General features: G+C 42.7%; 2 protein-coding genes and 3 long non-coding RNA genes across 16 annotated transcripts; 1 reads left to right on the top strand and 4 right to left on the bottom strand.

Annotated features, from left to right (window-relative positions):
• Positions 1 to 23,330: 23,330 nt before the first annotated feature.
• On the bottom strand, positions 23,331 to 27,676 carry LOC135494762 (uncharacterized). Of its 3 annotated transcripts, XR_010448444.1 has the most exons (5): positions 26,989 to 27,240; positions 26,383 to 26,461; positions 26,016 to 26,113; positions 23,630 to 25,880; positions 23,348 to 23,401 (listed from the first exon to the last, which is right to left on the bottom strand). It is a non-coding gene; the product is annotated as an uncharacterized LOC135494762 (long non-coding RNA). The 3 variants fall into 3 exon arrangements; XR_010448445.1 differs by lacking the exon at positions 26,989 to 27,240 and adding an exon at positions 27,454 to 27,676 and having other exon boundaries at positions 23,331 to 25,880; XR_010448443.1 differs by having other exon boundaries at positions 23,331 to 25,880.
• Positions 27,677 to 27,718: 42 nt separating this feature from the next.
• Positions 27,719 to 63,189, top strand: LOC135494760 (uncharacterized). 8 transcript variants are annotated; one of them, XR_010448436.1, is made up of 11 exons: positions 28,085 to 28,151; positions 29,055 to 29,089; positions 31,214 to 31,344; positions 33,898 to 34,216; positions 47,952 to 48,027; positions 49,719 to 49,787; positions 50,675 to 51,354; positions 51,921 to 52,036; positions 52,749 to 52,864; positions 53,835 to 54,182; positions 55,886 to 57,870. XR_010448436.1 is itself a non-coding variant. In XM_064783030.1 (4 exons), exons 2-4 carry the CDS (start codon positions 31,309 to 31,311, stop codon positions 47,168 to 47,170), a joined length of 363 nt encoding a protein of 120 aa, XP_064639100.1. In that variant the 5' UTR covers positions 28,094 to 28,242; positions 31,214 to 31,308; the 3' UTR covers positions 47,171 to 47,313. The 8 variants fall into 8 exon arrangements, 1 of the variants encoding a protein (XP_064639100.1); XR_010448438.1 differs by lacking the exons at positions 29,055 to 29,089; positions 55,886 to 57,870 and adding exons at positions 61,432 to 61,604; positions 62,280 to 63,176 and having other exon boundaries at positions 28,094 to 28,242; XR_010448437.1 differs by lacking the exons at positions 28,085 to 28,151; positions 29,055 to 29,089 and adding an exon at positions 27,719 to 28,052.
• A 7,858-nt stretch (positions 63,190 to 71,047) lies between these two features.
• Positions 71,048 to 227,103, bottom strand: LOC135494766 (uncharacterized). Of its 3 annotated transcripts, none has more exons than XR_010448452.1 (4): positions 226,980 to 227,103; positions 72,001 to 72,136; positions 71,792 to 71,877; positions 71,048 to 71,567 (listed from the first exon to the last, which is right to left on the bottom strand). It is a non-coding gene; the product is annotated as an uncharacterized LOC135494766 (long non-coding RNA). The 3 variants fall into 3 exon arrangements; XR_010448451.1 differs by lacking the exon at positions 226,980 to 227,103 and adding an exon at positions 72,762 to 72,948; XR_010448450.1 differs by lacking the exon at positions 226,980 to 227,103 and having other exon boundaries at positions 72,001 to 72,535.
• Positions 227,104 to 230,493: 3,390 nt separating this feature from the next.
• Positions 230,494 to 259,316, bottom strand: LOC135494764 (uncharacterized). The gene is made up of 8 exons (XR_010448448.1): positions 259,233 to 259,316; positions 250,852 to 250,932; positions 250,239 to 250,307; positions 248,681 to 249,360; positions 235,566 to 235,711; positions 234,738 to 234,853; positions 233,043 to 233,390; positions 230,494 to 231,329 (listed from the first exon to the last, which is right to left on the bottom strand). It is a non-coding gene; the product is annotated as an uncharacterized LOC135494764 (long non-coding RNA).
• An 11,537-nt stretch (positions 259,317 to 270,853) lies between these two features.
• On the bottom strand, positions 270,854 to 272,419 carry LOC135494317 (uncharacterized protein K02A2.6-like). The gene has a single exon (XM_064782230.1). The coding sequence runs from the start codon at positions 272,417 to 272,419 to the stop codon at positions 270,854 to 270,856; it is 1,566 nt and encodes a 521-aa protein (XP_064638300.1).
• Between the last annotated feature and the right edge of the window lie 15,939 nt (positions 272,420 to 288,358).

Genomic DNA, 288,358 nt, shown 5'->3' with positions numbered 1-288,358 from the left:
ACAGCCTGATATTGACTATCATGAAACTTTCTCACCCACTGCTCGAATGACTTCTATCAGAACTTTGATGCAAATAGCAACAGAGTATGACATGACAGTACCAGAGCTGCCAACCCCTAAATACCCCTTTCAGTATTTTCCCCCTGAATTTGTCACTTTTTCAGTATTTTGGGGGGGTCTTTCAGTAACACATAAATGATTCATTATCACAAACTTTCAGTAGGTTTTTTGTTCCTTGAGAAGCACTAATAAAGTCCAATCTCCGTGCGAACATCAAATTCAAGCCGTCAAAATCGAAATCCGCCATATTGTAATCTGAGAGTGAGTCGTGCGCAACGCAGGAGAAACGCTGGCAGTATCATAATGCCAATGTATTTGAAAAAGTTAATGTGATTTGGGCGAGACTTGGCGGTGCACAGAAATCAACAAAACCAAATCAACGAAACGAAAAAAAATTGAACTTTTTTTTGAAAATCGTATTTTTGATAGCAATTCCGTAACGCCGTACTAAAATGTGTTTTTCGGCCAAAATCCGTACTAAATATGGAAAATCGTAACAGGTTGGCAGGTCTGCAGTACATCAAATGGATGTGAAGGCAGCATACTTGAATGTGCCTATTGATTGTGAGCTCTATGTTGACCAGCCAGAAGGTTTTCAGGTTACAAATCAAAATGGTGAAAGTTAAGTGTGTAAGCTCAAGAAATCTTTGTATGGGTTAAAGCAAAGTGGGTGAAATTGGAATGGTGTTTTACATTCTCATTTGCAAAGTCAAGGTTTTTCACAGTCACTTGTGGATCCATGTGTGTACACTAGACATTCAAAGACCGAAATGACCATTGTGGTTATTTGGGTAGACGATATAATCATAGCAACAAATCTGACATCCAAACTTGAAGAAGTGAAGAATAGTTTAAAAGAAAGATTCAGTATGACTGATAATGGTGAAATTTCATGGTTTCTGGGTATTGAGTTCAAGAAAGACAATGAATCAATCAGAATGAGTCAATCCAGGTACATTGGGAAGTTACTAGAGAAGTTTGGTATGCAACATTGCAAGTTTAAGTACACACCCTGTGATATGAATGTGAACAAGATTTGCCAAGACAATGCTGAGAAAACTGATGCGAAACTCTACAGAGAAATTGTAGGCAGTTTGATTTATGTGATGACAGCTACTAGACCTGATCTGTGTTACATTGTGACTAAACTCTCTGAAAACATGTCAAAACCTACATCAACTCACATGGTCATGGCAATTCATGTTCTCCGGTATCTGAGTGCTACTTCAGACCAAAGTTTTTTGTTCACAAAAGTTCCAGATCTGAACTTGATTGGTTTTTGTGACACCGATTGGGCGAACTCGGAAGATCGCAAAAGTATAACTGGCTATGGTTTCAAGTTGTCAAATAGTGGGCCACTGATTTCCTGGAAATCGAGGAAACAGCGAACAGTGGCATTGTCTACTTGTGAGGCTGAATACTGACAAATCAATGAACGTGACCCACATCATTACGGACAGACATTCTCAGATCAAGAAGTATCTTCGTGAAACATGGCCAGCTATTATCCATTGGTTTGATGTGTGGCATGTTGCTAAAGGTATGTCAAGGGAAATGAAATGATACATTCATTTTGGTTGTCACAACTAAGTGAAATATGCACATCATTGTTCCTGAATATCACGACCAAAAAGTTTGGTTTGGCACACTTGTTGTGACCTAATTTCTGAACTTTTGAGTAGCAACACAAGCTGCTCAAAATAAGTCTCATGTACAAGGAATTTCTGCACAAATTAGGATTCCCTCAATATTAGAGCCAAGTAAGATTGGGTCTTCAGGGATCATTCTTAAGTGTATTTAGTCCACCTTGTGATTTTGCAGGTTTCAGTACTGACCAAGCACATTCTCTACTTGTTGAACTACCCTCAATTGGTTGTTTTATTTGGCAAGAATCATTCATGCTCAGTACCCTCCCCTTCACATGCTTAATAGCCAAAAAACCTGCCTCAACTTCCTGGTGGACTAGTGTCCAATGCCCCACTGCCCCTGATACCCTAACGAAATAGTACCACTTTACTACATCTCATTTATGACATCCCCAAATATGTCAAAATGAGATATTCCAATTTTAAAATACAAGTGTAATCATGGCAACCAAATGTCACCGATGACATAAATACTGTACCAAATGATGAAATAAAATTTTTGCTGAAGTAATAAAGAGGCAACTGAAAGTGAAATATAATGAACACTGAATATGAGAGCTGAAAGAAAACATTCAAAACAGAGCCATCAACACAAAATTATTTCCCCAAAAATAGATCCATGTTCCACGTCTACCCAGTTTTTTCTCTTCATAATTGTTTGCCGGCAACTGTGAGAGCTTGATTAGCAATTACCGGCACATTTATGGTCAACATAGGTGCAAGATACGCATTGAGGGCCCAAATAGGACAAATTTAAATTCTGATGTCGAAATATTTACGGTGTATTCCTGTTTCGCCTATTCCTGTTTCGCCTAATTCCTTATTCGCCTATTCCTTATTCGTCTATTCCTGATTCGCCTACTTCCTGTTTCGCCTACTTCCCGTTTCGCCTATTCCTGTTTCGCCTAATTCCTGTTTCGCCTATTCCTGTTTCGCCTATTCCTGTTTCGCCTACTCAAATGTATTGCTAACCTCCCCACAGACGTAGGAATATGAACCGTCCCTTACTATAGTGTTAAAGGCTATCATTAAGAATAAAATCTGAAATAATGGATTTAGCGACATGTCAATTATTTCAGTATTATTCGGAATAACTTTGGAAAATTATACATAGCTTACATAGGCTTATGTTTTAGCTTATTTTAAAAGGCAAGAAATAAAATAGTAAGAAAGTTTTACCCTTTCATTAGATTTGAGAAAGGTACTGTTGAAACTTTGCATTAAAGGTTTCCAGTAGTCGAAGAGCAAGATTTATATGTGGTTCATATTGATAGTACGTGGATATGTACGGTCCTAAAGAATTCACTAATTCGAATGATAATCTTTAAGTTTTGTTCTATTTGTCATTGTACTCTGCCCTTTGGTGCGACAATAATTGGTCTGATGGATGACGATATCGTCATAAGCTGCACGTGAAATCATATATCATGATATGTATTTTCAACCTTGTTTGACTTGATATGAGCTGTACCTACATGTATATTATGACATGGGTTTTACAGCTGATTTTGATCAAATAATTATGAGAATGTACAGTATTATGTATTTTTATCAAAAACTCATGAATTCCTGTTTTTATAAAATAAACAACTGCTTTAACTTACTCTACTTAATCTATTAGTTTTTACTGTGTGTCAGTATGGTCCTATGGTCAAATGAGTCCCGGACTGTCCCCGTTTTCAAGGTGACTCTTTCAAAACGGTCATGGCATGGTTTGTTAACAAAGTTGATGGCATTTGATTAGTCAAATTGTCATCACATCATTAACATCATCCAATTGTCCCCTCACATTTTCCCCATAAAATGGACATGCATCCCTAAGGTTCCCCGTGGAAGAGTCGATTTATTGTAGGGGTACTGGAAAGTAGGCGAAACAGGAAGTAGGCGAAACAGGAAGTAGGTGAAACAGGAATAGGCCAAACAGGAAATAGGCCAAACAGGAATAGGCCAAACAGGAATAGGCCAAACAGGAATAGGCAAAACAGGAATTTTGTAGGCGAAACAGGAATAGGCCAAACAGGCATAAACCATATTTACACTACAGTCGCTTGCCCCCTGTTTTAGTATTCGTAGACGGCCCTACTTTGGAACTACATGTAGATACCAGATACTACAGGTTATAAATATGTAACAGATCAGGTCCAAACAGATAGCATTATTAGGGCCATTTAGACGGCAGGCGAAAAAACCACATTCGGATCGGATCCAGATGCGATCCGATTAAACCACATTCAGGTCTCGAAAATTGCGCGCATTTAGACGATCAGCGCAATCCTGGCTAATCTGGACGCATTTCTATAGCTTTGGAACTCTCCATTACCTGTTGGTTGTGGAGGTGTACAAAAATTGGTTTGGTACTTGCACCGCATTTCTTCACGGGAAATTTTGCGGGATCGAACACATCGCTATCCGTAAACCGATCCGCCTTAGCCATAGCTTGATTGAAAAAATCGCAAATTAGTCCATGAAAAAAACACTTCAACTCATAATCTCACTCTCCGCGCCAAAAACACAATTCTCGTGCAACGCAAAACGTTTCAAGTACCCACACACACGTTAGTGTGCACGCGCCCAGGTAGAATGAATCCGGATTGGGTATCCATTTGGGTTTAGACGACGCTATTGATCCTGATGTATCCAGATTAAAACTACCGCGATCGATAGTTTTCTTTTAATCCGGATCATTTTGCATTTAGACGACAAAAATTTAAACCGCAATCGGATTCAATCGGATTGCATGTGGTTTTTTTCATGTCGTCTAAATGGTCCGGCCCTATTGTCAGATAGCATCATTTTTTTCAAATGAGGCAAGGATTTTATGTTTTGAGCGCATGTTTGACCACAAGCTACCAACTAGATCAATTGCCTTCTATTGATGACCACATCGAGTCATTATTTGAGGGATGTAACCTGAACAAGTCTACTTGGGCCCAAAAGTATTCTCCGCTGGAAAGATTGTTGCGGTTAAATTCATATTCTGCAATTTCATTTCTGCAGGCTGATTGTGGCAAAATTATGGCTTGGTCAGATTTTTGCCCAAGTAGTGGATATCTAACCAAAGCAGAAGATGTGAACGATTTTCATGAATGCTGTGGCTTTCCTCAACAAAAGGGCCTGTGGAGAATAATCGAATAAGAAAAAGACAAACCGAACACCAATGAGATTCCTGCCCTGATGAGTTCCAATGAATCGAGTTTCCATAAAATTCCAGTGGGTCGCCAAGTGTTCTGAATAAGTGTCCATGTGGTCCTTAAAAGAATTCTTCAGGAAGTTCTTGGTCTTGGTATGTAACACTAAGGTTCCATTCATGATCTCTTTCACGACGTGGACGCCAGATTTGTTTGCCTCGGTTCACAGCTTGACACGGTTCGATAGGCTCATATCGAATGAAGACATCAGAATTTTTTCACAGCAAGCATCAAAGTGCTGTGGTTCTGAAACTGATAAACACAACATCAGAACAAAGTTCGGTAATTCTTGGGCAATGTTTTCTTCATGCTTGATTCTATCCAGCCTCCAATTACCATTCCTATTAGGAATTTTAGCGCACAAAGGCACAGTTGCAATTAAGTGCCAATGTAGTTGCATGGACCCTTTTACACCAGGCAGAGGAAGTCATTGCGGGCCCAAAAAAAACTTAATAAAGGCACAACGAACAAAAGATCATGTGGTGTGCGACCATGTGGTCTTTTGTTTGCTGCTTGTTTTTTTGTGGCCGACAGTGGCTTCCTCCGCCTACTGTGAGGGCCTCTATTGGAAAATGCTTTCCCCACAGACCTACAACAACAACTGAATCGAAACAATACCCGGATATTGTAACCAACAGCCTCCCTTGAAAAAACGCCCCCAGAAAATTATTTTATTTATTTTTTTCTCCATTAGAAGTGAACGATGTACTGATGAAACCTGATTCAAGCAAAGCAAGTGGTTCAGACAATTTGTCTCCTAGGGTTCTACAGGCCTGTTCCCGAGCAGGCTCTTGTAGTTTCATGTTTAATGTGTCAATGCAGAGTGGTCTATTGCCTTCTGACTGGAAGTTAAGTAATGTACAGTGGAACCTCCCTTAGCAGACAGGTTTGGTCCCAAATTGGTTGTTTCCATTCAATTTGACCTCTCTAATCAGGACACCTCTCTTTTAAGGACAGCATTGGTCAGTCCCAAGGGTGTCCTTGATAGAGAGGTTCTACTGTAGTTCCTGTTCACAAAAAAGGTGACAAGCAACATATAATGAATTATAGACCAATATCTCTCTTACCAATTGTATCAAAAGTAATGGAAAGATGTGTATATAAAAATATCTACGCAATATTACAGCCCTTGATTCATCAGTCACAGCACAGATTTCGTAAGAATCGCTTGACTGCCATAGAGCTAACCAGCGCGCAACAATTCATCGGTAAAATACTTGATGATGGTGGCCAGGTCAATTGCATTTATCTAGACTTTTCAAAGGCATTCGATTCTGTGCCTCATAGACTGTTATTACATAAACTCCAGATGTATGGTTTTCATGGAAGACTTTATCGTTGGTTATCATCTTATCTAAAAGGCCGAAAACAACATGTTGTACTCAATGGTTCTGTATCACCTTTGTTAGATGTAACCTCTGGGGTGCCTCAGGGGTCCATTTTAGGACCCCTTTTGTTCCTTTTATATGTTAATGACATACCTGATATTGTCAATGATAAATCATATGTCGATCTTTTTGAGGACGATTCAAAATTATACAGAGCTATCATGTCCAAAAGCGAGTGCTTTCAACTTTAGGATGACTTGGGATCTCTGTTTCATTGGGACGAACGAACATGGAATGCCAAGGCAAGGCTAGACCTTTTGCTTCGTAAACATAGTAGACTGTTTGAGGACAGTTATGATGGTATGAAGGGTCATGAAGCTCACATTAGGGTAAAACCCGATGCTGCACCTGTCTTCCATAAGCCGCGAAACTGTCCATACGCCACTCGCGATAGGGTTGAGTTGGAGCTGGATAAACTGGAAAAAAATGGCGTAATGAAGAAGATCGATAGATCTGATTGGGCAAGCCCAATTGTTGTAGTCCCAAAAGCGGACGGGTCCGTCCGAATCTGTGGGGATTACAAGGTCAGTGTCAATGGCGCAGTGGAAGACGAGCAAACCACCCTTCCTACCACCCAAGATTTGTACCAACAGTTGTCAGGCTCAAAGGTATTTTCAAAGCTGGACCTTTCGCATGCTTATGCGCAGCTTAATGTTGACCAACAGAGTAGGAAATATCTTACCACCCCCCCCCTTTGGACCTTCGGCTGCAATTGGTGGGTCGTTGGCGGGTTAAGTTTGCAAGTTCACCAGCACTGGAATTGTAAGTTGGATTTTAATTTTGTTGGGAGCTTTGGATTATTATTATCCGGGTTGTTAACTGTTGCTAATCACAAAAGTACAATGTAGGCCAAAATATTCCTGTGTTCTGAATGAAATAAATGTTTGCCTGGCCCGCCCGCCCGGCATCACGTCATTGGTGAGGACGCAGCCCGTCATCTTTTTCCCGGTTCACGTCGGTTCATATCATCCTCGGTTCATATCATCGCGTCGGGTGATCGGTCAATGATCATCGGTCAGTAATGACCTAGGTTTGAACGTAATTTATTTCGGTTTATTTGCTGCAAAACCTAGGTCATCAAGGCTATAGATTTGAGGTACGAACCACGCAATACACGAGGCGATTATCGGTTTCTGGCCGGTTCCTTATGGGTCCGTAAGCTGCCAAAACCGATACATACTGCTGGACCTGGCTGTATCTATGTACTCTTAACAATATCCTCGATTTTTCAATTAAATCTGACAAATATGGTCGCCATCTTAAAAATTCAACAAAGTCCTGTTACTCTTAAACTGTTGAACAGATATCACCCAATTTCCATGTAACAGGGTTCATACACATACCAAGATATTTTTAAAAAGTATATTTCAGGGGTATATGGGTATGTTTTTCAAGAGTTTTCAAGGGTAAATCTCACCTAAAATTACTATAATGTACTGGGGGTTGGGGATAGTTTTGAGTGTTGAGAGGTCCAGCGGGTAGGTTGTCCAGTCTCATGCAAAAAAGAAACTCCGAAAGGTTACCAGGACAGGTCCAGCAGGGACAAAACCATCACCAGAGACAATTTCCATTCATTTTATTAGTTCATACCTACCCAGGTCAGACTTTTGTATGTGTACTCTTATCAGACACACCGGAGGAAAAATTATTCAATTTATAATAGCAAAAAGATTAGCTAGTTAACGTAGCTACACCTAGGCGGCGCCCCAATACAGCCTCTGCCTCGTGTGAGCCGCCATAACTAGTACTTATTACTCGAGCGCATCGAGTAAGTCCCATTGCTGTGGGGACAGGCAGGGCGGGTAGTCTGACCTGGGTAGGTATGAACTAATAAAATGACATTTCAACAGGAAATGGATATTTTATGTCGTTCATACTCTACCCAGGTCAGACTTTTGCATCGAATACCAACAACCTAGGAAGGAGGGTAAACAGTGACTTACCCTGTTGCGAAGTGAACTGTCTCCAGAACCGCATAGCAGAACCCATCGGGTGAGACCAAGGGAACCCAGAAAAATAAGCATGGGGGCAACCCGGGCTAATGGCCAAAAGACCCTTTGAGAAAAACAAAGGAGAGCCTAACTGGGAAATCCACCCCTCCTAGAGTAGGGGAAAAAAAACACACATGGTAAACGTTCAGCACATTTGGTCAAGAGGCACACTGTGGAATTACAAGAAATGCTGCGATTCAAAATAGGGGGAACCCAAAAATGGGACCCACGGAATAACTCCCAAGACTGGCAAGAGTCCTAGGCGGGACAAGCATGACAGCCCGGACAAATGTCTCTGTCCTCCCCCTTTTTGGAAACTCAGGGGGGCGGAAGACACCCGGAGAGAGAGAGAAATTCGATGAGTGGACTAGGCAGGAAACACCTAGACCACGTGCTGAGCTGCGACAATTGGACCGAGAGACAGCATACCGTCTGTTAACGTGGAACAATCGCGCATATAATACTGGGAGAAAGTGGAGTGGGAACTCCACGTAGCCACATCTAACACCTCGTTTAGCACCACTCCCTTATACTCAGCCCAAGAAGTAGAGATGGCACTAATCTTGTTGGCCGTAACGGCGCCCAGGCGGCGAAGCTCTGGAGAAATGAGAGTCATAGAATAGGCCAGCCAGATGGTGGCCACTAACCACCTAGTGACCGTAGCAGCAGCTATCTCCCTAGTAAACCCCTCTCGATAAGACACAAAGAGGCGCTTGCTGCCGAGGCAAATGGCAGGCTCCTTGGTCTTATCAAAATAGAACTTCAAGGCCTGAATCGGGCAGAGACTTCAGTCCAGAAGATCCCTAGAGACCGTAGCAGACGTCAAAATTCTGTTTCCGACGTATACTGCAGCACTCCATGGCACGGCACCTGCATGGTGATCCCAGTTTTTCTCAACTCCATAGACATCCTATCAATAATCATCAAGGTTCATATAAAACAGAAGAATAAGGTATAAGCAAACAACAATTTGAATGATAGAATTTTACTTAAACTTTCAACTAACAAGTTGTTCTCCGAGCAACGGTTCGTAATAAGCTCGTAAGGTTGGAAGCACTTGTGTGTAAAAGGGATGCTCAGTCAGCATAAGCACGCTTTTGCAGTTAGGAAACTTCCCATAGTTACACTCCAAACAAATGAAATGGCCAGGGCCTTTGTGCTCACCTCATGTGGAGGAAAGATGGATAAAGAGCATGGTATTGTGTCATGTAGTGTTAGGTTTGATGTAGGTCCAAGCAATTACAATTTCCCCAAAATGGCCAATTTACAGTACATTCGACCTATGTGACCTTGAAAAGTAGGTCAAATCAAAGAAGACCCGGGTGACACATTGAATGGTTGTTAGAATTAGATGTACCTATGATATAAAATTGGTGCCAATCGGGCAAGTCATTACTAGAAATAATGGCATTTTGAAGAATTTAGGATTTGGCCCCCTCCCTGGAGGCCAAACGGCAAATCAGATCGCACCAAACTTCGATACCTGCGATCACCTGACCAAGGGGTACATGTGTACTTAATTTGTGATCAATAGTCATTGCAGTTAAGAAACGTGCCATAGTTACGGCCTGACGGCGAATTTACGCCATTTGACCTCTGTGACCTTGACAAGAAGGTCAAATTAAAAACCTGTGTGACATATACTGTTTGGTGGTTAGATGTACCCATGATATCAAATTGGTGGCAATCGGGCAAGAAGTTAAGGAATAATCACATTTTTAAGGTTTTTGGATTTTGCCACCTGGTGGTCAAGTGGTGAATCATATTGGACCAAACTTCGGTCCCTGAGATCACCTGACTAAGGGGTAAATGTGTATCAAATTTGGTATCAATAGTCATTGCAGTTTAGAAACGTGCCATCGTTACATCCTAATGGCCAATTTACACCATTTGACCTCTGTGACCTTGAAAAGGAGGTCAAATCAAAAACCCAGAGGATATATGATGCACCTTTGCTAGAAGTACCTACCATATTTTTTTCAAAATTCCCCGACTACTATTAAGGGAGATATTGCATATTTTCACTTTTAACGTTTGGCCCCCTGGTGGCCAAACCATGAAACGAATCGGACCGAAACTTGGTCTCCAAGGTGTCATTACATAAGGGTATATGTGTACCAAGTTTCAACTCAATAGCTCAAACAGTTACGAAACGTGCCCTGCTAACGGACGATGGACGACGCCGACGACGACGACGACGACGACGACGACGGACGACGGACGCCACGGTATGGGATAAGCTCACCTCTGCTAAGAGGTGAGCTAAAAAGGTTATGTGATGTATCCTTGCATGGAGTACCTACCATAAAAATATCATCGAAAGCATGTCACTAATAAGCTAGATATTGCACTTTTTACCTTTTTTAGTTTTGGCCCCTTGGTGGCCAAGTCAAGAATCACATCAGACCGAAATTCCATGTCAGAGGTTACATGACGTAGGGAGTCGTGTGTACCAAATTTCAACTTTCAGCTTTAGCAGTTAAGAAACGAGCCATATAGTTACACTCAAACGTACAATTAATACCATTTCACCTAAGTGACCTTGAAAATTAGGTCAAATAAATGAAAAGGCCAGGGGCCATTGTGCTCACCGGTATTTAGGTAACGACTTAATTGACAATGAATGTTTCTTGAGATATGACCGAAGAAGACTCTGAGGTACTACTAGTATCTGTATCCTAATCATAGGGCACTTCATCTGTCCATGTGGAAGTCCTTATCTTAGGCCAACCTTACCTTTGGGATAATGTGCAACAAATATGAACTTAATTGTCATTGCAGTTAAGAAAAATGCCATAGTTAAGCCGCCAAACAGCAAATTCACAGCATTTTACCTCTATGACCTTGAAAAGTTGGTCAAATCAAAAACCTGTATAAGATATAATGTATCCTTGCTGGGAGTAACAACCATAACAACTTTATTGAATATGAATCACTAATGAGTGAGATATCACAATTCCTATGTTTTCACTTTTTTGCCCCTGATGTCTAAGTCGAGAAACAGATCAGACCAAACATCAGTGTCAGAGGTTACCTGACCTAGGGGGTCTTGTGTACAAAGTTTCAAGCCCATATCCCTAGCAGTTATGAAACGTGCCACAGTTACGCTCAAAGGCCAATTTACACCATTTGACCTCTATGACCTTGAAAAATAGTTCAAATCGAAAACCTCTATCATATGTGATGCATCCTGGCTGGGAGTACCTACCATCAAAATCTCATCAAAAACAAATCACTAACTAGACATAACGCGATTCGAGTGAATCGCAATGTATGCCCCCGCTGAGTGGGCATATTTTTAATGTTGGGTAGGTTGAAGGAAATGAATTTAAGTGCTTATACTGGTAGTAATCTGCTTACTGTATTTAGGTGCATTTTAGCGCACTGCACGCGCTAATTGAGGGTGCAGTTAAATTCAATTATAAGCGCAGTTTAAGCGCAGTGCGCTAATAATTGAACAAAAATGTTCTTGATGTGCGTGTTGATTGGTGGCAGGAGAGGGGTCATTCCACCTGGAATGAACAGCAGTTGTGTGTTTTGCTGCTTAAAAGTGTCTTTCTCTTCGTCTTTCATGTGGCAGTGCGCGGTATTCAGAGTTAACATGCTAGAGTACTAGCGGGGTAAAACATGGAAGCATGCAGCACGGGACTGTGACAGTTTGTTCACGTATTCTTCCAGCATGTTATTAGAAGTCATGCAGCCTCCCTTCGATGCAGTGACGATGACGTCTCCGAAAAATATTAGCACATACGTTTATAATCGGGCAAAGTGAAGGCTGAAAATATACCCTAAAACAAGCGATTTTTGTTTATAAGCGCATGTGCTAAAATGCGCATAAATACGGTATGTAGTGTGACAAGTTTTCATCAACCAGTCATAAAACATTGAAAGGACTGATGATGGGCATCGTAAGTTGGGTTTGGAGAGTACCTTTGGAGACAGTGGTCATGGTGAAAACCGTGTCCTTGTTGCAGTAATCAGCCATGAAAGGACTGATTATGAGCACTGTAACTGGTGTTCTGAGAGCAGCTCTGGAGGTGGTTACAGTGGAAAGAAGTGTCCTTGGTGGAGTAATCAGCCTTAAAGCGGTGATTGGCATCGTAATCGGTGTTCGGAGAGCAGCTGTAGATCAAGGCAGTCGTCACAGTGGAAACGGTTTGCTTGTTACAACTCTTGGGCATTCGTCCGCCATTGCTTTATATGGAAGAAGCCGAATTTGTGGGTTGGTGTGTTGGGCTGAGGTGGGAGTTGAGGAACATCAATTGGATGGGTATCGTAGCTGGTGTTCTGGTAGCAGCTGTGGAGGCAATGGTCGAAGTGGAGGAGTTGCTTCCAAGGGATGCCGAGTGGCCACTCTATTACTGATTGAACATATAGTAGACTGGGTTGTGGTGGCTGTAGTATGTTCTGCACACTCCTGCATGTATTTCATCAAGATGCGACTTGATATAGATGTGATCTAACAGTGTGCAGTTGAGTGTTGTAGGTTCCTTGATGAGTTGTTGAAATGAATGGAGGGGGTGTTCCGGCACTTGAAGACGTTCTTTGAGTAGGTTGTAGTTGAAATCTCCGCCGATCACAGTATGCAATGGAGATGGAATGGTTCTCGGGTTAAACTGTTATAGGGCGGAATGCAAAAATCAAGTTTGTGGCCTGGCGGCCATCTTGGATTTTGGGTCGGGCCCAAAATCAATAGGGCACCTCCCCTTCACCAGAACATCACACCACAGAAGTTTCAGGTTTATCACTCACTCGGTTCTCAAGTTATGGGGCGGAATAAAAAAAACAAAGATGGCCGCCTGGCGGCCATGATGGATTTTAGGTCGGGTCCAAAATCAATAGCGCACCTCCCCTACACTAGAGCATCACACCACAGAAGTTTCAGGTTTATCACTCACTCGGTTCTTAAGTTATGGGGCAGAATGTGAAAAACAAAGATGGCCGCCTAGCGGCCATGATGGATTTTAGTTCGGGCCCAGAATCGATAGGGCACCTCCCCTACACTAGAGAATCACAACACAGAAGTTTTAGGTTTATCACTCACTCAGTTCTATCGTTAGGCGTCGGAATGCAAAAAACCAATATGGTGGCCTGGCGGCCATCTTGGATTTGGGCTTTGGCCCAAAATCAATAGGGAACCTTCGAGACCCTAGGCCTTCACACCATAAAAATTTCAAGTCTACCGGACAAGCGGTTCCTGAGTTATAGAGCGGAATAGAGTGCGGACGCGGACGCGGAAACCAGCCAAGAACATAATGCCCCCATCTCAACTTCGTTGAGCGGGGGCATAATAAGTGAGATATCACACTTTTTGTGTTTTCAGCTTTGCCCCCTGGTGGCCCAGTAAAGAATCAGATCAGACCAAAATTGGCTGTCAAAGGTCTGACCTAGGGGGTCATGCATAAAAACTTCCAAGCTCATAGTCATAGCCCTACCAGTTAAGAAACGTGTCACAGTTACACTCAAATGGCAAATTAATGCCATTTGACCTATGTGACCTTGAAAAGTATTATTATTTTATTATTAAAAACATTTTTATAGCGCTTAACGTTGTTAAAACTTCTAAGCGCTTTACAATTTATAATAAAACATAACATTAATACAAGATAGAATAAAAGTCATTACTAAAGAAAACGTGCAAAGGATTCAAAAGAATTTCTTAAAAATATGAGTTTTTAGTGCAGTTTTAAAACGACCCAGGGTACTCTGGCCACGAACACTATTTGGAAGCTCATTCCATAGCTTTGGTCCCGCCACTGCGAATGCAGAGGAGCCTATCACCCGGTTTGTGCGGATTTCCTTACACAGACCCATTGTACTTGACCGCAGGGAGCGTGAGGGTTTCTAAACTTCCAAGCAGTCTGCGAGATATTTTGGTGCGTAATCATGTAGACATTTGTAGACCATTAGATTAACCTTGTACTCGAGCCTTGCTTTCAAAGGAAGCCAGTGGAGTGCGCACAGAACCGGAGTGATATGATCCCCTCTGGACAGTAGGTGGTGGGGAGAGGGGGGATATAGTAATTATATAGTTAGGATGACGCCATCATGGCAGTTGACCCAATAGACGCTGACATAGTATAGAAAATAGGTGGGGAGAATGTGGGAAGGAAACTAAACACAACAAACAGGAGAAGGATAGGTATTTTGCCCGGAGATAAGCATAATGATCCCAATACCCAAGTGTAGGATTTGAATTCAAAAATACCTTCGCCAAACTTCGTCCTGAATAGTTTGAGGGTAGCGCATGCGTTTGAGTTAATGCGCATGCGCTTTCTACAGAAAATTGAAATGGCTTGTGATGTGTTGTGTTGTGGTTTCACGCTAGGATTTTGTCATGGAAACGGGGAAATAGATATTGAGACCAATGTACTTTCAAGATTATCGCATTATTAATGGGACCAGACCGTCTACATCCTCCCACACGCCACGACATTGACGGAATCGTTGTCGAAACAGGCAGCCCCGAACCGATCATGTTGGTGCGCATGCGTACTACGGAAAAGTTAGCACACTCGAAATCTTTTGCGGACTTTTGCCAGTTCAAAGCACGACTTCTTTGCGGAAAGAGAAAAATAATCTCTGGCAGCGATGCAGATTGTTGTTTAATGCATTTCGATTCGCCCCAGGGTATCGTCACACTTTGATTCGGCCCTGTTTTGACGAAATCTCCAACCGAACAGCGGCTACTCTGCGTAAAAATCATCAGTCCCCTGTATTGTTTTGGAAAAAGAAAATCTCTCCCCAGGTAAATTGCTGTGCATAGGCGTAGCCTATACGAATCCTCGCATGCAAAAATTTCACCTGGGCAAGGTGGTTTTCTGATTCCGGGTCAACTTTTTTCATTGACGGTATAAACATACTCTCTTACCATCTCCCTATCACTTGTAGTACTTCATTTCCAACTTTTTGCATATAGATCTCTTTTGCCCAAAGACAGTCTATAAATGCTTCCCAAAATTGGTGGCTTGCATTGGAACTATCTCTTTCCCCCTTGTCCGTCATTAAAGGCATTCAAGTGTGTTTGTCAACAATGACTATCTCCTTTGTCCCTCCACCATGAGGCCTAGTGTCCCCTATGACATCACTATTTCGGACACTCGGCGCCCCTGGAAAGGTGTAGGCCTACACTAGTGTCACTATAGGAATAGGCTACCTGGAAATCTTCAGGGAGATGCTGGAAAAAAATTTGTAGACCCCAGGGCCAGGAGCTAAAGGGTTAAAACTAGCCGGATGGTAGTTGCTAGTTACAAAGGTAGTCGCGCGGTGGCACGGCTTACTTTGGAATGAGTTTACAATCCCCGATCACACCCCAAAAAAAGGTCATCGGTTGACTAACGAGGCACCACTGTTCAATGGATTTATAGTTGAATGCGATCAAACTACGTCATTTCCGATCGGGATTGTAAATTTTAACCCTTACTTTTTTTTAAACATGGCGCAGGCACCTTAAATGGAGACAGTTCAGCTTTAATAACAGCCCAGACACATGGAAATAGCCAGGTTAAATATGAACAGCATCTTCTGCGAAATTTCCGGAATGTTGTACCGTATTTGACGGTGTATAAGTCGCATGGGTGTATAAGTCGCACCCCCGACTTTGGCGCAAAAAGTTGATGTAAAAAGTTTTTTAGCCCTCAGCACAACTATAACGATTTCCTCGGGCTTGTCGTCTGAAGAACATTTTTTTCATCGAATACAACAAGATTCAAGTAATCTTGGGCCTGCCTGATGATGATTTTTCATTGAATACAACAAGATGTGCGTCATCTTATCTTGTCTGGCGGCGGGAGTGGCCCGTACACCCGGCTAATGCACGCACTGCCGAGCCTAGGCAACTCGAGCGTCTCGCTGCATTCCAGGCATAAATCCTTTCCCAGTCATGACATGATAAATAAATCATTGGTAGAAGGCCAAAAAACGTTGAACGCCCTGGCTTAATATGTTAGTAGTGGAGAACAGCAGCCGAGAAACACAACGAAACCACGTTATTGCAGTGTCTGTTGGAGTGACAATCTTCGATCCGGCGCCATTTTCACCCTCGAGCAGACGATCATTGAAACAATGGTTCGCCGTCTGGCGTAGCAAAACTAACTAGAAAATAAATACTAACGGAGTCTGTGAGGTTTTGATTGGTGAAACGGTGGGAATTTTCAGGAATCGAGGTCAAATGAAAATTACCGGTAATTATGCTTGGGTACAGCTGTATGCGTGTACATGTAAGAGTGGTCAATGTTTTAGGTTTGGGTGTATTATCATTTTCGTCATTCATCTGGGGCTTTTTGTGTATAAGTCGCACTTCCATATATAAGTCGCACCCCCCACTTTTGTGGGATTTTTTTATGTAAATAGGCCTAGGTGCGACTTATACACCGTCAAATACGGTATATCATATGCTTACCATTTTGTTTATGTCTGAATGAATTCACTGCCACTTTTTTGTTCCAATGATGCAGATAAACGCCTCTTCAAATCAAACTCACAGACATGACATGGACGAGGACATTTTCAATCCCACCGCGGCTTGGGCCAAACTCGCACAGTACCGAAATTTGTAAGCAACGAAATCAGCGCCTCTAGAGTCAAGATTGGCCGGGAATTTGCCGAGGTCACATGACAGACAAAAATAGATTCAATTTCGAGAAACTTGCATCAACTATCAAACACCTCGTTGCTCGCCGAGTATTTTGCAAGCTTGCTCAGGATGTTTTTTGCTTCTTGTTAGTTTTAACTTAGTGTTTTAGCAACCTCATTCTGAGCGTACAGAAAGATGCTCTACATCTTTCCGTGCCGATCTGACACTCGAGGCGCGGATTTAGTTCGTCGGCGAGTAGGCCAACACATGGTACAGGCGGGAGGCCAGATGATCAACGATGCGAGTCGATGTATTGCGCATGTACTGAATTGAAATAATGTCATTGTTTACGATCGCCTGCACATGCGTTGAAATACCACGTGTCATTGCCTATTTCTCTATTCAGGCTGCGGTAACATAACCACGTGCTATTTCTTGGCAGATGCATTCATGACGGAGTGTCCAATCATTTTCATCCTATCAAATTACATTAGGGTCAAGTAAATGATGTCTGCTAGTATATCATAATCTGGGGGGAGGGTGGGAGGGTATGGCAAGCCAAAGCGGAATTTATTCAAGACTGTGGAATTATTCAAGAAGTTAAATATATGTTCAAGACCAAAATATGTTCAATCCTGAATCAAATATTGTCAACCTTGAATCAAATATTGTCAACCTTGAATCAAATATTGTCAATTACCTTGAATTAAATATGTCCAACCCTTGAACATTTTCAAAACATGAATACAAAAAGTTGTAAAATCTAGCTCATATATGAAAATAATATTATCAGTGCAGTGCCCTAGTAAGCGCGCAGCGCCTTTAGGTTGGGGGAAACCCCCCAAACCCCCTGGTTGGGACCCTGCTATAGTTCCTTCCGCCAATTTTTTGTTTTGATAGACAGTTTTCTCCGTGTATCGCATTAGCAGTAACTCAACTCCATCGTCATAATAGCCGGCAAAGAAATGGAAAATGTCCCCCCCCCCGAAAGGTGTCCAGACTATCGTAGTCTGGGACTCTGGCAGATTCTAATGTAAAGTGCAAGCTCTATTGAACTCGCGCAACTGTCGCCATGGAGAGCCCCCCCCCCAACCCCCGTCCTTCTGACATGTTTCAGCCAGTGCATTGGGGGGAAGGCCCCTCAAACCCCCTATTGGCCTCTCAATAAGTCCTTCTGAGCTGCTTACACTGGGGCGCTCGAGTAGAACCCCCAAATCTTCATGATGGTGCAGTCCTTTGACACGTTTAACCCAGAGCGAGGAAGAGGTACTCCTTTGATGGTACCCTAACTGCAACCCTCAACCATCATTACCCTTCCTTTTCACTGGCATGATATTGGCAAGACTCCCAAGTGGTCGTACTGGTGGCTTCCTTGAGACAATTGCTTGTGGTCGTACCTGGGCAACCAATTCAAGGGGTCAGGGATCTTGGGATCAGGTTTTTCCCCCACCAGCATATTGCCGAATGCATAAAAAATTGGTTGGAAAGGGTTTTTGCTGGCCAAGAGACTTGAAGACACTTGACTCTTGAGGAACACCAGACTGATGAACAAAGAACCTGAGGAACATAGAACCCTCTTCATACCTGGGAGCATAAAAAGCCTGCTAGCGAATATTGATTATTCTTTAGAAAAAAACGGAAGATCTGCAAAACCAATGGTACCCCATAAAAACATACATTTCTCCTTGAGGTGTCTTCGGATCCCACCACGGCCCGTGTGGAATTCGTTCAAAAGGTTTATTGAAATCTCAAAATAAAATTTTTTTCTCGAAACGCCTGCCCGTCTTTTGCTCATTATTTCGGGATTATATCCATTTTAAGCATCTTTTGGATATTATCACTAAAGTTTCAAAAATCAAAACACATATGTCGGGGGGGTAAACCCCCTGAAATTGAAGTTGGATTAAAAAACAGTGAGAATAATCGTGTGGTTCTCTCTCGGAGCTCAGAATAGTCGAGTTACTACTTTCGCGCGTTTATCTCTTCTGGCGGCCATTTTAAGTCAAATTTAAGCCATTTGAAACGAATCCATGGACTTGAGAAACATTGTTTACATTGGATGACGTCGTATGCACGTTAACCATAGTAGCGCTTCGCAGAAAAGCCTTCGGCTTTTCTGCTGCGCGCTTATAATGCATTCTTGAATACTTTTGTTCAACCTTGAATCAAATATTGTCAACCTTGAATGAAATATATTCAAGACGCACGTGACTATATCCAAGACGCACGTGACCACGAAATTGATGACGTAGAACCCATGGTACTTCTGATGCATTGCGGAGGTCGAATTCTTCGCACGAGGTTTAATGAGTTTTTTACAAAACTAAACAGACACACGACTGACAGTGACAGAAGAAGAATCCTTATAATGGACAAGGAGAAGCTAAATTTACTGGCTCATGCCAGTAATTTCGAAGATCTCTTGCGGGATCTTCAAAATTCTGCGACGGGTGCTCCCTCAGAAATTAGGGAGCTTGAGCAGTTGCCATTTGTATAGGATTGTATTTTGAGGGTTTATAATGTTTGCCATGCATGCTACTACCGGTAATTCAATCATGTCATGAAGCGCAACGCATCAGAAGTACAATGGGTTCTACGTCATCAATTTTGTGGTCACGTGCGTCTTGGATATGGTCACGTGCGCCTTGAATATATTTCATTCAAGGTTGACAATATGTGATTCAAGGTTGAACAAAAGTATTCAAGAATGCATTATATAGATTTTACAACTTATTCATGTTTGAAAATGTTCAACGGTTGGACATATTTGATTCAAGGTTGACAATATTTGATTCAGGATTGAACATATTTTGGTCTTGAACACATATTTAACTTCTTGAATAGTAATTCCACAGTCTTGAATAAATTCCGCTTTGGCTTGCCATAGGAGGGTAATTGAGTCCCACTGTACTCCCAGTGCCAGTCTAGTTGTATTCTCACGAAAACGTACATTTTGTCTTGGCTATATCTCGAAGGTTTACTTTCTTCCTAACTTCTGTCTGGATGTAACCCATCTGCAGATGGTAGAACTGCAACACCATTTATCTCTCAAGTTCTATGATCCTTGTCAACTTCTAGCTGGTTTTGTGTCAGTCCTGTTACAGCCACATGCCCTCAAATCCTTTATATACCCTTTGCGTACTCAACATACTTTGTGGTGGTATCTATCTCGTAGATTCTTATTATCTTATTCTCAACAGTCAATAAATCATTCACGATTAGGGAAAACCCACCATTCTTCTCTGACTTCGACAACTCGCACCATGTCGGTCGAGTTTACTTTATGTGACTAATACTACACGTGCTTCTAGAATTCCGCCATAACATCGACTCGGATCGTTGGTGATATGAGGTTTCTAATGCCTCCTTGAGTATCGGGGGGGGGGGGGGGTCAACCTAGCTGAAAAGTTAACCAATTTCTATGAGTGTCTCAGGCTCAATTAGGGTCACTATCAAAGGATATGAACGTCTTCCGCGCTCGTTGTGGTGGGTGTGGTAAGGAGGGGATAAATAAATGGACCCCTAAAGTAGGCTAGACTAGCTCATTTAGAAACCTGTTGCAAAATGTTTCAGCACTTTGCTTTCCTCGCTTTCGTTTTCTGAAGGAAAGTTTCGCACTTTTGTATGTTTCACTCTTTCCACTCTTTCCAGGCTCCCATTCAAATTCAATTGTGCAAAGTTTAGATAGAAAAGAGACTTACTCTGTGTACAATAAATTTCTCACTTGTCATCGTTCACGCAGGGTGGGGGGGGGGGGTTGGGGGATGATGATTATGTGCGTCTGGTAGGGGTAACCCACCACACAAAAGGTCTGGCATTGGTTTTTCTTGAAACGTGAGGATTATATGTTGAACATTTTGCAACAGGTTTCGTGCGATTGGCATGGTTAGTAAATGAGCTAGTCTAGCTTAGATCTGGAGTGGGGCGATTAGGGACGTTTGGTGGGGGTTACCCCACCCGCTCAAAATGATGACGATGATCAATCTTGATACATGTAAATATGCTGAACATTTTGCAACAGGTTTCGTGCGGTTAGTAAAGCCGAATCGGTAGATGTCGTCCTGGGTACCCCTAAACTAAAAGTAACCCAGTTTGAAATTTGCGCACTTTTGAAACCTGTCGATGAGGTTCTTGAAAACGGTACTTTAGCGTTTTGCAGGCAAAAATAGATTTCATGACTCGGGTGAGAGACCCGTTTTCCTTGGACATGTTGGAGTTAGCCCAGCTGTCAATACAAGTACATTGGTCGAAACACACAAAAGATAGGGCTCTTCCATCAGTGGGAGGTACGGTCCGCAACTGGCTTTTCTTTCAGAGGGAGATGGTGATATGAATTTATACAAGGCGTTTCGAAAAAAAATTGAGTTACTACTATTATAGTATATGTTTGTCATGATCATCATGGAAAAGGATCGCCTCCGCCCCCCCCCCCCCCCCTTAGCCCACAAGAAACCTTTTTATGCACATTAGTTTTTTTTACTCCCAGATCAAAAATTCGAAAAGATTAAAGGGACACTAAAGACTAGGGCGACAAGTGAAAGTTACAGAAAGTCCCCAATAGGGATCTCTCGCACCTCACGGTATGTCTAAACAATTCAAGCTTTTACAAGAAATATATTTAATGCTGAATCTAACCTGTCCCAGTGCCCTAATACTCTCTATGTTAGTCACCTGAAGATGGCCAATTTAACCCCCATGCTCCTGCCTATAGTCCCCCTTCAAAAGATTTTTCCCTGCTTAGGTACTCCAGAGCACGGGACTTTCCTCGACCCCTCACCCATGCATGTTTTTGATGACATAATGGACTACAAAGGATTCTACTGCTTGGGATGATATTACCTTTTCGAATTACATCTTTATCCCTCTACATGGATGTGATACAAATAAAGTGGAACTTCCCTTAGCTGAAACAACTCTACTTACGGACACACCCTCTATTAATGACACAGCATGTCATGATGTGGCCCCAAGTTGGTCCTTTCCAGCGAATTTTAACTGTTTAATTAGGACTTTCAATTAAGGACAGCATTTGCCAGTCCAAAGGTTGTCCTTTCTACTGTTAGTAGTGAATTACTTAATTGTCTTGATTAGTCTTATAGCAATAAGACAATTATTTTTCGACTAATGAATTTTTTTTTAAATCCCCTTATTACAATGATTTGTTGTTTTTTTTCAGAAATTAGGCTCTCTGCAAAGTTCTTAGCATTGGATGGTTGCTTTCTCAAGCAAATTTTACGTCTAAGCCAATTGGAACACTTTAAGGGGGGGGCTGTAGCAGGCAAGCAAATTTAAAGGCTAAGCCAATAGGTACACTTTAAGGGGGGGCTGTAGCAGGGGTGCAGAAAGTTTTTTGCATTCCTTTACAAGAGACTTTTCCTATATATTTTTACTTGTTCAGGAGTCTTAAAATCCTATCCTCAAGACAGAGCCAGTCACATGCTCCTCCCCTTGCAGAATCTTTTCAATTTCATTGTATGATGAATGCTTGCCTCTTCTGCAATGGAAGTGTCGACAGTGATAAAGAGGATAATATCACCACTCATGGTTATTCTTGTATGCCATAGCACTTGCAGCTGATCAGCAGACTATGAAATAAGAGTTTCGCGAATTTGTCTAAAGAAAGAGCATAAACGTCAAAATTCCCGCAGGAAGAAAGACGTCACATGACATACATGTGATCAAATAGTTGATACATACTAGATTTAGTGCAAATCGATGGCTGCGGCCAACTAAGAAATCCTGGGAAACGGGTCACTCACCCGAGTCATGAAATAACTTTTTGCGAAACTTAGCGATGGTGGCACTCTTTCGCGGTAGAGAATGGAACTGAAATATTCGTCCAAAACTTTCAGTTCCAGGTTTTACTGCGAGATCACGCTACCGTCGCCCAAGCCAATTTGCAATGCAATTGAGTATGTTTCGAAAGTTTATTGCCAATGTAAATTAGACATAAGGTGGGGGGGGGGGGGATTTGATAATTTTTTAATGGGTTTATTGCTCTTGAACAATGAAAAGAAGTCCATCTTATTACATGCAAATACATGCCAAAGTCAATGTTTCCTTACCGATTTTACAGTAATAGTACCAGCATGACTGTGCTGCCAGCTATTAATAGATAGGTAGTCTTCAGACAATAAGTTATCATCTATACTATAATGCGCGTTGTGGCCGCTAAATAGGAGGCGATTTTTGTTTCAAAATTGGGCCTCGAAAATGCGTCGAATTCTTGCAACTTTTGGTTTCGTAGGTGTGGATCATAAGTAAGAGTGTCACTGAGGGTGTCATACGTCGAATATCTTCGTGGTTTTAGAATAGATAACAACTTTTCAGAGAACACGTCGACTGGAGAGCTCCACTCATTCTCAAAAGCATGCACAAACTTCACGCATATTCTCCCTGCCACATCAGTATTAGCTTCCATCACGTATGTAGTGCTATACAACCTGGTCCATGGTGCAGGGTATTAGCAGGGAGATTAATGATTAGCCTGTTCTAATTTAGTTCTATTCGAGAAACACTGACCTGAGTGATAAGGCAAATTCTGCAGAGTGGCCTACCGGAACATGTAGTCAGGGTATCAATAAACAGTTATGCCAGGATGGACAAAATATGTACAGTGGCCAGCGCTTGCTGTTTGTTTTATTCTTTACTGACTGATGTTGTCAGTTTGAAATGCGTTCTGCATCTCTCCATGCGCCTGGCTTTGGTCCGACAGTGGCATTGGGTACGGGAGTGGGTAGGTGATATGCCTAATATGTGAGGGCCTTATTTGGAACAGGACCTGCTGTCACTGGTCTCAACGCATTGTGCAAAATAGCGTACTCCAATCAATCTATTGGGGGTTGCATGTAGATAGCAGCAATAAGTCCCTAAATGCAGTTAATTTCGTGTTTAACCTTTAATAAAACTTCAGTAACGTTAGAAATTTAATGTAGCTCAATCATCGTGCCCATTTAACTAATGTATATTACATTTCAACTTTGCCCGCTCCATTGGTATATGCTAGTCTATACTATAATGCGCGTTGTGGCCGCTAAATAGGAGGCGATTTTTGTTTCAAAATTGGGCCTCGAAAATGTGTCGAATTCTTGCAACTTTTGGTTTCGTAGGTGTGGATCATAAGTAAGAGTGTCACTGAGGGTGAATAAATAGCAACTTTTCAGAGAGCACGTCGACTGGAGAGATCCGCTCATTCTCAAAAGCATACACAAACTTCACGCATATTCTCCCTGCCACATCAGTATTAGCTTCCAGCACGTATGTAGTGCTATACAACCTGGTCCATGGTGCAGGGTATTAGCAGGGAGATTAATGATTAGCCTGTTCTATTTTAGTTCTATTCGAGAAACACTGACCTGAGTGATAAGGCAAATTCTGCAGAGTGGCTTACCGGAACATGCAGTCAGGGTATCAATAAACAGTTATGCCAGGATGGACAAAATATGTACAGTGGCCAGCGCTGCTCTTTGTTTTCTTCTTTACTGACTGATGTTGTCAGTTTGAATTGCGTTCTGCATCTCTCCATGCGCCTGGCTTTGGTCCGACAGTGGCATTGGGTACGGGAGTGGGTAGGTGATATGCCTAATATGTGAGGGCCTTATTTGGAACGGGACCTGCTGTCACTGGTCTCAATGCATTGTGCAAAATAGCATACTCCAATCAATCTATTGGGGGTTGCATGTAGATAGCAGCAATAAGTCCCTAAATGCAGTTAATTTCGTGTTTAACCTTTAATAAAACTTCAGTAACGTTAGAAATTTAATGTAGGTCAATCATCGTGCCCATTTAACTAATGTGTATATTACATTTCAACTTTGCCCGCTCTATGGGTATATGCTAGTTTGAATAATGGAAGGTGCTGTTTTGATGGGAAAAAATAGGGTTTTTAAAACCAAATAGCCAGGCACCGATCTTCCAAAATTAGCGAAGGTTTCAAAACAGTCTCCCAAGTATGGGGCAATCTCTTCATCCATGGAGGCCTGGTTACAGATTTTACAAGTTCGAGACCTGTACGTAGGACCTAAAACTCACATAGATCCCCATAGACATAGGTTTTTGGGGTCAAGCTATCCATTGCAGCCATCAGTTTCAATGTAAGATAGGCCAATGCAGTGAAATCCAAGATGGCCGCCAATACCTGTAGGGCTGCGTTCCTCTGCAACCAATTCAGCTAGGAGGTTGATGTTGGTGTCTAGACATAGGTTTTTGGGGTCAAGCTATCCATTGCAGCCATTTGTTTCAATGTCAGATGAGCCAATGCAGTGAAATCAAAGATGGCCGCCAATACCTGTAGGGGCTCTGTAACTCTGCAACCAATTCAGCTAGGAGGTTGATGTTGGTGTCTAGACATAGGTTTTTGGGGTCAAGCTATCCATTGCAGCCAGCAGTTTCAATGTAAAGATAGGCCAATGCAGTGAAATCCAAGATGGCCGCCAATACCTGTAGGACTCCGTACCTCTGCAACCATTTCAGCTAGGAGGTTGATGTTGGTGTCTAGACATAGGTTTTCGGGGTCAAGCTATCCATTGCAGCCATCAGTTTCAATGTGAGATAGGCCAATACAGTGAAATCCAAGATGGCCGCCAATACCTGTAGGGGCTCTGTAACTCTGCAACCAATTCAGCTAGGAGGTTGATGTTGGTGTCTAGACATAGGTTTTTGGGGTCAAGCTATCCATTGCAGCCATCAGTTTCAATGTGAGATAGGCCAATGCAGTGAAATCCAAGATGGCCGCCAATACTTGTAGGGCTCCGTACCTCTGCAACCAATTCAGCTAGGTGGTTAATGTTGGTGTCTAGAGATAGATTTTTTGGTTCAAGCTATCCATTGCAGCCATTTGTTTAAATGTAAGATGAGCCAATGCAGTGAAATCATCTGAGTAATTTTTACAGCCGCACCTGATTAGTTGAGAGCCATTCAGCGGGATGGGACGTAGCTGTACGAGTTACTGCGGCAGCCACGGACTTTGCACGGCTAGAAGGATGGGGCGGGCCTCCGGGATTGTTTCAAAGTATGTTTTGTGTTGCTTATATCTGGAAGAGAAGGTTACACTTCTGTCATTTTGTTAAAATTGGCATCCTGGACTTTTCGGGCTATCTGGGAGTGGCGCAGTAGATGAGACTGTAACGTCTGAGGTCACCAGTTTGATTCTAAGTCGGACTACAAACCTGTGAGTACAGAAGCATGGCATCTCTGGGCCAACCAGCTTGCAGTCGATACCAGTCGGTGGAGAATACCAGCTGACATACAGGCGGTTCTTTTGACGCTGAAATTATAACACCCAAATAAAAATATGTTGTGATATAGAATTTGACTTCGAGCAGATAAATTTTGCTTCCTTAAGGCCAGTGCTGAACTGGAACGAAAGGTTGGCAGTCCGACAGATTGACTGCTGTAAACTAAGAATCTGAGATACTGTTAACATAACTGGGTAATGTTCAAAACATTAAACTCGCTAATACATGTTTTTCTTTTTATTGTTTACATAGAGTTCTCAGATGAAATAAATGAAATCCAGCAGAGTTCTATGCCTACCATTGGCAGAACTCTTCTCTGGTAGTCTTCAAAGTCCTCAGGTGACATCATGACACCCCCATCATCATCGCCAACAATTCTGAAAAGATTCAAAACGTCTGATTGGGATGGTACGGAAGTTAAAAGAAAACATCCAGCAAACAAGTGATTTTTCATCGCTGTGACCTGTGATTTTAGTAAATCGTCACAATCTTGGACGAGTGTTTGTGTGTCTCACTTGGAGACAGTAGTCACAATCTGGATGAGTGTTTGTGTGTCTCACTTTGAGACAGTCCGAGTCTGGATGCGTGTTTGAGTGTCACACTTGGAGACAGTCACAATCTGGACCAGTGTCTGTGTGTTTCACTTGGAGACAGTCACAATCTGGACGAGGGCTTGCTGGTGTCTTTCTTGGACTGGAGACAATCTTGGATAAGTGTTTTGTTTGTTTCACTTGGAGACAGTCACAGTGTTGAACTCGCTCCTTTGAACATATAAGTTAGTGGCATTTTTGATGACACACCCTGTAGGCCTATTATCCACTCAGATCCAGATGATTTTTTGGAGCACACACTGTAGAAAAAACACATCATTTTGACAGCAGATTTCAAGTCAATTAAAACCTACCTTCTGTATTCCAGATAGGTATTAACGTGTGCCCCCGCATCGGGGCCAAACGTCTTTGTGACATCTTGGACGGATTGAATTACGCAAACTATATTATTTGCGGAAAATGTCACTTTGTTTACACAGCACCAAAGACAACCGGTGTCTCAGGTCACCGATGGGTGGCGCTGTTTATTTGTAAACAAAAGCACGTGACACAAATTTTAATTTACCACGTGCTAGCCAAATACCATTTGGCCCACCGTCGCCCAAGCCAATTTGCAATGCAATACTACAATCAAGATGTACAGACCGGGGGAGCTGGCGGTACGTACCCATAAGTATTTGCGGTAGTCTCGCGCGTACCGGATATAACCCATGAAGCTTTTCTCCTTCAGAGAAATACTGCGTTGCGCTCAAGTGCCTAGCCTTTTAAAAAAGGCTGTGGACTAAATTAACGTTCGACCAATGAGAAAGCCACATTACCCTGCATACGAGGTTGGACGCGTGATCACTTAGTGACAAGTAAAAATAGAATCAGACCACATGTTTCTATAGTCAGAATGCTGCCGTTTGCGCTGTAGTACACGTGTGTTGTCCAAATTTTCGATTTCAAGCAAGTTTAAGGCCAACCTCGTGTCCACCAGACTAATGCATAATTGGCAGTTGAGCGCAACGCAGTATTTCTCTGAAGGAGAAAAGCTTGATAGGTTATATCCGGTACGCGCGAGACTACCGCAAAGACTAATAATAATAATAATTTATTTGATTTAAAGTGCTAAAATAATGGTGCATACATTTTCTAAGCACTGTACATAATATTAAATGAGTACATTAAAAGTGGTGATTTCATGAGGATAAAAAACAGTTTAAAAACATCCGGAAAATATGAATATTTAAAACATGTATGGCCTACTCTGAATATGTTAGGATAAAAAGATGAGTTTTGAGTTTACTCTTAAAAGTGTTTAGCACAGTGACATCACGTAACCAGCTTGGAAGGGCGTTCCACAGCCCCGCGGCCCGGACACACAGAGATCGATCCCCGAAGACCCCATTTGAACGTGGGATGGCAAGACTTATGGGTACGTACCGCCAGCTCCCCCGGTCTGTACATCTTGATTGTAGTATAGAGTATGGACCGCCTAATGGACCGCTACGGCTAAATAACAATAGCCTTGGAGGTTGTTAATCTAAATTGAATATCAGTTGCCGCACCTATATTTCGATGAAAGGGTACAAGGACGGTCTCCCATATCAAGCCTCTGGGAATAGGTTTACAGTCAAATTTATAATTTTGATAATTTCTTTAATGAGTTTATTGCTCTTGAACAATGGAAAGAAGAACAGTCAATCTTATTACATGTAGATATTATGCCAAAGTCACGACAAAGTAATTCCGATCTTTAAGAAAGGGGACAAACATAGTCCATCAAACTACAGACCAGTCAGCCTAACATGCATCTGCTGCAAACTTATGGAGACGATCGTAAGAGATCACATTCTAGACCTTCTAAAGAGGAACAACTTGCTCTCTGAAGATCAACATGGGTTCACCCGCGGTAAGAGTTGCGTGACCAATCTTCTGGAAGCCTTAGAGGCATGGGTCAAAGCCCTAGACTCTGGGAGCAGCGTCGACATTGTCTTTCTGGATTATTCCAAAGCTTTCGACTCTGTACCGCATGCAAGACTAATCACGAAACTAAAGAGCTATGGTATAACCCAGCCGATTTTAGGCTGGATCAGAGATTTCCTGAGCGATCGTCTCCAGGCTGTACAGGTAAATAATGTCCTATCAGAACCCATGCAGGTAAAAAGCGGGGTGCCGCAAGGTAGTGTCCTCGGCCCGCTCTTATTTCTAATATACGTTGATGACTTGCTAGAACAAAATCTATCCCCGACTGAACTGTTTGCTGACGATACTATATCCTTTGAGTCAGTGAATAACCTTGAAGATTGCGAAAATTTCCAGGTGAGTCTTTCGAATATAGACAAATGGTCGGGTAAGTGGCAACTGGCCTTCAATTTACCAAAATGCAAACATATGAGGCTAGGTAGATTCGAAACCGCCTTCAATTACTCCTTAGAAACAAAAGACAGTGACCGGCATTACATCCAACAGGTAAGCTCAGAAAAAGACCTTGGGGTGACGGTGGACAACAAACTTAAATTCATCAACCATATTGACGATATAGTTAAAAAAGCTAACTCCATACTTGCAACTATCAAAAGAACATACACAAGTCTAAATTATAGCACGTTCAAACTACTCTACAAATCTCTGGTCAGACCTCATCTGGAGTACGCGCAGGAAGTATGGTCACCACACTACAGGCGCGATCAAGACAGCCTGCAAAAGGTACAAAGGCGAGCCACTAGGCTTCTAAAAAACATCAGACACTTGGAATACAAGCAGAGACTAGAAATACTCGAGTTACCAACTCTTAAACATAGACGCCTGAGGGGCGACCTAATAACAATGTACAAGATCGCCCATGGCCAGATGATAACCAAACTGGAAATTCCTTACTCGGAGAACGTCGGTCTAAGAGGCCACCAGCTCAAGTTAGCTCCCCTTAGAGCACGTTACCAGCATCGGGGCAATTTCTTTACCAACAGGATCGTGAAACCTTGGAATGAACTGCCCGAATCAGTAGTTATGGCTCCAAGTCTGAACACCTTTAAGTCAAGATTGGACAAATACTGGATACAAAAAGGGAAAAACATCTGTGAGTACTAATGAGGACCAATTTCTAAACGAGACCGTAAACATCACCGAAAATTATGACATAACCTTCTTTTCCCCATATATTAAGCAAGCTTTATTTCCAGATGGACACACAGCCCATTATGGACTCCAGCCTGGACTATTCAGATATGCCAGACGATGAATCTATTCCTGAAGGAACGACAGCTTCAGAGGACGAGGGAACGACAGCTGGAGAGAGCTCTGATGAGGGAGAAGACATAATAACGGGTACTACAGCTTCAGAGGACGAGGGAACGACTGCTGTAGAAAGCTCTGATGAGGACGAAAATCTACATACTGCTCCAGAACAAGGGGGGACTCCAGTGATAGAGGTTGCAGAGCAAGACCCAACAACTTACAATGCAGCAAATTCGCTTCCAGAAGAGGAGGAAGATGATGATAACGATTGCCCCGAAATAAGCCAAATGGGAGGAGACAGACGCTATGTAATCATGGGAGAAAACATAATATCGGGTGTCAACATAGACAGCCACGACCAAGGGGCAAGACTGGTTACCATGGGAAATTCTCTCGGAAGCTGCTGCCCAATCTGTCCTCATACCACCACCAGATTAAAAAGGCATGTCCTATGTATCCACCTTCCGTGGTTCATTAGGGGCCCGTCAGCATGTTTCCAGTGCAACGTTCAGTGTGGCACCATCATCGCAAGGAACATAAGGCATCCAAACTGCCCGGTGAGGGCGGACGACCCCTCCCGATGGGCCTCTCTGATTCACCAAATGCTAATGATTATATTCCTGGCACTGAGACTAGAAAACTCGAACGAGATACTGGACCTGGTCAGACGTCACCGCCTGCACCCTGAATCATCTCAGCAGAATACCTACAACTCTCCCTTCGATCCCTCAGAACAGGTTTTCATGAGTCGTTTCGAGAAAATGTTTAACCCTTTCCGTAATCAGGATTCATCCTTCACCCCATCGCCCCCAAATAGTCTTATTGCCGTAATACACTGGAGAACATTAACCAGACTACTTTCCTTGATCCCAGACGACGTACTTGAACAAATCTTCAACCTACATCTATAAAAACTTGACCATCTCTCTCTTCCCCTCTCAGTATCATTCTTATCTCATCTTCCTCTAGTATCACATGCCAGCGCTCGGCAACCTGCCTCGCTGCTTATACTAGTTCATCGTGTCTTACCATAAACCTGTATGCATAACTTGCTACATATCTAAAAGTAGTTCTTAGCCAACCCGATGGTTAACTCTTCATTTTTGCAGCGCCCGACAATAGTCTCGCTGTTTGTAACCTATAAATAATCTACTTAATATGCTGTACATAAGTCATCCTAACCAAATGACATCATCATGCCATGTATTATGTAACCCATTGCACTGTTAAACATATAAACGTTCCTTTTCACCAGGCCTGAAATCAGTATATTACCTTTCAGATCAGCCGGGACCTCTATACTCCACTCACTTGTCCTATATAGCACCCCAAACTAACATACTGTCCGTTCGTTAACAGAAATCCAGCATTGACATCCCCGTGACACCATTATATACCAGGACAAGTTTAGGCTATGTCACAGAAAGCAGGGAGTCCGCTGTAAACAAAGGAGTATGCTGAGTTACAGAGAAAACTATATCATCAAAGAGGTATGTCCTTCGGTAGTTCCAGCTTATTAGCGAACAACAATATAACTTCTCTGGCTAAACAATTATAAAATTATATAGTGCACTGTTCTTAACAAGAGTTCACGCCAAACTGTAAATATAAACATGTATGCTTTGTGGGGTCAACGTGGTCCTATCGATCGTATCTAGGACCATCTCTGTCATGACCACACAAACTATTAAGCTACTAGGCTTCTTGTAAAAAATTGTCATTACCAGCTATTGCGGGCCTAGCCAATTAAGCCAATTAGTGCACCTGCTTAATTGGTCCTGGCAAGCCTAATGGAAAATGCATAGGAAATATCAATAAAGTTGGCCTTTTGGGCGGGGTGTTAAAATAATCCCAACTCCCGACTTCTGACACAATTCTATATATGTCTAGGTATTTACTGGCAAAATTTGGAGTGATTTGGATGGAAATTCGATGGGTCCATCTATAGGCTGAAAATGTTGGTAAATCTGTGATGCTTCACTCGTAGCCCGTAGTGTAAATTACTGAGAAATTGGGTTTTGGGGGCTTTTCTAGCTGCGCTAGCTCCGAAACTATACATTTGATACAAACTCCCGACTTCAGACGTGATTGATATAACTCTTAGGATTATATTCCCAAGATTTCAGCTTTATTGGAGAAAAATTCATAGTGTCTATAGGGGGGCTGAAAATTGGAGGATTTTCAATTTTTTTCCCAACAAATATGCGAAAAATATTACTTTCCACCTAGAATTAATCAAAATTTCGCAAACTATCATAAAGTACTTCCTTGCAACAATCATTTGTGTAGCTTTCAAAACTTTTGGCTGATTTATTTGCCCCTTAATTAGCAAAAACCAAACATTTTAGTGTTTGCATGCAACAATGCACAGGAGGCTAATTGCAGGATTAATTCACACCTGTCCAATCTCAAACAATAGGAATGATGGAGTCTCCCTCTATTCAAAACAGAGTGTGCTAGGCCTGCCATAGCTGGTAATGTCTTTTTTTGTATAAGTGTCAAATGTTCTTTCTTTTTTTGTTTCTTCTCTATATGAAGAATATGTTGCACGACCCATGCGCCAATATAAATCGAAAGGCAAAGGCCCAATTCTGGACCAAAACGCCTATGATGATGATGATGATGATGATGACGACGTTTCCTTACCGATTTTACAGTAATAGTACCAGCAATAGGCAGCATGACTGTGCTGCCAGCTATTAATAGATAGGTAGTCTTGCTCTAACCACACTTCTCAATCAGTGCGTTGCGAATTCGAGCATTGTCCGAGACTAGCATCACTGCCACGTTTCGATATTCTTCAACTTTCTTGATGGATTGATTACACACCAAAGATATGGGATTGGGGTAGGAATATGTAGTTTTGTTTTGAGTATTTTATTCGGTAGGAATACCCCCTCGGTTTTGCTTAGTGTTGAAGTGTTTCTTTGTAATTCTCTGCCTGGTTATGTCCTTTGCCCCTTTTTTGAAGGTTTTCGAAGTAACCTTCGACTTTGTGGACGGGAAATGCGAGGTCTAGTGTCCAAATGTGGACTAATTATCAAAGAATTTGTTGAAACTGTGATATTTCTAACTAATCCAAATAATATTCTTTCACAAAAACTCCTTTTGGCTAAAATTTAGAATCCCCGATCGGAAATGACGTAGTTTGATCGCATTCAACTATAAATCCATTGAACAGTGGTGCTTCGTTAGTCAACCGATGACCTTTTTTTGGGGTGTGATCGGGGATTCTAAACTCGTTCCCTTTACGCACACGCTCGGGCGTTTCCGGGCATAGATCGGCAATATTCGTAACAGTAATTACCCATAAACCCTTGCGGTTTCCTGGTATCGTAGGTAAACATCATGGCGTCCGTTTCCATGGTTTCGGAAGCTGCAGATATATTTTTGTCAATCATCATCATCATCATCATTAATTTTCAGCTGTTTAACCAAAAGTTGATTTTTAGCCGTTGCTTTCCTATCTTACGTATATTCGTGCGTGCGGGCGCCATAATCTATTTAAAATATTTTTTTGTATTATTATTTTTTTACTGTGCGTTTGCCAAAAGTCTCATACATTACTGTATATCAATACGAAGTTCATTTTTTAACGACTAACTATGTACACACCAAAGATCTAACCGAACATCCCCTCTTCGTTTCTATTTCTCCAATGTTTGTCTAGGCGGGACTTGAACGCCTCCAAAGAGCAAGCACCCACAACGTTTTCTGGTAGGCTATTCCAGTCAGCCGCCACCCTCACAAAGAATGAGTACTTTCTTAGATTTGTATTGGCCCTTGTTCTTACTAGCCTCCTTGAGTGGCCTCTAGTCTGGTGGTGGCGATCAGCCTGGCACACATAACCCTCTAGTAATGGGGATTGTTTTTCAAAAAGGTTGTAAAGCACTATTAAGTCCCCCCTCCTCCTACGATGCGCAAGACTAAATAGGTCTAGCTCGAGCAACCTCTCCTTATATGTTTTTCCAGACCGACCCATGATCATTTTTGTGAAACGTCTCTGGACCTTCTCCAGGTTGTTGATATCCTTTACTTTATAGGGATTCCATACTGGTGATGCATACTCCAGCCCGGATCTCACCATCGCGGCAAAGCATATCTTAGCAGCATCACTTAAAAAAGCCGAAAACGCCGCAGATATCGACATGATCGACGAACTTGTTGAAAGTGATGAAGAGGAACCTTATTGCCTTTGTGGTGAACCGAATGATGATGCAATGATATTGTGTGATGTTCCTAAACATGCTAAATGTGAGATTGAGTGGCACCATTATACCTGTGTTGGGCCAAGTCCAGATTCACTGCCTGATGGAGATTGGATTTGTGATCAGTGCATTTTGTCATCAACAAAATCTAAAGGTACGTTGAATACATGAGTCTCAAATTAATAGCGAGGGTTGGTGCTCCTTCGACTGTGGCTCCATCAGGGTAGTTGTAAAACAAGAAACACAGAAACGAAACAGAAACACAGAAACGAAACGCAGAAACCAGTCTTGTGGCGAATTCTGGTCTGCAGACTCCATCTTGTTGCCATGGTTGTGGCCGCGAACGCGGGTGTAACTAAAACTGGTATTCAGTCGGAATGGAAGGAGGAATGCTCATTTCCCAATACCCCTTTTAGCCTCATCAACGTGTGCGCAGATTGGCAGCATCCGGCCTTGATCGTGCCCCTGACCAAAAACGGCCCCAAGTCGAAACGGCCCCACTTTATTTTCATGAGATCACTCCTGACAGTCTTATTTGCAGTTTCTCTTCAATATAATCATCTTGGTTAGTTAAAATTGAGTAAAATTGGTTGAATTCAGGAATTTTTAAAGAATAATTGACTCATTTAAGCAAGTTTGGAGACTTTTAAAAAATCCACTTGACAACTGAACATTCTACATTTTGACCCTGATTAATGCATCTAAAACACTAAAGGCATAACACCTGATTGATCAGTTAAACTCGTATTTCAATTTAAAACTTTAAATCAAGTAAGAACATGACTCGAGCTATTCGAAGGACTATTTTCTATTTACACTGACCTCCCCAATACACTACATGTTATGTACTACACGGCGTAAATAGAAAATAGTCCTTCGAATAGCGAGTCCTGTTCTTTTGTACATTCCATGGCCTGTGCACGACACTAGGCTGAACTTCCCTACTGCAACCTCATTAACATAAACAGATATTTAAAGGGACTATTTAAAGGCAGCAGCTGGGCAGGCAAGATTGAGTTACTCCAAGTCCAAGTCTTGTGCCCGCCCGCCCCCCCCCCCCACTTTACTCTATTCTAGTCGCCAAAATTGGTCTCTCACGTCTCACATAACGTCGAAATGATTCACCCATGTACTGGTACCGTACCTTGCATTTAGTGCTGCATCAGACGGGATTTGTAGGATGATCCTGGTACTTCATGTAAATTGAACACTACAAGGCAAGATGTTGCACTGCACCTTCATTTAAAATAACATGCTGTAGGAATCGAATCGAACCTACCAAAGTACTACACCACCACCTCAAAAGACTTCACCCATATCGTGCCGCCCCCTCCCCCCCCAAGTTGCTCCATGTATCCCCTCAACAACTCTATTGCATTCCGGCTGGCCGCAACCCACCAACCTCAGATTTTACTTTTAAACAACAATAACAACGGATTGGGCAAGGAAAGTATCGGCGTGCCGCTTGATTCCAACTTTTATGAAAACCCGTTTGATTTTCGTTTCTGCGTTTCGTTTCTGCGTTTCTGTGTTTCTGTTTCGTTTCTGTGTTTCTTATTTTACAACTACCCGCTCCATCAGGGCCCAGGCCCAGGGTCTCATGTTTGATGGTGGTGGGCCTTTCTTGGCTAGGCCTGGCCTGTGCCTATCACTATCAGTCATAATCATTCAATATCAAAATCAAATCAATTGAGAAAAGATGTTTTTTAACAGACAGTGACATTTATTGTTTCATAAAACCAGGTCAACTAACTTGGTAACATTCTATTCTTCTACAGGCAAAAAAGCAAAATCAAAAAGTACAGAAAAGTCGAAAATGAAGACGAGTGAACAAGTTTATTTCATCCTGCACGTCAAGTTGAAATGCTTTCCTCATCTCCTTTGCAAATTTGACGACTTTATACGGATTCCGGTCATTTTCATACACACAGTTCGCCTTTCCAAAAATTCGACAGAAGTACCGCAACTTCGAAATGTGGTGATCCATTATTCCAAAGCCTGAAAAATGAATTTGATTTTGAATTGGTTTAGAATTGAAGACTAAAAATGAAATATAATCATAAAAATAAAAGGAACATAATGCTGGTATAAGTAATAACACTAGGCGTTCCGGCCTAAAGTAAAGGACGAGGAAACTAAATTTGAAATTTTTCAAATTTTTCGAAAATCTATTATCATCATCATAATAGGTCGACTCGTATCTCAAAAAAATTTTATCAGAATCTTAGCCAAATTTCTAATTTCGTCCAATAAATTTATCCTCAATACACTTTTAAGTAAAAATATGTGATCTTAATGCAGTCCATGCACCTCCATATAATGCCTTTCCCTATAATATGTAAAGTCAAGAACTTAGTGAGCCCCCCTTTAGGTCGGGGGAGCTCCCCCGAACCCCCCTACGAGCATATGTTAAGTGCAAGCTCTAGTCTAACAACTACAGCTGTTACAATGGGGGGACACCCCCCAAACCCCCCTCCGTCGACATAGGTTTTTACCAGTGCGTTGGGGGGAAGCTCCCCCCAAACCCCCCCCCGGTGGACAGTCAACTAGCCCTTCTGTGTCATACTGCTGGAGGGGGGGGTGCGATGGGACCATCCATATAGTAATTATAGTTCCTTCCGACACATTTTTGTTTTGGTATGGTAATGTAATACATTGTGATTGTCCTTATTCACGGGAATCGGGCGTTTCCAGTGATATACGACACTTAAATGGATTGTCCTCATGCATTCACTTTGGAAACGCATTTTAAAATAGATGTTACGTCCTGTTAATGGGGCACGTCATCATCGCGTACATTTGGGAAAAACTCCCTAACGAGACCGGAGCAGCCGGCTGAAAGTAGTTTAATTATTGGCCGCTAGGGTGCAGAATGTACGCCGCTCACCCGAATTTTTCACGCAACTATAGCTGAATAGAGCTAGTTCTAGTTTGTGATTCAATTTGATACTTCAGATTTGGGCAGTAGACCAATATAACTTAGTCGTCAGTATGGTTTTAAGCAGGGAAAACGTATTTGTTTTTCTTAAAGTGCCTTTTTTGGACGGGTGTGTGCGATTGTTTTGTTTATGTCACGTGACCTCGACCATGTCGACACAAAATTGATATAAAACCACCTTTTCTGTCATTATTTATGACGGATATTTCTCTAATAAAAATATCAATATAATTGGCCAATTTCTTAGGCATATGTAGCGAATTCCCATGAAGATTTAAATTAGATGTTCTCGTAACCTGTTACAACTGGTCTGATTTATAATTCAGCGCTACAACTGGTCTGATTTATTTATTCAGCGCCATTTTGAAAAACCAAAAAAAATTGTTTGTTGGATATACAATAATTACTCTCTTTATTTCACTTCATTTACATTATATACTCCCGCACACCCGTGTATCTTAAGAGCCCCTCCTAAGAGGGGGGCTTAATATGTAAAGTCAAGGACTTAGTGAGCCCCCCTTTAGGTCGGGGGAGCTCCCCCGAACCCCCCTACGAGCATATGTTAAGTGCAAGCTCTAACAACTACAGCTGTTACAATGGGGGGACACCCCCCAAACCCCCCTCCGTCGACATAGGTTTTTACCAGTGCGTTGGGGGGAAGCTCCCCCCAAACCCCCCCGGGTGGACAGTCAACTAGCCCTTCTGTGTCATACTGCTGGAGGGGGGGTGCGATGGGACCATCCATATAGTTCCTTCCGACACATTTTTGTTTTGGTAATGTAATACATTGTGATTGTCCTTATTCACGGGAATCGGGCGTTTCCAGTAATATACGACACTGAAATGGATTGTCCTCATGCATTCACTTTGGAAACGCATTTTAAAATAGATGTCACGTCCTGTTAATGGGGCACGTCATCATCGCGTACATTTGGGAAAAACTCCCTAACGAGACCGGAGCAGACGGCTGAAAGTAGTTTATTTATTGGCCGCTAGGGTACAGAATGTACGTCGCTCACCCAACGCTCACCCGAAATTTTCACGCAACTATAGCTAAATAGAGCTAGTTCTAGTTTGTGATTCATTTTGATACTTCAGATTTGGGCAGTAGACCAATATAACTTAGTCGTCAGTGTGGTTTTAAGCTGGAAAAACGTATTTATTTTTCTTAAAGTGCCTTTTTTGGACGGGTGTGTGCGATTGTTTTGTTTTTATGTCACGTGACCTCGACCATGTCGACACAAAATTGAAATAAACCACCCTTTTCTGTCATTATTTATGACGGATATTTCTCTAATAAAAATATCAATATAATTGGCCAATTTCTTAGGCATATGTAGCGAATTCCCATGAAGATTTAAATTAGATGTTCTCGTAACCTGTTACAACTGGTCTGATTTATAATTCAGCGCTACAACTGGTCTGATTTATTTATTCAGCGCCATTTTGAAAAACCAAAAAAAATTGTTTGTTGGATATACAATAATTACTCTCTTTATTTCTCTTCATTTACATTATATACTCCCGCACACACGTGTATCTTAAGAGCCCCTCCTAAAGGGGGTCTTATCATGATATGCTGATTTTGCAAGAAAATCATAAAAATGACAGTTTCTAAAAGCATGCGGAGAGCACTGGACACATACTCAATGCACATGATTTGCGAGTTCACAACACTAACAAAACACGGTCAAATTTCTGTTTACCGGAACCCTCCGGAAATATCATCTATCGATCTTTTAAATCACTGATAATAAGAATATCAATGACAATACTTACAATTTTGAAAAAATGGTGTATAATCGTTAATTTCCGGTATTTTTTCATGAAATTTTCATATATTTGTCAAGAACGAATGGAGGAAACTCGGGAACTGCATGCGCATGCGTACAATGATTTTATAGCACGAAATAACAAACTGCGCATGTAGTAAACAGTTCGTTTCCAAGCTCGTTGCTAGGGTTAGTGGAGTCAATCGAGTAAATCATAATGGCGGCTGTCGGTACCTCTGATCGGACAAAAGGGCAACGAGGCGCGAGGTGTGAAGTGCGAGAACAATGACTAAACAATGCCTGATCATTGTAATAAGGGGATTATTTTTAAGGGTATTAGAAGTGCGTTCTCCATCTTATTTATGCCTCCATGCTCAGACCAACTTTCGTTGATCCAAGATGGCGGCACCACTCCCATCTCTCTCAGTCTCACCATTATGTTGACAACTTGGCAGAGCAGCCAGGACTGATGTGGCCTGGTTGTGACTGTCTCACTCTCATCTCTCTCATCATGTTGTCAACACGGTGGAGCAGCCAGGAGTGTTTGGGCCTGGCTGTGACCGTCTCATATCTCTCAGTCTCGCCATGTTGACAACTTGACAAAGCAGCCAAGACTGATGTGGCCTGACTGTCTCATCTCTCTCATCATGCTGTCAACACGGTGATGGAGCTGCCAGGACTGATTCAGCCTGGCTGTGACTGTCTCATCTCTCTCACCATGTTGACAACTTGGCAGAGCAGCCAACAAGACTGATGTGGCCTGGCTGTGACTGTCTCATCTCTCTCATCATGTTGCCAACACGGTGGAGCTTCAAAGACTGATTTGGATTGGCTGTGACCGTCTCATCTCTCTCACCATGTTGACAACTTAGCAAAGCAGCCAACAAGACTGATGTGGCCTGGCTGTGACTGTCTCATCTCTCTCATCATGTTGCCAACACGGTGAAGCTACAAAGACTGATTTGGACTGCCTGTAAATGTCTCATCTCTCTCACCATATTGTCAACACGGTGGAGCAGCTAGGGCTGATGTGGCCTGGTTGTGACTGTCTCACTCTCATCTCTCTCATCATATTGTCAACACAGTGGAGCAGCCAGGAGTGTTTGGGCCTGGCTGTGAGCGTCTCATATCTCTCAGTCTCACCATGTTGACAACTTGACAAAGCAGCCAAGACTGATGTGGCCTGACTGTCTCATCTCTCTCATCATGCTGTCAACACGGTGATGGAGCTGCCAGGACTGATTCAGCCTGGCTGTGACTGTCTCATCTCTCTCACCATGTTGACAACTTGGCAGAGCAGCAAACAAGACTGATGTGGCCTGGCTGTGACTGTCTCATCTCTCTCATCATGTTGCCAACACGGTGGAGCTGCAAAGACTGATTTGGATTGCCTGTGACTGTCTCATCTCTCTCATCATGTTGCCAACACGGTGAAGCTACAAAGACTGATTTGGACTGGCTGTAACTGTCTCATCTCTCTCACCATATTGTCATCACGGTGGAGCAGCCAGGACTGATTTGGCCTGGCTGTGACTGCCTCATCTCTCTCATTATGTTGTCAACACGATGGAGCAGCCAGGACTGATTCGGCCACGAGATTTATGAGCTCCGAATTGATTTAAACTTTTGTTCTTGTCATAGCACGGGTCACAAGTCTAAAAGCTGTCGTGACCTGCTACTCCTGTTGTAACATGGGTCAGCTTTGTCCCCAGGATATTCTTCATCCCAATAGTTCACCTGGCTAAGTTCCAATTCATCTTTTAGCATCAACATCTGCTATGACCCATCTCGCATGTAAAAAATGCTCCAGCATGATGCCTGAGCAGAAATCCCCCTACAAGCAGCCTAACATCAACTTCGGAGAACAAATTACACCCAAATGTCATGAAATTTTCAGAAAATGTGTTATTTACGTTGTACTTATTTCGTTTATGGCTACTAAATTTTATTTTGATGATTTTATACCTGACTTTAAACCTGGTGGACGCTGGTGGGCGCTAGTGGGACGTTGGTGGACACTGTTTAGGATGACCGCCCATTCTCAGTGATAAACCATTCAATGTGAACTCAAGTTAATGTGATCATCATGTGAGATAAGGATTCATACTGGTGATAAACAATTCAATGCAATGGGAACTCAAGTTAATATGGTCATCTGAGGGATGTGGATTCATACTGATTATGAACCATTCAATGGTAACTCAAGTTAATGTGGTCATCTGAGGGATGTGGATTCTTACTGGTGATGAACCATTCAATGGGAACTAAAGTTAATGTGGTCATCTGAGGGATGTGGATTCATACTGATGATGAACCATTCAATGGGAACTAAAGTTAATGTGGTCGTCTGAGGGATATGGATTCATACTGGTGATAAGTCATTCAATGGGAACTCAAGTTAATGTGGTTGTCTGAGGGATGTGGATTCATACTGGTGATGAACCATTCAATGGGAACTAAAGTTAATGTGGTCGTCTGAGGGATGTGGATTCATACTGATTATGAACCATTTAATAGGAACTCAAATTAATGTGGTCATCTGAGGGATGTGGATTCATACTGGTAATGAACCATTCAATGGGAACTAAAGTTAATGTGGTTGTCTGGGGGATGTGGATTCATACTGATGATGAACCATTCAATGGGAACTAAAGTTAATGTGGTCGTCTGAGGGATATGGATTCATACTGGTGATAAGTCATTCAATGGGAACTCAAGTTAATGTGGTCGTCTGAGGGATGTGGATTCATACTGATTATGAACCATTCAATGGGACCTCAAATTAATGTGGTCATCTGAGGGATGTGGATTCATACTGGTGATGAACCATTCAATGGGAACTAAAGTTAATGTGGTTGTCTGAGGGATGTGGATTCATACTGATGATGAACCATTCAATGGGAACTAAAGTTAATGTGGTCGTCTGAGGGATATGGATTCATACTGGAGATAAGTCATTCAATGGGAACTCAAGTTAATGTGGTTGTCTGAGGGATGTGGATTCATACTGGTGATGAACCATTCAATGGGAACTAAAGTTAATGTGGTCGTCTGAGGGATGTGGATTCATACTGATTATGAACCATTTAATAGGAACTCAAATTAATGTGGTCATCTGAGGGATGTGGATGAACCATTCAATGGGAACTAAAGTTAATGTGGTTGTCTGGGGGATGTGGATTCATACTGGTGATGAACCATTCAATGGGAACTAAAGTTAATGTGGTCGTCTGAGGGATGTGGATTCATACTGATTATGAACCATTTAATGGGACCTCAAATTAATGTGGTCATCTGAGGGATGTGGATTCATACTGTTGATGAACCATTCAATGGGAACTAAAGTTAATGTGGTTGTCTGAGGGATGTGGATTCATACTGGTGATGAACCATTCAATGGGAACTAAAGTTAATGTGGTTGTCTGAGGGATGTGGATTCATACTGGTGATGAACCATTCAATGGGAACTAAAGTTAATGTGGTCGTCTGAGGGATGTGGATTCATGCTGATTATGAACCATTCAATGGGAACTCAAATTAATGTGGTCATCTGAGGGATGTGGATTCATACTGGTGATAAGTCATTCAATGGGAACTCAAGTTATGTGGTCATCTGAGGGATGGATCTATGGATTCAAGCTGGAAATAAACCATTCAATGTGATCGCAAATTATTCCCGTAATCAGAGCAATGATGGATTCATGCTAGAGTTAAACTATTCAATGTGAACTCTGGTTTATCTCCAATATTAATTCATCCCTGAGATGATCACATTAACTTGAGATTTGACTGAAATAAATCCCATGTTGTCAATTATTTCTGTCTCGTTTTTAAGAACCATTGATTTTATCCCTGACCGGATATCATTTTGCATTGCCCCCCCCCTTCTGATTCATACTGGTGATAAGTCATTCAATGGGAACTCAAGTTATGTGGTCATCTGAGGGATGGATCTATGGATTCGAGCTGGAAATAAACCATTCAATGTGATCGCAAATTATTCCAGTAATCAGAGCAATGATGGATTCATGCTAGAGTTAAACTATTCAATGTGGACTCTGGTTTATCTCCAATATTAATTCATCCCTGAGATGATCACATTAACTTGAGATTTGACTGAAATAAATCCAATGTTGTCAATTATTTCTGTCTCGTTTTTAAGAACCATTGATTTTATCCCTGACCGGATATCATTTTGCATTGCCCCCCCCCCCCCACCCCCCGAATGTTCATAAATTTCTCATGGTCATAATTTTACCCCCAATTAAGAAAATCTAGTGAAAAGTCTGCAAACATGTATTCTATTTTTGTTTGGATTTGCTATTCTAAATTGTTCATGAAATCTTTTGATCCAAGATATTAATCCCAAAGAGAATCTTTAATGGAATAAAAGCTGTATCTTTTTGTATTAAACAAACAAATCAAACCAACCACATCGAGTACCGAGTAGTACTGCTAATTTTTCACTGAATTCTTTTTCAAAATTTTTCAATGAAAAGTGTGAATGAATGTCTAGTATCATTCAGGTTTGCACCATTTTTCCTTTTGGTTTTTATTGCAAGAAACTGTTTAAGCAAAAAAAAATTATATATGAAAAAATATTCAACAATACAACTAACGGCAACCTAGCCCTTTACTATTTCCAAATCAGTCCCACCCAAATATTTATTCCTTATGGCCAATCACATTACCAACTTGGATTAGCCTTGGCCATCTGACCCTTTTGTTTGATTGCTTGGAGCGACAAAAGACATAGCCAACCTCAAAAGAATGTGTGGGAGTGTTACATAAAACCACTACCTGTCACATTTTATGACTTCCAATGCTTGCTATGCTTCGCCTGTAGTGCAGGCTGAACATTCATTGCAGCAAGGTGTACATGGTTTTTGCTCGAATTTTGACTTATTGGCTCACCGTAGGGGAGTCTATGTAATACCGCAGTGTCCGTCGTCCGTCGTCGTATCCTATTTCAAAAACAGTGGCACGTTTCTTAACCGCTAGGGCTATGAACTTGAAACTTTGTACACAGCACCCCCTAGGTCAGGTGACCTCTGACACTGAATTTCGGTCCGATCTGATTCTCAACTTGGCCACCAGGGGGCCAAATGTCGATATCTAAAAAGTGTGATATCTCGCTTATTAGTGACTTGTTTTCGATGAAACTTGTGTTGTAGGTACTCATAGCAAATATACATCTTATATCATACGGGTTTTTTATTTGACCTACTTTTCAAGTTCACAGAGGTCATATGGTGTAAATTGGCTGTTAGAGTGTAAACTATGGCACGTTTCTTATACCACTAAAGCTATGAACTTGAAACTTAGTACATATAACCCCCTATATTACATAGCCTCTGGTGCTGAATTTCAGTTTGATCTGATCCTCAACTTTGCCACCAGGGGGCCAAAAGTGGAAATCTAAAAAGTGTGATTTCTCGCTTATAAGTGACTTGTTTTCGATAAAATTTTTATGGTAGGTACTCTTAGGAAGAATACATGACATATCGTACGGGTTTTCAATTTGACCTACTTTTCAAGGTCACAGAGGTCATATGGCGTAAATTGGCCGTTAGAGTGTAAACTATGGCACGTTTCTTAACCAGTAAAGCTATGAACTTGAAACTTGGTGCTTATAACCCCCTACATCTGATAACCTTTGATGCCGAATTTTGGCCTGATCTGATTCTTTATTCCGCCACCAGGGGGCCATAATGGAAAAAGGAAGAAGTGCAATATCTTGCTTATTTGAGTGAATTGTTTTCGATAAAATTTTTATGGCAGGGACTTCTAGCAAGGATACACCACATGTCCTACGATTTATGGATTTGACCTCCTTTTCTAGGTCACAGAGGTCAAATGGCGTAAATTGGCCATTAGAGTGTAACTATGGCACGTTTCTTAACTGCTGAAGCTATGAACTTGAAAGTTGGTACATGTAACCCCCTACATCAGATAATCTCTGACTCCGAATTTTGGCCTGATCTGATTCTTGATTTGGCCACCAGGGGGTCAAAACTGAAAAAGTAGGACGTGCAATATCTTGCTTATTAATGACTTTTTTTCGATGAATTTTTTATTGCAGGGACTCTTAGCAATCACACGATATTGATCTTGTTGATGTCATAGACAATTATTGGTTGGATCATAAACTTATATATACTGCCCTGTCTTATTACTTGACATCAATACACATCTAAAAAAAGTCTTCATGCCTGATTGTGTTCACCATATTCACCTCTAAACTAAGCATGATCCTGCCTACTAAAAGATGTATACGGTGAGCACAATGGCCCCTGGTTTCAAGACTGAAATAGCAAAATAACTTGTGTTTAGCACAAATCTTCTACAAGGTGGGTATCACATTCTGTCTAAAGGAATCTTGATGTTATTCATGTTTTATTTTTGTAGGCCCAATGGATTTTTGAAGAGGGCAACTTGTCTTTGTATTTTCCCCTTGTTGGCTCACCTGTGAGCCTTTACCATCACGCAGCGTCCGTCGTCCGTCGTCGTTAGACATGGGTGGCACGTTTTGTTACCGCTAAAGCCACTGAACTGAAACTTAGTACACATGTACCCCTTGGTGACCACTACTCAGAGACCAAAACGCGGTCTCATATGTTTCACGGTTTGGCCACCAGGGGGCCAAAGGTAAAAAATGAAGAAATGCGTTTTCTCCCTTATTACTGGTCCGAAAAATTTGAAAAAAATATGGTAGGTACTTCTCCTAATGGGACATCACATATCCTCCGGGTTTTTGATTTGACCTAATTTTCAAGGTAAGATAGGTCAAAGTTCGCCGACGGCACCGCTGTTAGTCAATGGTGGCACGTTTTGTAACCGCTGAGGCTATTGAACTCAAACTTGGTACATATATACCCTTGGGTGACCTTTACTCAAAGACTGAATCGTGGCGTCATACGATTTACGGTTTTGCCAATAGGGGGCCAAAGGTCAACACCAGATAACTGTGCAAACAAAAAATGTATACTTCTTGGTGCTTTCAATCAGTACCACACAGACAAAGACAGACACTATCATGATAATTCATCTCTGGAACTGCACATGGCCCAACAGTATCGCTGCCAACAGCTCATCACAGTTAACACAGCTAAAGTAATGGTACCTGTATGTCCTGACCCTACACCAAAAAAAGGAAAACGCCTGTCAAAGACAAAGAACACAACTACTGAACCAAAAAAGCAAATGGTATCAAAAGATCTGAAATTGGATTTAGTATTTGCTAATGAAACAGTCATCAGAAATATAGCTTATGCTCATGCAGGGCTGCGTACCTGTACGGAATGGCCGTATTTTGGTACGACTGAATTCCCGACTTTACGGAATACGGTTTTTACCGTTATGGTACGGCCTTTACAGTGCTGAAAATACGTTTTTTTTTCAACTTAAAAATACGTTGTAAAATGTTTGTATACGGTTTAATTCTTGAAATAAACATTCAAATTTCTAGTTTCATTTAGTTTCTTAGCCTTTAAACCCGATATCTGATCCTGGCGGGCCCGATATTAGAAGTTCCCACGCCCGTTGCCAAGGAGAGTTTTTCTTTATTCAGTACGCAATATACTGATTAGTCTCGCGCACCGCGACACCGATCGTAGTTATCACCCTATTTTGAGGATCTGGAAACTTGTATCACATGTGTACAGCTGCTGTGCGAGACTACCCTGCATAGAATAATGGCGGCGGCCAACAGCTTTGAAATTTACACTATGTCATGATACTACGGGAACTTATGGCAAAATACAGGAAAATTTCAGCAATATTACAGGAAAAATTATTAGAGGGTAAGCAGCCCTGCTCATGCCATTCAAAACTGGTGGTCTAATCATAAATTCTTGCATGTTGGTCTGACGTATCAGCCAAGATTGATAAAGATAGTATTCAACAATGCTAGATCAGTCAATGAAAACTTTAGAAATTTTCAAGCTGATCCAAATGTCATTGCAGCCTCCATTGTTGCATTTGCAGAATCACGATTAAACCAGTCCAATTCTGACACTAGTCTCTCGCTGCCTAATTTCCAGCATATTCGGCATGACCAACCCCAGGTCCAAGGCAACAATCGACCTCCACATGGTTTGATATTGTATGTAAAGGAAGAATTCAGAATTCTAGAAAAGACATTTTTCGGAAACCGCAACTTTGAAGCAATATATACATGTATCCACTCCCGAAATTCACCCGAAATATTCCACATATTAATTGTTTATGCATCACCCCAATGTTCATTTCAACATGTCACTGATAATCTCTCCACCTGCCTCCGATCATACCAGCCAACTGAAACATATGTCATTCTTGGTGACTTCAACATGAATTCAATAGTGGGAGGTGAAAATTTCAATACTAAACTTGAAAAATTCTTTCTTCAGGAATATAACATGAAGCAAACAGTCACTGAAGAAACAACTGATTACCACACCAAATTAGACCTTGTATTTACAAATGCACATCATGTGCACCATACAGGGATCATCGACAATTGCTGGTCTGACCATAAAATGATATATACAGCTTTACCAATGTCAGAATCACTGACTCCATAGCCTCCCCTTTGACACAGGTGAGCACATGGTCCCTGGACCATTTCATATTTTTCAATACAGAGAAAGAATCTACTTCCAAGAACCATTTTAAGAGTTGCCAAAAAGCACAATGGCACTAGGCCTATGACCCATCATACCACCAAAACATGAACTGCCCAGCATCAATTTGCTGTCAGTATCTGGAAGTGGAATTGAACAAACCTTCTTCGGTATATACAAAATATGAAATTTAAGTGATTACTGCCATATTTGAATTTTGATCTTGCCGAAATTTGGCGTACACATAGAGGGACTTAGATTCATCCTTCAACCAAATAAGAACCATCTCAATTGAACAATGACAAAACATAGGACCAATTGGTGAAATAATAAAATTTGAACCCTGTCGGCCTGTGACCTTGAGAGGTTGGTCAAGTCAACAACCCCGATCATAATAGAACCCAAGAAATATGTAAAAATGCTTGAAATGAAAAATAAATGAAGTTCACAAAATTTTAGTCAATTTGTGCCCCTTAGGACAGCTATTCTACTATAGGTCACTTGAGCCAAAAATGAAAAAATGCTCTCAACTTGAGGAATTTGAAACTATGAATTTGTGCCAATTTATCATTACAGATGATGCATACCTTGTCCGCAATTGCAACGAAAGATTCTCGCTGGTATGGTTTTCAAGGTGAAGGGTTACATGTAGGTATGTATAATATAGTATTAGATTTTTACTTTCCAATTCATGCTTTTGCGCAAAAGAACTGGATAGTACAATCGGGTCACTAAATCAGGAGGCCATATTTAGAGCGGTGATGCCATCTCATTGATTGCTAGTTAAGGGTTAATCACGAGTTTTGAGAAATGAACTAGCTCACATTGTTAGCTCACCTCTTAGCAGAGGTGAGCTTATCCCATACCGTGGCGTCCGTCGTCCGTCGTCGTCGTCGTCGTCGTCGTCGTCGTCGTCGTCGTCGTCGTCGTCCGTCGTCCGTTAGCAGGGCACGTTTCGTAACTGTTAGAGCTATTGAGTTGAAACTTGGTACACATGTACCCTTATGTAATGACACCTTGGAGACCAAGTTTCGGTCCGATTCGTTTCATGGTTTGGCCACCAGGGGGCCAAACGTTAAAAGTGAAAATATGCAATATCTCCCTTAATAGTAGTCGGGAAATTTTGAAAAAAATATGGTAGGTACTTCTAGCAAAGGTGCATCATATATCCTCCGGGTTTTTGATTTGACCTCCTTTTCAAGGTCACAGAGGTCAAATGGTGTAAATTGGCCGTTAGGATGTAACGATGGCACGTTTCTAAACTGCAATGACTATTGAGACCAAATTTGGTACACATTTACCCCTTAGTCAGGTGATCTCAGGGACCGAAGTTTGGTCCAATATGATTCACCACTTGACCACCAGGGGGCAAAATCCAAAAACCTTAAAAATGTGATTATTCCTTAACTTCTTGCCCGATTGCCACCAATTTGATATCATGGGTACATCTAACCACCATACAGTATATGTCACACAGGTTTTTAATTTGACCTTCTTGTCAAGGTCACAGAGGTCAAATGGCGTAAATTCGCCGTCAGGCCGTAACTATGGCACGTTTCTTAACTGCAATGACTATTGATCACAAATTAAGTACACATGTACCCCTTGGTCAGGTGATCTCAGGTACCGAAGTTTGGTGCGATCTGATTTGCTGTTCGGCCTCCAGGGAGGGGGCCAAATCCTAAATTCTTCAAAATGCCATTATTCCTAGTAATGACTTGCCCGATTGGCACCAATTTTATATCATAGGTACATCTAATTCTAACAACCATTCAATGTGTCACCCGGGTCTTCTTTGATTTGACCTACTTTTCAAGGTCACAGAGGTCGAATGTACTGTAAATTGGCCATTTTGGGGAAATTGTAATTGCTTGGACCTACATCAAACCTAACACTACATGACACAATACCATGCTCTTTATCCATCTTTCCTCCACATGAGGTGAGCACAATGGCCCTGGCCATTTCATTTTCATTTAAATAAGTACAAGGCCGCAGCTGTTGTTATGATGGTTCCATTGGATTTTACATACAATCTACTGGCTATTCTTACGACAGTCATATTCACTAAACCTAACCCAGACCCTAACCCTTCCCCAACACCAATCTCAACTCCCTAATTCCCAAAATTGCATAAATCCTTGTTATAACTAGTCGTAAGAATGGCAAACTTGTATGAAATAAAAGGAATAAAGTCTATCAATTTCATGAAGGAAACGTAATTCATGACAAAAAATGATGTATTTCAACATCATATTTAGGCAGTAATTTCATGACTGAAATTGAAAACACTAGAATTGCTGTAATCGTGCATTATGCATTTGTTCCAATTTATCATTACAGATGCCACAAACCTTGACCGCAATTGCAACCGAAGATTTTTGGATGAACCGCAAGACGATCAGATGAAGGGTATGCATCAAGTAACAATTTGCCCAAATTGTTGATTGGGTTGCCACTGTCAATTTTCTTTAACCGTTATTAGAATAAAATATTCAAACAGTGAAATAGTAAAACAAAGCTATTGAAGGCCTCAAGTGAAAAGTCAATCCCCAAATGTGTCACTCTAAGTCACAGCAATCTGCCAGCAAGCTAAAGCATTAACTGACAATGCTAATGGCAGATTTGCCTGCATCCAGTGCTTTGGTTTCAAAGCAATATCACGTGTTGAAAACTGATAGAAGCCATACACTGACAGTTGAATATTGTAAGTATGATCAGTGAAAGATATAACAAACCAATAAGCAAGTCAAACACTTGTCAAAGACCAAGCCTTGTCAATGAAGTATATGAACTAATACTGAAATTTAAAAAATATCGCAAATCACATACAACTTTTATCCCAATTGCAAGGACATTTTCATGTGCACTTTTCTGAGAGAACAAGGATTCAAAACTATATTTTTATAAAATGCACAAATAAAGCCACTGCTACAATTTACATGAAGTTTTGAACATTTTATATAGATTGACAGTGACGCCTCCATCAGCAATTCATGCCAGTGGATGTTCAAAAGTCGTATCCACAGTATATGATGTGTGTGTGTGTGTGTGTGTGTTTGAGACGGGATAGGAAAAGGGTGCGGGAGGTCATGTGGGGGGGGGGGGGGGGGCTATGGAGTATGGTGACCGTTGTGAGAGTTGGAAGTGTGTCTGGTCACTGTCTTGCTCATTTTGTAGATTTTGTTGCTATTCTAGTTGTTAGAGTAGTTATCGTAGTTATCTAGCTATCGTAGTTATCTAGCTATAATAGTTGTAATTCTTTTGGTTCCTGCTTATCATCTATTTAACCTATTCAGCTTTCAGTTGTCCAGGCCAGGCCAGGTGACCAATGACAATGATAGATCGGGTTCGATTCAAGCTATACGCTTGGTGTATTCGGTTATCGTGTCTGGCGACTGAGTCTAACTCACGTCCAAAGCACGGTGGCTGGGTCCCAGGCATGCTTGCCACTTTGTTCTGCGGTCCTCATCTAAGTTTCGACGGTGATGACATGGACTTAGGTTCAAAGTACGTGTTCCCCTTGAGTCATTGTGGTTGATTGATGGGGGAAATTAACGATTGCGTGTCGCTAGTCATTCACAATATCCCCTGTTGAAGAGTGTTGGCGGGATAAGTCTTACGACTGTTAACAATAGTAAGCAATAGCTGGCCAGCGATCCCCTACCTGATCTCGAGGGGGATGGAATGACTGGGGTTAGAGGCCTGTTGTTAACCTGCGGAATTTCGTCGGACGAAATGTCAGGCGTGTCCGTGTGGGACTTGTGCTAAACCAGTTTAGTACTAATGACGAAGACCTTGGGTCCTTTGAATAACAACAGTGTTCTCAACCTCCTTGTGCCTCTCAAAGCTAACGTATATACCCGCTGAAATCGACAAGACGGCAATGAAGAAGGAGTGCCGGCCTCCAGCTCGTGAGCCGAGAAGACACTGGATGGACCTGAAGAATATGTTGCTGCCAATGTTGGAGCCATACAGGGTAAGCATCACTTAGTCGTCAGTTACGTCTGGATTAAAAGAAACATTACAAAGATGTTAAAATGATGTTAAAAAGTATCAATCTGACGTGCAATTTAAATTTTTATACATATTGGGGTGCCACACTCAATTCTGTTCATACAGATTTGAAACCGCTTCAACCAATTTGGTTCCAGAATACAATTGAATGTGCTTTATTGAATTCGCATTAACTGATTCTCACTGAAACGTGTAGTGTTGGCGTTAATACGTATTAAAACAGTCTATTCATTGGCAGGGGGCTTGTAGGTCACTCGCTTGTTCCTGTCTTGATTATCTTCTAATTACCACAAAGGGCAGGGACAAGACATTCATAGGCGAAAGGCACGTTACTACAATACGCAGCAAGAGTTGCACTTTTCAAATCAAATTGCATGCTGATTAGACCAAGTGTGGTGTAGCCAATTCGTATTCCGGAGAGTGCTCTCTGGAAAACAGTTTTTATTTGGATCCAGTGTGAAAGTAGCATGCTGTAGAAACGCTCAGAAAAAAGATAAACCCCTTAACCAAAAGTTTGATTATTTTTAGGCAGCCCGAGCCAACATTGTACAAGAGCCACAAGGTCCAGGGCCTCAAGGACAAGGGACACAAGGACAAGGGACACAAGAACAAGGGACACAAAAGACGATGTTGTAATCTGCGGGGTGAGCATCACATACCTGGTTGATATTATATCTACTCATAAAACAAACTTCATAACTGTCCAACCAGGAGGGAAAAAAATCATATTTCATGTCTCCGAACCTGCACCCTGGTGGCCAAGTCATGAACTTTTATCCCCAAGTGAGACCACCTGACCGAGAGTGCTCAAGTTAACAGCCAAATGGACAACATGACCTCGATGATCTTGATTAGTTGGACAAATCATGAGTTACATTTTATATATGGTTATTAGTAATATCAGACGTAAGGATGGATATAAAAATCCAAGGCAATTTGGCCTGAGGAATAATGCCACTTGGGCAAGGATTGAAGCAGTGAATCGAGCAAAGAGTGTGGCCGATCAACATTTTTCCACAAGAAAATGCTGCCAACCAAAGACATCTTCACTTCACTTGATCCAGAAAATGGCCTGTGAGCATCTTTCCAACAGTGCCACTTTATAAAATGAAACAGCCAGGGCCATTGTGCTCGCCTGTCGACATGGGAAAAAAATGGACTTGGACATGATGGGTGCTTTTCACTACATTGATAATTTTTTAACCTTTGCCCCCTGGTGGCCACATTTGGAATCAAATTCTTAAAGCGAGAAACAACCATCTCACTCAAATGAAAACAAATTATCTTTTGGTTTCAATCTATTCATTTTGAGATAGGTCATTGAATGTATTTTTCCTGTTATCTTGCCCTCTGCAGATTGAGATGATGGCTGTCGAAAAGACCCAACCACTCAACCAAGATCTACAATTCGTCCTATGGTAGATGTGACTCTCAAAAGATTTTGGATGACGAAGGATTCCAATACATATATGGTAAATATAAACAGATGACAAGACAGTATATCATGAAATGGGTGAACACGCCATGGGCTGAGTTCATTTCATTTCCGGAGTAAAGTAGAGTCGCAAAATGGTGGATTTTATCCTCAAACTGTACAAGCAACCTCAGTTTGGAATTGAATTGCAGATCAAGTGTCAATTAGTAAAGCGTTGTGGTTGTCGGTATTAAGGCTTTTAGAAAATTAAGACAAGAACACATTTCTTAAATAACATCCAACCCCTTCCAGTAACTAGCGATGATTTTTGAAAAACCCACTTCAGCCGCCTTGTTTTGATCGACCCGATTATTCGGTCAGAGATGCGCTATGTTGACGATACCCCCATATATTGCTTGAAGACTTAAGCAACTTCAGGGAGATTTCGCACGTTGATTGGGAAACATTGGACCTGCATATGCCATACTCGTGAAACCGAATGAACTCATCCCTAAAGTGTATTTACAGGGTGTGCCAATAAATATTCCATATGTTCTGTGGCTGGACTGAAAATAGACAGGCTATTAGATTTTCCATCCATGGTTTTGTCACTGCATTGCTCCTTACTAAACACAAACTGTGTCAAAAATAAAAGTGAAAGAGCTGCAGTTGTGCAGTTGTTTGGGTCTCTGACAAGTGGTCATGAGCTCCCAGGCTCACCAGTTGAAAATGCTCAGGTTGTAGTACTGATTGAGCAGCTAATCTGAATTCAAGTTCCACTGAAAGCTCTCAGCATAGACTGGGGTAAGAGTTAAAAGTAGGGTGACAATTTCAACCGTTGTTGATGTCAAGACTAGAAACCCGAAACTTGCAAGTTATACTTTTGGGACAGACAAGATATCAAGATGATGTTAGTCCGTCGGCGATGGCGCTCGTTACGACCGATCGCGCTCATTTTAGTTATACAGAATCGAGATGACCGTAAGGACAAATTGAGACTGAGAGTAACCTTAAATTTTGTTTTCCAGTCGCTCACAGATACGGGCAGACGACCGAGAGTCGAGTGGATTCAGTGGATCGAATGGTTGTGCAGAGGGATAGCCATGTGCAGGAGTGACGAACCACAGCTCAGCAAACGATGCCTTGACAGAACAATTCAAGGAGAACTTTCGCTGAGATCAGAAAGGGAACTTGTTTGCTGTGGGGATGGATTGGACACCGAAATGTCTGTCATTCTAATAAACTATAATGACAATCCAACTCCAAAGGGACTCTCTGGATTTAGGGAAAGCTACGGACATAGAGCCCTGACATGATATCCTGCAGCCACCATGAGGACAGCCTATCTCATACCTTCGGAAGGGTGCCATCACACGGTAATGTAAACAAATCAATTTCAGTTTTTCAGATGTCCTTGATAAGGTGTTAGCCATTGGCCTGATTAAGAGATGGTGAGCTCTCTGTTGAGGAATAATTTTCCAACGTTGTTTTAGCGACACCAATTACAGTGCCATTTTCATCAAACCCACGGTGATGATGACCTCTAACGTTTGCCTCTTTAAATGCTCTATTGAACTTATTGATTCTGAATATGCCATCACAGAAAATCACTTCGTAACCCACTGATATCTCACTCTCATAAACAACTTGGTTATGCTGGTTGCATGAATATCAAAAGCAAAGCATTTTTATCAACTGGAGCTTTATGTAACACTAAGAAAGAATCCCGAACTGCTTAATGAGCAGTAGTTGAACATGGCCATTGCCAGTAATGTGATTTCATGAAGTCTGGCCAAACATACAGAGGCCTAACACAACCTTTAACGTGTCAAGCCTCAGGGGTTCCCTGATACCAGAGGTCTGGAAATGCTCAAAACACCGTAGGGTGCAGGTTTCAAATCAATATCTAGAAAGATAACCTACTTTTCCCCCTTCGGAATTTCAGACAGTACTGTGAAAAAGTTGTAGTTGAAAGTGGTACAGCATGATTGTTTTAGGTTTGAGATATCAGTGAGGTTGAGCTTTGAATGGTAACAAAAAACAACAACTTTATTGACATATGATTGCAGCCGCCTGGGTACACAAGATTCCTCAAAAGTCTTTCTGTCAGCACCCACCCGATTGAATGAAATTCAAATGAAAAACCATTACCCCGAGTTGAAAAATGTGACGTTAATTCACGTCGTTGTTCCTCGAAGCCCTAAGTGCGTTTGACGTTGATTAATGTGGGAGCTCCAGTAAAGTGTTAACAGCTGTAAAATAACTCTGTTGGTCAATGCTGGTGCATTTGCATGGAGTATCAGCTTTCCAGGACTGGCCATTTCAATGACATTGGGCCAAGAAGAGAAGAGATAAGCAAAGGAAAAAGGTTATTGGGTAGCAACTTGGGGGGGGGGGGGGATGATGTGATCACAGTAGAACTACTCTATTAAGGACATCCTCAAGACTGATAAGCGCTGTGCTTACAAGAGAGGTGTACTGATTAGAGAGTTCAAATTGAATGGAGACAATCAAAGTTAGTGTCCTAAAAGAGAGAAGGTCCTTTTAGAGAGGTGTATGCTAAGGGAGGTTCCACTGTATTCTAAAGTAGGGTCCTTGTGGCACTTGGTGACCTCACTGGTGATGCAAAATGACGCAATTGGACCCCCCTCCCCAACACTACAACCAACATCAATTAATTTAATGGCAACAACAACTTTACTAATGAAACCACGCAGGCGGCTGAGATGGCATAAACTGCCCCAATCCTCAAGTCCCTGCATAAGTTCTGTGTTGGCATTCTTGTAAGGTTAAATGTCAACACAAGAAAAGTAATTTCTAACAGTTATGATATTGACATTGATAGAGCTGTTCAGTTGTTGTTTCTTGTTTCTGATCAAATCTTAACCTCATTATTGCAGGAACTTAACATGTTCCATCTTGACTCTCATGTGTTTGCATCACCAACATCAAGCTTGTGAGTGATAGAGCGATCTCAAAACATTGCGGGTCAAGACGAACATGTTCCTGCACAATGAATATTTCACTGATGATATTTTGCACCAATAAACCTTACTGTATGTAATTTGTTTCTTTTCAGCATGGAGAAGCATGCGACAGGAGGAAGATGGATGTTGCTGACCAGCACATCCCAACGATGTATTTTTGTCACCGTAGACCTATTGTTTTTATTGAAATATCTGATTGAAAGGTGATTTTATTGATAAAATTCCTAAAATTTTCTGATGGGAGAAGGCATATATTTACCTTCTTAGGGCAATGACAATATGTTGTCATGGTTTAAAATAATGCACGTATAAAGAAGGAATAACGTTTTAGAGGAGGGTTCTTTTGTTACCAGGGGCACCATGATCCAAGAGATCAACAATTTTCTGGCAAAATCTTTTGAAAGAAAGCGAAATGTGGAGTGGGCGTTTATGGAGAGCCAATAGGGCTTGTCAGTACCCAAACAAATAAGTCTTAAGCATATTGATTTTTAGCTTATGAAGGCAGAAGCTAATAGCCTAGGGCACATCAGGACCCTACTGCTTGAAATGGTTTTCTCCTGAAATAATCACCAACTTGATCAGATATTTCATTATTATATCTCCATCACTTGAGACATGGGGTTCATATGATTTCTTTCTTGCTTAAACCCCAGGCAAAAAAGGAACATATGTGTCTGCGATGGAACGTAGGCCTTTTTGGCTCACCGTAGGGGAGTCTATACGATACCGCAGTGTCCGTCGTCCGTCGTCGTCCGTCGTCGTCGTCGTCGTCGTCGTCGTCGTCGTCGTCGTCGTCGTCGTCGTCCGTCGTATCCTAGTTCAAAAACAGTGGCACGTTTTTTAACCGCTAGGCCTATGAACTTAAAACTTTGTACACATGACCCCCTTGGTCAGATGACCCGTGACACTAAATTTCTGTCCGATCTGATTCTCTACTTGGCCACCAGGGGGCCAAATGTGGATATCTAAAAAGTGTGATATCTCGCTTATTAGTGACTTGTTTTCGATAAAACTTTTGTGGTAGGTACTCATAGCAAGGATACATCATATATCTTACGGGTTTTTAATTTGATGTACTTTTCAAGGTCGCAGAGGTCAAATGGCGTGAATTGGCCGTTTGAGTGTAACTATGGCACGTTTCTCAACCACCAAAGCTATGAGCTTGAAACTTGGTACATATAACCCCCTATATCAGATAACCTCTGGTGCTGAATTTCAGCCTGATCTGATTCTTGACTTTGCCACCAGGGGGCCAAAACAGAAAAAGTAAGAAGTGCAATAGCCTGCTTATTAGCAAATTGTTTTTGATGAAATTTTTATGGCAGGGACCCCTAGCAAGGTTACCTCAGATGTTGCACGATTTTTCGGATTTGACCTACTTTTTAAGGTCGCAGAGGTCAAATGGCGTAAATTTGCCGTTTGAGTGTAACTATGGCACGTTTCTCAACCGCAACAGTTATGAACTTGAAACTTTGAACAAATGACCCCCTAGGTCAGTTGACCTTTTACACTGAATTTTGGTTCGGTCTGATTATTGACTTGGCCACCAGGGGGCCCAAACTCAAAACTCAAAAAGTGTGATTTCTCGCTTATTACTGATTTGTTTTTGATAAAAGTTTCATGGTAGGTACTCCCAGCAAGGATACATCACATATCTTACGGGTTTTTGATTTGACCCACCTTTCAAGTTCACAGAGGTCAAAGTTGAAAACTTTACCGTTCTTGGTACGTTTTGTCGTTGTTCAATGTAAAGAGTTTTAATTTTGTGTAATGATGCATCTAAGAAGCCACTATTTGTATGCCAAGTTTCAGCCAGATCGGAATTCAAATATGGCCGAAATTGCATGTTTTGTGGGTTTTTCCTCGTATTGTGGCAATCCAAAGGTCGTGAGTTCAAACCCCGGTCAAGGACAGCCAGAAATATTTTTATTTTTCATCTTTTCCTTTTTTCTTTTCTGAGTTCTATCTTACATTTTCTTCATTTTTTTATTTATTTGGTGCCATAGATTTAATTAGGCGGCCATCTTAGAAATCGTTTTTTGCCGATTGCTGTTGTGTAACGAGTGATGAAATTGTTATGGTCAGGTGGATGTGTCTACATCACATATCACCCTGGTTTGTTATTTGACCTACCTGTCAGGGTCACTGAGGTCAAAGTTAAAAATATATTCACCATTGTCATGGAGTGGCACGTTTCTTCACTATCATTTTCACCTAGACTCAACAAGCTTGGATCCACAAGTCTCGGATTCACCACTTGGCCAGGGCCGGCTCTGAACTGGTCACAGATGCATGTATAAATTATGAGAGGCCTACATACTGTAGCACTTTCTGTAACTGTCTACTAAAAATACTTACGGTGAGCACAATGGCCCCTGGCCGTTTCATTTTACTGTTTCTCGATCTCCCCAGTACCATAGAATCCACGGGCATTGGTCAGAGCAGTTAAGCCGAGACCTTCTAACGTTGGCTGGCTCAGTTGCTTGGTATCATATAATACCAGAGACAACTGACCAACTACACAAAGAAGTTAAAGTTCCCTCAATCACTTTTACCAAATACCTGGGAACCAGGTATTGATGAAAAGACACATTCAATTCAACTTATATAGTTGAAAACACTCTCATTATTTTATTGATATTTGTGAGGATATCAAAAGATTTCCTGATGACAGAATCGACTGCTTCGAGATCTTGTGAGGGCATATTTATCATGCTCTGCAGATTATGAAGACGGTCTTTTGCCCCACTGAGAATTGGATTAGACATGGTACTGAATGGTTTGAGAAAAGTGTAATTAAAACGTCAACTTTGTAATACGTTTCATTTTGTCCTGCATGTAATAAATGTAGACCTTGTTAGTAAAATAAATAGATCTTAGACTCCAACTTGCCAAAAAACTGGCATACCCACTTCTGTGTAGTCTTGCCATGTCGAAAGCTACGTCTTTTGTCATGCAAATAACATGTCACCTCTGAACCTTTTGTGATGCAAAGCGGCAGCCTCAAGGTGGAGTGGCCATGAGAAATGTGGTCCTTTTGTTATTTAAATTGGGCCCTTAAGCTGTTTAGTCATGGTGTGATGACAGCCTTGACCTGACCTATTGTTAGCTGAAATGGCTTAACTGCAGTCATACTCCGGGTTGGATGGTGTAGTGGTTCACTTACACCAACAACCTGGCGACCTAAATGGGGAAATTATATATTGGTCATAATTTCTCTATACAGCAGGTCAGTACATGTAGGTGTAAACTGTGGACGAAAGTGCGGACAGCGGCCCTCTAAAGCTGAGCGCACACGGGCAACAAAATGACAGCGAAACTGAAAACATTTGTTTTCGGTTGTTTTCGAAATGTTTTGCGTCTTTGTCGTGTTTGTTTCAATCACCCGCACACGGGAGACAAAATGACACGGTCACGTCACAGGTCACGTCAAAAACAAAGGGTAACCATGGTTGCGCCATACGTCACACCCCCGGTCACACCCACGTATTCCAAGATGGCGGCCGCCATGCATAACGACCGCCTCACAATTTTAGCATTTCTGATCGTTCTTCGTTCTTATCGCTGTAGAGCGGCGAGGTCACCTCGAACAGGGCAGGCCTTTCCTGCCACAGCTCGACCAAACTGCCCTCGAGCTCAGTCGTCTATATTATTTCATGCAATTCTTCATCCACAATCAACTCCATTTCGTTTAAAATTGGCGCTGCCATTTTGACCTGGCTTGGTTGGTATCACATGACGCTGAACGTCATCGTGATTGGTTAATGATGATGATGACGCAAAAAATGTTTTACGTTTCGTTGCAGTCACCCGCAAACGGGCGACGTTTTGATGCAAAACATTTTGACTAGGTCAAAAATATATTGCATGTTTAATATTCGAAAATTGTTTCAAAAACAAATGTTTTCGAAAAACATCTGTTTTTGTCGCCCGCAGACGGGCAACAAATTGTGAAAAAATATTTGAAAACAAATGTTTTCAGGTTTTTTTGTCATTTTGTTGCCCTTGTGCGCTCAGCTTTAGTTTGGTGGGCTGGCATTTCTTAGTCTTTCAATATATTTAAAAGAAATTGCAGTATATTATGCATTAAAATCGTTTTAATGGGTCAGCGAAAGAAAAAAAGGAAAAAAATTATTTTGATCTGTTTTACAGTATGACTTGTCTCAGTGAAACTGACTAGTATAGCTCCTGACTGATTTACAGTAACCTTTCAACGGGGCCAAACTTAAAATGATTACTATCTCCTTGTGACATCTTGGACGGATTGAATTACGCAGAAAAACTAAATTATTTGCGGAAAATGTCACTTTGTTTACACACCACCAAAGACAACCGGTGTCTCAGGTCACCGGTAGGTGGCTTATTTGTAAACAAAAGCACCTGACACAAATTTTAATTTACCACGTGCCAGCCAAATACCATTTGGCCCACCGTCGCCCAAGTCAATTTGCAATGCAATAGAGTATGGACCGCTAAATAACAATAGCCTTGGAGGTTGTTAATCTAAATTGAATATCAGTTGCCGCACCTATATTTCGTTGAAGGGTACAAGGAAGGCCTCCTATATCAAGCCTCTGGGAATAAGTTTACAGTCAAATATATAATTTTTGATAATTTCTTTAATGGGTTTAACAATGGAAAGAAGAACAGTCAATCTTATTACATGTAGATACATGCCAAAGTCACGACGTTTCCTTACCGATTTTACAGTAATAGTACCAGCATGACTGTGCTGCCAGCTATTAATAGATAGGTAGTCTTGCTCTAACCACACTTCCCAATCAGTGCGTTGCGGATTCGAGCATTGTCCAAGACTAGCATCACTGCCATGTTTCGATATTCTTTAACTTTCTTGATGGATTGATTACACACCAAAGATATGGGATTGGGGTAGGAATATGTTGTTTTGTTTTGAGTATTTTATTCAGTAGGAATACCCCCTCAGTTTTGCTTAGTGTTGAAGTGTTTCTTTGTAATTCTCTGCCTGGTTATGTCCTTTGCCCCTTTTTTAAAGGTTTTCGAATTTGCATTTGACTTTGTGGACGGGGACTTAGTGTCCAAATGTGGACTAATTATCAAAGAATTTGTTGAAACTGTGATATTTCTAACTAGTGTTTCTTTGTAATTCTCTGCCTGGTTATGTCCTTGTCCAGCGGAGGCGCTGGGGTACATCACTTCCTATAAAAAAATTCCACTTTTCTCGTAAATAAATATTATCCGGATGCAATTTTGAGAAAAGTAAATGCATTAGAGGCATGAAAGTACTCATTGAGATACAGCATCTTTGAAAGGAATTAATTCTGATGTTGGATTATGAAGTTGAATGTTGAATGATTTCTGATTGCTGAGTGAAGTAGGTCAAACCATGAAACTAATGGGGGCAAATTTTGCACCACATATAAGGCAATTACGACCCTATTACTGTTGCCTGCACTGCCGACTTCCGTTGTGACAACTGATCATTGTCATTTCGGATTTCGGTGGTGCCTTGTGCCCGCTTGCGGGTGCTTGAGTGCCCAGGATTGTTGATTGTGGCCATAGGTGTTCAGGCCCCCAATTTTTCTGCCCGGGCTTCTATGGCCATGGTTAACAATGTGGCCTGTTTTACACTTTTAGACATATTCTTTTTTTTTTCAAGTCATCCATCCATCAGCCAAGACAACAGAATGTCCACAGCCAAAGAGTTGCGAAGACCTAATATGGGAGGACATATTGAGGACTGTCTCATTGAAGACAGTCAATCAGTCTTTCTGAAGGCACCTGTGTTGGGACATGGGCTTCTCTGTTTGTTGTCAGACAAGGGCTTGTGAGGTTAGTTCTTGATAATTTATAAACATGAAGAATAGCTTGTCAATTCGGGGTCTATTGATGTCATCCTCCAAAAGATTTCTTGCCCATTATATGTTAATCATACATGTCGGAGAGTGAATGCGAGTTTGGATATCGTTTTTTAAATTGAATATCTCGTGAGGGGGGGACATTAACATTAACATTAACCCCTGATTTTCTTAGGATGATAATATATATGTACAGGAAAACTAATTGTCTCATTAAATAATCCTGTTATATGCATAACAGGCAGAAACAGACCTTGATCCCTAATGAGCTTGGGTGTGATCATGTTAGACCCAAGCTCTGTAGGGATCAGGGTCTGTTTGTACCCCATGCATATAACCGGATTATTCAATCAGACAACTAGTTTTTCTGCACTTTTTTTACTCCTTACACCAGGAGACGCCTTTGAGAACGCAAGGCAAAATGTTGTGTGGACTGCAAAAAACACAAGAGTTTAAATCCACAGAACTTTTGAACATGCCACGTTATCGCCAGAACTAAAGGTTCGTAATTTGAGCCCAAATAAGCGTGTCCATTCGGGGGTCTAATCATGTCATCCAGGCTGCCATGAAAGGACGGTTCATAGTAGATTAAGAGAATAGGTGTAATAGGTCATAGGTGTAAACATATCTTAATTCCTTGTTCTTTCAGATGAATACGATTATTGCTGTTCCATCCTCTCCCTGACATCAGCCAATGTCCAAAGCCGGCAGTGAATGTCAATCCTAAAGTCTCCTCCTTATGGATATACGACAGTGGATCGGTATTTCAGTGTTTCAATGTGTCATCGGTCAGTGTCTCCCGTATTTCAGTGTTTCCCTATTGTTACTCTATTCGCGGATAAGCCAGTGGTGATCAGGTCGGCAGAAAAACTAGTTCTTCAATCCTTCAATCTCGAGTGATTACCATGGATACAGAATTCGTATGAATAAATTATGACACATGTGCCAAATATGGGAAACAAAATGGCGTTGCCTGGTGTGTAGAAAATAAATCACGTTCCTCAGTGGAAAAGGAAGATCACGTGGTATTGTTCGGTCACGTGAATGTTGCGAGATTTTATTCAAAATGTTGCCATGTTTTTTCCAAGGGTTGCCACATTATTTGAAAACAAGTTGACCTACATTTTCAGGAAATTTTGCATCATATTTTCAAGTTATTAAAGTTTTTGAAATATTGGCATGTTTTTTCAAGTGTTGCCTGTATATTTCAAAATGTTGTATTAAATTTTCAAGTCTTGCCTGTATATTTCAAAATGTTGTATTAAATTTTCAAGTCTTGCATTTATTCCACTTTGGCGTGCCATAATTAATGTTGGCGCATACTTCAGCGACTGATGGGCTTATTACATTTTTCACGATTAGATAGTGGCGCATCAAACATCATTACATAGAACTTTTGCTAGGAAGATGCTGGCAAATTAGACCGACATTAACATAAATACATCACATACATTTGATGATTTTTTTGGTATTGAAACAAGACAACTCCCCCCACCCCCCAAATTCAACAGTAAGTATTGAATTGGTTCCCATTTCTCATTGAATAAATCTACTTTGTTATTTTTACATGCTATTGTGAATTCTATATGTTTAAGAGAATTTTCTAATCTTCTGTTGTGAATATTGGCCGAAAAAATGACTGTGCACAATAGTTTATCCCTCACCCCCAAAAAAATATTTATTTTTGTAATTTGGTTTGATAATGGCTGAAGCCAGCCCTTAATATTTCCCCAAATACCCCGACAGTCCCAAAAAGAATGTATGATGTTATCTACCATTCGGTTGCTTTTAGTCCCAGTGATTCAAAAGGTATCACTGTTTTGTCTGGTCTTAGTAAATCTGAAATATAATTGATACCTACTTCCTTTCAATGTTTATAAAAGATCATTTTTTGATTAATTTTGATTAATTTATTGTTCCATAAATATGTTTTTTGAGAAGGATTATCTTTAAGTTTAAAACTAATTAAATCACATTTCGACTGTATCAAAATGTCTAAATCAATATTTTTTCCTGACCAGAGATAATCAAAAATTAGATTTTCTATTTCATGTATTTATCTGGTATTTCAATTGCTCCACAAGTATATAAGAATTGAGACAGAGTCAAATTTCTTTGCTTCCAATTAATCAATATTTTTTACACTTAAGAATGCGGTGTTCAAAAGTCATAACCAACATCCGTTATTCAACAACCTGTACCATGAATACATTATTGTTATCAGTGTTAAAATTATAACGCCAAATCTTATTTATAATAACATCCATTAATCCTCTCCATTTGAACCATTCGGTTGCTTTTAGTCCCAGTGATTCAAAAGGTATCACTGTTTTGTCTCGTCTTAGTAAATCTGAAATATAATTTATCCCTACTTCCTTCCAATGTTTATAAAAGATCATTCTTTGATTAAATTTGATTAATTTATTGTACCATAAATATGTTCTTTGAGAAGGTTTAAAACTAATTAAATCACAGTTCGAATGTATCAAAATGTCTAAATCAATATTTTTTCCCAACCAGAAATATCGAAAATTAGGTTTTCTATTTCATATATTTCTATTTGATGTATTTATCTGGTATTTCAATTGCTCCACAAGTGTATAAGAATTGAGACATGATGAACGATTTTATAATCATTGTCTTTCCAATGAGAGTCAAATTTCTTTGCTTCCAACTAATCAATATTTTTTTGCACTTAAGAATGTCGCGTTCGAAAGTCATAACCAACATCCGTTATTCAACATCCTGTACCATGAATAACGCCAAATCTTATTTATGATAACATTCATTGACCCTCTCCGTTTGAACCATTCGCTTGCTTTTAGTCCCAGTGATTCAAAAGGTATCACTGTTTTGTCTGGTCTTAGTAAATCTGAAATATAATTTATCCCTACTTCCTTCCAATGTTTATAAAAGATCATTCTTTGATTAATTTTGATTAATTTATTGTTCCATAAATATGTTTTTTGAGAAGGATTATCTTTAAGTTTAAAACTAATTAAATCACAGTTCGACTGTATCAAAATGTCTAAATCAATATTTTTTCCTGACCAGAGATAATCGAAAATTAGATTTTCTATTTCATGTATTTATCTGGTATTTCAATTGCTCCACAAGTGTATAAGAATTGAGACAGAGTCAAATTTCTTTGCTTCCAATTAATCAATATTTGTTTACACTTAAGAATGCGGTGTTCAAAAGTCATAACCAACATCCTGTACCATGAATACATTATTGTTATCAGTGTTAAAATTATAACGCCAAATCTTATTTATAATAACATCCATTAACCCTCTCCAATTAAACCATTCGGTTGCTTTTAGTCCCAGTGATTCAAAAGGTATCACTGTTTTGTCTGGTCGTAATAAATCTGAAATATAATTTATCCCTACTTCCTTCCAATGTTGATAAAATATCATTCTTTGATTAATTTTGATTAATTTATTGTTCCATAGATATGGTTTTTGAGAAGGATTATCTTTAAGTTTAAAACTGATTAAGTCACAGTTCGACTGTATCAAAATGTCTAAATCATATATTTCTATTTCATGTATTTATCTGGTATTTCAATTGCTCGACAAGTGTATAAGAATTGAGACATGATGAACGATTCTATAATTATTGTCTTTCCAATGAGAGTCAAATTTCTTTGCTTCCAATTAATCAATATTTTTTTACACTTTAAGAATGCGGTGTTCAAAAGTCATAACCAACATCCGTTATTCAACATCCTGTACCATGAATACATTATTGTTATCAGTGTTAAAATTATAACGCCAAATCTTATTTATAATAACATCCATTAACCCTCTCCATTTAAACCATTTGGTTGCTTTTAGTCCCAGTGATTCAAAAGGTATCACTGTTTTGTCTGGTCTTAGTAAATCTGAAATATTAATTGATCCCTCCTTCCTTCCAATGTTTATAAAAGATCATTCCTTGATTAATTTTGATTAATTCATTGTACCATAAATATGTTTTTTGAGAAGGATTATCTTTCAGTTTAAAACTAATTAAATCACAGTTCGAATGTATCAAAATGTCTAAATCAATATTTTTTCCTGACCAGAAATATCGAAAATTAGGTTTTCTATTTCATATATTTCTATTTGATTTATTTATCTGGTATTTCAATTGCTCCACAAGTGTATAAGAATTGAGACATGATGAACGATTTTATAATTATTGTCTTTCCAATGAGAGTCAAATTTCTTTGCCTCCAATTAATCAAATATTTTTTTACACTTAAGAATGCGGTGTTCAGAAGTCATAACCAACATTCTGTACCATGAATACATTATTGTTATCAGTGTTAAAATTATAACGCCAAATCCTATTTATAATAACATCCATTAACCCTCTCCATTTGAACCATTCGGTTGCTTTTAGTCCCAAGGTTACTTTTAGTCCCAAGGTATCACTGTTTTGTCTCGTCTTAGTAAATCTGAAATATAATTTATCCCTACTTCCTTCCAATGTTTATAAAAGATCATTCTTTGATTAATTTTGATTAATTTATTGTTCCATAAATATGTTTTTTGAGAAGGATTATCTTTCAGTTTAAAACTAATTAAATCACAGTTCTAATGTATCAAAATGTCTAAATCAATATTTTTTCCCAACCAGAAATATCGAAAATTAGGTTTTCTATTTCATGTATTTCTATTTCATGTATTTATCTGGTATTTCAATTGCTCCACAAGTGTATAAGAATTGAGACATGATGAACGATTTTATAATTATTGTCTTTCCAATGAGAGTCAAATTTCTTTGCTTCCAATTAATCAAAATATTTTTTACACTTAAGAATGCGGTGTTCCGAAGTCATAACCAACATCCTGTACCATGAATACATTATTGTTATCAGTGTTAAAATTATAACGCCAAATCTTATTTATAATAACATCCATTAACCCTCTCAATTTGAACCATTCGGTTGCTTTTAGTCCCAAGGTTACTTTTAGTCCCAAGGTATCACTGTTTTGTCTGGTCTTAGTAAATCTGAAATATAATTTATCCCTACTTCCTTCCAATGTTTATGAAAGATCATTCTTTGATTAATTTTGATTAATTTATTGTTCCATAAATATGTTTTATTGAGAATGATTATCTTTAAGTTTAAAACCAATTAAATCACAGTTCGACTGTGTCAATCAATATTTTTTCCTGACCAGAGATAATCGAAAATTAGATTTTCTATTTCATGTATTTCTATTTCATGTATTTATCTGGTATTTCAATTGCTCCACAAGTGTATAAGAATTGAGACATGATGAACGATTTTATAATTATTGTCTTTCCAATGAGAGTCAAATTTCTTTGCTTCCAATTAATCAATATTTTTTTACACTTAAGAATGCGGTGTTCAAAAGTCATAACCAACATCCTGTACCATGAATACATTATTGTTATCAGTGTTAAAATTAAAACGCCAAATCTTTTATTTATAATAACATCCATTAACCCTCTCCAATTAAACCATTCGGTTGCTTTTAGTCCCAGTGATTCAAAAGGTATCACTGTTTTGTCTGGTCGTAGTAAATCTGAAATATAATTTATCCCTACTTCCTTCCAATGTTTATAAAAGATCATTCTTTGATTAATTTTGATTAATTTATTGTTCCATAAATATGTTTTTTGAGAAGGATTATCTTTCAGTTTAAAACTAATTAAATCACAGTTCGAATGTATCAAAATGTCTAAATCAATATTTTTTCCCAACCAGAAATATCGAAAATTAGGTTTTCTATTTCATGTATTTCTATTTCATGTATTTATCTGGTATTTCAATTGCTCCACAAGTGTATAAGAATTGAGACATGATGAACGATTTTATAATTATTGTCTTTCCAATGAGAGTCAAATTTCTTTGCTTCCAATTAATCAAAATATTTTTTACACTTAAGAATGCGGTGTTCCGAAGTCATAACCAACATCCTGTACCATGAATACATTATTGTTATCAGTGTTAAAATTATAACGCCAAATCTTATTTATAATAACATCCATTAACCCTCTCAATTTGAACCATTCGGTTGCTTTTAGTCCCAAGGTTACTTTTAGTCCCAAGGTATCACTGTTTTGTCTGGTCTTAGTAAATCTGAAATATAATTTATCCCTACTTCCTTCCAATGTTTATGAAAGATCATTCTTTGATTAATTTTGATTAATTTATTGTTCCATAAATATGTTTTATTGAGAATGATTATCTTTTAAGTTTAAAACCAATTAAATCACAGTTCGACTGTGTCAATCAATATTTTTTCCTGACCAGAGATAATCGAAAATTAGATTTTCTATTTCATGTATTTCTATTTCATGTATTTATCTGGTATTTCAATTGCTCCACAAGTGTATAAGAATTGAGACATGATGAACGATTTTATAATTATTGTCTTTCCAATGAGAGTCAAATTTCTTTGCTTCCAATTAATCAAATATTTTTTTACACTTAAGAATGCGGTGTTCAAAAGTCATAACCAACATCCTGTACCATGAATACATTATTGTTATCAGTGTTAAAATTATAACGCCAAATCTTATTTATAATAACATCCATTAACCCTCTCCATTTGAACCATTCTGTTGCTTTTAGTCCCAAGGTATCACTGTTTTGTCTGGTCTTAGTAAATCTGAAATATAATTTATCCCTACTTCCTTCCAATGTTTATAAAAGATCATTCTTTGATTAATTTTGATTAATTTATTGTTCCATAAATATGTTTTATTGAGAATGATTATCTTTAAGTTTAAAACCAATTAAATCACAGTTCGACTGTGTCAATCAATATTTTTTCCTGACCAGAGATAATCGAAAATTAGATTTTCTATTTCATGTATTTCTATTTCATGTATTTATAGTCTCTTCTCAAGCCTATCGAATACCATAAGCTTCATTGCTGGTTGGCAGCATTTAAACAAACATTTTTCATAATGCTGTGTTGGACAGACTGTTTCTGAGCCAAAGCTGCTGTCAAATATGAACGCTGATTGTTTGCATCTTCCACGTTGAATATCTTCAATTTTGTTATTGGATAGTAGTCTGCAACCTCTCGTCAACAAAGGTTTTGTCAGATAACTGTCCCATCTCATCTCTGTCTAGCTGTCTAGCTTTGCTGTCTAGCTTTGCTGCCAAGGATTACACTACACTACCGTGCGCCGCGACAAAATCGGTTGTTTGTTGCAGGTCTTCTGTTCCCCATAGCTTAGTTTTCAGTGACAATGGCTCCGGTCAAAATTCCTGTCTTCTTTTGATCAAGGGACAGTCCTGCATATCAAAGTTGCTGCTGCTGCTGCTATCACAGTTTGCATTGCCCTGGGTACGGAGTCGATAGATGGAGACTTGGCCTTTTCTGTCAAGTTGGTGGATGCTGTCTTTCCATGGCTGATCCACATCAGTGTCGTCTCTCCATTGGTTTCGTCTTCGTCTTTGAGTAATGCTTTTGATTCCCGGTAGGTCATTTTGGTTTTTGTTTGGTGCTGCTTGCTAGCTTCCTTCGCCAATTGATCTGCTCGGGTACTCCTACGTGAGCTAGTATCCATTGGAGGACTGTCTCGAAGAAGACTACTTAGGTTCTTAGGTAGATTCTCCGTCAGTTTGTCTGATGTTGCAGCCATAAGGGCCTGTAATGCGGACAGATTATCGGTCAGCAAGACGAGATTGTCTCCTACATCTTCTTGGGTGGTGATCAGATTATCAGTGGATTAGGTTAGAGCTTGCATCTCAGCTGTGTAGCAGAGAATGCCGGATGGTACATTTAGAAATGAATATTCGTGCACTTTGATGTGGCTTGAATCGCGTTGAAAAGAAGAGTTTGACATCCGAACATGATACATTTTAGTTTAAACCAGTAATACAGGACATAACCTGGACGTGCGTCAAAGAGGTAACATTACGTTGAGCAACTTGAAATACAACAGTTTGCTTGATGAAAAATATAGTAAAAGATGCTTTCGCAGAGCCCATCTACTGCTTTCACCAGGCCGGTTGATCACCTAATGTCGCGATCGGTCACATGTAGGTGATGACAGCTAGGAATCAGTCATTTGAGGCTGATATATACCGTTGCCAAAGATTGTCTCATAGTTCAGCTTGGCAAGACTTTTACGGTTTCTGCAGTTCCTGTGTCACAATAAGAACGCCGCATCTCAGTCTTCATCTCTGATCCAAATTCTATCACCTTTCATGTCCACTCGATCTTCCAACTCATCAATACCAAATGTCACATTTTTTACACATCTGGATCGCTTCTATGCATGTTCTCCCTTTTTCAGTTCCTTATTGATGTCAGATTTGAGATTTTATATTCTGATGCTATTATGTATTTACTCAAAAATCACAGTTTGGCGTAACAAAAGTGATAATGACTGTTGAATCGCCATCAGCAGAGTCCGGAACCAACTATTCGATCAATGGATAGCTTGACCCCAAAAACCTGTGTCTATACACCAACATCAACCTCCTAGCTGCATTGGTTGCAGAGGAACGGAGCCCATTACACAGCTGTTTCAGCTAGAATAGAAACGCAAGTTTAATCAGACGGCACCAGATGCCGCTTTTTAGGGAGGTGCTGGCATGAAGGTGTTAATTGCTACCCCAATAAACAACCCAGTTCCTCACCCCAACCGCTTAAGGATTACATAAAAGGCCTGAATCCACCCATGTATGCCCCTTAATTGTGTTAGTAGTAATTAAGATTGCATGCGTTTATTAGAACCAACTTGACCTTGTGTATTATATTCCGGCTGCTATCTTGGATAGGCTTGGGCCTGCACTGTGTAGTGTATAACAGATGACTTTGATGGAGTTTTTCTGTAAAAATATTGATGATTGTTTGCACCTCTATTATGTTTCAGCCCAGATACCAATTCTTCTGCATATAACATAGCTTTGTATGGCTTGTGATTAGATTAGGTTTGCACTCAGGCAAAGACGAATAAAAGGCATTTTAAAAGGGCCTACTTCGTTATTCGTTGTGAAGAATGGTCGTCATTTGAAAATGCCATGCCCATTACTAATGTTGTGGTATGAAAGGTTGGTGCCCTGTTGTACACAAATGAGACAAATAGTCGCAAAGAACAGGTCTTAACCTATAGTATATATGGCAGGACAAATGTGTCCTATTGTAGGCCTACCCAGATGAGACAGTTAGTTGCAAAAATCGACAGGTCACAACCTATGATATCATAGGCAGGACAACGGGTGTCTCATCCAGCTTGGGGTCTTGTAATTCCGGGAGTGAAGTTGAGACAACAGTCACCAAGGACATGTCACAACCTTTATTATCATCATAGGCAAGGGATGTAGTTGTCTCCTCCAGCTTGAGGCCTTGTTATTCCGAGAGATGAGACAACAGTCACAGAGGACATTATGTCACAACCTATCTTTTATATGCAGGGGATGTAGGTGTCTCATCCAGCTTGGGGTCTTGTTATTCCGAGAAATGAGACAACAGTCACAGAGGACAACAGTACCAGTACACAAAATTAAAAGTCATGATTTCAATGTACACAATATTATTATTATATTATTCACAATATGCATTTAATTTACATTCAATATACTCATACATTCAAAAAATAATACAAAGTTCACATCTTCATATTCCTTGCTATATAGAAGTTTCAACTTTAACTTTCTTTTAATAAAAGTGACAGACAAATGAAGGTGTTCCTGTCTAGTCCTCAATTTGGAAATGATGTTCATCAACTTGACTAAGAACGGTTCCAAGATAAACTTTTGAGTCCAATGTGAACAAACACGTGTCGCCGACATTGAATATACGTTTTCCTGATTTGTCAGTGGATTTCTTGGACTTCTTGCGTTTACGACCGAAATATCGCTAATGACCGCCTGCACCAACTTTCGAATCCAACCGAGCTTTTTTCTGAGGAGGGAAGTCATTCCTAGCCAGGTCCATTTTGAAGACGAGTATACCTGGAATTGTAAAGGCGAGTGTAAACATAATGGCAGTGGCTAAATGGGGGAGGGGGTATAATTGGGGGTGGCTCCAACAGACAGAGCTTCTATTCTTATTCAATTCTGACACTGACCAGTGTTGAATATAGAGAAAGAAAGGAAGTATCCTACAGATGTCCACTTTTATTTCAATGTAGATTCAAATGATATTTAATTGCAATCAAAATAGCCTCGGAACTTACCATCAGTCCAAAAATCAGAGTAGTAATCACGCCTGTCTATAAATAATGTCGGTTGCATTTCTAGTGACACATCTTGGAGGCTGAACCTGAAATAAAGAGTAATTTATTAGAATAGAATACATGCATACAAAGCCTACGGGAATACAGTATAATGATTTCAATCATCTGTTTGTGAATACTTAGATGAAGGGAAACATCGCTTAACTTACCACTTATCTCGTTCACTGCCGGATCAATGATGTCGACGTACTTGGCCTATATACATGTAGCCTCTCGAATCAACTAAAGCATCACATCAGCCGGATTAAGTCGAGAAGTTATCTGCAGTACACACCATGCAACCAGCTGAAATTAAAGGAAAAAGGCATTTTAGTAACTGAAGGACTGTTTACCAGTCAACAAAAGGCACTGTTTTGGCATCACCCTGTACAAAAATACCACAACAAACTGGAATGTGGGTCAATGGGCGAGTTCATTTTGCTAACAAGAACTTTTCTATATTTGGCGAATTCTTAAGACTATATTTATCAATTACATCTGTAAAGATATTTTCAACATAAACTATGGTATATGTTAACTCATGGCTTGTTCATAAGCACGATCATGACTTATTATTGTACTATTACCCATGCTGTACCCCTTTCACCAAAATAGACCCGACCATCGAACTTCAAAACTCAACTATTTTTAGACATTTGTTTTTCAAATGCATTTTCTGCATGAATAGACAGCAAACTAACATAAAATAGAATACTGGAAGTAACTCGTTTTGCTAAATAACGATCAAGGGAATTCGATGTTGTACGATGAACTTGGCACCCCATCTCAATCTCCGTCTGCAAGTCGGCCATTTTGAAATTGAGCAGATCAAAGTTTGAGAAATTTCAGAATAAACGCACGATTCTGTACGAAACTGAAATGAGTTATGCAAAACAGCCGGGGTATTTATGATATATGATATTATGCCTACCCGGCTATCTAGCCTTGAAGAATTCCAAAACTGTAACTTGTCGAAAAATCGATAAAAAACATGGAAATCGCCACTGTTTCGTTAATTTTGGTCCAAATTTCATGAAATTTTCTTGCCGGGCGAATGGTCATGTGACACATCTTGTGACGTATCTAATTCGAGCACGTGTAGAGAAGCGCGCTGATGTTTGAACGATGCCAATAAATTAACCCTTTGGCTGAATGGGTATTGCGATAATGTGTGAGATGTGTATTAGCGACAATGTTTACATAGCAGTTAACAGGCTTTTCGCATGGACAAATCGTTGGGCAGCAGGCTAGTAGGCAGAATGGTTTATTTCGATGTCATGTTTAGGCTTAGCTGAAACAGCTGTGATCAGGTATAGGTCATCGTGGATTTCACTGCATTGGCCTATCTTTACATTGAAACTTGTGGCTGCAATAGATAGCTAGACCCCAAAAACCAATGTCTAGACAACCTCCTAGCTTGGTTGCAGAGTTACGGAGCAACATCAACTTCCTAGGTATTGGCCATCCTGCATTTCACTGCATTGGCCTATCTTTACATTGAAACTTGTGGCTGCAATAGATAGCTAGACCCCAAAAACCAATGTCTAGACAACCTCCTAGCTTGGTTGCAGAGTTACGGAGCAACATCAACTTCCTAGGTATTGGCCATCCTGCATTTCACTGCATTGGCCTATCTTTACATTGAAACTTGTGGCTGCAATAGATAGCTAGACCCCAAAAACCAATGTCTAGACAACCTCCTAGCTTGGTTGCAGAGTTACGGAGCAACATCAACTTCCTAGGTATTGGCCATCCTGCATTTCACTGCATTGGCCTATCTTTACATTGAAACTTGTGGCTGCAATAGATAGCTAGACCCCAAAAACCTGTGTCTATACACCAACATCAACCTCCTAGCTGAATTTGTTGCAGAGGAACGGAGCCCTTCAGGTATTGCATTATCGTGGATTTCTCTGCATTGGCCTATCTTTTACATTGAAACTGGTTGCTGCAATGGATAGCTTGACCCCAAAAACCTGTGTCTATACACCAACATCAACCTCCTAGGTGAAGTGGTTGCAGAGGAACAGAGCCCTTCAGGCATTGGCCATCGTGGATTTTACTGCATTGCCCTATCTTAATATAAAACTTGTGGCTGCAATGGATAGCTTGACCCCAAAAACCTGTGTTTAGACAGTAACATAAACCTTCTACCTGAATTGGTTGCAGAGGAACGAAGCCCTTCAGGTATTGACCATCTTGGATTTCACTGCTTTCGCCTATCTTACATTGAAACTGGTGACTGCAATAGATAGCTTGACCCCAAAAACCTGTGTCTATACACCAATATCGACCTCCTAGCTGAATTTGTTGCAGAGGAACGGAGCCCTTCAGGTATTGGCAATCTTAGATTCCACTGCATTGCCATCAATGAAAAGATTTTAGATTGATGGCTTGCAATGGATAGCTAGACCTATGTCTAGACAGGCTCCTAGCTGAATTGGTTGCAGAGGAACAGAGCCCTTCAGGTATTGGCCATCGTGGATTTCACTGCATTGCCCTATCTTTACATTGAACTGGTGGCTGCAATGGATAGCTTGACCCCAAAAACCTATGTCTATACACCAACATCAACCTCCTAGCTGAATTTGTTGCAGAGGAACGGAGCCCTTTAGGTATTGGCCATCGTGGATTTCACTGCATTGCCCTATCTTAACAGTGAAACTTGTGGCTGCAATGGATAGCTTGACCCCAAAAACCTGTGTCTAGACAGTAACATCAACCTCCTAGCCGAATTGGTTGCAGACGAACGAAGCCCTTCAGGTATTGGCCATCTTGGATTTCACTGCATTTGTCTATCTTTACATTGAAACTTGTGGCTGCAATGGATAGCTTGACCCCAAAACCTATGTTTAGATACCAAAATAAACCTCCTAGCTGCATTGGTTGCAGAGGAACGGAGCCTTATAGGTATTGACGGTCATCTTGGCGGCCATCTCTGATTTCACTGCAATGGCTCATCTTTTATATTGAAGCCAATGGCTGCAATGGATAGATTGACCCCAAAAACCTCTGTCTAGACCGTAACATCAACCTCCTAGCTGAATTGGTTGCAGAGGAACGAAGCCCTTCAGGTATTGGCCATTTTGGATTTCACTGCATTCGCCTATCTTTACATTGAAACTTGTGGCTGCAATGGATAGCTTGACCCCAAAAATCTATGTCTAGATACCAAAATAAACCACCTAGCTGAATTGGTTGCAGAGGTACGGAGCCCTACAAGGTATTGGCGGCCATCCTCGATTTCACTGCAATGGCCTATCTCATATTGAAACTGATGGCTGCAATGGATAGCTTGACCCCAAAAACCTATGTCTAGACACCAACACCAACCTCCTAGCTCAATTAGTTGCAGAGGAAGGTAGCCATCAGGTATTGGATTATCGTGGATTTCTTTGCATTGGCCTATCTTTACATTGAAACTGGTGACTGCAATGGATAGCTTGACCCCAAAAACATGTGTCTAGACAGTAACATCAACCTCCTAGCTGAATTGGTTGCAGAGGAACGAAGCCCTTCAGGTATTGGCCATCTTGGATTTCCCTGAATTCGCCTATTTTTACCTTGAAACTGGTGGCTGCAATGGATAGCTTTTTGCAGAGTATCAAAGATCCTATAGGTATTGGCGGCAATCTTGGCGGCCATCTCTGATTTCACTGCATTGGCTCATCTTACATTGAAACTGGTGACTGCAATGGATAGCTTGACCCCAAAAACCTGTGTCTATACACCAATATCAACATCCCAGCTGAATTTGTTGCAGAGGAACGGAGCCCATCAGGTATTGGCAATCTTAGAATTTACTGCATTGGCCATCAATGAAAAGATGTAACATTGATGGCTGCAATAGATAGCTAGACCTATGTCTAGACAACCTCCCAGCTGAATTGGTTGCAGAGGAACAGAGCCCTTCAGGTATTGGCCATCGTGGATTTCACTGCATTGCCCTATCTTTATATTGAAACTTGTGGCTGCAATGGATAGCTTTTCCCCAAAAACCTGTGTTTAGACAGTAACATCAACCTCCTAGCTGAATTGGTTGCAGAGGAACAGAGCCCTTCAGGTATTGGCCATCGTGGATTTCACTGCATTGCCCTATCTTTACATTGAACTGGTGGCTGCAATGGATAGCTTGACCCCAAAAACCTGTGTCTATACACCAACATCAACCTCCTAGCTGAATTTGTTGCAGAGGAACGGAGCCCTTCAGGTATTGGCCATCGTGGATTTCACTGCATTGCCCTATCTTTACAGTGAAACTTGTGGCTGCAATGGATAGCTTGACCCCAAAAACCTGTGTCTAGACAGTAACATCAACCTCATAGCCGAATTGGTTGCAGACGAACGAAGCCCTTCAGGTATTGGCCATCTTGGATTTCACTGCATTTGCCTATCTTTACATTGAAACTTGTGGCTGCAATGGATAGCTTGACCCCAAAACCTATGTTTAGATACCAAAATAAACCTCCTAGCTGAATTGGTTGCAGAGGAACGGAGCCTTATAGGTATTGACGGTCATCTTTACGGCCATCTCTGATTTTATTGCAATGGCTCATCTTTTATATTGAAGCCAATGGCTGCAATGGATAGATTGACCCCAAAAACCTGTGTCTAGACCGTAACAGCAACCTCCTAGCTGAATTGGTTGCAGAGGAACGAAGCCCTTCAAGTATTGGCCATCTTGGATTTCCCTGAATTCGCCTATTTTTACATTGAAACTGGTGGCTGCAATGGATAGCTTGACCCCAAAAACCTATCTCTAGACACCAACATCAACCACCTAGCTGAATTGGTTGCAGAGGTACGGAGCCCTACAGGTATTGGCGGCCATCCTCGATTTCACTGCAATGGCCTATCTCATATTGAAACTGATGGCTGCAATGGATAGCTTGACCCCAAAAACCTATGTCTAGACACCAACACCAACCTCCTAGCTCAATTGGTTGCAGAGGAAGGTAGCCATCAGGTATTGGATTATCGTGGATTTCTCTGCATTGGCCTATCTTTACATTGAAACTGGTGACTGCAATGGATAGCTTGACCCCAAAAACATGTGTCTAGACAGTAACATCAACCTCCTAGCCGAATTGGTTGCAGACGAACGAAGCCCTTCAGGTATTGGCCATCTTGGATTTCACTGCATTTGTCTATCTTTACATTGAAACTTGTGGCTGCAATGGATAGCTTGACCCCAAAACCTATGTTTAGATACCAAAATAAACCTCCTAGCTGCATTGGTTGCAGAGGAACGGAGCCTTATAGGTATTGACGGTCATCTTGGCGGCCATCTCTGATTTCACTGCAATGGCTCATCTTTTATATTGAAGCCAATGGCTGCAATGGATAGATTGACCCCAAAAACCTGTGTCTAGACCGTAACATCAACCTCCTAGCTGAATTGGTTGCAGAGGAACGAAGCCCTTCAGGTATTGGCCATTTTGGATTTCACTGCATTCGCCTATCTTTACATTGAAACTTGTGGCTGCAATGGATAGCTTGACCCCAAAAATCTATGTCTAGATACCAAAATAAACCACCTAGCTGAATTGGTTGCAGAGGTACGGAGCCCTACAAGGTATTGGCGGCCATCCTCGATTTCACTGCAATGGCCTATCTCATATTGAAACTGATGGCTGCAATGGATAGCTTGACCCCAAAAACCTATGTCTAGACACCAACACCAACCTCCTAGCTCAATTGGTTGCAGAGGAAGGTAGCCATCAGGTATTGGATTATCGTGGATTTCTCTGCATTGGCCTATCTTTACATTGAAACTGGTGGCTGCAATGGATAGCTTGACCCCAAAAACCTGTGTCTAGACAGTAACATCAACCTCCTAGCTGAATTGGTTGCAGAGGAAGGTAGCCATCAGGTATTGGATTATCGTGGATTTCTCTGCATTGGCCTATCTTTACATTGAAACTGGTGACTGCAATGGATAGCTTGACCCCAAAAACATGTGTCTAGACAGTAACATCAACCTCCTAGCTGAATTGGTTGCAGAGGAACGAAGCCCTTCAGGTATTGGCCATCTTGGATTTCCCTGAATTCGCCTATTTTTACCTTGAAACTGGTGGCTGCAATGGATAGCTTTTTGCAGAGTATCAAAGATCCTATAGGTATTGGCGGCAATCTTGGCGGCCATCTCTGATTTCACTGCATTGGCTCATCTTACATTGAAACTAATGGCTGCAATGGATAGCTTGACCCCAAAAACCTGTGTCTATACACCAATATCAACATCCCAGCTGAATTTGTTGCAGAGGAACGGAGCCCATCAGGTATTGGCAATCTTAGAATTTACTGCATTGGCCATCAATGAAAAGATGTAACATTGATGGCTGCAATAGATAGCTAGACCTATGTCTAGACAACCTCCCAGCTGAATTGGTTGCAGAGGAACAGAGCCCTTCAGGTATTGGCCATCGTGGATTTCACTGCATTGCCCTATCTTTATATTGAAACTTGTGGCTGCAATGGATAGCTTTTCCCCAAAAACCTGTGTTTAGACAGTAACATCAACCTCCTAGCTGAATTGGTTGCAGAGGAACAGAGCCCTTCAGGTATTGGCCATCGTGGATTTCACTGCATTGCCCTATCTTTACATTGAACTGGTGGCTGCAATGGATAGCTTGACCCCAAAAACCTGTGTCTATACACCAACATCAACCTCCTAGCTGAATTTGTTGCAGAGGAACGGAGCCCTTCAGGTATTGGCCATCGTGGATTTCACTGCATTGCCCTATCTTTACAGTGAAACTTGTGGCTGCAATGGATAGCTTGACCCCAAAAACCTGTGTCTAGACAGTAACATCAACCTCATAGCCGAATTGGTTGCAGACGAACGAAGCCCTTCAGGTATTGGCCATCTTGGATTTCACTGCATTTGCCTATCTTTACATTGAAACTTGTGGCTGCAATGGATAGCTTGACCCCAAAACCTATGTTTAGATACCAAAATAAACCTCCTAGCTGAATTGGTTGCAGAGGAACGGAGCCTTATAGGTATTGACGGTCATCTTTACGGCCATCTCTGATTTTACTGCAATGGCTCATCTTTTATATTGAAGCCAATGGCTGCAATGGATAGATTGACCCCAAAAACCTGTGTCTAGACCGTAACAGCAACCTCCTAGCTGAATTGGTTGCAGAGGAACGAAGCCCTTCAAGTATTGGCCATCTTGGATTTCCCTGAATTCGCCTATTTTTACATTGAAACTGGTGGCTGCAATGGATAGCTTGACCCCGAAAACCTATCTCTAGACACCAACATCAACCACCTAGCTGAATTGGTTGCAGAGGTACGGAGCCCTACAGGTATTGGCGGCCATCCTCGATTTCACTGCAATGGCCTATTTCATATTGAAACTGATGGCTGCAATGGATAGCTTGACCCCAAAAACCTATGTCTAGACACCAACACCAACCTCCTAGCTCAATTGGTTGCAGAGGAAGGTAGCCATCAGGTATTGGATTATCGTGGATTTCTCTGCATTGGCCTATCTTTACATTGAAACTGGTGACTGCAATGGATAGCTTGACCCCAAAAACATGTGTCTAGACAGTAACATCAACCTCCTAGCTGAATTGGTTGCAGAGGAACGAAGCCCTTCAGGTATTGGCCATCTTGGATTTCCCTGAATTCGCCTATTTTTACCTTGAAACTGGTGGCTGCAATGGATAGCTTTTTGCAGAGTATCAAAGATCCTATAGGTATTGGCGGCAATCTTGGCGGCCATCTCTGATTTCACTGCATTCGCTCATCTTACATTGAAACTAATGGCTGCAATGGATAGCTTGACCCCAAAAACCTGTGTCTAGACAGTAACATCAACCTCATAGCCGAATTGGTTGCAGACGAACGAAGCCCTTCAGGTATTGGCCATCTTGGATTTCACTGCATTTGCCTATCTTTACATTGAAACTTGTGGCTGCAATGGATAGCTTGACCCCAAAACCTATGTTTAGATACCAAAATAAACCTCCTAGCTGAATTGGTTGCAGAGGAACGGAGCCTTATAGGTATTGACGGTCATCTTTACGGCCATCTCTGATTTTACTGCAATGGCTCATCTTTTATATTGAAGCCAATGGCTGCAATGGATAGATTGACCCCAAAAACCTGTGTCTAGACCGTAACAGCAACCTCCTAGCTGAATTGGTTGCAGAGGAACGAAGCCCTTCAAGTATTGGCCATCTTGGATTTCCCTGAATTCGCCTATTTTTACATTGAAACTGGTGGCTGCAATGGATAGCTTGACCCCAAAAACCTATCTCTAGACACCAACATCAACCACCTAGCTGAATTGGTTGCAGAGGTACGGAGCCCTACAGGTATTGGCGGCCATCCTCGATTTCACTGCAATGGCCTATCTTACATTGAAACTGATGGCTGCAATGGATAGCTTGACCCCAAAAACCTATGTCTAGACACCAACACCAACCTCCTAGCTCAATTGGTTGCAGAGGAAGGTAGCCATCAGGTATTGGATTATCGTGGATTTCTCTGCATTGGCCTATCTTTACATTGAAACTGGTGACTGCAATGGATAGCTTGACCCCAAAAACATGTGTCTAGACAGTAACATCAACCTCCTAGCTGAATTGGTTGCAGAGGAACGAAGCCCTTCAGGTATTGGCCATCTTGGATTTCCCTGAATTCGCCTATTTTTACCTTGAAACTGGTGGCTGCAATGGATAGCTTTTTGCAGAGTATCAAAGATCCTATAGGTATTGGCGGCAATCTTGGCGGCCATCTCTGATTTCACTGCATTGGCTCATCTTACATTGAAACTAATGGCTGCAATGGATAGCTTGACCCCAAAAACCTATGTCTAGACACCAACATCAACCTCCTAGCTGAATTGGTTGCAGAGGAACGCAGCCCTACAGGTATTGGCGGCCATCTTTGATTTCACTGCATTGGCCTATCTTACATTGAAACTGATGGCTGCAATGGATAGCTTGACCCCAAAAACCTGTGTCTATACACCAATATCAACATCCCAGCTGAATTCGTTGCAGAGGAACGGAGCCCATCAGGTATTGGCAATCTTAGAATTTACTGCATTGGCCATCAATGAAAAGATGTAACATTGATGGCTGCAATAGATAGCTAGACCTATGTCTAGACAACCTCCCAGCTGAATTGGTTGCAGAGGAACAGAGCCCTTCAGGTATTGGCCATCGTGGATTTCACTGCATTGCCCTATCTTTATATTGAAGCCAATGGCTGCAATGGATAGATTGACCCCAAAAACCTGTGTCTAGACAGTAACATCAACCTCCTAGCTGAATTGGTTGCAGAGGAACGAAGCCCTTCAGGTATTGGCCATTTTGGATTTCACTGCATTCGCCTATCTTTACATTGAAACTTGTGGCTGCAATGGATAGCTTGACCCCAAAAATCTATGTCTAGATACCAAAATAAACCACCTAGCTGAATTGGTTGCAGAGGTACGGAGCCCTACAAGGTATTGGCGGCCATCCTCGATTTCACTGCAATGGCCTATCTCATATTGAAACTGATGGCTGCAATGGATAGCTTGACCCCAAAAACCTATGTCTAGACACCAACACCAACCTCCTAGCTCAATTGGTTGCAGAGGAAGGTAGCCATCAGGTATTGGATTATCGTGGATTTCTTTGCATTGGCCTATCTTTACATTGAAACTGGTGACTGCAATGGATAGCTTGACCCCAAAAACCTGTGTCTAGACAGTAACATCAACCTCCTAGCTGAATTGGTTGCAGAGGAAGGTAGCCATCAGGTATTGGATTATCGTGGATTTCTCTGCATTGGCCTATCTTTACATTGAAACTGGTGACTGCAATGGATAGCTTGACCCCAAAAACCTGTGTCTAGACAGTAACATCAACCTCCTAGCTGAATTGGTTGCAGAGGAACGAAGCCCTTCAGGTATTGGCCATCTTGGATTTCCCTGAATTCGCCTATTTTTACCTTGAAACTGGTGGCTGCAATGGATAGCTTTTTGCAGAGTATCAAAGATCCTATAGGTATTGGCGGCAATCTTGGCGGCCATCTCTGATTTCACTGCATTGGCTCATCTTACATTGAAACTAATGGCTGCAATGGATAGCTTGACCCCAAAAACCTGTGTCTATACACCAATATCAACATCCCAGCTGAATTTGTTGCAGAGGAACGGAGCCCATCAGGTATTGGCAATCTTAGAATTTACTGCATTGGCCATCAATGAAAAGATGTAACATTGATGGCTGCAATAGATAGCTAGACCTATGTCTAGACAACCTCCCAGCTGAATTGGTTGCAGAGGAACAGAGCCCTTCAGGTATTGGCCATCGTGGATTTCACTGCATTGCCCTATCTTTATATTGAAACTTGTGGCTGCAATGGATAGCTTTTCCCCAAAAACCTGTGTTTAGACAGTAACATCAACCTCCTAGCTGAATTGGTTGCAGAGGAACAGAGCCCTTCAGGTATTGGCCATCGTGGATTTCACTGCATTGCCCTATCTTTACATTGAACTGGTGGCTGCAATGGATAGCTTGACCCCAAAAACCTGTGTCTATACACCAACATCAACCTCCTAGCTGAATTTGTTGCAGAGGAACGGAGCCCTTCAGGTATTGGCCATCGTGGATTTCACTGCATTGCCCTATCTTTACAGTGAAACTTGTGGCTGCAATGGATAGCTTGACCCCAAAAACCTGTGTCTAGACAGTAACATCAACCTCATAGCCGAATTGGTTGCAGACGAACGAAGCCCTTCAGGTATTGGCCATCTTGGATTTCACTGCATTTGCCTATCTTTACATTGAAACTTGTGGCTGCAATGGATAGCTTGACCCCAAAACCTATGTTTAGATACCAAAATAAACCTCCTAGCTGAATTGGTTGCAGAGGAACGGAGCCTTATAGGTATTGACGGTCATCTTTACGGCCATCTCTGATTTTACTGCAATGGCTCATCTTTTATATTGAAGCCAATGGCTGCAATGGATAGATTGACCCCAAAAACCTGTGTCTAGACCGTAACAGCAACCTCCTAGCTGAATTGGTTGCAGAGGAACGAAGCCCTTCAAGTATTGGCCATCTTGGATTTCCCTGAATTCGCCTATTTTTACATTGAAACTGGTGGCTGCAATGGATAGCTTGACCCCGAAAACCTATCTCTAGACACCAACATCAACCACCTAGCTGAATTGGTTGCAGAGGTACGGAGCCCTACAGGTATTGGCGGCCATCCTCGATTTCACTGCAATGGCCTATTTCATATTGAAACTGATGGCTGCAATGGATAGCTTGACCCCAAAAACCTATGTCTAGACACCAACACCAACCTCCTAGCTCAATTGGTTGCAGAGGAAGGTAGCCATCAGGTATTGGATTATCGTGGATTTCTCTGCATTGGCCTATCTTTACATTGAAACTGGTGACTGCAATGGATAGCTTGACCCCAAAAACATGTGTCTAGACAGTAACATCAACCTCCTAGCTGAATTGGTTGCAGAGGAACGAAGCCCTTCAGGTATTGGCCATCTTGGATTTCCCTGAATTCGCCTATTTTTACCTTGAAACTGGTGGCTGCAATGGATAGCTTTTTGCAGAGTATCAAAGATCCTATAGGTATTGGCGGCAATCTTGGCGGCCATCTCTGATTTCACTGCATTGGCTCATCTTACATTGAAACTAATGGCTGCAATGGATAGCTTGACCCCAAAAACCTGTGTCTATACACCAATATCAACATCCCAGCTGAATTTGTTGCAGAGGAACGGAGCCCATCAGGTATTGGCAATCTTAGAATTTACTGCATTGGCCATCAATGAAAAGATGTAACATTGATGGCTGCAATAGATAGCTAGACCTATGTCTAGACAACCTCCCAGCTGAATTGGTTGCAGAGGAACAGAGCCCTTCAGGTATTGGCCATCGTGGATTTCACTGCATTGCCCTATCTTTATATTGAAACTTGTGGCTGCAATGGATAGCTTTTCCCCAAAAACCTGTGTTTAGACAGTAACATCAACCTCCTAGCTGAATTGGTTGCAGAGGAACAGAGCCCTTCAGGTATTGGCCATCGTGGATTTCACTGCATTGCCCTATCTTTACATTGAACTGGTGGCTGCAATGGATAGCTTGACCCCAAAACCTATGTTTAGATACCAAAATAAACCTCCTAGCTGAATTGGTTGCAGAGGAACGAAGCCCTTCAGGTATTGGCCATCGTGGATTTCACTGCATTGCCCTATCTTTACAGTGAAACTTGTGGCTGCAATGGATAGCTTGACCCCAAAAACCTGTGTCTAGACAGTAACATCAACCTCATAGCCGAATTGGTTGCAGACGAACGAAGCCCTTCAGGTATTGGCCATCTTGGATTTCACTGCATTTGCCTATCTTTACATTGAAACTTGTGGCTGCAATGGATAGCTTGACCCCAAAACCTATGTTTAGATACCAAAATAAACCTCCTAGCTGAATTGGTTGCAGAGGAACGGAGCCTTATAGGTATTGACGGTCATCTTTACGGCCATCTCTGATTTTACTGCAATGGCTCATCTTTTATATTGAAGCCAATGGCTGCAATGGATAGATTGACCCCAAAAACCTGTGTCTAGACCGTAACAGCAACCTCCTAGCTGAATTGGTTGCAGAGGAACGAAGCCCTTCAAGTATTGGCCATCTTGGATTTCCCTGAATTCGCCTATTTTTACATTGAAACTGGTGGCTGCAATGGATAGCTTGACCCCGAAAACCTATCTCTAGACACCAACATCAACCACCTAGCTGAATTGGTTGCAGAGGTACGGAGCCCTACAGGTATTGGCGGCCATCCTCGATTTCACTGCAATGGCCTATTTCATATTGAAACTGATGGCTGCAATGGATAGCTTGACCCCAAAAACCTATGTCTAGACACCAACACCAACCTCCTAGCTCAATTGGTTGCAGAGGAAGGTAGCCATCAGGTATTGGATTATCGTGGATTTCTCTGCATTGGCCTATCTTTACATTGAAACTGGTGACTGCAATGGATAGCTTGACCCCAAAAACATGTGTCTAGACAGTAACATCAACCTCCTAGCTGAATTGGTTGCAGAGGAACGAAGCCCTTCAGGTATTGGCCATCTTGGATTTCCCTGAATTCGCCTATTTTTACCTTGAAACTGGTGGCTGCAATGGATAGCTTTTTGCAGAGTATCAAAGATCCTATAGGTATTGGCGGCAATCTTGGCGGCCATCTCTGATTTCACTGCATTGGCTCATCTTACATTGAAACTAATGGCTGCAATGGATAGCTTGACCCCAAAAACCTGTGTCTAGACAGTAACATCAACCTCATAGCCGAATTGGTTGCAGACGAACGAAGCCCTTCAGGTATTGGCCATCTTGGATTTCACTGCATTTGCCTATCTTTACATTGAAACTTGTGGCTGCAATGGATAGCTTGACCCCAAAACCTATGTTTAGATACCAAAATAAACCTCCTAGCTGAATTGGTTGCAGAGGAACGGAGCCTTATAGGTATTGACGGTCATCTTTACGGCCATCTCTGATTTTACTGCAATGGCTCATCTTTTATATTGAAGCCAATGGCTGCAATGGATAGATTGACCCCAAAAACCTGTGTCTAGACCGTAACAGCAACCTCCTAGCTGAATTGGTTGCAGAGGAACGAAGCCCTTCAAGTATTGGCCATCTTGGATTTCCCTGAATTCGCCTATTTTTACATTGAAACTGGTGGCTGCAATGGATAGCTTGACCCCAAAAACCTATCTCTAGACACCAACATCAACCACCTAGCTGAATTGGTTGCAGAGGTACGGAGCCCTACAGGTATTGGCGGCCATCCTCGATTTCACTGCAATGGCCTATCTCATATTGAAACTGATGGCTGCAATGGATAGCTTGACCCCAAAAACCTATGTCTAGACACCAACACCAACCTCCTAGCTCAATTGGTTGCAGAGGAAGGTAGCCATCAGGTATTGGATTATCGTGGATTTCTCTGCATTGGCCTATCTTTACATTGAAACTGGTGACTGCAATGGATAGCTTGACCCCAAAAACATGTGTCTAGACAGTAACATCAACCTCCTAGCTGAATTGGTTGCAGAGGAACGAAGCCCTTCAGGTATTGGCCATCTTGGATTTCCCTGAATTCGCCTATTTTTACCTTGAAACTGGTGGCTGCAATGGATAGCTTTTTGCAGAGTATCAAAGATCCTATAGGTATTGGCGGCAATCTTGGCGGCCATCTCTGATTTCACTGCATTGGCTCATCTTACATTGAAACTAATGGCTGCAATGGATAGCTTGACCCCAAAAACCTATGTCTAGACACCAACATCAACCTCCTAGCTGAATTGGTTGCAGAGGAACGCAGCCCTACAGGTATTGGCGGCCATCTTTGATTTCACTGCATTGGCCTATCTTACATTGAAACTGATGGCTGCAATGGATAGCTTGACCCCAAAAACCTGTGTCTATACACCAATATCAACATCCCAGCTGAATTCGTTGCAGAGGAACGGAGCCCATCAGGTATTGGCAATCTTAGAATTTACTGCATTGGCCATCAATGAAAAGATGTAACATTGATGGCTGCAATAGATAGCTAGACCTATGTCTAGACAACCTCCCAGCTGAATTGGTTGCAGAGGAACAGAGCCCTTCAGGTATTGGCCATCGTGGATTTCACTGCATTGCCCTATCTTTATATTGAAGCCAATGGCTGCAATGGATAGATTGACCCCAAAAACCTGTGTCTAGACCGTAACAGCAACCTCCTAGCTGAATTGGTTGCAGAGGAACGAAGCCCTTCAGGTATTGGCCATTTTGGATTTCACTGCATTCGCCTATCTTTACATTGAAACTTGTGGCTGCAATGGATAGCTTGACCCCAAAAATCTATGTCTAGATACCAAAACAAACCACCTAGCTGAATTGGTTGCAGAGGTACGGAGCCCTACAAGGTATTGGCGGCCATCCTCGATTTCACTGCAATGGCCTATCTCATATTGAAACTGATGGCTGCAATGGATAGCTTGACCCCAAAAACCTATGTCTAGACACCAACACCAACCTCCTAGCTCAATTGGTTGCAGAGGAAGGTAGCCATCAGGTATTGGATTATCGTGGATTTCTCTGCATTGGCCTATCTATACATTGAAACTGGTGACTGCAATGGATAGCTTGACCCCAAAAACATGTGTCTAGACAGTAACATCAACCTCCTAGCTGAATTGGTTGCAGAGGAACGAAGCCCTTCAGGTATTGGCCATCTTGGATTTCCCTGAATTCGCCTATTTTTACCTTGAAACTGGTGGCTGCAATGGATAGCTTTTTGCAGAGTATCAAAGATCCTATAGGTATTGGCGGCAATCTTGGCGGCCATCTCTGATTTCACTGCATTGGCTCATCTTACATTGAAACTAATGGCTGCAATGGATAGCTTGACCCCAAAAACCTGTGTCTATACACCAATATCAACATCCCAGCTGAATTTGTTGCAGAGGAACGGAGCCCATCAGGTATTGGCAATCTTACAATTTACTGCATTGGCCATCAATGAAAAGATGTAACATTGATGGCTGCAATAGATAGCTAGACCTATGTCTAGACAACCTCCCAGCTGAATTGGTTGCAGAGGAACAGAGCCCTTCAGGTATTGGCCACCGTGGATTTCACTGCATTGCCCTATCTTTATATTGAAACTTGTGGCTGCAATGGATAGCTTTTCCCCAAAAACCTGTGTTTAGACAGTAACATCAACCTCCTAGCTGAATTGGTTGCAGAGGAACAGAGCCCTTCAGGTATTGGCCATCGTGGATTTCACTGCATTGCCCTATCTTTACATTGAACTGGTGGCTGCAATGGATAGCTTGACCCCAAAACCTATGTTTAGATACCAAAATAAACCTCCTAGCTGAATTGGTTGCAGAGGAACGGAGCCCTTCAGGTATTGGCCATCGTGGATTTCACTGCATTGCCCTATCTTTACATTGAACTGGTGGCTGCAATGGATAGCTTGACCCCAAAAACCTGTGTCTATACACCAACATCAACCTCCTAGCTGAATTGGTTGCAGAGGAACGGAGCCTTATAGGTATTGACGGTCATCTTTACGGCCATCTCTGATTTTACTGCAATGGCTCATCTTTTATATTGAAGCCAATGGCTGCAATGGATAGATTGACCCCAAAAACCTGTGTCTAGACCGTAACAGCAACCTCCTAGCTGAATTGGTTGCAGAGGAACGAAGCCCTTCAAGTATTGGCCATCTTGGATTTCCCTGAATTCGCCTATTTTTACATTGAAACTGGTGGCTGCAATGGATAGCTTGACCCCAAAAACCTATCTCTAGACACCAACATCAACCACCTAGCTGAATTGGTTGCAGAGGTACGGAGCCCTACAGGTATTGGCGGCCATCCTCGATTTCACTGCAATGGCCTATCTCATATTGAAACTGATGGCTGCAATGGATAGCTTGACCCCAAAAACCTATGTCTAGACACCAACACCAACCTCCTAGCTCAATTGGTTGCAGAGGAAGGTAGCCATCAGGTATTGGATTATCGTGGATTTCTCTGCATTGGCCTATCTTTACATTGAAACTGGTGACTGCAATGGATAGCTTGACCCCAAAAACATGTGTCTAGACAGTAACATCAACCTCCTAGCTGAATTGGTTGCAGAGGAACGAAGCCCTTCAGGTATTGGCCATCTTGGTTTTCCCTGAATTCGCCTATTTTTACCTTGAAACTGGTGGCTGCAATGGATAGCTTTTTGCAGAGTATCAAAGATCCTATAGGTATTGGCGGCAATCTTGGCGGCCATCTCTGATTTCACTGCATTGGCTCATCTTACATTGAAACTAATGGCTGCAATGGATAGCTTGACCCCAAAAACCTGTGTCTATACACCAATATCAACATCCCAGCTGAATTTGTTGCAGAGGAACGGAGCCCATCAGGTATTGGCAATCTTAGAATTTACTGCATTGGCCATCAATGAAAAGATGTAACATTGATGGCTACAATAGATAGCTAGACCTATGTCTAGACAACCTCCCAGCTGAATTGGTTGCAGAGGAACAGAGCCCTTCAGGTATTGGCCATCGTGGATTTCACTGCATTGCCCTATCTTTACATTGAAACTGGTGACTGCAATGGATAGCTTGACCCCAAAAACATGTGTCTAGACAGTAACATCAACCTCCTAGCTGAATTGGTTGCAGAGGAACGAAGCCCTTCAGGTATTGGCCATCTTGGATTTCCCTGAATTCGCCTATTTTTACCTTGAAACTGGTGGCTGCAATGGATAGCTTTTTGCAGAGTATCAAAGATCCTATAGGTATTGGCGGCAATCTTGGCGGCCATCTCTGATTTCACTGCATTGGCTCATCTTACATTGAAACTAATGGCTGCAATGGATAGCTTGACCCCAAAAACCTGTGTCTAGACAGTAACATCAACCTCATAGCCGAATTGGTTGCAGACGAACGAAGCCCTTCAGGTATTGGCCATCTTGGATTTCACTGCATTTGCCTATCTTTACATTGAAACTTGTGGCTGCAATGGATAGCTTGACCCCAAAACCTATGTTTAGATACCAAAATAAACCTCCTAGCTGAATTGGTTGCAGAGGAACGGAGCCTTATAGGTATTGACGGTCATCTTTACGGCCATCTCTGATTTTACTGCAATGGCTCATCTTTTATATTGAAGCCAATGGCTGCAATGGATAGATTGACCCCAAAAACCTGTGTCTAGACCGTAACAGCAACCTCCTAGCTGAATTGGTTGCAGAGGAACGAAGCCCTTCAAGTATTGGCCATCTTGGATTTCCCTGAATTCGCCTATTTTTACATTGAAACTGGTGGCTGCAATGGATAGCTTGACCCCAAAAACCTATCTCTAGACACCAACATCAACCACCTAGCTGAATTGGTTGCAGAGGTACGGAGCCCTACAGGTATTGGCGGCCATCCTCGATTTCACTGCAATGGCCTATCTCATATTGAAACTGATGGCTGCAATGGATAGCTTGACCCCAAAAACCTATGTCTAGACACCAACACCAACCTCCTAGCTCAATTGGTTGCAGAGGAAGGTAGCCATCAGGTATTGGATTATCGTGGATTTCTCTGCATTGGCCTATCTTTACATTGAAACTGGTGACTGCAATGGATAGCTTGACCCCAAAAACATGTGTCTAGACAGTAACATCAACCTCCTAGCTGAATTGGTTGCAGAGGAACGAAGCCCTTCAGGTATTGGCCATCTTGGATTTCCCTGAATTCGCCTATTTTTACCTTGAAACTGGTGGCTGCAATGGATAGCTTTTTGCAGAGTATCAAAGATCCTATAGGTATTGGCGGCAATCTTGGCGGCCATCTCTGATTTCACTGCATTGGCTCATCTTACATTGAAACTAATGGCTGCAATGGATAGCTTGACCCCAAAAACCTATGTCTAGACACCAACATCAACCTCCTAGCTGAATTGGTTGCAGAGGAACGCAGCCCTACAGGTATTGGCGGCCATCTTTGATTTCACTGCATTGGCCTATCTTACATTGAAACTGATGGCTGCAATGGATAGCTTGACCCCAAAAACCTGTGTCTATACACCAATATCAACATCCCAGCTGAATTCGTTGCAGAGGAACGGAGCCCATCAGGTATTGGCAATCTTAGAATTTACTGCATTGGCCATCAATGAAAAGATGTAACATTGATGGCTGCAATAGATAGCTAGACCTATGTCTAGACAACCTCCCAGCTGAATTGGTTGCAGAGGAACAGAGCCCTTCAGGTATTGGCCATCGTGGATTTCACTGCATTGCCCTATCTTTATATTGAAGCCAATGGCTGCAATGGATAGATTGACCCCAAAAACCTGTGTCTAGACCGTAACAGCAACCTCCTAGGTATTGGCGGCCATCCTCGATTTCACTGCAATGGCCTATCTCATATTGAAACTGATGGCTGCAATGGATAGCTTGACCCCAAAAACCTATGTCTAGACACCAACACCAACCTCCTAGCTCAATTGGTTGCAGAGGAAGGTAGCCATCAGGTATTGGATTATCGTGGATTTCTCTGCATTGGCCTATCTTTACATTGAAACTGGTGACTGCAATGGATAGCTTGACCCCAAAAACATGTGTCTAGACAGTAACATCAACCTCCTAGCTGAATTGGTTGCAGAGGAACGAAGCCCTTCAGGTATTGGCCATCTTGGATTTCCCTGAATTCGCCTATTTTTACCTTGAAACTGGTGGCTGCAATGGATAGCTTTTTGCAGAGTATCAAAGATCCTATAGGTATTGGCGGCAATCTTGGCGGCCATCTCTGATTTCACTGCATTGGCTCATCTTACATTGAAACTAATGGCTGCAATGGATAGCTTGACCCCAAAAACCTGTGTCTATACACCGATATCAACATCCCAGCTGAATTTGTTGCAGAGGAACGGAGCCCATCAGGTATTGGCAATCTTACAATTTACTGCATTGGCCATCAATGAAAAGATGTAACATTGATGGCTGCAATAGATAGCTAGACCTATGTCTAGACAACCTCCCAGCTGAATTGGTTGCAGAGGAACAGAGCCCTTCAGGTATTGGCCATCGTGGATTTCACTGCATTGCCCTATCTTTACATTGAACTGGTGGCTGCAATGGATAGCTTGACCCCAAAAACCTGTGTCTATACACCAACATCAACCTCCTAGCTGAATTTGTTGCAGAGGAACGGAGCCCTTCAGGTATTGGCCATCGTGGATTTCACTGCATTGCCCTATCTTTACAGTGAAACTTGTGGCTGCAATGGATAGCTTGACCCCAAAAACCTGTGTCTAGACAGTAACATCAACCTCATAGCCGAATTGGTTGCAGACGAACGAAGCCCTTCAGGTATTGGCCATCTTGGATTTCACTGCATTTGCCTATCTTTACATTGAAACTTGTGGCTGCAATGGATAGCTTGACCCCAAAACCTATGTTTAGATACCAAAATAAACCTCCTAGCTGAATTGGTTGCAGAGGAACGGAGCCTTATAGGTATTGACGGTCATCTTTACGGCCATCTCTGATTTTATTGCAATGGCTCATCTTTTATATTGAAGCCAATGGCTGCAATGGATAGATTGACCCCAAAAACCTGTGTCTAGACCGTAACAGCAACCTCCTAGCTGAATTGGTTGCAGAGGAACGAAGCCCTTCAAGTATTGGCCATCTTGGATTTCCCTGAATTCGCCTATTTTTACATTGAAACTGGTGGCTGCAATGGATAGCTTGACCCCAAAAACCTATCTCTAGACACCAACATCAACCACCTAGCTGAATTGGTTGCAGAGGTACGGAGCCCTACAGGTATTGGCGGCCATCCTCGATTTCACTGCAATGGCCTATCTCATATTGAAACTGATGGCTGCAATGGATAGCTTGACCCCAAAAACCTATGTCTAGACACCAACACCAACCTCCTAGCTCAATTGGTTGCAGAGGAAGGTAGCGATCAGGTATTGGATTATCGTGGATTTCTCTGCATTGGCCTATCTTTACATTGAAACTGGTGACTGCAATGGATAGCTTGACCCCAAAAACATGTGTCTAGACAGTAACATCAACCTCCTAGCTGAATTGGTTGCAGAGGAACGAAGCCCTTCAGGTATTGGCCATCTTGGATTTCCCTGAATTCGCCTATTTTTACCTTGAAACTGGTGGCTGCAATGGATAGCTTTTTGCAGAGTATCAAAGATCCTATAGGTATTGGCGGCAATCTTGGCGGCCATCTCTGATTTCACTGCATTGGCTCATCTTACATTGAAACTAATGGCTGCAATGGATAGCTTGACCCCAAAAACCTGTGTCTATACACCAATATCAACATCCCAGCTGAATTTGTTGCAGAGGAACGGAGCCCATCAGGTATTGGCAATCTTAGAATTTACTGCATTGGCCATCAATGAAAAGATGTAACATTGATGGCTGCAATAGATAGCTAGACCTATGTCTAGACAACCTCCCAGCTGAATTGGTTGCAGAGGAACAGAGCCCTTCAGGTATTGGCCATCGTGGATTTCACTGCATTGCCCTATCTTTATATTGAAACTTGTGGCTGCAATGGATAGCTTTTCCCCAAAAACCTGTGTTTAGACAGTAACATCAACCTCCTAGCTGAATTGGTTGCAGAGGAACAGAGCCCTTCAGGTATTGGCCATCGTGGATTTCACTGCATTGCCCTATCTTTACATTGAACTGGTGGCTGCAATGGATAGCTTGACCCCAAAAACCTGTGTCTATACACCAACATCAACCTCCTAGCTGAATTTGTTGCAGAGGAACGGAGCCCTTCAGGTATTGGCCATCGTGGATTTCACTGCATTGCCCTATCTTTACAGTGAAACTTGTGGCTGCAATGGATAGCTTGACCCCAAAAACCTGTGTCTAGACAGTAACATCAACCTCATAGCCGAATTGGTTGCAGACGAACGAAGCCCTTCAGGTATTGGCCATCTTGGATTTCACTGCATTTGCCTATCTTTACATTGAAACTTGTGGCTGCAATGGATAGCTTGACCCCAAAACCTATGTTTAGATACCAAAATAAACCTCCTAGCTGAATTGGTTGCAGAGGAACGGAGCCTTATAGGTATTGACGGTCATCTTTACGGCCATCTCTGATTTTACTGCAATGGCTCATCTTTTATATTGAAGCCAATGGCTGCAATGGATAGATTGACCCCAAAAACCTGTGTCTAGACCGTAACAGCAACCTCCTAGCTGAATTGGTTGCAGAGGAACGAAGCCCTTCAAGTATTGGCCATCTTGGATTTCCCTGAATTCGCCTATTTTTACATTGAAACTGGTGGCTGCAATGGATAGCTTGACCCCAAAAACCTATCTCTAGACACCAACATCAACCACCTAGCTGAATTGGTTGCAGAGGTACGGAGCCCTACAGGTATTGGCGGCCATCCTCGATTTCACTGCAATGGCCTATCTCATATTGAAACTGATGGCTGCAATGGATAGCTTGACCCCAAAAACCTATGTCTAGACACCAACACCAACCTCCTAGCTCAATTGGTTGCAGAGGAAGGTAGCCATCAGGTATTGGATTATCGTGGATTTCTCTGCATTGGCCTATCTTTACATTGAAACTGGTGACTGCAATGGATAGCTTGACCCCAAAAACATGTGTCTAGACAGTAACATCAACCTCCTAGCCGAATTGGTTGCAGACGAACGAAGCCCTTCAGGTATTGGCCATCTTGGATTTCACTGCATTTGTCTATCTTTACATTGAAACTTGTGGCTGCAATGGATAGCTTGACCCCAAAACCTATGTTTAGATACCAAAATAAACCTCCTAGCTGCATTGGTTGCAGAGGAACGGAGCCTTATAGGTATTGACGGTCATCTTGGCGGCCATCTCTGATTTCACTGCAATGGCTCATCTTTTATATTGAAGCCAATGGCTGCAATGGATAGATTGACCCCAAAAACCTGTGTCTAGACAGTAACATCAACCTCCTAGCTGAATTGGTTGCAGAGGAACGAAGCCCTTCAGGTATTGGCCATTTTGGATTTCACTGCATTCGCCTATCTTTACATTGAAACTTGTGGCTGCAATGGATAGCTTGACCCCAAAAATCTATGTCTAGATACCAAAATAAACCACCTAGCTGAATTGGTTGCAGAGGTACGGAGCCCTACAAGGTATTGGCGGCCATCCTCGATTTCACTGCAATGGCCTATCTCATATTGAAACTGATGGCTGCAATGGATAGCTTGACCCCAAAAACCTATGTCTAGACACCAACACCAACCTCCTAGCTCAATTGGTTGCAGAGGAAGGTAGCCATCAGGTATTGGATTATCGTGGATTTCTCTGCATTGGCCTATCTTTACATTGAAACTGGTGACTGCAATGGATAGCTTGACCCCAAAAACATGTGTCTAGACAGTAACATCAACCTCCTAGCTGAATTGGTTGCAGAGGAAGGTAGCCATCAGGTATTGGATTATCGTGGATTTCTCTGCATTGGCCTATCTTTACATTGAAACTGGTGACTGCAATGGATAGCTTGACCCCAAAAACATGTGTCTAGACAGTAACATCAACCTCCTAGCTGAATTGGTTGCAGAGGAACGAAGCCCTTCAGGTATTGGCCATCTTGGATTTCCCTGAATTCGCCTATTTTTACCTTGAAACTGGTGGCTGCAATGGATAGCTTTTTGCAGAGTATCAAAGATCCTATAGGTATTGGCGGCAATCTTGGCGGCCATCTCTGATTTCACTGCATTGGCTCATCTTACATTGAAACTAATGGCTGCAATGGATAGCTTGACCCCAAAAACCTGTGTCTATACACCAATATCAACATCCCAGCTGAATTTGTTGCAGAGGAACGGAGCCCATCAGGTATTGGCAATCTTAGAATTTACTGCATTGGCCATCAATGAAAAGATGTAACATTGATGGCTGCAATAGATAGCTAGACCTATGTCTAGACAACCTCCCAGCTGAATTGGTTGCAGAGGAACAGAGCCCTTCAGGTATTGGCCATCGTGGATTTCACTGCATTGCCCTATCTTTATATTGAAACTTGTGGCTGCAATGGATAGCTTTTCCCCAAAAACCTGTGTTTAGACAGTAACATCAACCTCCTAGCTGAATTGGTTGCAGAGGAACAGAGCCCTTCAGGTATTGGCCATCGTGGATTTCACTGCATTGCCCTATCTTTATATTGAACTGGTGGCTGCAATGGATAGCTTGACCCCAAAAACCTGTGTCTATACACCAACATCAACCTCCTAGCTGAATTTGTTGCAGAGGAACGGAGCCCTTCAGGTATTGGCCATCGTGGATTTCACTGCATTGCCCTATCTTTACAGTGAAACTTGTGGCTGCAATGGATAGCTTGACCCCAAAAACCTGTGTCTAGACAGTAACATCAACCTCATAGCCGAATTGGTTGCAGACGAACGAAGCCCTTCAGGTATTGGCCATCTTGGATTTCACTGCATTTGCCTATCTTTACATTGAAACTTGTGGCTGCAATGGATAGCTTGACCCCAAAACCTATGTTTAGATACCAAAATAAACCTCCTAGCTGAATTGGTTGCAGAGGAACGGAGCCTTATAGGTATTGACGGTCATCTTTACGGCCATCTCTGATTTTACTGCAATGGCTCATCTTTTATATTGAAGCCAATGGCTGCAATGGATAGATTGACCCCAAAAACCTGTGTCTAGACCGTAACAGCAACCTCCTAGCTGAATTGGTTGCAGAGGAACGAAGCCCTTCAAGTATTGGCCATCTTGGATTTCCCTGAATTCGCCTATTTTTACATTGAAACTGGTGGCTGCAATGGATAGCTTGACCCCGAAAACCTATCTCTAGACACCAACATCAACCACCTAGCTGAATTGGTTGCAGAGGTACGGAGCCCTACAGGTATTGGCGGCCATCCTCGATTTCACTGCAATGGCCTATTTCATATTGAAACTGATGGCTGCAATGGATAGCTTGACCCCAAAAACCTATGTCTAGACACCAACACCAACCTCCTAGCTCAATTGGTTGCAGAGGAAGGTAGCCATCAGGTATTGGATTATCGTGGATTTCTCTGCATTGGCCTATCTTTACATTGAAACTGGTGACTGCAATGGATAGCTTGACCCCAAAAACATGTGTCTAGACAGTAACATCAACCTCCTAGCTGAATTGGTTGCAGAGGAACGAAGCCCTTCAGGTATTGGCCATCTTGGATTTCCCTGAATTCGCCTATTTTTACCTTGAAACTGGTGGCTGCAATGGATAGCTTTTTGCAGAGTATCAAAGATCCTATAGGTATTGGCGGCAATCTTGGCGGCCATCTCTGATTTCACTGCATTCGCTCATCTTACATTGAAACTAATGGCTGCAATGGATAGCTTGACCCCAAAAACCTGTGTCTAGACAGTAACATCAACCTCATAGCCGAATTGGTTGCAGACGAACGAAGCCCTTCAGGTATTGGCCATCTTGGATTTCACTGCATTTGCCTATCTTTACATTGAAACTTGTGGCTGCAATGGATAGCTTGACCCCAAAACCTATGTTTAGATACCAAAATAAACCTCCTAGCTGAATTGGTTGCAGAGGAACGGAGCCTTATAGGTATTGACGGTCATCTTTACGGCCATCTCTGATTTTACTGCAATGGCTCATCTTTTATATTGAAGCCAATGGCTGCAATGGATAGATTGACCCCAAAAACCTGTGTCTAGACCGTAACAGCAACCTCCTAGCTGAATTGGTTGCAGAGGAACGAAGCCCTTCAAGTATTGGCCATCTTGGATTTCCCTGAATTCGCCTATTTTTACATTGAAACTGGTGGCTGCAATGGATAGCTTGACCCCAAAAACCTATCTCTAGACACCAACATCAACCACCTAGCTGAATTGGTTGCAGAGGTACGGAGCCCTACAGGTATTGGCGGCCATCCTCGATTTCACTGCAATGGCCTATCTCATATTGAAACTGATGGCTGCAATGGATAGCTTGACCCCAAAAACCTATGTCTAGACACCAACACCAACCTCCTAGCTCAATTGGTTGCAGAGGAAGGTAGCCATCAGGTATTGGATTATCGTGGATTTCTCTGCATTGGCCTATCTTTACATTGAAACTGGTGACTGCAATGGATAGCTTGACCCCAAAAACATGTGTCTAGACAGTAACATCAACCTCCTAGCTGAATTGGTTGCAGAGGAACGAAGCCCTTCAGGTATTGGCCATCTTGGATTTCCCTGAATTCGCCTATTTTTACCTTGAAACTGGTGGCTGCAATGGATAGCTTTTTGCAGAGTATCAAAGATCCTATAGGTATTGGCGGCAATCTTGGCGGCCATCTCTGATTTCACTGCATTGGCTCATCTTACATTGAAACTAATGGCTGCAATGGATAGCTTGACCCCAAAAACCTATGTCTAGACACCAACATCAACCTCCTAGCTGAATTGGTTGCAGAGGAACGCAGCCCTACAGGTATTGGCGGCCATCTTTGATTTCACTGCATTGGCCTATCTTACATTGAAACTGATGGCTGCAATGGATAGCTTGACCCCAAAAACCTGTGTCTATACACCAATATCAACATCCCAGCTGAATTCGTTGCAGAGGAACGGAGCCCATCAGGTATTGGCAATCTTAGAATTTACTGCATTGGCCATCAATGAAAAGATGTAACATTGATGGCTGCAATAGATAGCTAGACCTATGTCTAGACAACCTCCCAGCTGAATTGGTTGCAGAGGAACAGAGCCCTTCAGGTATTGGCCATCGTGGATTTCACTGCATTGCCCTATCTTTATATTGAAGCCAATGGCTGCAATGGATAGATTGACCCCAAAAACCTGTGTCTAGACCGTAACAGCAACCTCCTAGCTGAATTGGTTGCAGAGGAACGAAGCCCTTCAGGTATTGGCCATTTTGGATTTCACTGCATTCGCCTATCTTTACATTGAAACTTGTGGCTGCAATGGATAGCTTGACCCCAAAAATCTATGTCTAGATACCAAAATAAACCACCTAGCTGAATTGGTTGCAGAGGTACGGAGCCCTACAAGGTATTGGCGGCCATCCTCGATTTCACTGCAATGGCCTATCTCATATTGAAACTGATGGCTGCAATGGATAGCTTGACCCCAAAAACCTATGTCTAGACACCAACACCAACCTCCTAGCTCAATTGGTTGCAGAGGAAGGTAGCCATCAGGTATTGGATTATCGTGGATTTCTCTGCATTGGCCTATCTTTACATTGAAACTGGTGACTGCAATGGATAGCTTGACCCCAAAAACATGTGTCTAGACAGTAACATCAACCTCCTAGCTGAATTGGTTGCAGAGGAAGGTAGCCATCAGGTATTGGATTATCGTGGATTTCTCTGCATTGGCCTATCTTTACATTGAAACTGGTGACTGCAATGGATAGCTTGACCCCAAAAACATGTGTCTAGACAGTAACATCAACCTCCTAGCTGAATTTGTTGCAGAGGAACGAAGCCCTTCAGGTATTGGCCATCTTGGATTTCCCTGAATTCGCCTATTTTTACCTTGAAACTGGTGGCTGCAATGGATAGCTTTTTGCAGAGTATCAAAGATCCTATAGGTATTGGCGGCAATCTTGGCGGCCATCTCTGATTTCACTGCATTGGCTCATCTTACATTGAAACTAATGGCTGCAATGGATAGCTTGACCCCAAAAACCTGTGTCTATACACCAATATCAACATCCCAGCTGAATTTGTTGCAGAGGAACGGAGCCCATCAGGTATTGGCAATCTTAGAATTTACTGCATTGGCCATCAATGAAAAGATGTAACATTGATGGCTGCAATAGATAGCTAGACCTATGTCTAGACAACCTCCCAGCTGAATTGGTTGCAGAGGAACAGAGCCCTTCAGGTATTGGCCATCGTGGATTTCACTGCATTGCCCTATCTTTATATTGAAACTTGTGGCTGCAATGGATAGCTTTTCCCCAAAAACCTGTGTTTAGACAGTAACATCAACCTCCTAGCTGAATTGGTTGCAGAGGAACAGAGCCCTTCAGGTATTGGCCATCGTGGATTTCACTGCATTGCCCTATCTTTACATTGAACTGGTGGCTGCAATGGATAGCTTGACCCCAAAAACCTGTGTCTATACACCAACATCAACCTCCTAGCTGAATTTGTTGCAGAGGAACGGAGCCCTTCAGGTATTGGCCATCGTGGATTTCACTGCATTGCCCTATCTTTACAGTGAAACTTGTGGCTGCAATGGATAGCTTGACCCCAAAAACCTGTGTCTAGACAGTAACATCAACCTCATAGCCGAATTGGTTGCAGACGAACGAAGCCCTTCAGGTATTGGCCATCTTGGATTTCACTGCATTTGCCTATCTTTACATTGAAACTTGTGGCTGCAATGGATAGCTTGACCCCAAAACCTATGTTTAGATACCAAAATAAACCTCCTAGCTGAATTGGTTGCAGAGGAACGGAGCCTTATAGGTATTGACGGTCATCTTTACGGCCATCTCTGATTTTACTGCAATGGCTCATCTTTTATATTGAAGCCAATGGCTGCAATGGATAGATTGACCCCAAAAACCTGTGTCTAGACCGTAACAGCAACCTCCTAGCTGAATTGGTTGCAGAGGAACGAAGCCCTTCAAGTATTGGCCATCTTGGATTTCCCTGAATTCGCCTATTTTTACATTGAAACTGGTGGCTGCAATGGATAGCTTGACCCCGAAAACCTATCTCTAGACACCAACATCAACCACCTAGCTGAATTGGTTGCAGAGGTACGGAGCCCTACAGGTATTGGCGGCCATCCTCGATTTCACTGCAATGGCCTATTTCATATTGAAACTGATGGCTGCAATGGATAGCTTGACCCCAAAAACCTATGTCTAGACACCAACACCAACCTCCTAGCTCAATTGGTTGCAGAGGAAGGTAGCCATCAGGTATTGGATTATCGTGGATTTCTCTGCATTGGCCTATCTTTACATTGAAACTGGTGACTGCAATGGATAGCTTGACCCCAAAAACATGTGTCTAGACAGTAACATCAACCTCCTAGCTGAATTGGTTGCAGAGGAACGAAGCCCTTCAGGTATTGGCCATCTTGGATTTCCCTGAATTCGCCTATTTTTACCTTGAAACTGGTGGCTGCAATGGATAGCTTTTTGCAGAGTATCAAAGATCCTATAGGTATTGGCGGCAATCTTGGCGGCCATCTCTGATTTCACTGCATTGGCTCATCTTACATTGAAACTAATGGCTGCAATGGATAGCTTGACCCCAAAAACCTGTGTCTAGACAGTAACATCAACCTCATAGCCGAATTGGTTGCAGACGAACGAAGCCCTTCAGGTATTGGCCATCTTGGATTTCACTGCATTTGCCTATCTTTACATTGAAACTTGTGGCTGCAATGGATAGCTTGACCCCAAAACCTATGTTTAGATACCAAAATAAACCTCCTAGCTGAATTGGTTGCAGAGGAACGGAGCCTTATAGGTATTGACGGTCATCTTTACGGCCATCTCTGATTTCACTGCAATGGCTCATCTTTTATATTGAAGCCAATGGCTGCAATGGATAGATTGACCCCAAAAACCTGTGTCTAGACCGTAACAGCAACCTCCTAGCTGAATTGGTTGCAGAGGAACGAAGCCCTTCAAGTATTGGCCATCTTGGATTTCCCTGAATTCGCCTATTTTTACATTGAAACTGGTGGCTGCAATGGATAGCTTGACCCCAAAAACCTATCTCTAGACACCAACATCAACCACCTAGCTGAATTGGTTGCAGAGGTACGGAGCCCTACAGGTATTGGCGGCCATCCTCGATTTCACTGCAATGGCCTATCTCATATTGAAACTGATGGCTGCAATGGATAGCTTGACCCCAAAAACCTATGTCTAGACACCAACACCAACCTCCTAGCTCAATTGGTTGCAGAGGAAGGTAGCCATCAGGTATTGGATTATCGTGGATTTCTCTGCATTGGCCTATCTTTACATTGAAACTGGTGACTGCAATGGATAGCTTGACCCCAAAAACATGTGTCTAGACAGTAACATCAACCTCCTAGCTGAATTGGTTGCAGAGGAACGAAGCCCTTCAGGTATTGGCCATCTTGGATTTCCCTGAATTCGCCTATTTTTACCTTGAAACTGGTGGCTGCAATGGATAGCTTTTTGCAGAGTATCAAAGATCCTATAGGTATTGGCGGCAATCTTGGCGGCCATCTCTGATTTCACTGCATTGGCTCATCTTACATTGAAACTAATGGCTGCAATGGATAGCTTGACCCCAAAAACCTATGTCTAGACACCAACATCAACCTCCTAGCTGAATTGGTTGCAGAGGAACGCAGCCCTACAGGTATTGGCGGCCATCTTTGATTTCACTGCATTGGCCTATCTTACATTGAAACTGATGGCTGCAATGGATAGCTTGACCCCAAAAACCTGTGTCTATACACCAATATCAACATCCCAGCTGAATTCGTTGCAGAGGAACGGAGCCCATCAGGTATTGGCAATCTTAGAATTTACTGCATTGGCCATCAATGAAAAGATGTAACATTGATGGCTGCAATAGATAGCTAGACCTATGTCTAGACAACCTCCCAGCTGAATTGGTTGCAGAGGAACAGAGCCCTTCAGGTATTGGCCATCGTGGATTTCACTGCATTGGCTCATCTTTATATTGAAACCAATGGCTGCAATGGATAGCTTGACCCCAAAAACCTGTGTCTAGACCGTAACAGCAACCTCCTAGCTGAATTGGTTGCAGAGGAACGAAGCCCTTCAGGTATTGGCCATTTTGGATTTCACTGCATTCGCCTATCTTTACATTGAAACTTGTGGCTGCAATGGATAGCTTGACCCCAAAAATCTATGTCTAGATACCAAAATAAACCACCTAGCTGAATTGGTTGCAGAGGTACGGAGCCCTACAAGGTATTGGCGGCCATCCTCGATTTCACTGCAATGGCCTATCTCATATTGAAACTGATGGCTGCAATGGATAGCTTGACCCCAAAAACCTATGTCTAGACACCAACACCAACCTCCTAGCTCAATTGGTTGCAGAGGAAGGTAGCCATCAGGTATTGGATTATCGTGGATTTCTCTGCATTGGCCTATCTTTACATTGAAACTGGTGACTGCAATGGATAGCTTGACCCCAAAAACATGTGTCTAGACAGTAACATCAACCTCCTAGCTGAATTGGTTGCAGAGGAACGAAGCCCTTCAGGTATTGGCCATCTTGGATTTCCCTGAATTCGCCTATTTTTACCTTGAAACTGGTGGCTGCAATGGATAGCTTTTTGCAGAGTATCAAAGATCCTATAGGTATTGGCGGCAATCTTGGCGGCCATCTCTGATTTCACTGCATTGGCTCATCTTACATTGAAACTAATGGCTGCAATGGATAGCTTGACCCCAAAAACCTGTGTCTATACACCAATATCAACATCCCAGCTGAATTTGTTGCAGAGGAACGGAGCCCATCAGGTATTGGCAATCTTACAATTTACTGCATTGGCCATCAATGAAAAGATGTAACATTGATGGCTGCAATAGATAGCTAGACCTATGTCTAGACAACCTCCCAGCTGAATTGGTTGCAGAGGAACAGAGCCCTTCAGGTATTGGCCACCGTGGATTTCACTGCATTGCCCTATCTTTATATTGAAACTTGTGGCTGCAATGGATAGCTTTTCCCCAAAAACCTGTGTTTAGACAGTAACATCAACCTCCTAGCTGAATTGGTTGCAGAGGAACAGAGCCCTTCAGGTATTGGCCATCGTGGATTTCACTGCATTGCCCTATCTTTACATTGAACTGGTGGCTGCAATGGATAGCTTGACCCCAAAAACCTGTGTCTATACACCAACATCAACCTCCTAGCTGAATTTGTTGCAGAGGAACGGAGCCCTTCAGGTATTGGCCATCGTGGATTTCACTGCATTGCCCTATCTTTACATTGAACTGGTGGCTGCAATGGATAGCTTGACCCCAAAAACCTGTGTCTATACACCAACATCAACCTCCTAGCTGAATTGGTTGCAGAGGAACGGAGCCTTATAGGTATTGACGGTCATCTTTACGGCCATCTCTGATTTTACTGCAATGGCTCATCTTTTATATTGAAGCCAATGGCTGCAATGGATAGATTGACCCCAAAAACCTGTGTCTAGACCGTAACAGCAACCTCCTAGCTGAATTGGTTGCAGAGGAACGAAGCCCTTCAAGTATTGGCCATCTTGGATTTCCCTGAATTCGCCTATTTTTACATTGAAACTGGTGGCTGCAATGGATAGCTTGACCCCAAAAACCTATCTCTAGACACCAACATCAACCACCTAGCTGAATTGGTTGCAGAGGTACGGAGCCCTACAGGTATTGGCGGCCATCCTCGATTTCACTGCAATGGCCTATCTCATATTGAAACTGATGGCTGCAATGGATAGCTTGACCCCAAAAACCTATGTCTAGACACCAACACCAACCTCCTAGCTCAATTGGTTGCAGAGGAAGGTAGCCATCAGGTATTGGATTATCGTGGATTTCTCTGCATTGGCCTATCTTTACATTGAAACTGGTGACTGCAATGGATAGCTTGACCCCAAAAACATGTGTCTAGACAGTAACATCAACCTCCTAGCTGAATTGGTTGCAGAGGAACGAAGCCCTTCAGGTATTGGCCATCTTGGTTTTCCCTGAATTCGCCTATTTTTACCTTGAAACTGGTGGCTGCAATGGATAGCTTTTTGCAGAGTATCAAAGATCCTATAGGTATTGGCGGCAATCTTGGCGGCCATCTCTGATTTCACTGCATTGGCTCATCTTACATTGAAACTAATGGCTGCAATGGATAGCTTGACCCCAAAAACCTGTGTCTATACACCAATATCAACATCCCAGCTGAATTTGTTGCAGAGGAACGGAGCCCATCAGGTATTGGCAATCTTAGAATTTACTGCATTGGCCATCAATGAAAAGATGTAACATTGATGGCTACAATAGATAGCTAGACCTATGTCTAGACAACCTCCCAGCTGAATTGGTTGCAGAGGAACAGAGCCCTTCAGGTATTGGCCATCGTGGATTTCACTGCATTGCCCTATCTTTATATTGAAACTTGTGGCTGCAATGGATAGCTTTTCCCCAAAAACCTGTGTTTAGACAGTAACATCAACCTCCTAGCTGAATTGGTTGCAGAGGAACAGAGCCCTTCAGGTATTGGCCATCGTGGATTTCACTGCATTGCCCTATCTTTACATTGAACTGGTGGCTGCAATGGATAGCTTGACCCCAAAAACCTGTGTCTATACACCAACATCAACCTCCTAGCTGAATTTGTTGCAGAGGAACGGAGCCTTATAGGTATTGACGGTCATCTTTACGGCCATCTCTGATTTTACTGCAATGGCTCATCTTTTATATTGAAGCCAATGGCTGCAATGGATAGATTGACCCCAAAAACCTGTGTCTAGACCGTAACAGCAACCTCCTAGCTGAATTGGTTGCAGAGGAACGAAGCCCTTCAAGTATTGGCCATCTTGGATTTCCCTGAATTCGCCTATTTTTACATTGAAACTGGTGGCTGCAATGGATAGCTTGACCCCAAAAACCTATCTCTAGACACCAACATCAACCACCTAGCTGAATTGGTTGCAGAGGTACGGAGCCCTACAGGTATTGGCGGCCATCCTCGATTTCACTGCAATGGCCTATCTCATATTGAAACTGATGGCTGCAATGGATAGCTTGACCCCAAAAACCTATGTCTAGACACCAACACCAACCTCCTAGCTCAATTGGTTGCAGAGGAAGGTAGCCATCAGGTATTGGATTATCGTGGATTTCTCTGCATTGGCCTATCTTTACATTGAAACTGGTGACTGCAATGGATAGCTTGACCCCAAAAACATGTGTCTAGACAGTAACATCAACCTCCTAGCTGAATTGGTTGCAGAGGAACGAAGCCCTTCAGGTATTGGCCATCTTGGATTTCCCTGAATTCGCCTATTTTTACCTTGAAACTGGTGGCTGCAATGGATAGCTTTTTGCAGAGTATCAAAGATCCTATAGGTATTGGCGGCAATCTTGGCGGCCATCTCTGATTTCACTGCATTGGCTCATCTTACATTGAAACTAATGGCTGCAATGGATAGCTTGACCCCAAAAACCTGTGTCTATACACCAATATCAACATCCCAGCTGAATTTGTTGCAGAGGAACGGAGCCCATCAGGTATTGGCAATCTTAGAATTTACTGCATTGGCCATCAATGAAAAGATGTAACATTGATGGCTGCAATAGATAGCTAGACCTATGTCTAGACAACCTCCCAGCTGAATTGGTTGCAGAGGAACAGAGCCCTTCAGGTATTGGCCACCGTGGATTTCACTGCATTGCCCTATCTTTATATTGAAACTTGTGGCTGCAATGGATAGCTTTTCCCCAAAAACCTGTGTTTAGACAGTAACATCAACCTCCTAGCTGAATTGGTTGCAGAGGAACAGAGCCCTTCAGGTATTGGCCATCGTGGATTTCACTGCATTGCCCTATCTTTACATTGAACTGGTGGCTGCAATGGATAGCTTGACCCCAAAAACCTGTGTCTATACACCAACATCAACCTCCTAGCTGAATTTGTTGCAGAGGAACGGAGCCCTTCAGGTATTGGCCATCGTGGATTTCACTGCATTGCCCTATCTTTACATTGAAACTTGTGGCTGCAATGGATAGCTTGACCCCAAAAACCTGTGTCTAGACAGTAACATCAACCTCATAGCCGAATTGGTTGCAGACGAACGAAGCCCTTCAGGTATTGGCCATCTTGGATTTCACTGCATTTGCCTATCTTTACATTGAAACTTGTGGCTGCAATGGATAGCTTGACCCCAAAACCTATGTTTAGATACCAAAATAAACCTCCTAGCTGAATTGGTTGCAGAGGAACGGAGCCTTATAGGTATTGACGGTCATCTTTACGGCCATCTCTGATTTTACTGCAATGGCTCATCTTTTATATTGAAGCCAATGGCTGCAATGGATAGATTGACCCCAAAAACCTGTGTCTAGACCGTAACAGCAACCTCCTAGCTGAATTGGTTGCAGAGGAACGAAGCCCTTCAAGTATTGGCCATCTTGGATTTCCCTGAATTCGCCTATTTTTACATTGAAACTGGTGGCTGCAATGGATAGCTTGACCCCAAAAACCTATCTCTAGACACCGACATCAACCACCTAGCTGAATTGGTTGCAGAGGTACGGAGCCCTACAGGTATTGGCGGCCATCCTCGATTTCACTGCAATGGCCTATCTCATATTGAAACTGATGGCTGCAATGGATAGCTTGACCCCAAAAACCTATGTCTAGACACCAACACCAACCTCCTAGCTCAATTGGTTGCAGAGGAAGGTAGCCATCAGGTATTGGATTATCGTGGATTTCTCTGCATTGGCCTATCTTTACATTGAAACTGGTGACTGCAATGGATAGCTTGACCCCAAAAACATGTGTCTAGACAGTAACATCAACCTCCTAGCTGAATTGGTTGCAGAGGAACGAAGCCCTTCAGGTATTGGCCATCTTGGATTTCCCTGAATTCGCCTATTTTTACCTTGAAACTGGTGGCTGCAATGGATAGCTTTTTGCAGAGTATCAAAGATCCTATAGGTATTGGCGGCAATCTTGGCGGCCATCTCTGATTTCACTGCATTGGCTCATCTTACATTGAAACTAATGGCTGCAATGGATAGCTTGACCCCAAAAACCTATGTCTAGACACCAACATCAACCTCCTAGCTGAATTGGTTGCAGAGGAACGCAGCCCTACAGGTATTGGCGGCCATCTTGGATTTCACTGCATTGGCCTATCTTACATTGAAACTGATGGCTGCAATGGATAGCTTGACCCCAAAAACCTGTGTCTATACACCAATATCAACATCCCAGCTGAATTCGTTGCAGAGGAACGGAGCCCATCAGGTATTGGCAATCTTAGAATTTACTGCATTGGCCATCAATGAAAAGATGTAACATTGATGGCTGCAATAGATAGCTAGACCTATGTCTAGACAACCTCCCAGCTGAATTGGTTGCAGAGGAACAGAGCCCTTCAGGTATTGGCCATCGTGGATTTCACTGCATTGCCCTATCTTTATATTGAAGCCAATGGCTGCAATGGATAGATTGACCCCAAAAACCTGTGTCTAGACCGTAACAGCAACCTCCTAGCTGAATTGGTTGCAGAGGAACGAAGCCCTTCAGGTATTGGCCATTTTGGATTTCACTGCATTCGCCTATCTTTACATTGAAACTTGTGGCTGCAATGGATAGCTTGACCCCAAAAATCTATGTCTAGATACCAAAATAAACCACCTAGCTGAATTGGTTGCAGAGGTACGGAGCCCTACAAGGTATTGGCGGCCATCCTCGATTTCACTGCAATGGCCTATCTCATATTGAAACTGATGGCTGCAATGGATAGCTTGACCCCAAAAACCTATGTCTAGACACCAACACCAACCTCCTAGCTCAATTGGTTGCAGAGGAAGGTAGCCATCAGGTATTGGATTATCGTGGATTTCTCTGCATTGGCCTATCTTTACATTGAAACTGGTGACTGCAATGGATAGCTTGACCCCAAAAACATGTGTCTAGACAGTAACATCAACCTCCTAGCTGAATTGGTTGCAGAGGAACGAAGCCCTTCAGGTATTGGCCATCTTGGATTTCCCTGAATTCGCCTATTTTTACCTTGAAACTGGTGGCTGCAATGGATAGCTTTTTGCAGAGTATCAAAGATCCTATAGGTATTGGCGGCAATCTTGGCGGCCATCTCTGATTTCACTGCATTGGCTCATCTTACATTGAAACTAATGGCTGCAATGGATAGCTTGACCCCAAAAACCTGTGTCTATACACCAATATCAACATCCCAGCTGAATTTGTTGCAGAGGAACGGAGCCCATCAGGTATTGGCAATCTTAGAATTTACTGCAATGGATAGCTTGACCCCAAAACCTATGTTTAGATACCAAAATAAACCTCCTAGCTGAATTGGTTGCAGAGGAACGGAGCCTTATAGGTATTGACGGTCATCTTTACGGCCATCTCTGATTTTACTGCAATGGCTCATCTTTTATATTGAAGCCAATGGCTGCAATGGATAGATTGACCCCAAAAACCTGTGTCTAGACCGTAACAGCAACCTCCTAGCTGAATTGGTTGCAGAGGAACGAAGCCCTTCAAGTATTGGCCATCTTGGATTTCCCTGAATTCGCCTATTTTTACATTGAAACTGGTGGCTGCAATGGATAGCTTGACCCCAAAAACCTATCTCTAGACACCAACATCAACCACCTAGCTGAATTGGTTGCAGAGGTACGGAGCCCTACAGGTATTGGCGGCCATCCTCGATTTCACTGCAATGGCCTATCTCATATTGAAACTGATGGCTGCAATGGATAGCTTGACCCCAAAAACCTATGTCTAGACACCAACACCAACCTCCTAGCTCAATTGGTTGCAGAGGAAGGTAGCCATCAGGTATTGGATTATCGTGGATTTCTCTGCATTGGCCTATCTTTACATTGAAACTGGTGACTGCAATGGATAGCTTGACCCCAAAAACCTGTGTCTAGACAGTAACATCAACCTCCTAGCTGAATTGGTTGCAGAGGAACGAAGCCCTTCAGGTATTGGCCATCTTGGATTTCCCTGAATTCGCCTATTTTTACCTTGAAACTGGTGGCTGCAATGGATAGCTTTTTGCAGAGTATCAAAGATCCTATAGGTATTGGCGGCAATCTTGGCGGCCATCTCTGATTTCACTGCATTGGCTCATCTTACATTGAAACTAATGGCTGCAATGGATAGCTTGACCCCAAAAACCTATGTCTAGACACCAACATCAACCTCCTAGCTGAATTGGTTGCAGAGGAACGCAGCCCTACAGGTATTGGCGGCCATCTTTGATTTCACTGCATTGGCCTATCTTACATTGAAACTGATGGCTGCAATGGATAGCTTGACCCCAAAAACCTGTGTCTATACACCAATATCAACATCCCAGCTGAATTCGTTGCAGAGGAACGGAGCCCATCAGGTATTGGCAATCTTAGAATTTACTGCATTGGCCATCAATGAAAAGATGTAACATTGATGGCTGCAATAGATAGCTAGACCTATGTCTAGACAACCTCCCAGCTGAATTGGTTGCAGAGGAACAGAGCCCTTCAGGTATTGGCCATCGTGGATTTCACTGCATTGCCCTATCTTTATATTGAAGCCAATGGCTGCAATGGATAGATTGACCCCAAAAACCTGTGTCTAGACCGTAACAGCAACCTCCTAGCTGAATTGGTTGCAGAGGAACGAAGCCCTTCAGGTATTGGCCATTTTGGATTTCACTGCATTCGCCTATCTTTACATTGAAACTTGTGGCTGCAATGGATAGCTTGACCCCAAAAATCTATGTCTAGATACCAAAATAAACCACCTAGCTGAATTGGTTGCAGAGGTACGGAGCCCTACAAGGTATTGGCGGCCATCCTCGATTTCACTGCAATGGCCTATCTCATATTGAAACTGATGGCTGCAATGGATAGCTTGACCCCAAAAACCTATGTCTAGACACCAACACCAACCTCCTAGCTCAATTGGTTGCAGAGGAAGGTAGCCATCAGGTATTGGATTATCGTGGATTTCTCTGCATTGGCCTATCTTTACATTGAAACTGGTGACTGCAATGGATAGCTTGACCCCAAAAACATGTGTCTAGACAGTAACATCAACCTCCTAGCTGAATTGGTTGCAGAGGAACGAAGCCCTTCAGGTATTGGCCATCTTGGATTTCCCTGAATTCGCCTATTTTTACCTTGAAACTGGTGGCTGCAATGGATAGCTTTTTGCAGAGTATCAAAGATCCTATAGGTATTGGCGGCAATCTTGGCGGCCATCTCTGATTTCACTGCATTGGCTCATCTTACATTGAAACTAATGGCTGCAATGGATAGCTTGACCCCAAAAACCTGTGTCTATACACCAATATCAACATCCCAGCTGAATTTGTTGCAGAGGAACGGAGCCCATCAGGTATTGGCAATCTTACAATTTACTGCATTGGCCATCAATGAAAAGATGTAACATTGATGGCTGCAATAGATAGCTAGACCTATGTCTAGACAACCTCCCAGCTGAATTGGTTGCAGAGGAACAGAGCCCTTCAGGTATTGGCCACCGTGGATTTCACTGCATTGCCCTATCTTTATATTGAAACTTGTGGCTGCAATGGATAGCTTTTCCCCAAAAACCTGTGTTTAGACAGTAACATCAACCTCCTAGCTGAATTGGTTGCAGAGGAACAGAGCCCTTCAGGTATTGGCCATCGTGGATTTCACTGCATTGCCCTATCTTTACATTGAACTGGTGGCTGCAATGGATAGCTTGACCCCAAAAACCTGTGTCTATACACCAACATCAACCTCCTAGCTGAATTTGTTGCAGAGGAACGGAGCCCTTCAGGTATTGGCCATCGTGGATTTCACTGCATTGCCCTATCTTTACATTGAACTGGTGGCTGCAATGGATAGCTTGACCCCAAAAACCTGTGTCTATACACCAACATCAACCTCCTAGCTGAATTGGTTGCAGAGGAACGGAGCCTTATAGGTATTGACGGTCATCTTTACGGCCATCTCTGATTTTACTGCAATGGCTCATCTTTTATATTGAAGCCAATGGCTGCAATGGATAGATTGACCCCAAAAACCTGTGTCTAGACCGTAACAGCAACCTCCTAGCTGAATTGGTTGCAGAGGAACGAAGCCCTTCAAGTATTGGCCATCTTGGATTTCCCTGAATTCGCCTATTTTTACATTGAAACTGGTGGCTGCAATGGATAGCTTGACCCCAAAAACATGTGTCTAGACACCAACATCAACCTCCTAGCTGAATTGGTTGCAGAGGAACGGAGCCCTACAGGTATTGGCGGCCATCCTCGATTTCACTGCAATGGCCTATCTCATATTGAAACTGATGGCTGCAATGGATAGCTTGACCCCAAAAACCTATGTCTAGACACCAACACCAACCTCCTAGCTCAATTGGTTGCAGAGGAAGGTAGCCATCAGGTATTGGATTATCGTGGATTTCTCTGCATTGGCCTATCTTTACATTGAAACTGGTGACTGCAATGGATAGCTTGACCCCAAAAACATGTGTCTAGACAGTAACATCAACCTCCTAGCTGAATTGGTTGCAGAGGAACGAAGCCCTTCAGGTATTGGCCATCTTGGTTTTCCCTGAATTCGCCTATTTTTACCTTGAAACTGGTGGCTGCAATGGATAGCTTTTTGCAGAGTATCAAAGATCCTATAGGTATTGGCGGCAATCTTGGCGGCCATCTCTGATTTCACTGCATTGGCTCATCTTACATTGAAACTAATGGCTGCAATGGATAGCTTGACCCCAAAAACCTGTGTCTATACACCAATATCAACATCCCAGCTGAATTTGTTGCAGAGGAACGGAGCCCATCAGGTATTGGCAATCTTAGAATTTACTGCATTGGCCATCAATGAAAAGATGTAACATTGATGGCTACAATAGATAGCTAGACCTATGTCTAGACAACCTCCCAGCTGAATTGGTTGCAGAGGAACAGAGCCCTTCAGGTATTGGCCATCGTGGATTTCACTGCATTGCCCTATCTTTATATTGAAACTTGTGGCTGCAATGGATAGCTTTTCCCCAAAAACCTGTGTTTAGACAGTAACATCAACCTCCTAGCTGAATTGGTTGCAGAGGAACAGAGCCCTTCAGGTATTGGCCATCGTGGATTTCACTGCATTGCCCTATCTTTACATTGAACTGGTGGCTGCAATGGATAGCTTGACCCCAAAAACCTGTGTCTATACACCAACATCAACCTCCTAGCTGAATTTGTTGCAGAGGAACGGAGCCTTATAGGTATTGACGGTCATCTTTACGGCCATCTCTGATTTTACTGCAATGGCTCATCTTTTATATTGAAGCCAATGGCTGCAATGGATAGATTGACCCCAAAAACCTGTGTCTAGACCGTAACAGCAACCTCCTAGCTGAATTGGTTGCAGAGGAACGAAGCCCTTCAAGTATTGGCCATCTTGGATTTCCCTGAATTCGCCTATTTTTACATTGAAACTGGTGGCTGCAATGGATAGCTTGACCCCAAAAACCTATCTCTAGACACCAACATCAACCACCTAGCTGAATTGGTTGCAGAGGTACGGAGCCCTACAGGTATTGGCGGCCATCCTCGATTTCACTGCAATGGCCTATCTCATATTGAAACTGATGGCTGCAATGGATAGCTTGACCCCAAAAACCTATGTCTAGACACCAACACCAACCTCCTAGCTCAATTGGTTGCAGAGGAAGGTAGCCATCAGGTATTGGATTATCGTGGATTTCTCTGCATTGGCCTATCTTTACATTGAAACTGGTGACTGCAATGGATAGCTTGACCCCAAAAACCTGTGTCTAGACAGTAACATCAACCTCCTAGCTGAATTGGTTGCAGAGGAACGAAGCCCTTCAGGTATTGGCCATCTTGGATTTCCCTGAATTCGCCTATTTTTACCTTGAAACTGGTGGCTGCAATGGATAGCTTTTTGCAGAGTATCAAAGATCCTATAGGTATTGGCGGCAATCTTGGCGGCCATCTCTGATTTCACTGCATTGGCTCATCTTACATTGAAACTAATGGCTGCAATGGATAGCTTGACCCCAAAAACCTGTGTCTATACACCAATATCAACATCCCAGCTGAATTTGTTGCAGAGGAACGGAGCCCATCAGGTATTGGCAATCTTAGAATTTACTGCATTGGCCATCAATGAAAAGATGTAACATTGATGGCTGCAATAGATAGCTAGACCTATGTCTAGACAACCTCCCAGCTGAATTGGTTGCAGAGGAACAGAGCCCTTCAGGTATTGGCCACCGTGGATTTCACTGCATTGCCCTATCTTTATATTGAAACTTGTGGCTGCAATGGATAGCTTTTCCCCAAAAACCTGTGTTTAGACAGTAACATCAACCTCCTAGCTGAATTGGTTGCAGAGGAACAGAGCCCTTCAGGTATTGGCCATCGTGGATTTCACTGCATTGCCCTATCTTTACATTGAACTGGTGGCTGCAATGGATAGCTTGACCCCAAAAACCTGTGTCTATACACCAACATCAACCTCCTAGCTGAATTTGTTGCAGAGGAACGGAGCCCTTCAGGTATTGGCCATCGTGGATTTCACTGCATTGCCCTATCTTTACAGTGAAACTTGTGGCTGCAATGGATAGCTTGACCCCAAAAACCTGTGTCTAGACAGTAACATCAACCTCATAGCCGAATTGGTTGCAGACGAACGAAGCCCTTCAGGTATTGGCCATCTTGGATTTCACTGCATTTGCCTATCTTTACATTGAAACTTGTGGCTGCAATGGATAGCTTGACCCCAAAACCTATGTTTAGATACCAAAATAAACCTCCTAGCTGAATTGGTTGCAGAGGAACGGAGCCTTATAGGTATTGACGGTCATCTTTACGGCCATCTCTGATTTTACTGCAATGGCTCATCTTTTATATTGAAGCCAATGGCTGCAATGGATAGATTGACCCCAAAAACCTGTGTCTAGACCGTAACAGCAACCTCCTAGCTGAATTGGTTGCAGAGGAACGAAGCCCTTCAAGTATTGGCCATCTTGGATTTCCCTGAATTCGCCTATTTTTACATTGAAACTGGTGGCTGCAATGGATAGCTTGACCCCAAAAACCTATCTCTAGACACCGACATCAACCACCTAGCTGAATTGGTTGCAGAGGTACGGAGCCCTACAGGTATTGGCGGCCATCCTCGATTTCACTGCAATGGCCTATCTCATATTGAAACTGATGGCTGCAATGGATAGCTTGACCCCAAAAACCTATGTCTAGACACCAACACCAACCTCCTAGCTCAATTGGTTGCAGAGGAAGGTAGCCATCAGGTATTGGATTATCGTGGATTTCTCTGCATTGGCCTATCTTTACATTGAAACTGGTGACTGCAATGGATAGCTTGACCCCAAAAACATGTGTCTAGACAGTAACATCAACCTCCTAGCTGAATTGGTTGCAGAGGAACGAAGCCCTTCAGGTATTGGCCATCTTGGATTTCCCTGAATTCGCCTATTTTTACCTTGAAACTGGTGGCTGCAATGGATAGCTTTTTGCAGAGTATCAAAGATCCTATAGGTATTGGCGGCAATCTTGGCGGCCATCTCTGATTTCACTGCATTGGCTCATCTTACATTGAAACTAATGGCTGCAATGGATAGCTTGACCCCAAAAACCTATGTCTAGACACCAACATCAACCTCCTAGCTGAATTGGTTGCAGAGGAACGCAGCCCTACAGGTATTGGCGGCCATCTTGGATTTCACTGCATTGGCCTATCTTACATTGAAACTGATGGCTGCAATGGATAGCTTGACCCCAAAAACCTGTGTCTATACACCAATATCAACATCCCAGCTGAATTCGTTGCAGAGGAACGGAGCCCATCAGGTATTGGCAATCTTAGAATTTACTGCATTGGCCATCAATGAAAAGATGTAACATTGATGGCTGCAATAGATAGCTAGACCTATGTCTAGACAACCTCCCAGCTGAATTGGTTGCAGAGGAACAGAGCCCTTCAGGTATTGGCCATCGTGGATTTCACTGCATTGCCCTATCTTTATATTGAAGCCAATGGCTGCAATGGATAGATTGACCCCAAAAACCTGTGTCTAGACCGTAACAGCAACCTCCTAGCTGAATTGGTTGCAGAGGAACGAAGCCCTTCAGGTATTGGCCATTTTGGATTTCACTGCATTCGCCTATCTTTACATTGAAACTTGTGGCTGCAATGGATAGCTTGACCCCAAAAATCTATGTCTAGATACCAAAATAAACCACCTAGCTGAATTGGTTGCAGAGGTACGGAGCCCTACAAGGTATTGGCGGCCATCCTCGATTTCACTGCAATGGCCTATCTCATATTGAAACTGATGGCTGCAATGGATAGCTTGACCCCAAAAACCTATGTCTAGACACCAACACCAACCTCCTAGCTCAATTGGTTGCAGAGGAAGGTAGCCATCAGGTATTGGATTATCGTGGATTTCTCTGCATTGGCCTATCTTTACATTGAAACTGGTGACTGCAATGGATAGCTTGACCCCAAAAACATGTGTCTAGACAGTAACATCAACCTCCTAGCTGAATTGGTTGCAGAGGAACGAAGCCCTTCAGGTATTGGCCATCTTGGATTTCCCTGAATTCGCCTATTTTTACCTTGAAACTGGTGGCTGCAATGGATAGCTTTTTGCAGAGTATCAAAGATCCTATAGGTATTGGCGGCAATCTTGGCGGCCATCTCTGATTTCACTGCATTGGCTCATCTTACATTGAAACTAATGGCTGCAATGGATAGCTTGACCCCAAAAACCTGTGTCTATACACCAATATCAACATCCCAGCTGAATTTGTTGCAGAGGAACGGAGCCCATCAGGTATTGGCAATCTTAGAATTTACTGCATTGGCCATCAATGAAAAGATGTAACATTGATGGCTGCAATAGATAGCTAGACCTATGTCTAGACAACCTCCCAGCTGAATTGGTTGCAGAGGAACAGAGCCCTTCAGGTATTGGCCACCGTGGATTTCACTGCATTGCCCTATCTTTATATTGAAACTTGTGGCTGCAATGGATAGCTTTTCCCCAAAAACCTGTGTTTAGACAGTAACATCAACCTCCTAGCTGAATTGGTTGCAGAGGAACAGAGCCCTTCAGGTATTGGCCATCGTGGATTTCACTGCATTGCCCTATCTTTACATTGAACTGGTGGCTGCAATGGATAGCTTGACCCCAAAAACCTGTGTCTATACACCAACATCAACCTCCTAGCTGAATTTGTTGCAGAGGAACGGAGCCCTTCAGGTATTGGCCATCGTGGATTTCACTGCATTGCCCTATCTTTACAGTGAAACTTGTGGCTGCAATGGATAGCTTGACCCCAAAAACCTGTGTCTAGACAGTAACATCAACCTCATAGCCGAATTGGTTGCAGACGAACGAAGCCCTTCAGGTATTGGCCATCTTGGATTTCACTGCATTTGCCTATCTTTACATTGAAACTTGTGGCTGCAATGGATAGCTTGACCCCAAAACCTATGTTTAGATACCAAAATAAACCTCCTAGCTGAATTGGTTGCAGAGGAACGGAGCCTTATAGGTATTGACGGTCATCTTTACGGCCATCTCTGATTTTACTGCAATGGCTCATCTTTTATATTGAAGCCAATGGCTGCAATGGATAGATTGACCCCAAAAACCTGTGTCTAGACCGTAACAGCAACCTCCTAGCTGAATTGGTTGCAGAGGAACGAAGCCCTTCAAGTATTGGCCATCTTGGATTTCCCTGAATTCGCCTATTTTTACATTGAAACTGGTGGCTGCAATGGATAGCTTGACCCCAAAAACCTATCTCTAGACACCAACATCAACCACCTAGCTGAATTGGTTGCAGAGGTACGGAGCCCTACAGGTATTGGCGGCCATCCTCGATTTCACTGCATTGGCCTATCTTTACATTGAAACTGGTGACTGCAATGGATAGCTTGACCCCAAAAACATGTGTCTAGACAGTAACATCAACCTCCTAGCTGAATTGGTTGCAGAGGAACGAAGCCCTTCAGGTATTGGCCATCTTGGATTTCCCTGAATTCGCCTATTTTTACCTTGAAACTGGTGGCTGCAATGGATAGCTTTTTGCAGAGTATCAAAGATCCTATAGGTATTGGCGGCAATCTTGGCGGCCATCTCTGATTTCACTGCATTGGCTCATCTTACATTGAAACTAATGGCTGCAATGGATAGCTTGACCCCAAAAACCTGTGTCTATACACCAATATCAACATCCCAGCTGAATTTGTTGCAGAGGAACGGAGCCCATCAGGTATTGGCAATCTTAGAATTTACTGCATTGGCCATCAATGAAAAGATGTAACATTGATGGCTGCAATAGATAGCTAGACCTATGTCTAGACAACCTCCCAGCTGAATTGGTTGCAGAGGAACAGAGCCCTTCAGGTATTGGCCACCGTGGATTTCACTGCATTGCCCTATCTTTATATTGAAACTTGTGGCTGCAATGGATAGCTTTTCCCCAAAAACCTGTGTTTAGACAGTAACATCAACCTCCTAGCTGAATTGGTTGCAGAGGAACAGAGCCCTTCAGGTATTGGCCATCGTGGATTTCACTGCATTGCCCTATCTTTACATTGAACTGGTGGCTGCAATAGATAGCTTGACCCCAAAAACCTGTGTCTATACACCAACATCAACCTCCTAGCTGAATTTGTTGCAGAGGAACGGAGCCCTTCAGGTATTGGCCATCGTGGATTTCACTGCATTGCCCTATCTTTACAGTGAAACTTGTGGCTGCAATGGATAGCTTGACCCCAAAAACCTGTGTCTAGACAGTAACATCAACCTCATAGCCGAATTGGTTGCAGACGAACGAAGCCCTTCAGGTATTGGCCATCTTGGATTTCACTGCATTTGCCTATCTTTACATTGAAACTTGTGGCTGCAATGGATAGCTTGACCCCAAAACCTATGTTTAGATACCAAAATAAACCTCCTAGCTGAATTGGTTGCAGAGGAACGGAGCCTTATAGGTATTGACGGTCATCTTTACGGCCATCTCTGATTTTACTGCAATGGCTCATCTTTTATATTGAAGCCAATGGCTGCAATGGATAGATTGACCCCAAAAACCTGTGTCTAGACCGTAACAGCAACCTCCTAGCTGAATTGGTTGCAGAGGAACGAAGCCCTTCAAGTATTGGCCATCTTGGATTTCCCTGAATTCGCCTATTTTTACATTGAAACTGGTGGCTGCAATGGATAGCTTGACCCCAAAAACCTATCTCTAGACACCAACATCAACCACCTAGCTGAATTGGTTGCAGAGGTACGGAGCCCTACAGGTATTGGCGGCCATCCTCGATTTCACTGCAATGGCCTATTTCATATTGAAACTGATGGCTGCAATGGATAGCTTGACCCCAAAAACCTATGTCTAGACACCAACACCAACCTCCTAGCTCAATTGGTTGCAGAGGAAGGTAGCCATCAGGTATTGGATTATCGTGGATTTCTCTGCATTGGCCTATCTTTACATTGAAACTGGTGACTGCAATGGATAGCTTGACCCCAAAAACATGTGTCTAGACAGTAACATCAACCTCCTAGCTGAATTGGTTGCAGAGGAACGAAGCCCTTCAGGTATTGGCCATCTTGGATTTCCCTGAATTCGCCTATTTTTACCTTGAAACTGGTGGCTGCAATGGATAGCTTTTTGCAGAGTATCAAAGATCCTATAGGTATTGGCGGCAATCTTGGCGGCCATCTCTGATTTCACTGCATTGGCTCATCTTACATTGAAACTAATGGCTGCAATGGATAGCTTGACCCCAAAAACCTATGTCTAGACACCAACATCAACCTCCTAGCTGAATTGGTTGCAGAGGAACGCAGCCCTACAGGTATTGGCGGCCATCTTGGATTTCACTGCATTGGCCTATCTTACATTGAAACTGATGGCTGCAATGGATAGCTTGACCCCAAAAACCTGTGTCTATACACCAATATCAACATCCCAGCTGAATTCGTTGCAGAGGAACGGAGCCCATCAGGTATTGGCAATCTTAGAATTTACTGCATTGGCCATCAATGAAAAGATGTAACATTGATGGCTGCAATAGATAGCTAGACCTATGTCTAGACAACCTCCCAGCTGAATTGGTTGCAGAGGAACAGAGCCCTTCAGGTATTGGCCATCGTGGATTTCACTGCATTGCCCTATCTTTATATTGAAGCCAATGGCTGCAATGGATAGATTGACCCCAAAAACCTGTGTCTAGACCGTAACAGCAACCTCCTAGCTGAATTGGTTGCAGAGGAACGAAGCCCTTCAGGTATTGGCCATTTTGGATTTCACTGCATTCGCCTATCTTTACATTGAAACTTGTGGCTGCAATGGATAGCTTGACCCCAAAAATCTATGTCTAGATACCAAAATAAACCACCTAGCTGAATTGGTTGCAGAGGTACGGAGCCCTACAAGGTATTGGCGGCCATCCTCGATTTCACTGCAATGGCCTATCTCATATTGAAACTGATGGCTGCAATGGATAGCTTGACCCCAAAAACCTATGTCTAGACACCAACACCAACCTCCTAGCTCAATTGGTTGCAGAGGAAGGTAGCCATCAGGTATTGGATTATCGTGGATTTCTCTGCATTGGCCTATCTTTACATTGAAACTGGTGACTGCAATGGATAGCTTGACCCCAAAAACATGTGTCTAGACAGTAACATCAACCTCCTAGCTGAATTGGTTGCAGAGGAACGAAGCCCTTCAGGTATTGGCCATCTTGGATTTCCCTGAATTCGCCTATTTTTACCTTGAAACTGGTGGCTGCAATGGATAGCTTTTTGCAGAGTATCAAAGATCCTATAGGTATTGGCGGCAATCTTGGCGGCCATCTCTGATTTCACTGCATTGGCTCATCTTACATTGAAACTAATGGCTGCAATGGATAGCTTGACCCCAAAAACCTGTGTCTATACACCAATATCAACATCCCAGCTGAATTTGTTGCAGAGGAACGGAGCCCATCAGGTATTGGCAATCTTAGAATTTACTGCATTGGCCATCAATGAAAAGATGTAACATTGATGGCTGCAATAGATAGCTAGACCTATGTCTAGACAACCTCCCAGCTGAATTGGTTGCAGAGGAACAGAGCCCTTCAGGTATTGGCCACCGTGGATTTCACTGCATTGCCCTATCTTTATATTGAAACTTGTGGCTGCAATGGATAGCTTTTCCCCAAAAACCTGTGTTTAGACAGTAACATCAACCTCCTAGCTGAATTGGTTGCAGAGGAACAGAGCCCTTCAGGTATTGGCCATCGTGGATTTCACTGCATTGCCCTATCTTTACATTGAACTGGTGGCTGCAATGGATAGCTTGACCCCAAAAACCTGTGTCTATACACCAACATCAACCTCCTAGCTGAATTTGTTGCAGAGGAACGGAGCCCTTCAGGTATTGGCCATCGTGGATTTCACTGCATTGCCCTATCTTTACAGTGAAACTTGTGGCTGCAATGGATAGCTTGACCCCAAAAACCTGTGTCTAGACAGTAACATCAACCTCATAGCCGAATTGGTTGCAGACGAACGAAGCCCTTCAGGTATTGGCCATCTTGGATTTCACTGCATTTGCCTATCTTTACATTGAAACTTGTGGCTGCAATGGATAGCTTGACCCCAAAACCTATGTTTAGATACCAAAATAAACCTCCTAGCTGAATTGGTTGCAGAGGAACGGAGCCTTATAGGTATTGACGGTCATCTTTACGGCCATCTCTGATTTTACTGCAATGGCTCATCTTTTATATTGAAGCCAATGGCTGCAATGGATAGATTGACCCCAAAAACCTGTGTCTAGACCGTAACAGCAACCTCCTAGCTGAATTGGTTGCAGAGGAACGAAGCCCTTCAAGTATTGGCCATCTTGGATTTCCCTGAATTCGCCTATTTTTACATTGAAACTGGTGGCTGCAATGGATAGCTTGACCCCAAAAACCTATCTCTAGACACCAACATCAACCACCTAGCTGAATTGGTTGCAGAGGTACGGAGCCCTACAGGTATTGGCGGCCATCCTCGATTTCACTGCATTGGCCTATCTTTACATTGAAACTGGTGACTGCAATGGATAGCTTGACCCCAAAAACATGTGTCTAGACAGTAACATCAACCTCCTAGCTGAATTGGTTGCAGAGGAACGAAGCCCTTCAGGTATTGGCCATCTTGGATTTCCCTGAATTCGCCTATTTTTACCTTGAAACTGGTGGCTGCAATGGATAGCTTTTTGCAGAGTATCAAAGATCCTATAGGTATTGGCGGCAATCTTGGCGGCCATCTCTGATTTCACTGCATTGGCTCATCTTACATTGAAACTAATGGCTGCAATGGATAGCTTGACCCCAAAAACCTGTGTCTATACACCAATATCAACATCCCAGCTGAATTTGTTGCAGAGGAACGGAGCCCATCAGGTATTGGCAATCTTAGAATTTACTGCATTGGCCATCAATGAAAAGATGTAACATTGATGGCTGCAATAGATAGCTAGACCTATGTCTAGACAACCTCCCAGCTGAATTGGTTGCAGAGGAACAGAGCCCTTCAGGTATTGGCCACCGTGGATTTCACTGCATTGCCCTATCTTTATATTGAAACTTGTGGCTGCAATGGATAGCTTTTCCCCAAAAACCTGTGTTTAGACAGTAACATCAACCTCCTAGCTGAATTGGTTGCAGAGGAACAGAGCCCTTCAGGTATTGGCCATCGTGGATTTCACTGCATTGCCCTATCTTTACATTGAACTGGTGGCTGCAATGGATAGCTTGACCCCAAAAACCTGTGTCTATACACCAACATCAACCTCCTAGCTGAATTTGTTGCAGAGGAACGGAGCCCTTCAGGTATTGGCCATCGTGGATTTCACTGCATTGCCCTATCTTTACAGTGAAACTTGTGGCTGCAATGGATAGCTTGACCCCAAAAACCTGTGTCTAGACAGTAACATCAACCTCATAGCCGAATTGGTTGCAGACGAACGAAGCCCTTCAGGTATTGGCCATCTTGGATTTCACTGCATTTGCCTATCTTTACATTGAAACTTGTGGCTGCAATGGATAGCTTGACCCCAAAACCTATGTTTAGATACCAAAATAAACCTCCTAGCTGAATTGGTTGCAGAGGAACGGAGCCTTATAGGTATTGACGGTCATCTTTACGGCCATCTCTGATTTTACTGCAATGGCTCATCTTTTATATTGAAGCCAATGGCTGCAATGGATAGATTGACCCCAAAAACCTGTGTCTAGACCGTAACAGCAACCTCCTAGCTGAATTGGTTGCAGAGGAACGAAGCCCTTCAAGTATTGGCCATCTTGGATTTCCCTGAATTCGCCTATTTTTACATTGAAACTGGTGGCTGCAATGGATAGCTTGACCCCAAAAACCTATCTCTAGACACCAACATCAACCACCTAGCTGAATTGGTTGCAGAGGTACGGAGCCCTACAGGTATTGGCGGCCATCCTCGATTTCACTGCAATGGCCTATCTCATATTGAAACTGATGGCTGCAATGGATAGCTTGACCCCAAAAACCTATGTCTAGACACCAACACCAACCTCCTAGCTCAATTGGTTGCAGAGGAAGGTAGCCATCAGGTATTGGATTATCGTGGATTTCTCTGCATTGGCCTATCTTTACATTGAAACTGGTGACTGCAATGGATAGCTTGACCCCAAAAACATGTGTCTAGACAGTAACATCAACCTCCTAGCTGAATTGGTTGCAGAGGAACGAAGCCCTTCAGGTATTGGCCATCTTGGATTTCCCTGAATTCGCCTATTTTTACCTTGAAACTGGTGGCTGCAATGGATAGCTTTTTGCAGAGTATCAAAGATCCTATAGGTATTGGCGGCAATCTTGGCGGCCATCTCTGATTTCACTGCATTGGCTCATCTTACATTGAAACTAATGGCTGCAATGGATAGCTTGACCCCAAAAACCTGTGTCTATACACCAATATCAACATCCCAGCTGAATTTGTTGCAGAGGAACGGAGCCCATCAGGTATTGGCAATCTTAGAATTTACTGCATTGGCCATCAATGAAAAGATGTAACATTGATGGCTACAATAGATAGCTAGACCTATGTCTAGACAACCTCCCAGCTGAATTGGTTGCAGAGGAACAGAGCCCTTCAGGTATTGGCCATCGTGGATTTCACTGCATTGCCCTATCTTTATATTGAAACTTGTGGCTGCAATGGATAGCTTTTCCCCAAAAACCTGTGTTTAGACAGTAACATCAACCTCCTAGCTGAATTGGTTGCAGAGGAACAGAGCCCTTCAGGTATTGGCCATCGTGGATTTCACTGCATTGCCCTATCTTTACATTGAACTGGTGGCTGCAATGGATAGCTTGACCCCAAAAACCTGTGTCTATACACCAACATCAACCTCCTAGCTGAATTTGTTGCAGAGGAACGGAGCCCTTCAGGTATTGGCCATCGTGGATTTCACTGCATTGCCCTATCTTTACAGTGAAACTTGTGGCTGCAATGGATAGCTTGACCCCAAAAACCTGTGTCTAGACAGTAACATCAACCTCATAGCCGAATTGGTTGCAGACGAACGAAGCCCTTCAGGTATTGGCCATCTTGGATTTCACTGCATTTGCCTATCTTTACATTGAAACTTGTGGCTGCAATGGATAGCTTGACCCCAAAACCTATGTTTAGATACCAAAATAAACCTCCTAGCTGAATTGGTTGCAGAGGAACGGAGCCTTATAGGTATTGACGGTCATCTTTACGGCCATCTCTGATTTTACTGCAATGGCTCATCTTTTATATTGAAGCCAATGGCTGCAATGGATAGATTGACCCCAAAAACCTGTGTCTAGACCGTAACAGCAACCTCCTAGCTGAATTGGTTGCAGAGGAACGAAGCCCTTCAAGTATTGGCCATCTTGGATTTCCCTGAATTCGCCTATTTTTACATTGAAACTGGTGGCTGCAATGGATAGCTTGACCCCAAAAACCTATCTCTAGACACCAACATCAACCACCTAGCTGAATTGGTTGCAGAGGTACGGAGCCCTACAGGTATTGGCGGCCATCCTCGATTTCACTGCAATGGCCTATCTCATATTGAAACTGATGGCTGCAATGGATAGCTTGACCCCAAAAACCTATGTCTAGACACCAACACCAACCTCCTAGCTCAATTGGTTGCAGAGGAAGGTAGCCATCAGGTATTGGATTATCGTGGATTTCTCTGCATTGGCCTATCTTTACATTGAAACTGGTGACTGCAATGGATAGCTTGACCCCAAAAACATGTGTCTAGACAGGAACATCAACCTCCTAGCTGAATTGGTTGCAGAGGAACGAAGCCCTTCAGGTATTGGCCATCTTGGATTTCCCTGAATTCGCCTATTTTTACCTTGAAACTGGTGGCTGCAATGGATAGCTTTTTGCAGAGTATCAAAGATCCTATAGGTATTGGCGGCAATCTTGGCGGCCATCTCTGATTTCACTGCATTGGCTCATCTTACATTGAAACTAATGGCTGCAATGGATAGCTTGACCCCAAAAACCTGTGTCTATACACCAATATCAACATCCCAGCTGAATTTGTTGCAGAGGAACGGAGCCCATCAGGTATTGGCAATCTTAGAATTTACTGCATTGGCCATCAATGAAAAGATGTAACATTGATGGCTGCAATAGATAGCTAGACCTATGTCTAGACAACCTCCCAGCTGAATTGGTTGCAGAGGAACAGAGCCCTTCAGGTATTGGCCACCGTGGATTTCACTGCATTGCCCTATCTTTATATTGAAACTTGTGGCTGCAATGGATAGCTTTTCCCCAAAAACCTGTGTTTAGACAGTAACATCAACCTCCTAGCTGAATTGGTTGCAGAGGAACAGAGCCCTTCAGGTATTGGCCATCGTGGATTTCACTGCATTGCCCTATCTTTACATTGAAAACTTGCGGCTGCAATGGATAGCTTGACCCCAAAAACCTGTGTCTATACACCAACATCAACCTCCTAGCTGAATTTGTTGCAGAGGAACGGAGCCCTTCAGGTATTGGCCATCGTGGATTTCACTGCATTGCCCTATCTTTACAGTGAAACTTGTGGCTGCAATGGATAGCTTGACCCCAAAAACCTGTGTCTAGACAGTAACATCAACCTCATAGCCGAATTGGTTGCAGACGAACGAAGCCCTTCAGGTATTGGCCATCTTGGATTTCACTGCATTTGCCTATCTTTACATTGAAACTTGTGGCTGCAATGGATAGCTTGACCCCAAAACCTATGTTTAGATACCAAAATAAACCTCCTAGCTGAATTGGTTGCAGAGGAACGGAGCCTTATAGGTATTGACGGTCATCTTTACGGCCATCTCTGATTTTACTGCAATGGCTCATCTTTTATATTGAAGCCAATGGCTGCAATGGATAGATTGACCCCAAAAACCTGTGTCTAGACCGTAACAGCAACCTCCTAGCTGAATTGGTTGCAGAGGAACGAAGCCCTTCAAGTATTGGCCATCTTGGATTTCCCTGAATTCGCCTATTTTTACATTGAAACTGGTGGCTGCAATGGATAGCTTGACCCCAAAAACCTATCTCTAGACACCAACATCAACCACCTAGCTGAATTGGTTGCAGAGGTACGGAGCCCTACAGGTATTGGCGGCCATCCTCGATTTCACTGCAATGGCCTATCTCATATTGAAACTGATGGCTGCAATGGATAGCTTGACCCCAAAAACCTATGTCTAGACACCAACACCAACCTCCTAGCTCAATTGGTTGCAGAGGAAGGTAGCCATCAGGTATTGGATTATCGTGGATTTCTCTGCATTGGCCTATCTTTACATTGAAACTGGTGACTGCAATGGATAGCTTGACCCCAAAAACATGTGTCTAGACAGTAACATCAACCTCCTAGCTGAATTGGTTGCAGAGGAACGAAGCCCTTCAGGTATTGGCCATCTTGGATTTCCCTGAATTCGCCTATTTTTACCTTGAAACTGGTGGCTGCAATGGATAGCTTTTTGCAGAGTATCAAAGATCCTATAGGTATTGGCGGCAATCTTGGCGGCCATCTCTGATTTCACTGCATTGGCTCATCTTACATTGAAACTAATGGCTGCAATGGATAGCTTGACCCCAAAAACCTATGTCTAGACACCAACATCAACCTCCTAGCTGAATTGGTTGCAGAGGAACGCAGCCCTACAGGTATTGGCGGCCATCTTGGATTTCACTGCATTGGCCTATCTTACATTGAAACTGATGGCTGCAATGGATAGCTTGACCCCAAAAACCTGTGTCTATACACCAATATCAACATCCCAGCTGAATTCGTTGCAGAGGAACGGAGCCCATCAGGTATTGGCAATCTTAGAATTTACTGCATTGGCCATCAATGAAAAGATGTAACATTGATGGCTGCAATAGATAGCTAGACCTATGTCTAGACAACCTCCCAGCTGAATTGGTTGCAGAGGAACAGAGCCCTTCAGGTATTGGCCATCGTGGATTTCACTGCATTGCCCTATCTTTATATTGAAACTTGTGGCTGCAATGGATAGCTTTTCCCCAAAAACCTGTGTTTAGACAGTAACATCAACCTCCTAGCTGAATTGGTTGCAGAGGAACAGAGCCCTTCAGGTATTGGCCATCGTGGATTTCACTGCATTGCCCTATCTTTATATTAAAACTTGTGGCTGCAATGGATAGCTTTTCCCCAAAAACCTATGTCTAGACACCAACATCAACCAACTAGCTGAATTGGTTGCAGAGGAACGGAGCCCTTCAGGTACTGGCAATCTTTGATTTCACTGCATTGGCTCATCTTTACATTGAAACTAATGGCTGCAATGGATAGCTTGACCCCAAAAACCTGTGTCTATACACCAACATCAACCACCTAGCTGAATTTGTTGCAGAGGAACGGAGCCCATCAGGTATTGGCAATCTTAGATTTTACTGCATTGGCCATCAATGAAAAGATGTTACATTGATGGCTTGCAATGGATAGCTAGACCTATGTCTAGACAACCTCCTAGCTGAATTGGTTGCAGAGGAACAGAGCCCTTTAGGCATTGGCCATCGTGGATTTCACTGCATTGCCCTATCTTTACACTGAAACCTTAGTGGCTGCAATGGATAGCTTGACCCCAAAAACCTATGTCTAGACACCAACACCAACCTCCTAGCTCAATTGGTTGCAGAGGAAGGTAGCCATCAGGTATTGGATTATCGTGGATTTCTCTGCATTGGCTTATCTTTACATTGAAACTGGTGACTGCAATAGATAGCTTGACCCCAAAAACCTGTGTCTATACACCAACATCAACCTCCTAGCTGAATTGGTTGCAGAGATACGGAGCCCTACAGGTATTGGCGGCCATCTTGGATTTCACTGCATTGGCCTCTCTCATATTGAAACTGATGGCTGCAATGGATAGCTTGACCCCAAAAACCTATGTCTAGACAGTAACATCAAACTCCTAGCTGAATTGGTTGCAGACGAACGAAGCCCTTCAGGTATTGGCCATCTTGGATTTCACTGCATTTGCCTATCTTTACATTGAAACTTGTGGCTGCAATGGATAGCTTGACCCCAAAACCTATGTTTAGATACCAAAATAAACCTCCTAGCTGAATTGGTTGCAGAGGAACGGAGCCTTATAGGTATTGACGGTCATCTTTACGGCCATCTCTGATTTTACTGCAATGGCTCATCTTTTATATTGAAGCCAATGGCTGCAATGGATAGATTGACCCCAAAAACCTGTGTCTAGACCGTAACAGCAACCTCCTAGCTGAATTGGTTGCAGAGGAACGAAGCCCTTCAAGTATTGGCCATCTTGGATTTCACTGCATTGGCCTATCTTACATTGAAACTGATGGCTGCAATGGATAGCTTGACCCCAAAAACCTGTGTCTATACACCAACATCAACCTCCTAGCTGAATTGGTTGCAGAGATACGGAGCCCTACAGGTATTGGCGGCCATCTTGGATTTCACTGCATTGGCCTCTCTCATATTAAAACTGATGGCTGCAATGGATAGCTTGACTCCAAAAACCTGTGTCTATACACCAACATCAACCTCCTAGCTGAATTTGTTGCAGAGGAACGGAGCCCTTCAGGTATTGGCCATCGTGGATTTCACTGCATTGCCCTATCTCATATATGTCTAGACAGTAACATCAAACTCCTAGCTGAATTGGTTGCAGAGGAACGAAGCCCATCAGGTATTGGCAATCTTGGATTTCACTGCATTCGCCTATGTTTACATTGAAACTTGTGGCTGCAATGGATAGCTTGACCCCAAAACCTATGTTTAGATACCAAAATAAACCTCCTAGCTGAATTGGTTGCAGAGGAACGCAGCCCTACAGGTATTGGCGGCCATCTTGGATTTCACTGCATTGGCCTATCTTACATTGAAACTGATGGCTGCAATGGATAGCTTGACCCCAAAAACCTGTGTCTATACACCAATATCAACATCCCAGCTGAATTTGTTGCAGAGGAACGGAGCCCATCAGGTATTGGCAATCTTAGAATTTACTGCATTGGCCATCAATGAAAAGATGTAACATTGATGGCTGCAATAGATAGCTAGACCTATGTCTAGACAACCTCCCAGCTGAATTGGTTGCAGAGGAACAGAGCCCTTCAGGTATTGGCCATCGTGGATTTCACTGCATTGCCCTATCTTTATATTGAAACTTGTGGCTGCAATGGATAGCTTTTCCCCAAAAACCTGTGTTTAGACAGTAACATCAACCTCATAGCCGAATTGGTTGCAGACGAACGAAGCCCTTCAGGTATTGGCCATCTTGGATTTCACTGCATTTGCCTATCTTTACATTGAAACTTGTGGCTGCAATGGATAGCTTGACCCCAAAACCTATGTTTAGATACCAAAATAAACCTCCTAGCTGAATTGGTTGCAGAGGAACGGAGCCTTATAGGTATTGACGGTCATCTTTACGGCCATCTCTGATTTTACTGCAATGGCTCATCTTTTATATTGAAGCCAATGGCTGCAATGGATAGATTGACCCCAAAAACCTGTGTCTAGACCGTAACAGCAACCTCCTAGCTGAATTGGTTGCAGAGGAACGAAGCCCTTCAAGTATTGGCCATCTTGGATTTCCCTGAATTCGCCTATTTTTACATTGAAACTGGTGGCTGCTATGGATAGCTTGACCCCGAAAACCTATCTCTAGACACCAACATCAACCACCTAGCTGAATTGGTTGCAGAGGTACGGAGCCCTACAGGTATTGGCGGCCATCCTCGATTTCACTGCAATGGCCTATCTCATATTGAAACTGATGGCTGCAATGGATAGCTTGACCCCAAAAACCTATGTCTAGACACCAACACCAACCTCCTAGCTCAATTGGTTGCAGAGGAAGGTAGCCATCAGGTATTGGATTATCGTGGATTTCTCTGCATTGGCCTATCTTTACATTGAAACTGGTGACTGCAATGGATAGCTTGACCCCAAAAACATGTGTCTAGACAGTAACATCAACCTCCTAGCTGAATTGGTTGCAGAGGAACGAAGCCCTTCAGGTATTGGCCATCTTGGATTTCCCTGAATTCGCCTATTTTTACCTTGAAACTGGTGGCTGCAATGGATAGCTTTTTGCAGAGTATCAAAGATCCTATAGGTATTGGCGGCAATCTTGGCGGCCATCTCTGATTTCACTGCATTGGCTCATCTTACATTGAAACTAATGGCTGCAATGGATAGCTTGACCCCAAAAACCTGTGTCTAGACAGTAACATCAACCTCATAGCCGAATTGGTTGCAGACGAACGAAGCCCTTCAGGTATTGGCCATCGTGGATTTCACTGCATTTGCCTATCTTTACATTGAAACTTGTGGCTGCAATGGATAGCTTGACCCCAAAACCTATGTTTAGATACCAAAATAAACCTCCTAGCTGAATTGGTTGCAGAGGAACGGAGCCTTATAGGTATTGACGGTCATCTTTACGGCCATCTCTGATTTTACTGCAATGGCTCATCTTTTATATTGAAGCCAATGGCTGCAATGGATAGATTGACCCCAAAAACCTGTGTCTAGACCGTAACAGCAACCTCCTAGCTGAATTGGTTGCAGAGGAACGAAGCCCTTCAAGTATTGGCCATCTTGGATTTCCCTGAATTCGCCTATTTTTACATTGAAACTGGTGGCTGCAATGGATAGCTTCACCCCAAAAACCTATCTCTAGACACCAACATCAACCACCTAGCTGAATTGGTTGCAGAGGAACGGAGCCCTTCAGGTACTGGCCATCGTGGATTTCACTGCAATGGCCTATCTCATATTGAAACTGATGGCTGCAATGGATAGCTTGACCCCAAAAACCTATGTCTAGACACCAACACCAACCTCCTAGCTCAATTGGTTGCAGAGGAAGGTAGCCATCAGGTATTGGATTATCGTGGATTTCTCTGCATTGGCCTATCTTTACATTGAAACTGGTGACTGCAATGGATAGCTTGACCCCAAAAACATGTGTCTAGACAGTAACATCAACCTCCTAGCTGAATTGGTTGCAGAGGAACGAAGCCCTTCAGGTATTGGCCATCTTGGATTTCCCTGAATTCGCCTATTTTTACCTTGAAACTGGTGGCTGCAATGGATAGCTTTTTGCAGAGTATCAAAGATCCTATAGGTATTGGCGGCAATCTTGGCGGCCATCTCTGATTTCACTGCATTGGCTCATCTTACATTGAAACTAATGGCTGCAATGGATAGCTTGACCCCAAAAACCTATGTCTAGACACCAACATCAACCTCCTAGCTGAATTGGTTGCAGAGGAACGCAGCCCTACAGGTATTGGCGGCCATCTTTGATTTCACTGCATTGGCCTATCTTACATTGAAACTGATGGCTGCAATGGATAGCTTGACCCCAAAAACCTGTGTCTATACACCAATATCAACATCCCAGCTGAATTCGTTGCAGAGGAACGGAGCCCATCAGGTATTGGCAATCTTAGAATTTACTGCATTGGCCATCAATGAAAAGATGTAACATTGATGGCTGCAATAGATAGCTAGACCTATGTCTAGACAACCTCCCAGCTGAATTGGTTGCAGAGGAACAGAGCCCTTCAGGTATTGGCCATCGTGGATTTCACTGCATTGCCCTATCTTTATATTGAAGCCAATGGCTGCAATGGATAGATTGACCCCAAAAACCTGTGTCTAGACAGTAACATCAACCTCCTAGCTGAATTGGTTGCAGAGGAACGAAGCCCTTCAGGTATTGGCCATTTTGGATTTCACTGCATTCGCCTATCTTTACATTGAAACTTGTGGCTGCAATGGATAGCTTGACCCCAAAAATCTATGTCTAGATACCAAAATAAACCACCTAGCTGAATTGGTTGCAGAGGTACGGAGCCCTACAAGGTATTGGCGGCCATCCTCGATTTCACTGCAATGGCCTATCTCATATTGAAACTGATGGCTGCAATGGATAGCTTGACCCCAAAAACCTATGTCTAGACACCAACACCAACCTCCTAGCTCAATTGGTTGCAGAGGAAGGTAGCCATCAGGTATTGGATTATCGTGGATTTCTCTGCATTGGCCTATCTTTACATTGAAACTGGTGACTGCAATGGATAGCTTGACCCCAAAAACATGTGTCTAGACAGTAACATCAACCTCCTAGCTGAATTGGTTGCAGAGGAACGAAGCCCTTCAGGTATTGGCCATCTTGGATTTCCCTGAATTCGCCTATTTTTACCTTGAAACTGGTGGCTGCAATGGATAGCTTTTTGCAGAGTATCAAAGATCCTATAGGTATTGGCGGCAATCTTGGCGGCCATCTCTGATTTCACTGCATTGGCTCATCTTACATTGAAACTAATGGCTGCAATGGATAGCTTGACCCCAAAAACCTGTGTCTATACACCAATATCAACATCCCAGCTGAATTTGTTGCAGAGGAACGGAGCCCATCAGGTATTGGCAATCTTACAATTTACTGCATTGGCCATCAATGAAAAGATGTAACATTGATGGCTGCAATAGATAGCTAGACCTATGTCTAGACAACCTCCCAGCTGAATTGGTTGCAGAGGAACAGAGCCCTTCAGGTATTGGCCACCGTGGATTTCACTGCATTGCCCTATCTTTATATTGAAACTTGTGGCTGCAATGGATAGCTTTTCCCCAAAAACCTGTGTTTAGACAGTAACATCAACCTCCTAGCTGAATTGGTTGCAGAGGAACAGAGCCCTTCAGGTATTGGCCATCGTGGATTTCACTGCATTGCCCTATCTTTACATTGAACTGGTGGCTGCAATGGATAGCTTGACCCCAAAAACCTGTGTCTATACACCAACATCAACCTCCTAGCTGAATTTGTTGCAGAGGAACGGAGCCCTTCAGGTATTGGCCATCGTGGATTTCACTGCATTGCCCTATCTTTACATTGAACTGGTGGCTGCAATGGATAGCTTGACCCCAAAAACCTGTGTCTATACACCAACATCAACCTCCTAGCTGAATTGGTTGCAGAGGAACGGAGCCTTATAGGTATTGACGGTCATCTTTACGGCCATCTCTGATTTTACTGCAATGGCTCATCTTTTATATTGAAGCCAATGGCTGCAATGGATAGATTGACCCCAAAAACCTGTGTCTAGACCGTAACAGCAACCTCCTAGCTGAATTGGTTGCAGAGGAACGAAGCCCTTCAAGTATTGGCCATCTTGGATTTCCCTGAATTCGCCTATTTTTACATTGAAACTGGTGGCTGCAATGGATAGCTTGACCCCAAAAACCTATCTCTAGACACCAACATCAACCACCTAGCTGAATTGGTTGCAGAGGTACGGAGCCCTACAGGTATTGGCGGCCATCCTCGATTTCACTGCAATGGCCTATCTCATATTGAAACTGATGGCTGCAATGGATAGCTTGACCCCAAAAACCTATGTCTAGACACCAACACCAACCTCCTAGCTCAATTGGTTGCAGAGGAAGGTAGCCATCAGGTATTGGATTATCGTGGATTTCTCTGCATTGGCCTATCTTTACATTGAAACTGGTGACTGCAATGGATAGCTTGACCCCAAAAACATGTGTCTAGACAGTAACATCAACCTCCTAGCTGAATTGGTTGCAGAGGAACGAAGCCCTTCAGGTATTGGCCATCTTGGATTTCCCTGAATTCGCCTATTTTTACCTTGAAACTGGTGGCTGCAATGGATAGCTTTTTGCAGAGTATCAAAGATCCTATAGGTATTGGCGGCAATCTTGGCGGCCATCTCTGATTTCACTGCATTGGCTCATCTTACATTGAAACTAATGGCTGCAATGGATAGCTTGACCCCAAAAACCTGTGTCTATACACCAATATCAACATCCCAGCTGAATTTGTTGCAGAGGAACGGAGCCCATCAGGTATTGGCAATCTTAGAATTTACTGCATTGGCCATCAATGAAAAGATGTAACATTGATGGCTACAATAGATAGCTAGACCTATGTCTAGACAACCTCCCAGCTGAATTGGTTGCAGAGGAACAGAGCCCTTCAGGTATTGGCCATCGTGGATTTCACTGCATTGCCCGATCTTTATATTGAAACTTGTGGCTGCAATGGATAGCTTTTCCCCAAAAACCTGTGTTTAGACAGTAACATCAACCTCCTAGCTGAATTGGTTGCAGAGGAACAGAGCCCTTCAGGTATTGGCCATCGTGGATTTCACTGCATTGCCCTATCTTTACATTGAACTGGTGGCTGCAATGGATAGCTTGACCCCAAAAACCTCTGTCTATACACCAACATCAACCTCCTAGCTGAATTTGTTGCAGAGGAACGGAGCCTTATAGGTATTGACGGTCATCTTTACGGCCATCTCTGATTTTACTGCAATGGCTCATCTTTTATATTGAAGCCAATGGCTGCAATGGATAGATTGACCCCAAAAACCTGTGTCTAGACCGTAACAGCAACCTCCTAGCTGAATTGGTTGCAGAGGAACGAAGCCCTTCAAGTATTGGCCATCTTGGATTTCCCTGAATTCGCCTATTTTTACATTGAAACTGGTGGCTGCAATGGATAGCTTGACCCCAAAAACCTATCTCTAGACACCAACATCAACCACCTAGCTGAATTGGTTGCAGAGGTACGGAGCCCTACAGGTATTGGCGGCCATCCTCGATTTCACTGCAATGGCCTATCTCATATTGAAACTGATGGCTGCAATGGATAGCTTGACCCCAAAAACCTATGTCTAGACACCAACACCAACCTCCTAGCTCAATTGGTTGCAGAGGAAGGTAGCCATCAGGTATTGGATTATCGTGGATTTCTCTGCATTGGCCTATCTTTACATTGAAACTGGTGACTGCAATGGATAGCTTGACCCCAAAAACATGTGTCTAGACAGTAACATCAACCTCCTAGCTGAATTGGTTGCAGAGGAACGGAGCCCTTCAGGTATTGGCCATCTTGGATTTCCCTGAATTCGCCTATTTTTACCTTGAAACTGGTGGCTGCAATGGATAGCTTTTTGCAGAGTATCAAAGATCCTATAGGTATTGGCGGCAATCTTGGCGGCCATCTCTGATTTCACTGCATTGGCTCATCTTACATTGAAACTAATGGCTGCAATGGATAGCTTGACCCCAAAAACCTGTGTCTATACACCAATATCAACATCCCAGCTGAATTTGTTGCAGAGGAACGGAGCCCATCAGGTATTGGCAATCTTAGAATTTACTGCATTGGCCATCAATGAAAAGATGTAACATTGATGGCTGCAATAGATAGCTAGACCTATGTCTAGACAACCTCCCAGCTGAATTGGTTGCAGAGGAACAGAGCCCTTCAGGTATTGGCCACCGTGGATTTCACTGCATTGCCCTATCTTTATATTGAAACTTGTGGCTGCAATGGATAGCTTTTCCCCAAAAACCTGTGTTTAGACAGTAACATCAACCTCCTAGCTGAATTGGTTGCAGAGGAACAGAGCCCTTCAGGTATTGGCCATCGTGGATTTCACTGCATTGCCCTATCTTTACATTGAACTGGTGGCTGCAATGGATAGCTTGACCCCAAAAACCTGTGTCTATACACCAACATCAACCTCCTAGCTGAATTTGTTGCAGAGGAACGGAGCCCTTCAGGTATTGGCCATCGTGGATTTCACTGCATTGCCCTATCTTTACAGTGAAACTTGTGGCTGCAATGGATAGCTTGACCCCAAAAACCTGTGTCTAGACAGTAACATCAACCTCATAGCCGAATTGGTTGCAGACGAACGAAGCCCTTCAGGTATTGGCCATCTTGGATTTCACTGCATTTGCCTATCTTTACATTGAAACTTGTGGCTGCAATGGATAGCTTGACCCCAAAACCTATGTTTAGATACCAAAATAAACCTCCTAGCTGAATTGGTTGCAGAGGAACGGAGCCTTATAGGTATTGACGGTCATCTTTACGGCCATCTCTGATTTTACTGCAATGGCTCATCTTTTATATTGAAGCCAATGGCTGCAATGGATAGATTGACCCCAAAAACCTGTGTCTAGACCGTAACAGCAACCTCCTAGCTGAATTGGTTGCAGAGGAACGAAGCCCTTCAAGTATTGGCCATCTTGGATTTCCCTGAATTCGCCTATTTTTACATTGAAACTGGTGGCTGCAATGGATAGCTTGACCCCAAAAACCTATCTCTAGACACCAACATCAACCACCTAGCTGAATTGGTTGCAGAGGTACGGAGCCCTACAGGTATTGGCGGCCATCCTCGATTTCACTGCAATGGCCTATCTCATATTGAAACTGATGGCTGCAATGGATAGCTTGACCCCAAAAACCTATGTCTAGACACCAACACCAACCTCCTAGCTCAATTGGTTGCAGAGGAAGGTAGCCATCAGGTATTGGATTATCGTGGATTTCTCTGCATTGGCCTATCTTTACATTGAAACTGGTGACTGCAATGGATAGCTTGACCCCAAAAACATGTGTCTAGACAGTAACATCAACCTCCTAGCTGAATTGGTTGCAGAGGAACGAAGCCCTTCAGGTATTGGCCATCTTGGATTTCCCTGAATTCGCCTATTTTTACCTTGAAACTGGTGGCTGCAATGGATAGCTTTTTGCAGAGTATCAAAGATCCTATAGGTATTGGCGGCAATCTTGGCGGCCATCTCTGATTTCACTGCATTGGCTCATCTTACATTGAAACTAATGGCTGCAATGGATAGCTTGACCCCAAAAACCTATGTCTAGACACCAACATCAACCTCCTAGCTGAATTGGTTGCAGAGGAACGCAGCCCTACAGGTATTGGCGGCCATCTTGGATTTCACTGCATTGGCCTATCTTACATTGAAACTGATGGCTGCAATGGATAGCTTGACCCCAAAAACCTGTGTCTATACACCAATATCAACATCCCAGCTGAATTTGTTGCAGAGGAACGGAGCCCATCAGGTATTGGCAATCTTAGAATTTACTGCATTGGCCATCAATGAAAAGATGTAACATTGATGGCTGCAATAGATAGCTAGACCTATGTCTAGACAACCTCCCAGCTGAATTGGTTGCAGAGGAACAGAGCCCTTCAGGTATTGGCCATCGTGGATTTCACTGCATTGCCCTATCTTTATATTGAAGCCAATGGCTGCAATGGATAGATTGACCCCAAAAACCTGTGTCTAGACCGTAACATCAACCTCCTAGCTGAATTGGTTGCAGAGGAACGAAGCCCTTCAGGTATTGGCCATTTTGGATTTCACTGCATTCGCCTATCTTTACATTGAAACTTGTGGCTGCAATGGATAGCTTGACCCCAAAAATCTATGTCTAGATACCAAAATAAACCACCTAGCTGAATTGGTTGCAGAGGTACGGAGCCCTACAAGGTATTGGCGGCCATCCTCGATTTCACTGCAATGGCCTATCTCATATTGAAACTGATGGCTGCAATGGATAGCTTGACCCCAAAAACCTATGTCTAGACACCAACACCAACCTCCTAGCTCAATTGGTTGCAGAGGAAGGTAGCCATCAGGTATTGGATTATCGTGGATTTCTCTGCATTGGCCTATCTTTACATTGAAACTGGTGACTGCAATGGATAGCTTGACCCCAAAAACATGTGTCTAGACAGTAACATCAACCTCCTAGCTGAATTGGTTGCAGAGGAACGAAGCCCTTCAGGTATTGGCCATCTTGGATTTCCCTGAATTCGCCTATTTTTACCTTGAAACTGGTGGCTGCAATGGATAGCTTTTTGCAGAGTATCAAAGATCCTATAGGTATTGGCGGCAATCTTGGCGGCCATCTCTGATTTCACTGCATTGGCTCATCTTACATTGAAACTAATGGCTGCAATGGATAGCTTGACCCCAAAAACCTGTGTCTATACACCAATATCAACATCCCAGCTGAATTTGTTGCAGAGGAACGGAGCCCATCAGGTATTGGCAATCTTAGAATTTACTGCATTGGCCATCAATGAAAAGATGTAACATTGATGGCTGCAATAGATAGCTAGACCTATGTCTAGACAACCTCCCAGCTGAATTGGTTGCAGAGGAACAGAGCCCTTCAGGTATTGGCCACCGTGGATTTCACTGCATTGCCCTATCTTTATATTGAAACTTGTGGCTGCAATGGATAGCTTTTCCCCAAAAACCTGTGTTTAGACAGTAACATCAACCTCCTAGCTGAATTGGTTGCAGAGGAACAGAGCCCTTCAGGTATTGGCCATCGTGGATTTCACTGCATTGCCCTATCTTTACATTGAACTGGTGGCTGCAATGGATAGCTTGACCCCAAAAACCTGTGTCTATACACCAACATCAACCTCCTAGCTGAATTTGTTGCAGAGGAACGGAGCCCTTCAGGTATTGGCCATCGTGGATTTCACTGCATTGCCCTATCTTTACAGTGAAACTTGTGGTTGCAATGGATAGCTTGACCCCAAAAACCTGTGTCTAGACAGTAACATCAACCTCATAGCCGAATTGGTTGCAGACGAACGAAGCCCTTCAGGTATTGGCCATCTTGGATTTCACTGCATTTGCCTATCTTTACATTGAAACTTGTGGCTGCAATGGATAGCTTGACCCCAAAACCTATGTTTAGATACCAAAATAAACCTCCTAGCTGAATTGGTTGCAGAGGAACGGAGCCTTATAGGTATTGACGGTCATCTTTACGGCCATCTCTGATTTTACTGCAATGGCTCATCTTTTATATTGAAGCCAATGGCTGCAATGGATAGATTGACCCCAAAAACCTGTGTCTAGACCGTAACAGCAACCTCCTAGCTGAATTGGTTGCAGAGGAACGAAGCCCTTCAAGTATTGGCCATCTTGGATTTCCCTGAATTCGCCTATTTTTACATTGAAACTGGTGGCTGCAATGGATAGCTTGACCCCAAAAACCTATCTCTAGACACCAACATCAACCACCTAGCTGAATTGGTTGCAGAGGTACGGAGCCCTACAGGTATTGGCGGCCATCCTCGATTTCACTGCAATGGCCTATCTCATATTGAAACTGATGGCTGCAATGGATAGCTTGACCCCAAAAACCTATGTCTAGACACCAACACCAACCTCCTAGCTCAATTGGTTGCAGAGGAAGGTAGCCATCAGGTATTGGATTATCGTGGATTTCTCTGCATTGGCCTATCTTTACATTGAAACTGGTGACTGCAATGGATAGCTTGACCCCAAAAACATGTGTCTAGACAGTAACATCAACCTCCTAGCTGAATTGGTTGCAGAGGAACGAAGCCCTTCAGGTATTGGCCATCTTGGATTTCCCTGAATTCGCCTATTTTTACCTTGAAACTGGTGGCTGCAATGGATAGCTTTTTGCAGAGTATCAAAGATCCTATAGGTATTGGCGGCAATCTTGGCGGCCATCTCTGATTTCACTGCATTGGCTCATCTTACATTGAAACTAATGGCTGCAATGGATAGCTTGACCCCAAAAACCTGTGTCTATACACCAATATCAACATCCCAGCTGAATTTGTTGCAGAGGAACGGAGCCCATCAGGTATTGGCAATCTTAGAATTTACTGCATTGGCCATCAATGAAAAGATGTAACATTGATGGCTGCAATAGATAGCTAGACCTATGTCTAGACAACCTCCCAGCTGAATTGGTTGCAGAGGAACAGAGCCCTTCAGGTATTGGCCACCGTGGATTTCACTGCATTGCCCTATCTTTATATTGAAACTTGTGGCTGCAATGGATAGCTTTTCCCCAAAAACCTGTGTTTAGACAGTAACATCAACCTCCTAGCTGAATTGGTTGCAGAGGAACAGAGCCCTTCAGGTATTGGCCATCGTGGATTTCACTGCATTGCCCTATCTTTACATTGAACTGGTGGCTGCAATGGATAGCTTGACCCCAAAAACCTGTGTCTATACACCAACATCAACCTCCTAGCTGAATTTGTTGCAGAGGAACGGAGCCCTTCAGGTATTGGCCATCGTGGATTTCACTGCATTGCCCTATCTTTACAGTGAAACTTGTGGCTGCAATGGATAGCTTGACCCCAAAAACCTGTGTCTAGACAGTAACATCAACCTCATAGCCGAATTGGTTGCAGACGAACGAAGCCCTTCAGGTATTGGCCATCTTGGATTTCACTGCATTTGCCTATCTTTACATTGAAACTTGTGGCTGCAATGGATAGCTTGACCCCAAAACCTATGTTTAGATACCAAAATAAACCTCCTAGCTGAATTGGTTGCAGAGGAACGGAGCCTTATAGGTATTGACGGTCATCTTTACGGCCATCTCTGATTTTACTGCAATGGCTCATCTTTTATATTGAAGCCAATGGCTGCAATGGATAGATTGACCCCAAAAACCTGTGTCTAGACCGTAACAGCAACCTCCTAGCTGAATTGGTTGCAGAGGAACGAAGCCCTTCAAGTATTGGCCATCTTGGATTTCCCTGAATTCGCCTATTTTTACATTGAAACTGGTGGCTGCAATGGATAGCTTGACCCCAAAAACCTATCTCTAGACACCAACATCAACCACCTAGCTGAATTGGTTGCAGAGGTACGGAGCCCTACAGGTATTGGCGGCCATCCTCGATTTCACTGCAATGGCCTATCTCATATTGAAACTGATGGCTGCAATGGATAGCTTGACCCCAAAAACCTATGTCTAGACACCAACACCAACCTCCTAGCTCAATTGGTTGCAGAGGAAGGTAGCCATCAGGTATTGGATTATCGTGGATTTCTCTGCATTGGCCTATCTTTACATTGAAACTGGTGACTGCAATGGATAGCTTGACCCCAAAAACATGTGTCTAGACAGTAACATCAACCTCCTAGCTGAATTGGTTGCAGAGGAACGAAGCCCTTCAGGTATTGGCCATCTTGGATTTCCCTGAATTCGCCTATTTTTACCTTGAAACTGGTGGCTGCAATGGATAGCTTTTTGCAGAGTATCAAAGATCCTATAGGTATTGGCGGCAATCTTGGCGGCCATCTCTGATTTCACTGCATTGGCTCATCTTACATTGAAACTAATGGCTGCAATGGATAGCTTGACCCCAAAAACCTGTGTCTATACACCAATATCAACATCCCAGCTGAATTTGTTGCAGAGGAACGGAGCCCATCAGGTATTGGCAATCTTAGAATTTACTGCATTGGCCATCAATGAAAAGATGTAACATTGATGGCTACAATAGATAGCTAGACCTATGTCTAGACAACCTCCCAGCTGAATTGGTTGCAGAGGAACAGAGCCCTTCAGGTATTGGCCATCGTGGATTTCACTGCATTGCCCTATCTTTATATTGAAACTTGTGGCTGCAATGGATAGCTTTTCCCCAAAAACCTGTGTTTAGACAGTAACATCAACCTCCTAGCTGAATTGGTTGCAGAGGAACAGAGCCCTTCAGGTATTGGCCATCGTGGATTTCACTGCATTGCCCTATCTTTACATTGAACTGGTGGCTGCAATGGATAGCTTGACCCCAAAAACCTGTGTCTATACACCAACATCAACCTCCTAGCTGAATTTGTTGCAGAGGAACGGAGCCCTTCAGGTATTGGCCATCGTGGATTTCACTGCATTGCCCTATCTTTACAGTGAAACTTGTGGCTGCAATGGATAGCTTGACCCCAAAAACCTGTGTCTAGACAGTAACATCAACCTCCTAGCCGAATTGGTTGCAGACGAACGAAGCCCTTCAGGTATTGGCCATCTTGGATTTCACTGCATTTGCCTATCTTTACATTGAAACTTGTGGCTGCAATGGATAGCTTGACCCCAAAACCTATGTTTAGATACCAAAATAAACCTCCTAGCTGAATTGGTTGCAGAGGAACGGAGCCTTATAGGTATTGACGGTCATCTTTACGGCCATCTCTGATTTTACTGCAATGGCTCATCTTTTATATTGAAGCCAATGGCTGCAATGGATAGATTGACCCCAAAAACCTGTGTCTAGACCGTAACAGCAACCTCCTAGCTGAATTGGTTGCAGAGGAACGAAGCCCTTCAAGTATTGGCCATCTTGGATTTCCCTGAATTCGCCTATTTTTACATTGAAACTGGTGGCTGCAATGGATAGCTTGACCCCAAAAACCTATCTCTAGACACCAACATCAACCACCTAGCTGAATTGGTTGCAGAGGTACGGAGCCCTACAGGTATTGGCGGCCATCCTCGATTTCACTGCAATGGCCTATCTCATATTGAAACTGATGGCTGCAATGGATAGCTTGACCCCAAAAACCTATGTCTAGACACCAACACCAACCTCCTAGCTCAATTGGTTGCAGAGGAAGGTAGCCATCAGGTATTGGATTATCGTGGATTTCTCTGCATTGGCCTATCTTTACATTGAAACTGGTGACTGCAATGGATAGCTTGACCCCAAAAACATGTGTCTAGACAGGAACATCAACCTCCTAGCTGAATTGGTTGCAGAGGAACGAAGCCCTTCAGGTATTGGCCATCTTGGATTTCCCTGAATTCGCCTATTTTTACCTTGAAACTGGTGGCTGCAATGGATAGCTTTTTGCAGAGTATCAAAGATCCTATAGGTATTGGCGGCAATCTTGGCGGCCATCTCTGATTTCACTGCATTGGCTCATCTTACATTGAAACTAATGGCTGCAATGGATAGCTTGACCCCAAAAACCTGTGTCTATACACCAATATCAACATCCCAGCTGAATTTGTTGCAGAGGAACGGAGCCCATCAGGTATTGGCAATCTTAGAATTTACTGCATTGGCCATCAATGAAAAGATGTAACATTGATGGCTGCAATAGATAGCTAGACCTATGTCTAGACAACCTCCCAGCTGAATTGGTTGCAGAGGAACAGAGCCCTTCAGGTATTGGCCACCGTGGATTTCACTGCATTGCCCTATCTTTATATTGAAACTTGTGGCTGCAATGGATAGCTTTTCCCCAAAAACCTGTGTTTAGACAGTAACATCAACCTCCTAGCTGAATTGGTTGCAGAGGAACAGAGCCCTTCAGGTATTGGCCATCGTGGATTTCACTGCATTGCCCTATCTTTACATTGAACTGGTGGCTGCAATGGATAGCTTGACCCCAAAAACCTGTGTCTATACACCAACATCAACCTCCTAGCTGAATTTGTTGCAGAGGAACGGAGCCCTTCAGGTATTGGCCATCGTGGATTTCACTGCATTGCCCTATCTTTACAGTGAAACTTGTGGCTGCAATGGATAGCTTGACCCCAAAAACCTGTGTCTAGACAGTAACATCAACCTCATAGCCGAATTGGTTGCAGACGAACGAAGCCCTTCAGGTATTGGCCATCTTGGATTTCACTGCATTTGCCTATCTTTACATTGAAACTTGTGGCTGCAATGGATAGCTTGACCCCAAAACCTATGTTTAGATACCAAAATAAACCTCCTAGCTGAATTGGTTGCAGAGGAACGGAGCCTTATAGGTATTGACGGTCATCTTTACGGCCATCTCTGATTTTACTGCAATGGCTCATCTTTTATATTGAAGCCAATGGCTGCAATGGATAGATTGACCCCAAAAACCTGTGTCTAGACCGTAACAGCAACCTCCTAGCTGAATTGGTTGCAGAGGAACGAAGCCCTTCAAGTATTGGCCATCTTGGATTTCCCTGAATTCGCCTATTTTTACATTGAAACTGGTGGCTGCAATGGATAGCTTGACCCCAAAAACCTATCTCTAGACACCAACATCAACCACCTAGCTGAATTGGTTGCAGAGGTACGGAGCCCTACAGGTATTGGCGGCCATCCTCGATTTCACTGCAATGGCCTATCTCATATTGAAACTGATGGCTGCAATGGATAGCTTGACCCCAAAAACCTATGTCTAGACACCAACACCAACCTCCTAGCTCAATTGGTTGCAGAGGAAGGTAGCCATCAGGTATTGGATTATCGTGGATTTCTCTGCATTGGCCTATCTTTACATTGAAACTGGTGACTGCAATGGATAGCTTGACCCCAAAAACATGTGTCTAGACAGTAACATCAACCTCCTAACTGAATTGGTTGCAGAGGAATGAAGCCCTTCAGGTATTGGCCATCTTGGATTTCCCTGAATTCGCCTATTTTTACCTTGAAACTGGTGGCTGCAATGGATAGCTTTTTGCAGAGTATCAAAGATCCTATAGGTATTGGCGGCAATCTTGGCGGCCATCTCTGATTTCACTGCATTGGCTCATCTTACATTGAAACTAATGGCTGCAATGGATAGCTTGACCCCAAAAACCTATGTCTAGACACCAACATCAACCTCCTAGCTGAATTGGTTGCAGAGGAACGCAGCCCTACAGGTATTGGCGGCCATCTTGGATTTCACTGCATTGGCCTATCTTACATTGAAACTGATGGCTGCAATGGATAGCTTGACCCCAAAAACCTGTGTCTATACACCAATATCAACATCCCAGCTGAATTCGTTGCAGAGGAACGGAGCCCATCAGGTATTGGCAATCTTAGAATTTACTGCATTGGCCATCAATGAAAAGATGTAACATTGATGGCTGCAATAGATAGCTAGACCTATGTCTAGACAACCTCCCAGCTGAATTGGTTGCAGAGGAACAGAGCCCTTCAGGTATTGGCCATCGTGGATTTCACTGCATTGCCCTATCTTTATATTGAAACTTGTGGCTGCAATGGATAGCTTTTCCCCAAAAACCTGTGTTTAGACAGTAACATCAACCTCCTAGCTGAATTGGTTGCAGAGGAACAGAGCCCTTCAGGTATTGGCCATCGTGGATTTCACTGCATTGCCCTATCTTTATATTAAAACTTGTGGCTGCAATGGATAGCTTTTCCCCAAAAACCTATGTCTAGACACCAACATCAACCAACTAGCTGAATTGGTTGCAGAGGAACGGAGCCCTTCAGGTACTGGCAATCTTTGATTTCACTGCATTGGCTCATCTTTACATTGAAACTAATGGCTGCAATGGATAGCTTGACCCCAAAAACCTGTGTCTATACACCAACATCAACCACCTAGCTGAATTTGTTGCAGAGGAACGGAGCCCATCAGGTATTGGCAATCTTAGATTTTACTGCATTGGCCATCAATGAAAAGATGTTACATTGATGGCTTGCAATGGATAGCTAGACCTATGTCTAGACAACCTCCTAGCTGAATTGGTTGCAGAGGAACAGAGCCCTTTAGGCATTGGCCATCGTGGATTTCACTGCATTGCCCTATCTTTACACTGAAACCTTAGTGGCTGCAATGGATAGCTTGACCCCAAAAACCTATGTCTAGACACCAACACCAACCTCCTAGCTCAATTGGTTGCAGAGGAAGGTAGCCATCAGGTATTGGATTATCGTGGATTTCTCTGCATTGGCTTATCTTTACATTGAAACTGGTGACTGCAATAGATAGCTTGACCCCAAAAACCTGTGTCTATACACCAACATCAACCTCCTAGCTGAATTGGTTGCAGAGATACGGAGCCCTACAGGTATTGGCGGCCATCTTGGATTTCACTGCATTGGCCTCTCTCATATTGAAACTGATGGCTGCAATGGATAGCTTGACCCCAAAAACCTATGTCTAGACAGTAACATCAAACTCCTAGCTGAATTGGTTGCAGACGAACGAAGCCCTTCAGGTATTGGCCATCTTGGATTTCACTGCATTTGCCTATCTTTACATTGAAACTTGTGGCTGCAATGGATAGCTTGACCCCAAAACCTATGTTTAGATACCAAAATAAACCTCCTAGCTGAATTGGTTGCAGAGGAACGGAGCCTTATAGGTATTGACGGTCATCTTTACGGCCATCTCTGATTTTACTGCAATGGCTCATCTTTTATATTGAAGCCAATGGCTGCAATGGATAGATTGACCCCAAAAACCTGTGTCTAGACCGTAACAGCAACCTCCTAGCTGAATTGGTTGCAGAGGAACGAAGCCCTTCAAGTATTGGCCATCTTGGATTTCCCTGAATTCGCCTATTTTTACATTGAAACTGGTGGCTGCAATGGATAGCTTGACCCCAAAAACCTATCTCTAGACACCAACATCAACCACCTAGCTGAATTGGTTGCAGAGGTACGGAGCCCTACAGGTATTGGCGGCCATCCTCGATTTCACTGCAATGGCCTATCTCATATTGAAACTGATGGCTGCAATGGATAGCTTGACCCCAAAAACCTATGTCTAGACACCAACACCAACCTCCTAGCTCAATTGGTTGCAGAGGAAGGTAGCCATCAGGTATTGGATTATCGTGGATTTCTCTGCATTGGCCTATCTTTACATTGAAACTGGTGACTGCAATGGATAGCTTGACCCCAAAAACATGTGTCTAGACAGTAACATCAACCTCCTAGCTGAATTGGTTGCAGAGGAATGAAGCCCTTCAGGTATTGGCCATCTTGGATTTCCCTGAATTCGCCTATTTTTACCTTGAAACTGGTGGCTGCAATGGATAGCTTTTTGCAGAGTATCAAAGATCCTATAGGTATTGGCGGCAATCTTGGCGGCCATCTCTGATTTCACTGCATTGGCTCATCTTACATTGAAACTAATGGCTGCAATGGATAGCTTGACCCCAAAAACCTATGTCTAGACACCAACATCAACCTCCTAGCTGAATTGGTTGCAGAGGAACGCAGCCCTACAGGTATTGGCGGCCATCTTGGATTTCACTGCATTGGCCTATCTTACATTGAAACTGATGGCTGCAATGGATAGCTTGACCCCAAAAACCTGTGTCTATACACCAACATCAACCTCCTAGCTGAATTGGTTGCAGAGATACGGAGCCCTACAGGTATTGGCGGCCATCTTGGATTTCACTGCATTGGCCTCTCTCATATTAAAACTGATGGCTGCAATGGATAGCTTGACTCCAAAAACCTGTGTCTATACACCAACATCAACCTCCTAGCTGAATTTGTTGCAGAGGAACGGAGCCCTTCAGGTATTGGCCATCGTGGATTTCACTGCATTGCCCTATCTCATATATGTCTAGACAGTAACATCAAACTCCTAGCTGAATTGGTTGCAGAGGAACGAAGCCCATCAGGTATTGGCAATCTTGGATTTCACTGCATTCGCCTATGTTTACATTGAAACTTGTGGCTGCAATGGATAGCTTGACCCCAAAACCTATGTTTAGATACCAAAATAAACCTCCTAGCTGAATTGGTTGCAGAGGAACGCAGCCCTACAGTTATTGGCGGCCATCTTGGATTTCACTGCATTGGCCTATCTTACATTGAAACTGATGGCTGCAATGGATAGCTTGACCCCAAAAACCTGTGTCTATACACCAATATCAACATCCCAGCTGAATTTGTTGCAGAGGAACGGAGCCCATCAGGTATTGGCAATCTTAGAATTTACTGCATTGGCCATCAATGAAAAGATGTAACATTGATGGCTGCAATAGATAGCTAGACCTATGTCTAGACAACCTCCCAGCTGAATTGGTTGCAGAGGAACAGAGCCCTTCAGGTATTGGCCATCGTGGATTTCACTGCATTGCCCTATCTTTATATTGAAACTTGTGGCTGCAATGGATAGCTTTTCCCCAAAAACCTGTGTTTAGACAGTAACATCAACCTCCTAGCTGAATTGGTTGCAGAGGAACAGAGCCCTTCAGGTATTGGCCATCGTGGATTTCACTGCATTGCCCTATCTTTATATTGAAACTTGTGGCTGCAATGGATAGCTTTACCCCAAAAACCTATGTCTAGACACCAACATCAACCACCTAGCTGAATTGGTTGCAGAGGAACGGAGCCCTTCAGGTACTGGCAATCTTTGATTTCACTGCATTGGCTCATCTTTACATTGAAACTAATGGCTGCAATGGATAGCTTGACCCCAAAAACCTGTGTCTATACACCAACATCAACCACCTAGCTGAATTTGTTGCAGAGGAACGGAGCCCATCAGGTATTGGCAATCTTAGATTTTACTGCATTGGCCATCAATGAAAAGATGTTACATTGATGGCTTGCAATGGATAGCTAGACCTATGTCTAGACAACCTCCTAGCTGAATTGGTTGCAGAGGAACAGAGCCCTTTAGGCATTGGCCATCGTGGATTTCACTGCATTGCCCTATCTTTACACTGAAACCTTAGTGGCTGCAATGGATAGCTTGACCCCAAAAACCTATGTCTAGACACCAACACCAACCTCCTAGCTCAATTGGTTGCAGAGGAAGGTAGCCATCAGGTATTGGATTATCGTGGATTTCTCTGCATTGGCTTATCTTTACATTGAAACTGGTGACTGCAATAGATAGCTTGACCCCAAAAACCTGTGTCTATACACCAACATCAACCTCCTAGCTGAATTGGTTGCAGAGATACGGAGCCCTACAGGTATTGGCGGCCATCTTGGATTTCACTGCATTGGCCTCTCTCATATTGAAACTGATGGCTGCAATGGATAGCTTGACCCCAAAAACCTATGTCTAGACAGTAACATCAAACTCCTAGCTGAATTGGTTGCAGAGGAACGAAGCCCTTCAGGTATTGGCCATCTTGGATTTCACTGCATAGGCCTATCTTTACATTGAAACTGGTGACTGCAATAGATAGCTTGACCCCAAAAACCTGTGTCTATACACCAACATCAACCTCCTAGCTGAATTGGTTGCAGAGGAACGGAGCCCTTCAGGTATTAGCAATCTTAGATTCCACTGCATTGCCATCAATGAAAAGATTTTAGATTGATGGCTTGCAATGGATAGCTAGACCTATGTCTAGACAAGCTCCTAGCTGAATTGGTTGCAGAGGAACAGAGCCCTTCAGGTATTGGCCATCGTGGATTTCACTGCATTGCCCTATCTTTACATTGAACTGGTGGCTGCAATGGATAGCTTGACCCCAAAACATGTGTCTATACACCAACATCAACCTCCTAGCTGAATTGGTTGCAGAGATACGGAGCCCTACAGGTATTGGCGGCCATCTTGGATTTCACTGCATTGGCCTCTCTCATATTAAAACTGATGGCTGCAATGGATAGCTTGACTCCAAAAACCTGTGTCTATACACCAACATCAACCTCCTAGCTGAATTTGTTGCAGAGGAACGGAGCCCTTCAGGTATTGGCCATCGTGGATTTCACTGCATTGCCCTATCTCATATATGTCTAGACAGTAACATCAAACTCCTAGCTGAATTGGTTGCAGAGGAACGAAGCCCATCAGGTATTGGCAATCTTGGATTTCACTGCATTGCCCTATCTTTACATTGAACTGGTGGCTGCAATGGATAGCTTGACCCCAAAACCTATGTTTAGATACCAAAATAAACCTCCTAGCTGAATTGGTTGCAGAGGAACGAAGCCCTTCAGGTATTGACCATCTTGGATTTCACTGCTTTTGCCTTTCTTTACATTGAAACTTGTGGCTGCAATGGATAGCTTCACCCCAAAAACCTGTGTCTATACACCAATATCAACATCCCAGCTGAATTTGTTGCAGAGGAACGGAGCCCATCAGGTATTGGCAATCTTAGAATTTACTGCATTGGCCATCAATGAAAAGATGTAACATTGATGGCTGCAATAGATAGCTAGACCTATGTCTAGACAACCTCCCAGCTGAATTGGTTGCAGAGGAACAGAGCCCTTCAGGTATTGGCCATCGTGGATTTCACTGCATTGCCCTATCTTTATATTGAAACTTGTGGCTGCAATGGATAGCTTTTCCCCAAAAACCTGTGTTTAGACAGTAACATCAACCTCCTAGCTGAATTGGTTGCAGAGGAACAGAGCCCTTCAGGTATTGGCCATCGTGGATTTCACTGCATTGCCCTATCTTTATATTAAAACTTGTGGCTGCAATGGATAGCTTTTCCCCAAAAACCTATGTCTAGACACCAACATCAACCAACTAGCTGAATTGGTTGCAGAGGAACGGAGCCCTTCAGGTATTGGCAATCTTAGATTTTACTGCATTGGCCATCAATGAAAAGATGTTACATTGATGGCTTGCAATGGATAGCTAGACCTATGTCTAGACAACCTCCTAGCTGAATTGGTTGCAGAGGAACAGAGCCCTTTAGGCATTGGCCATCGTGGATTTCACTGCATTGCCCTATCTTTACACTGAAACCTTAGTGGCTGCAATGGATAGCTTGACCCCAAAAACCTATGTCTAGACACCAACACCAACCTCCTAGCTCAATTGGTTGCAGAGGAAGGTAGCCATCAGGTATTGGATTATCGTGGATTTCTCTGCATTGGCTTATCTTTACATTGAAACTGGTGACTGCAATAGATAGCTTGACCCCAAAAACCTGTGTCTATACACCAACATCAACCTCCTTGCTGAATTGGTTGCAGAGATACGGAGCCCTACAGGTATTGGCGGCCATCTTGGATTTCACTGCATTGGCCTCTCTCATATTGAAACTGATGGCTGCAATGGATAGCTTGACCCCAAAAACCTATGTCTAGACAGTAACATCAAACTCCTAGCTGAATTGGTTGCAGAGGAACGAAGCCCTTCAGGTATTGGCCATCTTGGATTTCACTGCATAGGCCTATCTTTACATTGAAACTGGTGACTGCAATAGATAGCTTGACCCCAAAAACCTGTGTCTATACACCAACATCAACCTCCTAGCTGAATTGGTTGCAGAGGAACGGAGCCCTTCAGGTATTAGCAATCTTAGATTCCACTGCATTGCCATCAATGAAAAGATTTTAGATTGATGGCTTGCAATGGATAGCTAGACCTATGTCTAGACAAGCTCCTAGCTGAATTGGTTGCAGAGGAACAGAGCCCTTCAGGTATTGGCCATCGTGGATTTCACTGCATTGCCCTATCTTTACATTGAACTGGTGGCTGCAATGGATAGCTTGACCCCAAAACATGTGTCTATACACCAACATCAACCTCCTAGCTGAATTGGTTGCAGAGATACGGAGCCCTACAGGTATTGGCGGCCATCTTGGATTTCACTGCATTGGCCTCTCTCATTTTAAAACTGATGGCTGCAATGGATAGCTTGACTCCAAAAACCTGTGTCTATACACCAACATCAACCTCCTAGCTGAATTTGTTGCAGAGGAACGGAGCCCTTCAGGTATTGGCCATCGTGGATTTCACTGCATTGCCCTATCTCATATATGTCTAGACAGTAACATCAAACTCCTAGCTGAATTGGTTGCAGAGGAACGAAGCCCATCAGGTATTGGCAATCTTGGATTTCACTGCATTCGCCTATGTTTACATTGAAACTTGTGGCTGCAATGGATAGCTTGACCCCAAAACCTATGTTTAGATACCAAAATAAACCTCCTAGCTGAATTGGTTGCAGAGGAACGGAGCCTTATAGGTATTGACGGTCATCTTTACGGCCATCTCTGATTTTACTGCAATGGCTCATCTTTTATATTGAAGCCAATGGCTGCAATGGATAGATTGACCCCAAAAACCTGTGTCTAGACCATAATAGCAACCTCCTAGCTGAATTGGTTGCAGAGGAACGAAGCCCTTCAAGTATTGGCCATCTTGGATTTCACTGCATTTGCCTATCTTTACATTGAAACTTGTGGCTGCAATGGATAGCTTGACCCCAAAACCTATGTTTAGATACCAAAATAAACCTCCTAGCTGAATTGGTTGCAGAGGAACGGAGCCTTATAGGTATTGACGGTCATCTTTACGGCCATCTCTGATTTTACTGCAATGGCTCATCTTTTATATTGAAGCCAATGGCTGCAATGGATAGATTGACCCCAAAAACCTGTGTCTAGACCGTAACAGCAACCTCCTAGCTGAATTGGTTGCAGAGGAACGAAGCCCTTCAAGTATTGGCCATCTTGGATTTCCCTGAATTCGCCTATTTTTACATTGAAACTGGTGGCTGCAATGGATAGCTTGACCCCAAAAACCTATCTCTAGACACCAACATCAACCACCTAGCTGAATTGGTTGCAGAGGTACGGAGCCCTACAGGTATTGGCGGCCATCCTCGATTTCACTGCAATGGCCTATCTCATATTGAAACTGATGGCTGCAATGGATAGCTTGACCCCAAAAACCTATGTCTAGACACCAACACCAACCTCCTAGCTCAATTGGTTGCAGAGGAAGGTAGCCATCAGGTATTGGATTATCGTGGATTTCTCTGCATTGGCCTATCTTTACATTGAAACTGGTGACTGCAATGGATAACTTGACCCCAAAAACATGTGTCTAGACAGTAACATCAACCTCCTAGCTGAATTGGTTGCAGAGGAACGAAGCCCTTCAGGTATTGGCCATCTTGGATTTCCCTGAATTCGCCTATTTTTACCTTGAAACTGGTGGCTGCAATGGATAGCTTTTTGCAGAGTATCAAAGATCCTATAGGTATTGGCGGCAATCTTGGCGGCCATCTCTGATTTCACTGCATTGGCTCATCTTACATTGAAACTAATGGCTGCAATGGATAGCTTGACCCCAAAAACCTATGTCTAGACACCAACATCAACCTCCTAGCTGAATTGGTTGCAGAGGAACGCAGCCCTACAGGTATTGGCGGCCATCTTGGATTTCTTTGCATTGGCCTATCTTTACATTGAAACTGGTGACTGCAATGGATAGCTTGACCCCAAAAACCTGTGTCTATACACCAATATCAACATCCCAGCTGAATTTGTTGCAGAGGAACGGAGCCCATCAGGTATTGGCAATCTTAGAATTTACTGCATTGGCCATCAATGAAAAGATGTAACATTGATGGCTGCAATAGATAGCTAGACCTATGTCTAGACAACCTCCCAGCTGAATTGGTTGCAGAGGAACAGAGCCCTTCAGGTATTGGCCATCGTGGATTTCACTGCATTGCCCTATCTTTATATTGAAACTTGTGGCTGCAATGGATAGCTTTTCCCCAAAAACCTGTGTTTAGACAGTAACATCAACCTCCTAGCTGAATTGGTTGCAGAGGAACAGAGCCCTTCAGGTATTGGCCATCGTGGATTTCACTGCATTGCCCTATCTTTATATTAAAACTTGTGGCTGCAATGGATAGCTTTTCCCCAAAAACCTATGTCTAGACACCAACATCAACCAACTAGCTGAATTGGTTGCAGAGGAACGGAGCCCTTCAGGTACTGGCAATCTTTGATTTCACTGCATTGGCTCATCTTTACATTGAAACTAATGGCTGCAATGGATAGCTTGACCCCAAAAACCTGTGTCTATACACCAACATCAACCACCTAGCTGAATTTGTTGCAGAGGAACGGAGCCCATCAGGTATTGGCAATCTTAGATTTTACTGCATTGGCCATCAATGAAAAGATGTTACATTGATGGCTTGCAATGGATAGCTAGACCTATGTCTAGACAACCTCCTAGCTGAATTGGTTGCAGAGGAACAGAGCCCTTTAGGCATTGGCCATCGTGGATTTCACTGCATTGCCCTATCTTTACACTGAAACCTTAGTGGCTGCAATGGATAGCTTGACCCCAAAAACCTATGTCTAGACACCAACACCAACCTCCTAGCTCAATTGGTTGCAGAGGAAGGTAGCCATCAGGTATTGGATTATCGTGGATTTCTCTGCATTGGCTTATCTTTACATTGAAACTGGTGACTGCAATAGATAGCTTGACCCCAAAAACCTGTGTCTATACACCAACATCAACCTCCTAGCTGAATTGGTTGCAGAGATACGGAGCCCTACAGGTATTGGCGGCCATCTTGGATTTCACTGCATTGGCCTCTCTCATATTGAAACTGATGGCTGCAATGGATAGCTTGACCCCAAAAACCTATGTCTAGACAGTAACATCAAACTCCTAGCTGAATTGGTTGCAGACGAACGAAGCCCTTCAGGTATTGGCCATCTTGGATTTCACTGCATTTGCCTATCTTTACATTGAAACTTGTGGCTGCAATGGATAGCTTGACCCCAAAACCTATGTTTAGATACCAAAATAAACCTCCTAGCTGAATTGGTTGCAGAGGAACGGAGCCTTATAGGTATTGACGGTCATCTTTACGGCCATCTCTGATTTTACTGCAATGGCTCATCTTTTATATTGAAGCCAATGGCTGCAATGGATAGATTGACCCCAAAAACCTGTGTCTAGACCGTAACAGCAACCTCCTAGCTGAATTGGTTGCAGAGGAACGAAGCCCTTCAAGTATTGGCCATCTTGGATTTCCCTGAATTCGCCTATTTTTACATTGAAACTGGTGGCTGCAATGGATAGCTTGACCCCAAAAACCTATCTCTAGACACCAACATCAACCACCTAGCTGAATTGGTTGCAGAGGTACGGAGCCCTACAGGTATTGGCGGCCATCCTCGATTTCACTGCAATGGCCTATCTCATATTGAAACTGATGGCTGCAATGGATAGCTTGACCCCAAAAACCTATGTCTAGACACCAACACCAACCTCCTAGCTCAATTGGTTGCAGAGGAAGGTAGCCATCAGGTATTGGATTATCGTGGATTTCTCTGCATTGGCCTATCTTTACATTGAAACTGGTGGCTGCAATGGATAGCTTGACCCCAAAAACATGTGTCTATACACCAACATCAACCTCCTAGCTGAATTGGTTGCAGAGATACGGAGCCCTACAGGTATTGGCGGCCATCTTGGATTTCACTGCATTGGCCTCTCTCATATTGAAACTGATGGCTGCAATGGATAGCTTGACCCCAAAAACCTATGTCTAGACAGTAACATCAAACTCCTAGCTGAATTGGTTGCAGAGGAACGAAGCCCATCAGGTATTGGCAATCTTGGATTTCACTGCATTCGCCTATGTTTACATTGAAACTTGTGGCTGCAATGGATAGCTTGACCCCAAAGACCTATGTCTAGACACCAACATCAACCAACTAGCTGAATTGGTTGCAGAGGAACGGAGCCCTTCAGGTACTGGCAATCTTTGATTTCACTGCATTGGCTCATCTTTACATTGAAACTAATGGCTGCAATGGATAGCTTGACCCCAAAAACCTGTGTCTATACACCAACATCAACCTCCTAGCTGAATTTGTTGCAGAGGAACGGAGCCCATCAGGTATTGGCAATCTTAGATTTTACTGCATTGGCCATCAATGAAAAGATGTTACATTGATGGCTTGCAATGGATAGCTAGACCTATGTCTAGACAACCTCCTAGCTGAATTGGTTGCAGAGGAACAGAGCCCTTCAGGCATTGGCCATCGTGGATTTCACTGCATTGCCCTATCTTTACATTGAAACCTGGTGGCTGCAATGGATAGCTTCATCCCAAAAACCTGTGTCTATACACCAATTTCAACCTCCTAGCTGAATTTGTTGCACAGGAACGGAGCCCATCAGGTATTGGCAATCTTAGATTTTACTGCATTGGCCATCAATGAAAAGATGTTACATTGATGGCTGCAATGGATAGCTAGACCTATGTCTAGACAAGCTCCTAGCTGAATTGGTTGCAGAGGAACAGAGCCCTTCAGGTATTGGCCATCGTGGATTTCACTGCATTGCCCTATCTTTACATTGAACTGGTGGCTGCAATGGATAGCTTGACCCCAAAACATGTGTCTATACACCAACATCAACCACCTAGCTGAATTGGTTGCAGAGGTACAGATCCCTACAGGTATTGGCGGCCATCTTGGATTTCACTGCATTGGCTCATCTTACATTGAAACTAATGGCTGCAATAAGGATAGCTTGACCCCAAAAACCTGTGTCTAGACACCAACACCAACCTCCTAGCTCAATTTGTTGCAGAGGAAGGTAGCCATCAGGTATTGGATTATCGTGGATTTCTCTGCATTGGCCTATCTTTACATTGAAACTGGTGACAGCAATAGATAGCTTGACCCGAAAAACCTGTGTCTAGATACCAAAATCAACTGCCTAGCCGTATTGGTTGCGGAGTTACTGAGCCCCCTTTTGGTATTGGCCATCTTGCAATTCAGTGCATAGGCCTATCTTTACATTGAAACTAATGGCTGCAATCGATAGCTTGAGCCCCACAACCAATGTCTGGACACCAAAATCAACCTCCTAGCTGAATTGGTTGCAGAGGAACGGAGCCTTATAGGTATTGACGGTCATCTTGGCGGCCATCTCTGATTTCACTGCAATGACTCATCTTTACATTGAAACCAATGGCTGCAATGGATAGCTTGACCCCAAAAACCTGTGTCTATACACCAATATCAACCTCCTAGCTGAATTTGTTGCAGAGGAACGGAGCCCTTCAGGTATTGGCCATCGTGGATTTCACTGCATTGCCCTATCTTTACAGTGAAACTTGTGGCTGCAATGGATAGCTTGACCCCAAAAACCTGTGTCTAGACAGTAACATCAACCTCCTAGCTGAATTGGTTGCAGAGGAACGAAGCCCTTCAGGTATTGGCCATTTTGGATTTCACTGCATTCGCCTATCTTTACATTGAAACTTGTGGCTGCAATGGATAGCTTGACCCCAAAAATCTATGTCTAGATACCAAAATAAACCACCTAGCTGAATTGGTTGCAGAGGTACGGAGCCCTACAGGTATTGGCGGCCATCCTCGATTTCACTGCAATGGCCTATCTCATATTGAAACTGATGGCTGCAATGGATAGCTTGACCCCAAAAACCTATGTCTAGACACCAACACCAACCTCCTAGCTCAATTAGTTGCAGAGGAAGGTAGCCATCAGGTATTGGATTATCGTGGATTTCTCTGCATTGGCCTATCTTTACATTGAAACTGGTGACTGCAATGGATAGCTTGACCCCAAAAACATGTGTCTAGACAGTAACATCAACCTCCTAGCTGAATTGGTTACAGAGGAACGAAGCCCTTCAGGTATTGGCCATCTTGGATTTCCCTGAATTCGCCTATTTTTACCTTGAAACTGGTGGCTGCAATGGATAGCTTTTTGCAGAGTATCAAAGATCCTATAGGTATTAGCGGCAATCTTGGCGGCCATCTCTGATTTCACTGCATTGGCTCATCTTACATTGAAACTAATGGCTGCAATGGATAGCTTGACCCCAAAAACCTGTGTCTATACACCAATATCAACATCCCAGCTGAATTTGTTGCAGAGGAACGGAGCCCATCAGGTATTGGCAATCTTAGAATTTACTGCATTGGCCATCAATGAAAAGATGTAACATTGATGGCTGCAATAGATAGCTAGACCTATGTCTAGACAACCTCCCAGCTGAATTGGTTGCAGAGGAACAGAGCCCTTCAGGTATTGGCCATCGTGGATTTCACTGCATTGCCCTATCTTTTTATTGAAACTTGTGGCTGCAATGGATAGCTTTTCCCCAAAAACCTGTGTTTAGACAGTAACATCAACCTCCTAGCTGAATTGGTTGCAGAGGAACAGAGCCCTTCAGGTATTGGCCATCGTGGATTTCACTGCATTGCCCTATCTTTATATTGAAACTTGTGGCTGCAATGGATAGCTTTTCCCCAAAAACCTATGTCTAGACACCAACATCAACCAACTAGCTGAATTGGTTGCAGAGGAACGGAGCCCTTCAGGTACTGGCAATCTTTGATTTCACTGCATTGGCTCATCTTTACATTGAAACTAATGGCTGCAATGGATAGCTTGACCCCAAAAACCTGTGTCTATACACCAACATCAACCTCCTAGCTGAATTTGTTGCAGAGGAACGGAGCCCATCAGGTATTGGCAATCTTAGATTTTACTGCATTGGCCATCAATGAAAAGATGTTACATTGATGGCTTGCAATGGATAGCTAGACCTATGTCTAGACAACCTCCTAGCTGAATTGGTTGCAGAGGAACAGAGCCCTTTAGGCATTGGCCATCGTGGATTTCACTGCATTGCCCTATCTTTACACTGAAACCTTAGTGGCTGCAATGGATAGCTTGACCCCAAAAACCTATGTCTAGACACCAACACCAACCTCCTAGCTCAATTGGTTGCAGAGGAAGGTAGCCATCAGGTATTGGATTATCGTGGATTTCTCTGCATTGGCTTATCTTTACATTGAAACTGGTGACTGCAATAGATAGCTTGACCCCAAAAACCTGTGTCTATACACCAACATCAACCTCCTAGCTGAATTGGTTGCAGAGATACGGAGCCCTACAGGTATTGGCGGCCATCTTGGATTTCACTGCATTGGCCTCTCTCATATTGAAACTGATGGCTGCAATGGATAGCTTGACCCCAAAAACCTATGTCTAGACAGTAACATCAAACTCCTAGCTGAATTGGTTGCAGAGGAACGAAGCCCTTCAGGTATTGGCCATCTTGGATTTCACTGCATAGGCCTATCTTTACATTGAAACTGGTGACTGCAATAGATAGCTTGACCCCAAAAAACCTGTGTCTATACACCAACATCAACCTCCTAGCTGAATTGGTTGCAGAGGAACGGAGCCCTTCAGGTATTAGCAATCTTAGATTCCACTGCATTGCCATCAATGAAAAGATTTTAGATTGATGGCTTGCAATGGATAGCTAGACCTATGTCTAGACAAGCTCCTAGCTGAATTGGTTGCAGAGGAACAGAGCCCTTCAGGTATTGGCCATCGTGGATTTCACTGCATTGCCCTATCTTTACATTGAACTGGTGGCTGCAATGGATAGCTTGACCCCAAAAACATGTGTCTATACACCAACATCAACCTCCTAGCTGAATTGGTTGCAGAGATACGGAGCCCTACAGGTATTGGCGGCCATCTTGGATTTCACTGCATTGGCCTCTCTCATATTGAAACTGATGGCTGCAATGGATAGCTTGACCCCAAAAACCTATGTCTAGACAGTAACATCAAACTCCTAGCTGAATTGGTTGCAGAGGAACGAAGCCCATCAGGTATTGGCAATCTTGGATTTCACTGCATTCGCCTATGTTTACATTGAAACTTGTGGCTGCAATGGATAGCTTGACCCCAAAGACCTATGTCTAGACACCAACATCAACCACCTAGCTGAATTGGTTGCAGAGGAACGGAGCCCTTCAGGTACTGGCCATCGTGGATTTCACTGCATTGGCTCATCTTTACATTGAAACTAATGGCTGCAATGGATAGCTTGACCCCAAAAACCTGTGTCTATACACCAACATCAACCTCCTAGCTGAATTTGTTGCAGAGGAACGGAGCCCTTCAGGTATTGGCAATCTTAGATTTTACTGCATTGGCCATCAATGAAAAGATGTTACATTGATGGCTTGCAATGGATAGCTAGACCTATGTCTAGACAACCTCCTAGCTGAATTGGTTGCAGAGGAACAGAGCCCTTCAGGCATTGGCCATCGTGGATTTCACTGCATTGCCCTATCTTTACATTGAAACCTGGTGGCTGCAATGGATAGCTTCATCCCAAAAACCTGTGTCTATACACCAATTTCAACCTCCTAGCTGAATTTGTTGCACAGGAACGGAGCCCATCAGGTATTGGCAATCTTAGATTTTACTGCATTGGCCATCAATGAAAAGATGTTACATTGATGGCTGCAATGGATAGCTAGACCTATGTCTAGACAACCTCCTATCTTGGTTGCAGAGTTACGGAGCAACATCAACTTCCTAGGTAATTGGCCATCCTGCATTTCACTGCATTGGCCTATCTTTACATTAAAACTTGTGGCTGCAATGGATAGCTTGACCCCAAAGACCTGTGTTTAGACAGTAACATCAACCTCCTAGCTGAATTGGTTGCAGAGGAACGAAGCCCTTCAGGTATTGGCCATCTTGGATTTCACTGCATTTGCCTATCTTTACATTGAAACTTGTGGCTGCAATGGATAGCTTGACCCCAAAAACCTATCTCTAGACACCAACATCAACCACCTAGCTGAATTGGTTGCAGAGGTACAGATCCCTACAGGTATTGGCGGCCATCTTGGATTTCACTGCATTTGCTCATCTTACATTGAAACTAATGGCTGCAATAAGGATAGCTTGACCCCAAAAACCTGTGTCTAGACACCAACACCAACCTCCTAGCTCAATTTGTTGCAGAGGAAGGTAGCCATCAGGTATTGGATTATCGTGGATTTCTCTGCATTGGCCTATCTTTACATTGAAACTGGTGACAGCAATAGACAGCTTGACCCGAAAAACCTGTGTCTAGATACCAAAATCAACTGCCTAGCCGTATTGGTTGCGGAGTTACTGAGCCCCCTTTTGGTATTGGCCATCTTGCAATTCAGTGCATAGGCCTATCTTTACATTGAAACTAATGGCTGCAATCGATAGCTTGAGCCCCACAACCAATGTCTGGACACCAAAATCAACCTCCTAGCTGAATTGGTTGCAGAGGAACGGAGCCTTATAGGTATTGACGGTCATCTTGGCGGCCATCTCTGATTTCACTGCAATGACTCATCTTTACATTGAAACCAATGGCTGCAATGGATAGCTTGACCCCAAAAACCTGTGTCTATACACCAACATCAACCTCCTAGCTGAATTTGTTGCAGAGGAACGGAGCCCTTCAGGTATTGGCCATCGTGGATTTCACTGCATTGCCCTATCTTTACAGTGAAACTTGTGGCTGCAATGGATAGCTTGACCCCAAAAACCTGTGTCTAGACAGTAACATCAACCTCCTAGCTGAATTGGTTGCAGAGGAACGAAGCCCTTCAGGTATTGGCCATCGTGGATTTCACTGCATTCGCCTATCTTTACATTGAAACTTGTGGCTGCAATGGATAGCTTGACCCCAAAAATCTATGTCTAGATACCAAAATAAACCACCTAGCTGAATTGGTTGCAGAGGTACGGAGCCCTACAGGTATTGGCGGCCATCCTCGATTTCACTGCAATGGCCTATCTCATATTGAAACTGATGGCTGCAATGGATAGCTTGACCCCAAAAACCTATGTCTAGACACCAACACCAACCTCCTAGCTCAATTGGTTGCAGAGGAAGGTAGCCATCAGGTATTGGATTATCGTGGATTTCTCTGCATTGGCCTATCTTTACATTGAAACTGGTGACTGCAATGGATAGGTTGACCCCAAAAACATGTGTCTAGACAGTAACATCAACCTCCTAGCTGAATTGGTTGCAGAGGAACGAAGCCCTTCAGGTATGGGCCATCTTGGATTTCCCTGAATTCGCCTATTTTTACCTTGAAACTGGTGGCTGCAATGGATAGCTTTTTGCAGAGTATCAAAGATCCTATAGGTATTGGCGGCAATCTTGGCGGCCATCTCTGATTTCACTGCATTGGCTCATCTTACATTGAAACTAATGGCTGCAATGGATAGCTTGACCCCAAAAACCTGTGTCTATACACCAATATCAACATCCCAGCTGAATTTGTTGCAGAGGAACGGAGCCCATCAGGTATTGGCAATCTTAGAATTTACTGCATTGGCCATCAATGAAAAGATGTAACATTGATGGCTGCAATAGATAGCTAGACCTATGTCTAGACAACCTCCCAGCTGAATTGGTTGCAGAGGAACAGAGCCCTTCAGGTATTGGCCATCGTGGATTTCACTGCATTGCCCTATCTTTATATTGAAACTTGTGGCTGCAATGGATAGCTTTTCCCCAAAAACCTGTGTTTAGACAGTAACATCAACCTCCTAGCTGAATTGGTTGCAGAGGAACAGAGCCCTTCAGGTATTGGCCATCGTGGATTTCACTGCATTGCCCTATCTTTACAATGAAACCTTAGTGGCTGCAATGGATAGCTTGACCCCAAAAACCTATGTCTAGACACCAACACCAACCTCCTAGCTCAATTGGTTGCAGAGGAAGGTAGCCATCAGGTATTGGATTATCGTGGATTTCTCTGCATTGGCTTATCTTTACATTGAAACTGGTGACTGCAATAGATAGCTTGACCCCAAAAACCTGTGTCTATACACCAACATCAACCTCCTAGCTGAATTGGTTGCAGAGGAACGGAGCCCTTCAGGTATTAGCAATCTTAGATTCCACTGCATTGCCATCAATGAAAAGATTTTAGATTGATGGCTTGCAATGGATAGCTAGACCTATGTCTAGACAGGCTCCTAGCTGAATTGGTTGCAGAGGAACAGAGCCCTTCAGGTATTGGCCATCGTGGATTTCACTGCATTGCCCTATCTTTACATTGAACTGGTGGCTGCAATGGATAGCTTGACCCCAAAAACCTGTGTCTATACACCAACATCAACCTCCTAGCTGAATTTGTTGCAGAGGAACGGAGCCCTTCAGGTATTGGCCATCGTGGATTTCACTGCATTGCCCTATCTTTACAGTGAAACTTGTGGCTGCAATGGATAGCTTGACCCCAAAAACCTGTGTCTAGACAGTAACATCAACCTCCTAGCCGAATTGGTTGCAGACGAACGAAGCCCTTCAGGTATTGGCCATCTTGGATTTCACTGCATTTGCCTATCTTTACATTGAAACTTGTGGCTGCAATGGATAGCTTGACCCCAAAACCTATGTTTAGATACCAAAATAAACCTCCTAGCTGCATTGGTTGCAGAGGAACGGAGCCTTATAGGTATTGACGGTCATCTTGGCGGCCATCTCTGATTTCACTGCAATGGCTCATCTTTTATATTGAAGCCAATGGCTGCAATGGATAGATTGACCCCAAAAACCTGTGTCTAGACCGTAACATCAACCTCCTAGCTGAATTGGTTGCAGAAGAACGAAGCCCTTCAAGTATTGGCCATCTTGGATTTCCCTGAATTCGCCTATTTTTACATTGAAACTGGTGGCTGCATTGGATAGCTTGACCCCAAAAACCTATCTCTAGACACCAACATCAACCACCTAGCTGAATTGGTTGCAGAGGTACGGAGCCCTACAGGTATTGGCGGCCATCTTGGATTTCACTGCATTGGCTCATCTTATATTGAAACCAATGGCTGCAATGGATAGCTTGACCCCAAAAACCTGTGTCTAGACAGTAACATCAACCTCCTAGCTGAATTGGTTGCAGAGGAACGAAGCCCTTCAGGTATTGGCCATTTTGGATTTCACTGCATTCGCCTATCTTTACATTGAAACTTGTGGCTGCAATGGATAGCTTGACCCCAAAAATCTATGTCTAGATACCAAAATAAACCACCTAGCTGAATTGGTTGCAGAGGTACGGAGCCCTACAGGTATTGGCGGCCATCCTCGATTTCACTGCAATGGCCTATCTCATATTGAAACTGATGGCTGCAATGGATAGCTTGACCCCAAAAACCTATGTCTAGACACCAACACCAACCTCCTAGCTCAATTAGTTGCAGAGGAAGGTAGCCATCAGGTATTGGATTATCGTGGATTTCTCTGCATTGGCCTATCTTTACATTGAAACTGGTGACTGCAATGGATAGCTTGACCCCAAAAACATGTGTCTAGACAGTAACATCAACCTCCTAGCTGAATTGGTTACAGAGGAACGAAGCCCTTCAGGTATTGGCCATCTTGGATTTCCCTGAATTCGCCTATTTTTACCTTGAAACTGGTGGCTGCAATGGATAGCTTTTTGCAGAGTATCAAAGATCCTATAGGTATTAGCGGCAATCTTGGCGGCCATCTCTGATTTCACTGCATTGGCTCATCTTACATTGAAACTAATGGCTGCAATGGATAGCTTGACCCCAAAAACCTGTGTCTATACACCAATATCAACATCCCAGCTGAATTTGTTGCAGAGGAACGGAGCCCATCAGGTATTGGCAATCTTAGAATTTACTGCATTGGCCATCAATGAAAAGATGTAACATTGATGGCTGCAATAGATAGCTAGACCTATGTCTAGACAACCTCCCAGCTGAATTGGTTGCAGAGGAACAGAGCCCTTCAGGTATTGGCCATCGTGGATTTCACTGCATTGCCCTATCTTTATATTGAAACTTGTGGCTGCAATGGATAGCTTTTCCCCAAAAACCTGTGTTTAGACACCAACATCAACCAACTAGCTGAATTGGTTGCAGAGGAACGGAGCCCTTCAGGTACTGGCAATCTTTGATTTCACTGCATTGGCTCATCTTTACATTGAAACTAATGGCTGCAGTGGATAGCTTGACCCCAAAAACCTGTGTCTATACACCAACATCAACCTCCTAGCTGAATTTGTTGCAGAGGAACGGAGCCCATCAGGTATTGGCAATCTTAGATTTTACTGCATTGGCCATCAATGAAAAGATGTTACATTGATGGCTTGCAATGGATAGCTAGACCTATGTCTAGACAACCTCCTAGCTGAATTGGTTGCAGAGGAACAGAGCCCTTTAGGCATTGGCCATCGTGGATTTCACTGCATTGCCCTATCTTTACACTGAAACCTTAGTGGCTGCAATGGATAGCTTGACCCCAAAAACCTATGTCTAGACACCAACACCAACCTCCTAGCTCAATTGGTTGCAGAGGAAGGTAGCCATCAGGTATTGGATTATCGTGGATTTCTCTGCATTGGCTTATCTTTACATTGAAACTGGTGACTGCAATAGATAGCTTGACCCCAAAAACCTGTGTCTATACACCAACATCAACCTCCTAGCTGAATTGGTTGCAGAGATACGGAGCCCTACAGGTATTGGCGGCCATCTTGGATTTCACTGCATTGGCCTCTCTCATATTGAAACTGATGGCTGCAATGGATAGCTTGACCCCAAAAACCTATGTCTAGACAGTAACATCAAACTCCTAGCTGAATTGGTTGCAGAGGAACGAAGCCCTTCAGGTATTGGCCATCTTGGATTTCACTGCATAGGCCTATCTTTACATTGAAACTGGTGACTGCAATAGATAGCTTGACCCCAAAAACCTGTGTCTATACACCAACATCAACCTCCTAGCTGAATTGGTTGCAGAGGAACGGAGCCCTTCAGGTATTAGCAATCTTAGATTCCACTGCATTGCCATCAATGAAAAGATTTTAGATTGATGGCTTGCAATGGATAGCTAGACCTATGTCTAGACAAGCTCCTAGCTGAATTGGTTGCAGAGGAACAGAGCCCTTTAGGTATTGGCCATCGTGGATTTCACTGCATTGCCCTATCTTTACATTGAACTGGTGGCTGCAATGGATAGCTTGACCCCAAAAACATGTGTCTATACACCAACATCAACCTCCTAGCTGAATTGGTTGCAGAGATACGGAGCCCTACAGGTATTGGCGGCCATCTTGGATTTCACTGCATTGGCCTCTCTCATATTGAAACTGATGGCTGCAATGGATAGCTTGACCCCAAAAACCTATGTCTAGACAGTAACATCAAACTCCTAGCTGAATTGGTTGCAGAGGAACGAAGCCCATCAGGTATTGGCAATCTTGGATTTCACTGCATTCGCCTATGTTTACATTGAAACTTGTGGCTGCAATGGATAGCTTGACCCCAAAGACCTATGTCTAGACACCAACATCAACCAACTAGCTGAATTGGTTGCAGAGGAACGGAGCCCTTCAGGTACTGGCAATCTTTGATTTCACTGCATTGGCTCATCTTTACATTGAAACTAATGGCTGCAATGGATAGCTTGACCCCAAAAACCTGTGTCTATACACCAACATCAACCTCCTAGCTGAATTTGTTGCAGAGGAACGGAGCCCTTCAGGTATTGGCAATCTTAGATTTTACTGCATTGGCCATCAATGAAAAGATGTTACATTGATGGCTTGCAATGGATAGCTAGACCTATGTCTAGACAACCTCCTAGCTGAATTGGTTGCAGAGGAACAGAGCCCTTCAGGCATTGGCCATCGTGGATTTCACTGCATTGCCCTATCTTTACATTGAAACCTGGTGGCTGCAATGGATAGCTTCATCCCAAAAACCTGTGTCTATACACCAATTTCAACCTCCTAGCTGAATTTGTTGCACAGGAACGGAGCCCATCAGGTATTGGCAATCTTAGATTTTACTGCATTGGCCATCAATGAAAAGATGTTACATTGATGGCTGCAATGGATAGCTAGACCTATGTCTAGACAACCTCCTATCTTGGTTGCAGAGTTACGGAGCAACATCAACTTCCTAGGTAATTGGCCATCCTGCATTTCACTGCATTGGCCTATCTTTACATTAAAACTTGTGGCTGCAATGGATAGCTTGACCCCAAAAACCTGTGTTTAGACAGTAACATCAACCTCCTAGCTGAATTGGTTGCAGAGGAACGAAGCCCTTCAGGTATTGGCCATCTTGGATTTCACTGCATTCGCCTATCTTTACATTGAAACTTGTGGCTGCAATGGATAGCTTGACCCCAAAAACCTATCTCTAGACACCAACATCAACCACCTAGCTGAATTGGTTGCAGAGGTACAGATCCCTACAGGTATTGGCGGCCATCTTGGATTTCACTGCATTGGCTCATCTTACATTGAAACTAATGGCTGCAATAAGGATAGCTTGACCCCAAAAACCTGTGTCTAGACACCAACACCAACCTCCTAGCTCAATTTGTTGCAGAGGAAGGTAGCCATCAGGTATTGGATTATCGTGGATTTCTCTGCATTGGCCTATCTTTACATTGAAACTGGTGACAGCAATAGATAGCTTGACCCGAAAAACCTGTGTCTAGATACCAAAATCAACTGCCTAGCCGTATTGGTTGCGGAGTTACTGAGCCCCCTTTTGGTATTGGCCATCTTGCAATTCAGTGCATAGGCCTATCTTTACATTGAAACTAATGGCTGCAATCGATAGCTTGAGCCCCACAACCAATGTCTGGACACCAAAATCAACCTCCTAGCTGAATTGGTTGCAGAGGAACGGAGCCTTATAGGTATTGACGGTCATCTTGGCGGCCATCTCTGATTTCACTGCAATGACTCATCTTTACATTGAAACCAATGGCTGCAATGGATAGCTTGACCCCAAAAACCTGTGTCTATACACCAACATCAACCTCCTAGCTGAATTTGTTGCAGAGGAACGGAGCCCTTCAGGTATTGGCCATCGTGGATTTCACTGCATTGCCCCATCTTTACAGTGAAACTTGTGGCTGCAATGGATAGCTTGACCCCAAAAACCTGTGTCTAGACAGTAACATCAACCTCCTAGCTGAATTGGTTGCAGAGGAACGAAGCCCTTCAGGTATTGGCCATTTTGGATTTCACTGCATTCGCCTATCTTTACATTGAAACTTGTGGCTGCAATGGATAGCTTGACCCCAAAAATCTATGTCTAGATACCAAAATAAACCACCTAGCTGAATTGGTTGCAGAGGTACGGAGCCCTACAGGTATTGGCGGCCATCCTCGATTTCACTGCAATGGCCTATCTCATATTGAAACTGATGGCTGCAATGGATAGCTTGACCCCAAAAACCTATGTCTAGACACCAACACCAACCTCCTAGCTCAATTGGTTGCAGAGGAAGGTAGCCATCAGGTATTGGATTATCGTGGATTTCTCTGCATTGGCCTATCTTTACATTGAAACTGGTGACTGCAATGGATAGCTTGACCCCAAAAACATGTGTCTAGACAGTAACATCAACCTCCTAGCTGAATTGGTTGCAGAGGAACGAAGCCCTTCAGGTATTGGCCATCTTGGATTTCCCTGAATTCGCCTATTTTTACCTTGAAACTGGTGGCTGCAATGGATAGCTTTTTGCAGAGTATCAAAGATCCTATAGGTATTGGCGGCAATCTTGGCGGCCATCTCTGATTTCACTGCATTGGCTCATCTTACATTGAAACTAATGGCTGCAATGGATAGCTTGACCCCAAAAACCTGTGTCTATACACCAATATCAACATCCCAGCTGAATTTGTTGCAGAGGAACGGAGCCCATCAGGTATTGGCAATCTTAGAATTTACTGCATTGGCCATCAATGAAAAGATGTAACATTGATGGCTGCAATAGATAGCTAGACCTATGTCTAGACAACCTCCCAGCTGAATTGGTTGCAGAGGAACAGAGCCCTTCAGGTATTGGCCATCGTGGATTTCACTGCATTGCCCTATCTTTATATTGAAACCAATGGCTGCAATGGATAGCTTGACCCCAAAAACCTGTGTTTAGACAGTAACATCAACCTCCTAGCTGAATTGGTTGCAGAGGAACAGAGCCCTTCAGGTATTGGCCATCGTGGATTTCACTGCATTGCCCTATCTTTACATTGAAACCTTAGTGGCTGCAATGGATAGCTTGACCCCAAAAACCTATGTCTAGACACCAACACCAACCTCCTAGCTCAATTGGTTGCAGAGGAAGGTAGCCATCAGGTATTGGATTATCGTGGATTTCTCTGCATTGGCCTATCTTTACATTGAAACTGGTGACTGCAATGGATAGCTTGACCCCAAAAACATGTGTCTAGACAGTAACATCAACCTCCTAGCTGAATTGGTTGCAGAGGAACGAAGCCCTTCAGGTATTGGCCATCTTGGATTTCCCTGAATTCGCCTATTTTTACCTTGAAACTGGTGGCTGCAATGGATAGCTTTTTGCAGAGTATCAAAGATCCTATAGGTATTGGCGGCAATCTTGGCGGCCATCTCTGATTTCACTGCATTGGCTCATCTTACATTGAAACTAATGGCTGCAATGGATAGCTTGACCCCAAAAACCTGTGTCTATACACCAATATCAACATCCCAGCTGAATTTGTTGCAGAGGAACGGAGCCCATCAGGTATTGGCAATCTTAGAATTTACTGCATTGGCCATCAATGAAAAGATGTAACATTGATGGCTGCAATAGATAGCTAGACCTATGTCTAGACAACCTCCCAGCTGAATTGGTTGCAGAGGAACAGAGCCCATCGTGGATTTCACTGCATTGCCCTATCTTTATATTGAAACCAATGGCTGCAATGGATAGCTTGACCCCAAAAACCTGTGTTTAGACAGTAACATCAACCTCCTAGCTGAATTGGTTGCAGAGGAACAGAGCCCTTCAGGTATTGGCCATCGTGGATTTCACTGCATTGCCCTATCTTTATATTAAAACTTGTGGCTGCAATGGATAGCTTTTCCCCAAAAACCTATGTCTAGACACCAACATCAACCAACTAGCTGAATTGGTTGCAGAGGAACGGAGCCCTTCAGGTACTGGCAATCTTTGATTTCACTGCATTGGCTCATCTTTACATTGAAACTAATGGCTGCAATGGATAGCTTGACCCCAAAAACCTGTGTCTATACACCAACATCAACCTCCTAGCTGAATTTGTTGCAGAGGAACGGAGCCCATCAGGTATTGGCAATCTTAGATTTTACTGCATTGGCCATCAATGAAAAGATGTTACATTGATGGCTTGCAATGGATAGCTAGACCTATGTCTAGACAACCTCCTAGCTGAATTGGTTGCAGAGGAACAGAGCCCTTTAGGCATTGGCCATCGTGGATTTCACTGCATTGCCCTATCTTTACACTGAAACCTTAGTGGCTGCAATGGATAGCTTGACCCCAAAAACCTATGTCTAGACACCAACACCAACCTCCTAGCTCAATTGGTTGCAGAGGAAGGTAGCCATCAGGTATTGGATTATCGTGGATTTCTCTGCATTGGCTTATCTTTACATTGAAACTGGTGACTGCAATAGATAGCTTGACCCCAAAAACCTGTGTCTATACACCAACATCAACCTCCTAGCTGAATTGGTTGCAGAGATACGGAGCCCTACAGGTATTGGCTGCCATCTTGGATTTCACTGCATTGGCCTCTCTCATATTGAAACTGATGGCTGCAATGGATAGCTTGACCCCAAAAACCTATGTCTAGACAGTAACATCAAACTCCTAGCTGAATTGGTTGCAGAGGAACGAAGCCCTTCAGGTATTGGCCATCTTGGATTTCACTGCATAGGCCTATCTTTACATTGAAACTGGTGACTGCAATAGATAGCTTGACCCCAAAAACCTGTGTCTATACACCAACATCAACCTCCTAGCTGAATTGGTTGCAGAGGAACGGAGCCCTTCAGGTATTAGCAATCTTAGATTCCACTGCATTGCCATCAATGAAAAGACTTTAGATTGATGGCTTGCAATGGATAGCTAGACCTATGTCTAGACAAGCTCCTAGCTGAATTGGTTGCAGAGGAACAGAGCCCTTCAGGTATTGGCCATCGTGGATTTCACTGCATTGCCCTATCTTTACATTGAACTGGTGGCTGCAATGGATAGCTTGACCCCAAAAACATGTGTCTATACACCAACATCAACCTCCTAGCTGAATTGGTTGCAGAGATACGGAGCCCTACAGGTATTGGCGGCCATCTTGGATTTCACTGCATTGGCCTCTCTCATATTGAAACTGATGGCTGCAATGGATAGCTTGACCCCAAAAACCTATGTCTAGACAGTAACATCAAACTCCTAGCTGAATTGGTTGCAGAGGAACGAAGCCCATCAGGTATTGGCAATCTTGGATTTCACTGCATTCGCCTATGTTTACATTGAAACTTGTGGCTGCAATGGATAGCTTGACCCCAAAGACCTATGTCTAGACACCAACATCAACCAACTAGCTGAATTGGTTGCAGAGGAACGGAGCCCTTCAGGTACTGGCAATCTTTGATTTCACTGCATTGGCTCATCTTTACATTGAAACTAATGGCTGCAATGGATAGCTTGACCCCAAAAACCTGTGTCTATACACCAACATCAACCTCCTAGCTGAATTTGTTGCAGAGGAACGGAGCCCATCAGGTATTGGCAATCTTAGATTTTACTGCATTGGCCATCAATGAAAAGATGTTACATTGATGGCTTGCAATGGATAGCTAGACCTATGTCTAGACAACCTCCTAGCTGAATTGGTTGCAGAGGAACAGAGCCCTTCAGGCATTGGCCATCGTGGATTTCACTGCATTGCCCTATCTTTACATTGAAACCTGGTGGCTGCAATGGATAGCTTCATCCCAAAAACCTGTGTCTATACACCAATTTCAACCTCCTAGCTGAATTTGTTGCACAGGAACGGAGCCCATCAGGTATTGGCAATCTTAGATTTTACTGCATTGGCCATCAATGAAAAGATGTTACATTGATGGCTGCAATGGATAGCTAGACCTATGTCTAGACAACCTCCTATCTTGGTTGCAGAGTTACGGAGCAACATCAACTTCCTAGGTAATTGGCCATCCTGCATTTCACTGCATTGGCCTATCTTTACATTAAAACTTGTGGCTGCAATGGATAGCTTGACCCCAAAAACCTGTGTTTAGACAGTAACATCAACCTCCTAGCTGAATTGGTTGCAGAGGAACGAAGCCCTTCAGGTATTGGCCATCTTGGATTTCACTGCATTCGCCTATCTTTACATTGAAACTTGTGGCTGCAATGGATAGCTTGACCCCAAAAACCTATCTCTAGACACCAACATCAACCACCTAGCTGAATTGGTTGCAGAGGTACAGATCCCTACAGGTATTGGCGGCCATCTTGGATTTCACTGCATCGGCTCATCTTACATTGAAACTAATGGCTGCAATAAGGATAGCTTGACCCCAAAAACCTGTGTCTAGACACCAACACCAACCTCCTAGCTCAATTTGTTGCAGAGGAAGGTAGCCATCAGGTATTGGATTATCGTGGATTTCTCTGCATTGGCCTATCTTTACATTGAAACTGGTGACAGCAATAGATAGCTTGACCCGAAAAACCTGTGTCTAGATACCAAAATCAACTGCCTAGCCGTATTGGTTGCGGAGTTACTGAGCCCCCTTTTGGTATTGGCCATCTTGCAATTCAGTGCATAGGCCTATCTTTACATTGAAACTAATGGCTGCAATCGATAGCTTGAGCCCCACAACCAATGTCTGGACACCAAAATCAACCTCCTAGCTGAATTGGTTGCAGAGGAACGGAGCCTTATAGGTATTGACGGTCATCTTGGCGGCCATCTCTGATTTCACTGCAATGACTCATCTTTACATTGAAACCAATGGCTGCAATGGATAGCTTGACCCCAAAAACCTCTGTCTATACACCAACATCAACCTCCTAGCTGAATTTGTTGCAGAGGAACGGAGCCCTTCAGGTATTGGCCATCGTGGATTTCACTGCATTGCCCTATCTTTACAGTGAAACTTGTGGCTGCAATGGATAGCTTGACCCCAAAAACCTGTGTCTAGACAGTAACATCAACCTCCTAGCTGAATTGGTTGCAGAGGAACGAAGCCCTTCAGGTATTGGCCATTTTGGATTTCACTGCATTCGCCTATCTTTACATTGAAACTTGTGGCTGCAATGGATAGCTTGACCCCAAAAATCTATGTCTAGATACCAAAATAAACCACCTAGCTGAATTGGTTGCAGAGGTACGGAGCCCTACAGGTATTGGCGGCCATCCTCGATTTCACTGCAATGGCCTATCTCATATTGAAACTGATGGCTGCAATGGATAGCTTGACCCCAAAAACCTATGTCTAGACACCAACACCAACCTCCTAGCTCAATTGGTTGCAGAGGAAGGTAGCCATCAGGTATTGGATTATCGTGGATTTCTCTGCATTGGCCTATCTTTACATTGAAACTGGTGACTGCAATGGATAGCTTGACCCCAAAAACATGTGTCTAGACAGTAACATCAACCTCCTAGCTGAATTGGTTGCAGAGGAACGAAGCCCTTCAGGTATTGGCCATCTTGGATTTCCCTGAATTCGCCTATTTTTACCTTGAAACTGGTGGTTGCAATGGATAGCTTTTTGCAGAGTATCAAAGATCCTATAGGTATTGGCGGCAATCTTGGCGGCCATCTCTGATTTCACTGCATTGGCTCATCTTACATTGAAACTAATGGCTGCAATGGATAGCTTGACCCCAAAAACCTGTGTCTATACACCAATATCAACATCCCAGCTGAATTTGTTGCAGAGGAACGGAGCCCATCAGGTATTGGCAATCTTAGAATTTACTGCATTGGCCATCAATGAAAAGATGTAACATTGATGGCTGCAATAGATAGCTAGACCTATGTCTAGACAACCTCCCAGCTGAATTGGTTGCAGAGGAACAGAGCCCTTCAGGTATTGGCCATCGTGGATTTCACTGCATTGCCCTATCTTTATATTGAAACTTGTGGCTGCAATGGATAGCTTTTCCCCAAAAACCTGTGTTTAGACAGTAACATCAACCTCCTAGCTGAATTGGTTGCAGAGGAACAGAGCCCTTCAGGTATTGGCCATCGTGGATTTCACTGCATTGCCCTATCTTTACACTGAAACCTTAGTGGCTGCAATGGATAGCTTGACCCCAAAAACCTATGTCTAGACACCAACACCAACCTCCTAGCTCAATTGGTTGCAGAGGAAGGTAGCCATCAGGTATTGGATTATCGTGGATTTCTCTGCATTGGCCTATCTTTACATTGAAACTGGTGACTGCAATGGATAGCTTGACCCCAAAAACATGTGTCTAGACAGTAACATCAACCTCCTAGCTGAATTGGTTGCAGAGGAACGAAGCCCTTCAGGTATTGGCCATCTTGGATTTCCCTGAATTCGCCTATTTTTACCTTGAAACTGGTGGCTGCAATGGATAGCTTTTTGCAGAGTATCAAAGATCCTATAGGTATTGGCGGCAATCTTGGCGGCCATCTCTGATTTCACTGCATTGGCTCATCTTACATTGAAACTAATGGCTGCAATGGATAGCTTGACCCCAAAAACCTGTGTCTATACACCAATATCAACATCCCAGCTGAATTTGTTGCAGAGGAACGGAGCCCATCAGGTATTGGCAATCTTAGAATTTACTGCATTGGCCATCAATGAAAAGATGTAACATTGATGGCTGCAATAGATAGCTAGACCTATGTCTAGACAACCTCCCAGCTGAATTGGTTGCAGAGGAACAGAGCCCTTCAGGTATTGGCCATCGTGGATTTCACTGCATTGCCCTATCTTTATATTGAAACTTGTGGCTGCAATGGATAGCTTTTCCCCAAAAACCTGTGTTTAGACAGTAACATCAACCTCCTAGCTGAATTGGTTGCAGAGGAACAGAGCCCTTCAGGTATTGGCCATCGTGGATTTCACTGCATTGCCCTATCTTTATATTAAAACTTGTGGCTGCAATGGATAGCTTTTCCCCAAAAACCTATGTCTAGACACCAACATCAACCAACTAGCTGAATTGGTTGCAGAGGAACGGAGCCCTTCAGGTACTGGCAATCTTTGATTTCACTGCATTGGCTCATCTTTACATTGAAACTAATGGCTGCAATGGATAGCTTGACCCCAAAAACCTGTGTCTATACACCAACATCAACCTCCTAGCTGAATTTGTTGCAGAGGAACGGAGCCCATCAGGTATTGGCAATCTTAGATTTTACTGCATTGGCCATCAATGAAAAGATGTTACATTGATGGCTTGCAATGGATAGCTAGACCTATGTCTAGACAACCTCCTAGCTGAATTGGTTGCAGAGGAACAGAGCCCTTTAGGCATTGGCCATCGTGGATTTCACTGCATTGCCCTATCTTTACACTGAAACCTTAGTGGCTGCAATGGATAGCTTGACCCCAAAAACCTATGTCTAGACACCAACACCAACCTCCTAGCTCAATTGGTTGCAGAGGAAGGTAGCCATCAGGTATTGGATTATCGTGGATTTCTCTGCATTGGCTTATCTTTACATTGAAACTGGTGACTGCAATAGATAGCTTGACCCCAAAAACCTGTGTCTATACACCAACATCAACCTCCTAGCTGAATTGGTTGCAGAGATACGGAGCCCTACAGGTATTGGCGGCCATCTTGGATTTCACTGCATTGACCTCTCTCATATTGAAACTGATGGCTGCAATGGATAGCTTGACCCCAAAAACCTATGTCTAGACAGTAACATCAAACTCCTAGCTGAATTGGTTGCAGAGGAACGAAGCCCTTCAGGTATTGGCCATCTTGGATTTCACTGCATAGGCCTATCTTTACATTGAAACTGGTGACTGCAATAGATAGCTTGACCCCAAAAACCTGTGTCTATACACCAACATCAACCTCCTAGCTGAATTGGTTGCAGAGGAACGGAGCCCTTCAGGTATTAGCAATCTTAGATTCCACTGCATTGCCATCAATGAAAAGATTTTAGATTGATGGCTTGCAATGGATAGCTAGACCTATGTCTAGACAAGCTCCTAGCTGAATTGGTTGCAGAGGAACAGAGCCCTTCAGGTATTGGCCATCGTGGATTTCACTGCATTGCCCTATCTTTACATTGAACTGGTGGCTGCAATGGATAGCTTGACCCCAAAAACATGTTTCTATACACCAACATCAACCTCCTAGCTGAATTGGTTGCAGAGATACGGAGCCCTACAGGTATTGGCGGCCATCTTGGATTTCACTGCATTGGCCTCTCTCATATTGAAACTGATGGCTGCAATGGATAGCTTGACCCCAAAAACCTATGTCTAGACAGTAACATCAAACTCCTAGCTGAATTGGTTGCAGAGGAACGAAGCCCATCAGGTATTGGCAATCTTGGATTTCACTGCATTCGCCTATGTTTACATTGAAACTTGTGGCTGCAATGGATAGCTTGACCCCAAAGACCTATGTCTAGACACCAACATCAACCAACTAGCTGAATTGGTTGCAGAGGAACGGAGCCCTTCAGGTACTGGCAATCTTTGATTTCACTGCATTGGCTCATCTTTACATTGAAACTAATGGTTGCAATGGATAGCTTGACCCCAAAAACCTGTGTCTATACACCAACATCAACCTCCTAGCTGAATTTGTTGCAGAGGAACGGAGCCCATCAGGTATTGGCAATCTTAGATTTTACTGCATTGGCCATCAATGAAAAGATGTTACATTGATGGCTTGCAATGGATAGCTAGACCTATGTCTAGACAACCTCCTAGCTGAATTGGTTGCAGAGGAACAGAGCCCTTCAGGCATTGGCCATCGTGGATTTCACTGCATTGCCCTATCTTTACATTGAAACCTGGTGGCTGCAATGGATAGCTTCATCCCAAAAACCTGTGTCTATACACCAATTTCAACCTCCTAGCTGAATTTGTTGCACAGGAACGGAGCCCATCAGGTATTGGCAATCTTAGATTTTACTGCATTGGCCATCAATGAAAAGATGTTACATTGATGGCTGCAATGGATAGCTAGACCTATGTCTAGACAACCTCCTATCTTGGTTGCAGAGTTACGGAGCAACATCAACTTCCTAGGTAATTGGCCATCCTGCATTTCACTGCATTGGCCTATCTTTACATTAAAACTTGTGGCTGCAATGGATAGCTTGACCCCAAAAACCTGTGTTTAGACAGTAACATCAACCTCCTAGCTGAATTGGTTGCAGAGGAACGAAGCCCTTCAGGTATTGGCCATCTTGGATTTCACTGCATTCGCCTATCTTTACATTGAAACTTGTGGCTGCAATGGATAGCTTGACCCCAAAAACCTATCTCTAGACACCAACATCAACCACCTAGCTGAATTGGTTGCAGAGGTACAGATCCCTACAGGTATTGGCGGCCATCTTGGATTTCACTGCATTGGCTCATCTTACATTGAAACTAATGGCTGCAATAAGGATAGCTTGACCCCAAAAACCTGTGTCTAGACACCAACACCAACCTCCTAGCTCAATTTGTTGCAGAGGAAGGTAGCCATCAGGTATTGGATTATCGTGGATTTCTCTGCATTGGCCTATCTTTACATTGAAACTGGTGACAGCAATAGATAGCTTGACCCGAAAAACCTGTGTCTAGATACCAAAATCAACTGCCTAGCCGTATTGGTTGCGGAGTTACTGAGCCCCCTTTTGGTATTGGCCATCTTGCAATTCAGTGCATAGGCCTATCTTTACATTGAAACTAATGGCTGCAATCGATAGCTTGAGCCCCACAACCAATGTCTGGACACCAAAATCAACCTCCTAGCTGAATTGGTTGCAGAGGAACGGAGCCTTATAGGTATTGACGGTCATCTTGGCGGCCATCTCTGATTTCACTGCAATGACTCATCTTTACATTGAAACCAATGGCTGCAATGGATAGCTTGACCCCAAAAACCTGTGTCTATACACCAACATCAACCTCCTAGCTGAATTTGTTGCAGAGGAACGGAGCCCTTCAGGTATTGGCCATCGTGGATTTCACTGCATTGCCCTATCTTTACATTGAAACTTGTGGCTGCAATGGATAGCTTGACCCCAAAAACCTGTGTCTAGACAGTAACATCAACCTCCTAGCTGAATTGGTTGCAGAGGAACGAAGCCCTTCAGGTATTGGCCATTTTGGATTTCACTGCATTCGCCTATCTTTACATTGAAACTTGTGGCTGCAATGGATAGCTTGACCCCAAAAATCTATGTCTAGATACCAAAATAAACCACCTAGCTGAATTGGTTGCAGAGGTACGGAGCCCTACAGGTATTGGCGGCCATCCTCGATTTCACTGCAATGGCCTATCTCATATTGAAACTGATGGCTGCAATGGATAGCTTGACCCCAAAAACCTATGTCTAGACACCAACACCAACCTCCTAGCTCAATTGGTTGCAGAGGAAGGTAGCCATCAGGTATTGGATTATCGTGGATTTCTCTGCATTGGCCTATCTTTACATTGAAACTGGTGGCTGCAATGGATAGCTTGACCCCAAAAACCTGTGTCTAGACAGTAACATCAACCTCCTAGCTGAATTGGTTGCAGAGGAACGAAGCCCTTCAGGTATTGGCCATCTTGGATTTCCCTGAATTCGCCTATTTTTACCTTGAAACTGGTGGTTGCAATGGATAGCTTTTTGCAGAGTATCAAAGATCCTATAGGTATTGGCGGCAATCTTGGCGGCCATCTCTGATTTCACTGCATTGGCTCATCTTACATTGAAACTAATGGCTGCAATGGATAGCTTGACCCCAAAAACCTGTGTCTATACACCAATATCAACATCCCAGCTGAATTTGTTGCAGAGGAACGGAGCCCATCAGGTATTGGCAATCTTAGAATTTACTGCATTGGCCATCAATGAAAAGATGTAACATTGATGGCTGCAATAGATAGCTAGACCTATGTCTAGACAACCTCCCAGCTGAATTGGTTGCAGAGGAACAGAGCCCTTCAGGTATTGGCCATCGTGGATTTCACTGCATTGCCCTATCTTTATATTGAAACTTGTGGCTGCAATGGATAGCTTTTCCCCAAAAACCTGTGTTTAGACAGTAACATCAACCTCCTAGCTGAATTGGTTGCAGAGGAACAGAGCCCTTCAGGTATTGGCCATCGTGGATTTCACTGCATTGCCCTATCTTTACACTGAAACCTTAGTGGCTGCAATGGATAGCTTGACCCCAAAAACCTATGTCTAGACACCAACACCAACCTCCTAGCTCAATTGGTTGCAGAGGAAGGTAGCCATCAGGTATTGGATTATCGTGGATTTCTCTGCATTGGCCTATCTTTACATTGAAACTGGTGACTGCAATGGATAGCTTGACCCCAAAAACCTGTGTCTAGACAGTAACATCAACCTCCTAGCTGAATTGGTTGCAGAGGAACGAAGCCCTTCAGGTATTGGCCATCTTGGATTTCCCTGAATTCGCCTATTTTTACCTTGAAACTGGTGGCTGCAATGGATAGCTTTTTGCAGAGTATCAAAGATCCTATAGGTATTGGCGGCAATCTTGGCGGCCATCTCTGATTTCACTGCATTGGCTCATCTTACATTGAAACTAATGGCTGCAATGGATAGCTTGACCCCAAAAACCTGTGTCTATACACCAATATCAACATCCCAGCTGAATTTGTTGCAGAGGAACGGAGCCCATCAGGTATTGGCAATCTTAGAATTTACTGCATTGGCCATCAATGAAAAGATGTAACATTGATGGCTGCAATAGATAGCTAGACCTATGTCTAGACAACCTCCCAGCTGAATTGGTTGCAGAGGAACAGAGCCCTTCAGGTATTGGCCATCGTGGATTTCACTGCATTGCCCTATCTTTATATTGAAACTTGTGGCTGCAATGGATAGCTTTTCCCCAAAAACCTGTGTTTAGACAGTAACATCAACCTCCTAGCTGAATTGGTTGCAGAGGAACAGAGCCCTTCAGGTATTGGCCATCGTGGATTTCACTGCATTGCCTTATCTTTATATTAAAACTTGTGGCTGCAATGGATAGCTTTTCCCCAAAAACCTATGTCTAGACACCAACATCAACCAACTAGCTGAATTGGTTGCAGAGGAACGGAGCCCTTCAGGTACTGGCAATCTTTGATTTCACTGCATTGGCTCATCTTTACATTGAAACTAATGGCTGCAATGGATAGCTTGACCCCAAAAACCTGTGTCTATACACCAACATCAACCTCCTAGCTGAATTTGTTGCAGAGGAACGGAGCCCATCAGGTATTGGCAATCTTAGATTTTACTGCATTGGCCATCAATGAAAAGATGTTACATTGATGGCTTGCAATGGATAGCTAGACCTATGTCTAGACAACCTCCTAGCTGAATTGGTTGCAGAGGAACAGAGCCCTTTAGGCATTGGCCATCGTGGATTTCACTGCATTGCCCTATCTTTACACTGAAACCTTAGTGGCTGCAATGGATAGCTTGACCCCAAAAACCTATGTCTAGACACCAACACCAACCTCCTAGCTCAATTGGTTGCAGAGGAAGGTAGCCATCAGGTATTGGATTATCGTGGATTTCTCTGCATTGGCTTATCTTTACATTGAAACTGGTGACTGCAATAGATAGCTTGACCCCAAAAACCTGTGTCTATACACCAACATCAACCTCCTAGCTGAATTGGTTGCAGAGATACGGAGCCCTACAGGTATTGGCGGCCATCTTGGATTTCACTGCATTGGCCTCTCTCATATTGAAACTGATGGCTGCAATGGATAGCTTGACCCCAAAAACCTATGTCTAGACAGTAACATCAAACTCCTAGCTGAATTGGTTGCAGAGGAACGAAGCCCATCAGGTATTGGCAATCTTGGATTTCACTGCATTCGCCTATGTTTACATTGAAACTTGTGGCTGCAATGGATAGCTTGACCCCAAAGACCTATGTCTAGACACCAACATCAACCAACTAGCTGAATTGGTTGCAGAGGAACGGAGCCCTTCAGGTACTGGCAATCTTTGATTTCACTGCATTGGCTCATCTTTACATTGAAACTAATGGCTGCAATGGATAGCTTGACCCCAAAAACCTGTGTCTATACACCAACATCAACCTCCTAGCTGAATTTGTTGCAGAGGAACGGAGCCCATCAGGTATTGGCAATCTTAGATTTTACTGCATTGGCCATCAATGAAAAGATGTTACATTGATGGCTTCAATGGATAGCTAGACCTATGTCTAGACAACCTCCTAGCTGAATTGGTTGCAGAGGAACAGAGCCCTTCAGGCATTGGCCATCGTGGATTTCACTGCATTGCCCTATCTTTACATTGAAACCTGGTGGCTGCAATGGATAGCTTCATCCCAAAAACCTGTGTCTATACACCAATTTCAACCTCCTAGCTGAATTTGTTGCACAGGAACGGAGCCCATCAGGTATTGGCAATCTTAGATTTTACTGCATTGGCCATCAATGAAAAGATGTTACATTGATGGCTGCAATGGATAGCTAGACCTATGTCTAGACAACCTCCTATCTTGGTTGCAGAGTTACGGAGCAACATCAACTTCCTAGGTAATTGGCCATCCTGCATTTCACTGCATTGGCCTATCTTTACATTAAAACTTGTGGCTGCAATGGATAGCTTGACCCCAAAAACCTGTGTTTGGACAGTAACATCAACCTCCTAGCTGAATTGGTTGCAGAGGAACGAAGCCCTTCAGGTATTGGCCATTTTGGATTTCACTGCATTCGCCTATCTTTACATTGAAACTTGTGGCTGCAATGGATAGCTTGACCCCAAAAACCTATCTCTAGACACCAACATCAACCACCTAGCTGAATTGGTTGCAGAGGTACAGATCCCTACAGGTATTGGCGGCCATCTTGGATTTCACTGCATTGGCTCATCTTACATTGAAACTAATGGCTGCAATAAGGATAGCTTGACCCCAAAAACCTGTGTCTAGACACCAACACCAACCTCCTAGCTCAATTTGTTGCAGAGGAAGGTAGCCATCAGGTATTGGATTATCGTGGATTTCTCTGCATTGGCCTATCTTTACATTGAAACTGGTGACAGCAATAGATAGCTTGACCCGAAAAACCTGTGTCTAGATACCAAAATCAACTGCCTAGCCGTATTGGTTGCGGAGTTACTGAGCCCCCTTTTGGTATTGGCCATCTTGCAATTCAGTGCATAGGCCTATCTTTACATTGAAACTAATGGCTGCAATCGATAGCTTGAGCCCCACAACCAATGTCTGGACACCAAAATCAACCTCCTAGCTGAATTGGTTGCAGAGGAACGGAGCCTTATAGGTATTGACGGTCATCTTGGCGGCCATCTCTGATTTCACTGCAATGACTCATCTTTACATTGAAACCAATGGCTGCAATGGATAGCTTGACCCCAAAAACCTGTGTCTATACACCAACATCAACCTCCTAGCTGAATTTGTTGCAGAGGAACGGAGCCCTTCAGGTATTGGCCATCGTGGATTTCACTGCATTGCCCTATCTTTACAGTGAAACTTGTGGCTGCAATGGATAGCTTGACCCCAAAAACCTGTGTCTAGACAGTAACATCAACCTCCTAGCTGAATTGGTTGCAGAGGAACGAAGCCCTTCAGGTATTGGCCATTTTGGATTTCACTGCATTCGCCTATCTTTACATTGAAACTTGTGGCTGCAATGGATAGCTTGACCCCAAAAATCTATGTCTAGATACCAAAATAAACCACCTAGCTGAATTGGTTGCAGAGGTACGGAGCCCTACAGGTATTGGCGGCCATCTTCGATTTCACTGCAATGGCCTATCTCATATTGAAACTGATGGCTGCAATGGATAGCTTGACCCAAAAAACCTATGTCTAGACACCAACACCAACCTCCTAGCTCAATTGGTTGCAGAGGAAGGTAGCCATCAGGTATTGGATTATCGTGGATTTCTCTGCATTGGCCTATCTTTACATTGAAACTGGTGACTGCAATGGATAGCTTGACCCCAAAAACATGTGTCTAGACAGTAACATCAACCTCCTAGCTGAATTGGTTGCAGAGGAACGAAGCCCTTCAGGTATTGGCCATCTTGGATTTCCCTGAATTCGCCTATTTTTACCTTGAAACTGGTGGCTGCAATGGATAGCTTTTTGCAGAGTATCAAAGATCCTATAGGTATTGGCGGCAATCTTGGCGGCCATCTCTGATTTCACTGCATTGGCTCATCTTACATTGAAACTAATGGCTGCAATGGATAGCTTGACCCCAAAAACCTGTGTCTATACACCAATATCAACATCCCAGCTGAATTTGTTGCAGAGGAACGGAGCCCATCAGGTATTGGCAATCTTAGAATTTACTGCATTGGCCATCAATGAAAAGATGTAACATTGATGGCTGCAATAGATAGCTAGACCTATGTCTAGACAACCTCCCAGCTGAATTGGTTGCAGAGGAACAGAGCCCTTCAGGTATTGGCCATCGTGGATTTCACTGCATTGCCCTATCTTTATATTGAAACTTGTGGCTGCAATGGATAGCTTTTCCCCAAAAACCTGTGTTTAGACAGTAACATCAACCTCCTAGCTGAATTGGTTGCAGAGGAACAGAGCCCTTCAGGTATTGGCCATCGTGGATTTCACTGCATTGCCCTATCTTTACATTGAACTGGTGGCTGCAATGGATAGCTTGACCCCAAAAACCTGTGTCTATACACCAACATCAACCTCCTAGCTGAATTTGTTGCAGAAGAACGGAGCCCTTCAGGTATTGGCCATCGTGGATTTCACTGCATTGCCCTATCTTTACAGTGAAACTTGTGGCTGCAATGGATAGCTTGACCCCAAAAACCTGTGTCTAGACAGTAACATCAACCTCATAGCCGAATTGGCTGCAGACGAACGAAGCCCTTCAGGTATTGGCCATCTTGGATTTCACTGCATTTGCCTATCTTTACATTGAAACTTGTGGCTGCAATGGATAGCTTGACCCCAAAACCTATGTTTAGATACCAAAATAAACCTCCTAGCTGAATTGGTTGCAGAGGAACGGAGCCTTATAGGTATTGACGGTCATCTTGGCGGCCATCTCTGATTTCACTGCAATGGCTCATCTTTTATATTGAAGCCAATGGCTGCAATGGATAGATTGACCCCAAAAACCTGTGTCTAGACCGTAACATCAACCTCCTAGCTGAATTGGTTGCAGAGGAACGAAGCCCTTCAAGTATTGGCCATCTTGGATTTCCCTGAATTCGCCTATTTTTACATTGAAACTGGTGGCTGCAATGGATAGCTTGACCCCAAAAACCTATCTCTAGACACCAACATCAACCACCTAGCTGAATTGGTTGCAGAGGTACGGAGCCCTACAGGTATTGGCGGCCATCCTCGATTTCACTGCAATGGCCTATCTCATATTGAAACTGATGGCTGCAATGGATAGCTTGACCCCAAAAACCTATGTCTAGACACCAACACCAACCTCCTAGCTCAATTGGTTGCAGAGGAAGGTAGCCATCAGGTATTGGATTATCGTGGATTTCTCTGCATTGGCCTATCTTTACATTGAAACTGGTGACTGCAATGGATAGCTTGACCCCAAAAACATGTGTCTAGACAGTAACATCAACCTCCTAGCTGAATTGGTTGCAGAGGAATGAAGCCCTTCAAGTATTGGCCATCTTGGATTTCCCTGAATTCGCCTATTTTTATATTGAAACCAATGGCTGCAATGGATAGCTTGACCCCAAAAACCTGTGTCTAGACAGTAACATCAACCTCCTAGCTGAATTGGTTGCAGAGGAACGAAGCCCTTCAGGTATTGGCCATCTTGGATTTCCCTGAATTCGCCTATTTTTACCTTGAAACTGGTGGCTGCAATGGATAGCTTTTTGCAGAGTATCAAAGATCCTATAGGTATTGGCGGCAATCTTGGCGGCCATCTCTGATTTCACTGCATTGGCTCATCTTACATTGAAACTAATGGCTGCAATGGATAGCTTGACCCCAAAAACCTGTGTCTATACACCAATATCAACATCCTAGCTGAATTTGTTGCAGAGGAACGGAGCCCATCAGGTATTGGCAATCTTAGAATTTACTGCATTGGCCATCAATGAAAAGATGTAACATTGATGGCTGCAATAGATAGCTAGACCTATGTCTAGACAACCTCCCAGCTGAATTGGTTGCAGAGGAACAGAGCCCTTCAGGTATTGGCCATCGTGGATTTCACTGCATTGCCCTATCTTTATATTGAAACTTGTGGCTGCAATGGATAGCTTTTCCCCAAAAACCTGTGTTTAGACAGTAACATCAACCTCCTAGCTGAATTGGTTGCAGAGGAACGAAGCCCTTCAGGTATTGGCCATCTTGGATTTCACTGCATTCGCCTATGTTTACATTGAAACTTGTGGCTGCAATGGATAGCTTGACCCCAAAAACCTGTGTCTATACACCAACATCAACCTCCTAGCTGAATTTGTTGCAGAGGAACGGAGCCCATCAGGTATTGGCAATCTTAGATTTTACTGCATTGGCCATCAATGAAAAGATGTTACATTGATGGCTTGCAATGGATAGCTAGACCTATGTCTAGACAACCTCCTAGCTGAATTGGTTGCAGAGGAACAGAGCCCTTTAGGCATTGGCCATCGTGGATTTCACTGCATTGCCCTATCTTTACATTGAAACCTTAGTGGCTGCAATGGATAGCTTGACCCCAAAAACCTATGTCTAGACACCAACACCAACCTCCTAGCTCAATTGGTTGCAGAGGAAGGTAGCCATCAGGTATTGGATTATCGTGGATTTCTCTGCATTGGCTTATCTTTACATTGAAACTGGTGACTGCAATAGATAGCTTGACCCCAAAAACCTGTGCCTATACACCAACATCAACCTCCTAGCTGAATTGGTTGCAGAGATACGGAGCCCTACAGGTATTGGCGGCCATCTTGGATTTCACTGCATTGGCCTCTCTCATATTGAAACTGATGGCTGCAATGGATAGCTTGACCCCAAAAACCTATGTCTAGACACCAACACCAACCTCCTAACTCAATTGGTTGCAGAGGAAGGTAGCCATCAGGTATTGGATTATCGTGGATTTCTCTGCATTGGCCTATCTTTACATTGAAACTGGTGACTGCAATGGATAGCTTGACCCCAAAAACCTGTGTCTAGACAGTAACATCAACCTCCTAGCTGAATTGGTTGCAGAGGAACGAAGCCCTTCAGGTATTGGCCATCTTGGATTTCCCTGAATTCGCCTATTTTTACCTTGAAACTGGTGGCTGCAATGGATAGCTTTTTGCAGAGTATCAAAGATCCTATAGGTATTGGCGGCAATCTTGGCGGCCATCTCTGATTTCACTGCAGTGGCTCATCTTACATTGAAACTAATGGCTGCAATGGATAGCTTGACCCCAAAAACCTGTGTCTATACACCAATATCAACATCCTAGCTGAATTTGTTGCAGAGGAACGGAGCCCATCAGGTATTGGCAATCTTAGAATTTACTGCATTGGCCATCAATGAAAAGATGTAACATTGATGGCTGCAATAGATAGCTAGACCTATGTCTAGACAACCTCCCAGCTGAATTGGTTGCAGAGGAACAGAGCCCTTCAGGTATTGGCCATCGTGGATTTCACTGCATTGCCCTATCTTTATATTGAAACTTGTGGCTGCAATGGATAGCTTGACCCCAAAAACCTGTGTCTATACACCAACATCAACCTCCTAGCTGAATTTGTTGCAGAGGAACGGAGCCCTTCAGGTATTGGCCATCGTGGATTTCACTGCATTGCCCTATCTTTACAGTGAAACTTGTGGCTGCAATGGATAGCTTGACCCCAAAAACCTGTGTCTAGACAGTAACATCAACCTCCTAGCCGAATTGGTTGCAGACGAACGAAGCCCTTCAGGTATTGGCCATCTTGGATTTCACTGCATTTGCCTATCTTTACATTGAAACTTGTGGCTGCAATGGATAGCTTGACCCCAAAACCTATGTTTAGATACCAAAATAAACCTCCTAGCTGAATTGGTTGCAGAGGAACGGAGCCTTATAGGTATTGACGGTCATCTTGGCGGCCATCTCTGATTTCACTGCAATGGCTCATCTTTTATATTGAAGCCAATGGCTGCAATGGATAGATTGACCCCAAAAACCTGTGTCTAGACAGTAACATCAACCTCCTAGCTGAATTGGTTGCAGAGGAACGAAGCCCTTCAGGTATTGGCCATCTTGGATTTCCCTGAATTCGCCTATTTTTACATTGAAACTGGTGGCTGCAATGGATAGCTTGACCCCAAAAACCTATCTCTAGACACCAACATCAACCACCTAGCTGAATTGGTTGCAGAGGTACGGATCCCTACAGGTATTGGCGGCCATCTTGGATTTCACTGCATTGGCTCATCTTATATTGAAACCAATGGCTGCAATGGATAGCTTGACCCCAAAAACCTGTGTCTAGACAGTAACATCAACCTCCTAGCTGAATTGGTTGCAGAGGAACGAAACCCTTCAGGTATTGGCCATTTTGGATTTCACTGCATTCGCCTATCTTTACATTGAAACTTGTGGCTGCAATGGATAGCTTGACCCCAAAAATCTATGTCTAGATACCAAAATAAACCACCTAGCTGAATTGGTTGCAGAGGTACGGAGCCCTACAGGTATTGGCGGCCATCCTCGATTTCACTGCAATGGCCTATCTCATATTGAAACTGATGGCTGCAATGGATAGCTTGACCCCAAAAACCTATGTCTAGACACCAACACCAACCTCCTAGCTCAATTGGTTGCAGAGGAAGGTAGCCATCAGGTATTGGATTATCGTGGATTTCTCTGCATTGGCCTATCTTTACATTGAAACTGGTGACTGCAATGGATAGCTTGACCCCAAAAACCTGTGTCTAGACAGTAACATCAACCTCCTAGCTGAATTGGTTGCAGAGGAACGAAGCCCTTCAGGTATTGGCCATCTTGGTTTTCCCTGAATTCGCCTATTTTTACCTTGAAACTGGTGGCTGCAATGGATAGCTTTTTGCAGAGTATCAAAGATCCTATAGGTATTGGCGGCAATCTTGGCGGCCATCTCTGATTTCACTGCATTGGCTCATCTTACATTGAAACTAATGGCTGCAATGGATAGCTTGACCCCAAAAACCTGTGTCTATACACCAATATCAACATCCTAGCTGAATTTGTTGCAGAGGAACGGAGCCCATCAGGTATTGGCAATCTTAGAATTTACTGCATTGGCCATCAATGAAAAGATGTAACATTGATGGCTGCAATAGATAGCTAGACCTATGTCTAGACAACCTCCCAGCTGAATTGGTTGCAGAGGAACAGAGCCCTTCAGGTATTGGCCATCTTGGATTTCACTGCATTCGCCTATGTTTACATTGAAACTTGTGGCTGCAATGGATAGCTTGACCCCAAAGACCTATGTCTAGACACCAACATCAACCAACTAGCTGAATTGGTTGCAGAGGAACGGAGCCCTTCAGGTACTGGCAATCTTTGATTTCACTGCATTGGCTCATCTTTACATTGAAACTAATGGCTGCAATGGATAGCTTGACCCCAAAAACCTGTGTCTATACACCAACATCAACCTCCTAGCTGAATTTGTTGCAGAGGAACGGAGCCCATCAGGTATTGGCAATCTTAGATTTTACTGCATTGGCCATCAATGAAAAGATGTTACATTGATGGCTTGCAATGGATAGCTAGACCTATGTCTAGACAACCTCCTAGCTGAATTGGTTGCAGAGGAACAGAGCCCTTTAGGCATTGGCCATCGTGGATTTCACTGCATTGCCCTATCTTTACACTGAAACCTTAGTGGCTGCAATGGATAGCTTGACCCCAAAAACCTATGTCTAGACACCAACACCAACCTCCTAGCTCAATTGGTTGCAGAGGAAGGTAGCCATCAGGTATTGGATTATCGTGGATTTCTCTGCATTGGCTTATCTTTACATTGAAACTGGTGACTGCAATAGATAGCTTGACCCCAAAAACCTGTGTCTATACACCAACATCAACCTCCTAGCTGAATTGGTTGCAGAGATACGGAGCCCTACAGGTATTGGCGGCCATCTTGGATTTCACTGCATTGGCCTCTCTCATATTGAAACTGATGGCTGCAATGGATAGCTTGACCCCAAAAACCTATGTCTAGACACCAACACCAACCTCCTAACTCAATTGGTTGCAGAGGAAGGTAGCCATCAGGTATTGGATTATCGTGGATTTCTCTGCATTGGCCTATCTTTACATTGAAACTGGTGACTGCAATGGATAGCTTGACCCCAAAAACCTGTGTCTAGACAGTAACATCAACCTCCTAGCTGAATTGGTTGCAGAGGAACGAAGCCCTTCAGGTATTGGCCATCTTGGATTTCCCTGAATTCGCCTATTTTTACCTTGAAACTGGTGGCTGCAATGGATAGCTTTTTGCAGAGTATCAAAGATCCTATAGGTATTGGCGGCAATCTTGGCGGCCATCTCTGATTTCACTGCAGTGGCTCATCTTACATTGAAACTAATGGCTGCAATGGATAGCTTGACCCCAAAAACCTGTGTCTATACACCAATATCAACATCCTAGCTGAATTTGTTGCAGAGGAACGGAGCCCATCAGGTATTGGCAATCTTAGAATTTACTGCATTGGCCATCAATGAAAAGATGTAACATTGATGGCTGCAATAGATAGCTAGACCTATGTCTAGACAACCTCCCAGCTGAATTGGTTGCAGAGGAACAGAGCCCTTCAGGTATTGGCCATCGTGGATTTCACTGCATTGCCCTATCTTTATATTGAAACTTGTGGCTGCAATGGATAGCTTGACCCCAAAAACCTGTGTCTATACACCAACATCAACCTCCTAGCTGAATTGGTTGCAGAGGAACGGAGCCCTTCAGGTATTGGCCATCGTGGATTTCACTGCATTGCCCTATCTTTACAGTGAAACTTGTGGCTGCAATGGATAGCTTGACCCCAAAAACCTGTGTCTAGACAGTAACATCAACCTCCTAGCCGAATTGGTTGCAGACGAACGAAGCCCTTCAGGTATTGGCCATCTTGGATTTCACTGCATTTGCCTATCTTTACATTGAAACTTGTGGCTGCAATGGATAGCTTGACCCCAAAACCTATGTTTAGATACCAAAATAAACCTCCTAGCTGAATTGGTTGCAGAGGAACGGAGCCTTATAGGTATTGACGGTCATCTTGGCGGCCATCTCTGATTTCACTGCAATGGCTCATCTTTTATATTGAAGCCAATGGCTGCAATGGATAGATTGACCCCAAAAACCTGTGTCTAGACCGTAACATCAACCTCCTAGCTGAATTGGTTGCAGAGGAACGAAGCCCTTCAAGTATTGGCCATCTTGGATTTCCCTGAATTCGCCTATTTTTACATTGAAACTGGTGGCTGCAATGGATAGCTTGACCCCAAAAACCTATCTCTAGACACCAACATCAACCACCTAGCTGAATTGGTTGCAGAGGTACGGATCCCTACAGGTATTGGCGGCCATCTTGGATTTCACTGCATTGGCTCATCTTATATTGAAACCAATGGCTGCAATGGATAGCTTGACCCCAAAAACCTGTGTCTAGACAGTAACATCAACCTCCTAGCTGAATTGGTTGCAGAGGAACGAAACCCTTCAGGTATTGGCCATTTTGGATTTCACTGCATTCGCCTATCTTTACATTGAAACTTGTGGCTGCAATGGATAGCTTGACCCCAAAAATCTATGTCTAGATACCAAAATAAACCACCTAGCTGAATTGGTTGCAGAGGTACGGAGCCCTACAGGTATTGGCGGCCATCCTCGATTTCACTGCAATGGCCTATCTCATATTGAAACTGATGGCTGCAATGGATAGCTTGACCCCAAAAACCTATGTCTAGACACCAACACCAACCTCCTAGCTCAATTGGTTGCAGAGGAAGGTAGCCATCAGGTATTGGATTATCGTGGATTTCTCTGCATTGGCCTATCTTTACATTGAAACTGGTGACTGCAATGGATAGCTTGACCCCAAAAACCTGTGTCTAGACAGTAACATCAACCTCCTAGCTGAATTGGTTGCAGAGGAACGAAGCCCTTCAGGTATTGGCCATCTTGGATTTCCCTGAATTCGCCTATTTTTACCTTGAAACTGGTGGTTGCAATGGATAGCTTTTTGCAGAGTATCAAAGATCCTATAGGTATTGGCGGCAATCTTGGCGGCCATCTCTGATTTCACTGCATTGGCTCATCTTACATTGAAACTAATGGCTGCAATGGATAGCTTGACCCCAAAAACCTGTGTCTATACACCAATATCAACATCCTAGCTGAATTTGTTGCAGAGGAACGGAGCCCATCAGGTATTGGCAATCTTAGAATTTACTGCATTGGCCATCAATGAAAAGATGTAACATTGATGGCTGCAATAGATAGCTAGACCTATGTCTAGACAACCTCCCAGCTGAATTGGTTGCAGAGGAACAGAGCCCTTCAGGTATTGGCCATCTTGGATTTCACTGCATTCGCCTATGTTTACATTGAAACTTGTGGCTGCAATGGATAGCTTGACCCCAAAGACCTATGTCTAGACACCAACATCAACCAACTAGCTGAATTGGTTGCAGAGGAACGGAGCCCTTCAGGTACTGGCAATCTTTGATTTCACTGCATTGGCTCATCTTTACATTGAAACTAATGGCTGCAATGGATAGCTTGACCCCAAAAACCTGTGTCTATACACCAACATCAACCTCCTAGCTGAATTTGTTGCAGAGGAACGGAGCCCATCAGGTATTGGCAATCTTAGATTTTACTGCATTGGCCATCAATGAAAAGATGTTACATTGATGGCTTGCAATGGATAGCTAGACCTATGTCTAGACAACCTCCTAGCTGAATTGGTTGCAGAGGAACAGAGCCCTTTAGGCATTGGCCATCGTGGATTTCACTGCATTGCCCTATCTTTACACTGAAACCTTAGTGGCTGCAATGGATAGCTTGACCCCAAAAACCTATGTCTAGACACCAACACCAACCTCCTAGCTCAATTGGTTGCAGAGGAAGGTAGCCATTAGGTATTGGATTATCGTGGATTTCTCTGCATTGGCTTATCTTTACATTGAAACTGGTGACTGCAATAGATAGCTTGACCCCAAAAACCTGTGTCTATACACCAACATCAACCTCCTAGCTGAATTGGTTGCAGAGATACGGAGCCCTACAGGTATTGGCGGCCATCTTGGATTTCACTGCATTGGCCTCTCTCATATTGAAACTGATGGCTGCAATGGATAGCTTGACCCCAAAAACCTATGTCTAGACAGTAACATCAAACTCCTAGCTGAATTGGTTGCAGAGGAACGAAGCCCTTCAGGTATTGGCCATCTTGGATTTCACTGCATAGGCCTATCTTTACATTGAAACTGGTGACTGCAATAGATAGCTTGACCCCAAAAACCTGTGTCTATACACCAACATCAACCTCCTAGCTGAATTGGTTGCAGAGGAACGGAGCCCTTCAGGTATTGGCAATCTTAGATTCCACTGCATTGCCATCAATGAAAAGATTTTAGATTGATGGCTTGCAATGGATAGCTAGACCTATGTCTAGACAAGCTCCTAGCTGAATTGGTTGCAGAGGAACAGAGCCCTTCAGGTATTGGCCATCGTGGATTTCACTGCGTTGCCCTATCTTTACATTGAACTGGTGGCTGCAATGGATAGCTTGACCCCAAAAACCTGTGTCTATACACCAACATCAACCTCCTAGCTGAATTTGTTGCAGAGGAACGGAGCCCTTCAGGTATTGGCCATCGTGGATTTCACTGCATTGCCCTATCTTTACAGTGAAACTTGTGGTTGCAATGGATAGCTTGACCCCAAAAACCTGTGTCTAGACAGTAACATCAACCTCCTAGCCGAATTGGTTGCAGACGAACGAAGCCCTTCAGGTATTGGCCATCTTGGATTTCACTGCATTTGCCTATCTTTACATTGAAACTTGTGGCTGCAATGGATAGCTTGACCCCAAAACCTATGTTTAGATACCAAAATAAACCTCCTAGCTGAATTGGTTGCAGAGGAACGGAGCCTTATAGGTATTGACGGTCATCTTGGCGGCCATCTCTGATTTCACTGCAATGGCTCATCTTTTATATTGAAGCCAATGGCTGCAATGGATAGATTGACCCCAAAAACCTGTGTCTAGACCGTAACATCAACCTCCTAGCTGAATTGGTTGCAGAGGAACGAAGCCCTTCAAGTATTGGCCATCTTGGATTTCCCTGAATTCGCCTATTTTTACATTGAAACTGGTGGCTGCAATGGATAGCTTGACCCCAAAAACCTATCTCTAGACACCAACATCAACCACCTAGCTGAATTGGTTGCAGAGGTACGGATCCCTACAGGTATTGGCGGCCATCTTGGATTTCACTGCATTGGCTCATCTTATATTGAAACCAATGGCTGCAATGGATAGCTTGACCCCAAAAACCTGTGTCTATACACCAACATCAACCTCCTAGCTGAATTGGTTGCAGAGGAACGAAGCCCTTCAGGTATTGGCCATTTTGGATTTCACTGTATTCGCCTATCTTTACATTGAAACTTGTGGCTGCAATGGATAGCTTGACCCCAAAAATCTATGTCTAGATACCAAAATAAACCACCTAGCTGAATTGGTTGCAGAGGTACGGAGCCCTACAGGTATTGGCGGCCATCCTCGATTTCACTGCAATGGCCTATCTCATATTGAAACTGATGGCTGCAATGGATAGCTTGACCCCAAAAACCTATGTCTAGACACCAACACCAACCTCCTAGCTCAATTGGTTGCAGAGGAAGGTAGCCATCAGCTATTGGATTATCGTGGATTTCTCTGCATTGGCCTATCTTTACATTGAAACTGGTGACTGCAATGGATAGCTTGACCCCAAAAACCTGTGTCTAGACAGTAACATGAACCTCCTAGCTGAATTGGTTGCAGAGGAACGAAGCCCTTCAGGTATTGGCCATCTTGGATTTACCTGAATTCGCCTATTTTTACCTTGAAACTGGTGGCTGCAATGGATAGCTTTTTGCAGAGTATCAAAGATCCTATAGGTATTGGCGGCAATCTTGGCGGCCATCTCTGAATTCACTGCATTGGCTCATCTTACATTGAAACTAATGGCTGCAATGGATAGGTTGACCCCAAAAACCTGTGTCTATACACCAATATCAACATCCTAGCTGAATTTGTTGCAGAGGAACGGAGCCCATCAGGTATTGGCAATCTTAGAATTTACTGCATTGGCCATCAATGAAAAGATGTAACATTGATGGCTGCAATAGATAGCTAGACCTATGTCTAGACAACCTCCCAGCTGAATTGGTTGCAGAGGAACAGAGCCCTTCAGGTATTGGCCATCGTGGATTTCACTGCATTGCCCTATCTTTATATTGAAACTTGTGGCTGCAATGGATAGCTTTTCCCCAAAAACCTGTGTTTAGACAGTAACATCAACCTCCTAGCTAAATTGGTTGCAGAGGAACGAAGCCCTTCAGGTATTGGCCATCTTGGATTTCACTGCATTCGCCTATGTTTACATTGAAACTTGTGGCTGCAATGGATAGCTTGACCCCAAAGACCTATGTCTAGACACCAACATCAACCAACTAGCTGAATTGGTTGCAGAGGAACGGAGCCCTTCAGGTACTGGCAATCTTTGATTTCACTGCATTGGCTCATCTTTACATTGAAACTAATGGCTGCAATGGATAGCTTGACCCCAAAAACCTGTGTCTATACACCAACATCAACCTCCTAGCTGAATTTGTTGCAGAGGAACGGAGCCCATCAGGTATTGGCAATCTTAGATTTTACTGCATTGGCCATCAATGAAAAGATGATACATTGATGGCTTGCAATGGATAGCTAGACCTATGTCTAGACAACCTCCTAGCTGAATTGGTTGCAGAGGAACAGAGCCCTTTAGGCATTGGCCATCGTGAATTTCACTGCATTGCCCTATCTTTACATTGAAACCTTAGTGGCTGCAATGGATAGCTTGACCCCAAAAACCTATGTCTAGACACCAACACCAACCTCCTAGCTCAATTGGTTGCAGAGGAAGGTAGCCATCAGGTATTGGATTATCGTGGATTTCTCTGCATTGGCCTATCTTTACATTGAAACTGGTGACTGCAATAGATAGCTTGACCCCAAAAACCTGTGTCTATACACCAACATCAACCTCCTAGCTGAATTGGTTGCAGAGATACGGAGCCCTACAGGTATTGGCGGCCATCTTGGATTTCACTGCATTGGCCTCTCTCATATTGAAACTGATGGCTGCAATGGATAGCTTGACCCCAAAAACCTATGTCTAGACAGTAACATCAAACTCCTAGCTGAATTGGTTGCAGAGGAACGAAGCCCTTCAGGTATTGGCCATCTTGGATTTCACTGCATAGGCCTATCTTTACATTGAAACTGGTGACTGCAATAGATAGCTTGACCCCAAAAACCTGTGTCTGTACACCAAAATCAACCTCCTAGCTGAATTGGTTGCAGAGGAACGGAGCCCTTCAGGTATTGGCAATCTTAGATTCCACTGCATTGCCATCAATGAAAAGATTTTAGATTGATGGCTTGCAATGGATAGCTAGACCTATGTCTAGACAAGCTCCTAGCTGAATTGGTTGCAGAGGAACAGAGCCCTTCAGGTATTGGCCATCGTGGATTTCACTGCATTGCCCTATCTTTACATTGAACTGGTGGCTGCAATGGATAGCTTGACCCCAAAAACCTGTGTCTATACACCAACATCAACCTCCTAGCTGAATTTGTTGCAGAGGAACGGAGCCCTTCAGGTATTGGCCATCGTGGATTTCACTGCATTGCCCTATCTTTACAGTGAAACTTGTGGCTGCAATGGATAGCTTGACCCCAAAAACCTGTGTCTAGACAGTAACATCAACCTCCTAGCCGAATTGGTTGCAGAGGAACGAAGCCCTTCAGGTATTGGCCATCTTGGATTTCACTGCATTTGCCTATCTTTACATTGAAACTTGTGGCTGCAATGGATAGCTTGACCCCAAAACCTATGTTTAGATACCAAAATAAACCTCCTAGCTGAATTGGTTGCAGAGGAACGGAGCCTTATAGGTATTGACGGTCATCTTGGCGGCCATCTCTGATTTCACTGCAATGGCTCATCTTTTATATTGAAGCCAATGGCTGCAATGGATAGATTGACCCCAAAAACCTGTGTCTAGACCGTAACATCAACCTCCTAGCTGAATTGGTTGCAGAGGAACGAAGCCCTTCAAGTATTGGCCATCTTGGATTTCCCTGAATTCGCCTATTTTTACATTGAAACTGGTGGCTGCAATGGATAGCTTGACCCCAAAAACCTATCTCTAGACACCAACATCAACCACCTAGCTGAATTGGTTGCAGAGGTACGGATCCCTACAGGTATTGGCGGCCATCTTGGATTTCACTGCATTGGCTCATCTTATATTGAAACCAATGGCTGCAATGGATAGCTTGACCCCAAAAACCTGTGTCTATACACCAACATCAACCTCCTAGCTGAATTGGTTGCAGAGGAACGAAGCCCTTCAGGTATTGGCCATTTTGGATTTCACTGTATTCGCCTATCTTTACATTGAAACTTGTGGCTGCAATGGATAGCTTGACCCCAAAAATCTATGTCTAGATACCAAAATAAACCACCTAGCTGAATTGGTTGCAGAGGTACGGAGCCCTACAGGTATTGGCGGCCATCCTCGATTTCACTGCAATGGCCTATCTCATATTGAAACTGATGGCTGCAATGGATAGCTTGACCCCAAAAACCTATGTCTAGACACCAACACCAACCTCCTAGCTCAATTGGTTGCAGAGGAAGGTAGCCATCAGCTATTGGATTATCGTGGATTTCTCTGCATTGGCCTATCTTTACATTGAAACTGGTGACTGCAATGGATAGCTTGACCCCAAAAACCTGTGTCTAGACAGTAACATCAACCTCCTAGCTGAATTGGTTGCAGAGGAACGAAGCCCTTCAGGTATTGGCCATCTTGGATTTACTTGAATTCGCCTATTTTTACCTTGAAACTGGTGGCTGCAATGGATAGCTTTTTGCAGAGTATCAAAGATCCTATAGGTATTGGCGGCAATCTTGGCGGCCATCTCTGAATTCACTGCATTGGCTCATCTTACATTGAAACTAATGGCTGCAATGGATAGGTTGACCCCAAAAACCTGTGTCTATACACCAATATCAACATCCTAGCTGAATTTGTTGCAGAGGAACGGAGCCCATCAGGTATTGGCAATCTTAGAATTTACTGCATTGGCCATCAATGAAAAGATGTAACATTGATGGCTGCAATAGATAGCTAGACCTATGTCTAGACAACCTCCCAGCTGAATTGGTTGCAGAGGAACAGAGCCCTTCAGGTATTGGCCATCGTGGATTTCACTGCATTGCCCTATCTTTATATTGAAACTTGTGGCTGCAATGGATAGCTTTTCCCCAAAAACCTGTGTTTAGACAGTAACATCAACCTCCTAGCTAAATTGGTTGCAGAGGAACGAAGCCCTTCAGGTATTGGCCATCTTGGATTTCACTGCATTCGCCTATGTTTACATTGAAACTTGTGGCTGCAATGGATAGCTTGACCCCAAAGACCTTTGTCTAGACACCAACATCAACCAACTAGCTGAATTGGTTGCAGAGGAACGGAGCCCTTCAGGTACTGGCAATCTTTGATTTCACTGCATTGGCTCATCTTTACATTGAAACTAATGGCTGCAATGGATAGCTTGACCCCAAAAACCTGTGTCTATACACCAACATCAACCTCCTAGCTGAATTTGTTGCAGAGGAACGGAGCCCATCAGGTATTGGCAATCTTAGATTTTACTGCATTGGCCATCAATGAAAAGATGATACATTGATGGCTTGCAATGGATAGCTAGACCTATGTCTAGACAACCTCCTAGCTGAATTGGTTGCAGAGGAACAGAGCCCTTTAGGCATTGGCCATCGTGGATTTCACTGCATTGCCCTATCTTTACATTGAAACCTTAGTGGCTGCAATGGATAGCTTGACCCCAAAAACCTATGTCTAGACACCAACACCAACCTCCTAGCTCAATTGGTTGCAGAGGAAGGTAGCCATCAGGTATTGGATTATCGTGGATTTCTCTGCATTGGCCTATTTTTACATTGAAACTGGTGACTGCAATAGATAGCTTGACCCCAAAAACCTGTGTCTATACACCAACATCAACCTCCTAGCTGAATTGGTTGCAGAGATACGGAGCCCTACAGGTATTGGCGGCCATCTTGGATTTCACTGCATTGGCCTCTCTCATATTGAAACTGATGGCTGCAATGGATAGCTTGACCCCAAAAACCTATGTCTAGACAGTAACATCAAACTCCTAGCTGAATTGGTTGCAGAGGAACGAAGCCCTTCAGGTATTGGCCATCTTGGATTTCACTGCATAGGCCTATCTTTACATTGAAACTGGTGACTGCAATAGATAGCTTGACCCCAAAAACCTGTGTCTATACACCAACATCAACCTCCTAGCTGAATTGGTTGCAGAGGAACGGAGCCCTTCAGGTATTGGCAATCTTAGATTCCACTGCATTGCCATCAATGAAAAGATTTTAGATTGATGGCTTGCAATGGATAGCTAGACCTATGTCTAGACAGGCTCCTAGCTGAATTGGTTGCAGAGGAACAGAGCCCTTCAGGTATTGGCCATCGTGGATTTCACTGCATTGCCCTATCTTTACATTGAACTGGTGGCTGCAATGGATAGCTTGACCCCAAAAACCTGTGTCTATACACCAACATCAACCTCCTAGCTGAATTTGTTGCAGAGGAACGGAGCCCTTCAGGTATTGGCCATCGTGGATTTCACTGCATTGCCCTATCTTTACAGTGAAACTTGTGGCTGCAATGGATAGCTTGACCCCAAAAACCTGTGTCTAGACAGTAACATCAACCTCCTAGCCGAATTGGTTGCAGACGAACGAAGCCCTTCAGGTATTGGCCATCTTGGATTTCACTGCATTTGCCTATCTTTACATTGAAACTTGTGGCTGCAATGGATAGCTTGACCCCAAAACCTATGTTTAGATACCAAAATAAACCTCCTAGCTGAATTGGTTGCAGAGGAACGGAGCCTTATAGGTATTGACGGTCATCTTGGCGGCCATCTCTGATTTCACTGCAATGGCTCATCTTTTATATTGAAGCCAATGGCTGCAATGGATAGATTGACCCCAAAAACCTGTGTCTAGACCGTAACATCAACCTCCTAGCTGAATTGGTTGCAGAGGAACGAAGCCCTTCAAGTATTGGCCATCTTGGATTTCCCTGAATTCGCCTATTTTTACATTGAAACTGGTGGCTGCAATGGATAGCTTGACCCCAAAAACCTATCTCTAGACACCAACATCAACCACCTAGCTGAATTGGTTGCAGAGGTACGGATCCCTACAGGTATTGGCGGCCATCTTGGATTTCACTGCATTGGCTCATCTTATATTGAAACCAATGGCTGCAATGGATAGCTTGACCCCAAAAACCTGTGTCTAGACAGTAACATCAACCTCCTAGCTGAATTGGTTGCAGAGGAACGAAGCCCTTCAGGTATTGGCCATTTTGGATTTCACTGCATTCGCCTATCTTTACATTGAAACTTGTGGCTGCAATGGATAGCTTGACCCCAAAAATCTATGTCTAGATACCAAAATAAACCACCTAGCTGAATTGGTTGCAGAGGTACGGAGCCCTACAGGTATTGGCGGCCATCCTCGATTTCACTGCAATGGCCTATCTCATATTGAAACTGATGGCTGCAATGGATAGCTTGACCCAAAAACCTATGTCTAGACACCAACACCAACCTCCTAGCTCAATTGGTTGCAGAGGAAGGTAGCCATCAGGTATTGGATTATCGTGGATTTCTCTGCATTGGCCTATCTTTACATTGAAAAGGTGACTGCAATGGATAGCTTGACCCCAAAAACCTGTGTCTAGACAGTAACATCAACCTCCTAGCTGAATTGGTTACAGAGGAACGAAGCCCTTCAGGTATTGGCCATCTTGGATTTCCCTGAATTCGCCTATTTTTACCTTGAAACTGGTGGTTGCAATGGATAGCTTTTTGCAGAGTATCAAAGATCCTATAGGTATTGGCGGCAATCTTGGCGGCCATCTCTGATTTCACTGCATTGGCTCATCTTACATTGAAACTAATGGCTGCAATGGATAGCTTGACCCCAAAAACCTGTGTCTATACACCAATATCAACATCCTAGCTGAATTTGTTGTAGAGGAACGGAGCCCATCAGGTATTGGCAATCTTAGAATTTACTGCATTGGCCATCAATGAAAAGATGTAACATTGATGGCTGCAATAGATAGCTAGACCTATGTCTAGACAACCTCCCAGCTGAATTGGTTGCAGAGGAACAGAGCCCTTCAGGTATTGGCCATCGTGGATTTCACTGCATTGCCCTATCTTTATATTGAAACTTGTGGCTGCAATGGATAGCTTTTCCCCAAAAACCTGTGTTTAGACAGTAACATCAACCTCCTAGCTGAATTGGTTGCAGAGGAACGAAGCCCTTCAGGTATTGGCCATCTTGGATTTCACTGCATTCGCCTATGTTTACATTGAAACTTGTGGCTGCAATGGATAGCTTGACCCCAAAGACCTATGTCTAGACACCAACATCAACCAACTAGCTGAATTGGTTGCAGAGGAACGGAGCCCTTCAGGTACTGGCAATCTTTGATTTCACTGCATTGGCTCATCTTTACATTGAAACTAATGGCTGCAATGGATAGCTTGACCCCAAAAACCTGTGTCTATACACCAACATCAACCTCCTAGCTGAATTTGTTGCAGAGGAACGGAGCCCATCAGGTATTGGCAATCTTAGATTTTACTGCATTGGCCATCAATGAAAAGATGTTACATTGATGGCTTGCAATGGATAGCTAGACCTATGTCTAGACAACCTCCTAGCTGAATTGGTTGCAGAGGAACAGAGCCCTTTAGGCATTGGCCATCGTGGATTTCACTGCATTGCCCTATCTTTACACTGAAACCTTAGTGGCTGCAATGGATAGCTTGACCCCAAAAACCTATGTCTAGACACCAACACCAACCTCCTAGCTCAATTGGTTGCAGAGGAAGGTAGCCATCAGGTATTGGATTATCGTGGATTTCTCTGCATTGGCTTATCTTTACATTGAAACTGGTGACTGCAATAGATAGCTTGACCCCAAAAACCTGTGTCTATACACCAACATCAACCTCCTAGCTCAATTGGTTGCAGAGATACGGAGCCCTACAGGTATTGGCGGCCATCTTGGATTTCACTGCATTGGCCTCTCTCATATTGAAACTGATGGCTGCAATGGATAGCTTGACCCCAAAAACCTATGTCTAGACAGTAACATCAAACTCCTAGCTGAATTGGTTGCAGAGGAACGAAGCCCTTCAGGTATTGGCCATCTTGGATTTCACTGCATAGGCCTATCTTTACATTGAAACTGGTGACTGCAATAGATAGCTTGACCCCAAAAACCTGTGTCTATACACCAACATCAACCTCCTAGCTGAATTTGTTGCAGAGGAACGGAGCCCTTCAGGTATTGGCAATCTTAGATTCCACTGCATTGCCATCAATGAAAAGATTTTAGATTGATGGCTTGCAATGGATAGCTAGACCTATGTCTAGACAAGCTCCTAGCTGAATTGGTTGCAGAGGAACAGAGCCCTTCAGGTATTGGCCATCGTGGATTTCACTGCATTGCCCTATCTTTACATTGAACTGGTGGCTGCAATGGATAGCTTGACCCCAAAAACCTGTGTCTATACACCAACATCAACCTCCTAGCTGAATTTGTTGCAGAGGAACGGAGCCCTTCAGGTACTGGCCATCTTGGATTTCACTGCATTGCCCTATCTTTACATTGAAACTGGTGGCTGCAATGGATAGCTTGACCCCAAAAACCTGTGTCTATACACATCAATATCAACCTCCTAGCTGAATTTGTTGCAGAGGAATGGAGCCCATCAGGTATTAGCAATCTTAGATTTTACTGCATTGGCCATCAATGAAAAGATGTTACATTGATGGCTGCAATGGATAGCTAGACCTATGTCTAGACAACCTCCTAGCTTGGTTGCAGAGTTACAGAGCAACATCAACTTCCTAGGTATTGGCCATCCTGCATTTCACTGCATTGGCCTGTCTTTAAATTGAAACTTGTGGCTGCAATGGATAGCTTGACCCGAAAAACCTGTGTCTATACACCAACATCAACCTCCTAGCTGAATTTGTTGCAGAGGAACGGAGCCCTTCAGGTACTGGCCATCTTGGATTTCACTGCATTGCCCTATCTTTACATTGAAACTAATGGCTGCAATGGATAGCTTGACCCCAAAAACCTGTGTCTATACACCAGCATCAACCTCCTAGCTAAATTTGTTGCAGAGGAACGGAGCCCATCAGGTATTGGCAATCTTAGATTTTACTGCATTGGCCATCAATGAAAAGATGTTACATTGATGGCTTGCAATGGATAGCTAGACCTATGTCTAGACAACCTCCTAGCTGAATTGGTTGCAGAGGAACAGAGCCCTTCAGGCATTGGCCATCGTGGATTTCACTGCATTGCCCTATCTTTACATTGAAACCTGGTGGCTGCAATGGATAGCTTCATCCCAAAAACCTGTGTCTATACACCAATATCAACCTCCTAGCTGAATTTGTTGCACAGGAACGGAGCCCATCAGGTATTGGGAATCTTAGATTTTACTGCATTGGCCATCAATGAAAAGATGTTACATTGATGGCTGCAATGGATAGCTAGACCTATGTCTAGACAACCTCCTATCTTGGTTGCAGAGTTACGGAGCAACATCAACTTCCTAGGTAATTGGCCATCCTGCATTTCACTGCATTGGCCTATCTTTACATTAAAACTTGTGGCTGCAATGGATAGCTTGACCCCAAAAACCTGTGTTTAGACAGTAACATCAACCTCCTAGCTGAATTGGTTGCAGAGGAACGAAGCCCTTCAGGTATTGGCCATCTTGGATTTCACTGCATTCGCCTATCTTTACATTGAAACTTGTGGCTGCAATGGATAGCTTGACCCCAAAAACCTATCTCTAGACACCAACATCAACCACCTAGCTGAATTGGTTGCAGAGGTACAGATCCCTACAGGTATTGGCGGCCATCTTGGATTTCACTGCATTGGCTCATCTTACATTGAAACTAATGGCTGCAATAAGGATAGCTTGACCCCAAAAACCTGTGTCTAGACACCAACACCAACCTCCTAGCTCAATTTGTTGCAGAGGAAGGTAGCCATCAGGTATTGGATTATCGTGGATTTCTCTGCATTGGCCTATCTTTACATTGAAACTGGTGACAGCAATAGATAGCTTGACCCGAAAAACCTGTGTCTAGATACCAAAATCAACTGCCTAGCCGTATTGGTTGCGGAGTTACTGAGCCCCCTTTTGGTATTGGCCATCTTGCAATTCAGTGCATAGGCCTATCTTTACATTGAAACTAATGGCTGCAATCGATAGCTTGAGCCCCACAACCAATGTCTGGACACGAAAAATCAACCTCCTAGCTGAATTGGTTGCAGAGGAACGGAGCCTTATAGGTATTGACGGTCATCTTGGCGGCCATCTCTGATTTCACTGCAATGACTCATCTTTACATTGAAACCAATGGCTGCAATGGATAGCTTGACCCCAAAAACCTGTGTCTATACACCAACATCAACCTCCTAGCTGAATTTGTTGCAGAGGAACGGAGCCCTTCAGGTATTGGCCATCGTGGATTTCACTGCATTGCCCTATCTTTACAGTGAAACTTGTGGCTGCAATGGATAGCTTGACCCCAAAAACCTGTGTCTAGACAGTAACATCAACCTCCTAGCCGAATTGGTTGCAGACGAACGAAGCCCTTCAGGTATTGGCCATCTTGGATTTCACTGCATTTGCCTATCTTTACATTGAAACTTGTGGCTGCAATGGATAGCTTGACCCCAAAACCTATGTTTAGATACCAAAATAAACCTCCTAGCTGAATTGGTTGCAGAGGAACGGAGCCTTATAGGTATTGACGGTCATCTTGGCGGCCATCTCTGATTTCACTGCAATGGCTCATCTTTTATATTGAAGCCAATGGCTGCAATGGATAGATTGACCCCAAAAACCTGTGTCTCGACCGTAACATCAACCTCCTAGCTGAATTGGTTGCAGAGGAATGAAGCCCTTCAAGTATTGGCCATCTTGGATTTCCCTGAATTCGCCTATTTTTACATTGAAACTGGTGGCTGCAATGGATAGCTTGACCCCAAAAACCTATCTCTAGACACCAACATCAACCACCTAGCTGAATTGGTTGCAGAGGTACGGATCCCTACAGGTATTGGCGGCCATCTTGGATTTCACTGCATTGGCTCATCTTATATTGAAACCAATGGCTGCAATGGATAGCTTGACCCCAAAAACCTGTGTCTAGACAGTAACATCAACCTCCTAGCTGAATTGGTTGCAGAGGAACGAAGCCCTTCAGGTATTGGCCATTTTGGATTTCACTGCATTCGCCTATCTTTACATTAAAACTTGTGGCTGCAATGGATAGCTTGACCCCAAAAATCTATGTCTAGATACCAAAATAAACCACCTAGCTGAATTGGTTGCAGAGGTACGGAGCCCTACAGGTATTGGCGGCCATCCTCGATTTCACTGCAATGGCCTATCTCATATTGAAACTGATGGCTGCAATGGATAGCTTGACCCCAAAAACCTATGTCTAGACACCAACACCAACCTCCTAGCTCAATTGGTTGCAGAGGAAGGTAGCCATCAGGTATTGGATTATCGGGGATTTCTCTGCATTGGCCTATCTTTACATTGAAACTGGTGACTGCAATGGATAGCTTGACCCCAAAAACCTGTGTCTAGACAGTAACATCAACCTCCTAGCTGAATTGGTTGCAGAGGAACAGAGCCCTTCAGGTATTGGCCATCGTGGATTTCACTGCATTGCCCTATCTTTACATTGAACTGGTGGCTGCAATGGATAGCTTGACCCCAAAAACCTGTGTCTATACACCAACATCAACCTCCTAGCTGAATTTGTTGCAGAGGAACGGAGCCCATCAGGTATTGGCAATCTTAGATTTTACTGCATTGGCCATCAATGAAAAGATGTTACATTGATGGCTTGCAATGGATAGCTAGACCTATGTCTAGACAACCTCCTAGCTGAATTGGTTGCAGAGGAACAGAGCCCTTCAGGCATTGGCCATCGTGGATTTCACTGCATTGCCCTGTCTTTACATTGAAACCTGGTGGCTGCAATGGATAGCTTCATCCCAAAAACCTGTGTCTATACACCAATATCAACCTCCTAGCTGAATTTGTTGCACAGGAACGGAGCCCATCAGGTATTGGCAATCTTAGATTTTACTGCATTGGCCATCAATGAAAAGATGTTACATTGATGGCTGCAATGGATAGCTAGACCTATGTCTAGACAACCTCCTATCTTGGTTGCAGAGTTACGGAGCAACATCAACTTCCTAGGTATTGGCCATCCTGCATTTCACTGCATTGGCCTATCTTTACATTAAAACTTGTGGCTGCAATGGATAGCTTGACCCCAAAAACCTGTGTTTAGACAGTAACATCAACCTCCTAGCTGAATTGGTTGCAGAGGAACGAAGCCCTTCAGGTATTGGCCATCTTGGATTTCACTGCATTGGCTCATCTTACATTGAAACTAATGGCTGCAATAAGGATAGCTTGACCCGAAAAACCTGTGTCTAGACACCAAAATCAACTGCCTAGCCGTATTGGTTGCGGAGTTACTGAGCCCCCTTTTGGTATTGGCCATCTTGCAATTCAGTGCATAGGCCTATCTTTACATTGAAACTAATGGCTGCAATCGATAGCTTGAGCCCCACAACCAATGTCTGGACACGAAAAATCAACCTCCTAGCTGAATTGGTTGCAGAGGAACGGAGCCTTATAGGTATTGACGGTCATCTTGGCGGCCATCTCTGATTTCACTGCAATGGCTCATCTTTACATTGAAACCAATTGCTGCAATGGATAGCTTGACCCCAAAAACCTGTGTCTATACACCAACATCAACCTCCTAGCTGAATTTGTTGCAGAGGAACGGAGCCCTTCAGGTATTGGATTATCGTGGATTTCTCTGCATTGGCCTATCTTTTACATTGAAACCAATGGCTGCAATGGATAGCTTGACCCCAAAAACCTGTGTCTATACACCAACATCAACCTCCTAGCTGAATTTGTTGCAGAGGAACGGAGCCCTTCAGGTATTGGCCATTTTGGATTTCACTGTATTCGCCTATCTTTACATTGAAACTTGTGGCTGCAATGGATAGCTTGACCCCAAAAATCTATGTCTAGATACCAAAATAAACCACCTAGCTGAATTGGTTGCAGAGGTACGGAGCCCTACAGGTATTGGCGGCCATCCTCGATTTCACTGCAATGGCCTATCTCATATTGAAACTGATGGCTGCAATGGATAGCTTGACCCCAAAAACCTATGTGTAGACACCAACACCAACCTCCTAGCTCAATTGGTTGCAGAGGAAGGTAGCCATCAGCTATTGGATTATCGTGGATTTCTCTGCATTGGCCTATCTTTACATTGAAACTGGTGACTGCAATGGATAGCTTGACCCCAAAAACCTGTGTCTAGACAGTAACATCAACCTCCTAGCTGAATTGGTTGCAGAGGAACGAAGCCCTTCAGGTATTGGCCATCTTGGATTTACCTGAATTCGCCTATTTTTACCTTGAAACTGGTGGCTGCAATGGATAGCTTTTTGCAGAGTATCAAAGATCCTATAGGTATTGGTGGCAATCTTGGCGGCCACCTCTGAATTCACTGCATTGGCTCATCTTACATTGAAACTAATGGCTGCAATGGATAGGTTGACCCCAAAAACCTGTGTATATACACCAATATCAACATCCTAGCTGAATTTGTTGCAGAGGAACGGAGCCCATCAGGTATTGGCAATCTTAGAATTTACTGCATTGGCCATCAATGAAAAGATGTAACATTGATGGCTGCAATAGATAGCTAGACCTATGTCTAGACAACCTCCCAGCTGAATTGGTTGCAGAGGAACAGAGCCCTTCAGGTATTGGCCATCGTGGATTTCACTGCATTGCCCTATCTTTATATTGAAACTTGTGGCTGCAATGGATAGCTTTTCCCCAAAAACCTGTGTTTAGACAGTAACATCAACCTCCTAGCTAAATTGGTTGCAGAGGAACGAAGCCCTTCAGGTATTGGCCATCTTGGATTTCACTGCATTCGCCTATGTTTACATTGAAACTTGTGGCTGCAATGGATAGCTTGACCCCAAAGACCTATGTCTAGACACCAACATCAACCAACTAGCTGAATTGGTTGCAGAGGAACGGAGCCCTTCAGGTACTGGCAATCTTTGATTTCACTGCATTGGCTCATCTTTACATTGAAACTAATGGCTGCAATGGATAGCTTGACCCCAAAAACCTGTGTCTATACACCAACATCAACCTCCTAGCTGAATTTGTTGCAGAGGAACGGAGCCCATCAGGTATTGGCAATCTTAGATTTTACTGCATTGGCCATCAATGAAAAGATGATACATTGATGGCTTGCAATGGATAGCTAGACCTATGTCTAGACAACCTCCTAGCTGAATTGGTTGCAGAGGAACAGAGCCCTTTAGGCATTGGCCATCGTGGATTTCACTGCATTGCCCTATCTTTACATTGAAACCTTAGTGGCTGCAATGGATAGCTTGACCCCAAAAACCTATGTCTAGACACCAACACCAACCTCCTAGCTCAATTGGTTGCAGAGGAAGGTAGCCATCAGGTATTGGATTATCGTGGATTTCTCTGCATTGGCTTATCTTTACATTGAAACTGGTGACTGCAATAGATAGCTTGACCCCAAAAACCTGTGTCTATACACCAACATCAACCTCCTAGCTGAATTGGTTGCAGAGATACGGAGCCCTACAGGTATTGGCGGCCATCTTGGATTTCACTGCATTGGCCTCTCTCATATTGAAACTGATGGCTGCAATGGATAGCTTGACCCCAAAAACCTATGTCTAGACAGTAACATCAAACTCCTAGCTGAATTGGTTGCAGAGGAACGAAGCCCTTCAGGTATTGGCCATCTTGGATTTCACTGCATAGGCCTATCTTTACATTGAAACTGGTGACTGCAATAGATAGCTTGACCCCAAAAACCTGTGTCTATACACCAACATCAACCTCCTAGCTGAATTTGTTGCAGAGGAACGGAGCCCTTCAGGTATTGGCAATCTTAGATTCCACTGCATTGCCATCAATGAAAAGATTTTAGATTGATGGCTTGCAATGGATAGCTAGACCTATGTCTAGACAAGCTTCTAGCTGAATTGGTTGCAGAGGAACAGAGCCCTGGGGTATTGGCCATCGTGGATTTCACTGCATTGCCCTATCTTTACATTGAACTGGTGGCTGCAATGGATAGCTTGACCCCAAAAACCTGTGTCTATACACCAACATCAACCTCCTAGCTGAATTTGTTGCAGAGGAACGGTGCCCTTCAGGTACTGGCCATCTTGGATTTCACTGCATTGCCCTATCTTTACATTGAAACTGGTGGCTGCAATGGATAGCTTGACCCCAAAAACCTGTGTCTATACACCAGCATCAACCTCCTAGCTGAATTTGTTGCAGAGGAACGGAGCCCATCAGGTATTGGCAATCTTAGATTTTACTGCATTGGCCATCAATGAAAAGATGTTACATTGATGGCTTGCAATGGATAGCTAGACCTATGTCTAGACAACCTCCTAGCTGAATTGGTTGCAGAGGAACAGAGCCCTTCAGGCATTGGCCATCGTGGATTTCACTGCATTGCCCTATCTTTACATTGAAACCTGGTGGCTGCAATGGATAGCTTCATCCCAAAAACCTGTGTCTATACACCAATATCAACCTCCTAGCTGAATTTGTTGCACAGGAACGGAGCCCATCAGGTATTGGCAATCTTAGATTTTACTGCATTGGCCATCAAAGAAAAGATGTTACATTGATGGCTGCAATGGATAGCTAGACCTATGTCTAGACAACCTCCTATCTTGGTTGCAGAGTTACGGAGCAACATCAACTTCCTAGGTATTGGCCATCCTGCATTTCACTGCATTGGCCTATCTTTACATTAAAACTTGTGGCTGCAATGGATAGCTTGACCCCAAAAACCTGTGTTTAGACAGTAACATCAACCTCCTAGCTGAATTGGTTGCAGAGGAACGAAGCCCTTCAGGTATTGGCCATCTTGGATTTCACTGCATTCGCCTATCTTTACATTGAAACTTGTGGCTGCAATGGATAGCTTGACCCCAAAAACCTATCTCTAGACACCAACATCAACCACCTAGCTGAATTGGTTGCAGAGGTACGGATCCCTACAGGTATTGGCGGCCATCTTGGATTTCACTGCATTGGCTCATCTTACATTGAAACTAATGGCTGCAATAAGGATAGCTTGACCCGAAAAACCTGTGTCTAGACACCAAAATCAACTGCCTAGCCGTATTGGTTGCGGAGTTACTGAGCCCCCTTTTGGTATTGGCCATCTTGCATTTCACTGCATAGGCCTATCTTTACATTGAAACTAATGGCTGCAATCGATAGCTTGAGCCCCAAAACCAATGTCTGGACACCAAAATCAACCTCCTAGCTGAATTGGTTGCAGAGGAACGGAGCCTTATAGGTATTGACGGTCATCTTGGCGGCAATCTCTGATTTCACTGCAATGGCTCATCTTTACATTGAAACCAATGGCTGCAATGGATAGCTTGACCCCAAAAACCTGTGTCTATACACCAACATCAACCTCCTAGCTGAATTTGTTGCAGAGGAACGGAGCCCTTCAGGTATTGGATTATCGTGGATTTCTCTGCATTGGCCTATCTTTACATTGAACTGGTGGCTGCAATGGATAGCTTGACCCCAAAAACCTGTGTCTATACACTAACATCAACCTCCTAGCTGAATAGGTTGAAGAGGAACGGAGCCCTTCAGGTATCGGCCATCGTGGATTTCACTGCATTGCCCTATCTTTACATTGAAAACTTGCGGCTGCAATGGATAGCTTGACCCCAAAAACCTGTGTCTAGATACCAAAATCAACTGCCTAGCCGTATTGGTTGCGGAGTTACTGAGCCCCCTTTTGGTATTGGCCATCTTGCATTTCAGTGCATAGGCCTATCTTTACATTGAAACTAATGGCTGCAATCGATAGCTTGAGCCCCACAACCAATGTCTGGACACCAAAATCAACCTCCTAGCTGAATTGGTTGCAGAGGAACGGAGCCTTATAGGTATTGACGGTCATCTTGGCGGCCATCTCTGATTTCACTGCAATGACTCATCTTTACATTGAAACCAATGGCTGCAATGGATAGCTTGACCCCAAAAACCTGTGTCTATACACCAACATCAACCTCCTAGCTGAATTTGTTGCAGAGGAACGGAGCCCTTCAGGTATTGGCCATCGTGGATTTCACTGCATTGCCCTATCTTTACATTGAAACTTGTGGCTGCAATGTATAGCTTGACCCCAAAAACCTGTGTCTAGACAGTAACATCAACCTCCTAGCCGAATTGGTTGCAGACGAACGAAGCCCTTCAGGTATTGGCCATCTTGGATTTCACTGCATTCGCCTATCTTTACATTGAAACTTGTGGCTGCAATGGATAGCTTGACCCCAAAACCTATGTTTAGATACCAAAATAAACCTCCTAGCTGAATTGGTTGCAGAGGAACGGAGCCTTATAGGTATTGACGGTCATCTTGGCGGCCATCTCTGATTTCACTGCAATGGCTCATCTTTTATATTGAAGCCAATGGCTGCAATGGAGAGATTGACCCCAAAAACCTGTGTCTAGACCGTAACATCAACCTCCTAGCTGAATTGGTTGCAGAGGAACGAAGCCCTTCAAGTATTGGCCATCTTGGATTTCCCTGAATTCGCCTATTTTTACATTGAAACTGGTGGCTGCAATGGATAGCTTGACCCCAAAAACCTATCTCTAGACACCAACATCAACCACCTAGCTGAATTGGTTGCAGAGGTACGGATCCCTACAGGTATTGGCGGCCATCTTGGATTTCACTGCATTGGCTCATTTTATATTGAAACCAATGGCTGCAATGGATAGCTTGACCCCAAAAACCTGTGTCTAGACAGTAACATCAACCTCCTAGCTGAATTGGTTGCAGAGGAACGAAGCCCTTCAGGTATTGGCCATTTTGGATTTCACTGCATTCGCCTATCTTTACATTGAAACTTGTGGCTGCAATGGATAGCTTGACCCCAAAAATCTATGTCTAGATACCAAAATAAACCACCTAGCTGAATTGGTTGCAGAGGTACGGAGCCCTACAGGTATTGGCGGCCATCCTCGATTTCACTGCAATGGCCTATCTCATATTGAAACTGATGGCTGCAATCGATAGCTTGAGCCCCAAAACCAATGTCTAGACACCAAAATCAACCTCCTAGCTCAATTGGTTGCAGAGGAAGGTAGCCATCAGGTATTGGATTATCGTGGATTTCTCTGCATTGGCCTATCTTTACATTGAAACTGGTGACTGCAATAGATAGCTTGACCCCAAAAACCTGTGTCTATACACCAACATCAACCTCCTAGCTGAATTGGTTGAAGAGGAACAGAGCCCTTCAGGTATTGGCCATCGTGGATTTCACTGCATTGCCCTATCTTTACATTGAACTGGTGGCTGCAATGGATAGCTTGACCCCAAAAACCTGTGTCTATACACCAACATCAACCTCCTAGCTGAATTTGTTGCAGAGGAACGGAGCCCATCAGGTATTGGCAATCTTAGATTTTACTGCATTGGCCATCAATGAAAAGATGTTACATTGATGGCTTGCAATGGATAGCTAGACCTATGTCTAGACAACCTCCTAGCTGAATTGGTTGCAGAGGAACAGAGCCCTTTAGGCATTGGCCATCGTGGATTTCACTGCATTGCCCTATCTTTACATTGAAACCTGGTGGCTGCAATGGATAGCTTGACCCCAAAAACCTGTGTCTATACACCAATATCAACCTCCTAGCTGAATTTGTTGCAGAGGAACGGAGCCCATCAGGTATTGGCAATCTTAGATTTTACTGCATTGGCCATCAATGAAAAGATGTTACATTGATGGCTGCAATGGATAGCTAGACCTATGTCTAGACAACCTCCTAGCTTGGTTGCAGAGTTACGGAGCAACATCAACTTCCTAGGTATTGGCCATCCTGCATTTCACTGCATTGGCCTATCTTTACATTAAAACTTGTGGCTGCAATGGATAGCTTGACCCCAAAAACCTGTGTTTAGACAGTAACATCAACCTCCTAGCTGAATTGGTTGCAGAGGAACGAAGCCCTTCAGGTATTGGCCATCTTGGATTTCACTGCATTCGCCTATCTTTTACATTGAAACTTGTGGCTGCAATGGATAGCTTGACCCCAAAAACCTATCTCTAGACACCAACATCAACCACCTAGCTGAATTGGTTGCAGAGGTACGGATCCCTACAGGTATTGGCGGCCATCTTGGATTTCACTGCATTGGCTCATCTTACATTGAAACTAATGGCTGCAATAAGGATAGCTTGACCCGAAAAACCTGTGTCTAGACACCAAAATCAACTGCCTAGCCGTATTGGTTGCGGAGTTACTGAGCCCCCTTTTGGTATTGGCCATCTTGCATTTCACTGCATAGGCCTATCTTTACATTGAAACTAATGGCTGCAATCGATAGCTTGAGCCCCAAAACCAATGTCTAGACACCAAAATCAACCTCCTAGCTGAATTGGTTGCAGAGGAACGGAGCCCTTCAATCTTTGATTTCACTGCATTGGCTCATCTTTACATTGAAACTTGTGGCTGCAATGAATAGCTTGACCCCAAAAACCTATCTCTAGACACCAACATCAACCACCTAGCTGAATTGGTTGCAGAGGTACGGATCCCTACAGGTATTGGCGGCAATCTTTGATTTCACTGGTTGCAGAGTAACGGAGCCTTATAGGTATTGACGGCCATCTTGGCGGCCATCTCTGATTTCACTGCATTGGCTCATCTTTACATTTAAACTAATGGCTGCAATGGATAGCTTGACCCCAAAAACCTATGTCTAGACACCAACATCAACCTCCTAGCTGAAATGGTTGCAGAGATACGGAGTCCTACAGCTATTGGCGGCCATCTTGGATTTCACTGCATTGGCCTATCTTTACATTGAAACTACTGGCTGCAATGGATAGCTTGACCCCAAAAACCTATGTCTAGACACCAACATCAACCTTCGAGCTGAATTGGTTTTAGAAGTACGGAGCCCTATAGGTATTGGCGGCCATCTTTGTCTCATTCAAGTGAACTGTACCCCCAATCAAGCAAAGGACAATACTTAATATGACTTATATGTTATATGATTGGCTCATATAACATTGGAGGTGGCGCCTGCAAGCACGTGGCTCGCGAATATTGATATGTGCATACCAGCCTCGATACGCTATGCTGTCTATACACACGATTATACAGATGGCTCATCTCAGAATGCAAGAGATGCAAGAGCTAACCTCAGCCACTGACTATCTGATCACCGCCCAAGAAGATGTAGCAGACAATCTCGTCTTGCTGACCGACAATCTGTCCGCATTTACAGGCCCTTATGGCTGCAACATCAGACCAACTGACTGATAATCAACTGAAGAACCTAAGTAGTCTTCTTCAAGACAGAAGAGTAGTCCTCCAATGGATACCAGCTCACGTAGGAGTACCAGGAAATGGACGGGCAGATCAATTGGCGAAGGAAGCTAGCAAGCAGCACCAAACAAAAACCAGAATGACCTACCGGGAATCAAAAATATTACTCAAGACGAAGCTGAGAAACCAATGGAGACACGACCCTGATGGGAATCAGCCATGGAAAGACAGCATCCACCAACTTGACAGAAAAGGCCAAGTCTCCATCTATTGACTCCGTACAGGGCACTGCAAACTCCACCAGCACCTGAAGAGACTTTGGCTCCATCCAACTGCTTCCTGCGAATGTGATATGCAGGACTGTCACTTGATGAAAAGAAGACAGGAATTTTGGCCGGAGGCATTTCATTGAAGACTAAGACCTGCAACAAACAGCCGATTTTGTCGTGGCGCTCGACTTGAGATTATGAAAATCTGAACGCAGAAGAAGAAGAAAGGGAGGTGTAGTGTAATCCCTATTGCCCCTTTAAGAGTCACTACAGTATGGTGCTGTCACCTTCATGTCAACAGGTTAACAGTGTAATTACTTCTTTTATCAAACTTGCATCGTTTACATCTTGTCGTATTCAATTGAACTGTACCCCCAAACCCAGCAAAGGACAATACTCCCACATAATAGTCAGGTAAAACATACATACAATATCAGATGTTATATGATTAGCTCACTAAGGCAAAGGAGGCGGCGCCTGCAAGCACGTGGCTTGCGAATATTGATATGTGCATACCAGCCTCGATTAGCTATGCTGTCCATCGAAGCTTAAGCCATGATGGAAAACAGGAAAACCCCTCGGTGTAAAAATAGATTGACATCACAAGGCTGGCCAAATCAACCAGGTGAAACGTCAACTAATCATTTCGTAATAGTAACCTCGCAGTTCCACTCTGGGGTCGAAGTATTGGCCTAATGATGTTGCTTATGACTTTTGAACAGCGCATTCTTAAGTGTAAAAAAATATTTGATTAATTGGAAGCAAAGAAATTTGACTAAACTTTAATCAAAATCAATCAAAGAATGATCTTTTATAAACATTGGAAGGTAGTAGGGATAAATTAGATTTACTAAGACCAGGCAAAACCGTGATACCTTTTGAATCACTGGGACTAAAAGCAACCGAATGGTTCAAATGGAGAGGTATGGATGAATAAAGTATAATTTTAACACTGATAACAATAAGATTTGGCGTTATAATTTTAACACTGATAACAATAATGTATTCATGGTACAGGATGTTGGTTATGACTTCTGAACACCGCATTCTTAAGTGTCAAAAAATATTGATTAATTGGAAGCAAAGAAATTTTACTCTCATTGGAAAGACAATAATTATAAAATCGTTCATCATGTCTCAATTCTTATACACTTGTGGAGCAATTGAAATACCAGATAAATACATGAAATAGAAATACATTAAATAAAAAATCTAATTTTCGATTATCTCTGGTCAGGAAAAAATATTGATTTACACAGTCGAACTGTGATTTAATTAGTTTTAAACTTAAAGATAATCCTTCTCAATAGAACATATTCATGGAACAATAATTAATCAAAATAAATCAAAGAATGATCTTTTATAAACATTGGAAGGAAGTAGGGATAAATTATATTTCAGATTTACTAAGACCAGACAAAACAGTGATACCTTTTGAATCACTGGGACTAAAAGCAACCGAATGGTTCAAATGGAGAGGGTTAATGGATGTTATTATAAATAAGATTTGGCGTTATAATTTTAACACTGATCACAATAATGTATTCATGGTACATAATGTTGGTTATGACTTTTGAACACCGCATTCTTAAGTGTAAAAAAATATTTGATTTATTGGAAGCAAAGAAATTTGACTCTCATTGGAAAGACAATAATTATAAAATCGTTCATCATGTCTCAATTCTTATACACTTGTGGAGCAATTGAAATACCAGATAAATACATGAAATAGAAATATATGATTAAGACATTTTGATACAGTCGAACTGTGATTTAATTAGTTTTAAACTTTAATCAAAATTAATCAAAGAATGATCTTTTATAAACATTGGAAGATAGTAGGGATCAATTAGATTTACTAAGACCAGACAAAACCGTGATACCTTTTGAATCACTGGGACTAAAAGCAACCGAATGGTTCAAATGGAGAGGTATGGATGAATAAAGATTTGGCGTTATAATTTTAACACTGATAACAATAAGATTTGCCGTTATAATTTTAACACTGATAACAATAATGTATTCATGGTACAGGATGTTGGTTATGACTTCTGAACACCCCATTCTTAAGTGTCAAAAAATATTGATTAATTGAAAGCAAAGATATTTTACTCTCATTGGAAAGACAACAATTATAAAATCGTTCATCATGTCTCAATTCTTATACACTTGTGGAGCAATTGAAATACCAGATAAATACATGAAATAGAAATACATGAAATAGAAAATCTAATTTTCGATTATCTCTGGTCAGGAAAAAATATTGATTTACACAGTCGAACTGTGATTTAATTAGTTTTAAACTTAAAGATAATCCTTCTCAATAAAACATATTTATGGAACAATAAATTAATCAAAATTAATCAAAGAATGATCTTTTATAAACATTGGAAGGAAGTAGGGATAAATTATATTTCAGATTTACTAAGACCAGACAAAACAGTGATACCTTGGGACTAAAAGCAACCTTGGGACTAAAAGCAACCGAATGGTTCAAATGGAGAGGGTTAATGGATGTTATTTTAAATCAGATTTGGCGTTATAATTTCAACACTGATAACAATAATGTATTCATGGTACAGAATGTTGGTTATGACTTCTAAACACCGCATTCTTAAGTGTAAAAAAATATTTGATTAATTGGAAGCAAAGAAATTTGACTCTCATTGGAAAGACAATAATTATAAAATCGTTCGTCATGTCTCAATTCTTATACACTTGTGGAGCAATTGAAATACCAGATAAATACATGAAATAGAAATACATGAAATAGAAATACATGAAATAGAAAATCTAATTTTCGATTATCTCTGGTCAGGAAAAAATATTGATTTAGACATTTTGATACAGTCGAACTGTGATTTAATTAGTTTTAAACTTAAAGATAATCCTTCTCAATAAAACATATTTATGGAACAATAAATTAATCAAAATTAATCAAAGAATGATCTTTTATAAATATTGGAAGGAAGTAGGGATAAATTATATTTCAGATTTACTAAGACCAGACAAAACAGTGATACCTTTTGAATCACTGGGACTAAAAGCAACCGAATGGTTCAAATGGAGAGGGTTAATGGATGTTATTATAAATAAGATTTGGCGTTATAATTTTAACACTGATAACAATAATGTATTCATGGTACAGAATGTTGGTTATGACTTTTGAACACCGCATTCTTAAGTGTAAAAAAATATTTGATTAATTTGAAGCAAAGAAATTTGACTCTCATTGGAAAGACAATAATTATAAAATCGTTCATCATGTCTCAATTCTTATACACTTGTGGAGCAATTGAAATACCAGATAAATACATGAAATAGAAATATATGATTAAGACATTTTGATACAGTAGAACTGTGATTTAATTAGTTTTAAAGTTTAATCAAAATTAATCAAAGAATGATCTTTTATAAACATTGGAAGGTAGTAGGGATCAATTAGATTTACTAAGACCAGACAAAACGGTGATACCTTTTGAATCACTGGGACTAAAAGCAACCGAATGGTTCAAATGGAGAGGTATGGATGAATAAAGATTTGGCGTTATAATTTTAACACTGATAACAATAAGATTTGCCGTTATAATTTTAACACTGATAACAATAATGTATTCATGGTACAGGATGTTGGTTATGACTTCTGAACACCGCATTCTTAAGTGTCAAAAAATATTGATTAATTGGAAGCAAAGAAATTTGACACTCATTGGAAAGACAATAATTATAAAATCGTTCATCATGTCTCAATTCTTATACACTTGTGGAGCAATTGAAATACCAGATAAATACATGGAATAGAAAATCTAATTTTCGATTATCTCTGGTCAGGAAAAAATATTGATTTACACAGTCGAACTGTGATTTAATTAGTTTTAAACTTAAAGATAATCCTTCTCAATAAAACATATTTATGGAACAATAAATTAATCAAAATTAATCAAAGAATGATCTTTTATAAACATTGGAAGGAAGTAGGGATAAATTATATTTCAGATTTACTAAGACCAGACAAAACAGTGATACCTTGGGACTAAAAGCAACCTTGGGACTAAAAGCAACTGAATGGTTCAAATGGAGAGGGTTAATGGATGTTATTATAAATAAGATTTGGCGTTATAATTTTAACACTTATAACAATAATGTATTCATGGTACAGGATGTTGGTTATGACTTCTGAACACCGCGTTCTTAAGTGTAACAAGAGGCCCAAGGGCCTGGCGCTCAGCTGGATGACCTAATAACATAGGACTGAGGGTATAAAGTAGTAAATATCGGCTTTATACTACTGTTTGAAGGTCAAGAGAACACGTTATACCACTAAAATTTCCAATGTAGAGCTGCCAGGTGGATGAAATATGATTGAACTAATCAGCCATGGTATGAAAATATTACAGGAGGCAACGGAAGATATCCCTAGTTCAGCATGTTGTATCAGTAGCTTTACAGAAAAAATGTGTCAGAGAGGATGAGACTTCTCCATGGACAACTGTGGTATGTCCAGGCTGGGTTGTACAGCACAAGGATACAAAATGCTGTCTGTAATTGAGAGGTATCATGATTTAACAGAGGTCAAAATAAATAGAAATTACCAGTTTGGGACTAGCACCACTTTCTTTTTTTTTTAATAAGGTAGAGATTACAGGAGTCAACAAAATTAATTTTATTGAGAGAAATTGACCTGTCCTGCAGGTGATTGGAATTTACAATACAAAGGGTCGTTTTTCATGACATTGTGCTCTACTGCGTATTCCTAGTCATAGTGAGTCGATCTGGAACCAATCTATCCTTGGCGCAGACAGGTTCAAATTGGCTTAACTTGAATAGATCGAATTGCGATGAAAATCTAATGCAATAAAGGAGCAATATCGAAGAGACAAATTAATCAAACCAATTGTCCACAGACTCGGACCCTGAAATGGCACGATGTATGCGTGCATATAAAAGTACATCAATTGGTCCCATAGAGATGATGAGGCAATGTCAATATGCCTTGTTCCTTAGTCAGCAATATGCCCCTTTTTATACGGAGAAGAAGGAGAACCCAGATAGGCCTTCACATGTCGGCTTCCAAATGGCTCGAACCAACTGTACTATCACTAATATAACTTTAAAATGCGTGCTCCTCCTAGTCCTACATGAAGCAATGTCTCAGCCAAAAAGGCAAAGTTAGCAGCTCCTTGGTAAGGCCATGTCAGGTTCCGCGCGCCTCTTCAGATGCATCAAGTATTGAAAGCTGTGGTGAGCTGAGCACATAAGACTATGGTCACCTTGATTTGAAAATCCCTTCATAATCAAGGGCTACCTCTGACTAAAACAGCACAATAGACCACCAATTTGATCCAGCTCCTAACTGCGGGAAAACCCAAGTCCAGCAACCAAAAGTACCAAAAATACATTTTTGTTTACATTTGAACTGCACACATGCGTTTGTTTACAATTTCATTTCCCGCGAAATCTCGAAAATCAGGTGACCTGCAATCGTGGATTGAAAATAACATTAACCTCGGTTCAGCAGGTCAGCAGGTATACCGGCTGTTCCAATCATCCCCCTACAGCCAGCCGTTCAAAAGGTAACATGGAGTGCAAGTAATTGATTAAGCCCCTGCATAACTTAACATTCTAAAAGGCCTTAGTCACAGTATATCATTGTTTCTAATACAAAATACATTACGCCTCGTTTTGATCGGAGCGGTCTTGGTATAAAATTGACGTCATCTTCACAAGCAACAATATGGCGGAGTTCCGGACACCAGGCTGGATCATTCTTTGACGAAAACGGAACATATATACCTTTCAAATCGTATTTAATTTGTTTAATTTTGAAACCTTTTAGAATAGAAATTAATACCTCGCTGTCGGTCATTGGTTGTATAATCAAGACCGCTCGGGTAGACCTCAAATTACGTCCAAAACCCTCGGCGAAGCGCCTCGGGTTTTGGACTGCATTTTCGGTCTACCCGAGCGGTCTTGATTATACAACCAATGACCGCCAGCTCGGTATTAATTCCTTAAGCAATGGCTTGGCTTCTGTGAGTGGTAAGGAGAATTGACAGTTTTTTTATGGGAGTAACATTATTGTGTTGCTTAAAACGTCTACTTTTTACTCATGTAAGAATCGTAGTACTAATAATAACTTCAACTTATTTTCCAGTTATGATAACACAACACGCATCTTCATGATCATGATCTTTCTCAAACTAACTGAATGACCTAATCGCCTTGGACGCACAACCTAACCACATATCAATCCGCCCCGACGATCGACACATCCATTCGATTCGATAACCCTCGATAAAGTTTGATAAATAAACTAGAACTGAGATTTCACAGGAGCACCTGTGAATTCATGACTCCAGGGTTGTTTTGAGGGCGATATTGTAAGAGTTGGTCTTGAGTATGGGGACGTGAAGGTCCGTGTGAGGCACCTTGGGAGAAAAGACTAGTTGAACGATGTGATCATGGAGGTATAAATAATTATTTATACCTCCATGATGGGATCTGACACGGACACTACTATTGATCTCATTATATGAATACCATTTAATTACAAAAAAGTGAAAACAGATCATATCATATTCCTTGGCATAAATTAAAATAGGAGTGCGGGAACAAGGTTTTTTAGCAGGAGGAAAGCGAGAACATTTTGCGCCGTCGTATTCCGATTTGGCTGGTTAGTGGTGAAATCTGCTTTTAATTTAGCAAATTAACATATTCGTTTTCTAGTTCTAACGTTGTCTGTAAAGATGCTTTCCCAATGCTTGACTGGTCTGGCAAGAGACATTGCCAGGAAAACGTGACGTCATTTTGGCCATTCTTCTTACCGCACGCCCTCTCTCTCCGTAAAAGTTCCTGACATGGTGTGAAGTGGGAGGGCGCACAATGGGAACCACACTGTCGCGATGTTAATAGTTTCTATTTATAGAATTCAGCGGCAGAGATTTTAGGCACGGAAAAAGTGGATTAACTCGGCTAATCTCAATGGATTTTACCCAGGAATGTTTTCAAGGCGAGAGAAACATCTGATTTAAGTACTGCGCTTATTAGATTTCATGTTCAGGCCGAAGATTGGCCTAAAACGTGGACGAAAAGAGTGCATTATCGAGTGTTGGAGAGGTCACGTGATTGGACGAGAAACCTGACCAAAGTTTTCGTGCTTTTAGCTGTCAACATCAATGGCTATAATATACTCCTGCAGAATAGTAGAACTAATAGAACTAATTTCCGAAGTTTCCAATAGTTTGAACACAAATCAGAACATCACCCATCAGCTGGACTCAGATCTGCATAAATTACGATAAATAATGAGGTCGTCGCTTCAATTTCGCAAAGAAAGTTGACTCCATTCGAAGGTTGTTTTGACCAAATTCTGTTGAACTCATCGTTATGAGGGCATTTGAACACATTCTCGTTGATCTTTTCTATAAACGTGTGAAGTTTCGTACCAAAATACGTTTCCGTAAAGGCTTAAAAAAGAAAATTCGTCACTTACAAAATCATCGCTCCGGTAGAAATAACAATGTCACCGCCATTTTCTTGACGATAGTACTCCAGGTAACCTCGGCGGGAAATTTAAAGCGGGGTCATCCGGGGTCAAACAACAGTTTTGCTCACTACCGCCAACTGGTGATATAAATCGACACTAATCTATTTTATATCAAAACTTCTGTATCATGAAGACCTTTTCAACTTTATTTCAAGCTTTTATCTGCTGGAATAGAGCGTCAAAAAATTGTTTTTTCATTTACGCATTTTGCCCCTTGGGGAGCTGAATTTGAGTCGAATCGCCCAAATTTTTTTCCGTAAGCAACATTTTCTGCGGTGTTTATAAGCAAGACTAGATTTGAAGTGCCTCGGTTGTATGATTACAAAATGCCCAACTTTGTCTACAGATGGCATGATGGAAGGATGGCAGGATGGGTGGAAGGACGGACACCAATCGAATAGCTATTTGACTAGCTCCGCTGACTTTGTCAGCTGAGCTAAAAAAATATTTGATTAATTGGAAGCAAAGAAATTTGACTCTCATTGGAAAGACAATAATTATAAAATCGTTCATCATGTCTCAATTCTTATACACTTGTGGAGCAATTGAAATACCAGATAAATACATGAAATAGAAATACATGAAATAGAAAATCTAATTTTCGATTATCTCTGGTCAGGAAAAAATATTGATTTAGACATTTTGATACAGTCGAAGTGTGATTTAATTAGTTTTAAACTTAAAGATAATCCTTCTCAATAAAACATATTTATGGAACAATAAATTAATCAAATTAATCAAAGAATGATCTTTTATAAACATTGGAAGGAAGTAGGGATAAATTATATTTCAGATTTACTAAGACCAGACAAAACAGTGATACCTTTTGAATCACTGGGACTAAAAGCAACCGAATGGTTCAAATGGAGAGGGTTCATGGATGTTATTATAAATAAGATTTGGCGTTATAATTTTAACACTGATAACAATAATGTATTCATGGTACAGAATGTTGGTTATGACTTTTGAACACCGCATTCTTAAGTGTAAAAAAATATTTGATTAATTGGAAGCAAAGAAATTTGACTCTCATTGGAAAGACAATAATTATAAAATCGTTCATCATGTCTCAATTCTTATACACTTGTGGAGCAATTGAAATACCAGATAAATACATGAAATAGAAATACATGAAATAGAAAATCTAATTTTCGATTATCTCTGGTCAGGAAAAAATATTGATTTAGACATTTTGATACAGTCGAACTGTGATTTAATTAGTTTTAAACTTAAAGATAATCCTTCTCAATAAAACATATTTATGGAACAATAAATTAATCAAAATTAATCAAAGCATGATCTTTTATAAACATTGGAAGGAAGTAGGGATAAATTATATTTCAGATTTACTAAGACCAGACAAAACAGTGATACCTTTTGAATCACTGGGACTAAAAGCAACCGAATGGTTCAAATGGAGAGGGTTAATGGATGTTATTATAAATAAGATTTGGAGTTATAACTATAACACTGATAACAATAATGTATTCATGGTACATAATGTTGGTTATGACTTCTGAACACCGCATTCTTAAGTGTCAAAAAATATTGATTAATTGGAAGCAAAGAAATTTTACTCTCATTGGAAAGACAATAATTATAAAATCGTTCATCATGTCTCAATTCTTATACACTTGTGAAGCAATTGAAATACCAGATAAATACATGAAATAGAAATACATGAAATAGAAAATCTAATTTTCGATTATCTCTGGTCAGGAAAAAATATTGATTTAGACATTTTGATACAGTCGAACTGTGATTTAATTAGTTTTAAACTTAAAGATAATCCTTCTCAATATGAAACGGCCAGGGGCCATTGTGCTCACCGTATACATCTTTTAGTAGGCAGGATCATGCTTAGTTTAGAGGTGAATATGGTGAACACAATCAGGCATGAAGACTTTTTTTAGATGTGTATTGATGTCAAGTAATAAGACGGGGCAGTATATATAAGTTTATGATCCAACCAATAATTGTCTATGACATCAACAAGATCAATATCGCGTGATTGCTAAGAGTCCCTGCAATAAAAAATTCATCGAAAAAAAGTCATTAATAAGCAAGATATTGCACGTCCTACTTTTTCAGTTTTGACCCCCTGGTGGCCAAATCAAGAATCAGATGAGGCCAAAATTCGGTGTCAGAGATTATCTGATGTAGGGGGTTACATGTACCAACTTTCAAGTTCATAGCTTCAGCAGTTAAGAAACGTGCCATAGTTACACTCTAATGGCCAATTTACGCCATTTGACCTCTGTGACCTAGAAAAGGAGGTCAAATCCAAAAATCGTAGGACATGTGGTGTATCCTTGCTAGAAGTCCCTGCCATAAAAATTTTATCGAAAACAATTCACTCAAATAAGCAAGATATTGCACTTCTTCCTTTTTCCATTATGGCCCCCTGGTGGCCGAATAAAGAATCAGATCAGGCCAAAATTCGGCATCAAAGGTTATCTGATGTAGGGGGTTATATGCACCAAGTTTCAAGTTCATAGCTTTACTGGTTAAGAAACGTGCCATAGTTTACACTCCAACGGCCAATTTACGCCATATGACCTCTGTGACCTTGAAAAGTAGGTCAAATTGAAAACCCGTAAGACATGTGATGTATTCTTCCTAAGAGTACCTACCATAAAATTTTATCGAAAACAAGTCACTTATAAGCGAGATATCACACTTTTTAGATATCCAGTTTTGCCCCCTGGTGGCAAAGTTGAGAATCAGATCAAACTGAAATTCAGCACCAGAGGCTATGTGATATAGGGGGTTATATGTACCAAGTTTCAAGTTCATAGCTTTAGTGGTTAAGAAACGTGCCATAGTTTACACTCTAACGGCCAATTTACGCCATATGACCTCTGTGAACTTGAAAAGTAGGTCAAATTAAAAACCCGTATGATATAAGATGTATATTTGCTATGAGTACCTACAACACAAGTTTCATCGAAAACAAGTCACTAATAAGCGAGATATCACACTTTTTAGATATCGACATTTGGCCCCCTGGTGGCCAAGTTGAGAATCAGATCGGACCGAAATTCAGTGTCAGAGGTCACCTGACCTAGGGGGTGCTGTGTACAAAGTTTTAAGTTCATAGCCCTAGCGGTTAAGAAACGTGCCACTGTTTTTTAAATAGGATACGACGACGGACGACGGACGACGGACACTGCGGTATTACATAAGACTCCCCTACGGTGAGCCAAAAATCAAGAAAATGTAAGATACAAGTCAGAAAAGACAAAAGGGAAAAGATAAAAAATAATAAAATAAAAAAATATTTTTGGCCGTCCCTGACCGGGGTTTGAACTCACGACCTTTGGATTGCCACAACACGAAAAACACAAAACATGCAATTTCGGCCATATCTGTGTCTGCGTTGTGACCTCTGTGACCTCGACAAGTAGGTCAAATTAAAAACCCATATGATATATGATGTATCCTTGCTATGAGTACCTACCACAAAAGTTTTATCGAAAACAAGTCATCAATAAGCGAGATATCACACTTTTTAGATATCCACATTCGACCCCCTGGTGGCCAAATTGAGAATCAGATCGGACCGATATTCAGCACAAGAGGTTATCTGATATAGGGGGTTATATGTACCAAGTTTCAAGTTCATAGCTGTGGCGGTTGAGAAACGTGCCATAGTTACACTGAAACAGCCAATTTATGCCATTTGACCTCTGCAACCTTGAAAAGTAGGTCAAATTAAAAACCCGTACGATATATGATGTATCCTTGCTATGAGTACCCACCACGAAAGATTTATTGAAAACAAGTTATTGATAAGCGAATTATCACACTTTTTAGGTATCCACATTCGGCCCCCTGGTGGCCAAGTTGAGAATCAGATCAGACTGAAATTCAGCACCAGAGGTTATCTGGTATAGGGGGTTATATGTACTAAGTTTCAAGTTCATAGCTGTGGAGGTTGAAAAACGTGCCATAGTTACACTGAAACAGCCAATTTACGCCATTTGACCTCTGTGACCTTGAAAAGTACGTCAAATTAAAAACCCGTATGATATATGATGTATCCTTGCTATGAGTACCTACCACAAAAATTTCATTCCAAACAAGTCATTAATAAGCGAGATATCACACTTTTTAGATATCTACATTCGGCCCCCTGGTGGCCAAATTAAGAATCAGATCGGACCGAAATTTAGTGTCACAGGTCATCTGACCAAGGGAGTCCTGTGTACAAAGTTACAAGTTCATAGGCTTAGCGGTTAAGAAACGTGCCACTGTTTTTGAAACAGGATACGACGACGGACGACGACGGACGACGACGACGACGGACGACGGACACTGCGGTATTGTAAAGACTCCCCTACGGTGAGCCAAAAACATATTTATGGAACAATAAATTAATCAAAATTAATCAAAGAATGATCTTTTTATAAACATTGGAAGGAAGTAGGGATAAATTATATTTCAGATTTACTAAGACCAGACAAAACAGTGATACCTTTTGAATCACTGGGACTAAAAGCAACCGAATGGTTCAAATGGAGAGGGTTAATGGATGTTATTATAAATAAGATTTGGCGTTATAATTTTAACACTGATAACAATAATGTATTCATGGTACAGGATGTTGGTTATGACTTCTGAACACCGCATTCTTAAGTGTAAAAAAATATTTGATTAATTGGAAGCAAAGAAATTTGACTCTCATTGGAAAGACAATAATTATAAAATCGTTCATCATGTCTCAATTCTTATACACTTGTGGAGCAATTGAAATACCAGATAAATACATGAAATAGAAATACTGTACATGAAATAGAAAATCTAATTTTTGATTATCTCTGGTCAGGAAAAAATATTGATTTACACATTTTGATACAGTCGAACTGTGATTTAATTAGTTTTAAACTTAAAGATAATCCTTCTCAAAGAACATATTTATGGTACAATAAATTAATCAAAATTAATCAAAGAATGATCTTTTATAAACATTGGAAGGAAGTAGGGATAAATTATATTTCAGATTTACTAAGACCAGACAAAACAGTGATACCTTTTGAATCACTGGGACTAAAAGCAACCGAATGGTTCAAATGGAGAGGGTTAATGGATGTTATTATAAATAAGATTTGGCGTTATAATTTACAGGATGTTGAATAACAGATGTTGGTTATGACTTTTGAACACCGCATTCTTAAGTGTAAAAAATATTGATTAATTGGAAGCAAAGAAATTTGACTCTGTCTCAATTCGTATACACTTGTGGAGCAATTGAAATACCAGATAAATACATGAAATAGAAATACATGTAATAGAAAATCTAATTTTCGATTATCTCTGGTCAGGAAAAAATATTGATTTAGACATTTTGATACAGTCGAACTGTGATTTAATTAGTTTTAAACTTAAAGATAATCCTTCTCAATAAAACATATTTATGGAACAATAAATTAATCAAAATTAATCAAAGAATGATCTTTTATAAACATTGGAAGGAAGTAGGGAAAAATTATATTTCAGATTTACTAAGACCAGACAAAACAGTGATACCTTTTGAATCACTGGGACTAAAAGTAACCGAATGGTAGATAACATCATACATTCTTTTTGGGACTGTCAGGGTCTTCAGGAGTTTTGGGGAAATATTAAGGGCTGGCTTCAGCCATTATCAAACCAAATTACAAAAATAAATATTTTTTGGGGGTGAGGGATAAACTATTGTGCACAGTCATTTTTTCGGCCAATATTCACAACAGAAGATTAGAAAATTCTCTTGAACATATAGAATTCACAATAGCATGTAAAAATAACAAAGTAGATTTATTCAATGAGAAATGGGAACCAATTCAATACTTACTGTTAAATTTGGGGGGTGGGGGGTGGAGTTGTCTTGTTTCAATACCAAAAAAAATCATCAAATGTATGTTATAGGTAAATTAATTGTTAAGGAGCATGGTGGTGTAATTTGCCAGCATGTTCCTAGCAAACGTTTTATGTAATGATGTTTGATGCGCCACTATCTAATCGTGAAAAATGTAATAAGCCCATCAGTCGCTGAAGTATGCGCCAACATTAATTATGGCACGCCAAAGTGGAATAAATGCAAGACTTGAAAATTTAATACAACATTTTGAAATATACAGGCAAGACTTGAAAATTTAATACAACATTTTGAAATATACAGGCAACACTTGAAAAACATGCCAATATTTCAAAAACTTTAATAACTTGAAAATATGATTCAAAATTTCCTGAAAATGTAGGTCAACTTGTTTTCAAATATATGTGGCAACCCTTGGAAAAAAACATGGCAACATGAATAAAATCTCGCAACATTCACGTGACCGAACAATACCACGTGATCTTCCTTTTCCACTGAGGAACGTGATTTATTTTCTACACACCAGGCAACGCCATTTTGTTTCCCATATTTGGCACATGCGTCATAATTTATTCATACGAATTCTGTATCCATGGTAATCACTCGAGATTGAAGGATTGAAGAACTAGTTTTTCTGCCGACCTGATCACCACTGGCTTATCCGCGAATAGAGTAACAATAGGGAAACACTGAAATACGGGAGACACTGACCGATGACACACTGAAACACTGAAATACCGATCCACTGTCGTATATCCATAAGGAGGAGACTTTAGGATTGACATTCACTGCCGGCTTTGGACATTGGCTGATGTCAGGGAGAGGATGGAACAGCAATAATCGTATTCATCTGAAAGAACAAGGAATTAAGATATGTTTACACCTATGACCTATTACACCTATTCTCTTAATCTACTATGAACCGTCCTTTCATGGCAGCCTGGATGACATGATTAGACCCCCGAATGGACACACTATTTGGGCTCAAATTACGAACCTTTAGTTCTGGCGATAACGTGGCATGTTCAAAAGTTCTGTGGATTTAAACTCTTGTGTTTTTTGCAGTCCACACAACATTTTGCCTGGCGTCTCCTGGTGTAAGGAGTAAAAAATGTGCAGAAAAACTAATTGTCTGATTGAATAATCCGGTTATATGCATGGGGCACAAACAGACCCTGATCCCTGCAGAGCTTGGGTCTAACATGATCACACCCAAGCTCAATAGGGATCAAGGTCTGTTTCTGCCTGTTATGCATATAACAGGATTATTTAATGAGACAATTAGTTTTCCTATTCATATATATTATCATCCTAAGAAAATCAGGGGTTAATGTTAATGTTAATGTCCCCCCCCCACGAGATATTCAATTTAAAAAACGATATCCAAACTCGCATTCACTCTCCGACATGTATGATTAACATATAATGGGCAAGAAATCTTTTGGAGGACGACATCAATAGACCCCGAATGGACAAGCTATTCTTCATGTTAATTTCATGGTTTGACCTACTTCACTCAGCAATCAGAAATCATTCAACATTCAACTTCATAATCCAACATCAGAATTAATTCCTTTCAAAGATGCTGTATCTCAATGAGTACTTTCATACCTCTAATGCATTGACTTTTCTCAAAATCGCATCCGGATAATATTTATTTACGAGAAAAGTGGAGTTTTTTTATAGGAAGTGATGTACCCCAGCGCCTCCGCCGGACAAGGACATAACCAGGCAGAGAATGACAAAGAAACACTTCAACACTAAGCAAAACAGAGGGGGTATTCCTACTGAATAAAATACTCAAAACAAAACAACATATTCCTACCCCAATCCCATATCTTTGGTGGGTAATCAATCCATCAAGAAAGTTAAAGAATATCGAAACATGGCAGTGATGCTAGTCTTGGACAATGCTCGAATCCGCAACGCACTGATTGGGAAGTGTGGTTAGAGCAAGACTACCTATCTATTAATAGCTGGCAGCACAGTCATGCTGGTACTATTACTGTAAAATCGGTAAGGAAACGTCGTGACTTTGGCATGTATCTACATGTAATAAGATTGACTGTTCTTCTTTCCATTGTTCAAGAGCAATAAACCCATTAAAGAAATTATCAAAATTATATATTTGACTGTTAACCTATTCCCAGAGGCTTGATATAGGAGGCCTTCCTTGTACCCTTCAACGAAATATAGGTGCGGCAACTGATATTCAATTTAGATTAACAACCTCCAAGGCTATTGTTATTTAGCGGTCCATACTCTATTACATTGCAAATTGGCTTGGGCGACGGTGGGCCAAATGGTATTTGGCTGGCACGTGGTAAATTAAAATTTGTGTCACGTGCTTTTGTTTACAAATAAGCCACCCATCGGTGACCTGAGACACCGGTTGTCTTTGGTGGTGTGTAAACAAAGTGACATTTTCCGCAAATAATTTAGTTTTTCTGCGTAATTCAATCCGTCCAAGATGTCACAAGGAGACAGTTATCATCTTAAGGTCGGCCCCGTTGAAAGGTTACTGTAAATCAGTCAGGAGCTATACTAGTCAGTTTCACTGAGACAAGTCATACTGTAAAACAGATCAAAATAATTTTTTTTCTTTTTTTCTTTCGCTGATCCATTTAAACGATTTTAATGCATAATATACTGCAATTTCTTTTAAATATATTGAAAGACAAAGAAATGCCAGCCCATCAAACTTAGAGGGCCGCTGTCCACACTTTCATCCACAGTTTACACCTTCCCTTCAGTGGTGCCGCCATCTTGGATCAACGAAAGTTGGTCTGAGAGAGGGCCAACTATTTTTGCCTACAACTGAATGATATTGTCATTGTCATTCAAATAAAAGTAGTTTTTGTGAAAGAATATTATTTGGAATAGTTAGAAATATCACAGTTTCAACAAATTCTTTGATAATTAGTCCACATTTGGACACTAGACCTCGCATTTCCCCGTCCACAAAGTTAACGGCCACTTCGAAAACTTTCAAAAAGGGGCAAAAATGCCCGTCCACTCATTGATCAAAATCACCCATCAAAATAATTGTTTTCCTTTTTTCTTTCGCTGACCCATTAAAACGATTTTAATGCATAATATACTGCAATTTCTTTTAAATATATTGAAAGACAAAGAAATGCCAGCCCACCAAACTTAGAGGGCCGCTGTCCACACTTTCGTCCACAGTTTACACCTACATGTACTGACCTGCTGTATAGAGAAATTATGACCAATATATAATTTCCCCATTCAGGTCGCCAGGTTGTTGGTGTAAGTGAACCACTACACCACCCAACCCGGAGGGTAAAGAAAAATAAATTCAAATCATTATCTTGTGAAAATCTTTTTTATTGTTGTACATCCCAAGAATTATCGTTATGGCAATTTGGAATGTCGTGCAGGAGGAAACCCGTCCCCGGGAGAAAACCTACGCGATCGGAGGGAGCTGCCGACTCCATCACACAGGTGACAGGCTTCAACGACTGAGTTTTTTTACATGACATCAGTCGTGTACATTTAAGTACTGCGCCACTCCGAAAGCCCATAACAGGAGAAAACCAGAAGATAGTAATACTATCACACATGGTCTACTCCTTTATAAGATGTAATGTTCAAGAAAGACATTGCTAAATAGAGATCTTACACTAGTCAGACTCCACAACTTCAACTCTGCATGCTAATAATATGTTCATTTACTATTCATGCATGTATTAAACCTATTGTGTATGACTGCAGTTAAGCCATTTCAGCTAACAATAGGTCAGGTCAAGGCTGTCATCACACCATGACTAAACAGCTTAAGGGCCCAATTTAAATAACAAAAGGACCACATTTCTCATGGCCACTCCACCTTGAGGCTGCTGCTTTGCATCACAAAAGGTTGAGAGGTGACATGTTATTTGCATGACAAAAGACGTAGCTTTCGACATGGCAAGACTACACAGAAGTGGGTATGCCAGTTTTTTGGCAAGTTGGAGTCTAAGATCTATTTATTTTACTAACAAGGTCTACATTTATTACATGCAGGACAAAATGAAACGTCTTACAAAGTTGACGTTTTAATTACACTTTTCTCAAACCATTCAGTACCATGTCTAATCCAATTCTCAGTGGGGCAAAAGACCGTCTTCATAATCTGCAGAGCATGATAAATATGCCCTCGCAAGATCTCGAAGCAGTCGATGCTGTCGTCAGGAAATCTTTTGATATTCTCACAAATATTAATAAAATAATGAGAGTGTTTTCAACTATATAAGTTGAATGTGTCTTTTCATCAATACCTGGTTCCCAGGTATTTGGTAAAAGTGATTGAGGGAACTTTAACTTCTTTGTGTAGTTGGTCAGTTGTCTCTGGTATTATATGATACCAAGCAACTGAGCCAGCCAACGTTAGAAGGTCTCGGCTTAACTGCTCTGACCAATGCCCGAGGATTCTATGGTACTGGGGAGATCGAGAAACAGTAAAAAAAGGCCTACGTTCCATCGCAGACACATATGTTCCTTTTTTGCCTGGGGTTTAAGCAAGAAAGAAATCATATGAACCCCATGTCTCAAGTGATGGAGATATAATAATGAAATATCTGATCAAGTTGGTGATTATTTCAGGAGAAAACCATTTCAAGCAGTAGGGTCCTGATGTGCCCTAGGCTATTAGCTTCTGCCTTCATAAGCTAAAAATCAATTTTGCTTAAGACTTATTTGTTTGGGTACTGACAAGCCCTATTGGCTTTCCATAAACGCCCACTCCACATTTCGCTTTCTTTCAAAAGATTTTGCAAGAAAATTGTTGATCTCTTGGATCATGGTGCCCCTGGTAACAAAAGAAACCCTCCTCTAAAATGTTATTCCTTCTTTATACGTGCATTATTTTAAACCATGACAACATATTGTCATTGCCCTAAGAAGGTAAATATATGCCTTCTCCCATCAGAAAATTTTAGGAATTTTATCAATAAAATCACCTTTCAATCAGATATTTCAATAAAAACAATAGGTCTACGGTGACAAAAATACATCGTTGGGATGTGCTGGTCAGCAACATCCATCTTCCTCCTGTCGCATGCTTCTCCATGCTGAAAAGAAACAAGTTACATACAGTAAGGTTTATTGGTGCAAAATATCATCAGTGAAATATTCATTGTGCAGGAACATGTTCGTCTTGACCCGCAATGTTTTGAGATCGCTCTATCACTCACAAGCTTGATGTTGGTGATGCAAACACATGAGAGTCAAGATGGAACATGTTAAGTTCCTGCAATAATGAGGTTAAGATTTGATCAGAAACAAGAAACAGCAACTGAACAGCTCTATCAATGTCAATATCATAACTGTTAGAAATTACTTTTCTTGTGTTGACATTTAACCTTACAAGAATGCCAACACAGAACTTATGCAGGGACTTGAGGATTGGGGCAGTTTATGCCATCTCAGCCGCCTGCGTGGTTTCATTAGTAAAGTTGTTGTTGCCATTAAATTAATTGATGTTGGTTGTAGCGTTGGGGAGGGGGGTCCAATTGCGTCATTTTGCATCACCAGTGAGGTCACCAAGTCCCACAAGGACCCTACTTTAGAATACAGTGGAACCTCCCTTAGCATACACCTCTCTAAAAGGACCTTCTCTCTTTTAGGACACTAACTTTGATTGTCTCCATTCAATTTGAACTCTCTAATCAGTACACCTCTCTTGTAAGCACAGCACTTATCAGTCTTGAGGATGTCCTTAATAGAGTAGTTCTACTGTGATCACATCATCCCCCCCCCCCCCCCCCCCCAAGTTGCTACCCAATAACCTTTTTCCTTTGCTAATCTCTTCTCTTCTTGGCCCAATGTCATTGAAATGGCCTCTCCTGGAAAGCTGATACTCCACGCAAATGCACCAGCATTGACCAACAGAGTTATTTTACAGCTGTTAACACTTTAGTGGAGCTCCCACATTAGTCAACGTCAAACGCACTTAGGGCTTCGAGGAACAACGACGTGAATTAACGTCACATTTTTCAACTCGGGGTAATGGTTTTCCATTTGAATTTCATTCAATCGGGTGGGTGCTGACAGAAAGACTTTTGAGGAATCTTCTGTATCCAGGCAGCTGCAATCATATGTCAGTAAAGTTGTTGTTTTTTGTTACCATTCAAAGCTCAACCTCACTGATATCTCAAACCTAAAACAATCATGCTGTACCACTTTCAACTACAACTTTTTCACAGTACTGTCTGAAATTCCGAAGGGGGAAAAGTAGGTTTCTTTCTAGATATTGATTTGAAACCTGCACCCTACGGTGTTTTGAGCATTTCCAGACCTCTGGTATCAGGGAACCCCTGAGGTTTGACACGTTAAAGGTTGTGTTAGCCCTCTGTATGTTTGGCCAGACTTCATGAAATCACATTACTGGCAATGGCCATGTTCAACTACTGCTCATTAAGCAGTTCGGGATTCTTTCTTAGTGTTAATACATAAAGCTCCAGTTGATAAAAATGCTTTGCTTTTGATATTCATGCAACCAGCATAACCAAGTTGTTTATGAGAGTGAGATATCAGTGGGTTATGAAGTGATTTTCTGTGATGGCATATTCAGAATCAATTAGTTCAATAGAGCATTTAAAGAGGCAAACGTGAGAGGTTTGATGAAAATGGCACTGTAATTGGTGACACTAAAACAACGTTGGAAAATTATTCCTCAACAGAGAGCTCACCATCTCTGGAGAGCTCACCATCTCTTAATCAGACCAATGGCTAACACCTTATCAAGGACATCTGAAAAACTGAAATTGATTTGTTTACATTACCGTGTGATGGCACCCTTCCGAAGGTATGAGATAGGCTGTCCTCATGGTGGCTGCAGGATATCATGTCAGGGCTCTATGTCCGTAGCTTCCCCTAAATCCAGAGAGTCCCTTTGGAGTTGGATTGTCATTATAGTTTATTAGAATGACAGACATTTCGGTGTCCAATCCATCCCCACAGCAAACAAGTTCCCTTTCTGATCTCAGCGATGGTTCTCGTTGAATTGTTCTGTCAAGGCATCGTTTGCTGAGCTGTAGTTCGTCACTCCTGCACATGGCTATCCCTCTGCACAACCATTCGATCCACTGAACCCACTCGACTCTCGGTTGTCTGCCCGTATCTGTGAGCGACTGGAAAACAAAATTTAAGGTTACTCTCAGTCTCAATTTGTCCTTACGGTCATCTCGATTCTGTATAACTAAAATGAGCGCGATCGGTCGTAACGAGCGCCATCGCCGATGGACTAACATCGCCATCAGGCTACATTGCTCCACCATTATTAACGCACTTGTGCAATAGGGTCTTTCATTCAGTTTCATCAAATTCACCGAAGTAGTTTATGATAAAATCACAACCCTTAAATCCTACACCGTTAAAAAACGAGAAGTTTGCAATTGAATTTGAAATTTCCAATTGCACAAATATGTACTTAATATAGATTTCAGCACTGGCACTGCCGTTGCATAGAAATACAAATACCAGAAGCACCCAGTTTCAGCAAACACGTATGCATAATATCTGTTCTACAGCATTATGTATAACTGCAATTATATTTTCCTGGACCACCAGTAATCATGAACAGCGTACCCCTTAAGTTCAAGCCCTCACTCGGCCCCTTATCTCATCACGTCTTGATATCTTGTCTGTTCCAAAAGTATAACTTGCAAGTTTCGGGTTTCTAGTCTTGACATCAACAACGGTTGAAATTGTCACCCTACTTTTAACTCTTACCCCAGTCTATGCTGAGAGCTTTCAGTGGAACTGGAATTCAGATTAGCTGCTCAATCAGTACTACAACCTGAGCATTTTCAACTGGTGAGCCTGGGAGCTCATGACCACTTGTCAGAGACCCAAACAACTGCACAACTGCAGCTCTTTCACTTTTATTTTTGACACAGTTTGTGTTTAGTAAGGAGCAATGCAGTGACAAAACCATGGATGGAAAATCTAATAGCCTGTCTATTTTCAGTCCAGCCACAGAACATATGGAATATTTATTGGCACACCCTGTAAATACACTTTAGGGATGAGTTCATTCGGTTTCACGAGTATGGCATATGCAGGTCCAATGTTTCCCAATCAATGTGCGAAATCTCCCTGAAGTTGCTGAAGTCTTCAAGCAATATATGGGGGTATCAACAACATAGCGCATCTCTGCCCGAATAATCGGGTCGATCAAAACAAGGCGGCTGAAGTGGGTTTTTCAAAAATCATCGCTAGTTTCTGGAAGGGATTGGATGTTATTTAAGAAATGTGTTCTTGTCTTAATTTTCTAAAAGCCTTAATACCGACGACCACAACGCTTTACTAATTGACACTTGATCTGCAATTCAATTCCAAACTGAGGTTGCTTGTACAGTTTGAGGATAAAATCCACCATTTTGCGACTCTACTTTACTCCGGAAATGAAACGAACTCAGCCCATGGCGTATTCACCCATTTCATGATATACTGTCTTGTCATCTGTTTATATTTACCATATATGTATTGGATTCCTTCGTCATCCAAAATCTTTTGAGAGTCACATCTACCATAGGACGAATTGTAGATCTTGGTTGAGTGGTTGGGTCTTCTCGACAGCCATCATCTCAATCTGCAGAGGGTTAGATAACAGAAAAAATACATTCAATGACCTATCTCAAAATGAATAGATTGAAACCAAAAGATAATTTGTTTTCATTTGAGTGAGATGGTTGTTTCTCGCTTTAAGAATTCGATTCCGAATGTGGCCACCAGGGGGAAAAGGTTAAAAAATGATCAATGTAGTGAAAAGCACCCATCATGTCCAAGTCCATTTTTTTCCCATGTCGACAGGCGAGCACAATGGCCCTGGCCGTTTCATTTTATAAAGTGGCACTGTTGGAAAGATGCACACGGGCCATTTTCTGGATCAAGTGAAGTGAAGATGTCTTTGGTTGGCAGCATTTTCTTGTGGAAAAATGTTGATCGGCCATACTCTTTGCTCGATTCACTGCTTCAATCCTTGCCCAAGTGGCATTATTCCTCAGGCCAAATTGCCTTGGATTTTTATATCCATCCTTACGTCTGATATTACTAATAACCATATATAAAATGTAACTCATGATTTGTCCAACTAATCAAGATCATCGAGGTCATGTTGCCCATTTGGCTGTTAACTTGAGCACTCTCGGTCAGGTGGTCTCACTTGGGGATAAAAGTTCATGACTTGGCCACCAGGGTGCAGGTTCGGAGACATGAAATATGATTTTTTTCCCTCCTGGTTGGACAGTTATGAAGTTTGTTTCATGAGTAGATATAATATCAACCAGGTATGTGATGCTCACCCCGCAGATTGCAACATCGTCTTTTGTGTCCCTTGTTCTTGTGTCCCTTGTTCTTGTGTCCCTTGTCCTTGTGTCCCTTGTCCTTGTGTCCCTTGTCCTTGAGGCCCTGGACCTTGTGGCTCTTGTACAATGTTGGCTCGGGCTGCCTAAAAATAATCAAACTTTTGGTTAAGGGGTTTTATCTTTTTTCTGAGCGTTTCTACAGCATGCTACTTTCACACTGGATCCTGGATGACTGGAAAGTGCAATTTTTGCTGCGTATTGTAGTAACGTGCCTTTCGCGTATGAATGTCTTGTCCCTGCCCTTTGTGGTAATTGGAAGATAATCAAGACAGGAACAAGCTAGTGACCTGCAAGCCCCCTGCCAATGAATAGACTGTTTTAATACGTGTAGTTTCGAATGAGATGTACCGAATATCCTTAAGAATAACTTGAACGAAGTTGTGTCCCGTAAAAAAGAAACACGCCTTTTATTTGCCCCTTTTGATCTTTCACTTTACATAACATGACTTTGGAGATTCTAACGATGATGATGATGTCTTCATCTATATAGTGATGGCGGCGGTGGCGGCGGCGGTTCAATCTGTAAAAATAATCATTCAAATAAGCCTAATGCTAGTGATACTACCTAAAGGATATTAACATGAGAAATATATTGATATAAATCGGGAACCGGAATCAAACTTACAAAGCTGGGGACTCTTAAGTTTCTCTGGAATTTAACTTGAAAGTAATACATATGAGTAGCCTTTAAATGTTCATCTTGCTTCCTTGACGGTGTACATCTCACTGACTCCAGATGACCCAAAATCTTCAATGACTTCAACATGAACTTTGTGACAGTATTAATTAACTTTTACGGCTTGACACTCTGGGAACTGCTAAGATAAGGCTAAAGTTCAGATAGGCCTACATAAATCAATAGAAAGAGAAACAGTTAGCCAGCATGAAGGATAAGAAATATGTAATATATATATATATTGATTTTGTCTGTAACATTCCGGCCCCATAAATGCGTCCTAGCCTAGCATTTACCTAATATTCAAATCTACAAGAGACAAAATCCCTAAATCTACAAACAACCAGCCGCACATGGGCCTACATGCATACCGTAATACATATCATGGATGAGCAGTCAAAGGTTGTATGTGACAAGGTCACGCGCATCGTGTGTCATAAACATTGCCCCCCAAAAGAAACATGCTGGTCAGATGAAACTCATTAGATATCAACAGACGACTCAAGTAAACATAGCTTCGTGACAGGTCGTGTCAGCTCATTGTGATGTGTTTTGATCTTGGCTGACCTTACCAGGTTGTCCTTACCAGGATACGTCTCAATTACTCGTCCCAACAACCAGGAATTCCTGTGAGCATTGTCATCTACAATCAGAACCAGGTCATCTGGCTTCAGGTTTTGACTTGCGTGACACCACTTCTGGCGCTCTTGCAGTGCAGTCAGATACTCCTTGGTCCACCTACGCCAAAACAAATCAGCAAGATACTGTACTTGCTTCCATTTCCTTCTGTACAGATCGGCCTCATCAAACAGTCCAGGAGGTTGACAGATTCCGGGGCGCAGGAGCAGCAAATGGTTTGGTGTGATGGGTTGTAAGTCATCTGGGTCATCTGACAGCTTCGTCAGGGGTCTTCCATTTATTATGGCTTCGACTAGACACATCATTGTGTGAAGAGTATCGTCTGTCAGGTTCTGCTGCTTTATTATGCCATCTAGCACTTTCCTTACAGACCTGATTTGCCTCTCCCATACACCCCCCATATGGGATGCTGCAGGGGGATTGAAAACCCATGTGATTTCTCGTTGGCGCATGTACTCCTCAATACGGCTGAGATTCCATTCCCGTATTGCTTTCTTTAACTCTTTCTGAGCACCCACAAAGTTTGTGCCATTATCGGATCGGATCCCTCGCCTACTAACGAATCTCTGCAGGGCATTGATGAACGAATCAGTTGTAAGATTCTCTGCCACCTCAATGTGTATGGCCCGGGTCGTGAGGCAGGTAAATATGCAGCCATACCGCTTCACCATGCTGCGGCCTCGTTTAACTTGAAATGGGCCGAAGTAGTCCAATCCAACATGACAAAAGGCGGCTCTAGGGGAAGCAACACGGTCACTTGGCAAGTCTGCCATTTGTTGAATCATTGGTTTCACATTTCTTTTGCGACAGTGCAGACATTTTGTGTTGTTCCTTCTTACGACCAGCCTTCCCTTGATTATCCAAAATTTCTGACGGACTTCCGTCAGTACCCTTTCCGATCCCGAGTGGCCCGTCAAATTATGATAGTAACAAACTATCAAGTCCACCACATGGTGTTTCTTCGGCAATATGATCTGGTGCTTGGTTTCATCAGGAAGGTTGGAGTTTTCCAATCGACCACCCACACGCAGGATCCCATCGCTGTCCAGCACTGGGTTCAGCTTCTTTAGCTTGCAGGTCTTGAAGTTTGCCTGAATGTCACCATATGCCTTCTTCTGCACGAATTTCAGCACCTCCTGCTCAGCTTCCAAAAGTTCATCTACAGTGAGGCCACGTCTTGGAGGGGTCATGGCAACTTGTCCGGGAATGTCCTTATTCTTGACCTTCTGGTGTAGCACCTTCTTCAGTCGCAGCATCCATGCAATCCCTTTCTTGAGCCTATACCAACAGGAATAGTGATTTATCATCGTGCTGATTGCCTGTTGTCCTCCATCCTGAGTCGGGTTCGTTGCATAAACCTTCACCTCCGGTTTGACCTCAATCATTCCTTCAGTCTCAATAACAATGGGCTCTTTAGGCCATTGCGTCTCCTGCTGTTTCAAGAATTCTGGTCCGTTTCTCCACCGATCATTTCCGCTTCCAATCAATTCATCGGCTGTCATACCCCGTGATACATCATCTGCCGGATTCTGATCTGTGGGTACATGCCTCCACTGAGTAGGCACTGTGCTCTCGTGGATTTTAGCCACCCTGTTTGCCACGAAGGTCTGGTATCTCTTTGTCTCATTCCTTATGTAATAAAGTACAATCATGCTGTCTGTCCAAAAGACAGACTCGCAGAGAGGGATCTCGAGCTCGCTACGCAGAAGTTTGTCTAGTTTCACTGCTTCGACAGCAGCCGTAAGTTCCAGCCTTGGGATGGTGGTGGTCTTTAATGGGGTTAACTTTGCCTTGGTCATTACCAGTGTGCAATGGACACGTCCATATATGTCCTCTTGTCTGAGGTAGCTTGTCGCGCCAAACCCTCCTTCAGATGCATCTGAAAAATGGTGCAGCTGGTTATGTACTACAGTGTCCAGATCTTCTGAACGCAGACATCGTGGCACAGAGAAATTTTCAAGCTTTGGTAAATCTTCAAGCCACCTGTTCCACTGCTGCTGTTGATGTTGGGACATTCCATCATCCCACCCTAACTTTTCTCTGCACAGATCCTGGAATATAGTCCTCGCTTTCAACACGAATGGACTAACCAATCCTAGAGGGTCATAAACAGAACTCAGGATGCTAAGCACTCCTCGTCTTGTCATGGGGCGATCTTGTGTGGTAATACACGGTCTGAAGGTATCCTGTTCTACATCCCAAACCATTCCCAAAGCTCGTTCAGTGGGTAGACCATCGCTGTCTAAATCTAGGTCCTTCATCCCCATAGCCAAGTCGGAATTTGGAATGGCTTTCAAGAGAACCCGGCTGTTACTGGCCCATTTGATGACATCCATTCCTCCTCTCTTGAGCATTTCTCGAAGACTGGTTGCCAGTACAATAGCCTCAGGGTCATTTACCTTACTTCCAAGAAAATCATCTACATACATTGACCTATTTACGGTTTCAGCTGTCTCAGGAGGGAAGTCTGAAGCATTGTCAGCTGCAGTCTTCTTCAATGCATAGTTTGCAGCACTGGGGCTCCAAACCCCACCAAAGATATGTGTTCGCATTCTATAAATCCTTGGAGCCTTCGTTATATCACCCTCGTCGAAATACAGGAAGCGGAGCACATCCCTATGATCCTTTTCAACCCTGACCTGATTAAACATTGCCCGCACATCTGACGTGAACCCTACCTTCTCCTGGCGGAACCGCAACAGTACTCCAATCAACTTATTGGTCAAGTCAGGACCTTGGAGCACATTTTCATTCAGTGAGGTTCCTCTGTGTTTCGCAGCACAGTCAAACACAATTCTGGTTTTCTCTGGCTTCTTTGGGTTCAGTACGGGATGGTGAGGGAGGTACCAGACCATTCCGTCCTTTCTGCTTATTTCTTCATCAGGCACCAATTCTGCATAACCTTCTTCCAGCAGGGTCTTGAACTCAGTGTTGTACCTCTCATGTAGGGTAGCATCTTTCTGAAACCTTCTTCCCAGGCTTTCCAACCTTTTCTTCGCCATACTGTAATTGTCCGGTAAATTTGGAGGCCTTTGTTTGAATGGTATGGGCAAAGTATAATGTCCATCCTGTAACACGGCTGTCCTATCCCAAAGGTCAACCACCTTTCTATCATCCATGGATAGACCAGTTCCATCACCTAGATTGTCGAGCTTCCAAAATCGCTCGACCTGCTGCTGTAGACTTGTGTCATTGTTGATAAAGTGACAGCTGTGCCGCTCATCAGTCCTTCCATTCTCTCCAAATGGTCCATTTAGGGTCCATCCCAGGGCTGTCCTTACAGCGTACGGTACTCTTCGGGGATCGTCATCGTGACTCTTGACCTCCAGCGGGACCAAAGCCTCCGGCACGTCCTGTCCTATAAGTAGGTCTACCTTGTCAGTGTCTACCGTCAGAATATCAAGTCCTTGTAAATGAGGCCAGTCATTTAAGTCGGACGGTTTTATGTCATTAGGCCTAACGTTGAGATTAGACTTGGAGAAAACATGAGGAAGAGTAATAACCTCCTTACCATCGAGGTCAGCCACTTCCAATCCATAAATCGTGGTCTCAAATCGACTGTCTTTCCTCTCTATTGTTGTCAATTCTGTAATTGCCGTTTTTCCCTTTAGTCCAAGTTTGGTCGCCAGACTTTCCGTGCATAGTGTTGCCGTAGAACAGTTGTCCAACATCGCATAGGTTATGACTTCTTCATTCCCTCCGATGCCCTTGACCTTTACCGGAATGATTGGCGAGGCAATACGGTTGATACCGGCCCCAGTGGACAAAACTGTGGCATTGGACCTTGCAGGTTGTGGCTTGACATCGGCCTTCTTCTCTTGAACATCGTGCCCGTCTGCACGAGACTTGGGTGCAGGAGCGCCATCCAAATGAAGGAGCGTGTTGTGTTTCTTCCCACAGCCAGAAACTTTACATGCAGGAGGATTACGACAATTTGATGCAAAATGCGGTCCTTTCAAACAATTCTTGCAGACCTTGTTGTCTCTCACAGTTACCCATCCCTCATTTTGCGTCATCTTCTTGAATATTTCACAGGCCGTCACATGATGCGCCTCTTTGCATACCAGGCATTTGGGTACCCTGGGCTTATCACCACTTGAACCTTGGTAACCTGTATCCGTCTGGATACTGAACGTTGACCCATGACCAGGTCTTTGCTTGTTGTTCGACTTGTGGTTGGATTCTGTCTTGGATTCCTTAGCACCACACTTACCAAACACAGGATCATTTTCTTCCTCTGCGGCTTCAGAAATAAGCTGCAGAAGGTCCTTAATGCCTGGGTTTCCTTGACTAGGCCTATCATCCTTGGTTTTCCGTATCTTCTGGACCACTCTTTTCCATCTATTCTGAAGATACTGTGGCAACCTCTCAACGATCTGCACCAAGTACGAATCGTTTAAGCGATCCAGCTGTTTCATTGCAGTCAAAGTTTCAACACAGTTTTTCAGGTCATCAGCTAGATCTCTTATCGCTTCTGGACCCTTGGCTTGCTTTCTGTTGACAATCCGGTTAACCCAGGCCTGACTCACCACAAAATCACTGCCAAACCGGTCCTTTAAAAGTTTCCTGGCAAGCTTGTAACCCTCTGTAGGGTCCTTAACTGCACAACACTCAATTACCTGCCTTGCCTTTCCAGTACAGTAACGGAGAAGCCTACTTAGCTTGACACTATCATCAATGAGGTCACGGTCAACAGAGTTCTCAAACGCTCTTATAAACAACCAATACCTGAGAGGATCCCCATCGAAGGTCATCAGGTCAACCTTAGGCAACTGCAGTGTATTCAATAACAACCTTTGCTGCTGCTGCCCTTGATGCAAAACCTCCATAAGTGCATCCGGAAGTGCACTCACGTGACTTACTGGTACCTCCGTTGCCTGGATACATGTACTTACTTCATTGTTTCCTTGAAATGGAGTAGGTCTAAGGAAATTGGTGGTGACACTTTCTGGAGCCATCGGGGTCGGGGTCGACTGGTAATTGGAGATGTTGCCATGAACTTGGCCGGGATGAAACGCAGGTTGCCTCGGATTCAATCTAGGGTCGGGAATTAGGCCTACTTGTCCGGGGTCACGCTTTGGCTTGTCCTGTGACTCATTCCCGGAAACGCCCACCTTCTCATTAGTAGGTGACATTCTACTTGAGTGAACCATGGAACATGCCCTTTCCTTGGCCCGAGCATGCGCCAATTTTGCCTTCAGCTCAAGCTCTTCCCGCTGTTGTACCATCTCGAGCTCCTTCTTGGCAAGAGCTTGTCTCTCAGCCAGTAGTGACGCCTCTACTTCATAAACGGCACAATTGGCTGCTGCCCGCATCTGGGCCATGGAAACATTGGACCTGTGGCATGCCATGGCGCATGCGCAGACCTCCCTTCCTCTGGAGTGACCACCTGAGATTGTCCTCGTTCCTGTAGACACCCACTTACACCGTGATGGGTAGCCCCCAAGAGGGGAGGACGGGTGGGATCCAGAAAACTTAGAGTTTTCTAGGCTATAGCTTAGAAATAGACCCCTTATTTCAAAGGGGAAATATTTCTTGCGCTAATGAGCCTAGAAAACTCTACCATAAGGTTATTAACCTTTGGTAGTATATATTATGCTGAATCAGCAGAGGAAGGTGGGAGTATATGAGAATAAGGGGGATACCCACCGGAAAAAACAGAAAAAGACCTCCAAACCGTGATACCGGCGGAGAATCTAATTTGGTAAAGACCAACTTTATCCCCCCCCCCCCCGAAAAAGAAAAGGAGAGGCGGTGGATACGAAACCTATGCAGTGTTGGAACATGCCACCACTGGGCAAAGCCTCCTACTACCATCTAGCTGCTGCTGGACATCGTGTAGATAGTGGGAGGTGAAAGTCGTCTCTCGTGCCCATGAGCCGGCTTGAAGAATGTCTCGCACTGGGATGCCCGCAGAGAAAGCCCAAGACGCCGAGAGCTTCCGGACGTCGTGACCCCTCGGGTGAGCCCCTCCCCCACTAGGAGTATTGTCGTACGCATAGCAAACAACTTTCTTTAACCAAGACGAAATTGTTTTTGTAGACACTGTGCCTTCACCGCGGCACTTAACAAACAGGGACTGACCATCCCTATGACCCCCCATACAATGCAAATAAAACTTCAACGACCTTACTGGGCACAAAAACCTGTCTGGCGTGTCTCTGCCCGAGAACGCGTCATGACGAGGAATAAAGAAAGGTTTTGGATCAACCTGCGCTGCCTGGGTCTTAGCTAGAAAACCAGGCACCGTTCTGAGAGAGACACCCTTATCAGAAAAAACTAAATCGCGCTTATCTCTAGAAATGGCATGTAGTTCACTGGCCCTCTTGGTGCTCGCCAGTGCTAGCAAAAAACAGGTTTTCCAGGTAAGAAACTGCTTATCCTGGACTGAGCCATATGTTGGAGGCTCAAAAGGGGCCGACATAAGACTCTTTAATACCAAAACTAAATCCCAATCTGGCACTCTTTGCCTAACGACAGGTCTGTCGTGACTAAAGTTCTTGATCAAACTTAATAACACTGGGTGACTTCCCACCGTGTAACCGTCAAAAATTGGCAAAACATCTGACAAAGCCGACCTATGGTTTGTCACTGTGCTCACCGATCTCTTGAGATCCTCAAAGAGGTACAAAAGATAATCTCCAACTAGTTGAATGGAGACAGACTCCAGAGACCTACCCCGCCTATCGAGCCAACCTTTGAATGCGGAGAAGTGGCTCTCATACACTGAACGTGAGGAGAGCCTCTGAGGTCTGGCTGCCCTTCGCGCAACCTCTTCAGAAAAACCTCTCTGAATGAGCGAACGCTCGATAACAACCAAACGTGCAGGTCCAACATCCCCGGGTTGGAGTGGTAAACATTGGATGTTGGTTGGTGTAGCATTTTCCTGGATAGAGGAAGGGCCAGAGGAAATTCCATCAGGAGCCCCAGCAATGTTGGGAACCACGGCTGAGATGGCCATGCTGGAGCCACCAAGAGAATGAGACAATTGTCTGACGCAATTTTCTGCAGAACCTGTGAGACTAGCCTCACCGGAGGGAAAGCATATGCGACTAGGTCGTCCCACTGGAGGGTCATCGCATCTGTCGCCCAAGACTGATCGTCTGGGAAAGGGCTGACATACAGTGGCAGCTGGTGGTTGAGATATGTTGCAAACAGGTCTATCTGTAACATGGGGAACAAGTTGTGAATCTGTCTGAACAGAGACACTGACAGAGTCCACTCGCCCGGCAATATCTGATTCTTGCGACTGAGACTGTCCGCCATGACATTCTTTTTGCCTGGGATATACGCCACTCTGAGGGATATCTGATGTAGTTGGCAGAACCTGAACAGGTCTCGAGTCAACATAAAAAGGGCGATGGAATGAGTGCCCCCCTGGCGCCGAATGTACGAAACTACCGTGGTGTTGTCTGACAAGACCCGGACACACTTCCCCTTTACTAGATGTAGGAAATGCGCCAGGGCGAGAATTACTGCCTTCATTTCCAGGAGGTTGATGTGCAAACTCTGGTCTTCCTGATTTCAGAGGCCTGACACCATGTCCCGGGCGAGATGCGCCCCCCAACCTGACTCGCTGGCATCGCATACCAGAGACATTTGGGGCTCGGGAGGATGCAAGGGATCTCCGGCAAGCAGATTGTCCCTGTAGCCCCACCATTCTAAAGCTTCGAAGAACAGGGCAGTCAGCGGGACCACTTTGTCTAGGGGGTCCTGGTGGACCCTGAAGAAACATTTGAGATAAAACTGCAGGGGTCTCAAATGGAGACGACCTAGGGGAATGAAGTCCGCGACAAAGTTTAGCAGGCCTAGAAAAGCGAGGAAGTCCCCCGCCCGAACCTCCACCTGACTTCTGAGCTGCGATATCCATGACATGACCTTGTCGATCGACTGCAGAGAGGGAAAAACGAGGCCTCTTACCAGATCGAACAACATCCCTAGATACACGAACACCTGACGCGGCAGAAGGTTCGACTTTTCTGGATTGATGATGATGCCCAATTTCTCTGCCAGATGCAAGACAAATTGCAGCTGCTCTAGAAGGGTCTCTGGAGACTTGGCCCTCAGTAGCCAGTCGTCCAAATAGAGGTGGATCAGGATAGCCAGACGCCTCAGATACACGGCCATCTCCTTCAGAACTTTTGTGAAGATGAATGGAGCCGACGCTAGGCCGAAACAAAGGGCCCGGAAGCGATAGACTGTGTCGTTTATGGCAAACTGAAGGTAACGACGATGTGATTTGTGAACCGGAATGTGAAAATATGCGTCCTTCATGTCTAGGGTGGCCACGTACTCCCCTTGATTTAGCTGCGCTCTTACTGAGTGCACAGACTCCATTTTGAACTTGGGGACTGCAAGGTGCCTGTTCAAGAGCTTTAGATCTATCACTGGACGGAAACCCCCAGTTTTCTTTGGCACGCAGAACATATGGGAATAGAAGCCTGGTACCAGCTCTGATCGAGGGACAACCTCGATTGCCTCCTTTAGAAGCATCGCTTGTATCTCGCCCAAAAGCGCCTGGCACTTTTGAGGATCTTTTGGGAGCTGAACATTCCGGTGTATTGGAGATAGAGGGGGAAGAGATTTGAATTTTAACTGAAGGCCCTCCCTGACTACACTTCGCACCCAGATGTTGCTTGTGATATTCTCCCACTCGGATGCGAAGTGCTGAAACCTTGCCCCTACTGGAGGTCCCTGACATGGGGGCAAGGCCTGAGGAAAAGAGGTTAGGAGAATTTCTTAGGACCGGCATGCGCTGCGCGTGCAGGCTGACCCCCAGAAACACCGGGAGAGTTGAACCTATAAGAACCCCCACGGCCACGACCCCTAGCATAGGGGCGAGAACCCCTCATCGCCCCATAAGAATTATACGCACCCCTTGGCTGGGCCTGGTACGAATTAGCCAAAACAGAAGGCCTAGTAAAGGGCTTTTTCTTTGGCGCCCCCGAATCCCCTGCTCTCTTGGCCACTCCATGCAACTTATTATGCTTGGCAGTGAATTTATTCAACTGGGGAACCACATTCCCGAACAAAGAATGTTGGTCCCCAGAGGGGGGAAGAAATGGTTGATTAAGGAGCCAATTCCTGGCTTCTAGATCGATGTCCGTAGGATCCTGAATGTTATCAATCTTTCTGATACCACCCAGGAGAACATCCATGGCATTGATCGCCAGTAATGACCTTCTAGCCTGACGCTCAATGCCCTTGACCTCCTCCGCCTTGATCTTGACAGAGGACTCCATGACAGTGGCGTAAGACTCCATACTAACCCCCACGTCCGCCGCAGAAGGCTGAAGGGAATCGGACTTAACTGAATAAAACTTTTCCCTATATTTGGGAATCCTTCTCTTACCCAACTTTTTCCCTGCAATAAGGGAAGGGGGCAGAGAGTTTGGGTCCTCAACCTTTAGCGTGGCGTCTCCCCACATTTGTTGGTGAAGACAAGCAAATGAGGAGGGGATGATAGAAGAATGAGGAAAGGTGGAGGGCTTTCTTACTTCGTCCCCATCCTCCAGCTGAGACAAGGCAGTCACCTTTGAGGATGACACCTTCCTCGAGGGGAGATCCTCCCCTAGCACGACCTGAAGGTTATCCATTAGCACAGCAAATTCTGATGATAACTTTGGGTCCTCGGGCTGAGCCAGGTCCTGACTAGAGATTACTGAACGAATATCCTCGTCCTCACTAAACCCCGTATGGGAGGGGGCGTGAAGATGTAAACTGACCTGGCGGTCAGGGGAATACTCCGAGCCCTCCGGTGACCGAGAACGAGAAGTTGGTATAAATGTAGGCGCCCGAGCCAAAGGATGCTGAGGCCGAGCAGCTACCGAAGCATGGGTTAAAGAAGGGGCCAGAGACTGCGCCCCAGCCCCCCTAGCCCTAACGAAATTCTGATAATCCAGAAAATCTTGGTACATATCAGGGTCAAAACCTGAGCGACCCTGATAAGTACCCTGAGCGTCGTCATTAGGCTTACCCTCGTTCACATACCGATGCATAGCTCTAGATCTGGCCCTAGACCTAACAGACGGAGATAAAGTTAACCCAGGAGGGGAACCACCGACTGACGATTAGGAGAGCGGGACCTGCCCCTCTGCCTATTTGGGGAAAATAGAGCGGAAATGGGATCCCGATGGTCAGAAGACACATGGACCTCCATAGCTACCTCTCCAGCATTACCCGGAAAATCCCCAACCCCCACCTGAACACGATCAGGGGAGGAGCCGGGAGACGAAGGTCTACTAGCTAAAGTACTACTGACAGGGCCAGGGCCGGGAAACAAGGCACGCTGATGCCCGGACCCGGTCCTATCCTTCTTAGTCCTCTTACTAGCCTTATCCTTGCCCATGCTGGTACCAAGATAGGCAGGAACAAAAGCAACAGAGTACTGACGAAACAAAAGACGTTGGTTCTGCTCGTCAGTATAAAAGCAGCTACTAAGCGGGTATGCTGTTCGCAGTAAGCCAAAGCAATGCAAAAACAATAACAGTAAACAGAAGCTATGCGTACGACGAATACCGCGTGAGGCAGGGCGCAAACAATAGCAACTGCAATGTAAGCAAAAGCAACAGCGTTAGCGACAAACTAAAGCTGGAAAACAGGGAAGAAATCGAAAAAATTATCGATAAACATACCCTCATTTGCAAACCAGCAAAGCAAACAAGTGACACCGACACCGGTGTCTGCAGGAATGAGGACAATCTCAGGTGGTCACTCCAGAGGAAGGGAGGTCTGCGCATGCGCCATGGCATGCGCAGACTCTCTTTTTCTACACTGCAGACATCTAGCGGAGCTAGCAGGAATTAGCATAATATATACTACCAAAGGTTAATAACCTTATGGTAGAGTTTTCTAGGCTCATTAGCGCAAGAAATATGTAGTTTCGAATGAGATGTACCAAATATCCTTAAGAATAACTTGAACGAAGTTGTGTCCCGTAAAAAAGAAACACGCCTTTTATTTGCCCCTTTTGATCTTTCACTTTACATAACATGACTTTGGAGATTCTAACGATGATGATGATGTCTTCATCTATATAGTGATGGCGGCGGTGGCGGCGGCGGTTCAATCTGTAAAAATAATCATTCAAATAAGCCTAATGCTAGTGATACTACCTAAAGGATATTAACATGAGAAATATATTGATATAAATCGGGAACCGGAATCAAACTTACAAAGCTGGGGAATCTTAAGTTTCTCTGGAATTTAACTTGAAAGTAATACATATAAGTAGCCTTTAAATGTTCATCTTGCTTCCTTGACGGTGTACATCTCACTGACTCCAGATGACCCAAAATCTTCAATGACTTCAACATGAACTTTGTGACAGTATTAATTAACTTTTACGGCTTGACACTCTGGGAACTGCTAAGATAAGGCTAAAGTTCAGATAGGCCTACATAAATCAATAGAAAGAGAAACAGTAAGCCAGCATGAAGGATAAGAAATATGTAATATATATATATATTGATTTTGTCTGTAACAATACGTATTAACGCCAACACTACACGTTTCAGTGAGAATCAGTTAATGCGAATTCAATAAAGCACATTCAATTGTATTCTGGAACCAAATTGGTTGAAGCGGTTTCAAATCTGTATGAACAGAATTGAGTGTGGCACCCCAATATGTATAAAAATTTAAATCGCACGTCAGATTGATACTTTTTAACATCATTTTAACATCTTTGTCATGTTTCTTTTAATCCAGACGTAACTGATGACTAAGTGATGCTTACCCTGTATGGCTCCAACATTGGCAGCAACATATTCTTCAGGTCCATCCAGTGTCTTCTCGGCTCTCGAGCTGGAGGCCGGCTCTCCTTCTTCATCGCCGTCTTGTCGATTTCAGCGGGTATATACGTTAGCTTTGAGAGGCACAAGGAGGTTGAGAACACTGTTGTTATTCAAAGGACCCAAGGTCTTCGTCATTAGTACTAAACTGGTTTAGCACAAGTCCCACACGGACACGCCTGACATTTCGTCCGACGAAATTCCGCAGGTTAACAACAGGCCTCTAACCCCAGTCATTCTATACCCCTCGAGATCAGGTAGGGGATCGCTGGCCAGCTATTGCTTACTATTGTTAACAGTCGTAAGACTTATCCCGCCAACACTCTTCAACAGGGGATATTGTGAATGACTAGCGACACGCAATCGTTAATTTCCCCCATCAATCAATCACAATGACTCAAGGGGAACACGTACTTTGAACCTAAGTCCATGTCATCACCGTCGAAACTTAGATGAGGACCGCAGAACAAAGTGGCAAGCATGCCTGGGACCCAGCCACCGTGCTTTGGACGTGAGTTAGACTCAGTCGCCAGACACGATAACCGAATACACCAAGCGTATAGCTTGAATCGAACCCGATCTATCATCGTCATTGGTCACCTGGCCTGGCCTGGACAACTGAAAGCTGAATAGGTTAAACAGATGATAAGCAGGAACCAAAAGAATTACAACTATTATAGCTAGATAACTACGATAGCTAGATAACTACGATAACTACTCTAACAACTAGAATAACAACAAGATCTACAAAATGAGCAAGACAGTGATCAGACACACTTCCAACTCTCACAACGGTCACCATACTCCATAGGCCCCCCCCCCACATGACCTCCCGCACCCTTTTCCTATCCCGTCTCAAACACACACACACACACACACATCATATACTGTGGATACGACTTTTGAACATCCACTGGCATGAATTGCTGATGGAGGCGTCACTGTCAATCTATATAAAATGTTCATAAACTTCATGAAAATTGTAGCAGTGGCTTTATTTGTGCATTTTATAAAAATATAGTTTTGAATCCTTGTTCTCTCAGAAAAGTGCACATGAAAATGTCCTTGCAATTGGGATAAAAGTTGTATGTGATTTGCGATATTTTTTAAATTTCAGTATTAGTTCATATACTTCATTGATAAGGCTTGGTCTTTGACAAGTGTTTGACTTGCTTATTGGTTTGTTATCTTTCACTGGTCATACTTACAATATTCAACTGTCAGTGTATGGCTTCTATCAGTTTTCAACACGTGATATTGCTTTGAAACCAAAGCACTGTATGCAGGCAAATCTGCCATTAGCATTGTCAGTTAATGCTTTAGCTTGCTGGCAGATTGCTGTAACTTAGAGTGACACATTTGGGGATTTACTTTTCACTTGAGGCCTTCAATAGCTTTGTTATACTATTTCACCGTTTGAATATTTTATTCTAATAACGGTTAAAGAAAATTGACAGTGGCAACCCAATCAACAATTTGGGCAAGCTGTTACTTGATGCATACCCTTCATCTGATCGTCTTGCGGTTCATCCAAAAATCTTCGGTTGCAATTGCGGTCAAGGTTTGTGGCATCTGTAATGATAAATTGGAACAAATGCATAATGCACGATTACAGCAATTCTAGTGTTTTCAGTCATGAAATTACTGCCTAAATATGATGTTGAAATACATCATTTTTTGTCATGAATTACGTTTCCTTCATGAAATTGATGGACTTTATTCCTTTTATTTCATACAAGTTTGCCATTCTTACGACTAGTTATAACAAGGATTTATGCAATTTTGGGAATTAGGGAGTTGAGATTGGTGTTGGGGAAGGGTTAGGGTCTGGGTTAGGTTTAGTGAATATGACTGTCGTAAGAATAGCCAGTAGATTGTATGTAAAATCCAATGGAACCATCATAACAACAGCTGCGGCCTTGTACTTATTTAAACAATGTGAGCTAGTTCATTTCTCAAAACTCGTGATCAACCCTTAACTAGGAACCAATGAATGAATGATGGCATCACCGCTTCAAATATGGCCTCCTGATTTAGTGACCCAATTGTACTCTCCAGTTCTTTTGCGCAAAAGCATGAATTGGAAAGTAAAAATCTAATACTATATTATACATACCTACATGTAACCCTTCACCTTGAAAACCATGTATTACCAGCGAGAAACTTTCGTTGCAATTGCGGACAAGGTATGCGTCATCTGTAATGATAAATTGGCACAAATTCATAGTTTCAAATTCCTCAAGTTGAGAGCATTTTTTCATTTTTGGCTCAAGTGACCTCTAGTAGAATAGCTGTCCTAAGGGGCACAAATTGACTAAAATTTTGTGAACTTCATTTATTTTTCATTTCAAGCATTTTTACATATTTCTTGGGTTCTATTATGATCGGGGTTGTTGACTTGACCAACCTCTCAAGGTCACAGGCCGACAGGGTTCAAATTTTATTATTTCACCAATTGGTCGTATGTTTTGTCATTGTTCAATTGAGATGGTTCTTATTTGGTTGAAGGATGAATCTAAGTCCCTCTATGTGTACGCCAAATTTTGGCAAGATCAAAATTCAAATATGGCAGTAATCACTTAAATTTCATATTTTGTATATACCGAAGGGTGTTTGTTCAATTCCACTTCCAGGCTAAACTTTAGAATCCCCGATTGGAAATGACGTAGTTTGATCGCATTCAACTATAAATCCATTGAACAGTGGTGCTTGGTTAGTCAACCGATGACCTTTTTTTGGGGTGTGATCGGGGATTGTAAACTCGTTCCCACTTCCAGATACCGACAGCAAATTGATGCTGGGCAGTTCATGTTTTGGTGGTATGATGGGTCATAGGCCTAGTGCCATAGTGCTTTTTGGCAACCCTTAAGATGGTTCTTGGAAGTGGATTCTTTTTTTGTATTGAAAAATACAAGGGGAAAATACAAAGACAAGTTGCCCTCTTCAAAAATCCATTGGGCCTACAAAAATAAAACATGAATAACGTCAAGATTCCTTTAGACAGAAGGTGATACCCACCTTGTAGAAGATTTGTGCTAAACACAAGTTATTTTGCTATTTCAGTCTTGATATAAGTCAAAATTCGAGCAAAAACCATGTGCACCTTGCTGCAATGAATGTTCAGCCTGCACTACAGGCGAAGCATAGCAAGCACTGGAAGGCATAAAATGTGACAGGTAGTGGTTTTATGTAACACTCCCACACATTCTTTTGAGGTTGGCTATGTCTTTTGTCGCTCCAAGCAATCAAACAAAGGTGTCAGATGGCCAAGGCTTATCCAAGTTGGTAATGTGATTGGCCATAAGGAATAAATATTTGGGTGGGACTGATTTGGAAACAGTAAAGGGCTAGGTGTCGTTAGTTGTATTGTTGAATATTTTTTCATATATAATTTTTTTTTGCTTAAACAGTTTCTTGCAATAAAAACCAAAAGGAAAAATGGTGCAAACCTGAACGATACTAGACATTCATTCACACTTTTCATTGAAAATTTTATTTTTTAAAAAGAATTCAGTGAAAAATGAGCAGTACTACTCAGTACTCGATGTGGTTGGTTTGATTTGTTTGTTTAATACAAAAAGATACAGCTTTTATTCCATTAAAGATTCTCTTGGGGATTAATATCTTGGATCAAAAGATTTCATGAACAATTTAGACTAGCAAATCCAAACAAAAATAGAATACATGTTTGCAGACTTTTCACTTGATTTTCTTGATTGGGGGTAAAATTATGACCATGAGAAATTTATAAACATTCGAGGGGGGGGGAATGCAAAATGATATCCGGTCAGGGATAAAATCAATGGTTCTTAAAAACGAGACAGAAATGAGTGACAACATGTGATTTATTTCAGTCAAATCACAAGTTAATGTGATCATCTCAGGGATGAATTAATATTGGAGATAAACCAGAGTTCACATTGAATAGTTTAACTCTAGCATGAATCCATCATTGCTCTGATTACTGAAATAATTTGCGATCACATTGAATGGTTTATTTCCAGCTTGAATTCATAGATCCATCCCTCAGATGACCACATAACTTGAGTTCCCATTGAATGACTTATCACCAGTATGAATCCACATCCCTCAGACGACCACATTAACTTCAGTTCCCATTGAATGGTTCATCACCAGTATGAATCCACATCCCTCAGACGACCACATTAACTTTAGTTCCCATTGAATGGTTCATCACCAGTATGAATCCACATCCCTCAGATGACCACATTAATTTGAGTTCCTATTGAATGGTTCATCACCAGTATAAATCCACATCCCTCAGATGACACACATTAATTTGAGTTCCCATTGAATGGTTCATCACCAGTATGAATCCACATCCCTCAGATGACCACATTAATTTGAGTTCCCATTGAATGGTTCATCACCAGTATAAATCCACATCCCTCAGACGACCACATTAACTTTAGTTCCCATTGAATGGTTCATCACCAGTATGAATCCACATCCCTCAGATGACCACATTAATTTGAGTTCCCATTGAATGGTTCATCACCAGTATAAATCTACATCCCTCAGATGACCACATTAATTTGAGTTCCCATTGAATGGTTCATCACCAGTATAAATCCACATCCCTCAGACGACCACATTAACTTAAGTTCCCATTGAATGGTTCATCACCAGTATGAATCCACATCCCTCAGACAACCACATTAACTTGAGTTCCCATAGAATGACTTATCACCAGTATAAATCCACATCCCTCAGACAACCACATTTACTTTGTTCCCATTGAATGGTTCATCACCAGCAAGAATCCACATCCCTCAGATGACCACATTAACTTGAGTTACCATTGAATGGTTCATAATCAGTATGAATCCACATCCCTCAGATGACCACATTAACTGGAGTTCACATTGCATTGAATTGTTTATCACCAGTATGAATCCTTATCTCACATGATGATCTTATTAACTTGAGTTCACATTGAATGGTTTATCGCTGAGTATGGGCGGTCATCCTAAACAGTGTCCACCAGCGGTCCACTAGCGCCCACCAGGTTTAAAGTCAGGTATAAAATCATCAAAATAAAATTTAGTAGCCATAAACGAAATAAGCACAACGTAAATAACACATTTTCTGAAAATTTCATGACATTTGGGTGTAATTTGTTCTCCGAAGTGGATGTTAGGCTGCTTGTAGGGGGATTTCTGCTCAGGCATCATGCTGGAGCATTTTTTACATGCCAGATGGGTCATAGCAGATGTTGATGCTAAAAGATGAATTGGAACTTAGCCAGGTGAACTATGGGGATGAAGAATATCCTGGGGACAAAGCTGACCCATGTTACAACAGGAGTTGCTAGCAGGTCACGACAGCTTTTAGACTTGTGACCCGTGCTACGACAAGAACAAAAGTTTAAATCAATTACGAGCTCATAAATCTCGTGGCCGAATCAGTCCTGGCTGCTCCATCGTGTTGACAACATAATGAGAGAGATGAGGCAGTCACAGCCAGGTCAAATCAGTCCTGGCTGCTCCACCGTGTTGACAATATGGTGCGAGAGATGAGAGTGAGACAGTCACAACCAGGCCACATCAGTCCCAGCTGCTCCACCGTGTTGACAATATGGTGAGAGAGATGAGACAGTTACAGCCAGTCCAAATCAGTCTTTGTAGCTTCATCGTGTTGGCAACATGATGAGAGAGATGAGACAGTCACAGCCAGGCCACATCAGTCTTGTTGGCTGCTTTGCCAAGTTGTCAACATGGTGAGAGAGATGAGACGGTCACAGCCAATCCAAATCAGTCTTTGCAGCTCCACCGTGTTGGCAACATGATGAGAGAGATGAGACAGTCACAGCCAGGCCACATCAGTCTTGTTGGCTGCTCTGCCAAGTTGTCAACATGGTGAGAGAGATGAGACAGTCACAGCCAGGCTGAATCAGTCCTGGCAGCTCCATCACCGTGTTGACAGCATGATGAGAGAGATGAGACAGTCAGGCCACATCAGTCTTGGCTGCTTTGTCAAGTTGTCAACATGGTGAGACTGAGAGATATGAGACGGTCACAGCCAGGCCCAAACACTCCTGGCTGCTCCACCGTGTTGACAACATGATGAGAGAGATGAGAGTGAGACAGTCACAACCAGGCCACATCAGTCCTGGCTGCTCTGCCAAGTTGTCAACATATGGTGAGACTGAGAGAGATGGGACAGTGGTGCCGCCATCTTGGATCAACGAAAGTTGGTCTGAGAGAAGGCCAACTATTTTTGCCTACAACTGAATGATATTGTCATTGTCATTCAAATAAAAGTATATGTAGTTTTTGTGAAAGAATATTATTTGGACTAGTTAGAAATATCACAGTTTCAACAAATTCTTTGATAATTAGTCCACATTTGGACACCAGACCTCGCATTTCCCCGTCCACAAAAAGTCAAAGGCAACTTCGAAAACCTTCAAAAAAGGGGCAAAGGACATAACCAGGCAGAGAATTACAAAGAAACACTTCAACACTTAGCAAAACAGAGGTGGTATTCCTACTGAATAAAATACTCAAAACAAAACAACATATTCCTACCCCAATCCCATCCCATATCTTTGGTGTGTAAATCAATCCATCAAGAAAGTTAAAGAATATCGAAATGCGGCAGTGATGCTAGTCTCGGACAATGCTCGAATCCGCAACGCACTGATTGGGAAGTGTGGTAGAGCAAGACTACCTATCTATTAATAGATGGCAGCACAGTCATGCTGGTACTATTACTGTAAAATCGGTAAGGAAACGTCGTGACTTTGGCATGTATCTACATGTAATAAGATTGACTGTTCTTCTTTCCATTGTTCAAGAGCAATAAACTCATTAAAGAAATTATCAAAATTATATATTTGACTGTAAACCTATTCCCAGAGGCTTGATATAGGAGGCCTTCCTTGTACCCTTCAACGAAATATAGGTGCGGCAACTGATATTCAATTTAGATTAACAACCTCCAAGGCTATTGTTATTTAGCGGTCCATTTAGCGGTCCATACTCTATTGCATTGCAAATTGCCTTGGGCGACGGTGGGCCAAATGGTATTTGGCTGGCACGTGGTAAATTAAAATTTGTGTCACGTGCTTTTGTTTACAAATAAGCCACCCATCGGTGACCTGAGACATCAGTTGTCTTTGGTGGTGTGTAAACAAAGTGACATTTTCTGCAAATAATTTAGTTTTTCTGCGTAATTCAATCCGTCCAAGATGTCACAAGGAGATAGTTATCATCTTAAGTTTGGCCCCGTTGAAAGGTTACTGTAAATCAGTCAGGAGCTATACTAGTCAGTTTCACTGAGACAAGTCATACTGTAAAACAGATCAAAATAATTTTTTTTCTTTTTTTTTTTCGCTGACCCATTAAAAAGATTATAATGCATGATATACTGCAATTTCTTTTAAATATATTGAAAAACAAAGAAATGCCAGCCCATCAAACTTAGAGGGCCGCTGTCCACACTTTTGTCTACAGTTTACACCTTCCCTTCAGTGGTGCCGCCATCTTGGATCAACGAAAGTTGGTCTGAGAGAGGGCCAACTATTTTTGCCTACAACTGAATGATATTGTCATTGTCATTCAAATAAAAGTAGTTTTTGTGAAAGAATATTATTTGGAATAGTTAGAAATATCACAGTTTCAACAAATTCTTTGATAATTAGTCCACATTTGGACACTAGACCTCGTCCACATTTCCCCGTCCACAAAGTTAACGGCCACTTCAAAAACTTTCAAAAAAGGGGCAAAAAAGCCCGTCCACTCATTGCTCAAAATCACCCATCAAAATAATTGTTTTCCTTTTTTTCTTTCGCTGACCCATTTAGAGAAAACGATTTTAAAGCATAATATACTGCAATTTCTTTTAAATATATTGAAAGACAAAGAAATGCCAGCCCACCAAACTTAGAGGGCCGCTGTCCACACTTTCGTCCACAGTTTACACCTACCCGATTTGTTACATACTCGATGTGCACATCGCGTCGAGGGATGTCGTAGTTTCATCTAGTAAATAACAGGTGGCGCCACAATTAGTACATAACACGGGAAATACGAATGTAGGTGTGGCAAATGGCAGTCCTCGAGGTTTTTAATGAAATGGCCAGGGCCATTGTGCTCACCTCATGTGGAGGAAAGATGGATAAAGAGCATGGTATTGTGTCATGTAGTGTTAGGTTTGATATAGGTCCAAGCAATTACAATTTCCCCAAAATGGCCAATTTACAGTACATTCGACCTCTGTGACCTTGAAAAGTAGGTCAAACCAAAGAAGACCCGGGTGACACATTGAATGGTTGTTAGAATTAGATGTACCTATGATATAAAATCGGGCAAGTCATTACTAGGAATAATGGCATTTTGAAGAATTTAGGATTTGGCCCCCTCCCTGGAGGCCAAACGGCAAATCAGATCGCACCAAACTTCGGTACCTGAGATCACCTGACCAAGTGGTACATGTGTCCTTAATTTGTGATCAATAGTCATTGCAGTTAAGAAACGTGCCGTAGTTACGGCCTGACGGCGAATTTACGCCATTTGACCTCTGTGACCTTGACAAGAAGGTCAAATTAAAAACCTGTGCGACATATACTGTATGGTGGTTAGATGTACCCATGATATCAAATTGGTGGCAATCGGGCAAGAAGTTAAGGAATAATCACATTTTTAAGGTTTTTGGATTTTGCCCCCTGGTGGTCAAGTGGTGAATCATATTGGACCAAACTTCGGTCCCTGAGATCACCTGACTAAGGGGTAAATGTGTACCAAATTTGGTATCAATAGTCATTGCAGTTTAGAAACGTGCCATCGTTACATCCTAACGGCCAATTTACACCATTTGACCTCTGTGACCTTGAAAAGGAGGTCAAATCAAAAACCCGGAGGATATATGATGCACCTTTGCTAGAAGTACCTACCATATTTTTTTCAAAATTTCCCGACTACTATTAAGGGAGATATTGCATATTTTCACTTTTAACGTTTGGCCCCCTGGTGGCCAAACCATGAAACGAATCGGACCGAAACTTGGTCTCCAAGGTGTCATTACATAAGGGTACATGTGTACCAAGTTTCAACTCAATAGCTCTAACAGTTACGAAACGTGCCCTGCTAACGGACGACGGACTACGACGGACGACGACGACGACGACGACGACGGACGACGGACGCCACGGTATGGGATAAGCTCACCTCTGCTAAGAAGTGAGCTAAAAAGGATGCCCCTCCATAGGTTCTGTCACTTTTAAAGAAGGGGGGGGGGGGTGTTGTTCACAGCAGCCATGGGCTTCTGTTCAGGATTCTTACTTGTGATAAACCATTCAATAAGAACTCCATTTAATGTGGTCATCTGAATGATTCATTCTTGAGATAAACCATTAAATGTGATCGGGGGGGGGGGGGGGTCCTAGCAGCCGCCCTTGGGCTTCTGTTGGCAAGGATTCATACTGGAAATAAACCATTCAATGTGAACTCAAATGATTCCAACAATGAGCCAGCCACAATGAGCTAGCAAGCACCCTACATGCACTCATCATGCTACATGCTATTTGTTGCATTTGCATATCAGTCTACTCAATTACATTAAGGACATGTTCCTGTTCACAAAATTTTCATATCAAATTTCAAATTTTCAACAGACTGCGTAGGCCTTCGATTTGGTGTAATTAAGGCAACAATGTCAGCAGGCAATGCATTAGACAATATATGTACTGACCTCCTGTATAGAGAAATTATGACCAATATATAATTTCCCCATTCAGGTCGCCAGGTTGTTGGTGTAAGTGATCAGGCCTAGAATTTAAGAATGAGAGGGGCACTGTCATATTGTCCCCATTTTTTCCCCTTCTGCCAGGGCAGGCAGCCAAGATCAGGGGCAGCAAGGTCAAACTTGGTCACTTTTTGGGGCACTGAGGACATGGCAGAATTTGACCGGAGGGCACCGAGGCCAAATTATAAGCTTTGTAAAAGATTACCATAAGTGTTCCTTTTTTGTCTTACACACTCATAACTGTTAACTGTCAACTGTCAGGTTGCTAAAATCAATAACTTGGGACGAGGTTGACCGAAAATTTGTGCGCAACTCAGGTACACTCAGCATAGTAACCGATTACCAAGGGACGAGACTCGCACAACACGCATTTCGCTGTCACTCAAACTGTCATTGCATGAGAAATCAAGCCTAAGCAGGTCCACACGCACCACCAGGCAATGAATAAGACAAAGGGTTCTAGTCTATTGAATCGCACTGAACAACCGACGAGAAGCTTGTTGGGAAATATGAATTAAACGACCATCAAATCGCACGTCATCGTAAAATCGTCTGCTGTTGTGTGTACATAGCTACATACATTGTACACACATATAGTACACACACTGCATGATCGAATCGAGAGGATGACTAACAAAACCACCCTGTGCATCGGCGAACTAGACTGAGAAATCACATCGAAGTTTGATCAGAGACATGTTTGATAAACAAAAATGTCACAAAACTTACTTGAACAAATTTTCCAGCCTCGGTGTGCCCGCTGCAGAAGTCTGAAGCTGCGCCTCTTGGGCCTTCCGCCGCCTCCTCCGGTTCGGCATTTTGCTACCGAACGTCGGCGACAGGGGTGGGATGTCAGTGTGTATGCAGTGCAAATGATCGTCAAGAGTATACCATGCGAACGAGGTCTGATAATTGGCCGTTCCTCTGTACAAACGCTCCCCGCTGCTTATCACAGCTTCGCAAAATAGTAGTTGAATTGTCGAGAGATCGCAGTGGGAGTGTGTGTAGTAAGTGAATCGGCGACCGGGCCACGTGCTACGGGGCATTCCCTTTCAAGGCTTAGGGGCACCGCGGCGAGCCGGGGAAAGGGGCAGGACACTTGTGGCCGTGAGATTACTGGGTTTGGGTGGGGCAACCAGACATTTGAAAGGGAACCGCGGCAATTGGCCGCGGTTAAATTCAAGAGCTGAGTGAACCACTACACCACCCAACCCGGAGGGTAAAGAAAAATAAATTCATATCATTATCTTGTGAAAATCTTTTTTATTGTTGTACATCCCAAGAATTATCGTAATGGCAATTTGGAATGTCGTGCAGGAGGAAACCCCTCCCCGGGAGAAAACCTACGCGACCGGAGGGAGCTGCCGACTCCATCACACAGGTGACAGGCTTCAATGAGGCTTCATCCCTCAGACAACCACATTAACTTTAGTTCCCATTGAATGGTTCATCACAAGTATGAATCCACATCCCCCAGTCTCAGACGACCACAATAACTTCAGTTCCCATTGAATGGTTCATCACCAGTATGAATCCACATCCCTCAGAGTCAGACAACTACATTAACTTTAGTTCCCATTGAATGGTTCATCACCAGTATGAATCCACATCCCTCAGATGACCACATTAATTTGAGTTCCCATTGAATGGTTTATAATCAGTATGAATCCACATCCCTCAGACGACCACATTAACTTTAGTTCCCATTGAATGGTTCATCACCAGTATGAATCCACATCCCTCAGACAACCACATTAACTTTAGTTCCCATTGAATGGTTCATCACCAGTATGAATCCACATCCCTCAGAGTCAGACAACCACATTAACTTGAGTTCCGATTAAATGACTTATCACCAGTATGAATCCACATCCCTCAGATGACCACATTAATTTGAGTTCCCATTGAATGGTTTATAATCAGTATGAATCCACATCCCTTAGACGACCACATTAACTTTAGTTCCCATTGAATGGTTCATCATCAGTATTGAATCCACATTCCTCAGACAACCACATTAACTTTAGTTCCCATTGACAGTCTTCTCGCAGGATTTCAATCAAACGGGGCGCAGCTGGCCGGAGGGCAGCTCCTATATGCGCCGCAGGCGCATTTTTGGCGGGGGCCCTCCCCCGTAAAAATTTTGAAACCTAGATGCTCTGAGGTGCAATTTCAGGCCTAATTCTGATGATATAAAACGACATTGCAGCGTTAGTATCGTAGGGAAAACATTTTGCTTCACGGCAATTTGCGGCGTCACGTCGGTCGGCGGGAGGGACGCATGGCGGGGTATCCACGTAAATACTAGTATTCAAACCGTTACATACGCAGGCCTGTTTACTTGTACGTTTCAACCGTATTTTGTACGTTTTCCGATGTTCGTGCACCACTGTACGGTCGGGTACACTATATTATATGTAGAGATAAAACGTCAGGTTGTGTTTGTACGGGCACTCAACATAAAATAACCACCTGAAGACAGTTTATACGATAAAAAAGTGAAGTTGTACGAATAAAAAATTCACTGGTTCCAAAAAAAGTCTTTGATCCCCTTGCCCTCCCCGCTTGCTCCCCGGACCCCGACATCGTCAAAGCACATGGTATTTTGTAACCAGATATCGCGATTATCGGCGCCAAATATAGATGCGCAGTAACCAACTGCGCAAGCCCTGTGCTTCTTCATGATGACATGATTCTCTACATGTACAATGTTTACTTTATTAAAAATTTGTAGAGGCCTTCTAGCGTAGATCGTAGGCCGAAAATTTCCAGTGACTCACCCGCCAAGTTGCCATCCTTAGCCGCCTTGCCGGATTTTTCACCGGCCAAGCCAAATAAAATTCACATATCCCGGTATGTGCACATTGAGCCAAAATAGTTTACAGAAGTCGCGCAAAACCTCAATGTATTACTGCTAAGCTAATTCAGTTCATTGACAGCCATTCGCTTCCACCGAACATCAACTCTACCAAAATAACCCGTCAGTGAAACATTATAACAACAACAGACACTCTCACCACCCTCTACCACACAGACCAATGAAAATATCACCACATACCTGCAACTCTTGGCCTCTTGGATGTCCAACCTCGTTAGCATATATAATCGCCCGATGCAACAACAGCCTATTGTTGTCAAGATTACTTTCCCGATCAGCCAGATCCATAATACTGTCTGGTGAGGTCCCCGTCAAATTAGTAAAATGGCGCTTCACATCCGCTATTGGCAACATGAAAATGTCCTGATCAACCACCATTCTCGCAAATTCCCTGGGAGCGGCATCTGCTGCCTAGAAGTTTGCCAACAAGGGAAGTAAATCCCTTCCACGAAGGGTATGTCGCCTCTTAAGCACCGTTGGAACAACCATTGTAAAGCTGAAAAAAAACCAACATTAAAGATAATACCGTGACGATAATAACACAGCCTAGGCCCCAGGAAAACAGGCGAGCACTTCACAGATAATAAATCCAATGCATTCTACGTGAAAACACCAGCAGATGGTATGGACTGCCAACTCGAATGGATAACCACTGAACCAGTAACTGCCATTGGTGCTAGGCCTATATGTAGCAAGACCGGCTAATCATGTAAACATGCTTGTAGGCCCGGTAAAGACCGAAGACATTACACCGGAGGCAAAAATCCACTGTTCCCTAACATCTAGGCCAGCAGGGCCTATCCAAATGCAACGGTAGTTGATAAAGCTTGGAATCAATGAAACCATGTAACCAGTGATAAACCTTGGAATAGTCAGTACTAAACCGTGGAATCACTGTGTGCAAGTTCCGCGTGAAATCGGGTGCGTTCCTTCCACGATTTATACCCTCCCAACTGCCAATCTCGTCCCAGCTGACTTTATTGATTGCAATTTGCCAGTAGTTCCAGAAGAGACAAGACCACAATTGATTTTCCAAGCCATTTCCAGTTATTTAAAATGCCCGCCATCAAAGAATGCGTCAGGTAGTGAAACTGAAATTCGGATATGATATACGGGTTAGTCTTGCGAGTAACTGGTGCGATGGAAATTGGTGATTGACCACGGAAATTTTTTTTAAAATTGACAAGTTTGACACAAGTGGACATTTTTACCCATTTCGGCCATTTTCACTCCAAATTTGAACCACCCCCTATGGCCAGGTTGTCAAAATTCAAAATTATTTTTTTTACCAAACAATTTATTTATATCTGTAGACTTGCCACAGCAAATATTTTTTCAATACCTCTCCAAATATGTACTTGAGAGTAAAAAACATGCACTCGTCTAATAGATAGGCCTCGACCCTCCAACCTATGAATATTCATTAGTGGTCTTGTCTCAGAATCAACCTTTTGTGGAGGATGACATCATCATTGAATGCATTGGAAATGTGTTGTTGTCGTTTAAAAATAAACTTATATTCATGACGGGCCGCCATTTGCATGTATCTAATTATTGCTCTTCGATTAAAGCAAAAGTAAAGCTTTTGTGATTGTTTTGTATTCCATAAACTAAAATAAAACGTTTTTATTAGAAGAATCATTTGTATATATAATGCTCTGATAAAGCTCAGTAGATATGACAAACATGCACACGGGAATCACTAAAAAATGTGTTCGCTTAGAACTGGTTACATCACGAAAATATCTCTACATCCCTCGATGTATACATGAATATGTTCGAAATCGCTCACAGCGAAGGAATTTATTCACATTTTTCATCTCCAAACCCGGCTAAAACCTTCGGTAATAAATCTTCATCTGCATTTCAACGGATAAGTGCCAGCCGGTACTGCATGATGTTGTCAATCGTCTCTGTATCACCCTGTATGATCACACCGCTCCGTAGTTTAATAGGCCCCGTGCGGTGGCGTAGTAAGCGGAGCGCTGATTGGTCCATATTACGGTTGTGTGGTGGGCGTGTCGTGACGTGCATGCCTATAATATTTGGGAGATCAGTAATGTACACTGGAGGCGAGGTATGACTGGGTTGTTCTAAAATATAAATTATTGAATCGGATATGCGACTGATTTCTGAACTACCGTCAAATTCCGATCTGATCATGTAAAAATAAGCTCCATATATTGATTGGTAACCACCTTAGGTTCATGGCATTATTTCATGTTTTTATGCATTTTTAGGACTGATTCCAAGCCAAGGTTTATCACTGGTTTCAAGGTTTCACTGGTTCCAAGCTTTATCACCTACCAAATGCAACACGTAATCGGGCCAAACAACTTGCTAATGGGTGCTGTCAATGAGCATAGACATAAAATGACCAATCGAAATACACTAGGCCCTATACAGACCAAAACGAAAAACCTGATTGGTGCAATACTTCCTCGGATACACGCATACTAGGTCTACATAGAAAACCCTACATGTACACTCCAACATGCGGGGCATTGATACCGTACACACAGCATACACATCAACATACACAATGCATTGTGGCCACCACCATGTTACGAATTCCGCCCTTGCTCGGCTGAATTTTGTCTTTTAAAGCCCTTGCTCGGCTCGCCCTTGCTCGGCTCGCCCTTGCTCGGCTCGCCCTTGCTCGGCTCGCCCTTGCTCGGCTCGCCCTTGCTCGGCTCGCCCTTGCTCGGCTCGCCCTTGCTCGGCTCGCCCTTGCTCGGCTCGCCCTTGCTCGGCTCGCCCTTGCTCGGCTCGCCCTTGCTCGGCTCGCCCTTGCTCGGCTCGCCCTTGCTCGGCTCGCCCTTGCTCGGCTCGCCCTTGCTCGGCTCGCCCTTGCTCGGCTCGCCCTTGCTCGGCTCGCCCTTGCTCGGCTCGCCCTTGCTCGGCTCGCCCTTGCTCGGCTCGCCCTTGCTCGGCTCGCCCTTGCTCGGCTCGCCCTTGCTCGGCTCGCCCTTGCTCGGCTCGCCCTTGCTCGGCTCGCCCTTGCTCGGCTCGCCCTTGCTCGGCTCGCCCTTGCTCGGCTCGCCCTTGCTCGGCTCGCCCTTGCTCGGCTCGCCCTTGCTCGGCTCGCCCTTGCTCGGCTCGCCCTTGCTCGGCTCGCCCTTGCTCGGCTCGCCCTTGCTCGGCTCGCCCTTGCTCGGCTCGCCCTTGCTCGGCTCGCCCTTGCTCGGCTCGCCCTTGCTCGGCTCGCCCTTGCTCGGCTCGCCCTTGCTCGGCTCGCCCTTGCTCGGCTCGCCCTTGCTCGGCTCGCCCTTGCTCGGCTCGCCCTTGCTCGGCTCGCCCTTGCTCGGCTCGCCCTTGCTCGGCTCGCCCTTGCTCGGCTCGCCCTTGCTCGGCTCGCCCTTGCTCGGCCGTTAAAGGGAACTGAAACCGCCAAGCCAGTTCGTATGTCCTCGTTTTCATTTCCCGCGTATCGGGTGATCAGAAGGAGGCATGAATGAAACATGGCGCCTAGCTGTCAATCATTGAGTGACGTCACTACTATGGAATTTACTAAGAAAACTCATGAATGAAAGATCGCATGACTTGCGTGATTCTCACATGATTCTCAATAATAACAAATTGAACTGCGCATGCTCGGGCACTGGGGGCGGAGTAACAAATCTGAACTCGAATAGGAAGTTGGAAGTTTGACTTTCTCGGGCGGTGAAAGTCGAAAAGTTGAATAAATCGCTCGGCGGTTCCAGTTCCCTTTAACTAGCCCTTGCTCGGCTATGCCCTGCGCCCTTGCTCGGCATGACAACCCGGGAAATAGCAAATATTTACCAAAATCGGGAGCTCCGAAGTATCACCGTTCCAGTGAGAGCGCATCACGCATGAAAAGGGGCATGCCGATTTAGCGGATCCTGCGGATTCTGCGGAATCTGGTCTGCAGCGGATTGGTATCCGGTCGTTTCGCTCCCTGACGTTTTCGCCCCCAGCATTTTCGCCCCCAAACTTAGCCTAATACCATTAGGCCCCACGTGGTGGCACTGAAGGTGGCCGCTGCCGTGATGTAATGTAATCAAGCTAAATCAAGAGAGTGTCTGAGAGTCACTCTACCCAAAAATTAGTCGTTTCGCCTCCTGGGACTTGGGGTGGTTTAAAGGCCATATATCAAGGTTTGAAAACATGCTTGATACTCATGAAATATGTTGAGGGTTAAAAAAACAAGATACCAGACATTAAAAAAATTCTAATAATAAAGTCATTATTTAGTTATTTCAATTTTCAATTTTAAACTATTTGAATTTCCCACCACACACAACTTTAGATTAGTTCCACATGTGGCCGCTAGGGATTTTTTGATGACGTAGATCAGGTCAGTCAGAACAAAGCAAGATGGCTTCCGCATACAGTTCAGAGAGTGAGAGCAGTGAATTTGAGGATGTTTTGGTCGATACAGAAGGATTTAAACGTTGAGCCGTACATGTTCGAGCCATTAATATCACTAGATCATAATGAGAGTGATCATTCGGACGAAAGTGATTAGAATTTGTGGTTAATCAATTTGCATGGCAGACCTGCCGATATAGCAAAGAAGACATTGATAGACGGTTGCAGATGCATAACAATAACATGTATGATTTTTGAACAGACTAATGTTGCACAATATTGTTTCGCCTCGTCAGTGTTGTATCGCCAGTTATGTCATGACGCTGAACTACTATTGAAAAGTGATGGTATTATGCACAATCATCTTGACGTGACGATATAATGCCGTGCAACGTTAGATAGGCCTAGATGTCAGATGACAATAATCTGTCATTGACAGTGGCTGTCACTAACACTGACTTGTGTCGCTGTCACCTTGCTATGGCTGGAACACAAGAAGACACTATGCGGTATCACAGGCCCCAATAGGGCCTACACATTATGTATAACAACTGACCTCAGCAGCCTCGGGCATTAAATGCAATTGACATGGTTGGAACAGCTGTTTTTAACAAGTGGCATTTAATATTCAGTTGGATGCAGATATCCGGCTTCATGTGATAATCCGTATCGATAAAGTGATCACTGCAAAGTTTGGCCGAAGGCCCAGGCTTCCAACACTCCAAACGTTTGCACTTCCGAATCCACAGCTTCCTCCTCTCTCTCTGTTCAACTGGCTTTGGAAATTCATGAAAATGGGTCCCATCCGTCATTCGATTGTTCTTTGTGCTATCCTTGACAAAATTCGGAGCCACACAATACACCATAGTGAATGAAACACATTACTTCCAGGTGTGCATAATTAATTAAGGCCCTCCTGCTTTTATGATTGCATGACATGTACAGATAACCTGATCTACATCACAACTTTTGCTGAACCCGCCGCCTGGCTCTAACAAGCCAGTTGCTAGCCTGATTAGGTAATCAAGTTGTCAAACACATAATTGGCTATATCTTCAAAATGGATGGAGCTAATTGCATTTGGTTTTCTGTATTGTATAAAGTGTTAGGTACACTTTTGAAATCGTCTCACAGCAGAAAATGGCAAAAAAACCTTGATCTATGGCCTTTAAGGATCGTTGCCAGGATCTCGGGCTTGTCACCTGTCATCGCATGATCTTGCTGACTGTTTGGTCATCAAGAGTGGGATGATTGACTCGGGTGGACGTTTTAGAAAAATATTTTATTTATTATCATGAGAGTGGGAAATTCTCTGTTTATATAAACTGATTTGTCATCTGGGAGTCCTGGACATCATCAGTCATCATGTGACTTGAATATCTTAACTTATGATGGATCATCAAGGCAATCGTATGTTGCTCGTGCACAATTTTGCGATGTTGTAACATAAAGAGAGACGTGTCAACCAGGCCAGTGTAGAAGTTTAAAATGTCCCCTGGAAAAAGTGTCCGTCCCTATTGTATTCTGCACGATATTAACAAATTAACGAATGAGCGAAAATGACGTGTGTTTTTCGGGTGCGTAACGACTTACACGATTACGGGCCGCGAAATTTTTTTCTGCAGGATACTTCTGCCATAGTGTACATCTGACAGCCAATCAGAATTCAAGGCAAGCACGTGTCTTTGTTGACATCATCTTTCCACATGGCGCAATAATGTCAACAATGCCACGTGTTCTGATAATCTTGGAAAGAACAAGTTAGCAAATGGTTAGAGGAGTATATTAGCTAAAATATATTTATTTGCAGTATCTTAACATGTATTTTCATTGTCGAGTGGACTGTATTTATTGGACTTGTCTGTTAAAGGCGCACTGTGCTCGGCAAAATAGCCGAGGTTGAATGTTTATCTGTCAACCGTGTAACTAGTTCTGCTGTATATGCATAGGTGGCGCCACCATTCAATTTATTTTGTTTGCTTGTCAAAATGTGTTTTATACAATGGCCCTTCAACAATGTTCAAACTACCAAAATAGGCCTGATACCTTCAACAGCAGACATCGGATACACTGTCCCTTTAATAATTATCAACATTGGCAACACTGTCAGTGTCACTGCCCCTTAAAATTTCACAAATCGCGAGACATCGGATACACTGTCCCTTTAATAATTATCAACATTGGCAACACTGCAGTGTCACTGCCCCTTAAAATTTCACAAATCAATGCATGCACTGCAATGTAGCGATCAGATCAGCTGATGACTCTTTTGTACGCATAATATCATCAATTTTACAATGAATCTGTGCAATTCATTCCTAAACACTACGACACAAACCTTGAGTTGAGCATAATTGGGGTCAGACAATGAACTATTGTCACATTCACAGTTGAAGTGGCACTCGGCATGCGACTCGGTATCGTCCATTGTATTTGCATTATCATGCATAAATAAACAGTGTCACGTCAAAGATCGCGCCAATTGTGATTGGCTGTCAGATGTACACTGTGGCAGAAGTATCCTGCAGAAAAAAATTTCGCTTACGGGCCAACTCGGCCTGGGTTATAGATAACGGTCAATGGTCTCATTAGGGAGGTTTTTTGTATTCATGCGCGGCCAAGCCCTAACCGTAGTTCCTAAAATCATTGATTTCTCGGTCCTTACAGAGTATGTCAGCGTTGATTCAGCAGGTGTTTTGGCAAAGACATGTTTTTTTGGAGTTTCTGAAACCTAGAGCGCTACTCAATAGGCGGCTAACAAGAAACTACGCATTTATACTGTTGTTGCCGACGTATGTGTACACTAAACTTGGGATGTGCGTTGGCCCCGTGTTGAAATGCCGTCCAGTGCCAGTTGGTGCGTTTTTCGCTGATTTATGCAAAATTCAACATCTCAAAAGATCAATGGTTGACCCTCGATTTTTTTTAAATTTTTGTGTAGCGTAAGCAACTGTCTTTCATGGGAGAATGGCCACTGTAAGAATTATTCAGGAAGAAATGTATAATATTTGGGGTATTTCGTGATTGTCCGGCCCAATTGGCAATATTGCCATTTGGGATGGTGAACAGAGCTAGGAGCAAATGTGACGCTTATGATTTATTTAAAGAAATAAAATGCCCGATTTAACATCCTGCAGAATCAGGGGAATCGGGCGTTTCCAATGATATACGACACAAATGGGTTGTCCCGATGCATTCACTTAGGAAACACATTTTAAAATAGATGTTACGTCCTGTTTAATGGGGCACGTCATCATCACGTACATTTGGGAAAAATTCCCTAACGAGACCAATGTGGAAATCGTCCGATAATAGAATGCAGACATTTTTTTAGCTCAGCTGACGTAGTCAGCAGAGCTTGTAAAATGGTTCGATGTCAGCGAGTCAAGCAGTCAGTCAGTCACTCAGTCCATCTGTAAACAATTGTGCGTCGTTTTTCCAACGCAGCATGCACATCTCATTTTTGACAAAACGATGTATAATGGTGGTATCTATGTATATAAGAGAAGTCGGGACAAAATTCCATCGATTTTCGGGACTTTGATACGATTTTTGTGAAGATCTTTATGAAGTCAATACATCAAGAAAATGGCGGCGATGATTTTGTAAGTGACAAATTTTCTTTTTTAAGCCTTTACGGAAATGTATTTTGGTACGAAACTTCACACGTTTATAGAAAAGATCAACGAGAATGTGTTCAAATGCCCTCATAACGATGAGTTCAACGGAATTTGGTCAAAACAACCTTCGAATGGAGTCAACTTTCTTTGCGAAATTGAAGCGACGACCTCATTATTATATTTATCGTAATTTATGCAGATCCGAGTCCAGCTGATGGGTGATGTTCTGATTTGTGTTCAAACTATTGGAAACTTCGGAAATTAGTTCTATTAGTTCTACTATTCTGCAGGAGTATATTATAGCCATTGATGTTGACAGCTAAAAGCACGAAAACTTTGTTATGACTGGGAGCTTGAGTCAGTATTGTTTTCGCTCAGGTGTCTCGTACAATCAATCACGTGACCTCTCCAACACTCGATAATGCACTCTTTTCGTCCACGTTTTAAGTCAATCTTCGGCATGAACATGAAATCTAATAAGCGCAATACTTAAATCAGATGTTTCTCTCGCCTTGAAAACATTCCTGAGTAAAATCCATTGAGATTAGCCGAGTTAATCTACTTTTTCCGTGGTTAAAATCTCTGCCGCTGAATTCTAAAAATAGAAACTATTAACATCGCGGCAGTGTGGTTCCCATTGTGCGCCCTCCCACTTCACACCATGTCAGGAAGTTTTACGGAGAGGGAGGGCGTGCGGTAAGAAGAATGGCCAAAATGACGTCACGTTTTCCTGGCAATGCCTCTTGCCAGACCAGTCAAGCATTGGGAAAGCATCTTTAATTCAGACAACGTTAGAACTAGTAAAACGAATATGTTAATTGGTAGAATTAAAAGCAGATTTCACCACTAACCAGTCAAATCGGAATACGACGGCGCAAAATGTTCTCGCTTTCCTCCTGCTAAAAAACCTTGTTCCCGCACTCCTATTTTAATTTATGCCAAGGAATATGATATGATCGGGTCGTACTAATGACCGACAAGTAACATAATTGACCGTCAAGGACTGACAAGTGTCTCAAAATGACCGACAAGTAGGATCAAATTTACTTTTAATGCTTGCAATGTGATTAAGAAACAATTAACTACCAAACTTGTAAATATCTAACTAATTGGTCTTTTGATAGCTGAGATATGGAAAGATTTATACGCCGACAAGTAAAATTCTCCGACGATGTCGGCCATTTTGTCGTTGGCTGTCATGCACCTTGTAAAGTATCAGTGACAACAAGAAGTGATATCTGCATACAACTACTTTATTGAGCATCCGATGTAACGTAACATATATGTATTGCTATGTCTCAGATGTAACACTCTACATCCCCCTTTCTAAACTTGTCTTAGTTTGGATATACTATTGAGATTATTGTGCATAAAGTCCAATTCGTTGATCTGCATTTTCTTTTATATATTACGAGTACATGATAATGTGAAAATAAATTGACACACTCCAAACTGACAAATTGACACACTGGCTTTAATGTGTTATGTTTAACAGTTTCAAAAATATTGAATGACATAATTCAAATGTCAAATTTCTTTGGAGCTCTGATTACTCTTCCAAACCTTGACATTTTGGGACTAGGGGCTGGTATTTGTGTTGTGTGTTTGTCAGCGTTTGTGATGGTGTTTTTGTGTGGCATGTTGGTGTTTTCTTTGGCATGTTCTTTGGTGATTGTGTGTCGTGTTGGACTTGGAGGGTTGGTGTTGGTTGTGCATGGTTTTTCTTGTGGTTTTTTGTCCATGCTATTTTCTCCACTGCCAGGATTCGGTGTTTCTTCGGACCATGTATTTTCTACTCTAGTACTTACATCTTGCTTGTTAGCTCCCTCTGTGGCTGGTCTCAGAAACTTTCTGTTCCTTCTGTACTTTCTCCCCCCACAGTCAACAATGTATGACCTGGGTGAAGTATGAAGACTAACAACTTTACCTGACATCCATTTCTTTGAGTTAGGTAGTGGTGCCATTCTGATCTCTTCTCCTGGATACAGGGTGCGATGGTCTCTTCCTGCTTTCTGATTGTAGTACTTGGCTTGTGTTTGTTTACTCTGGTTCAATTTTGCCCTGACGTTATCCAGATCTTGTATCTGTGGTTTCAAGAGCTCCTTGGCGATTGGTAGTTTTGTTCTGTAGCGTCTGCTGTCCAGAAGCTGTGATGGTGAGAGTCCACAACTCTCCAAGGGAGTTGTTCTGTAATCCAGTAGAGCAAGTTGTTTGTCTTTGGTATTACACCAAAGTTGCTTCACAGTCTGAACTGCTCGTTCAGCTTCTCCATTTGATCTTGGGTATCTGGGTGATGAGGTTACCAGTTTGATCCCATATCCTTTCAGAAAATTTTCAAATTCACTGGAAACAAGTTGTGTACCATTGTCTGCCCTGAGAATTTGTGGGATTCCGTGATGGCATATCAGTGCTTTAAATACCTCTATTAGCTGTTTGCTTGTGAGGTTGTTCAATTGGCCCACCTCAATATACTTGGAGAAGTAGTCAATGAGAAGGATATAGTCTCTACCTTCCCAGTGGAATATGTCAGCTGCGAGTTTCATCCATGGTAGCTCTGGTGTCTTTGTGCCTATCATTGGCTCATTTGACAGCAGTTTTTGGTTTTCATTGCACTCTGGGCAGTCTCTTACCATGTCTTCAATTTGTTTGGCCATGCCTGCCCAGTACATCACTTCTCTGCCTCGTCTCTTCGTCTTGTTTATGCCCTGATGAGTTTCATGCAGCTGTCTCAACATCTCTTTGCGCATTGTTGGAGGTACGACTATTCGCATTCCCCTGTAGATGATTCCATCTGTTATGGTCAATTCGTCTCTAACTGCCCAATATTCTCTAACAGCATGTGGCGCGTTCAATTTGTTATCTGGCCATCCTTTTTGGATTATCTGTTGAAGGCAATTGAGCTCTTGGGCTGTCTTACCTTGGAATTCTATGTACCTTTCTTTACTCACCGCAATATAATCGACCATGTTCACATCCATTGGTTTCATATCTGGCTCGTCATCTTTCAGTGTTGCTCTGCTCAAAGCATCTCCAATGGGTACTTTACTGTACGTTACCGTGAGGTCATATGGTTGGAGTTCTAACATCATAGCTTGTAGCCGTACAGGTGCGGACAACAGTGGTTTGGCAAATATGTGCTGTAGCGGCCTGTGGTCACTCTCTATATTTATATGCTTACCATAAACGTAGTAATGGAATTTCTTGCAGCTGTGCACTATTGCCAAGGTTTCCAACTCTATCGGCCAGTACCGAGTCTCTGGGTCTCTTAATGCCCGTGACGTGTAGGCTACCGGTTTACCTTCTTGTAGTATTACTCCCCCTAGACCTAACTTACTTGCGTCACACTGTATTGTGTGTTCTTTCTTGGGGTCGTAAATCTCCAGAATTGGAGCCGAAGTACAGAGTCTCTTCAGTTCATCGAAGGCTTTCTGGTGTGGCTGTTCCCAGTGGAAGTCTACATCCTTCTTCGTGAGCTGGCGCAATGGAGCATCTACTGTACTTTTGTTTGGTAAGAATTTACTTACATATTGGATTATCCCCAAGAATCGCCTCACTTCTTCTTTTGATTGTGGAGTGTTTAAAAAGTTGGTAGTGTCTAAAACGTGGATTCAACAGTTCAACATGGTTTTGGCATCTCGAGTTTTTTTCACCAATTAATGATATACCATGTCATGACAAGAAATTAAAACATCACCACAAAGTGTCACAATAAAGTCCAAGATTTACCGAGAATGTTTACTTTATTTTGATATTCCTCTACTTATTCTACTAGTTATGACAAAATCAATTAATGTATATAATTTTTCCAAAACGAAAGAAGTGGGACATGTGCTGTTAAGGTGCCAATCATACACCATTGAATCCAGTTTTTATATCCAACCAAGCTCTGGTATCCAATTCCAAAATGGCGACCATGGATTCACTTGTCGGCAAATGCATCTTACAAATCCTTCCATTTCTTAGCTATCAAAAGACCAATTAGTTAGATATTTACAAGTTTGGTAGTTAATTGTGTCTTAATCATATTGCAAGCATTAGAATTAAATTTGATCCTACTTGTCGGTCATTTTGAGACACTTGTCGGTCCTTGACGGTCAATTATGTTACTTGTCGGTCATTATTCCTTTCCCCTTTGCTGGTGGGTTCAAGTTGTATTCATTGGCAAGGTTTCACTTTACACCTGGGGGTTTCACCAGCGCTTTACAGTCACATTAACCCCGTGTCACAAGCATCATTGATTATGCAAACAGATAAAAAATTGAACAATGTCATTTTGTTTATTTGGAAATATTTTTTACTATTATTTGGCCGATATCATAACATTCAGTTCATAATGCTAATCACCTGAGCAGTTCTGCACAATTGTGCCAGGCAAGGTCTGGACATTGCCACTTACAGTTCCACTCCATTGACATCGGGAGCCATTTTGCCAGGTGATGTAGGAGGCCCGAAAGCGTAGCTGGAGTTGATATAACGTACTGCGATATCGATGTAGTTCGGGATATGAGACCTCCCAATCTCCAACGGTCCTCGGGTTCCTCGTTGATGGAGAAAAACCGGGAGAAAGCACGTGTCTGCGGCGTGGTCGTTTACCGAACAAAAAGGATACCCTTAAATACGGGGTGTGGACCCTAAAATATGGGGCGCACATTAATGGGACTCTCAGCATACCCTTTTTACAGAAATTGAACGGAACTGATCAGCAAAATTGACCCTTTCTTCATGGTTTGAACGGGGTTTTCTCCGTACCTCAAACCTGAAAAAGTGACCCTTTTCCGTACATTTCCCGTACGCGCATGCGGTCACAAAAAATTTTGAGTGAGGGGGCCGGGGGTGCCTCACAGACACGGACCTTCACAGGTCCCCATACTCAAGACCAACTCTTACGATATCGCCCTCAAAACAATCCTGGAGTCATGAATTCACAGGTGCCCTGTGAAATCTCAGTTCTCGTTTATTTATCAAACTTTATCGAGTGTTTTCGAATCGAATGGATGTGTCGATCGTCGGGGCGGATTGATATGTGGTTAGGTTGTGCGTCCAAGGCGATAAGGTCATTCAGTTAGTTTGAGAAAGATCATGATCATGAAGATGCGTGTTGTGTTATCATAACCGGAAAATAAGTTGAAGTTATTATTAGTACTACGATTCTTACATGAGTAAAAAGTAGACGTTTTAAGCAACACAATAATGTTACTCCCATAAAAAAACTGTCAATTCCTCTTACCACTCACAGAAGCCAAGCCATTGCTGTTAAGTTATGCAGGGGCTTAATCTATTACCTGCACTCCCTGTGGGGTGAATAACATTACCTTTTGAACAGCTGGCTGTAGGGGGATGATTGGAACAGCCGGTATACCTGCTGACCTGCTGAACCCAGGTTAATGTTATTTTCAATCCACGATTGCAGGTCACCTGATTTTCGAGATTTCGCGGGAAATGAAATTGTAAACAAACGCATGTGTGCAGTTCAAATGTAAACAAAAATGTATTTTTGGGGTAGTTGATAAAGTATGGAATTAGTGAAACCTTGGAAACACTGATAAACCTTGTAATATTCAATGTAAACCATGGAATCACTGTGCAAATAGCGCGGGAAATCGGGTGCGTTCCTTCCACGATTTATACCCTCCCAACTGACAGTCTCGTCCCAGCTGACTTTATTGATAGCAATTTGCCAGTTAGTTCAGAAGCCAACATTTTTAATGTGGAGGATGACGTCATCAATTGGCAATGCGCTGTGGTCGATAAAATATTTTATTTCTCTTCAATGGAAGCAAAAATTAGTTTTTATGATTGTTTTGTATTCCATAGACGATAAAGTATTATGCTCGGTACTAGATGCACGAGATCATAGGACAAGCACACACGTGAATAAAAAAAACCGCTTAGAACTGGTGACGTCACAAAGATCTCTGCATCCCTCGATGCGTACTGGAAGATGTAAGAAATCGCTCACGGCGAAGGAAATTTTCATCCGCAAACTTCGGTAATAAACATACATGACTAAGCTTCTTTTATTCATCGTTTGTTATAAAATATCAGTCAATCATAGACAATTAGGCCTAGACATACTCGTCAACCTTATCCATGCATAATGCATGACAGGCCCCCAACTTCCCAAGCAACTCGTCTGATCGAAAAGCAAATGCACCTCAGCATGGCTGATGATGCACCTCATGACCTGTACGCTGTCTGTACGCTGTCTGTACGCACGGATCGGATGCAATAACCTGAATTACATTGCATGAATGGTATTGGTCCATATTATGGGTGTGTGGTGGGCGTGTCTTCCCATATTTGGGAGATCAGTACTGTACACTGGAGGCGAGGTACAACTGGGTTGTTCTAAAATATAGACTATTGAATCGGATATGCGACCGATTTCTAAATTACCATAAAATTCCGATCTGATCATGTAAGAATAAGCTCCAAATGTTGATTCGTAACCATGTTAGGTTCGAATGGCATTATTTCATGTTTTTATGCATTTTAAGGAGTGTTTCCAAGGTTTATCAGTGTTTCCAAGGTTTCACTAATTCCATACTTTATCACCTACCTATTTTTGGTACTTTCGGTTGCTGTACTTGGGTTTTCCCGCAGTTAGGAACTGGGGTCAAATTGGTGGTCTATTGTGCTGTTTTAGTCAGAGGTAGCCCTTGATTATGAAGGGATTTTCAAATTAAGGTGACCATGGTCTTTTTATGTGCTCAGCTCACCACAACTTTCAATACTTGATGTATCTGAAGAGGTTTTCGGAACCTGACATGGCCTTACCAAGGAGCTGCTCACGGTGCTGAACTTCTAACTTGCCTGTCGACTAAGTGCCTTTTTGGCCAAGACATTGCTACATGTAGGAGGAGCACGCATTTTAAATTTATAGTAGTGATAGTACAGTTGATTCGAGCCATTTGGAAGCCGACATGTGAAGGCCTATCTGGGTTCTCCTTCTTCTCCGTATAAAAAGGGGCATATTGCTTACTAAGGAACAAGGCATATTGACATTGCCTCATCATCTCTATGGGACCAATTGATACTTTTATATGCATGCATACATCATGCCATTTCAGGGTTCGAGTCTGTGGACAATTGGTTTGATTAATTTGTCTCTTCAAAATGATCCTTTATTGCATTAGATTTTCATCGCAATTCAATCTATTCAAGATATAGCGAATTTGAACCTGTCTGCGCCAAGGAGATAGATTGGTTCCAGATCGACTCACTAGGGATACGCAGTAGAGCACAATGTCATGAAAAACGACCCTTTGTATTGTAAATTCCAATCACCTGCAGGACAGGTCAATTTCTCTCAATAAAATTAATTTTGTTGACTCCTGTAATCCCTACCTTATTAAAAAAAAAGACAGTGGTGTTAGTCCCAAACTGGTAATTTCTATTTATTTTGACCTCTGTTAAATCAGGATACCTCTCAATTACAGACAGCATTTTGTATCCTTGTGCTGTACAACCCAGCCTGGACATACCACATTGGAAATTTTAGTGGTATAACGTGTTCTCTTGACCTTTAAACAGTAGTATAAAGCCGATATTTACTACTTATGTTATTAGGTCATCCAGCTGAGCGCCAGGCCCTTGGGCCTCTTGTTCATGCATGTTGGGGGTTTTTCCGAAATGCTTGATAATCTTAGCGGTTTAGACAATTTAACAGTTATGGAATATTACAAATATTTATTATAAGGATAATTTATCATAATATCGATATTCTCGAGCTGTTTTTATGCTGATTCCGCCCAGATTCCGCAGAATCCGCAGGATCCGCTGAATCGCCATGCCCCATGAAAAGGAATAGAGTCATCGTTCGCCGCATACTGTCGCTAGTGATGCGCATTTTAAAATAGATGTTACGTCCTGTTAATGGGACACGTCATCATCGCGTACATTTGGGAAAAACTCCCTAACGTGACCAGAGCAGACGGCTGAAAGTAGTTTATTTATTGGCCGCTAGGGTGCAGAATGTCGCTCACCCGAATTTTTCTCGCAACTATAGCTAAATAGAGCTAGTTCTAGTTTGTGATTCATTTTGATACTTCAGATTTGGGCAATTTAATTTAAATTAATTTCAACCAATAAAATAGCAACCACCACCGAAAGATCGCGGAGAAATCGTAAACTCAACGGAGTTAATTCAGAAAAAAACCAAAAAAAATTGTTTGTAGGATATACAATAGTTACTCTCTTTCTCATCATTCATTATATACTCCCGCACACACGTGTATCTTAAGAGCCCCTCCTAAAGGGGGTTTATATATACCTTAAAATCCAGTGTTTTGTAGTCATGGTATTCCAGAAAGATCAATAAATTGTAAAAAAATGCACAAAATCGTCGTATTTTCTTCGTTTGCCATTTCTGAACTATCCGGGGGAATCCCCCATAGGTCATATCAAAATGTCCTGTTAGAAATCCCCTTTTACGTCATAAGAACGGGAATCCCGTGCAACCCCTTCATTAGCCAATAGAAAGCCAGACATTTTGTAAACAAACCTGCTAAAACAGGCTTGTTGCCACGTGTTGTCACCACAACGGTACCTGATTGGCTAACAGCCGGGTCAAGGTGGGTCACGGCTTATTACATGGCTGTATTTTTTTTGAATCTTGAATGGTACTGTGCCTGACCGCGTTTCGCGTATTGATGGCACAGGGGTAGGTAGATATTACTGGTGGCGCTGGCTAGCCGAGATACAGGTGGTATCGATCTCGGCTTGGCTCACTTTGTTCCAGTCAACCACGGTTCGTGGAAAAAAGGGTTTTTTAGCTCAGCTGACTAAGTCAGCCGAGCTTGTCAAATAAGTTGTTCAGTGGCGTCCGTCTGTCCATCCATCCATCCATCCATCCATCCATCCATCCGTCCATCCGTTAAACCCATGGTGCACATTTTGTAACCGTAAGACCTAGAGACTTCAATTTTGCATTTCTGGATACTTCTGGTCAAACTCTACTTTCAAAACAAAATTTGTCGCCATTCGACCTACTTCCTGCGAGCGAGAGTGCATGAAGGAAACTGGCCTATATCGGCCTAGGAGCAGCAGAATTAGTCGAAATATGCTCTAATATTAAGATAAAATAGGAGAGGGCGCTACCTGCCTTTTAATTATTTCTGCCGATTCAAATTCCCGCCCGATGACGTCAGCCATCAATGAAGTCTCCTATTTGCCAGTTCTCAAAACATGGCAGCTACACAACAAAAGCAGTAGCTCCAGGAATAAATCACTGTTCACTTCAGCTTCGTAATCGATTGTACCCCCACTTTATTGTGTTTTGTGTGGTGTTCCTATTCAATCAACGATGTAAGGCCTTATTATGTTGGTTTTAATTGAGAAGGTGCATTATAAGCGGCGTACGAAATACCGAAGCGGAGACAAAATGGCGGCATGTTGTTTACGCCATGTGCAATAATCTTGGAGCTCAATGACACTCAAGTACCCAATTTTCTGCTTAAAAAGGAGTCTGGTAGGCGATATTATCACTAGTTCGTTTCAGTGGTAGTCATAAGGTCTTTAGGGACTACTTTCAGTAATTAGTTCTTGAAAATTTGGCCACATTTCTGTGAAAACGATATCGGAAGTGCTTGCTCTGTTCGCAATGACATCGCCGATGTATTTTGAAGTGGAGAATTCCCACAGTATGTGCAGTGAATCGGCATGATTCTGTTCGCCTATTAAGTTTTAGTTCTACGATTCTTTCATGAGTAAAAAGTAGACATCCTAAGCAATACAATAATGTCACTCCCATAAAAATTGATTGGAAATTGAGGGAGCTACGGCATTCTGTTCGGCAACTGGCAGCGCTGAAAGAATACATTGCATACTGTACAATACCAAATGGCACATTTTAAAAAGCGCTCATTGGACAACGTAGGGAATCACCAGAAATGACGTCATCGCTGGTCTAAATAGAAAACTACGGTGGCGCAGTAGAGCACAAGAAAAGGTTTAGCATTAACTTCGTCATGCAAGCTTCAGCAACAAAACGATTTCTCATGAATGATTTATTTGATCATCATCAGCTTGTTTCCCCTGATAGATAAAAAAATGATTTACAATTTCCATCAAAGTTTTCTATTTTGTGTATAGTCACATGTTATTTAACTGGCAAGGAGCCAAGCAGTTTTGAATATTCGCGGGAAAATACTTCGTACTTGTAAACGAGGCTATGACAATGAGTATCCTCATTCATGGCATAAACTTCATGTTTCGGTAAATATTTTCATACGATGATTTCACCCGAATTATGGTCAGGATTGAGGAATGAACAGTGGCATAATTATGTCAACCAAAAACATTGGTACCGTAGTGAACGCAAAATGATATCAAATACCATGGAGCATGCCATTTTCATGCATAATGAACTAAACACCGGGACGATATTAATGATATTAACTCAGCTGAGCGCCAGGCCCTTGGGCCTCTTGTTGAAGTCTTCCGTTGCGGTACGGATCACAAAAAGTTTGTTAGCGTTTTTTGCTCTAGTTCTTTGGGGTCGTGTTATGTAGTCTTCCTTGTTAAGACCAGTTTCGTCGTTTACGATTTTATGCAGCATTTTAATTCGATTTTCTCTCCTGCGCTTTTCGAGGGTATCCCAGCCAAGATTTTTCCTACCATATATTATAACATGCCTGAGATGAGACAAGACAACAATTGCTTTTTGAGCCTTTTAGCAGTTAAATTGTCAATGTTTGACCGCGACGCATCAAATACTGCGTGCGGTTGTGAATCTGAAGTTTAGATTATGTTATTCCGGACAGTCAAGTAAATGGTGAAAAATAAACTGGTAGTTGACCGCAGAAAATGCATGCTGCATACCGTCTGCAGACTGGGGGTTTTCTCATGAGTCAATAGAATGTAAGGTTTGGAATTAGGGGACCATATCAGTAGTTGCTTTGCGCCAACTTTTTGGCTCACCGTAGGGGAGTCTATACAATACCGCAGTGTCCGTCGTCCGTCGTCCGTCGTCGTCGTATCCTGTTTCAAAAACAGTGGCACGTTTCTTAACCGCTAAGCCTATGAACTTGTAACTTTGTACACAGGACTCCCTTGGTCAGATGACCTGTGACACTAAATTTCGGTCCGATCTGATTCTTAATTTGGCCACCAGGGGGCCGAATGTAGATATCTAAAAAGTGTGATATCTCGCTTATTAATGACTTGTTTGGAATGAAATTTTTGTGGCAGGTACTCATAGCAAGGATACATCATATATCATACGGGTTTTAATTTGACCTACTTTTCAAGGTCACAGAGGTCAAATGGCGTAAATTGGCTGTTTCAGTGTAACTATGGCACGTTTTTCAACCTCCACAGCTATGAACTTGAAACTTAGTACATATAACCCCCTATACCAGATAACCTCTGGTGCTGAATTTCGGTCTGATCTGATTCTCAACTTGGCCACCAGGGGGCCGAATGTGGATACCTAAAAAGTGTGATAATTCGCTTATCAATAACTTGTTTTCAATAAAACTTTCGTGGTGGGTACTCATAGCAAGGATACATCATATATCGTACGAGTTTTTAATTTGACCTACTTTTCAAGGTTGCAGAGGTCAAATGGCATAAATTGGCTGTTTCACTGTAACTATGGCACGTTTCTCAACCGCCACAGCTATGAACTTGAAACTTGGTACATATAACCCCCTATATCAGATAACCTCTTGTGCTGAATATCGGTCCGATCTGATTCTCAATTTGGCCACCAGGGGGTCGAATGTGGATATCTAAAAAGTGTGATATCTCGCTTATTGATGACTTGTTTTTGATAAAACTTTTGTGGTAGGTACTCATAGCAAGGATACATCATATATCATATGGGTTTTTAATTTGACCTACTTGTCAAGGTCACAGAGGTCACAACGCAGACACAGATATGGCCGAAATTGCATGTTTTGTGTTTTTCGTGTTGTGGCAATCCAAAGGTCGTGAGTTCAAACCCCGGTCAGGGACGGCCAAAAATATTTTTTTAATTTTATTATTTTTTATCTTTTCCCTTTTGTCTTTTCTGACTTGTATCTTACATTTTCTTGATTTTTTATTTATTTGGTGCCATATCATTAGGTGGCTATCTTTCAAGACAAACCACACCATCCCACAACTATTGCATGATTAACCCCTAACAATGACAAGTTCTTCCTCATACTCTCCCTTTCATATCGACAGGTGAGCACAATGGCCCTGGCCATTTCATTTTCAAAGTTTGTTTTCTTATATTTGAATTACCTGTGAATCATCTTGCAGGAAGATTTTTTTTGGGTGTGCATGACAGATGACGTACTTAATACAGAACATCTATATTGTATCGGCCTGTTGTGCCCGTCTGCAGACTGGGGGTTTTCTCATGAGTCAATAGAATCTAAGGTTTGGAATTAGGGGACCATATCAGTAGTTGCTTTGCGCCAACTTTTTTTCAAAGTTTGTTTTATATTTGAATTACCTGTGAATCATCTTGCAGGAAGATTTTTTTTGGGTGTGCATGACAGATGACGTACTTAATACAGAACATGTATATTGTATCGGCCTGTTGTGCCTCGTGCGCCTGTCAGTGTGGCGAGCTGTTAAAAATGCACCATGAGACAAGACCACAATTGATTTTTTAAGCCTTTTAGCAGTTAAATTGTCAATGTTTGACCGCGACGCATCAAATAATGCGTGGTGTTGTGAATCTGAAATTTAGATTATGTTATTCCGGACAGTCGGGCAAGTAAATGGTGAAAAATAAACTGGTGATTGACCACGGAAATTTTTTGATAATCGACAAATTAGATAGACTTTGATATTTCCACTCTTTTCAGCCAACTGGCAGAAAAAGCTCAAAACACGCCCCCTATTACCCAATTAGCAAAATTCGAAATTAATTTTTCATCAAATAATTTCTTTATATCTGTAGACTTGCCACAACAAATATTTTTTCAGTACCTCTCCAAATATGTACATGTACTTGAGAGTTAAAAACATGCACTCGTCTAATTGATAGGCCTCGACCCTCCAAGCTATGAACATTCATTAGTGGTCTTGTCTCAGATGTTTTTTTCTACTTGCACATGATGTCTAGTATACCTGTGCAAAATTTTAAGCCTTTGTCTCTGTTCTAAGTGTGTGGTTCCTGTGGATAGTCAGTTAATGTTTAACATGGTTTAAAGGAAATCTTTAAAGGCCATTTTCTCAAAAACGCACGTTTTTAAACTGGCCGGTCATACTGTACATTTTCTGCCATAACTCGGCCAAATATCCAGATAAATTGACAATTCTTGCACCAAATTGTAGCTGAGAGTCTCTGCTTTCAGGACATATATAAACATCAGGGACCTGATTCACAAAGCCCTCTAAGATTTCCGATCTAAGAGTTCTCTTAGAGGACACTTACGGAAAATGTACGCAAACACTAAGATTTATTCACAGAACCTTCTTAGCCTATTCTAAGCAATTGCGTAGGATAAGTGAACACGTAACGTTAAGTGAATGCGTAACTACAGCAATAACCATTGTATGTGGGTTCACGGCCAGCGCAAGACTGGCCTTATTATGCAAATAGCGTTATTACGTGAAAAGGATCACATCACACCTTTATAAGACTGTTTCTTGTAAAATTTCGCACACACTTTGTATCGGTGACTAGGCCAGCAGTGATGACGGACAGACATGACAGTGAGAAAAGGCAAAGAAAGGCAAACTTCATGCCACGAGAAATACAAAAACTCGTCGATCTGGTGTCCGCGAGGTGGAAACTGATAAACAGCAAGTTTGGGGATAATGTGACTCTTGAACGAAAAAACAAGGCCTGGAAAGAAATTACTCTTAAAATTAACAGTATTTCGCCATGCCTTTGAACTAAGGAAGAGTTGAAGAAAAAATGGGACGATCTCAAACTGAATGCGAAGAAGAAGGCATCAAAGAAGACGCGTTCGGTGGCTGTAACAGGGAATCTTCCCCTAGACGACCCGTCCTCGGGTGACAATTGTGCCAGTGGTGGAGGAATGTCATGTAGCCTCGACGACATGGACGAGAGGATTGTTGGACTAATGGGCAATGACCTTGTCCAAGGCATTGATGGAGGGTTCGACTCGGCAGCCAGACAAACCACACCCAAAAGCAGGACAAAGGTATGTACTGTAAAGTCGGCTCAAAAAGAGGGCAAAATAATTGTCGCCAAAGACTCTTTCTGCAATTGGTTCATTCACATTCAAGGCTTCAACATTGATTGGTTGAATCAAACTACTGATGCTTATTGTCAAAAATTGCCTCAGCACTTTGTGTTGCTCACTGAATTACCATCGCATTGGCTTTCTCGAGAGCTGAAACTAGTCGCGGCTGGCGCATGTACCTAATCGTCCCGCTATTTTCATAGGTTGAAAAATATGTGGCATTGCGTGACTCGTCCATGGCATTGCAAATAATGTGGTTCCAAACGTTATTGGGACCATCTGCTTGCATCTATTGACTATTGATTTTCAGACTGTGAAGTCGCCAACTATGATGTCACCAAGTCACGGCGCATCAGGTAGTGACGCATCAGGTAGTGATTTGGATGACTTTGATATCTCGCGAGGCAGCCCCACTTTTGGCATCACATCGAAGAGGTCGAAGAATAATCCGCATTATGAAGGGTCTCCAATTAGAAGCCCAACACCACCACCGTTTGAGAGGTAAGAATATAGGCCTACAGAGGGTAGAAAATGTATAAATAGGCATAACGGGCACGTTGTTTTAAAAGTTCTCTTCTCCTACTGTAGTAAATGCAGCTTGGTCGTTAGAGGCCACTGAAATATCCCGTCAAGCCGAAACTAGAGTGTTCTGTCGTACCGGTACATGTAGTAGGTCAATGAAGGCGGATGACACGTTGTGTCACTTCTGCTGTAGACAAAGCCATATAATTATAGCAATGATGAAAACTACTGTTACTTGAAAACCCCTCCAGTGGAGTTTCCTTTTAAAATGGCTGTTTTTTCCAACAGAACGCAAACGCAGGTGCAGCACCAGCCCTGCGTCAAAAGACCAAATGCGTCTGCTGCTGTCGGGGTTGCCATCGGCTCTGTTTACCGGTGCTTCCGATACTCTAGTAATTATCCTCGACACGGTTGGCTGACTTACATGAACCATATCAGCGTTCGCTAATTGCAAGGATCCGGTAGCGTAGTATCTTAGAGCTGTTAGCACTTGTAATGTACTAGGGATAGCATGGGACATTCTCGTATAAGGTCTATTACTTCCAGAATGATTGGTCGGGTCAGTCTGTATAACGCCTAAAAAGTTGATCGTCATTGAACTCGTCTAACGGGTGCACACGATCTCGGAAAACCCGCTCGCGACGAATAGCTCGCTGGTTTTCCTCCTCAATAACAACGAGAGCGGCTGGCATCTTCACAACACTTGCCTACTTAGCACTAAGTGTACTCTAAGAGGGCGTCAGGACCACACGTAGATTTACGGACTTGTTACGCATTCACTTACAATTAAGAGTGCTTCGTGAATACCACGTAACTGCTAAGTAAACTCTCAGAGGAGGTTACGCACACGTAACTCGTTAAGTGGGCTTTGTGAATCAGGTCCCTGTAACTTAATCTGGAGTCATGTGACTGATTTTGCCAGAGCCGGTCACATATGCAACTAAATTATTCCAAGGTGAGCACAATGTCCCCAGGTCACTTCATTTACTCCAGGTCTCAAATAATGTAAAGATATAAACAAAACGTGAATAAAAAATAACCTACCTTATTTCCTCAAATGCTAACTGAGTAGGGCAGTCCTCATCGTCGGAGTCGCCCATCTCCATGTCCTCTTCTGGAAGATAGTCAAAATCACTGGATGAAAAGTTCTCGTTCCTTTTCCGCAACTCGATGACTTTTGCCTTCTTCCAGGCTACGTGGGGTTACCACGATTTGGTTACAAGGACGTAGTCAAAGCCGAAACATTTCCAAAATCTTTCTCAAGACTGTTTATTCAAGCAAGGCATCAGTATTAAATACAAATTTTCTAACTGCATGCAATTACAATATTATAAATCTATTCGCATGCTATGAATTAGCAATTTGCCATGATCGGACAATTTGGACAGCAAATATCTTCCCTAACCCCATTAAAATGATAGTTAACAACGGAACAAACAAAACGTTTAAATCGACTGCTTCTCAATAGACAGTTTTTAGGCACGAAATCGCGCATCCCTGACAAAAGTATTTCCGCTGAATGATACTAAATCATTCGATACACCACGTTAACAATATAATAACTAATTCAGTTATCATCCAATTACAAAGATTGCTGTCCAAAAGTCATATATCGCAGCATGCAGAAATAAGATTAAACTCGACGAAATTAAAGGGCCGATATTTTCTATATCCCGGGGGTATACTTTACATACGCCCCCTTCTTAAAGTTAAAAGCTTCTTTTAACTAAACAATCTGTTACCTCAAATCCCAGAACTCAAAATCTCACTGTATAAATCACAGAAAACCCGCAGATGTGTTGCGAGATGAATTAACCGCGGAAAGAATCCATCGCTCATTAAGTTGTTCTGGCCAAACAGGGCAAGAAAAACTCAACTTAACACAATCTAATTTCGTAATAGGCCCGAACGGCACATTATGTACCCGTTCAAATCATTCTTAAATTGGATAATATATCATGCAATACAATATTCACGCGATACAATTCATGCGAAACAATTTCAATACAACAAAACTACTCAATTCGTTAACCGTCTTGAATTTCGCCCATTGCGGTAACAGCAGCACTGGCACCTCAGTAATATCGGGCACGACGCCGGGCAAATTAAATGGTGAAACCGTTACCATTTCAATATCAATATGAGTTTCAACCTGTTCAGTACAATAATCCCATAAATTTTCCAACCACTGCCAACAACTTGGCAATGGTTTAAAGAGACAGCGCAAGGTCTTTCGCGAATTTCGGCTTTCCTCATTAATTTCCACATAAACATGTGCCAAATACCACAGAAACCATGCACCAGAGAAAAAAATTTGATGTGTCACCTGTTAGCCCCGTAATTAGCCTTAGAAGATTTACCCAAATTATAGCTCGCGCCAAATACCATAATGAGGTCAGTGACGTCATCCCGGGATTCTGCCGGCATCAAAACACAGCGTAGTATAGAAAGACAGCAATGGATCTCCAGGAGAGCGATGAAAGTTCGTGGATTTCGGCGTCATCTGATGACGAAATCTCTAAAGCATCGGAGGATAGTTTCTCCATACTCTGAACGAGATGACGTCATGCATATATAATGATGTGCGGTATTTTAGCCGTTGCTAGGGGTGGTTGCTATGGTGTTTGGCAGGGAACTGGGGGTGCAAATGAGCTGGTTTTTTTGGGATATCGTGTTTTATTATTTGGGGACTAACATACTTCAGTCTCATTACGATACAGTTATATCTGAAAGTTATTGCGCTGTCTCTTTAAGGTGCTGTGGTGATCTAGCTGTAGGCTGATCTTTATTTGAATCGTTGCGAATCGGATTTATTTTTTAGCCATAACATAGTTGCACACTAGTGAACTAGTCTTTCGTTTGGAAGCAGGGTAGTTCCCAGCTTGCAGCCAGGAAAGGCAACAACTTTTTACCCCACATACCTTCCTATATTGATAATATCTACATATGCTTGCTACCTGGTCGCCTTCCTCGGTCACACGGAATGCACCTGGTTGGAGAGGCATCACAACTTGTGGAGTTGGGCAAGGAGATGGAGACAGCATGTTCTTTACGATTGGTACATGTACTTCATTTGCTCTTGAGGTTGATGGTCGAGGCATGGTTTTCAGAGAGTTCACGTGTTCGTTTACAGTTCTGATAAAAAGTATATTGTCTATATAGAGTTGGTTATATGCTTCTAAGACTAATTTAAAAAAACATATGCAATGAAAATACAGGGAGAGCTTAGGCCATGAGAATGAAGGTTCTAGATTTGCGTCGGGACACAATGAAAAACACATGAGGATTTTTTTCATTATTTATTCATTATTTATTAATTTTCATTATTTTGTCAAATTTAGCATCATATTTTTAAGAACATGTTCTATATGAAGGGTTTTAGGGTTAATAAAACTCCTTGAAATGTCATTGATCTTGTTGTTCAATTCCTTAAACTCTCTTCAGAATTCTTGGCTCCCCCATGCAGCTCTCGCATCTAGGATATTCCTCCTCATCCTCCTCTTCATCGCCGAGGTCCTCTGATCCACACTGGATGCAGATGGATTCGTATCAACAGGCATAGTATAACTTCTCAATGTGGTTTCCACAGTCGTGGTCCTTTACAAACACTTTGAGACCCTCTGGCAAGTTGATGTCATCTGAAGAGAAAAACATTTCCATATTTAAAGACTGGAGTAAAATGGTCTGCATGAAATTCAAAATACCCACTACAGTATTGTCTCCTTGCCAAAGGTAACCCCACAGGTGTAGGCAACTTCTGCCAAAACGTCAGTCAGTTGACCTCTCTGGAGTTTGCTCAACTTTTTCCTATCGGGCATCTCGACTCTGAAAAACCAAAATTACCGTGATCGATCTTGACAACTGCCATTGCTGACTGACAATCATCGCCAGTAGTCTCATATCGTTAGTTGAATGACAACTTCTTGTCGCAGACTCTCGAAATTGCGGTCTCAGTTTGTCCATTCGATCATCTTGACTCTGTATAACCAAAATGAAAAGTGATCGGTCGCGACGAGCGCCATCACCGACCGACTTTTATCGCCAGTCGTGTAATATCGCTATTGAATGACAACATCTCATCGCAGAATCTCTCGAAATTGCGGTCTCAGTTTGTCCATTCGGGCATCTCGACTCTGTATAACCAAAATGAGCGTGATCGGTGGCAACGAGCGCCATCGCCGACCGACCATCATCGCCAGTACTCTTATATTGCAAGTCGAATGACAACTTATCATCGCAGAATCTCGAAAATGTGGTCTCATTTTGTCCATCGGTCATCTCGACTCTGTATAACCAAAATGAGCGTGATGGGTCGCGACGAGCGCCATCGCCGACCGACCGTCATCGCCA

The sequence above is a fragment of the Lineus longissimus genome, chromosome 10 (assembly GCF_910592395.1).
Source record: "Lineus longissimus chromosome 10, tnLinLong1.2, whole genome shotgun sequence".
In the NCBI taxonomy this organism is placed as follows: Eukaryota; Metazoa; Nemertea; class Pilidiophora; order Heteronemertea; family Lineidae; genus Lineus; species Lineus longissimus.
This window is presented reverse-complemented; position numbering and strand designations above follow the sequence as displayed.

Bases quoted from the DNA above. Each gene is read 5' to 3' on its own strand.
- LOC135494760 (XM_064783030.1), top strand. From the start codon at position 31,309: ATGCTGAGTTACAGAGAAAACTATATCATCAAAGAG. The intron at 31,345-33,897 runs GTATGTCCTTCG...TTTACTTTATAG, and splicing joins AAAACTATATCATCAAAGAG to GGATTCCATACTGGTGATGC.
- LOC135494317 (XM_064782230.1), bottom strand. From the start codon at position 272,419: ATGTTAGAACTCCAACCATATGACCTCACGGTAACGTACAGTAAAGTA.